General features: G+C 40.0%; 4 protein-coding genes and 1 long non-coding RNA gene across 11 annotated transcripts; 3 read left to right on the top strand and 2 right to left on the bottom strand.

The window, feature by feature from the left end:
- The first annotated feature begins 4400 nt into the window (after positions 1-4400).
- roraa (RAR-related orphan receptor A, paralog a) lies at positions 4401-176304 on the top strand. 6 transcript variants are annotated; one of them, XM_067500535.1, is made up of 11 exons: positions 4401-4727; positions 115262-115291; positions 161525-161610; positions 163049-163190; positions 165461-165856; positions 166485-166606; positions 166710-166842; positions 167803-167910; positions 168830-168964; positions 169137-169249; positions 169686-176304. In XM_067500535.1, the coding sequence occupies exons 1-11, from the start codon at positions 4574-4576 to the stop codon at positions 169848-169850; spliced, it is 1584 nt and encodes a 527-aa protein (XP_067356636.1). In that variant the 5' UTR covers positions 4401-4573; the 3' UTR covers positions 169851-176304. The 6 variants fall into 6 exon arrangements, with proteins under 6 accessions (XP_067356636.1, XP_067356637.1, XP_067356639.1 ...); XM_067500536.1 differs by having other exon boundaries at positions 4402-4727; positions 168830-168940; XM_067500538.1 differs by lacking the exon at positions 4401-4727 and having other exon boundaries at positions 115267-115291; positions 163007-163190.
- Positions 17903-37305, bottom strand: LOC137126269 (uncharacterized). Its single transcript, XR_010914296.1, has 3 exons — positions 36702-37305; positions 33795-36358; positions 17903-32037 (listed from the first exon to the last, which is right to left on the bottom strand). It is a non-coding gene; the product is annotated as an uncharacterized lncRNA (long non-coding RNA).
- Positions 176305-178857: 2553 nt separating the features above from the next.
- On the top strand, positions 178858-186922 carry ice2 (interactor of little elongator complex ELL subunit 2). Of its 2 annotated transcripts, XM_067500532.1 has the most exons (15): positions 178858-179006; positions 179250-179351; positions 179516-179801; positions 179889-180008; positions 180466-180600; positions 180785-180901; positions 181187-181346; positions 181886-182067; positions 182159-182987; positions 183077-183246; positions 183350-183479; positions 184583-184667; positions 184908-184958; positions 185762-186005; positions 186543-186922. In XM_067500532.1, exons 1-15 carry the CDS (start codon positions 178993-178995, stop codon positions 186693-186695), a joined length of 2778 nt encoding a protein of 925 aa, XP_067356633.1. In that variant the 5' UTR covers positions 178858-178992; the 3' UTR covers positions 186696-186922. The 2 variants fall into 2 exon arrangements, with proteins under 2 accessions (XP_067356633.1, XP_067356634.1); XM_067500533.1 differs by lacking the exons at positions 178858-179006; positions 179250-179351 and having other exon boundaries at positions 179514-179619; positions 179708-179801.
- Positions 186923-187054: 132 nt separating this feature from the next.
- LOC137125296 (annexin A2-like) lies at positions 187055-191471 on the top strand. The gene is made up of 13 exons (XM_067500534.1): positions 187055-187197; positions 187813-187870; positions 187999-188092; positions 188938-189032; positions 189135-189248; positions 189382-189472; positions 189661-189740; positions 189831-189890; positions 190263-190356; positions 190446-190541; positions 190715-190773; positions 191004-191126; positions 191222-191471. The coding sequence occupies exons 2-13, from the start codon at positions 187823-187825 to the stop codon at positions 191279-191281; spliced, it is 1014 nt and encodes a 337-aa protein (XP_067356635.1). The 5' UTR covers positions 187055-187197; positions 187813-187822; the 3' UTR covers positions 191282-191471.
- Positions 191472-221561: 30090 nt separating this feature from the next.
- foxb1a (forkhead box B1a) lies at positions 221562-223968 on the bottom strand. Its single transcript, XM_067502815.1, has one exon. The coding sequence runs from the start codon at positions 223476-223478 to the stop codon at positions 222537-222539; it is 942 nt and encodes a 313-aa protein (XP_067358916.1). The 5' UTR covers positions 223479-223968; the 3' UTR covers positions 221562-222536.
- Between the last annotated feature and the right edge of the window lie 19825 nt (positions 223969-243793).

Genomic DNA, 243793 nt, shown 5'->3' with positions numbered 1-243793 from the left:
GCGGTCAGCAGGGAGGCAGTGGGCCTTAGGGAAAAGCTCTTAACTTCTGTCAGGCACAAATAACCACGCCATTTTTCACCTCCTGATGTTTAACTGAGAAAATCATTCCGGTCCCCAGTCATATGAACTCTATGCACACGCCATGAGTCAGTCCTAGCTCTGACCGAAAGAAGTGCGCCTTAACCTGCCAATCTTAATTTCTACACTGCTGTAGGACTTTTTTTTACTTTTTTGAATATGTGGTATATCTGTCCACTATAGACTACATAACAGCAATGAATGCACTGTGACAACTCAGGCTATTTTGATTTCATGCTTTTGCCAAGGTGCTATAGCACACTTAAACTATTAATAAAAATTAAATATCAACAATCTGTTGCCTAACATATATGCTTATTTAATCTTCAGCCTGCAAATAATACTGAAATAAAATTTCTGCATAAAATGCATACATGTTATCAATATTTATCAGTGTAAATATCAATGTCATTACTATTTTTTGAAGAAAGCATAACTATGCACCATTAAGTCTAATTTTCTTTTCTTTCTTTTAAAAAAAAAGAAAGGCTATATTAAAAAAATAGAAGAAGATTTAATATCGACAGAATATAGAATAGATTTAAATGAGGAATTCCATTGTTATCATACTGCCCTTTTTATGGATATGCTGACATTTTTTTCGTAAATACATACCTCCATACATACCTAAGTGTGAGTGTGCACACTAATTTACTGTGGTCAAGCTACTGCTAGGTGGTGCTATTGTTAGTACAGTTTCCGAGGAAGAGACCAGACGGTCAGACTGATGCAACACTGTAGATTTATCTGTATTTTCCGACATTGTACGAACATAAAGCAATCTAGTAAGTGACTGTACTTTAATTCACTTTACTTTATGTGCATTGTATACAATATACAGTAGTTTGTATGTTTGCTAAAAATAAAAGCGGTATCTTTTCAGCGGCCTCAAAGGTCTGCATTCATGGGGCACTGATTCTTAAAGTGAAGATATATAAGAGCAAGTGCCCCTGTGCTTCAGTATGTTGCCATACATCACATCATTTAACACTTTGAACTGTCAGAAATGTGTCAGTCAGCCTCTCTCTTGATACCTTCATCTGTCAGAGTGACATCATAAATACAATCATTCCCCCAATGTTGGCTCTTTATTCTGTCAACCGTTTCAGAATGTGACTGTGCCTCTTCATTTCCGACACATGAATAAGTGAAAGGCCATTAATATGTCTCTTTCATTATGCTCTCACAATCTGCAGTGCATGATCATGCAAAGAAATGCATGATTGCTGGGCTTGGGTTGTGATGTCCAATTTGTAAGGCAACAAAGAAGTGTAACTATGTCCGCGTGAAGAAAAGGAAAATAAAGTGTCATCCGTAGTACTTGTATTTTGTTCCTGCTGTTTAAATAGATATGTAGTGAAGTACAAGGAGGAGGATAAATTCACGACACTCATTGGCATTTTGAAATTATGTTTGAAATTATGAGCCAAATATTTGCAATAATCTGAATAATTGCCTTTTGTAAATACAGCTAAACTTATCTTCTCTGTAAAAACTCTCAAAATATCAGTTTGGTTATAAACTAATTTTGGGACAAAATTAGTTCTTTTTCTGTGTTTTGACAAAAGATCACCCTGTCTTGACAAGTACATTTTTTTTTTCTCTTTTCTATCAGCATTCCCCCGACAAGATTAGAGAGGAAACTCATCAGTCTCCTTGGCTGTTGTCTGATAAACTTTTTGTTTGAAGGGTGTCCTGTCTGGTGTCTCTGGTGTCTTCCTCCAGTGCACTCCTGATTTGAAATATAGCCTTACATAATGAGGGAGAAAAATAGAGCGGTGTTGCACCCCAGAGCCGGTGTCAGCTTAATCAATCATTTTTAAACACAGGCAGGCATGCTTACTCTACTCGCTTCACATCCGCCACATCCTTCCCCTGCTCAACAATGTGACAGCAGCATAATTCATTTTAACTCAAAAATTAAACTGGCGACATCAAACTTGTCCTTGCATCCCTTTGGGTTTAAACACAGATTGTCTTGTTGGTCTGAGTATGCATTTACATAGTTTTTTGTTTGTGTATTTATGTTGCATTATATTCTAAATATCCTTGTATGTGTGAAATGTACACACACGCATATAAGGACTGTTTGGATCGACGTGAAAAGTTTACAATTTAGTTCAAAATGAGGATGTGCTTGCATGTACATGAAAGCAGTTTTTGTACCAGTAAGACGTGTTCTTTTCAACATTTTTGTGTTTAAGTGGTACAATTAGGAGCATGCTCACATCTCTTTCGTGTTCCCGTTGGCCAGCATTGACGCTGAACATGCAACAGGCGTGGAATGTTAGTGAAGACCTGACAGGGTCAGGAGGTCAGGGAAATTTTGAGGAACTGAAGCTGAGTAGAAGCAATGAAACGTGGCCTCTTTACTTGGCAGTGAGAAATACCTTCTGGCTTTCTATCAAAAAGTTTGGCCTTCAGCACAGCTCAGCTCTTAAAGTTATATCGTGCTCTTGTCGGTGAGTTACATGCAGAGTGCACTGCAATGGAAACATGAAAAAGATGATTCCCTCTAGTCCCTCCCTGTGACCAATCCAAACTTGGATTTGGGGGGATTTTGTGTATTAGGGATGATCACATGGATTAAATCTCTCTATTTACAGTCTTCATGGTTTTGAATTTTTGCACCTGCCCATGCTTGCAAGAAAATTTGAAATTAATTGACTTGTAAACCCAAATCACTGCATCAGTAACAATGTGTTTTAATTCCATGTTTAACTTCCTCCACCTTCATGTGAATGCTGTCACTTGACTAATAAAGTGTTAACCCAGCTTGAAAATAAAGAAGGCTCCACTTAAAACTCTAACAATCCTTTGTCACCTTGTCAGCCAACTAAAAAAATCTCAGACTAAGCAGGTCAAAGGACAAAACAAGTGGTTGTTACAGCTTTATTGCATAGTATCAAGTCTGTTAAAGTAATAATACACTAATGGTGCAGAACTCCACTCAAAGTAAATTACTCTCACTTTTTTTATATTACTATTCATTTACTACAACTGTTATTATGTGGATTTAGTGCTTTATTAATAAAGAATAATAAACAGTTATTCCTTATCACAGTTAGGTGCAAACACTAACTAAACCTTGAACGTGTGTATTGTTAACACTTCAACTCCAAGTGAAGTGTTTAGGTGAGTTGGCAGGCGTCATGGTTTCCAAATTCATGACTGTGATTTGCAATAATGCTAAAGACATAATGATTTTTCAAATATAAACGGAAACATATTTGTGTTTATTGCTTACATCCTTCCGTTACTTTGAAAGCTCATTGGCTTTTGGCATGGCGATTGTTATCTGTCTTGTCTATCAGCAGTCTGGCTGTGCACAGTAAGGGCAGGACCATGTCAAAGTCCACGTGCACCGCTTCCAAGAGGCGGGGTTCCGCCTCACAGCTGCCCGCTGATCACATGCGGAAAGCATGGTGTTTGTAATTGCTGCGCAACAAGCAGGCGCACGGATGCCGGTTACCAGAGTGACGTTTGATAGCGGCTCCACACACGAGGTGTTGCTTAAAGCGTCGTCTCCCCAAACTGCTGCCAATCGTCACTTTAATCAGCTAGAGTGGAGACGCACGGGTTATTCTGCGAGTAAAGGCAAGAGTCCTTTCATCAGCTCGAGCAGACTACTCAGAAATGCAGTCCGCTCCTCCCACAGGATGGTGGAGATGGTGATGATGAAGGAGAGGATGATGAGAATGATGATGATGATGAAAATAATGGATTCTTCGACGTGAAAAGTTGTTTATGGTCTGGAGCAACCTCTAGACTGCTAGAGTCTATGCTGCACACAGGAGTTGCATCCACACGGAAGGCATTTGCAGTAGATTAACATTTTTTTTTTCAGTATTAAAAGTTGCAAACTGATATGTTATTGGTGGTGATGATGATGATGATGAAAGTGGCCATATTTATCTGGGGGGGGGGGGGGGGGGGGGGGAGGTGCAGTTTGTGTTTAATGCAAAAACTAACTGTTTTTACAGCCATTCGTCTCCGTTTGATTGTATAACAACATAGCTTGGATAACACACTCATGCAATTTCACGTCATGATGTGTTTTGGCCATGTTGGCCAGCTTTCAATTTTTTAAATTCAGCAGCAGCTGCACGGTGGTGGCAATATCACAAGTTGTAAATAATACAATACATGGGCTTAAATGTAGAAGAAGAGTGATGAACGACGTTAGAGATAATGCAACATTGACAATTATTTCCACGTAGAAGTGCGCAGAGTCGATCAGCGTGGATGACTAGCAGGCCTACATCTATTCTTCGGCTATTGACAACCTCTCCCTTTTCAGTTTGCATGACTGGAGCTCTCACTAGCGCTGCTAGTGGACAATCAAACCTACACACCCACCTCCAGACACACTCGCATTTCTCATTTCTTACTTCTAGTCTAAATTAGATAGCAAGACGTACTCTCGGAGCTCGCAGATTGTATAGAATTAGTTTGAAGTATCAGCGGTAGTTAAACAGTAAATCTTAAATTCAACATGGAGTCCCCTCCAGATCCAGCGAGCGACCCGGGCAACAGCGCCTCGGAGCCGGTTACCCCGGTCAGGGAAACCCCGGTAAACCTGGAGACGCTCCGGAAAGCGGACCAACCAGCCCCGGTTCGAAGGCAGACCTGCTCCAGCACCAACAGAGGTAAGCGGAGCGCGTTTCGCCTTTGGCTGTGTGAAAAATAAACGCCGATCGAGGAATTATTAGATGAAACTTCAAAATGAATTAAATCGCTTCCCCCACAAATAACTGCTCACTGTCTAAATTCAGCCAACCACGGGGACACGGCTCGTTATTTGGTACCACCACGGCTTTTGGCCATTCGTTTGTATTTCTCGCTTCGTTGTGTGCTGCTCGTGTTCAGGCTCCACTGACAGCTCAAATCATAGGGGGGTGATACGGTCACAGATGTCACATTTACTCTGACTGCAAGATAAATCAATTACCCAGCCAACTTCAAACTGACCAGCAGCTTTTCCTCACAACAGGCCGGACCGTCCGCTCAAACGCAACATTGTCAAAGTGTCAAAAGTGAACTTTTGGAAACTGTGGGCTAGTGTATCGATCAGTCCCGTTCTCCTTTGTAAAGGGACTTGTCCCCCCCTATTCCTGATCCTGCACACAGCGCCGTCTGGCTGGATTTTTCACAACCTTCAGCTAACACATTTAGGCTATTCCTGTGTGCAAAAAGACGCCCCAGCAGCTGGAATTTGTTTAGCGCCAGCTCGCAAACACTGTTGCAAACATGAAGCCGCTGCACGGCGTTTTCAACTAAACCTCTCGCTGATCACACAATCAAAACTACAAAGGCCTATGTACTGTCAAAAAAAAAAAAAAAAAGCCCGTCAAAAGTCTGCGTGCATTGCTGCTGAGCTGTAGTTCATTTTAGGCATGATTTATCCACCACGTCCCGTCCATGTTGTACAGTACAGACAGTATTTAACCACACCCCCTCTCGGCTGTCTCGAGTACAGGCTAACTGGGCTCATCCGAGTTCAAAGAAATAGTGATTTCTTTGCTCATTCTTAACGACTAGAGTTGATGTATACATGACGGTGAGGCTGAGGACGTGAGATGTGGCAATGAAATAATTGCACGGCGGTTCTTGTGTGCGGGCTCTTTCTGTGCGCAAGGGTATATTTAGAGTCTGATATGGTGAATGTGGAATGTAAGCTGGTTATGTAACAGGTTTAGCCATAAACAGAGGCGCGCAACTGAGAGCACAAATCATCATCGCAGATCTTCTCACTTTATACAGGAGCTCACCCACTCCCGGTGATCGCCACAGTGGTTTAATTAAAAGTAATCACTGCAGTTTAGCGCATATTCGCATACCAGCGACGGAGAACTGTGCGACTTTGTGTGTTGGCACAGCCTGAGCACTTATGTAATAGCGGGGCGAAGACAGGTAGTTGTAAGGCTTCGTGGATTGATTTCTTTTTTCACAAGTCTGACTTTGAGACACTCCTAACCTGCTGACCCATATTCACCCCACCCTTTTATGCACAGGATTAAAGTGCGTCTGGGAAAGAGAAAGACAGGAAAAAGAACGCCTTTGGTCTGTTATGTAATGCTGAATGGGTGAAAAAAAAAAAAAAACACAGTGGGACAACCTCTGAAGCTCTAAAGGAGTTTCCCTGCACTAAAACTTTAAACTGTTTTAACCTTTTTGCTGAGAGTAATTGTTTTAGAGCATTTGCAGGGGAAGGCTCAAAGAAAACTTTCAACAACTTTCGAAAAGCTTGTTTAAAAAAATAATAATTATTAAAGCCATAAATTGTTCTATACTCACGTTTAACTGTATGGTTCAAATGTGAAATTGTGTACAGTATTATATCCTGTCAGGCAGTGAATATGCTCAGTTTTCAAAAGGCTGCGGTAACAACATGCAACTGGTTATTATCTTATCTTTCATAATCATCAAGTCAGAATCTGAAACTGTGATGTGCAGCTACATGCAGCAATGCCAGTCTGTTCTGGCTCCACATGCTTGAAAATGTTGCAAGGCATTATAAGACAGCAGCAGTTGGCCTAAGACACTTATGGGAGCTGGACTCACAAAACAGATTATTTATAAATGTGGAGATACTCAAAACATCCCATTACCCTTTTTAAAAGTAAAGTAAAGGAAAAGTTTGCTTCCATTAGTAAATGGCATCATTGCTCTTTTAATAAAGGGTTCATGTAAACATGCACTTGTTATATTAAAGAAGTACTGTAGTACATTTACTGTGTTAGCACAGTTTAGTGCAGGATTATTAAAAAAAAAATAGAACAATAAAAAAAACATTTATAGTTCATGGTAGAATTACAGACTTGTAAGACGTTTTTAAGATTACAGTTTTATGCTCAGAATCTCGCTTTTGGGGCTAGTCATAGGAAGCAGCATCTGAAAGGCGGTAGACACTTTCTCAAGCGCTGTTTTCTTTACACCAGCTATATTAGACTTTTCGAGGATGCACATTTCTTATCCTGCATGCAGAGCGTTTACTGTTTTAACCCTGAGTGCTAATACCTTTTAAGCAGAAAAGGCTTACTTCAGCAGAAGCTCTGCTGTAAAACTTGAGTGGGTCAGAGAACAGGCCTTGGAGGGTTGTGGATATCATTACTGAAAAAAAGAAATAGTGTTATTTTCATATAGCAAGATCCTTCTGTTTGCAGATTTGGAAATAATCAATATTAATGGCTTGGTTATGTAAGGTGATTGTTTCTGCAGAGGCTTGAAACCTCACATTTGCGCTGGGAAGCTGCAGATCTGATAAGAGATCCAGTATCCTGGATCCTGGATTTGTTTGAGTGTCCAAACTATGGTAGACGTTCCTGAGTGACACAGACCACTATGTGTATCTCTTTATGCTGCATGGTCGCTTCTTATTGCCATTTATATTGAATCATCTGAGCATCACTTTCCTTCATTAGGCAGAAAGAGGGGGAGGTTTCTTGTTTAGTAGTTTGCCTCAGTGAGTATAGATTGTTTTCATAATAAAATTCAAGTGTCATCCTGTTATGTCCTATCATACTGTGTTATTCTAGATTGTCCTGTTAATTTTTCTTTTACCATTTTCTTTAAAGACAGAAATAAAGGGGCTGGTTTCATATGAAGAAACAAATCTCACCTGACCTGCACTAAATGTGGATAATTAAAATATTATATAATATAATACTTCTCTTAATGAACACATAACCATACTTTTATATAATCTCAAATAAGATGCTCTCAGATAGAGTAGCAGCATTTATTTAGCTGTTGTTGACACAAGACAGATGAGGTGCACGGATGCAGAGGCTTTGTAAAAAGGTTTTACACAAAATCTCAGAAAGCCGGGAGTTGGCATGGGGCTTGCATGCCGCTCGAGTGGACAGCGACATTATTGAGGCTGTGGCATTCTCAAATTCAATGAATTAGGGTTGCCTGTCCGCCGGAGAGCAGGAAGATACAGGTATAGGCTTAGAGCTGAGCCTTCAGCTCGGACAGATCCGGGAGAGGAACTCCATTAGGTTTCTCTCTTTTTTTCCGGCTGGCTGCCTATAGCCTAATATTGAGTTTCAGTCCTGCATTTTCAATGTATAAATGTGGGTGAAGTGATAATATTATGAACTCTTCTTAGTACCTGTCAGACAGTTAACACTGTTGAATGTTTGCCTACTTAAATTCACTGTACTTTATTTGATCTGTTCACGTTAGATTCTCTTCATCTCAACGATATAAAACCTCAGTCAGGTTTGAAATATCAGCAGGATTTCTAACTAGACCGAGCTATTGGCATCTGGCCTTAGTTTACACGTAGGGACCACTGCTTATGGAAAAAAAAAATTTAGAACCTCAAAGGTTAGTTTAATTTGGAGCGGCAGTGCATTCATCTCCAAATTATGTGCTTGATGATGTTATGATTGTCAACATAACATCAGCATTAGTCGGTAAATAAATGCTGTCTGAGGAGTTGCCACATCAGGTGGGAAGTTGTTTCAACTTTGCTCTCAGTGAACAATAATAAATAAAATCTATAACTTGATGAAATAGTATTTTTGGCTCAAACTGTCACACTTACAGTATTTGTAAGGTCATGTAAAATCCAGTTTAATGAAGAATTCTTTTTCTCACCTTGTTTTCCTCTATGGGTAGTTTTACCAGCTTTGTATGAAATATATCTAATTATGCAATCTTTTCTGTAATGGTATGATAGTTTAAGTTTTAAATTATTTAGTGATCTTTCCTGGCGCATATACACTGCTGGCCAATAGAACGTAATTTCTGACTCTATAGAAACTGGATTTCCATCTCCTCTAATATTTATGTTGCAATTTAAAGGGCTTTGATTTACTTAAAATTCATAATGTTTAATTTGAAGTCCCTTCCTGATTTTAAATCCTGTCTTAACATTTAATTTTGTGTCAAAAGGAAACATGTCAAACATCAGCAAAAAAGGACACTCATAAAGGCATTTTATGGGACCTCGATACTTAAATACCGTTGGCCTTTTTTGTGTTTAACCAGCAGAGCCCTAAATGCGACAGGTTTAGGAGGGCCTGTGGCTCAGGAGGTAGTGCACTTGTCCACCAATCACAGGTTGTTGGTTTGATTCCGGACTCCTCCTGTCACACGTTGAAGTGTCCTTGAGCAAAGCACTGAACTCCCAGTGAACTCCCAGCTGCAAAGCAGTGTGATGGTGAGTGTGAATGGGCGAATGAGAAGCAATGTAATTTGCTTTGGGTACCAGAAAGGTAAAACAAAACTGCTATGTAAGTGCAGACCATTTACCACTTTTAGTGCTAACCTGTTCGGTTTAGTTTGGTTTAGTAATGGAGCCTTCTAGGAGGCACTAGCAGGGTTTGAAGATTTAATCTTTATTTTTTCACTGCAGCATTTCATCTTGCACATCTGTTATGTGAAGAGTTTCCAAATCATGCCATAATATGTGATGGGGTAGAGCGGAGCACTCTGTTAGGTATGAAGGAAGCTGCATGAACGGACTCCTGTAGATTTTATGGTACAGTAGGAAACTGCTTTATAGATGTGCTGTTGGTCATCCCCTGCCTCTGACAGTTAGACTGATAGTATGTTGCTGGTTCTTTGCAAGGATTCCGTAGCTTGTGTTTGTAACTACACATACATACGTTTGGGCAGATATGTAGCCATCATTCGTGTTCTGTGGCAACTCAATATGATACAAAAAAACCCCACATTTGTTAAGAGCCCATGCATGCAGTGCAAATTTTGCAAAGGTTGTTAACTGGTACAGGTATACTACAAAACTGAATTGTACCAAGCTCAAAGTAAACAGGACAGAAACCGAAATAAATACCTCTGCTATAACAGTTGGACAACAATGGATTCTTTGAATGTTCTGGTGGCTCTTATTTTTGGTTAACTTGTTAGTTTATCCCACACAAGCCTTAGACTATATTAATTTTCAAAGTTTAGAAATGTCAAACTTAACCTAGACAAAAATATGAAAGTTTTATCCTTGTGGGGCAATTTATTTTGGAGTTTGAGTCACCAGTGGTCTAACTGGGGCTGGCGAGGAAGTTTCAACTAGTGACAGAAACCAGATTTGATGTGAAGTCTCCAGTGGTGAATGATAGCTCAGATCTATGGCCCATTTACAGAAGTTGTATCTTAGATAGAAAAGTCTGAATAGTAATGACCGGAAATACTCCAGATGCATTATTGGAGGGCATTAAAGGAGTCTAAATTTAATGTGGTACACTGTGACCCAAGTACTGCTGCTTGGCTCAGTGCTGCTCTGTGCTCTCTGATATGAAATAGGCCCTTTAGAAGAGGCCTAGAGGGAAAGAGGTGGTGAGAGGGGTCTAAAGAATAACTGAGAGGAATTCTTATGTCACATCTAGGGCCAAGGCTTTCACAACTCCATCAGTGCAGAGGGTGCAAAGCTCTCAAGCAGGTAGGTAAGCCCTGAAAATTCTAGCTCTCAGTCCGGAACTTCGACCAGCAGGATCTTTCAAACATCATCCTTTTCCCTTTGAACAAAATGACACTGGACACATACATTCGAGCTGCTTCATGTCACATGCATCAAGTCATATGAACGTAAATAAATAAGTATATATATTTATTTACCTTTGCTGCTTTGTGCAGTGTGAAGAGCACTGATATGTGGCAGTGAAGCATGAGGGAAAAGTCAGAATCATCTCCCGGCTTTGGCTGTTCTACCATCTTTTTATGTGAGCAAACATGCTTTAAAAGAGGAGGATGTAGTGTTGTAAAATCTAAAGCATGTTATTCAAACAGCACATCTTAAGAGCTTCTCTCATCAGCCCTGTTTTATGGACTGTTGAGTGGTGGAACATGACATCAGACTAAGATGAACATGAAAATAAATATCTGTTGCATCTTGTAGTCTATCTGGCATAGCTGAATATCAGTAACAAAACAAAAGGATCTACGTGCCTTTTCCTTTGATTAGAGGAATAATAATGTAATTTATCTACTCTTATCCATCTCTGCCTTTTCTACCCATATGTGTAGCTATGTACTCTTTTATTCCCTCAAATTCATCTTCAAATTTGACAAATTGCAATAAAAAACAGACTTGCAGGAGCATGAAAGATTTTCTCTTGGCAGTGGCACATGAGGTGAGGAAGGCAAAGCATGTGTACCACATCCTTGGCACTTTTGTTACACCAATAGTTTTGAAATATTACTTAACAAAGTTTATCATCTGAAATAAACAAAAAACTTTTGGAGACATGGCAGATAAAACAACTTGAAAATCAGTGTCATTTCTATTGGCTTGATTATTTATATTGGAATAACAAGCGGGACTTAATCTCATAAATAAAATAGGGAGAGATACAGATCCGTCCCCTCCAGGTACTGCTGCCACTTAATCGAATTAGCTCCACTCTCAGGCTTGACGGGCTCTTCAAACACCCCTGGTGACTTCTGAGTGCCGATTACAATCAGCTACTATTTTCAGCCTTTGATTAAAATCTGGTGAGGTTGGACATAATTTTTTTGAGCGCAGAACCAACTAATTATTAACATTGCAGCCCATATCTCTTTTTTTTTAAACAGAGTTACAGAGGGCCAATGGGCTGGGGTAGTTAAACAATACCCATAAGTGTTAATCACGTCGAATCACTCTCTGTGAAACAATTAGCTTGGTCTTACTGCAACATTTCATACTCGTAAGTGTGTTGCCCTAACAGATATTTTTACATTCATATTAAGAAAAGTAGACTGTAGAATATTTGTCAAATTGAACAGGCCCTTTATATTTGTTTTTTATTGCAGCATTTAGTCTGTTTCTGGTGAACTGTAACACTGTAATCTTTGTTAAATTATCTAGTTGTTCACACAGATTTCCTTATCTAGCAGACAATGGTGAACACAACTCTTTACCCATAAAATAATAGAAGATGATCACAATTGTGCATGCCTCACACAGTTTGTCATAAAGTGATTGTAATGTGCCTGTCAAGACAAGTCTGCTCTTTTGTTACTTTAAAAGGCCGCTTTTGAATATGAATAAGTCACTAATGAATATTTGGTTCTTGCGTGTGTCTGTGGATTGATTGCTTTAGGAGGCGTACTAAGACAGAGTGTGGCACGATGGGGCTCAATCAATGCAGAGATGCTGCTGCTGTGCTGATTTCTGACAGTGATTGAAAGACAGTCACTTTTCACCACGTATGGTACACGAATCCTGCTCTCATTCACTGACAAATATCATGTCTGATCAATCAATATTTGCAGCTTTATTTTACTAATGCAGTGCTTAAGAGGCAATAATTAACGCCATGCTGGGTTGTTAAAAGCCTATTTTTATGTGACAGACAGAAATAGGCATACAGAAATAGGACGATGGAGATCTTCGGTTGATGTTGATAGTGGCATTAGGTGCAGATGTTCCTTGTACACTGAACTTATCAAGAACTAGATTTTCTTCCTGCATAATAACTCTTGTGGCTTTCAAATTATTTTTAATAAACAACATTGGATTTATTATTCACGTAACTTTTTTTTAACGGTAAATATTTTCACTGAGCCTTTTTCAAGGCTGTAAGTTTGTTTGTGTGATTGAAATATAGTGTTAAACCATTTAACTGAGGGAATATTCATTCGATGTCATCTTGTGTTAAACAAGTGTGACTTTTGATGCTCATTAATTTCTGCTTGCTCCACTTGCAGTGTTTGGGCTCTCTTTGCTGGCTCAGTGCCACAGTGTCTTCTGAAAGAGCCACTTCATCTCTGTCAGGGGCAGGTGGAAATTTGCAGCACAGTTCTAATTGGACAAAGTGCCTTTCAAACTCGGAGCCATCGTACACAGATCAGATTATCCTACAGACCAGGTGTCAACAGTTTTTCACTGGTTTTTCACCTCCTTCTCCACCTCCTGCTCTCCTCTGCATTTTTTAAATCATTATTTTGTTCCTCCACATGCTGTGTTGCTTTTTAAACTCCCTGCCGCCTAGTGGTCCAAGACATAATAAGCTTTGTTGTACAGATTAATTACAAAAAAGTGGACTTTTATTTTCCTTCTGAGCTTTTAGTGTCTACTGTTGAGCAACATTTTGACTAAAACATCTTAGAAAAACTTGGATATCAGAATAATAAAGTGATTAAAAAAATTATGCTATGCTTTAGCTTGTCTAAGAGGCTCAAGCAGGTCCTTCATATGGTTAAACCCTAAATTGTAGTTGTCTGGTCATTTAGTCTTAAGTACAGAAACATTTGCACCAGCCAGAAGGAGAATCTGAGGCTGCAGGCTAGCTCACAGGGGGCTTTAAGGTCTGTGATGTAGCTCTGGGCCAGATCTCGCTGAGCTTGTAAAAGTAATTGTTGAAATCTTCAGATCAATTCTTCATCTTAGAGGTAACCACGAAAAAGAGCAGCGAGTGGAGTAGTGTTTTTATGTCTATTTGAATCAGTTAAAAGCATAACTGTTGAATTTTGAATGAGCCAGGGAAGTGAAACAGACTTGTGATTGATGTTAGAAAAAAGTTCAAATACAAGGAGATAAAAGGATTTGTCTATCTATATCATTACATATTAATTATAGAAAACGTTCAAGTGTTAAAAAAAATGAATTAATGCTTTAGATTCCATAATGTTTTTCTGGACAGTCTCCAGTGAAGAAAACCTGTCATCAGCTTACCTATTCAGATCTTTTCAGGGCAAATGTGAACATAAAGACCATTAAGTGTTGGCTCATTTTGAGTCATTGGCCTTTAAAGGTGCACTACAGCCCGGTACTGTTAATGCAGCAGTTGAAAGAAATATTGTTTTTGTTAAGTGGTAGCATGTACAGTAAAAAGAAAGTGGGATGGGATGGGGACAAGAGTAATACATGTTGAATAATGGCAAATAAATTTGTAAGAGGCCCTGACTGGTATTTTATTTATTTACGTTTTTGAGGTCAGCCAATTTCAGCTACATCTCTAGCCTGCTATCAGTCTAAAAAGATAAATATTGCACTCGGACATGATGTTTTTGTTGAGCAAAGATATTTTGTTACTTTCAGGATCATTTTCTTTCAAAACACCCTTAGCTAGTGGAAAGGCTAAACCCGTTGCATATAGTTTCTTTTTGTACACATCAGGCAAACATGGCACACTCAGTTGCTTATCTTGTCTGCATGTCATCAGCACAGATGTATTACCCTGTGCTGATTTGATTCTGGGCAAAGGAAAGTGGACAGGAGAGATTGATGGTGGCGTCCCCAGTCAGACAGATAACACCTGATTCTGCCTGCAGGGGGTTGGTCTAGCACACTCCTTCCCGGCAACTCGGATGTGTTGAAGGCTGTACTGAGGAGGTGAACCGTTCCTTCACTCAATGCAAATTCGGGGCCACATTCAGAGACAATCCCAGGACGATTGAGCCAGTTTGGCCCCCAAGCACATGATCCATGCATCAGGCACACCTGGGAGAAACCCACACAGGCATGGGGGTCATTTGTTTTACACAGGTGCATCATGTATCTCAACGCACAAATGCTTGAAAGCATGCTCAGTGACTTGCACATGCCTGAATGCACACATACACACATACAAAAGTGTTAATGAAATGCTGTCCGTGCACATGGTTATATAGTATATTGGAAAAATGTGCGTTTGTTGTGAACCATCGTTTCTGTCACTTTTTTGATTTCAGGGTCTTCCAGAAATTCTGACCTTTTATAGACTCATTTAACTGAAAAAAATTCTAAAAAGAATTTAAAGAATACTGGCATCATGCTAGATTTTTTTGCCTTGTCTGACTGTACCATATGCAAAACAAGGACATTTGAAGAAAAAAACCCAAATGCTCTGCTCTTTGCGCTTTAAAAGATCTTTTGATGCTTTTACGTCATTTGTTATAATTTACCTACCATCAGTAACATCTGAGTGTCGTATGATCCTAGTAAATCAAAGTATGCGTCTACATCCTCAAACAGACATACAATGAAGCAAAGCACTTTTTCTTATTTTTTTTTTTAATTCAATAACAAGGTGTGCAGCACAGGTTCTCAGTGTGCAAAGCAGATGGTGAAAGGCTAGTGTATAATAGATCTCAATAATAACCGTAGAACATGCTGGGAGTGTTGGTGGATGGCACACAGCAGAGTAAAAGAAAGCAATGACCTTCTGTCCCATCATTTACCCCCTCATGCCCCCCATACCGATCTCAAATTACTTTGTTTTAGCCAATTAAAGCAGCCGGCTGAGCATCAAGCAGACTGCCATTTTTTGCTCACCTGGACCCATGTAACATTATCGCTCTGTCATCAGGAGAGATGGCTGTAAGTGGGAATCTCCGGCATGGCACGCTGCCACCTTAGACCCCACTGTGTTCACTGAGATTAATGCAGTGATTCTATCCAACATGCAAGAATCTCAGTCAGTTCTCTCACCTGTTCTCAGTGATAGCACTGCACACAGGTCCTCGCTGCAGGAAGCAATGAGCAAATGATAGTGGTGGTTATACCATGCTCCAAAACAGTTTTCACATATGTATCTAGTAATACTCTCCTTCACCGTTGGTGCAAAAAATGATGAGTTTCTAAATGTGCAAGGAATCTATTGTCCTTAAGTTGCCTTGTTGCTGATCAAGATACCATATGCTGAGAAATAATGGCTCAATAATTGAAAGATAGACGGCAGACACAACAATACTGTGGCACAGGATGAGTGAAGGACCAGAGTGTGTGGTGTTTAACAGCCATACGAGCACAGATTATGTGCTTGAAGGGGCTGAATTGAGTGCCAGCAGTGACAGTTGGGCTGGGAATTGAATGTGCCTGGGACGTACGGCTTGACTCCGCTCGGAAACACCACTGGGCCAGGGCTCATCTCTGTAGTCCTCCGCCTCCCTCCTACCGTAGCGGCATTGTGGCCTGCCGTTTGCTCCTCTTCACCGGGGGAATGGATGGGCCTCTGCTCCTGCTTGATGAGCACTCAATAATGGCTGCTTCTTTGAAAGCTGACGGGCCCGTTTGAGGAGGAGTGTCTTTTACTTTCCTCCAGCTTGCCTTGGCTGGGCATTCATCAGGCTGCCTGGCTTTGCTGTCCTGCCCGCACGATGGTGCGCCAAGGGGCTGAAACGTCTGTCATTTGTTTTACTTTCAAATAAAAGTTGATGATTTACCAATAAAAACTAAAAATAGTCTTTTGATGCTGTCTGGCGGCATATGGAGAAAGTGTTGCAATAGTTACATTTTCAGCACTTTGTCGTTCTAGAAATAAGACAAAAGCGATTTGTTTTTTTACTTTTTGTGTCTCCTCTGATATTGAATAGTGTGACCACAGATTTGGGTAGTGTGAACAAGTGAGTATAGAAAGTATAATAGATATTGAAAAATTGTCACGGGCACATGCTGAACGCTGCAAAACTACAATAAAAGCTTCTTTTCTTTACCATCTGATTCCATAATGTACTATGATGCAGGACCCCATTAGCTGTCTTGGAAAAACTGGGAGGACTCTAATACCAATATAAAGCTGTGTTTGAAATCGGGCCCCTCAATAGTTTGCACATTTTACAGCCTGTGCATCCTCTATATTTCAGCAATATATACAAGCCCACGAACCTTTATTTCACCTTTAAGCCCCCGCTTAAAGGTGAAGACTAGGTTGATATTTTCGTAGACTATGGATGATAGCTGGATATGATATGTTAATGATTAACCTGGTTGCTTATTTTACTGCTACCCTTGACCACTGGCATGTCTTTTCTCCCCAGAGGGAGCTGTTGTACCTGTTGCCCTTTTGTTCACTGGTGTACCAGTCTCCAGCTTCTGGAGACTCCATTAGGAAGTTGGAGTCGTCCTTGGAAATCTCCTCTCTGTAACTTCTCTTGTCTTCACTCTCTCTAGCCCCCCCCCCCCCCATTTCTTGCTTCCCCACTCTGTTTCATGTGCACTCCTTTTTCCCCATTTGAAACTAGGGCGAAGGTCAGAATGGCAAATTTGATATAAGAGCTGATGTGCTTCGTGGAGCACCTTGTCAACTCAAAACAATAGGTTTGCAGGAGCTATTATGCCAAATAAAGAATGTTCGCATATTCCCAGAGAAATGTCCTCCGCTAGACATTCCCAAAAGAGAACATTTGTCTGCATACTATTTTACCAGTCCTGGCCCAGTAAAAAATGGAGGTTGAAGCAAAATGAATTCATCTAACATGTGAGCAAATAAGTTCTTTCGCCTGGGAGATTGAAAAAGTCTTCCAATTTGCATGTATGAACCTTTTATTGTAGTGATTATTTTGATGTAGTCATTAAATTCTTAAATGGTCTCCGATACGTCGTCCTGTTCAGCTTTGATTTAAAATTTTAGCTTCATGTTCCAATGCATAATATAAATATTGCAGCTTTATTAGGCTGCACATAATGTCTATGAAGAAGTAGCAGATGTTAGCAGTTGCATAATGGAAAAAAAACAGCTGGCTGTGGTGTTGTACAGCAGTGTGATCAAATAGTTTTAATTTGATCTGACCTCGTTGTCTCAGTGGTATGTCTGAGCTGCCTCTTAGTAGAAGCTTACAAAGCACAGTGTCATCAAACAGGTCAGGATGAATGGAGACAAAAGCTAGTCTGATCCAGATATCTAAATAAAGCAAACTGTGCAGTTGAGGGTATTTTTTAAATAATAAAAAAAAAGACAACAAAACCAGACTAGTGACAGCATGGTAGTAAATCTATTTATTTATTATTTATAATTGTATTTGTATTTATTTATTTATTACAGTCTTAAACTTGTGAAATAATAAAAAAGACCCCAATTTTGAAGCACAATCCAGAGATGCTTGGTTGGATGGATGTTAATATGACTGCTTTACTCCTTTCCATTGTGAGACATCTCTCACAATCTCTCCGACTAGTTGTCACTTGCGGTTTCATCTCAAATTAAAATCATTTAGATGTGACGTTTTAGTTGGAGCACTAGTCCTATTAATTGAACAAATTGGAGAAAGTCTGCAGGGGAAAGGTAATCTCTGAGAGAGATGTTTTGGAATCCACAATTTAGAATTAAAAATCAGCTGCCTGGCTTTGATTGTGTGACAGCCAGTTTGCGGCAGCGCATGCAGGCAGCGCCTGCGCCCAAGGTCTCAGTGGCACTCAAGGCTCACATTGTCTTCATTAAAAGCGATTAAGGAATAGGTCAATTTAGTCTGCTTGGCTTGTTGGAGCCTTGCATTTCCTCCTATGAAATTTCTTTGTCTTCATTTGCCTAGGCTCCTCGGACTCAGGCAGTCACTCAAGCAGCAAATGTGATCCGTCACTATTTTATGCATGTTTACAAGTCTAATGGAATGTGAGTCATGGAAGTATAATTTTGTCAAAAGTTGTCATTTTTGCTTTTGTTTATGTGTAAATGTCTGCGTGTGCACACACGTTTAGGTTTTCTGTTTCAGTACACGTGCCATCTGGGTGCTGATGAGTTGCTGTCTGATTAGCAATGAAAAGCGTTGTTCACCCTGCAGTGTGAACTACTGTGAGCAATTAACTACACTAATATAAATCACCTTAAAATGTGTGTGGTTGATTTCATAAACATATGTGGATATATAAATGTTCTCCAAATCAAACATGAGGTTTTTGTAATGTTTCACCTTGAATGGATGCTGTTTCTGTGTGGCTGAATAGAGGTTTTTCCCCCTCTTGCGAATAAAAATACGAAGGCTTCACTGTTGCTTTTGGAAAGTGTACAGTATTGTGTGTAATCTTACAGTTTATCTCATTAACTCTTGTCTTTGAATACAGTTTGATATTGCAGCACTATCAGAAGCGCCTTTGATAGAGACATGCTACTGTATCCAAAATTTGTTGCAAATTTTTTTACTCCAGTGTGGCCACCTGTCAGTTTAGGTGGGCTGGAAATTTGCTCAGGAGAAACCAAGTGTAGATAGATGCAGCACATATGTCCTCAGATTATAAAGGATATTGTCTAATTATCCTGAATTTGCATCAACAAATATCTAAGAAATACTTGTTATAATAGTCTTATTTTATTTGCGTAATTTTACATTATTAAAAAGGAAATGTGATTTGTGTAATGCATTTGAGCAGAGAAATTTCTGTTGCTGTGTTGCTAATATTTGTATAACAACTTAGCAAAAGGAGCCTTTTGAAATTTCAGCTCATTGTGTTCCAGCCTATTCAGATTTCTCAGCCACAACACTGTTGTGTCCACAGACACTACAAGCACCTGTGACCGTGAAGCTGCAGTGCAAACCTTGAGGATGAATCACAGCGTAGTTTTGCAACACTAACACCATTCGTTTGTGCTTTCAAATTTAAATAATTTTCCAGTTTATAGTTTTTGATCAATTTCAGCACTTTTGGATTATATTTGTATAGCGAGCCTTGGGAAATGTTCCTTAATTGTATTACTACTGATGCTTTCTATTTGTATGAAGTAGGAAAGAGAGAAAAACAATGCACTGCCGTGTACAATACTTATACTGCAAAGTGGTTGAGAGCCTTAATTGGAACTCTCTGTAGTAAAATGTGGAGTGAAAGCAGAGAGTGTAAGGAGGAAAAGAGGGAGAGAGAGAAAGACCCAGACAGAAGGGGCTCTTAGATTGTGGGGCCAGGGGGAAAAAGTTCCCCCATGCTTGTCAGAGTTTGAGCAAGTTCAGAATTGATGGAGCCCACAGGCAGCATTGCTAATTTTAGTTGAAATCACCTAAGTGGTTTGGCTAATTTATCCAGGCTCCTCGGCCTCAGCCCCTGGTTTCTGGCTCTCCCCTGCCTCCCCCTCCCTCCCAGATATATCCACAGAGCGTGAAGGTACCAGGAGGTGACAGTGGGAACAGAAGGGTATTTTGTGCCCAGCTGATTTGAAGAGCACTGTGTGGTTTCAACCTGTGTCATACATTTGGATAATGGCAACCCACGTTCAACCATCTATTCCATTAGACGGTTTTAAACCATTCAGTATTTAACATAGAAAGTAGAATTTCAGTTTTAAACCACAAGTAGGAAAATAGAAGCAATGAATGTTACGTTATATTTCATATTTTAAATTGATCTTGATAGTTATTTACATATGACGATTTCATATCAGGCGATGACAATCAATTAAACTTGTATAATGAGGATATGGCAATTCGGATTTTGTGTAATGATGGTGTGCCAGCTGGATACGCTGAGCATGTGGAAGCTTAAAAAAACATCATTGCTGGCTTTTGAATGTTTAGTTACAAATCTGACAGTGCCTTCTTTTTTGTGCAGAAAAAAAAAACATTAAATTGCCATGAAGGCTCAAGGTTGGCACAGGAAAAATGAACATTTTGCTTCCCAGTAATTAAAATACTGTTGTATTTTTTGTGATTCAGCAAGGACAACCATGTCAAGATGTTGCTTATGTTCACCCCATGCTGATCAAGGTTCATATGGAGAAGTAAAAATGTCGTACTTCCTCAGAGGATCCCATTCACTTAAATTTACAGAATTGCTCAGTGCCCATTGCTAAGTGACAGCTCATAACTGAGAATTTAACTTATACTAAAGTATATCTTATATTTTACTTGTTTTAGTAACAGCAAATAGTGACTACATACATACATTTGTTGACGAGTGGCTTTTGGTTCAAATCAAATTAAAGCTTGCAAACAACCTGATATGACTTCACATAAAATTGTAACAGTGAAGCGACCGTTCCTCATTTGACGTTAAATACACGCTATATATTTCAAATAATGGCCTTATCTATTATCATCAAGTGGGGAATGTAAGATAGAGCATTATGTGAGAAACATTTTAAGACAGTCAAAACCAGATTGTGTTAGCAGCATGAACAAAACAGTGAATTGCACACTAACCTGGTGCAGTCATCCATTCACAGATCAATCATTCTGAAGGCAAAGTAAAGCTGAAACTAGCTGAAAGTAATGTTACCTTTTAATAATAAAAAAAAAAAACTCAAATTAATCTAATAAAAGCTTACAGCGACATTATTAGAACCCCTCCTGTTTTATTTGGAGACAAATTAAATATTAATTGATTTCTGGTCTTTGTGACAAACAGGTTAACCCCAGGTTCATATTCATCATAAAACAGCATTGCACAGGGGTGTATGTAGCTGTGAGTTTGCACAGAAACATTAAAGTCTATTAAAAGTATGATAGCATTCAAAAGATTTTAACAAAAGATGTATGATGAAAATGCCTTTTGCTTTATGGCTATAAGGGAAGTACATATACATTTAATTTTCTCCTAATTGTGAAAATAATCTTAATACAAACAGCTTGTGTTTCTAGTGTGGTTTCTTGAAAAACATATTTTCAGAACAGTGAGCAAGAGGAGAGGAGATGCTGTATTTGCAGTCTAGTGTGTGGGCTAGCAGCTTTTGGCAGACGAATGTAGGGGTTTTATGTGCCAAGCACCTGGTCAAACTGCAAACAATGAGGGGCTTATGGATTCTCTTTATCCAACAACGACTGAGATGATACCTAGAATGTTATAGCTCTTGTGGGTCCTTTTAAGAAATGCTGATGCACAGTAATGCTCAGCACTTCTGGTAGCTGTGGAAATGTTTCCCAGCTACATGTACTGTACACTTATGTATAGGTGCTGTACAATCCATACACCATTGACATATTAATCTTAGTTTATCTTACAGTTCTGCTGTGTCTTAAATTGCTCATCACTACCTAAAGAAAACAGCCTTCCAGGTTAGCCAAGCTGACCAAAACCAAGCATCAACTCTTTCGCACAGATCGAGTGAAATAGAAATATATGAGGAGACTATTGTTGCACTCAATTAGCTGAATCGAGATAATGCATATCTGCAGCTTAAAATAATATTTGCAAGACTGAGTTTGAGCGTGGAGGATCTTGCTTGAGTCTTTAGCAGTGATCTAATAATGAGTTCCACAGATGGGTTTGTTGGCTGAAGCTCTGCTCTCGGGCCACTATGTATGCGGTAGAGAGTGTCAAAGTGTCTCCTGTGCAGGATCATCTCCAGGTTTGGGGAATGGATGGTGTCTGCCAGACATGCTGGCAGTCAGTGGGCCTTCTCTCATGCACTACCTGGGCTGGAGCTCAGCCAGGGTTAATTATAGGGGAGCTCCAGAGTCTTGTGTCACTAAGGACGGTAGACAGAATATTGTCATACTGCCATGTCCTATACAAGAAAGACAAGTGTAAAAGCACACCTGCTCAGCCAGAGTTTCAGCAGAGTTTCGCTCTGCCACAGTCATTCCTCTGCAGGTCTAAAATGAACATTTGCCAAGAGCCAAACGGCTGATAAAATTGTTCTAGTCTTCACAAGCTTTGTCCTGGGCCACCATTGTACACCTGTCTTAATTTAAGAGAAATCAACAGATCTCCTCCATCATTAGCATCACACCCCGTATGACATTTCAGACTAACAATGGACAGCTTTAAAATAAAAAGGATCTAAATTTTTAAAGCAGAACCAGAGATGAATTCTTTTTCCCAGCAAAAATCTGGTACCTACATTACCCATGATGCTGACTGTTTTGTTAGAAATTTAGATTTTTTTTTTTTACACTGCTATCTAAATCATGTTCCTTCTACAAACGAGGAGGATCCGTGTGTCATTTTCTTCAATTGTTTTGGCAGGTTCTTAAGTTAGTTGGTCCAACTCTTTGGTCTAAAGCAAGATAGGCTGAGAAGTACTGGAAGAAATGCAATCAAGCTATGTGCATTTTTGAGGTTTCCAGAGAATGATTTCTATTGACTGTGGTGATCCCCTGACTTGATGGTATAGTGCCATTATAATATCAAAATTTTTCCTTGATCAACACTTGACATTTTGTGAAGTGACAGACAGTTTTCCGTTGTTTGTTTTTAGTCATACTACAGAAGCACCAGCATTGGTTTAAATGATTCACTCTTTACACAGTCCATCAGAACAGCAAAAATAATTAAATTCATTATCCCCATAGGATGTTTCCAGACTCCTCCTCTAGTCACCAGACCAATCTTGTTATAAATACTTAAGAATACTGTCATATCCTTCTGCCGTCCTCTTTGGAGCACATTCCTGATTCACTGTTGTGACCCATTGACCTTTCCTTTACCACCCACAGGGCAAAGTTTTCACTTGTATATAACATCTCTTAAAACTTAAAGGGCAGATTACCATGAACATAACTGAACACTGTCATACTCCCTCGAGGATCTCTGACCATGTGGTCATCATATGACCTTTTCTTTGGTGCCACCCTTGAAACAAACTATCAGTTTTGTACACAAAACTGACTAATGGTCAAATTGTTGTGAATTCTGCTTTAAATATTAATGGTCAATAAGGGATGAACCTTAGAGAGTTCTGTGCCTGTCTGTTGTCTACTGTATCTTTCAAAAAAGTTTCAACTTACTGTAAATGTAAAACATTTCACAATCCGCATGGCTGATACCCATTATATTCTGTGTGCATATTCATACTTTCCACAGGACAAACCCATATGAACTTTGTGATTCAGTGACCTTTTACATTTTGAATCCCCCTGGCAGCTTTTGTTCTAAGAACATGCGTATTTTAGTTAACACTTTTGTATTATGAGGTGTAATGAACATTGCAGCTCTTTAGTCTTTCTTAGTTTATCAGAAGGCATTATATGAAAAGGTCATTTCACACAGTTTTATGGTTTTCTTAATTGTTTACTGTAAATCCAATGACTCCAGCTTGTCCGATCCGATTTAGGAGTGTAGCGTAAATTAGTTTGCGAGAAACGAAAAATTTGTCATCCAAGTATTTTCAAGGTCCTTTACAAAGTTTCCCAAAGTGAATGGTGGAGTTGGGAATCTAAAAGCAAGTTGTGCATCTATCGACTCTCATCTGGCTTTTCTCTAAAGTAAAAGTGTGTTACTTCCCTTTTTTAACTTAGACAAGTGTCTAGTCATGGCAAGCTGGTGCACACTGGCCTAGAAAAAAAAGAACAGCTTGTATTGCTGAAGTTTCCTCCCCTGTCTAGTTATTTTTAAAAATGCCCCATTTCCGCCATTGTTGTGGCATTGTTTTGACCTTACACAGAACAATTTTTCCCAAGTCAAATTAGCTTTCACTATTCGAAGAACGTTATAATATAATGGTTTGACGGTTCTGTCTGCGAAATATATAAAAATGGAACCCCCATGCCATGGGGGTTAATAATATTCCTCGTCTTCAACAAGTACCTTGGGATCCTAAATGTCCTTGAAAGCAAAAGGCCTCTGACTTATGCTGGGCAAGTTGCAGCACTCATGGGTAATAACAGTCTACTTTACCAATTCCATGCACAATGTTATCGGGATGATTCACATGTTTCGTCCACTGACGGCAATAACATAGGTCGGTGGTCCAAAGAAATCAAAATGTTTTCTAGCATACTAGGATAATATCCAGTGAAGATAACTGGCAAAATCCTTTTCTTGTCATTACTTATTATATAATCTTCTTTGTGCGTGAGAAAAAGCATCTTCTGCAGGAGATCAATAGCAGCTCATCAGTCTTTCGAATGCACCAGCGTGAGAACTAAAGTCAGCCTTCATGCAAGTCAATGAGCACCTGGAGCGCTTTTCCCAGAGGCTGCTAAGTGTGCATAGCAAGGGGACTACCAGGGAACTGCAGCAAGGTCTCACAACCTGCTTTGATAGGACAGAGTCTGAGAGACTTCGTGTGGAGACGCTGGGCCCGTCGAGGTTTACACCACCTGTTTGTTTCCCTTCGCCTGAGCAGCACAGATCTTACATGCCTTTCTGTGTCCAGCCCGCTGGGAATTGGGGTGTTAGATACAACAAAAAAGGTGACTGAGGAGTGCTGAGTTCGGGATTATGATTTATTAATCTGCACTCCTTTAAATTCCAAACTGAATGGTGTGGGTCTGTGATGCACACTCTTGGGAGTAATCTTAAAACACAGAACAATTCAGATTCACCAAAGACTTGTCTTCTTTAACAGCTGGAGAATAGACAATATGCTAGCACAGTGCAGCCAAGGGACATGATGAGCAGTCCCCAGGCCAAACGATGTGGAGGTCATGGACAAAAAGTTTATCTTTTACTGCACTTTAAGTACTCAAGCAACAAACTGACTTTGCCTAGGAAGCTATAACCTAGAGGTAGAGTTATGCTACTGTATACACTGTATATAGGTACTGTCGTTTTTTTGGCCACTATTTGGTTAAAACCAAATGAAGAAAGGCTTCTGATACCAAGTTTTTCTGTCACATGTGCTTTGAGGTGTGTGTTAATTTTGAAGTTGGGTATGATTACAGTTAATTTGGTCCCACCTGTGAGACTACAGGAAAAAAAATAGTCAAAGTCAACTGTTCTGGTACAGTAATGGCTTCAGGTGTACTTCTACCGTGGAGATTCTTCTAGCAGGAGAGATTTTTTTATTTTTATTCTGCCAGACATTTCTTTGGCAATTTTTCACTACTTGACTTGGCTCTGTGTATGCACATGTGAGGCCAGCCAACAAGGTGCTTAAAGAAGCAACAATGTTGAAGCATACACATGTCAGAAAGTGTTAGTTTAACATTATTGCTTTTTTACATTTTACATGTGCTCATGTTAGTATGTGCGTTTATATAAAAAATAGTGCAACTATTCAAATAAAATATTCTTTTGTCAAATTTTCAAATGTCCATTTTAAATTCTTGTCTTGAATTTAAAACACTCTGGGACAATTTAATAAATACTTAGGCCATGCACATTCTCTGCTGTGATACGTGTCTCTGCAGAGATATCAGCTGCATGCCAGATCTCACTTGAGCTGCATATGAAGTCAATTATGTGCAGCCATTCCCCTTGGTAATCCATAGATGTCACTTAAAATGTTTTTCTCTTTGGGGCTACTTTGAAATGTCTAATGTGAAGGCCATCCATCATTACAGATGTTAAGGTCTCTACTGTGGTGTGTCAGACAGTTACAGTAGTCGTGAAAATATGAAGCATTCCTAACAGCACCAGCAGTGTGTGAATAAGTATATGGGTACTCATATATGTGTATACTGTAAGTGAAAAAGTATGTGCATTTGAAAAGTGGGGGAAAAAAATTTGTATCTCTATATTTCTGTATATTAAGTGACGCCATACTTAAAAGCAGTATATGAACAGTGTATGAACAGAAGATTTTTGTCATAAAAAATATTCAGAATTCATTTGATACACTTAGATTATAATGTATGTAAACTGACTTCCTCTTGTGCATGTTTGTAGATATTGAAATGACAATTAAAAATTGCACTTATTGCAAAGTGATCAGTGTGTCTGAATGTTGCCTTTGTACTGGCTGTCTGGGATTTCCTTTTAAAGTTCTGTGTGAAAGGGCAAAGCTGCTTCTCTGTCCATTAGAGCAGAACTACTATCCTTCACCTGACAAAGTTTATGAAAGGACACAGACGTTTCCAGTCTACTTCATAGAGTTCAGCATAGCTCTGCCTTGGGAGCCCAAGTTTTGCGTTTGAAGAGTGGATGTGAGGGGTAAATGGGACGGGGGTGATGGGCCGGTGGGGGTCTGTATGAGCGGACACGGACGCAGGGATGTGAATAGATGGTCTAAAATAAGAAGTAGCCCCTTGGTCAGAGTTGTGGCAGATGGAGGCTCAAAGAATGAAATGATGCCAGCATTCTTTGTGCAGTCTGGTGCCAGCAGTGCACTCGATGGACCGCTTGAGACCAGGGCAGGGCCGATGTGATAAGACAGCTGCCTTAGCCTAACCTCCACAAGGTCATTTTGACCAGATAGAGCATCGTTCTGATGAGTCGAGGCACCCTGAATCCACGGAGGGGCGTATTCGTTGAAAGTGAAACAAGTCATGATTTTTTTACGCTCTGAAACTTGATAAGTTTTTCCAAGAAGTATTATTAACGTTTGCGGAAGTTATGGAGAGCTCTCTTATGTGAGAGTGGCAAGAAGTTATATTGATTGTGAAAGTTTTAAACATTAACACTCTGTTTCTGAACTATGTTTTAAATGAGCTACCCAGCATTATCAAAGCAAAAATTAGCATGGAGAAAGTTTGGAGGTACTAATGACTTTGACTGTCCCTGTGGAAAGGCTTACTGTTCCAGAGAAGTTGCAGTGTGTGAGTGTGTCTGTCTGTGTGTCTGTGTGTGTGTGCACACGCGCGTGTGCATTTGTGTGTATATAACACAGCAAGAGCAGAGTGTGATTCACTAGTTAATAAATCATGCCAGATGAGTTTATCGTGGAGATACAGAAGCTCCTCTGGGTCCTGAGCTAACAGCGAGTATCTGGGAGCTGGTATAACACATGATGAAATGCCGTTGTCATGTATATCATTTTTATAGCCCCTAACGTTTTACCTTCATTGCTGTCAAAGGGGCAGGATGAGTGACTGTGTATCAAATATCCCAATGTGTTGCTTTAAGGAGGATCCAGCTGACTTATCAGACTGGAACCATTTGGCTCATGCACCATAGTCAGTGCCACAGCACCTTAAAATCAGTTTTTATCAGCTTAATCCAGTTTGATTATCTGCTGGCAACAAATTAACTATTCTTGTTTACTGTAATTGAGTTTTTCAGTGAGTATTTGGTAATTCTGCTGAACTTTCTCATCCTCGCTTTCACAGGAGCATTGATAGTATCTCCCTTGTGTTCACTGAATATGGTCTTATCTTTATGCAGTGGATGCAGTTGTCATGCATTGGGGAGTCTATGTGGATAATCATCATTAAACTGACTTAATAGGTTCTGACTGAGTGACTAAATAAGTAACTTGTAACAGCTTTATTTCAGCATCTTGCCCAACTAAGAAAGGATATCCTTACCATGTCAGTATTTGTTATTATCACTATTATAATTATTTTTTCTAACATATTTGTGGGGGTTCAGACGTTTTATTTTTTTTATTTGGAGGAGACCGAACTCTTTGGAATGACTTTGAAGGCAATAGCGGGCAGTGCACCATTCCTCCTGTGCTCCTCTGAGGGAATAGAAGTCAGTATAACGGCTATCTCAGCTAATGACTTGGGAGAACAAACCTTGGTCTCTTAACATCTAAGACTTATTATTTTTAGCTCTGGCCAATGCTAAGCTTATCCCTCTTACAGGGAGAACGTTTTGTGATATCAGATGTGGAAATTAAAGCTAAATGACTTAAGGGGGAAATTGCCCACACTGCAAGTAGGCTACTCTGACCTTCAATAAAGCTAAGCTTGACATGCCTATTTCGGCCCTTTTTTGCTCAAGTCTTTTCAATTCAGCGCGTTTGTAACAGGATGGCTCAGTATTAACTTCAATAAGTTTTCTTAGTTTGTTTTGGGTTTTTTTCAAAGTCCTTTTTTTTCTGGAATTTTCTTTCCCTAAATGTTTTAACTTTGTGAATTCTGATCCATATCAACATCTAACCACAAATAATTTGGAATAAACCACTGAGTTATTGAAAATTCCCATGATCTTTTCACATGAATTCTCAGTTGATCAGCATTTAGATAAAAGGTTATGTATTGAAAACAGACCAGAATGAACTCAGAAGTGCAGAAACCTACAGTGGGTTGTCTGCTGTTGAGTTTTGTTGCCAACATCTTGCAGGTAATGATGTAAAACAAATTTTTTGAATCAACAGTGTTTTACATGTATGTTTGTTATGTTTGTCTTTAATTATACTCCTGCTCTTTGCATGACTTATCATGGTAGATTTACTTAAAAGCAAGCCACAGTTCCTTTATCAGTTCTTTTTTCTATGGATTCAGTCAGGCTTAAATGACAAAGACATAGGCAGTAAATGAATGTATGAAAGTTCAGACTACACAGCGTCATTTAAAAGTTACCTGTTATAACACTTGTTGGTGTTTTTTTTTTTTTATTGACAGTTAATTTTGTAGTTGTAATTTTGTAATCTCAGTGGCTGAATGGGATGGACTGTTTTGAGATTTTATCGTAATATGCCCACTCTCACCTTTGTGCTTTCTGGTTTGCAGAAGAGCTCAGAACTTCAAAGTTCCTGCCGATGTTTTTGACTCCTTCTAGTAATGAGATGAAGTACAGTACATAAAGGGAAGAACTCTCAAGATACTTTTTCCAAGGGGCTTTGGAATACATTTGGTAAAATGTTTATGATGCCAAAGACCAGGGCTGGCTTCTCATTAGCTCATCTACCCATTGCAAGTGTTACAGCTGCATTCGTCTTTTGGGTTAATCTTCAAACGCTCCCATATTTATACCCATCAAATACCAGTGACTGCCTGCAACACCCTTGTGTGCATTCGGGGAACTTGCTTAGTTAAACGCCACAGAATAAATGCAGAAATGTGAGCTAAACTTGACAAGATCAAACACACTGGTGAGTGTACAGACGCTGGCCAGTGTTCTAAGTGGGCTGCATTATTCATGTTCTCCAACATGGGGTTCCTAATGAGAGTCTGGTGGCTGTTTTTGGAGTTAGAATCATGGAAATCAGTGTGACCCGTACTGGAGTACGTGGACAAAGCTTTGTGGTACTGTGAAAGTGGAATTAAAGGCCGACCAAGTTCATCAGCACATCAGTTCCGAAGAGTTTTGATTTGAGTTCTGGAAATCATTCACATTTATCACAGGCTTACATATTTTTAAGTCTGTCTCAAAGTACTGTATGTATCTGCCTTTACACTCATAAGCTATTATTTTAAGTATAATATGACATCAGTAGAGGGGATGATGATGAGAATTAATGACAGAAAGAAAAATGTTCTGCAGTTTTCCTCAACGGTGATGCTTAGTTTTTCAAAGCATAATTTTTCACATAACTAAAGTTTTGTTAACAGTATAATATGCCATTTTGTGATGCTGTACACTTGACACTCCCCCCAGAGGGTTGCTCTCACATCAAGCAGCTAAGGCCTGTGGTTAAATGCAAAATTTACTGCTAGCATTGTAATAAGCCTTTGCAACAAAATAAGGATTATCACCCCGCGGCGTGCTGGTTCAGTGGGAGGACGCTGAACCAAAGGCTGAGTATCCAACCTATTAACACCACATATCCCTTGAAGAGTAAGCAGCAAGCTGCAGTTGAGCATGCTGTCTTCATCCTTGAATCAGAACTGGCAATAACATATTCAGACTGAAGGGCCTCAATTAGACACTTTAAAAGTCTGTGTAATTGGTGTCTTTCTGCAGATTGCCTGTGGATATGTAGCGCTCAAATTAATACAGCCCAACTTTATGTCTGCAATGCTGTGATTGTCATGCTGTGCGGTGGTGGCAAGGTAAAGGAGACGCTGGGATTTCTTTTTACTTCTTACAGGGCGCTTCATTGCATCAGCCACCTCTGCTCAGAGGTCCTTTACAGTATGTTGCCCTGACCCATTCGCCTGTACTGGGTTGTGTATCTCCTATATATAGTGTATATTGTACGCACGAAAACACTTAAAACACAAAAACACACTAGGCAGACACACAAACACACATTCATTCATATACATGTTAAACCACAGACACAACCATCACTATACTCCTATAAACTGTTACATCATAAGAGTAAACACAGCTGAGTTTTGATAGTGATTTCAGAATTTTTTGATAATGGTCCAAAACATCTGATCAATAGAAACTGTCTATCCAAAACAACCAAAAGATGTTTTACCGTTTTGTAATTTGGTAATCTAGCAGCTGTAATAAACATCACACTCACCTAGTAATCACAAAAGCCCCACAAAAGTTTGTCGGCTGGGGTTTGTGGGCAAGAGACTGTAGTTCCAGGTGTTTGTGCCTAACCCTGACCAAACCGCTATGTCTACCCAGTTCAATCAAGCTGGGGGGGGGGTTAGATGTTTTTTTTTACAGTGTTAGTCCATAAATGTCATTGCTAGGTGTTGTTTTGTGTTAAATTGTCTTAACGAAGAGAATATGCCTAGGCTTTTATTTCAGATGTGGCTTTTGGTACATAGGCACAAATAAGTTATGAAATTGTATTTGAGATATCTTGCAAATAGTCTCACCAAGGTCAAATAAACTTTGGAAAGCAGAGGAAATTGTTTGACATCCTACAATGTGTTAACAAGCCATCACTAGTTTATGGCACTGATGTAGATGTCTTGGAGAAAAACAAAAAGGTAGAAGGATACTCCCTGGCACTAAATGAATACTAGTGGCTCTAAAAGCTGGGATAAAGGTTTGGTTTTGGTTTCCGTAACAATTATTGTTTCTGCCAATTCACTGTAAGTGTTTGGCTTTTATGTCATTGGGACAGTGTTCACAAGCAACTAGCTACAGTATAAAAACATCCTGGTGTTTGCAGTGAGAACTGTTTCCTCTCTCAGTATTAGCTGTATAGTAGCTCTTTGTCTCTTCACCATGACTATGTAGACAAGTGGACCTATTCTCCAATCCAAACGGCTCCAGTGTGCCTTTTCACTGCCCATGCAGTGCTCTGTTACACACTACACCAAACACGTGTGGCAAAGGAAAGTGCCAACCTCTACCTCCAGAGTGTGAGTTTTCTCAGCTTAAAGGCACTCGGCATGGCTACCAGTCCCTCCCAGAAGGGACCTGGTTAGAGGCCAGTACCTGCAGAGCCCACTCGGGTCCCAACAGAGCCCCACAGCTGGCGGCTGATGGGCTACGTGCGAAGGCTTGTCACACTCACCCCGGTTAAGGAGCAGCTGGGGGTCCGGTTGAGGCAGCAGGCTCTACCCATGGATCTGACGCTGGCCTCCTTCTCTGTGCCTCCATGCTGGCACAAGCTCATGAATGTTTCAGCGAAGAGTTGTGAGGTCTGCCTGGAAAGCTTGGCCTCATCTTGAAATCCTTGAGCCATGCTGCCTCACCTCACCACAGAGACACAGTTCCTCATTGAGGAGGCTGAGATGTGGTCAATCAGATGCAGATATTGAACTTCCTGCACTCTGATATTGTCTCTTCCTCCAAGTGTACATAGCAGCAGGTTGGATTAGAGCACTGGGCATCCGAGTTTTGCTCTCTCTCCGACTGTTAACAATCCCCGTATCGAAATCCTGTCAACACAGTGCTTTGTGTCTTCCATCAGCATTTTGTTGTGTTGTTCATCTTGAATAGCTCAGTATGCTTCTGGAAGTGTTCATTCTGGCAGACATCTGAAAGAGCGATACATCCAATACTAATGAGGCTTCTTTGATACTCAAACTGCATCGGCACTTATGTCACTTTACAGTTCTTCTTTGTCTCCCTAACCTAATTTATCTGAATTGTGACAAGAAATGCGCTGTTGACAAACTGACACAAGCAATAATACACATTAAAGATAGACATTTGCCTTTGTTATTACCTTATCAGTTCTGGAAAACAGCCATAACTGATTTTGTACACAGTTACAGTATTATGACGTTCAAATTTTATTCATGCACAGTCAGCAGGCGTGTTTCTTATTCTCCCTTTGGTCAATGACTTCAGCTTGTAAGCTTCCTGTTTCCAGTAATTAAAGGTGATATGTGTGTGCGAGTGGGTCTGTGTGTAAAAGCAAGGGAGTGTGTAACTTGACTAGACTCTCCTGTGTCAGTGCAGTGGTAGCCTCTGCCCCGTAGAAGGTGCAGGCTGCTGCCACTGCCCACTCGCTGACTAAGTAAAGGCTACATTTGCATAATTGTCTGTTTAATTGGTGGGCAACTGCCAGAATATGGTCCTTTTTTTTTTTTTGTAAGCTGCAGAGTCCACACTAAATTTGTTACAAAGATATGGGGGTAGAGATTACAAAGCAAGCAAACTGCCAGCTCATGGCTTTCTTCTGCTTAACCTGATAATCGTTTGCGCTCATAAACACTTTTATGCCCACGCACATTTTTTTGAGATAATTTGCCAAATGATTTTAAAACAATCATGTTGCTTTGAAGTGACAAGAGTATCCACTATGATTAAGAAATTTATCCTATCTCTGAAAATAGGAAGAGGAAGTAGTTCAGTAGAATTTACTGTATTACTAAATATATTACAATGTTATTTCTATGCCAGCAGCCTCTGGCTTAGGGCCTAAGAGGCTGCTCACTAATATAAATTGTTGACTTGAAAAATAATTATCGTGAATAGATCAAGATCATTTTAACTATCCGTTTATCCAGTTTTCTCTCTGCTGAGGATGCAACACATGATGAGGGTGCCATCTGCATTTTTACAGTAGTAGTGGAAAAGATTTAGTGCCCAGTCGCTCTTTATCAAACTCTCCACATGATCAAATTTCCATCCTGTTTTTGTCTCCAAGGCTTCAGCTGTGGCCTTGTAAAATGCACTACTGCCTGACAATTAACTGAGAGACTGTGAACTATGATTAATGTAATTAATATTTTGTGCAGAAGAAGTGGAAGAAAGACTGAAAAAAAAAGAACATAAAGCTAATTTTAATTGAATCAATCCATGGGAACAGGTCAGGGGAGCAAGCTGGATTTCCCTCTGCTATCTAGTTCCAATTGACTGGTACAAACATAAAGGTGTACATATGGCTTGTTTTTTTCTGAATAAGATGGTGGAGCCTCAGCCTCCCTCTGAGAGATGGTATTCAAGTATGCCCTTATCTTTTCTCCCCATGCTGGCTTGGCATATTGGGAAATACACTATTTAGGAAGGACTATACGAGAGACTGTTGAATCTGTAACTTTGTTCCATTTGACACTGCCTCAGCTCTGCAGGGTGTTGTGCTTTGGCATACAGTTTCAGTTTTCCTCACTGGTGAGGCTTGCGATCACTCTGTGTATAGGCTATCAGTGGTGGGTAGAGGGCTCTTTTGAAACTGACTATAGGATGAGTGTTTGTGCCCACTGCCGTTGCATTTGCTGTGCTGGGCAGCCTCTGATCAGTCTGGCACAGCCTCCAATCCTATTCTATGTTCAAAGGTAAAGCAGACCTCTCATAGGCCCAGTCTTTGATGTACTCGTCGACACCAGAGTCATATCTCTGCCGCTGCACATCTCCTAGCAGACGACAACAGCCAGTCCTAAGAACGAAGGAAAAAAACTTAATATGCAAGTCACAATGCATTTCTACAGCCATGGTTCATATTCAGTTGCAGGCCTGAGTCTTAAGAATGTTTGATATTATTTACGGGAAGAGCACAACAACAGCAGCACAAAATGGAGAATTAAAAGGGCTGCTGCATTTAAGCCTCCAGTGCTGGTTGGTTGAGAAGCTGAGCCAGGATTAGCAGTAGAACAATGGTTTGCTCACAATGAGCATCCTCCATATAGCACATCACTGTATCTGCTGCAGATGGAAGGCTCACCTAGAAGCATTGAATTGAGACAGAATTTTCTCTTGTTTGTTCATCAATCTTTGGATTTTTAATGACTTAAGTGACATGTTATATATCATTTAGTCTGATATACGGTGCTTGGCCAAACTCCCCAACACCCATTTTGCAGATTTCCTATGGTGTTTAAATAAGCTTGGAAAAAAATACAAATGATTTCAATAAGGGGCTTTAACATTTCACATCACCCTGCTTGTTATGCATTTTGCCAAAGACTGAGCATTGGACAAATGAAATCAAATCTGTTCTGATGCAAGAGGTATATAACCACCACAGCATCTCTGAGGAGTATCTGTCTTAATGATTTATTCCGCCACTAGGGCCTCTGAGAATTACCAGTTGAGGGAGACATTCACGCCGTCATTTGAGTGTTGCAAATGAGTGTCCCTTGGATGCCTAATGGGAGGAAGAGGAGCTAAGAAAAGTAAGGAGATGCCCCTTTGCTGGCTTCGTATTGAGATAAAGGAATTATACCGTAGACCTTTCTGATTCTAGTTTACTGAGAAGACAGCCAAAACACTTGGCCATGGTTTTTTAAGATATCACCTCCATGCCATGAGGTTAAGAAACTTGAAGCCTGCAAAGAGTGAGTCAGTGTGGAAAGTTTTAGTTATTATCGGTTGTCATGAAAACAAAGCGGCGCCTATTGAATAGACATCTTTGCACAGAGACACACCCACAACAGAGTATCCTGGGACTATACAGTGGTGACAAATATACTATAGATGATTTAACATCTGTCCTTGCAATCGCTGGATTTCCTTCCTGATTTCTCTGGGTAATGCATTCAGAAGCTTTGCATACAGAGGGTAATCAGCATTGGTGTCAGTTTTCATCTACTCCATACTCATTGTAAATGCTTACCTTGCTTGCTGTTAGACAACTTGTCATGTTGAGCTTGTCTAAAGGCTCGGCCATCACAAGGGGGATTTTGAAAGAGGAAGAGATTTGCTGCATACCACACCCATGCTCTTTAGTGGAGTGCCAAAAAGTGCAGTTTTGATGTGGAAAAACACCTTGAAAAGCAGTAGTTAATCCGCTGCGATAAGCTCTTTGTCAGCTGTTCATGTTACAGGAACAGTCAACAGAATCCAATCCTTACACACATGCCATAGCCAGGATTATAACAGTTTTTGTTTGCACATTGGACACAAGAAATGAAAATGGGATAGATCCTTCTGAAAGAATGGGTTTTACCAAGTTGGATCCTTGAGTGAAAATGTCTTCCATTTTCTCTCAGGAACCCTGTATAGAATACTTAGTGTTATTGTACAATTACAGGATCAGATGAGTATAATTTAACAACCTCTTGGATTTATGTGATATGCTTGCTGTGTGCATCCAAATATAATGTATATGTTTATGAAGTATTTTCTTATTTTTCTCAGTCAGAATGCCTGTTCAGATATTCAGCACACTACCTATCTGAGTGCACTAGTGCCACTCAGGTTAAAGATGCGGTGAAGCATATCAAACATATTTAAATGTTTACAATAGCAGACAAATAATATACACTAACGCCAAATAGGTTTCAGACACTTATCTCACAAAATAACTCAATTCACAGCTTCCTGTACTGCTTTCTTGCAGAAATGTGATGTAGACAATAACATGACAATCATTGATAATCTACAATTCTGCAGATGCTTGATTGGGTTTGCTATAAAAACTACCTGAAAATATGTGTGTAATGTCTTTGATGGCATTTTTACTGTACTTTGTACCAAAAAACAAAGATAAAAATAGACAAATAGTAATAGAGAGAAATAGTAGAGTTAATTTAAGTGAAGTTGGAGTCAGGTAGACAAAAAACAGAATAGTAAGCTTACTAACAGTGTCAACTTTATGCAATTCAATGTTGGGTTTACTGCTGGGTCTGCTGCCCCCAACCGGCAAAAAAATCTAATATTACAGCTTTAATGTCTTCGTATTGTAGCAATGATCCACAGAATTGCCCACAACACACACAGTAGCAGAAAATTACAAATAGAAATACTTATTTCATGGTTTTTGGGGGAAATTGAAGGATTTTTTAGCTTACCTCAGTCAGATTTTTCTGAGAGCCAGAATCTAGTGGCCAGGAAATGAAGCATTGCCTATGTTCGCTATTGCAGTCCAGCAGTGGTAGCTCCAAAAAGTGATCACACAAGGTAGTAAAGGACCTTGGGCGTGAAGGATACAATTTTAGTCCTACAATAGATTGTACTTCTTTTCAACATAAGTGAATATTAACTTCACTTGCTCTCTCCCTCTCTACACTTTCCCAAGGCTTCCAACTTGTTTAATATAAAGTGTATATAGCCTAGTACGTTAGAGAATATGGTTTTTGTGTTGTTTTTTGTTTTCTGCTGATGGTGAGAGAAAATACATACACGAGTGTAGAATTTGTTTGTTGATCAAATGTATTGACTTACTAAGACGCCTTTGTATGCTCAGCAATCATCATAAGAGCAAATAATGTGTAAACTTACCCCTCTACTACATCTCTTCCATCTATTTTATTACCTTATAATCTCCTGGACAGAGTGGAGCTTTGCAGCGACCAGCGCATTTAAACCCTTTGGAACCAATTGTAGGAGAAAGGCTGTCTTGGGATGCCCTCAGTGGAGAGCAGCTAGGCTCATTAGTTAAATCCCCACCGTGGGCTAATACAGCCCTCTAGGAGCGAAGGAGAGAGGGGGAGAGAAGAAGACATTTCTTTGACTTCTTCTCATGGGTTTCTTTCCCACATTTTCTTGCATGCATCAGCAGCTAAGAAGGTGATGCACATCCCCAGTTTCGAAGCCGCCTTCAGCATTCTATTGAAGCTCTTCATTGGTGTGTTTCACAGACTTGGGTGCTGTGATGGTGGTCAGATGTAATGAATCTGAAACAGGAAAATCACAAATGTCAATGAAAAACCCAAATATTTAAAAAAATACCGACACTTAATGAAACATTCCAATGGTTCTTTAGAATGTGATCAATCTGAGCATTTCCATTAGTAACTGGGAGTAAAACTCTTGTTTTGTTCATAATGATTGGGGAACTGGAGGCCACAATGCAGGCAGGTCCCCACTTAACCAGAATTTATCTTTTTGGCAGTAAGAGGAGGGGATTTGAATGCTGTTATCTATGGCCTCCCCCTTGAACAAGTAAACAGCCCATTTATTATTAACTCAGGTTTAAGGTAGAGCATTAATCCTCTCTGACAGTTTGCCTACTTGTTAAGGCAGCCAGTTCTTCCTCCACAGCAGCTGGCTTTCAGCTGCTCTTATTCTATTGCGCAGCTTCACAAGATAAGCTGAGAATCCTCCAAAGTTTGTGCTGCATTGTCTACAATGAGTTAATGTCAAGCAGTTACACTTTTGGTTTTAAGATGTAACTGTTCATCAAAGTGCCCTGACACATGTGTAATTCATTTTGGGGATTTTAGGTCCTTCACAGATATTTCATCTCCAACTGAGGCAGCAGCACCTGAATTTTGGTCAATTGAAATGTTCTCTTCGAGCACACTTCATCATAAATTTCAGACACAGGAATTGGCTGTAGTGCTCTCCCATTGGATGACATAAAGTTTGGCCGCTTCTTTACTTTCCCTGCTGCTGCTGTTGATAATTGCACAAGAGCTCCCGTAGAGCCAGCTGTTGAAGTGTGTCCTAGCTTGAACTTGCAAACTGAGTCACCCTGAGACTGGCTGGTGTGCTTTCTCTTTGACTTGTCTGCACAAAATCCCTTTTTTACAGCGAGTCTTAACAATTCAACAATCCATGGCTGTTTAGTAAAAATACGTGCTATATCTTATGTTGTTCATATTATAGGGAACATAATCTCTCTAGCCTTGCTCCCCTGTTCACATTCACCGTTACACTTTACCAGCAGTGTGAGTGCTAGTTGAATGTTTGTGCTTACAGGGCTGATTTTTATGGTTGGAATGAGGCAGTTTTGCGTAGAATATGAATGATTCCTTTTTTATCAGTAAGTATGCCTAGGACTCAAAACCAGGAAATTCAATCAGAAGACAGGTTAAAAAGGCAATGCAGACTTAGTACACTGCAGAAGGGGATATCTGTTTGCTCTCCATCAACACTGTAGCACATGAATCAATGGAAGCCTGTGGGAATCAAGTGTGGAGCTGGTAGAAGGGAGAGTAGAGCGAGGGAGTGCTTTCACAACTTGAAGGCCCTGTCCCTTTTTTGAGTAGTGGTAGCACTCCCTGTGTGACAGTACAAGTCCTTTGTAAGGAGAAAAAAGGTCCCCCTTTTTGCCTGTAAAAGTGGAGACAGAACAGACAGCAAGACTAATACTAATAGTTTATTGCTTGGAACTAAAGACAGGCACTCCAAATATCTGTGAACTGAAGTGTGTCTTGTCTTCAGTTACTTCTAACATCTGGCTCACAGTTTCTCCAGCACTCACAAGGAAAATGATGTGTAAAAATGTGACACTGCAGATGCACTTTAACACTTTAACTTCCCACCTGATACACCCTACAACCTCTGTTAGAAAGTCAGATGTAATGGATTGGGACAAAAGCACACAAATCATAATTTCTCCAGAATATCTTCTTTTTCTGGAGTATCTTTACATTTTTTTTAGAATCTCAAATAGGGCGCACAGCAGTAGGACTAGTGTAAAGAAATTGTTTGATTTTAATGAACACAGCTCTAATTCCGTCTTCATCACTGATTATGAAGGAGGAAATGTATCCGACCACTGCTGAGATAAATCAGCAGGCGTAAAGAGCCGCATGAATTACGACATGAAAATAATTCTGTCATTCTTTCGGCTGGTTCACACATTAATTTCTGCTCTGTTGGTTTTAGACAAAGAACGTGAATGTTACACAATAGAATATCGGGCTCAATTAAGCAACTTTTTCCAACTGTAAAGTACTTTCCCTGAGCCACCAAAACATTTTAATACTGCTGTATTCAGCATTTAGGCCATGGCAAATATAGATGATTGTCTTGTACATACAGTTTTGCCCAAAATTAGATTTTTTTTTTTTTCCCAAAGATTTCAAGTTATTCATTCAGAAGTGCCTTGGTTCTATGAACACAGAGAAAGGGAAAAGAAAGATTTGCTAGAATCACCAGCTATTCAAATGAAATGGAATATCTTACAAGGGCATGCTTAATTTGGATTAACCATATGAAAGCAATTAAATGAAGGCTTCCATTTATGGGATGGTGGGAACAGAAAATGTCAATTTAACTGTTACCACCAAAGGCAAGTATAAAATAAAATGGGAGCCTTGTAACCATTCCCTGCTCCTATTTCAGCACAGTGCGTATGTGCCGGTCCGAGGCTGTCGGTCCCTGTCTGTGAAAGGGAAAGCAACACAGAGTTGAAGGGACTGTGTCCTCCCGTTCAGTTCCAGGTTTTACTCCATCCCTCAGTAGCTAGATCCCCACTCCATTGTCAATAAGTGTGTGAGGGTTTTCAAAGAAAACATGAATGAGAGAGAACTTGATTTTGCATCAAACGTGACAGTGACGGCATGTGTGCAGGCAAGACGAAGACAAGTACACTTTAGCTGTTATCATGTTATTCATAACGTCAGTCTCAAACTGTGCGATACCACAGTGGTACAATGGCAGTTTGCCACTGTGACATCATTATCCACAGCTTTTAAATGTATTCACAAAATAATTTTTTTTATATTAGAAATGGTTTGTTTAAGTAAAGAGGCAGGCAGGAAAGCTAAAACTGCAGTGTGGTGAATGTGTGTTGCTATTGCGCACCACAGGCAGCACATTTCCTCATCATCACCTCAGATTCACCTCAACTCTTCCATCAGACCAGAAGTCTGAAAAGCAACAGCATGAGGGACACCTGTAATCACAAAACAGCAGGAAGCAACACATGAATGCTAATTGGTAAATTGTAGGGGTAAAACTGTTAATTTTATTACAGATTTAACATCTATATTTGAATAAATTTAACCTGTCCATCACAGATTGTAAGAGTTCAGTCTATTATGTGAGCAGACGAATCACTGCTGGACTGCTGTTTGTTACATGTATAGGTCCCTTTTACCTAAAACCTGTGTTTTACATATTGTTTAACATACAACATATTGTTTAAGAATGATCACCAATAATACGAGGCCAATGTGCCCAACTAAGGGGAAGTTCAGCAGGAATGTCAGTATAGTATAGTACCTTACATACATTTATACAGATATTGTCCTAAGAAGAAATATTGTGTTGCATATTGCAGCTTTAGGTCTTAAACTAAATCCCAAATTAAAAAGGTTAAAACTAAAGACCAGCTGATAAACAAACAAGTGTATCAGGGGGAAAATTTAAACACTTAAACGTCAGTAAGTGCTTTGATGGTAGATTTTGTTATTTGTGTTTAGAATGTACTTAATTGTAAAAACATGTACCATCAGCCATCAAAAATGAAGAATCTTTGGTGTGTTTATTGATATGCTGCACATGTAAATAAATGTACATAACATAATATTGTTCTGTAAACATGTTCAACACACTTTAATGATAAAAACACAAATGCTGCATGTCTATTACAAGGGTGAAATAATAGGTTGCAGCACATTAAGAACCCTCATATTCTGTATAGTATTACCTTAAGATTCTTCTTTACCCCCTAAAATCCAAATACTAAAATTTTAAATTTAAAACAAATATAGTATCTTGTGCGGTGGCAGTGTCCTTCACTTCCTGCAGCTTATGCATCGAAATCACACTCTACAGCCACTGAGTGCATTAGTGTGTCGACTGTACATGTGCGAATGTGTCAGGAAAGACAGACTGAATTTGTGAGGCAGAGTGCATAAATGTGACACCAAGTGTGAGTAAAAAGGTAAAGAGGATGCATGTGTTTCAGCGTTAGTGCGAGTCTGTGTACACACTTGTCTGTGTAGGTCTGTATACAGTATTTTGTGTGTGTGTGTGTGTGTGTGTGTGTGTGTGGGCCTGCTCTACACTGCGCTGGGGGCCAAAACACTAGAGATTGCTTTGATCTGGATTCTCTGTGTCTCGTCCAATCACAATCATGTCACCGGCTCCCCACGGCAGGAGCGACTCATTCATAGTGCAGAGAGGAGACCCTCCTGCATGTTATTACTTTATATGCACTTCATTTTACAAGAACTATGCTCACAAAATGGCTTCATCTATATGCCACAAAAGCCTCGCAACACTGATGGACAAAAGCATTTTACAGACACTGGCAAACATGTGGCACACAACCACATAGACCTATATTTCGAAACAATGACAACAGTAAATTTGATACTATAGGCAATAAACCAGCAAAGGTTCTGGCATATTTCTGTGTCGTGTATTAAATAATTTAGAGAACAGGCAGGTTAATTTGCTCTCAGAAATTGGAAGGAAGAGTTAAATAACCCACAACACTGAAATATTCATGTCCAGTTGACACTTCAATCATCCATGGAGTTCTTTCTGAAATCTGTCCTGCACAGTCACACACTTTAAACTGATAGCTGTTTTTATGAATTGTCCTAATTAAGTGACGCAGACCTTGCTTGTTCAATGCAACTTCTGCCATTTGTAATAAAGATTTTTGTAAAGGATTTTTTAACTGTTTTCTTTAACATGAATAATTAATTTTACTGATTCATTTGTCATGAATTAACAATTGTTTAAATTGAACAAATAAAAATGATTGTAATGGTAGAGATGATACTTGACTGCAGGCTACGGGGATGAGTTGTTATCTACATTCACAACACATTAGACCAAAATAACTGCCCCAGTATGAAAGCAGAGAGCAGTATTTGTTTAGATGGCTGTTTAAATTAGATGAAAAGACAATGTAATCAAAATGGATTATGAAATTTAGTGTGTCTTCCTTCTGGCTGTTTTGAAACAGTATGGACGTTGCCCAGAGGGTCTAGCCTGCACGCATAAACGAAAGACATTTCAATGCATTTACAAATTGTTATTATACAATTACTCTAACTCCCCAAAATGCTAGGGAGCTTGAACAGCAGTAGCCTAAAAGTAACATTCATATTTCATTTCATCCACAGGGCTTTTAACGTTCATGTTCATGTATTCCATAACACAGTACTGCTAATTTCTACTTGCATAAGAGCTAGAAAATGGTGGAACCGCAAGGTGAATTTTTATTGCCTTTTTTTTTGATGCACAACCTGGGGAAAAATGTAAAGAGAAGAACATAGAAACAAAGTTGAAATAATCTTAAAAATTAAAAAGAGTGACAACTCACATACACACATACATGAATCTTGTGACTTAATAAATAAGCTTGTGGAGTTGGTAATGATCCTTGAAGTATTACATGAAACTTATATAAATGCCATTATCTCATCATGTTAGCCATTTTGGCTGGTACTCTCTGGTTGCACCCTGTCCTTCTCTAATTGTTTAATGGTACCCCTGACTTAGTGCCACCCGCTGTTTATCTTGACGTGCAGTCCTAACAGTCACAAAACTGTAGCTGATGGAAATGTTGTTAAGGTTTCAGAGTGTGTCCCTTTGCTTCTGAAATTATATATTTTCTTGAATGCAGGCAGAAGAGTAATAGTGGGAGTCCAGAGAATGACAACCTGGCAGAAAGACAAATTTGTTGATAAGTGGAGTTGACACTGAGTGATGGGCAGCAAATTTAATTTTCCTTTTGCACACCAAGCTAGCATTGATGATGAAACAGCAAAATAAACTGATGCCCTGTCCAAGCACTGTGTTAGGCCTTTTTATTGGACTCATATTATATGATCACAGCAGAGCAATAGCCTGGAGCAAATTGATTAGTTCAAAGAGGCAGTGGGTAAAAGAAAAGGGGAAAAAAAAAAACATTCAGATGGCTCCTTCTTACCAGAGAAAGGACCAGCAAATGATGAATAGAGCGTTCAGTCCAAACACCTGTCTGATTGCAACAGCTTTTGCCCACTAGTGTTTAACATGTGGGGGTAAAGAGCTTGGGAAACGAAAATGCAAATAAAATAATAATGCCTTCTCCCTGCTTTGCAAAACACAGAGGGCTTGCATCTGTGGGAGGGGTGGGATGTCTAACAAGAACTAATGCTGTTTATGAAAGCAGAGTTTTTGCATCTAATCACAATGTCTATTCCCATGGGCCCACTAGTTCTTCATGCTTCCCTTCAGACTGGTAGAGCACCTCTCTTCCAGGAGCGCTGTATTTTTAGGATGTTGTGAAGCTTCCTCAGCTGCATACAGAATGAGATGCTCGCCTTTAGGGGGATGTCGAGTTTGAAGATGATGTCCTTTGGATTTGATTAATTCAGCAACGGAGAGAGAAGCTGTCCCTGACTCAAAATAGACTCCCTTTAAATGTCTATATTGCTGTTGTTTTCTTACTTTTCACTGTTTGGTCTCTTTGCCACTTATCAGCATATCACAACAGGAAGCAGATAAATAAAAAAATAATCATAAGTTGTAGAGTTATCAGTAATGGGAGCCTGTTTGAGGGGATCTGCTTATGCGCACACATGTGTGCTCATGCATGTGTTTTGCATGAGCATGGAAGAATATGCTCAGCTCTGATAAGCCTGTCACCTTCCTAGCAGAACACCCATTTTTTCCCTTTCAAGCTGCTCTTGTCTGCTGTCGCCGCACTTGTCCATAGTGCATCCTTCGGAAGTTTACCGTCAAGGTCTGGCTCTGTTCAAACCTGATTCACTTGTAATTTATTCTGTAGTAGTTTGTTCATGATGCAAAAATGTAACACTATTATAGATTGTTTTGAAAAACATCAGTAGACCAATGCATTATAGCTGCCAAGGTAGGATGCAGTTAGACATTTATTTCAGAGTGATCAGAGAAAAACACCCACACTGAAACTGAAGTCGGTTGGAGGCTGTTGTAGTTTGTGTAGCTAAATAAAACTACTTACTGTAAATAGGAGAGTTTCACCAAAAATATCCACAGATGTACATTTGAAGTAAGCAGTTGTTCACAAGCTTTACTGAGCTTTGTAATGGATATGGTTGCACAGTAATTGTTTAAAAAAAAATTAAATGTTGTCCGCACTTGATGCTTAAAAAAATGTACAAATAAATCCCCTGAAGATTACAATAAATCCTCAAAAACGTTGTGTACCAAATCCAAGTGGGCTACAGTATGTCAATCATGTACTTAATAATCTGGCTCATTTAGCATCTTGAAGAGAGATTAATGATATGAACAATCTTTACAACAATTCCCCGAAGATGAAAGAACTCCCAAACAAAAGCATATGCGCTGCAACTTTGATTTACTGCTTTAATAGAATGCTAATTGAATCACATGCAGTGTCTCCTCATGAAATCTGCTGCTATCGTCTAATTATAACGGTCAGATATGCCATAATGGGACACATGTATTTTATATCAAGGCAGTTGTGTGACAGAGAAGGGTGATTGGGAAGGAACACCGACACAGTGTTTGTACAGTGTGGACACTGGTTTCATCTTGTCCGTCAAATTGTGACAATGGCACCCTGTGGCCTGCACCATAGGGGAGAGACTGCTTCTCGCGGACTGGGAGGGGTAATCGTAACTAGTCTGCGGCAACAGGATGCCTAATGAAGAATCCTCAGCTTTTGAACACGACGTTCACCTACTTCAGCACTAATTAATGGCTCATTTGAGGAGGACTGAATTTCACACCAGCCCTTTTCACCTATTATCCACTACTTTAAGATAGACCTTCTCTGCATACTGAGTATGTATTAAAACGGCCCCAACAATGTAAAGCCTCTACTGAAAGTCTTCTCGCAAAGTGTGTTTTTCTAATGAATTAAAGATGGCTTCCTTGCTCTCTGGCTGGTAAACACTGCTGTTTGCTGCATAATCAGCATATGGATTTATACAAATGAGTACCATGGCGAAATTTAAAATTCACATAATGGTTGAAAGTGAAAGGCATTAATAACTGTGGATCTGGAATCGGATGCAGTTTTAAATCACTGTCAGCTTTGTCATATCAGCCATGATAAAAGATCACACATCCCGTTTTGTATTTCCAGGAGATGTTTTCCCCACTACAAATCCTTTCCCGAGGTGTGTCAGTGTGTGGGCCTTTGTGAATAGATTTATCTGTACCAATGGTGACCTTCCATTTTGCAGGGTTGATATGGGGGCCACGATCTGACTGTTGGAGAGAAAATCACAGCCGGGAGTGGGAGAGTAGTTCCTGTTCTCACAAAAAACAGCAGCTAATGTGAAAATGGCTCAATTAGGGGAGCCATAAACTTGTTAGGGCCCACGTCGTGCCCGCCAGGGCTGGGGCTTTTTTATTTGCCGCTGTGCTTAATATTGCTTCAGCACATTAAAATGTGCGGTTGATGGGCGCTCAGGAGCCCTGGTTGTGTCAGAGTGCTCTCCTGGTGGACACTTAAACAAAGAATGAGCCTTCTTCACTCCCTCAGCAGAGACACAATTACCAATGCTCTTTTTCCTGGGGAGAGAACAATACGGCGGTACAGCACACAGGCTTTTCCTACAGGCTAATAGAAGGGTTTCAGTCCTTCAGTTATACAGCTGGCTATCCGGTAGCCATTGATCAAAGTGATAGTCCTAAATCATTGGTTTTGTCGCTGACAGGCTGTAACAAAAAGGGTCCTTTTTCCTCCATGTCTGTCAGCCAAACAACGGAAGTAAGCACACCTTTTCTCATGCAGAGCCAAGATATACACAGACAGATGATCACAGTGGTGGTTGGGCAGCCGATAGCACAATCCCCTGGCTGCTGCCCACGTTTGTGTCTCTGACAATTAGACTCCAAGCTGACAGGGGAGCATGGTTCAGCCACTGTGTTAAGAGACTTTGTCAAATGTGTAGCCCATCAAAATGCACGGGCAGCCCCAGCTGAAGTCAGTCATCCCCTATTAACGATGGCCCTATTAGCTCCTCCTGTGACCTGTGAGCTGGGAAATGAAAGGCGTGGAGGTGCAGTCATTTACTATAACCAATGTCAGGGTGCGTCGGACATGGACACCCCTCATCTCCCCGCGCCTCATCAGCCTCTCTGATCAGATGGGGATGCATAATACATCAGATGGCCAGTAAGTAGAGGAAAGACATTCATCACTGTCCACCTTTCAAATTAGATCCCACAGACGTGGCAATCACTCAGACGCATCAGTATTCAGCCCTGGCTGAAGGTTCTCCTGCAGAGACGTCCCCTCCATTAAAGCTTTGCAAACCTTACTTTGGCGTAACAACTACCCTTACTGCATAATCTGTTCTTCAAACATCAGTATTTTTCTTCCCAAATTGACTTTCACTTTTATATGTTAAAGTGCCACTGTGACTGTCTGAACATATTTATGGATATGGGAGTCAGGGAGGTGGAGAGACTTCCAGGGGAGCATGTCTTACAAGGTTCACTGTTAAGTTTTGTTTGAGCTTGTCAACGATGAGCCTGTGTCTAAAGGGCGTAGACCAATAATACTGTATGAAAGCCATGTTTCAATTCCACATTTTCCCTGAGGGCTATGCATATTAATAGAGAATTCATTTTGTCTTATTCACTGTTTATAAAATAACAAAACCAACATAGCAGACTTCCCAGAAATCCCTTTGTGTGAGGTAAAACTCTCCCAGATGAGTTTTGTAGTTTAAGAACACACATTTATATTGGGATGTTGCTGTGTGTTTGTAATACATGTTAAATAAACTAGTTTCTTTTCAAAATAATAAATAAACCAAGGCATTGATGATTAGGAACTCTAGGAGCTGTCACCAAAAGTTGTCTTTGTACTAAATCTGATACAAAAAGGCAAAACCTAATATATTAAGTTAATTCAAATTATTTTACATGTTGAATATTCATGAATCTAATTTGAACTAACACTGCAGCTTAAATTCAGGGGTGGCAATAGCTCAGTTGGTAGAGTGGCCGTTCTTCCCGACCACATACAGAAGTGTCCCTAGGCAAGACTCTAAACCCCCAGAGCCCATTCCCATCCTCATCCGTGCAGCGCCGGTCCCGAGCCCGGCAGGGCATCTGGCGTAAAAACTGTGCCAAATCAACATGCGGACAAATGATCCGCTGTGGCGACCCTGAACTCACAGGATAAGCTGAAAGGACAAACAAATATAAAAAATATGCTTATATTAAGCTATTACTAATCAGGGGAACTAACATTTCTAAGTTGAATTGACCTATTTTGAGAGCAGTTGTGTTTACTCAAAGTTTAAATTGACAATCACATAATCCATTTAACAAAGAAAATAGACCACAGCTCTCCTAATTAGAAATGTTTTCTTTTCTTTCCATGTTATCGCCCCATTGAGTGTGGCCTGTTCCTTCTGTACCTCAGGTGCCTATCCAAATTAAACATTTTCTTTATATTATGTGGTGGACAAAGGCTGGCAAAGTTGATTATTTCTTATATCCGATGCAATTTATTGTTTTATTTTTCAGGTATTAGTTTTTTCATTTTGTTAAGCAGTGTTTGAAACACCTGATTAATGCAGCTAATCATCACTTCATTTCCATGTCCAGCGAACATATTCTTTGATTTTTATTCATATACTTTATTTTGATACAAATTAATTGAAACATACTGTTCACTGGACAATTTATCCCCATGAGTAGACCATTATGAAGAAAACTGCTTTAAATAGCACAAATTTTAATTCAAACCATCACAATAACATTAATACATTTCCACAACTTTTTTTGGATTATTTATCAGCCTAATTCATTTTGCACTAAACTCAATTACTTCAGTCATATTCCAATGAAAATTGCACATTCAAACAAAATCTGCATGTTCTGCAGCAGGTCTTCATCCTGGCTCTGGATCCATGGTTAATTACATTCACGTCAAGCCAATCTCACTACTTGTTTCTCATGTATTAGGCAATAACCTCTCTGTCTCTAGGTTTTCCTCAGCAATTAAGACAGTGCGAAAAAGGACTTTCCAAGAGTCTTTTTCCATTTAGACCTCAGGGAGAAGGCTTTATTTAGTCTAGCCAGGCTGTAATGCGTAGCTTCTGTTGGTCTTGACTGAGATGGACCATGATGCTAAGTGAGCCTCCGTCTATGCCAGAGTGCAGAGAAGCAGATGTGCCGGGCGATCAGCTTGAGCCTCAGCCACAGCTCCTTTTTCTGGATGTTTGGTTCTGTGGTGTCCAACTGTCAGAGTTTCCCTAAGGCTGCTAATCGGCTTTGAAATGGAAACAATTAGTTCCATAGCTGAGGTAGTCTGTTATGTGGTTGAATTCTTGCCTTAGAGTCTAAGGCTTTTGCTGTGTCACTGGGAGCTTGCTGAGAGGACGTTGTTCCTCACAGTAAAAGGTTTCACTTTTTGTGTTTCAGAAATTGTAAATATAAAAGAGTTAGACCCTGCATTAGTTTATTAAAATAAATCATAAAATAAAATGTTTCAGTTGATCTTTCCCCCGTGTGATCTTGTGGTGTAAAATAGTGAGATGCACTGCTGTGCCGCAGCTTTTTATTAAAATAGCAGGACAATGTAACCTGTTTTATGTGCAGTGACTTGAAAGCGACTACGTGTTGACGCTGCTATAGGAGCAGCTTGGAAGGTCTCCTCAGTCTCTTCTCATCAGATGTCTGACTTTAATTTGTCTCAGCAAGCATGAGGAAAGGTCACCATACAGATGCGTTCACCCTATTTTACTGGTCTTCAGATATCAACAAGAGGAAAATAGAAAGAGAGTGGGGTGGGCAAAGTAGGAGGAAAGTCCTGTTTTTTTTTTTCTTTCGAGGCTCTCCCCCTAATCCCCCCACAAATGTACATTCTCATTTATAATGAGCATGTCTGTCCTGCCTGAGAGTAGAGGCTCATTTCTTGCTTTGGGGAGAAACTGAATGGGATGCCCAGGGACACTCATAGGAGTGCTGACGGGATCTACATACTGAGGTGACTGAACTAGTCCTAGAGTGCACATTGTCTGTTTTTCTCCAGACTCGACTCTCCACTCCTCTCCACTCCTCTCCTCTCCTCTCCTTTTACCATTTACAGTGCCAGATTTATATTAGAATGTACAGAATACATATATGAGAACATACTTATCTTCTGCAATGATGAAATTAATTTGAAATGATTGCCCTAAATCCACTTTGTAGGAATATGTGGTGTAGACAGAACTATATTTCAATAAAATCATATTTACATTACTCCTCTTGTTTCTCAAAAAAATCAATCTTTGTAGATATTTTTGAAAATATCCATCTATCAAAAGGGATGTCATGATCAGAACATTTTATATCAATTTTCTCCCCAGCATGTATTCGTGCAATTGCAGTCATGTCTGACACTTTTGATGTGACAAACGCTTTAAATCCCAAGAACAAGATAAAAAGTGAATACCAATAGATAACTACAATCACAAGGTGTGTCACAGATTGTTTAAGTGCACAAAATGATATTTCGTACATCAGAAAAGATAACTGATGGAAACATAGAAAAACATTTTTTTAATAGGTTCTGACCTTAAGGCAATAAGTGATTTGATTCACCCCATCACAGTTGACTCATTTCTGTGGGGAAATGGCTGTGAGATTTTCTATTTTACATGAAGTGGGGGTTGTTGATGAAAGGGCCCATGCTAATTGAGCTTGGCACTCAGGAAGCAAACCTCAGATTTTGCCTGCACAGGCTGTTGTGTGCATGTTAATCAATAGTCATGATTTGTTCATTGGAGTAGCTGTCAAATAGAGTTTTTTTTTTTTTTGTCCTTTCGGCTTATCCCATGAGTTCAGGGTCGCCACAGAGGATCATTGTCCGCATATTAATTAATTTAACACAGTTTTTACGCCGGATGCCCTTCCTGACGCAATCCTCCCCAATTTCTACCCGGCTTGGACCGGCACTGCACAGCCTGGGATGGGAATGGGCTGTTAGGGGTTCAGTGTCTTGCCCAGAGACACGACATATCGAACCAGTGACCCTGTGGGCCGTTGACGACTGCCTTACCGACTGAGCTACAGCTGCCCCCAAAGTAGCTGTCAGATAGTGATTGCGTGAAAAGGCTGATGAGAAACACATACAGTTTTGTATATGTGTCCGCAGAAATGGAGAGATTTTGTTTTAACGAAAGCCAAGAATGATTGTGCTGACATATGGATGTCATATAGTGTATCTAGTGAATGTAAGTGGCAAATTAACACTTTAGGAAATACGTTGTTTTCTGAGGCAAATATACATTTATGATCATGCGAAAAACTATTTTCTTAGACAGTTTAAGTTGTTTTATCCCATTTACCAATGTGGTTGTGTATGCAGACAGTTCATCGAGGGCATTCGAGCCATTTTGTAATTTGGCTTCAGGTTCTTTTCTAATATGGTAAAGTATAAATACTGCTTTTGGATCAGGGTTTCACTAGTTGTGTCCTGAAAATACACTGAAAAACAAGGAGAATCAAGCATGACTTGTGTTTGTTTGGCCCACTCCATTCGGGGCCCTTGCAAAATGTAACCAGCGTAACATTGACAAAAATTATGATCCCACAGGCCACAGTGGGTGTGCAGAAGAAAGTGTCCTCACTCTGGCAGCTGGCACTGAAACATATATACTTAGGCACAGTGGCATACGCTGGCACACAGTGGCATACACAAACACACTTAGACACACACATAAACACACGCAGCGAGAGTGGCAGACTTGCATAGCATCAACAAGGGGAGAGTCAGAGTCCAAACATCCGTAGTAAGTGTTTCACTCAACTCAACCCCTCATAGACCCTCGTAATGGAGTTGGCTCTCACTCCACCCCTTACCCTGGATCCAGCCCAGACAGAGCGCCAACACCTCTCTCTTTCTCCTGCTTTCTCTCTCTCAATCACTGGCTCTGTCTGTGGACAAAAGTGGTGGGAATGGGAAGTTAATGATACAAAAACCACCACACTGTCTCTTTAAGTAGGAATTAGAAAAAAAGAGGAGTGGAGGCCAAGGGAGAAGAGGGAGCTGTGAGGGGGAGTGTAAAAATAAGAAGCCCGGCAGGAGCGGCATGCAAGGTCACCTCTGCTGTAGTGTCAGTGCCTGTCGGATCGAAGGCATGGCTAAGGGGTTGCCGTGGTACGGACCGGTCTCCCAGGAATGCTTCAGGAAGATCTCCTGCCATACCTGAGGCAGCCGCTCATTTATCTGGAATGCTGTGCTCCGACTGCTAACGACCAGCTCAAATTGGACTATTTTTTCCCATTTGTCAGTTGGCCAGCTGCACTGGCTCAGCTGCGCATCTGTGCGGAGGAAAGGCGTAGGACAATGAAAGTTCCAAACTCATTTTTCTCACTTCTCTTCATTTTGTGTCTCTTCTCACAGTTGGGAGACTTTTCAGAATTGTTGCCGCCTGTCAGTCTAAGTAAGTCTCTCCTGGCACAGTGCTAATGGAGACAAGTACCTTTGGCATGTGGCAAAGCTTTTCCTGTGACATTTTGTAGGCCTCTGCACAGCAGGGGTGCTCAGTATGACTTGCAGTCTGCCTCTTGTAGAGGATATTTAACATTTTCTGTGAGTTTGAGTATCACAGTGTGATGATTGAACTCATAAAAACAAACAAGCAGAATAAAAAAAAACAATTTTATCATACACATGAGCCATCATAGCAGTAGCTGAAAAAAAGATCCATGAAGTAAACTAAATATTAGGAATACTTTAAATAATATGCAGTCCAGTCAAGCACTGCACTACAATTTAAATTATCAAGCAATCTTTTATAGAAAAACCCCACTGACACACATCTCACTGTCACAGTTCTTAATATTTATTGCAAGTCTATGAATTGGATTGTATTTTACTACAAATTTGCATTGTATTTCTGACAAAGATTGTGCAAAACAGATCCAGCGCAGAGACCGATGAAAACTTTTCAAACTACTTGAACAACCCCACCATCCCCACCCACTTTGTTAATTACAAGGAAATAAAAGGTTTTTCCACAACATTTTTATCATTTAAATGAGCTTCATCAAACAGGTCATTAATATGGTAATTACCCTCCTTTAGCTTTATTGCAAATCCCTTCCAGGCCCAGTGAAAAGCCAAATGCTACTGTAGGTTTACTCTAACTTTTTACCTTTTCAGGATATCTCAGCGTTATCACAGTTGACTCAGTATAGTAGGGTCCTGTTTTGCACAGTTTGTAAAGTTTATAGATTATAGGCAGTACATGAAGTAGCTTCTGACTGTGTGTGCACGCATGTGTGTGTTTGTTTGTAAAGTTTTTCATTTTTAATTAACATTGATATGTTTTGAGACCTGCTATTATCACTGCTTTTATATAGGTTTGTGTTTAAAAGACTGCAAGAATGCAATCATAATCAGTTGTTTATTCTAGGATGCCTGCTACTAGAAATTTAACATTCACAATAATTGAAGGACTCAGTGCTAAATACAAAATCTCTTGCGCTATTTAACCAGACAATACATTCTCATGTAGTAAAGATAAAACATTTACTTGAAACCAGAATTGATCTCATGAAGTGGCCAAAACATGAAATTTTATATTGTATGTTTTGCTGCAGAAAAGTGTGCTGCTGCTTTTGGTTGAGATGTTTGAAATATGGACACCTCACACCTACCTCTCACACACTCCCCTTAATTAAAAAGTGCCCTGCTATATAACTATCTCACGGTATGTAGCTTACTCTTTTTTTTGGCACAGCAGAGCTTGGTGATGCTCCTTTAGTGCAGGGGGAAACCGCTGACCAGTCTGGAGCTGGCAGAGGCGAGTCAGTCTGACAAGGTGTGAAAAGAGTCATGATCTTCTTCTCTCTCCCTCTCAGATCTCACTTTGATGGACTGCTTTGTAGTGCAACGAGCTGGGCAAGTGCTGCTAAGCTACATTACAATATATGGCGTGTTTGCCCAGCAGGTGCCATTTCCCTCTCTGCCATAATATGAAACACTTTGCATTGCTAGCGCACTGAATGCCAATGTCAACTTAGGCATGTAACTCACAGACCTTCTGTTTAAACACCTCCTCCACGACCTGGAAAAAGGACCAGTAATGTGCTTCTTGTCAAGCTCAGTTGTATAAGTGATGTTTTAAACTCCATCAGTGCTTTCATTTAATACTGAAGGGCCCATTCACCAACTTACCTTTACTGGAATTTTATTTGAAATTTTACTGTGAGTCAAATGGTAGTTCTTAAAAAGAGCATTTGGAAAATTAAACATTTATTCCCAACACAAAAAAGAAAACCTATTCTAGATAATCATATGTATTAAGTGCTTTCACTAGAACTCTTGCACTGCAAGAAAGTATTTACATGGAAGACTGTCCTCTGGGGTAATGTTGTAATGGGGACACTGACCCTGAACAAATACAGAGCATTTTTTATAATCCTTTGAGTACCACAATTAAAAATGCGTCCACACTAAAAGTTTATTCCCAAAGAAATTGTAACGTAACAAGCTTTGATAGATCAACATTCTGTTCGATTCAAAATGTTATATTTCTATATGTGTTTTGTAATTGTTTTATTAAAAATAAATTAGCTGTCATTGTGATCATTTTGCAGGCCGTACAGGCTGTTTGTCCCTGCTAGCACCATTACAGTGAAATAGCATCTCGGTCACAGAAATTGTCTTTTGAAACAGTACCTAAATGGCTACTGGCTAGACCATGGAAACAGTCACAAATGGATGACGAATATGCAACCACTGCAGGTTGGTTACTGTTACTGTTACTGCCCTGAACCAACAGAAAATCACGTTCAGTCTCTACTGTTGTTTATCTCAGATGCAAACAGGACTCTTTGACAGGCCAGCTGAAACTCTGTCTTTTGTGGGCAGTGTAACAGAAAGGGACGTGTTGTGTGGAACCATGTAATGTGCAAATGAATAGTGATATGTGATGACAGGACATAGCCACTGAACACACCTATGACTGGCTCTAGGCTAGTCTGCAGAGGCAGGTGAAATGTCTTAGCCATTGTTGTTTAATGCAATGTGACAAGCTCTGCTTGCAACTGAGCAGTAAGCTTCTGCTGGCTCTTCCTGTTATTTGTTCCGTCTTTCATCTTTTCCATAAGATGTGGTGTAGGTATAATGAGTTAGTGTGGAAATAATGCTTAACACTGAGTATCAAGGTTAATGATGCCAACATGCAATTAACTTAGAGTAGGGTTCCATCCCCCTTTTTGATAATGTCACTGACCACCTTTTGTGTTCAGAGTCAGATCATGGACCTTGTTTACCTCATGGATTCCTTGAAAAGCCACAGGGTGAAAATTCAGCTTCTTCACTATATCTCTATCAACTTTGATGTCAATAACTCACCACAGGATCCTCACAGATTAATTAATATGATAAAAATCTTTTTAAAGGCTAAGTTTCCACTAGATGAATAGAGCTCCTCTCAAGTTCATGGAAAAGGCCAAGATTCTTTCAACATTCTGTAGGTGTTTACCAAATAATCCCACACAACAAGTGAAGCAGAAACTTAATTGTAACTAATTAGCTCCCTGGAGGTTTAATTGGATCTGCATTCTTTATTCCCCAGTTTACCTGCAATATGTAAATCCTGCTTCCATGTTGAGGAGCGGGGGGAAAAAAACAGAAACGCTTGGGAGGGATCCGTAAAGAGAAGCTGAATTAAGTGAAGTTGAAAATCAGCCTGTAACAAGCTTAATTTCTGTCTTGTCTGGCTCTCTTCACCCATTTGGCCCCCTGGAGCTGTTTCCAGCCTGTGTAATTGAATGTGCGTTCGTTAATGGTAGAGAGAATGCAGCTCATCTCCGAGGTCAGGTAATAACAAAGCTTTGTTCTTTTCTCAGATGACTTGCTATCTCTGGATTGAAAGTGACTTTGTAGACATTCTTATTGTTGTGTAGAAACCCTTCCTTAACTCACCTGGAGAACATAAGCAACCTGTCTCTGTTATGTTTTAGCAGCATTCCTTTGAGGGAATTCAGTTGTTTCTTTTGCATGATTTCACTCAAAAATGATCCAAATGGAGCACCACCATCTGTCCACAATGACTTCGGAGTAGACTTTTCTGGGCTCAGACCCTCTCTGATTTAAGTTCATCTTCACTGCCCCAAACTAGGCTGGTGGGATATTGTTCATTTTCTTTTTGACTAATTATGTGGTGGGTTAAAGGTTATACAAGCTTCCAAAACAGGATATTACAGCTTTTTTTGTTGTTGTTTGTTTTATTTAAAACTCAATTCACCAACATGAGAACACAATGAAAGCCATTCATTCCAGGCCTTCCACCACAGCTCAGACAATACTGTCCATCCTGTTTTGTTTCTATAGCAACTGCAACACTTTACTTGGCCTTTCCAAGCCTGAACAAGTATAACGTTGCTAAACTAGTAGAAAACAGATGTCCATGGACTATTTGCCAGGTCCACTCCAAAGTAATTTTTGCTACACAGCTTTATTCTCTTTCATAACACTTCAACAATTTCTTTTCAGGCAGGTTTAATTTACAGTGCGACAAGTGACATCTATCTATCTATCTATCTATCTATCTATCTATCTATCTATCTATCTATCTATGTATGTATGTATGTATGTATGTATGTATGTACGTATGTATGTATGGATAGATAGTTAGATAGATAGATAGATATATGTATGTATATACATGTGTGTTAATTATATTAACCGTTGATGCTCCATTTCTGCTTTGTCAGGGTTTGCAAAAACAAAACAGGCAGGAAATGAGGTCGTATGAAAGGTCACGGTGGCAGTAGAGACAGGAATAGGGTGTGGAGTGTTCAGCCTCAGAGGGTGTCACCACATCACCAGATTTTTCCACTTTTCAATCAGGCCACACATACTCCCCTACTCAGTTAAATCACTGAACAGACTCTAAATTTTGGTTTTGGTCTTAAATATTCACAGTGGTTTGGCTTAAACATTTGGTTGACATTTGACATAAGCCAATTTTTTTCACAAGGTGGCAGAGTAAATAAAATCCCAAGAAGTGTCATAAAATGTAGGAATTAATTTAGACATATATTCCACTTTCTGTGTTGAACATTACTGTACATTTTTGTCCTAAATGCGATGCTTACAATGTGATATCCATCTGGTTTGCTCATATATGAAACCTGAGCTGCCAAAACAACTGTCTAAACATCAAACAAGAAAGAAATTAAGTATTAAAACAGAACATTTTTTTTTTTTGCGTTTAAAAAAACGCAATATGATATTGCGTTTAGATATTTAGAACTTGGGCTTTCATTGCAGTATAATTCAGAAGTGCTTAGAGAACGTCGCTGGGCACTAATATTACATTTAGAAATAATGTTAGATTTAGAAAAAATTGTGCATTAAAACTAATTCCTGAAGCAATAACCGATATCCTTTGGGTCAAAATGCTTCATGTTTACAGTCCTCATTTTTAAAACAAAATAGCATAAATACAGTTTTAAGACATTGTCACCCTGCTTCCACTTTGTCTCAAACATTGACTCAACAATCAAAAATAACAAATCAGTTCAAAGCTGCTGCTCTGTTCCTTTAGTAGTCTATAATGTAGAATATAACATTTGCAGGAATGCAAAGAAAAAAATGGATGTATGTAAAGAATAACATTTAACAAATATGGCTGCCCGTCTTGCTTTTAAACATACTGAACATGGAGAAATTATTTAACTTAATTCTTAAAAGTGCATCGCCACATAACAATTATGTTTAAAAATCCATATGGAAGCCCATGTTAAAAAACTTGGGACTTTTTTTTTATATAGCAACATTAACTTTTTGAGCTTTTAATATAAGGATATGGTCTAACAGTCAAAATGTATAAAACTTGACGAGTTAAAATTATCATTCTTGTAATTATTATCAGTATCTTTTTGATATAATTGTAGCTGGTGGTAAAAGTAGTGCTAGTAATAGAAGCAACAGTGGCAGCAGTGTATTCTACCATTGAGAGTCTGGCACCATCAGTGACAGAGCAGTGTCATGCCTGCCTGAGAAGGTTCATCATGAGCTCTAGCAAAGCATGTCAGGCATGCAGGTGAAAGACTGGAATGTGATTAGTCTGTCCTGCAGGATTGTGATAAGAGGCTACAGTTCATGCATATCATTGAGGGAAGAACCATTTTACTCAACTCTCATAAAGTGATACTTAATAAAGACTTGCTAAAAAAGTCAAACACATGCTCAAGTCGATCACATTTCGCTTGTTTATTGAGCAACTAAAATTGATTGGGTAAGACATGCTTCGAAACAAGACTTTTTTCCTCTCATTATTGGACGTCAATATTTGGTCTGTATGTTTCTCATAGTCATGTATTCTACATGTTGCTTAGTGCAAACAGCACTCCTTTGCCTCCTGTAGAAAATAACGATGGACCTCAAGGTTCATACATAATGCAAAGGCTGTGAAAATATGTTTCCTGAGTGCACACCGCATCGCCTTTGGACTTAAGTGAAATATAACCTGAATTTGACATTTTCTAATATCCTACACCAAACTTCTTGTTTCAAAGAGATAGGGGCGGTAATTGCTGCACCAGAAGAAAGACTGCCGATCCTTCTGGGTATTGCGGGTGACTGTGGGGACAAGGCGAGATTGGAACATGGTAATTGCAAAGACAAGGGCTGAGAATAAATGGGGAAAAAAAGAGTTCTTTACTGTCAGCCAGAGGAAGGTCAGAATCACAAGTGTATGACATCCATGCATGTTACTGTGTTTTATTCACAATGTACACAGGGGACTGATACCTTTTCTTAGAGATCCAATTCATCGCTTTGCTTTCTGACAAAGAGAGGAGATGATCCCAGCTGAAGTTCCCCTGACTGCACTGAAGTAACAAGATGTGATCCAAGATGCAAGGATGTCAACAGCGCTGGGTCACAGTGAATATCAGAGCAGGCTACAGTATTCTACTTCTTTCTTCCCCCTCCTCCCCAGATCATTATTTCATTATTTGATTAATGCTTCCATGGTGTTGTCAGAATGCTTATACATTTCCTCAAAGATGAAAGACAAACAGCGGCAATTTATTTCTCCAGATTAGATATTGATCACAGCTACTGTGTTGGGCGTCCGATATCTTCCCTGAAAAATGAATGTCAAATGGCAAGCATCACCACTTTTTTATTTTCTCTTTTTTCTATTAAAGAGGCGCTCCTCATAAGAGCATCTCGGCCATATATTTTGTGCACTCTTAATAGAAAATGTCTACTGTGCTGTTCGTTATTCTCCAGATATAATTTAATCTCTTTGACGTGATCATTTCTGATCAGCCATGTCTATTTATGTCAATTTCTTCAGTTATAGTCCCAATAACTTTTTCCCCAAATTTTCTCAATTGTGTTGTCCCATTTAGAGACTTAAGAGAATGGACAGGGAGCCAGCTGACTTTGGCTGCAGGCGCAGTACACACTATAATAAAGAAAGAATGTCAGAGGGAAATAAGTAGGACCCATGTCCCAAGCAGATTCTCTGTGTACAGTCAGGGGGTTTCGCGTAGCCCTGTCTTTGTAATAGACTGTTAAAGTTACCTTTCATGAAGATTGTAAGGAGAAATGGCAGTCCATATGCTCCAAACAATATGACAAACTCTTTTGTTTTGTTCTGTTGTCATGTTTGGGCTGTCTGAGATAATGACTTCACTAAAGGGAGTGAATTAAAGACCACCAAAGGGAAAACAAAGATTTTGAGCCTCACTAGAAGATTTACTGACGAGAGACAATAACTACTGTCAAACTAAACATTACCACTAAGAGCGTTGTTTAATTTTAATTCAATAATTTTCATTGTAATACTATAGATTTTTGACGATTACTGGAAAAACAAAAACAGAATAATTGAACCAAATTAGACAGCTCTCATTTCTGTTTTGGACCGTTTAAGCAGAAGAACGGATTTGTGGTACAAGCGTTGGCCGTGGACACACTGAGGCAAGTGTCTTTGTGTAAGAGTGAAGCAGTGAAGTCACTGTTGCACACTAGAGCATAAACACCATGATAACACACAGACTCTAGAGACAGGCAGCAGTAAACAATTATGTTCCTGTGTGTATGCTGCAAAAACTGGATTTTTAGCTACAGTACAGTAGGTCATTACAGAAATTCAATCCGCTGGAATTTGGATTCATTAAATATGTATTCTGTAAATGACTCCTGTGTGACCCGTTTTAAACAGGAAGTCAGCTGACAGCTTCACCCAGATTGTGTTTTTTTTTTTCCCCCTGTTCTTTTCACAGTGGTCTTAGAACAAGTTAGTGTGCCTTCATTCATTTCAACTTGTTTTTTACAAGATTGATTTATTCTTTTCGATACAATAAAAAAATAAAGACTCCCGCATATCAAAGTTGAGGCAGATCTCCACAAGGTGATGAAAAACAAAATATTGCAAAAAGAAAATGGCTAAATGCATTAGTGTTTTCCCTTCTTTCGGTGTAGTCATTTGGTTTCAGATGTCACACAACTGGTTAAATGGAGATCACCTGAGGGCAGGGAAAGCACTGTAGTGTAAATACATCTGTATCTGAGAGGACCATTTACTGGTGAATCAGTATCCGGGCCAGCAACGAGACAACGACGACAAAAGAATATCCCAAGAAACTGTGAGATATTGTACAGACAACAAGTGTTGTCTGCGTTGCCCGTATTTAACAGTTGTTATTTGACATATTTGACCATATTTACTACTGTAGCAGTAGGATACATTTGGCCAATGCCTCAGAATTTATTTCAAGAAACACATTTCACAGTTTGACCTCAGTTTGCAATAAATGCTGACTTCATCCTCATATTCAAAATTACATTTCTCCAGTGTCGCCTTTTATTCCATGCAGTCAGGGAAAACACTGCAGCTTTGTATTTAGTGCCAGTGTGGCAAGTGAGTGTGAATTATCTCACTGATTCTGTCAGGGTAAAACAAACAGACAGAAGAGCGAGACATCAATTACTGTAGCTACTCCTGGGGAAAATAAAAAAGCATTGGAATCTAATGAGTGTATTGCGTTTACCCGCTGTTATATAATTTATACCCTGTTAACCTATCCATCACCTCCCTGCATACAGTTAACTGCAAGCTGGAATCCCAGTGCTTTTTAGCTGGGGAAAAAAAAAATCTCCAAATGGCGTTCATCTCTACGGTATACCAAAAATTCTCTTCATAACATCAGATGTTTTGTATGTGCTCTCCTCATAAACACTGATGTTTATTTGCTTAGTCTTTCATTTCTTGCAGATTTTAACCCTGCATTCCTGAAGTAATGCTTTTGACTTTGAAAAGCTCCTACACATCAGAGAAACACAGCTGATGATTTGCACTGCGAGCTGTGCTGTGAGTCACTGAGGCTTAGCAGGATCTACTTCTCTGACTCAAACATGTGCTGCCAGGGATAGAGGCTTTCACCCCCACTTTTATTGTCTCTCTGCCACAATGCTTCCTCAGACAGCCATTTCCAGCAGAACCCCTCGTCACACAGAAGACATAACGTGTCCCTTGAGTTGCGTTAACCTTATGAGCACAGGCCAATCTGGCGGTTCACTGCTATCTGAGCGCCTCAGTAAAATTGCAAGGAGAAAATCTTGGGTTTTCTCCTACATCATATTGTGTGAGGTGACTTCTTGTTGTCAGGAGAGAGGTGTCTCTTTGACGGTTGTTAACGTTGTGAAGCGGAGCCAGCTGCTTCGACAGGGCTGGAAGTCCAGTAAGAGTTGTACCATCTGGAGCGGTGGAACACAACTACTATATGGGAATGGCGAGAAGAAATATAAAGCAAGCTGGGCATCACTGAAAAATAAATGCAGAGGAAAATACTCTATATGGAGTTTCCAGAAAAACCATGACAATCAGTAAGGCACACTGTATGTTCATTTTTTTCCCAGATTGCCATTTCTTTCTGATCTCTTCCCCTTTGCCTCAATCATTTTCTCCCCAACCAAGAAATCCCTCTTACTCTCTCGCTCCCTTTTATCACCCCCGAAATTCATTCAACATGTCTGCTTATAGGCATTCTATTATTTCTTTATTTATGTATTCCACTTTTTATTCGGAATCACATGTTAATGAAGAGCGTCATTATCAACCTTAAATATTTAATTTTCCGCTCTGTGTCTGCTTCCGAGGGAGGTTGACTGGAAGAGCAGCAGCAGTGGGGGGATGGGGGAATAGTAGGATGGAAAAAGTCATGCTGAAGCATGAGCCTTATCTGCATCCGCTGCTTAAAGTCAGGCCCAATGAAAACAGAAGTGTAGCAGTGTTCTTCCACACTTGCTTCATCTGAGGTCCGGTTACCAGCTACCATTTCAAAACACCAAAAGATCTAAGACCTGGTTCAGCTGTACGGTACAGTTTTTTTTCGGCTACTACTGTAGCCTCAGCGTCAGTAGTGGCCGTTGCCCCTTAGCCCCATCTCTAAACTCCATCCCCAGCCTCAGCATTAGCTCCAGAGAGGCTGAGTGCCCTTGTGATAAGGTGTGAGGCCTGTCTGCCTCTGATTGACAAGCCTGCTCTCACCATGCCAGTGCCTGCTGCTTGATAAGAGAAAATGTCAGCGTGATTTTGGGAAATGTCATTTATCGCGGCTTTTTGGCCGTGTCTGTAACCCAGACTGATTATAGTTGCTGGACATTTATATCACTGGGGGTGGCTTGGAAAATTGTACAAATGCTATGTTTTTCTGTGATAACGGCACTTAATATCCCTTTTGCTGTAATGGATTTGATTTTGTTCCCTTACCTCGCCTCCCTTGTCTGAATAGTCTCAACATCATATGCTGCACTTGCTAGTTTATTTTATGAAGCGTGTATCAGACACCATCGAAGTGTCTGGCATGTGGAGGCGTTCATATCGGGGATTCTCTTCGCAGTCAGACAAAGACTACAACCGCTCGCCTTATTGTGCAGAATCTATGAGTTGAAGTGTTTGTTTGTGGTTTGAGAGAGCCCCAGATTCAAGTGACAGTCTGGTCGTCTTTGTCAAGAGCGTGTGTGTGGGCTTTGTGGTGGATAAGGGACATCTTGCTGTATTATTTAAAAAGACAATCCTCCCCAAAGATGAGTGGGTTAACAGGAACCATTAATTGGTTTAGCAGGATCATATAGACGCTAGCTCTGGCTTTGTGGCAAGGCGGAAAATGATTGCATTCAGATGTGTTCAAAAGCCCCCCTGCTTGTTGTTGTTGTTATTTTTTTAACACTATAAATGCTCACACTGTGAAGATGGACTATTTACCGTTTACTTTTATGCCTTAGGTTTTGATTTGTGGATTCAGGATGAAGCAGAGCCGAGTTTGTACTCAGATCATCACTTTTAATGTCAGATTCAAAACCCAAGCTGTCATATATTATTCAGGGAGTTTTCGTCTTTTCTCCAAGCACTTCACCATAGTACTGTACCTCTGCTTGCTGCATGATTCTAGGAGCCATTCAGTTCAGAGGAGGGTCTATGATTCAGTGCTGTATATTTTTTCCTCATTGTTGACTCAAAGTGACATTTATGGGACACCCTGATAAAGCAATTCTTCCTGCTGCTTAGACCAGCCCTGTATTTTCAACAGATTTTCTCATTCATTTGTGTTCACTTCTTTTTCTTTTTTTGGAGACCCTGGCTGCCTTTTGTGATCCACAGCCCTGAAGTAGACGGAGACAGAAAGAAGTGTCTTAAACACGGGCTCCTTGGCAGCCTCATGGGAGTTTTGTGAGAGTGTTGTCCCCCACTCTTAACCAAATTTATTGCTAGTCTGACTGTGGAAATCTAACAAAGGCACGGGCTCACTGTTCCTGGTATATTTGTCAAATCACTGCACCTGTGAGAGTCCCTGCGCAAGATGAATTCTAGGTTGGAGTGTTCGTCCAGGAATAAATCTCTCTCTTTTTGCATTGTCTTTGTTTGGGCAAGCTGTAGGCTGGGAATGAGCTCTCTTCGTCACATGAAGTGGAGTTGGTGAAAGCCATGATAAATTGTGCTCTTTGTTGACACCTTCATTGGGTTATTTATGGCTCATTAATTGAAGTGAAAAGGAGACTTGTTGGCGCAGCAGGAGGAGGCAGCGCTAGGCCTCCGTGGCTCTGCCTCAGAGCGGCCCACAGGCTTTTGTGGGGGGGGGAGATAGAGAGGGAGAGAGAGACTTAGGAAGAGGAAGCCATCCCTCTCTCACTTCTGTCTGTTTCCTGCTTGCTGCAGAGAGAGAGGAAGACAACCCTTTCCTCAGGAATGGATAGAGAGGGGATGAGCATAACAAACAAACAAATTTTCCACCTTTCCCAGTAGCCACATTCATATTTCACATTATGCAAACAAGAACTTAAGGAGTGACAGGCGTTGTTTGTCGGAATCAGTAAGGCAGATTTGAATGCATACTTCGTGTTTATTAATTTATTGAGGGAAAATTGGCTCTGTGAAATACAGCCACAACCGCTACGTACAAGCCACTGCGTGCTGTAGAGGAGAATTTTGCAACAAATCTGGGATATTGTGTATATTTTGGCACAGCTGCAATTGGATTTTGTCTGAAATTTTTGATTCCTCTTCTTTTCCACTGCGCCACAATTTCCTTTGAACGCCTTGAGTCTTCCGAGGAGAAAGAGCCACTTCAGACATAAGCTCATGAGCACACTTGATTAACAAGTGGATTAACTATGCTCGTTTCATGGGATGATGTACCTTAAAGCACTTCAAAGGCCACGCCGAGTGCCCATGAGGTGCAGTAATGAGGGGTTCTTCTACACAGTGGCAAATTTGGTGGCCTCGCTTCATATGAACCTGATCATTTTCTCATTTCGTGTGTGCTCAATGCTTTCTGTCTCCTGCTCTCTGCCGCTCTCTCTTGCTCTTGCTTTCTCTCACCCTTTTTTTCCTTCCTCACTCTGAGTCTCATCCCTTTCCAGTTTCTCCATCTCCCCTCCGATTTTTTTCTGATTGATCCCCTCTTTATTTCAGCTGAGTTGAGATCCAGGATTCTTTCTCTGTTATGCACTAGGTTTTCACTGTAGCTGCTATTTATCCAAATGCCCTTTTTTTTAACATTCACGTTTTTTCTTTTGTTGACTTGTTACTGAAATAAAAAGAATCAATCATGAGGTGTCTAGAAGTTACTGAGCGTTTTAGTGTCCTTGAACTGCTAGTGCAGGTTTGACTCCTGTAAAGCCCACTTCTGACATCTCAGCGCTGTCACAACTGTCAGTCAACTCTCAGTGACGCCCATGTTGTCCAACACTTTCCCATCTCTCAACACCCAGGCTTCCGCCTCATTCTGTATGAGGGGAACATGTCCTGGCCTGTCATACACTCACCCAGAGTGCAGTTGAGGAGGGAGTTGGGGGGGTGGGTGGGGGATTCAATTTTCTAAGTGGCATAATGTCCTCCTGAGAAGGATGGTGAGGTTTCTCTCTGTCTGCAGCAGTAGAAAGGCATTACAACTCTGCCACAGTGGAGTAGCCTGCTCACGTTCCATGCTCTATCTCTCTCCCCTGCATTTTTATTATTTTGATCTGGCAAGCACATGAGAGATAGTAATCTACACTTCAATTACATCACATAAGTCATCAGATGCTATCTTGCGCTGGTGATAGAATGTGCTCTGAGGCAGCCCAGCGCCACAGTGAAACAGCCCCAAGAGAGCCACAGTCTCAGCATGTGTGCAAGTGTGTGAGTTCTAGCTATCTCTGTGTGTGTGCTTGTGTGTGTGTGTGTCTTTTTGTGTGTATGTGAGTTAGCAGAAGAAACAGAGAGACCAACAGACTGACAGAGAGACAGACTCTGGGAACTAGCTCTATTTATCAGTATAACACACGTATTTGCCAGTAGGGTACAGTATTTAACCTCAGTTTGTCATTGTGCTGATTCGTATCATTACATTTCATTTAGTCTGCAATGAGCAAACTGTGCTGCAATAGGAGAATGAATTTTGTGCATCGTTTATCATCCGAACTCCTGCTTGTAACCAGCAGAGGGCTAATACAGAAACATTTTAAGGCCTTTGTCTACAACTGCTTGTCATTTTATGAGGGTTTCTGATTTATTGAATTATTTTAGCTGATCTTAAAGTATAATTTTAATGCTGTCGCACAATATTTTGTCATTCAGAACATTTGAAAATTGACTTGTTAATATAAGCCGTCACATGAGCCGTTGTGTTTTTTCTCTTTCTTTCCTTTGGGTGCTGTGTTCTCCCCCGTGTGCTCTCTCCATTTGATCATCAACCACTTTTAAAGGTAAGTGTTCTTATCAATCATACACTACATAAAACTGCTTATGTCTGAAATGCTATAAACTACATGCTGCAACAGAATGTTGTGCAAAATGTATATGTTTAAATTGTGATGATTGATGTATTTGTCCTGTTTTGCCCAGTTTTATTATATGTAATAGTAAATTGGAAATGTATTCCCTATCCTCAGAATGCAAACACAGACAAGGTATTGTAAGTGGGCAGCTGTCCCTTACTGTTTAACAGAATCACATTTGTTGTGTTTCTAATTCTGTATTTGTATTTCTGTTAACTGTGAATGAAAAGCACAGTTACATAAGTTCAAGTTCACCTTGGTTAATAAAGGCACTATTAATTTGTCCCAATAATTAATTCCAATAGTATACATATAGTTGAGTGCCAGCCTTTTTCTAAAGCCAATTGCTGCAGTATTATTCCACTGAGTGGCAGGCATTCAGTGCTCATACTCTCTCCTCTGTAACACTGGCAAATCAAGATGGATGGCTGTATTCAAACATTTTTTATCAAACCTTAATGTGCACTTATACAATGACAGAGAACTTTCCCAGGGGCTGACAGACCAATGTTCGAGATTTGAGCTGCGGAGAGATAGCACTCTTCAGGCCCAGCCATTTTCTTCCATCAGTGAGTTTGTGATGTGAGGCAGCCCCAGCAGCAAGGCTGTTTCTCAGGTGGGCACAGTGCTCAGTGCTCTGCCCTGCCTTTTCCTTTTCCTAGTACTTCTGAAACAGCAGCTGGAAACCTTAACCTACTCTCCCCCTTTTGGGCAAAACTTCATGCAAGACAATACATTTGTTGCAGTTCACTGTGAGATACTTTGTTGTCTTTCAAAGACATCTGGGAGGACTCAAATAGTTTTAGGGTTTTGATCTATTTACATGTTTGTTCCCCTGTTAAGGACCCAGCTGATGTAATCAGCAGATGTTAAAGGTTAAGGGTATTTATCGAGGCCTGCCGCAACATTAAGCCAACTGGCTGTATACGCTATGAGGCGACTTCTGTTTTTAATCAGAGCTTTGATTGAAACTGTTGTACACAGCTCCGGTCTGTTTCAGGGGATGAGGTGGCAATAAAAATTTCCTCTCTGTCTTTGTTTTTGTGTTACCCGCTGATAAAAAGGCCTTGATGTTTGAATATCTAACTGAATAAGAAAATGTAAATATTTTCTACCAGACGTTTTGAACAGGACTGCATGCAGGGAAAGTCTCCAAAGCACAGTGCTGTCTAAATGAGTGGTTATTGACAGACCTTTGGCGTCATGAGAATCACATGTTCTTTGAATTTTCTGGTACACTAGCAAATGTGATCCTCTCTGATGGTTGCATTTGAACTTATTTTGATGTCCCTGAGCATTAAGGGAAGTGACAGCTTACAAATAAATCCATAATTATCACATCTGAAAGCCGCCATCCCAAACTTTATTTGCATACCCAACACTTGGAGGAATGTGGGTAATAAACCCTGAGGGTCTCCCACACTCTGGCAAAGTCGCGGCTGTCATCTCATCAGCCTTTGGGTCTTTCTCAGTAGCTAGCAAAAAGGGAAAGGCAGACAGTGGAGTGAGACAATGCTGCTCTGTTAAAAAGAGGCTACAGTAAATGGGCAGCTCTGACTAAGGTTCAGCAGAGCACAAAAGGAAACTGAAGGACAAGATTGTTCCTATTGTGTTTCTACTGTGTATTTCCCCACAGAGCAAGGTCTGCCAAGGCCCCGCGGGCTTCATTTCACCCCTTCAAAACCTAACATATTTCTTTGAGTGTCCTGAAGATAGGAACACAATGACTGCCTGTAGAATTTCATCTTAATTCTACCTGGGAACACAAAAGACTAATCACAGCCATCACAATAGCGCTGTTCCTGCAGCCCAGTGTGTGATAGCACATGCTCCGGCAGCATAAAGGCCTGGCCCTCTAGAGAGCCAGGAGGCTGGAGGAGGCAGTCAAATGGGAAGCAGAATAGGCCAGGCGACACCCAAGATTATGTCTCGTCTACCGTGCAGAGGAGAACGCAGGCCTGTAGGACCAGACATCTATCAGCGGAGGTCAGACTTGGGGCCGAAGCAATAGAAAAGTAATAATTTCAGAACATGTGTGAGGAGAACAACAGTACTGATAACAGTTGTGTGATATAGTCTTTTACAGAGGATGTGTTCGGCGTTATAGCATTATGAATAATATTCCACACGTCTCTCATTTCAGCAGAATTTACAATATATTCACAATTGGCTCTATATCAAAGTTGTTAACTATCAGAGTGAAAATGCAAAACAGTCGAGGTTTCTCACATTTGATTTATTTATGTCCCCTCTGTACCCACCTCCTTCCTGCACATCCTGCATGATGCTGCACTTGGCACACAGAAAAAAGCCTACAGTATATTGATCTGAAAGGCTGGAGAGAAATAAAAATCTGTGTTTTAGCATGTTACAAAGTAAAAGTTGACTCCGTAGCGCCACCTCCCAAAAGATTATCTCCCTCTGTGGCTCAGTCCCATTACCTCCCCGAAAGGTTCAGCTAAAACTCATCTAATTGGTTGCTGGGCTTTAATTAGCTTGGCTCATTTGCATGGGTGCCATTAGGAATTCAAATAAGGTGGAGTGATAGCTGACATTTCCCCCTTATTCCCCTCCTGCCAGAATCCTCCCCTCTGATTCATCTCATCTTCATTTCCCCAGATCCTGTTTTTAAAGTTTTATTTAGGGTGTCATTTATTTAACAAGGGATTATTTATTTAGTGCATCAAATCATTCTGGAATGAATATTTATATATTTGTGAGGGTTTTAAATATTTACATGGTCTCTCCATTTCTAGTTTTGGAGCCACTGTAATGAGTGTTGTTGTTGGATGTCGAGGGGAATAACAAGACTGGTTTCAAAGTGAAAAGTCCTTTGAATATGTTTCTAACTTAATTGCTATGAATCTATTATCAGGCTTGATGCTCTGATCATAGTTTAATTGGAGGTATATTATTATGGAATGACTTTAGTGGTGGCTAATGATATCTCATTCAGTGGATGATATTCATTTGAATGTCAATGAATGATTCATGTCAGGGGTGGCGTGTGAAAACACTCGGCAGTGCCATGACCCCATGTCAGCTGCTCTAATGCACTCAGACTCCTACTTGACTAAATTGCATTAATCCTCAAAGAAGCTTAGCCATTTTTGCCCTGATGCTCAGTCTCTTTCTGCATCTTGCTTTACAGACACAGCATTGTGTAATGGTGGCTTATAAAAGAGGATGAAAGTTAACAGGGTTGTGTCCCCAGGACCTTAAGCACACTCCTCTGCTAGATCCATCTGGTGGCACACTATAGAGGCCTGAGAGCCAGTGGTTGGACCATGCTCGTGTAGGCATGCGGAGAATCATGACCAAGTTTACACATATTGGGTCTTAGAAGAGCCTTATTACCAGCAGCTGCAGGCTGCAGAAGAACACAGAGCACAGCAGCATGACTGCGAACCAGGGAACGCCTCTCTACACCAGAACCCCCCCCTTCCTCCTCAGTCTTAATGACTAACCAGAATGAGAAGTGGAGGAGAGGAAGAGCCTCGAAGAGCTTGATTTGTTCTGCATGCTAAATATGGCCTGTAATCTTTATTCCTCTGAGTGCCTTATTAAAAGTGAAAGGAAGATGAAATCCGACCAGCCGGCCCATCCTTTCTGCTGTTTATTAGAGGGGCTTTTCCTCTGTTAATATTGAGGTTATGGTAACCTTAGTGGTGATAGATGCATCTTGTGACTTCAGGTAATAATAGCAATGATTGATTCCCACCTGAACCCTGGAGGTGTAATCTAGCAGGATGGAAGAGATAAAGTGGCAGCCAGCGTCTGAGAGATACACATAGAAGCAGATTCCATCCAACAGTGCTGTTTATCATCCAGCAGACAACAGCGCCTTGTCAGAATTTATGATGTTTCCCCTCGTCTCTAATTCATCATTCATTAACTACTCTTTTCTCCCCCTAAATCCATCTCTATTTGTTAGTTTTATCAGTAAGGTTAGGATGAAAAATACCTATGTGTAAGTTTTTGAATCCGCAGGAAGATTAATGTGATTTTTTTGACTGCATGTGTGTCACATCAGTCAGATCTGATTTCATAATCAAAGTGAAATTCTTCGCTCCGTCATATAGTTTGTTGTTGTTGAGAAGTGGCACACAGCTTCTGTCATTTGCAACGAGGCTTAATATTTTTATATACTCAAGTAATTTATTTAGATTAATGCTGGGAATGTATTTAAGCTGCAATTACATCTTATGGCAGGAGTTCCACAAAATATATTCATATGGAGGAAAAACAAAAATAATGAAAAACACGTTTTTTAGAGCCCCACATATTTTGCATTATTTCTTTACCTTGCTCTTTCTATGCAGCTGAAATGATTCCCACTCGTGGATCTTTTTCTATCATTATGTAAACAGATAACCAGAATCAGAGGGAATATGATCAGCATATTTTTGTGCCTGCATTTGCATTATGGTGCTTGTGTTGGAGCACTAATGAAGCTCAAAGACAAGTGGAGTCCTAGATAATTATTTTTTTTTAAGCCCCACACCTTTCCTGTTGTAGAGCTGCACTAGATGGCACATCTATTATTCCATTAGCAGGTAATTAATGACTCTCATTTGTGTAACTGTTATTAAGCCCTTTGAAAGATTGTTTGTGTTCAGATGAAATGAAACACATCCCAGAAGCCATCCATTGTGGCGGATGGATTAAAAGAGCAATAAGGCCCTTTGAAAAATGATATTTTATCGACGGTAATTTTTCACTGTACCTCAGGGGCAGCGATGACAGGAAAACACTGCAGTCCTCCTTCATGTTGATATCCTTTTTTTAGTCAAACTACCAGGGGAGTACACTAAGTGTGATTTATTCATCCCTTGACCAGTAAAAGGTGTCAGCCAGGTGAAAATGGATGCCGGGAGAGTATTGACAGGAGAAATAGCAGTGCAGTTGTCCTGCCCTGTCACAGCATATAGACAAATGGGGGTGGGGGGTGGGGCACCTCTAGTTCACATCTGTCTGACTCTTTTACAGTGTGTCTTTAAAATCTATGACCAACTTCTGTTGAATATTTTCCATTATATGGATATTTTCATCATTTCAATTTTTTATGCAAGCTAACTCTTCTATATGAAATTATGATTTCCTACACTTATTTAAAAATGTTTTTGGCCACTCATTACTTGTATCCTGGAATGCACTGGATAAATCTCAGAAGGGAATCTGATTTCCCACATGAGCAGATCAAATCATCCCTTTTGTTCATGGTTTCTATCTGCCAACGTAGAAGGATCGAGGTTCCTTTTTTTTTTTTTCTTTCTTACTTTCTTTTTCCTACACTTTTTTTCTTCAAGAAGAATAGGAGGATGGGGGAATCAAAAGCAGTGTGTCTTATGAACAAACACCCAGCCTTTCCAAAGAAGAAGCTGTGTAACATGGGCACTGGCATTCCGCAACTCCAGCTGGAAAGGCACACAGCATCTCCTTGGGATTTATATTTAACATTTGCTATGCTACTTATAAAATATTTCATAAATAATGTGAATACATTAGACGGGGAGAGAACTGTTGCCAGTCATTCCATATGCACTGCCATAGCAACAAGATGTTCCGCCTTTATCTGTTTAGGGCCCATGATTCTTAAACTGTTCATTGCCCACGTTTCCTTTTTTAATCAGAGTGTGTTTGGGATCCCCTGCAGCAGGGATCTAGATAAAAGGATTAACTCTGCCTCTACTAGTAAACCACATTTAGACTTTGCCAGGCAGGCCCTCAAAATGAAAATAGATGGATTTCAAATGCCTGCATCAATGTGTTTTGATTGTGTGTCATCAAATATCTTATATTAATGCATTTATCAATTTATCAATAGTTTATAATAGCAGAAACTCCAGGATTAAAAACAACATTTCAGGCAACTTCACTTTTTGTAGTTTGATTAAAGAATTAACATGATATTTTTATTGTGATGTAAAATATTCATATCATTCTTCATGGGTGCCATGGTATTTTATCTCATTATTTTAGTGTGCAAATTTATTTTAGCTCTCTAACATTTAGTTTTGTTAGCTGCCTGTACTCTTCCACCAGTTTATTTTTCATGTAATTAAGGAATGATGACTTCTACTTCCTCCAAAGATGAGGATATACTTTTTAAGATGGAGATTCCTACTCTACCCTATCCAAAAGCATTCAATGCACTAGTTCTGAAATATCATTGCCCGGCTTAAAAATGCAGAAAACATTAACCAAGGTGCTGGATGGTTGACGCAGAGGACAGCCGCGTGTATTCATTACCGGGTTTGATCCAGCAGGCCTTGTTGGAATCTGGAAGCATTATGCCGGCCACCACTGCACTACCGGCTGGGTAACACAGTGCAGCAGGGAGGAACTGGCTTCTTTGTCACTGCTGTTAGCATTAGCCAGAGATTTGCATATATTTCACTTGGAAGCATTAAAGAAACACAAAAAAGACTAATTCACTATTGAAAGTCTCCCTTGCAAGATTAAAAGAGTCCCATTAGAAATGTATGGCTGCTCATGTAGTTTGTATTTCATTTTCCTGCCCCCCCACCCTTTTAATTTTGTTAGAGAATTTGATTATTCGCCAGGTTGGCAGAAAAAAATAAGACGTGTTGAAAAAAAAACAACAACTGGCATCTTTTTTAATGATACTTTATTTTAATGTGAACTTTTCTTTTCATGGCAGTAGCTGCTTGTCCTCAGGTTATATCTCGGTAGAAAACTCTTAAGTCAAACTTTAATTTTGGAAAGGATGATGTCTGATTTTTCATACTGCTAATGCTGGAGCTGACTTGGAATTTTAAAGTTACACACATCACAATAGGTTGCTTTTTTAAGACTGATTTCTGGAAAAGTTGCACATAACAAGAAAGAATATATTCCTATTGAGAAGTAAAACTTTGTAAACATGTTTTGGTAATGTTGTATATCCCAAATATGATCTGACTTTCTTGTCCAAACTGCCACTGTGGTACAGTGTACCCGTGTACAGACATGGGTATGAGAACATGTGAACAGCACTCCCAGAGGGAGTGCCCACAATGCTTATCACTCTGACCTGAATTCTGTGACGACAGACAATTTTACAAACAGCTGGGGATCAATCAAAGCCCACTTGAAATATGCCACCTGCCACTTTTACATTAGGAAGCATGCTGTTCAAAATGGAACATTTTCACTTGTATTTGTGATTATTTTACAGGCAAAGTTGGTCTCCTCATGAGGCCTCAAGTGCCAAATGATTTATTCCTCCCCCCACTGCCACCTCCTCTCTGCAGAGCTGTGGTGAAGGGGTGGAGAGAAGGGGTAAGATTTACTTTATGTTGTCTCTAAGCCTGGGGATGCAGTCAACAAGGAAAGGTTAGATATCGTATTTGTATTTAAGCTAAAATCCTGCACCCACCACACACCACAACCCCCATCCAAGCACAGTCTGTTGTCTGTGGAGAGTGCATCAGTAGGTTTGCATGAATTTATGATGCCATTACTTCAGACATGTTTAAGACAAAGTGAATGAAGTGGATTATAGGTCAGTGGAAGAAGGCAGAAACCTTCTTCTTACAGTGTAATGATGTTTGTAGGTCCAAGGTGCTGTACTTACTCCTCTACCTGTCTTGAGATTTAGCCAGGAGTCACTCCTCTCCCAGCAGGTGTCAGTGTTACTACTGTAGACAAGAAGATGTTATAACACAAAGATAGACAAATCTGTTGAGCATGACTCTATGCTTGGTCTTATACACAAGTTACAGCATAACACATAGTCAACAAGTGCTCTAATGGTGCAACTACAACAGCTGAGCTAATCTTGGAACTTGTTCCACATCTACCGTTTTTTTTTTGCCAAAAAACTGGCAGATTTAGTATAGCAAAAGTCCTGCTGTGATGTTATGAGTTTTTTATTGTATTTTTAGTGAAATGGATTGGGGTATTTTGTTTGTTTGTTTTAGCTTAAAGGTTTTTTTAGATCATCTAAAGCAGAAAATGCAATTTCCACCTCTCGAAAATACAAAGAAACAGTGCTCATTACATGTCTGTGGTTGAACTTAAACTTCTCATTAAACTTAAAGAAAATCTAGCAAGCATGTCTTTCTCACCACACGCTGCTTCACAGGCTGTTTCATTCCTGTTGAAAGTTGCTCCCGGACAACCAAAAAGTGGCAGGGTAACAATGAGTGGAATTCAAGTGCTGAAACAGATGTGTTGGCTGTGGTGTTAATGTGAGGTGTATTAGTCAGACTCATAACTCTCCCGAACACAGTGAGCTTGGTCTTCCCCCATCTGGTGTGTAGAGTGTCAGTCCTCCAGAGTAATGTTCGACACGAGGTCAGCAGAACACCACAGATTCTCTGCATATGCTTCACAAACTGTTGCTGTCGGTCAGGAGAACATACATTATAATCCAGATTAAACCAGATAATTAGCTTTTTGTGAGCCATTAATTCTGGCAGGTGAAGGGGGCAGAGTGGGAAATAAATAATGTCGCCGTGTCTTGTGACACGGTGATAAAAAATGGGCATCTTTCCAACAGCTCATTTCAACTATCCTAAATTGGCCTCATTGTAGATGAAATATTAAATGGTCAGCACGGCTATTAATGCTGACTTTAATGGATTGGATGCTGTTGTACTTACTATAACAGTTCAGCTGTCCCTTTATGCCTCGGCACTGTCCTGTCCGCCCGTGATGTATTGCACAAGGAGCGAAGCCACTGGTACACAATGGGGTTTCAGCCCATGCAAAGCTCTCTGGCACTGGTCCAGACGGGGAATGAGAGCAGTCTAAGCTGTATTGCACCGCCATCAATAGGGAGCCTTAATAGTGGCATTACACTTTGCGAGTGTAATGCCACTTGACATTTGGAGTGATAAAGTTTAATTGATAAACAGTGGATGTGAGTGAGCTGTAACTGAATGTGCTTCTAAATGTGATTTATTATTTTCCCAAATACCCATTCGAACATTTTTAAATGGTTTACCTCGTTACAACTCTGGTTTGTTTTGTTCAACCTGGCCTACAGTTCCTTATCTAATGGCCGCGTATACGCTATCGTCAACTAACTGCCAAATTCCTGTCAACCTGAGCTGTACTTAAACATGTTAGACTTAAAATGAGATAGCAGCACACTCATAGCAAGTAATTTTTTTATCCTGTAAATGAGAATATTTGATTTAAAAAAATTAAATATTTTGGATACTTTAAGGAAAGCAACAATAGACTTAAGAAATTTAAGGCTGTGCTGATGAATAATTATCAGGATCAGTATAGTTTTGCAAATCTAATGAAAGAAATTGTTTCTACAAACCCCATTGACAATTACTGCAGGTCTGCAGAAAATTTTACCATCTTAGCTCATGTTTTGTTTTTTGAGTGCGCTAATATTATTGTGGCACAAGAAAACATATTAATTTTGTATGTTTTAAGTTTTTGGAGTTTTGTAAATTGTGTTGATTGCTTATACCGAAGATGGCAATCTGGGATTTTTTGCTAGGCTGAGACAACAGCATATGTGTAATTTTGAAATCATACACTATAACATGCTTGACCATAATTAATATTAAGTGTTGGCAGGGCTGGTCAGCGTCATGGTGTTTTTGTCTAATTATAATACATTTCTCCATCAGTAACATCATAAACACATTGTCTGCAATGGTTCACTTCACATATACTGTAGCTAAACTGCTGTGTTTGACAGTGTAGTTTATTAATTATCAGATCATTTCATGGTTCATAAGACAACTAGAAGAACTTCATGCTTTTAGTTAGTGCTAATGAAGAAATTGAAACTTAAAAAATAGACACAATTAATATTACGGTATAATATTCATCATCAAGACTGTTCAGGTGTAAAAATGCTTTTATCATTAGGATTTAAAAAATTGGCCCGATTATTAATCAGCTTTGTGAAATGTGGTAAGACTGAAAGCATCTACTAAATAGATGTAATAGTACATGGAAAATAACCCTAAGTTAATAAACACTAGAGAAAAAAAACACCACAAGACTCTTTTAGCCACACAAAACAACAAAGCAAACATCTCTTGAATGTTGCCACACACTTAAATTTGAACTTTAACGCTCTGTTTGAATTAATGCTATTGAAATGCTGACAAATATTTGCATTGTGGTATTACATTATTTTGTCCTACATTATAATTTGAATCTTTTTGTTCAATAACATTTTAACTTACAATATTAAAAGTAATAAAATAATATAATTTACAACAGAACTGGTGAATTATTCAGTGTATATATACACATGCACGCTGTCATACAAATTATGTTTGGCTCAAAAAGAAAAAGGCAGGTCAGCGATAATTCTGTGGTGTGCTGGCGGAAGAATTATAGCCTTACTGGAGTGCGAGCATTCGGGACACTCCTGCAGAAGGACGTTCCCCTCAGCATTATCCACAGTGGGGGAGGATGTGGCTCTTTCTGCCTTAAAGGAAGACGTTGGCCAGGGACCATAATGCCTGCAGCCGATAGCAAAGCCCCCTAAAATATTCATCACATAACTTTTCTGTGTGACTATATGTTTTTAGCAGATGGTTACATTTTTCAATGAAGAACAAAGTTGTAAGAGGAATATGATTTCACTTGTTGCCATGGGAACAGAGATGGATGAAGATGTTTCATGGTTCACCGGTTGCCTCTGCTTGTGTGTGTGTGTGTGTGTGTGTGTGTGTGTGTGTGTGTGTGTGTGTATATATGTGTGTTTCTGGATAAATCCGCACGTCTCTGTTTCTCTGTATACCTCTGAGGGTATATACTTTAATACTGCAAATCTATGTACGTGCATTGGCATAAGGATGTAATGTAGACTAACTATTGAAGTTTTAGTAAGTATGAGATTCTGCCGTCACCTAATTTCTCTGAAGGATATTATGTTAAGTTGCAAAGTGAAAGGTCAGTGCAGCTCAAAGAGAGGATCATTTAATAATAAACTATAACAAGAAGTATCAAACTGCTAGTGTTATAGAAATAATATATGCTCTTGTCAAAAGCTCTATTCAGACCATGATTTATTTTGCTCTGTGATGGTGAAGTGGTGCTCATTTCACAGTGTATTAGCTGACTGTCTAAATTGTGATGATTCAGTAGCATGGCTTCTCATTTTCACATGACACATGAAAGGGAGGATCTGTCGATAAATGCGACAATAACAGCAGCCAAAGTTATCTTGTGCCGTTTTTTAGCTGCATTTCAAAGTGAGTGTTCTTCCATTTGAGAGGAGCTAATTAGATTGTGTGAGTTGCATGATATGGGGTCCTACACATAAAAGCCGTGCTGTGGAGATGAGCAACGGTTGCCAGTACCCCAGACAGTGCTGATAGTAGAGCCACTCCTTTAATTCCACTCTCAAAAATCAGATCCTAATTGGGTGTCTGATATTAGTAACTTGTTCAGCAATTTAAGAAAACTGCTTTTTGAAATGTAACAATTTCAGTGATCTTAAGTGTCTCATTTCTCATTCTGTGCACTCTGCTGAGGACTGTCTCCTTTCAGGCCTCATCAAGCAGTAATTGAAAGGCCCTCTTTCGCCTGTAAATCATTGACCCCCATACAATCTATCATGCAGTTCATTTGGAAGCATAAAAAAACAGTTTAGAAAGCCCATCAACAGGCTCAGAGAAGAAAGGAATGTAATTGTTTAAGTTTCTGGAATTCTTTTGTTTCTTACTTGAGTTGTCAGTTGTTCTTACTTGAGTTCTTAAGACCACAAAACACACAAAAAATAAACATGTGCCAACACACGTATGCACACGCATAAGCCAATTACAATATATTAAGCCTAACTTGGCAGCATGAAGGACTAAGACACCAGGTGAAGAATGCAGTTATTAGAGAAGGCACCTGCAGTCTGAACATGGAGTCTTTTATTTCATGCCTGTGACAAAGAGGAAGACAAAATTTTCACAGAGGCATGTGTGATTGGTGAAGTGTAGCTTAATGGGATGGTTTTATTCATCAAGCAAGGTCTGTGCACTCGTCCACTGCGAAGCTGCCTTGAGGGACAGTGAGTGATTCCGACCACTCAGCCTCATTATGGAATCATATTAATATTTAAGGGGTTGGAATTGAGGAATAAAGAGGGTAATTGATAGCATCAAAATGAAAGTGTTTGAACCCTTTTATTTTATTTAAATATTTCCAATAGTGCTGCCACAATATGTACTAAAAATGCAGCAAAACCATCCCCGATTTTTAAGTGATTTCAATTGTTTAGGACAAGTCTGACTCTTGAATGCAGTTGTAAATGACATCCACGTTCACAGACAACAAATCAAAGGCATGAATGACTGGCTGATGAGTTGTGCCAAGAAGAGGGTATTGAGTCATAACATAAGCAGTTGGGTTTTTCTCCCTTGCTCCAGATAAAAAGCCAAAGGCCACCCTTTTTTTTTAAGAAGGGATGGGAAAGAAAAACAACACAGGCCCATTTGTTTTTCTTTCCTGTTTAGTTTAATCTGGATAACACCACTACACAGGGTTATCTAGATTGGGCATCCAGGGTAGGGACAGCAGTAACCTTGTGTAAGTCCTCACTGTGTGTGTGTGTGTTTGTGTATGCGTGTGTGTCTGTGCGTGTGTATGTGTGTTAATCAGCTGATTAGACTTCAGACTTTATAGGAGGAAAATGACATGTAAGCATAAATGAGTCTGCAGGCAAGTAGACAGAGAATGATAATGATGCTCAGGAGTTCTACTTAGCATAACGTGAGGGACTGCTGCATGTGCTCATGGCACTCTTTAGAACGTAGTCAGTGGACTTTGTTACATAGTAGCACTAATTAGGCTTCACCACGTTTAGCCAGCGGCTCTACAAAACCACCATTGTGGCTTGTTTCTGGATCTTATGCATGATTTAGCCTAAACGTTGCATCAGCCAGTTGTGGGGCTGAATACCAACTTTCACTGTTAGAGAGCAGCATATAGAGGAACAGCCACCTAAAGATTGCTAATCATTCAACAAAAGCAGGATGATTTTCAGTCCGCTTAAAGAAAAGCCTTCCAATAAATGCCTTTTAGATGCAGCAGGAAAAAAATGCTAGTACACAGACAGATTGCTAACAGATGCCAGGGCACCTGTAGCTTCTAATCGAGTTCATTTTTTGTTTTTGGGTAAAGAAAGGTCTTCGACAGGCAACAGGCCTGCATATCACAAAATAAGTCAAATACAGCAGGGGTGTTAAAGCAGAAACTAAAGCTCATTGTAAATAGAAGCAGTAGAAAAACATAGAAAAACCTTGATGCATCTGCTTTAAACTGCATTAGTCTTACATGAAAAAATAATAATGGAATAGGCAGCAAATTACCAAATGCAATATTCATTTAGTTGTAACACCTTTTATTTTTCCACTATACAGCATCATTGTTAATGATTGCTTATTAAATATGGTATTCAAGCAAATTGACTAGTACCACTTTGTGCAGCGTCTTCTGTTAAGTTTTTGTCAAAGCAATTAATTCAACATGCTGATAGGACCTAATTCTTTAAAGGTCTGCATGAGACCATTTTTACACAATTTAATGTTTGACCCAATATTTTCTTTATGTTAAAGAAACTGGGGGAGTTACGAAGTATTTAGGTGTACACCAAGGCTGTACTGAATGAGGGATGTGTGGTTTAGTAGTAGGGCCTCAGAATACTAAGATGTGGTGTCTGTTGTCTGGGGAAAAAAAACATTAATGCACTAAATGCAGCCAGTGAATTTTTCTTACGGACAGCCTGTGTTGGTATAAATAGATGACCAATTTGTAAAATTGTCTGCCTGAACATAAGCATCTTGGGCCACTCTAATTGGTCAATTTCCCGCCTGTATTGAGTGCCTAGATTGATTTATTGCCTTTTTTAAAAGGCCGTGGGGACCCACAGAACAGCTGTGCCAGCCGTCCGTGCCGGAACTGTTATGAAAACAAGGGGCTGAGTGCTGAGCGACGGACGGCAGCCACGGCAGCAAACGACGAGTAAAATGGAGCAGAGCGGCATGGCAGACAGCTGGCAAAGACAGCACTGGCTGTCTGGCACCATTGGAGATGCAGGATTTATTTCAGCAAACACTGCTGAGTGGAGAAGCCCTGCCCTTGTGGAAATCTCCCATTTTTTTCACACAAATACACAACCAGGAATTTGCTTGATTGCTGCAATGCCTTAATCATATGAGGGCCTGTGTGATTGGAGCCAAAGAATAGACATTTTTCATGTCATGATATCCCTCTCCATCCACTTGACATGGAGAGGGCTCAGAGAGAGCGGATTTGAGTGTTCTGTCTCTCGGGGCTTGAGTGATAGCTCCCCAACCTGAGCGTATCTCGACTGAATCCGGCTGTTTGTGAGCAATCAAAGTGATTTACTCCCCTGCCTCGTATCTGGCTGGAACAATTCCATCACACGTGAGATTTACCCTAATATATCCATCTACACATGTGCATGTGACCTGCTGTTTGTTTTAGAAGTTCCTATCAAGAGTGTATCTCAGTGTTTAAAAATGTGAATAGTGGCTTGCAGTGATCGCCAGATTCTCACAAAGGGGCCATTTGAGGGAGAAAGCGAAGCACAAAACTGTTCAGGGAAGGATGTTTTTTGCAATACTCTCTTAGGTGCAACTTTCAGTAAGGTTTGACTTATGACTCTTATGGAACAGAAGTGTTTGCTCAATATGGAGAATGTTTGTAAGATTGTGTAAGTGTAATGTCCATCTCCCCTGTGCAAATCAGAAAACATGCTATCTTAAATACAAGCACATGCCTGGACAACACATTTTTTTCCCCATCTGGTACTTTTGATTGCATTAGTGAAAACAGCTTCCCAGTGGACAGCACACACTTGTGATGCTCATGCACGTTAATTCCATATGCATTTAATTTAATCCTCAAAATTTTGGATAGCAACAAATAACCCTTTGTTATTGTCTGGGTAGGCAGCAGCACAGCATTCTGTAAAACATTTGATATAATCCACTCCATGTTGAAGTATCTACTACAGCGTCCTAGCCCGGCCATTGACTCGGGTTCTCTGGTGAAATGTGAGCGCAGATAGCTAAGTGTCTCCTTTTTGAACTGTGATTCTTAGAAATTCCTGTATCAAGCACTGGGGATTGGGAGCCTGAGTCTTCCACGAGCATTTGAATGCACATTTCGTGAGTCCGCCACTAAAGGCAAAAGAAAAAGAGAGAGACCAAGACTCTCTGTGTGTGTGTGAGAAAGTGAGAATGAAAGAGAGAGACGAAGAGGGAGAGAGTAATCGCACAGTCTTCATCTAATACTTAACTTTAGGAAATATGAGTCTGGTTGAAGATGAAAGGGACTTAATCTCAAATGCCTCAAATGCCTCTCTCCTCTACTCTTTCTCGGTCTGTCTTTCTCACTGCCTGCTGTCCACTGGGACTGGCCCATTCCAGCACATTGGAGTGCATTATGTAATCCCCTCCAAGTCTCCACGCCCTGCAGTAAAGGTTTAATTAGGGGAGAGGAGGAAGGCATTGTGGCATCCCACCTGCCTTCACTTCTCAAACATTCACCAAGTGATTTGCACACCAGAGACACCTCTCAGTCTATCAGTCCTAAACACTCTTTGATAAACACTCTCTGATTGATATCTTTTTAAGCTGTTAGCATTGTACCTGCTGATACATACTGAGATGCAGAGTTAACAGAGCTTGTCTTTTCATTGTCCCTTGTGCAGCCTGTGGCCCCAGCATCCTTTACTCTTCCCTTTTCCTCCAGCAGCCTTTCTCTCTACCCCACCCAGTCCCCAGCCAGCCAGCCAGTGCAGGCGTGCTCAGTCTGTCAACGCAGCATTTGGTGTTTTAATGGAAGCAGGCAGAACCACACAGACTTGCCAGAACAGGCCTCAGAATCAGAGGGTTAATACCAGCTCTGGTATGATGTAACTTGGTCTTTCACTAGCTGACTGTGTTAATAAATATTTAGTTCAGTTTGTAATTCTGTGCATGGTAAACATTTTGGAAATTGAAACAAAATTTATGGCAGTGGCCCGGTAGGTAGAGTGGCCCATCAAGCGCAGGGTTGTGGTTCAGAGACTCCCCCTGGACAAACGTTGAAGAGTCAACAGACACTGAACCCTCAAAAGTGTCCAACACCAGCAGTTAAGATTGCCCAAGCCAGTGCACACTGAACACCAGTCCCAAGCCTGGGAAACTGAGAGGGTTGCGTCAGGGTTCAGCATCCGGCATAAAATCCTGCCAGCTAAACGTGTGGCTACATGATTCTCTGTGGCTACCCCAAAAACAAGATATGCATGTTGACACAGTAAACACATGGATATCCGTTAATAAACGAGGAAACATGAATCATTATCTGTATTTCAAACGATGATAAAGGCGACAGATAAGATATTAATTTTAGTAGTAAAGAGAAATTTGTGTTTTTTAAAGTCAAATTAATTATTAAAATTACTATTAATATTTGATGAAAATTTGCTATTATTAGTGTATATTATGTTTTATGGGAAAAACTGAGTCATCTTGTTACATTGGAATTTTGCAGTTAAAATGTAACTGCTGGTTTGTATGTTTTTTATTTTGTTGTAACAAAAGTTACAATCATTCAGTGCGTTGGACCAGCCCTTCCCACAGTTTTTGTAGTGAGTTTGACACCATGTGCACTAGTTGATCCTTAAAGGGAAAATTCACCAATTTTCAACTTGCTTTCTATAGCGTTCATTTAGGGCATAAATGCACATTATTGCTTTTAAGCATTCCTCTGACTTTCCTATATTAAATTATTTCTCGGTCTCAAGCTAAAAAACTTCTCCAGATGGCATCACCCAGAGGGGTTTTTCATCATTAGGAGTACAGATGATGTCATCTGGGGGAGCTCTCGAAAAGCAGATTAACTATGATTAAAAACTCCATATTGTGAGTAACAAAATGACATAATCTGAACTGAAGGGTTCTCCAAGTGATGTCATCTGGAGTCTTTTTCAGCTAGACGTAGAGAGATGCTTTGATATAGGGACGTCAACGGGACATTTAATGGCATTTATGTACATGCACCACCCAAACTAGAACCAAACAAAGCAAGTTCAAAATCAGTGACGCAGTCAATGAATAGTATGACTGGATGTTTGAGCCAGAAAAGATGTGATTTCACCAATTTTGTTGTTTATTTGGCCTCAATTTAAAGCAAAAGCAAAGCTATTTCAGTGCCAGTTGCAACTTTGTTTCACTTTACTGTAATTTGTATCAGTTGGTGTTCCAAGCATATATTTAGCATGACTTTAAACAGATTTTCGATGCCCTGAAAGTGCCTGGCTGGTTATTTACTTTTTCTTTTTAGGGATGTGGCAATTCAAGCACAGCATGATGCTAAGAGTGAACAACCACTTTTTATGTAATATTTATCATCTGATGTCTGATCTTATTTCCCATTCATTATATACACATCAAGACCAAAACAGCTGTCAAACCGGAAGTAAAGAACACTGAGAACCATAATGTGAGGTGTATAAGACACAATAATAATAATATAAATATATATATATATATATATATATATATATATATATATATATATATATATATATATATATATATATATAAATACAATAATAAATTTGCGATCAATATTAGCATTTGTACCATTGTTATGCTAACTGTATTATAAACTTCAGTAATATATTTTATTATGAATCTTTTGCTGGTTTGTCCTCATCTTCTTTCTCGTCTTGGTTCTGTTTCTATTTTCAGGGAGAAAAGGCTGTTTGGCTGATGAGCTCAGTCCTGAACTTTGACAAAATGTAAAATACTCATAAATACCACATACAGCATAATACAACCCTATCGCTACGTACCGTCATCTCCAGTTAGAGAATATCAGCCTGCATGACACTGAGTGAATGATCTTTTCAGTAAGAAGTGAAGCCGTGCCGTTTGACTTGTGCTCATTATTGTACATCTTCTGCTGTACAGAAGAAAACACCTTCTTACACAAGTGTATTTCATTTCATTCATCTGTTTGGTATTGTGTACATGTCTGATGTCTGCAGGCGGCAATGAGGTGGGTGGGAAAAGAAACTTCTTGCAACAGCCATTATACAGTGCTCTAACTGAGGGATACCAGTGGTCACTCAACCTCAGATTCTGCATGTAGTGACTGTACAAGGAGCTTGAAATACAACCGTCCTCTAATCTTTGATCAGCATTTGGACTGGCTAAAAACCGTGTTGTAGCTTGCAGGACATTTGGTCAGTACAAGCTAGGAAAATAGGAAATGGCAAATTGACTTTGGCGAACTTCCTGAGCTCTTAGGATAAAATACCTGAAGCCTTTGACCCAGTCTGGTTTTTCATCACCAGATAGCCTGTGACATATTAGTATTGCAACAACCTTTGTTAATATACTGCATAATCACAGTGTTGAGTTGTGACTTGATGTGACTTGTTTATATTGTTGCACACTGTGGTGAGCCCTCTGGTGCTCTTCATGTGAAGGGCTTATCGGAGAGAGTTGAGGCCAGCCCCACTTCAGGGCAGAAATCTGCCTCTCCCAGGAAGAGTGACTGTCCTTGGGTTAGGATTCACTCTGCTCCTGGCACAAGCACATGTGCACACAAACAAACACACATTTTGCATAGGGTGAAGAGCACATCCTTCACTGGTCTCGCTATCCTGGAGGGCTGAATAGAATTAAGCAGAATTTGGTAATGACTTATTAAAAACTGTGGCTGAATAAATGAAGTGTGTTGTGTAGCCATTAGAGAATGGGAGCTATTATGTTAAATGTTTTGATTTGTGAAGTGGGGTGTGGACTTGCTAATCCAGAGACAGTTGGGGATGCTGGAGGGTGGAATCAAGCCAAGCATATAATATGTGAACATTAGGTTGATGTACACAGACGGGTGCTTCTGAGCAACAGAAATAGAGATGATCAATGAACTCTGGAAGGAGAAAATTATGGATATGAAATTAGCTACATCACTTCCATTAAGTTTAAGATGTGTTAAAAATCAAAAACAGGTCATTTTTAGTTAACCTACTGGTGTATCTTTTCAACTCTGATTCAGTTTCAGAAACTCTTTCAAACTGCAGGTGAAGATTAAAAAGTTATATCTGTTCACAGACAGATGTTACTGTGTTACGGCTTGGCCAATGAGGATGGAGCATTTCTCCTCAGCATTTTCCAGGCCCGACTGCCAGACTCTGTCTGAGACTGATAAATCACCCTGCCCCAGCCCTTCTCCTGTGTTTTCTTTTCAAATGTAGAATCGATGGATTTTTCCTTCATTTCATTGACCTGTGCATAATGGTGCTCTCACTCCTCTACCATTGGGAAGGAGCCCAGCGCTGCAGACGTGCCTGCCCAGGCAAAGACAGGAGACCTGGGCTTTGTGTTGCTTATTGTTCAGCCTGAAGAAATTAATGTGCTGTGAAATTAGCACTTTATCTGACTGCAGATACAGTAATGGAGGCAATTAGAGTGCGCGGGAGAAGCTGTGCTTGGGGTAGTGGAGAGGTAAGGGACAATCCTCGAGCTGCAGGAGCCAAGCGGAGAGTTGCACAGCCGGCCTTACTGATAACACATTCACCTCTGTCTGGCAAGAAACACAGTCTGACTAGAATGTATGTTGGTTAATAAAGAACACATTTGTTGTATGGAATAACACAGTGTCATTTAGATTAGCCAACTGGCAAACCGCACAAGAAAAATTGACTAATGAATTATATATTCATATGTTAGCAGGACCAGTGATATTTTTAATGCATTTTAAACTAGTGCTCTTCTGTTGATTTTTACCATTTTTTTGTTGCCGAGTCAACAGAACTGATAGCTGCAGTTATTGGAGCGGGATGGGAGTGAGGCAATGAAATCAATGCACATTTTGAGCTTAGATCATTTCTCATCAGTTATTTTCAGACATGACATTGTGTATTTACAGCTGCAGGGGCGCATTGTCAACTCTCTTTATCACATCTCCAGATTGAAATTGATCTCTCCGATTGTGAGCCACGGGCAAAGAGATGGACCTTATCTGATGCTGAGGAGCTGCCAGTACTCTGTGTTTTGTCACCTGAAGCCTCGCAGATTGTTTATTTATTCTTCAAAAGAGTCTCTGATGTGAAGCTGGAGGGGAGATGCTAATATAATGCTATGTTTAATTCTGTAAGCTTAAAGACAATTGTGGCACCCACATATGATCCTGTTCTGGTCGGCTGAGGTTCTACCTGCCTCTACAGCATGCCTATACAGTGTTATTAAACACTCATACTGTTATTGCATTCCTGTGTTGTAATGTACTTATGGAACTGTATATCTCTCTGGTGTCCACAGAACATCCTGCCAGGGTCTGAGTCAAATATTGACACAGCTTATAGTTACAACTGAAAAATGTTTCTTTAAAGTTGTGTAAAGAATAGATGAAGTGTTCTCCCTTTTCACATGACCTCCTATGTGGCTGGTTTGTTTAGCAAGAGCACAGTCATACAGGTGCACAAAGGCTGCTGCTGAGGGAATCTTTAAAGTACTCTGTATACTTTTCATCACAAAATATCTGGCATACAGTAGGTGAACTGAAACTGTTTTCAAACTAAATCCAATTTCAAAGATTTTCATATTGGTATGAAATAAGTTGTTTTTCACAAGCGTGCTTTGATAACTTGGTGTCTTTTCTTGCATTTTTCATGTTATTATAAGAGTAATTATGGCACCTTGGTTCTTGATATTACTAATTCTCTAATTTTCTGCAAATATGTGGGTTCAAGCAAGTGTAACAGGAACTTTATTTTTTCTTTTTCAAATCTGCTGGGGCGAAGCCAGCCACCCACCTCCAGTCCCCCCTCTGCTTTTCTGAGTAAAGACAGCATGACTTCTGCAGTCGGGGATCACGCCCAATAAGAACATTATCCCAAAGAGTGCACTGGGCTGGCAAGAGTCTGAGATAATACCCCTTCCTCTTAAACTCCACCAGCTCCAGTTCACAAAGTAGAGGCAGAGACAGGGCAACCTTACCAAATGATACCCCACAGCACCCATGAAACCAATTTTTCCCCCGCCACCATATGTGTTAGGGAGGAAAGTGAAGGGATAGCTAGATGTCTGCATAATATCCTTATTCTCAAACATGAGGGTGTAGTCTGTGTGTCCATTAGTGTCAACAGACCAGTGCTAAATGGGCCTGGGCTGTCTTTTCTTTTTAGCTGCAGAGTGTTTCTCTGTCTGTGTAGATGGTGTTAGTTGGTCCACAGGGTATTATCCATTCTGATTGGGAGGCTGTGCTGCCTCTGAGGAGAGGGAGATAGATGAGGACATGCCACAGTGCTGAGCTATGTGTATGATTAGAGAGGCAGCTCTGATACCTGTCACCAGCAGCATGTTTACGTGCTAAATGATGCTGATCGAATGGAAGAGTGCCAGTAGTGCAGCAGATGAATGAAAGGTCTTAAGCAGTCATTTGCAATATCTTTGCTGTGAGATTAGCCACATTACACAGTGGCACTTACGGAGGACACCTTTGTCTGAAAGAGTTCATCGTGAAAATACAAATGGGATTCCTGCAGCCCCGTGCTTTTCTTCTCTCACTCTCTCCTTTACAGCTTGTCATTGTGAGGCAAATTGAAAGGCCCTCTCCTCATTAAGGCTAGTGTTGAAGTGGGCAGTGTTACGCAACCTGAGATATCTGTTCAGTTCTCAGCCCTGGCTTACAGCTTACAAACCCTGCTTCTCTCAGCCTGTGCCTTCTCTGTGCTCCTCTCTTGATCTCAGACCAGGTGTTGCTGCTTAGGCATATTCTCAACAAATGAGGCAGAATCTGTCCCAAGTCCAGTGTAATCAGAAGGCCCCAGGTTGATTGCAGACTTGGCCCAAGGCCTCATATCTTGTTTGAGTTAACAGCACAATTTGAATGGCCTGTTTATAGTCTCCACAGCAGGGACAGAAAACCTCACAAAATTTGCAGGAAATTATATCGCTCCTTTTTCCCCTCTCTCCTGTGACCATGATGGCTAAAGTACCATGATTAGGGTGATGTGATTACGCAGATGGCGACTTGATACAGGATCTTATCAGCATCATAAGACACATACTGTAGCATGGATATTGTTACATGCATCACGATGCCCTCTACAGGTATACTGTATGCTGGTGACTGTCCTTCATTAACTAAATCTCATTACTCCACAGTTAGCTGTCAGTATTGGCAACCACAAAACGTACAAAGCTGTTGTTTTAATATTAAAATCTTAACTAATTTAAGCACTAATTTACAGTGACAATATTATAACTTCTGCATGTTAACAGGTTAAAGGTTCAGTGCTTCAGTAAAGGCTACTCTGTTACTAAGTTCCATGTTAATATTGTTCCTGTTGAAAAGGGGAATTAAAGTGTTCAGCATTAAAAATGTACACTGTCAAAGGTAAAGGAACAGTTTGTTAGCTTTGTCTCAAATATTTACTCTGAGCCCTCGAAAGCCTCAATGTGGATTGCTTGAATAAGCTAAATATACAGTTGTATGCTAGTGTGTGTGTGTGTGTGTGTGTGTGTGTGTGTGTGTGTGTGTGAGACAGAGAAAGAGAGAGATACCTGGTCACACCTTTCTGTCACTGTGGTCATGCCGTGAGGGGCCATGCAAGGAAACAGAGTGCACTTACCACCAGTGCTCAGGGACATACATCACAATGGCTGTGATATAAAGTGCAGTATAGCCATTAAGATGAGAAAAATATTCCTCTGAAGTCTGTATTTTGTTATCGTAGCTACTCCGGCAACATCACCCTCTTTCACATTTTCATATCATGAGCTGCAGCACTGGTACAAATTGTTTACTGTATGTGTGTATCTTTGACGAGTATGTTGTGCAGCATAGACTTGATTAGTTTGTTTTAATGCATCTCCTGCCTCCTTCCCCTTATGGATGAGAGAGTTCACATTTGCTAAACACGTGCAATGTTTCAATTATAGTTGTAATTTACCTCATGCACTGGAAGGGGAAGTAGATTATGAGTACACAGAAAGATGAGAAGGTTTATAATGAATGTTAGGTGTATTGCCCTGTGCTTGTTTTTCTCTCATGAGCTCGTGTTTCACTTACTGTCCCCATGTGATCACTACAGACAGGCAGACAATAAGTAGACGGAGAGACCAGACATAATGAGAATATTTTGTACAGAAAAACTTGTATTTTTAGAGCTTACTTAAGGTTTAATTAAAGTAATAATAGGACAGTAAGGGTGTTGTCAAGTTTTCTGTGCATCTTCCCACCCTTCTGTACATACTGACATATTGAAATGTTTCATTTTCAACAATGAATCGTTTCCCTGTGTCTTTTGGATATTCTTAAATCTCCTATCTTATTAATCTTTAAAAAAAAGAAGGCTTTTTGCCGCAGGCGGCAGAAGAGGAATTTGTGTTTAGTGGATTCCTGTTCCCAGATGAGGAGAGCTAAATGAGTTTGGAGGCTTCCTGAATGCTCTATAATTGTGATGAGGCTCTGTTCCACTGAACAATTAAAGATGCAGGAGCCCTGTCTCTACTGAGATCCATCCCAGATCACTATCGTTCAGTTTTCCCAGTAAATCACACACACGTTGTAGTCGGATGACCACCTCTTTCTTTTTCGCTGCCCAGCTACTACTTTAAGAGGGAATCTCAAGGTCGGAATCATGCCCAACTCTATGATAGATGTATTACTCGCTGTCAAAGCATTAGAGTGTAGAAACAGAGGACTTGCCAGTCTCCCTAGTGGTCCAACCCCCCTCTCCTCCTCTTACTACTAGTCTCACATAGCAGGCTTTATTTGTCCCCTCAGAACAAAGCAGAGAACAAAGCTGCATAGCTGTCTGGTCTGTGGAGCTGTGTGCCTATGCTAATGTCTCTAGGCTGGTTGGATTCTTATTGAATGGGTGAGCAGAAGAGGTAAATAAGCGTGTCTGGATGAGAGGTGGGGGCCAATGGGTGAAAGAGATGAAGTAATAGACTATTCCAAGGGTCAGCCCATGTGAATGCAAATATTTATATAAGTGATTAAAATACCCTCCCCACATCCCGCCCACTTCATTTAAACGGACGACTAAACTGTAAAACGATTCATCTCCTTAAGGCAAGTCTGAAAGAGGAAGCAGGAAGAGGCATTTGTGGGTGGGAAAAAAAGAGCAAACAAATAGTGACGTAAATCTGACTCACTCGTCTTTTGCCTTCACAATGCAAAGATTAGAGCAGCAGGCTCTTTCAGGGATGCAGATTTCATCCTTTGCTTTTCTTAGACTTTCATCCTCACAGTGACGAGTCTGTGGAATTTCACACTGTCACAGCCATTTCTTCAAAGGGTCAGGATGGCTAATCTTGCTTGCAATATTACGATCTTTATTCATTTTTACCTCCAAAAATATAACAGATTTTTTTTGTCGATGATGCTTTGATTAAATAAGCAAAAGTACAGACTTGTTTTTATGTACATAATTAAGTGGCTCCAAATCTGTTAGACCTTGAGATCAGAGGGAGGATCACACAACTGCTTATTTCTTTGTATATTTATCACAAAATATATACAGTATAATAATCCCCTTTGTGAGTTTGTGTCAACAATCATTCTTTGAACTAAAAGGCTTGAATGCGCCCACTTTATGCAGGCTGGGTCTTTCAAGCTCACATAGAGCAAGATGTGCGAACCCTAGATATTAGTTCATGTTATCCTTACAACATTTATCTAATTAAAATTGTCATATCATCAGATCTTGTGATTTCTTCATATGATAGGCGCAACAAATGGATTCTTAAGTCAGTTTTCAACCGTGACCTGCGGCAATTTGTCACAGAACCAATCAGGTTTGTCTCAGTCATCTCTTCATCTGATAACAGTGGGGAATCCTGAGGTGCAGACACTTTAACATGCAGCTGTCTAGATCTGTGTCTTGCTCTAATTGAAATCAGGATGCGATAACATGCTCATTATGGAGGAAGTCTGAAGAGATGGACTTGAGCCAGCATCTCTGCCAGAGTTTTGCCTTGATGTAGCGCTGATGTGGCAGGCTTGACCACTTTTTAATCAGATATGTCTCCAACAATGCCGTATTTCATCTTACAGTGCACAGGCAAAGGAGGAGTTGAGTCAGTGTGTGAGTGTCTCCAGTTGCATCTGAAGCTGATTAGCCTATCATCATCTTACAACAACATTGTTCCCAGTGTACTGCAGTTTGGGAGTGGAGTGATTTGCTTTTTATTTTGTTGCTTTAATGAAAGCTTTGTGCTGATATAGCCCTGTTAAGCACTGTTAACAAGTGGATTGTTAAATTGCATCCTCAGGCACCCTGCTGACATTCACCAAATCTGGATCATCAGATTATAGACGTTTCTCCGAATCAAAAGGTCAAACAAAGAACTTTGCAGTTGCATCGGACATTAAAAAGTATCAGATGACACTAGGATTACTAATCAGTAGTGGCATGGGGTCAATATGTCACTTTATGCAAGTAAAATGTAAAAAGGTATTTAAAGATGGTTTATAATAATTACAAGAAGAAATACATTTTTCCCCAGAGTGACAGATGTTCAGGCGTTAAGCAATAAATGTGCATTAGTTAGAAAAGATAATTTTCTTTTTTACTGTAAGCTTTGAAATGGGGGGAGCCTAGTGCGTCAGTGGTAGAGCATTGGGTTGGGATACAGAAGGCCACGAGTTCGAATACAACCCCACCATGCGTTGCCCCGCCCACCAACCAAGGTCCACCTCAGCTCCGGTCCCCAGCCCAGATAAAATAGCAGGGTCCCCTGAAAGGACAAGCTGAAAGCCATTGATCTTTGACCGTAAGCACTGAAATGGCTTTCTGCACTTTCAGGACTCCTTTATGCCTCATTATCGGAGCTACTGTAACCACACAACACTGGGCTAGTTACAAAAAAATACCTCTGTGGTAAAGAAGAAAAATCTAAACAAATATTTTCTTAGTAATTGTTTTTATTGTATATGATTTCTAACGTGCCATTCCATGTTAACTATTGGACAATGCACTCTCCTTACCTTTTCATGCTACAGTGGTTACAATTAATTACTTTTCTTTTGTTTCTTTTGTTTAAAATTTGTTTAAATTGTTTACATTTGATGACAAGGAATAAAAGGGACCCTACCTAGAGAAATTAAATTTGTTTACTGGAGCTCTGCATTTTGGAAAGAGTTGGATGGGCAGTAAGAGAACTGTATTATGAGCTCAGCTTGGGAAAGTCTTTTTGACCACCTTATGTCATAAGGAATTAGGTTTTTTCCTTCTTCTGGTCCTTTTAATGGTCGTCAGGGGGCATTAGAAATAGCTCTGCAAATCCCTCTGACTTTGGTGATGGTGCTGCTTTGCTTGTCTGCTCACACCTTAAATCAACTCTGTCCATTGCAGCGTGTCTCTATATATCAGGTTTGCCGACTGATGCTTGTAGTTTACAAATCTTTTTGTCTGTACATGTTTGTTGAGTTTACTTTGCAGTGTACCGTCTTTATCAGTCAGGTAGCTTAGCGGTAATAAGATTTGTCAGTGTTGCAACTCTATATTAAAAGGAATCATCTGCAATTGCTTCTTATATTTAGTACGTTTATCATATGTTTACATAGCAGTGTAGTTTTTCTCTCATCTAAACTACCTCAGGTTTGAGCCTTTTGAAAGAGTAGCTCCAGAAACTGGGACCTTTTATAGCAAATAAAAGTCTTAAATTAATGATATAGCTAACGGGCTACCCTGTATTACAGTATATAAAAAGCAAAGCACGAGTATAAAAAGTCCATTCCTTCATTCATTCATTTATTTATTTTCCACCCCTTATCTCAAGTCAGGTTGTAGCGGCAGCAGCCTCAGTAAGGCGGCCCAGATGCCTCCTGAGCCACGTTCTCTAGCTTCTCCTGGGGGATACCAAGGCATTCCCAGGCTAGATGAGATAGATGATCTTTCAATTGTTTTCTGGGTTTACCCCAGGGTCTATTCCCAGTTTGATGTGCCTAGAAAATCTCCCCAGGGGGCATCATGAGAAGATGCCCAAACCACCTCAACTAGCTCTGTTTGACGTGAAGAAGCATCTGATCTACTCTGAGCTCTGTTCAGATGTCTGAACTCCATACGCTGGCTGAGCCCGCCCACTGCATGAAGGAAGCTTGTTTCAACTGCATATTCTTGCAATCGCATTCTTTGGGTCAGGTGACAAAAGACAACCCCAACGGAGGCAAACAGCAACTCTCTGAATGTGTTTGACTTTTACTGAGGAAACAGACAAAGCTGTCACTCCAGGTTTGCAGAGACCAGATGAGCTGTTCCAAAGGCCCTGGCATTCCATGCTTCTGGTCACAAGACACCTGGAAGGACATGATCATAAGCCTTTTCCCAATTGACATAAAGACATAAAGAGTTAGTCCACTACTCCACAGCCATGACAGAATCCACATTGCTCCTCCTGCAATTGTTTGGATTGGTTGGTTTGGGTCCCCAGCCACCCCCGGGATGAAAGAAGAAATCATATCGGTGTTGAAAGCCTTACAAACAGTGGCCTCGGCCACTCATTCCTACAGTAGTTCAAGGAACTAAATGCTGTTTTGTCAGTGTTTTCTGAATCACTCTTACTCTAATCCCTCTCCTGGAACTACTTTATCTTGGGAGGCCCTATGAGGAGCTTTAGCCCCCAACAACACTGGGACATTTAACCACTCCATTGTGTTAAGGAGATAAGTTTTGCAGGGCAAGTAAAACCTAATAAGAACTCTTCAGACTGTGAACCACTGTGGTGGAAATAACTTGACAAGCTCGATTCATTACACTAAAATAATGTCAAAAAACATAAGTAAACATAATGTACAGCAGTACATGCCGATTGCTAGGTTATTAAATGACTTTCCAAATAATTCCTGCAACAGTTATTTAGTTTTAACAGTTATTACTGTAGACTTCAAAGCTAGCTTACAGTATTGCATTATAAAGAGTGTTCTTATTTATCTCTTGTTCTCATTGTCCAGCCTATTAATCTTGTCACTCTATAGTCTGGCTGTTATCAAGAAAGTAAACAAATAACTCATAGCATCCTTTTTCTTCAAATCCGTTGTCATCTCAATATGTGGTGTTGCTAAGTGATTAGACTTGTCGTCTTCTCTCCATGACTGTCATGGAAAGAAACCCGTTTTATATTATTTGTCAAGACGTTCACAGCTGGTGAGCATGGAAGTAGCTACCATAATTTTCACATGTTAATGTGCAGCGATGACAAGCTTGTTACTTTGTTTCCCATTATTATTCACTCCTCTGTAGTATGCAGCGAGTATGAGGCTGATTAAGTTGGACAAATACAGTACAATATGTTGACAGCAGCACCACTCTTACATGGCAAAGCACAAGCAAGGCCTTTTCCTGCTCATGTCCCCTACTGAGTTTCCATCACACAGTGGAGGCCAAGTTTAATACTCCATTTAGACAGAAACAGCTGGGCAGGTTAAACCAGTTGTAAAGGTTCATCTGAATAGGGCAATGCATGTAATTTCTCTGCTCTTCTGCTCATCTTGGGTAAATATACCTTTTTGTTTTTTTTTTTTAGAGACTATAATTTTGTCATTTATGTTTAAACAACACTTAACCAGCACTCAGAGTCATTAAAAAAGAGTGGGCGGGAGGAGAAGATAGAGATTAAGCATGATGAAGGAAATTAAAGGAGAGCTTATGAACCATAACAGATGTTTTTATGCTCTATTTACTACAAATCACAAATAACATCAGAGGTCATAATTATGGCACCATACAACTTTATTTTAATGTATTCTTCCTATTATTTCAGGCACTGATCTATTTTTGAAAGATTATGTACCTTGCTAGGGTGCAAAAATGAAATCTTGTGGACTACACACATTTATAGATGAGAGCTATTTTGGGAGTGCGAGGGGGGCCTACAAAATTAGGCAGTTGGTGTTATTTTTGTGGCTGATCAGTTAGCATTCATTGTATTTAATTTATTTTTTAGGCAATCAGTGCAACACTGAGCATCATTAAAGCCCAGTTGAAGTAATTATTTATTATATGTCTTTATTTATTTTCATGGAAACCAATGATTGGCAAATGGGTAAAAGCCTATGGTCTATGGTTTGCTAGTTAGAGTGCTTAGTGCAATTCATTGTTAATTAGCTATTTTAAAATAATGTATATGGAAGTACACTTGGTGATTTGAGAATGTGAACAGTAAAGTCAGCAGACCTGCATATTGAAGGGCCACTGCATATGTTTTGTTCCTGCTTTGCATGGTGGCAATTGTCTTCATCGCTCGGAGGGATGAGCTTGCCTGCAGCGCTGCTATAATCCTGAATTTCAAGAGAATCTGTTCCGGGATGGGACACAAAGCCCTCTGTAGAAGCTAGCAAGTGTCCGCCACCAAAGCCCAACTACCTAGGCTGCCCTTTAGGGGGGTTCCTGTGAGCTGCAGAGAAATAAAGGTGAGTTTAAAGCTTGGTCTGTTGGAGTTGAACCTTGTTTCGGTGAGAATGCCCATCATTGGTTGAGGCAGGATGAGCTAACAAGCGAGCCACTGCTAGTTTGGTCTGGGTTTTACAAGGTCGACAGTGACTTCTGACGTGGCTTGTTGCATTTTTCCCCTAGCAATGCTCTACTGACCTACTTCCTTTTAATCCCTCGATGTGACTTTAATTGACTAGAGGGAGGGACAGGGAGGAGTGAGGGGTGTGTCTGTGTGTTCTAGGAGGGGGCAATGAGTGCAGGAAAAGAGGGAGCGAGTGGGGCATTGAGCGAAGACAAATGAACACAGGAACAAGCAAGTGAAAAGGAGATTTGAGAGCTTGAGTGATTTCCTGCTGCCACTGCTGTGTTCAGGCCACACATTAATTTGATTCTGTTATGTAACTGTAATCATCATCCTCTCTAATCACATCAACGGCTTTGTGAGACACCCAAAATAGAGGGATTGCGAGCTGGACAGGGGGCGGGGCAAACTGAAGGGTCTAGATGCTGAGGGCCAAGTAAAGTAAATGGACTGGGGCCCAGCAGCAAGCATCTGAAAAAGACAGATGTTACAAATGAAAGGGGTAACAAACATGACTACACAATAACTGAATACACGTTAAGAAACTAAATGTGTTCACTTTGTCTATACTAATCTGCTACTGTGTCCTTGTAGAGTCTCTCAGGTTTCTACACAAATGACAGACTTTTGAGGCTAATCTCGGATTTGATTTCTCCCTAGATACTTTAGTAAGTATAATTGATAACAACAATGTTTGAGGAGTATATAAAACTAATAAAATAATAAATATTAGTATATAAAACTAATTTAAAAAACTAATTAAAATAAAAGAAAGTTACATTCTTTTGCTTTAAATGAATTGGCTCATGACAAAATATCTGAGATGATGATCTATGTGCACAGTACACATGTTTTAAAATGTAATTCAAAATGGCGAATTGGTGTAGCATGATAGGGGCTTTTAGAAAAAAAAATGAATGTAAGGAATATTTGTATTATACATGTTATACGTGTTCTTTAGCATTTTCTTCTCTCCTTGTCTGTTAAAATTGATATAAATACTAATCCTATAAAACATCAGAATTACAGGCTATCACAAAAATTGCATAGTTAATCTAATATGTACATACATGTTTTAAAAGGGTGACTAAAGCAAGTTAAAATCTGGATTCAATATTTTTCCAGCCTCCTTCAGAACAGATATTTTTTATTAGCATCTGTCCTTTGGCCAGATACAGTGCATGAAAAACATTACAATAACTTGCAGGAGAGATTTCTATGCTTACAGAGGTCCTATATTTTTCTGGAACACTGAAAGGAAAAACAGATTTTAGCAACCAACAACTACAAAGTGAATGCATGTTGTGTTTAAATTATTTTCAGTGTCATGGTGAAGACATTATATCATGCTGTCACAGTGGAAACATCGTCAAGTAGTAATCCAGATGGATCAACTTAGACCCTGCTTTACCGGAGAGAACAGAAATCACTGAGCCATGACGTTGTATTATCTAAGAAATATTTCCAGACCAGCATTAGATGGGCTTATGATAGACTGCTGTTCCTTCATTTTCCAGAGTGGACAGATGCCAACCAACTGCCCCCTGTCAGTAGCAAAGATCGTCTTTTTAACTGGCTGACTGTGACTATTGGGGCCCAAGTTGTTCAAGACAGGTCAAAGGTTAACTGATTCGGTGAGGCTTGTCTCCGGGGGTCTGATCGGGAAGCTGTGGGCCTTGTGAGTGTCTTCTGTAAAGTGCAGTCTTGTGTCACATACTGACACACTCGTGTTTGCCTTGAGTACCATTGGCTCCTCTGTGATGTCCTGAAGAGAGAAAAAACAAAAACCAAAAAAACAAACATGCTAGCTGTGGAAAAAAAAGTCACCATGTCTAGTCCTTTGTTCTCTGTCTGAGCTGGATGAATACAGTCGAGGTGAAAATACAAGCGGGATGCAGCATCAACAGAGGTGTCTTCCTTCCTGTATCTATTGATCCTTTGTGATTGTAGCCTGTTTTTCTATTTAGTCACAGAATCACACTGGAGTTCATGACAGACTTCATCTGGGCTGGATACTCAGACGGCCGTGCTTTGTACCCTGTTAGTACACAGTTATGTGACAAATGCACATGGTCCACATGTGCTTTGCATCAGAACTGCCTGTTTGTGTGTCATGTGGTTGTTTTTTGTGGAAGGGCAGGAGGCTTGCGGTGTGCCTTCTCCCCTCCAGCTGAAACCTGTCAGTACCCCTGGGGAGCTGGGCCCAGGTTTACAGGACAGCTGAGGCAGCCCTGACAGCCTGGCTCATCTCGTTTCAAGGCATGCCGCTTTGCCGATTGCTGCCTGGACAGGATTTGTTCCCTTCCTGCCACTTTACATCCACAAGCTCTACATTTAATTAGAATCACTTGTCATGTCTCGTATATCACCTGGGCCTCTTGGTGTCAGCTGTCAGCCAAAGAAATGCGATAGTTATTCATTGCTCTGTGGAAGTGTAACAGCAAGGTCACAGGACAGAATGCACCTTGAGCTAACTGTACTTAATGTTTACATGTGGAGTCAAACAGAACAGATTTCTCAAATTAAGTTCCTATTTTACATCCTCCACAAGTGAGAACATTGCATTACACAAAGCAATTTTAGTCTAGCTCAAGTGCAAAGCTAATGATAGTTGATAGGTGGGCACTGCATGCAGGTTTGAGGTGACTTTTAGAGGCTGTTAGTGGCCTTAGTGGGTTTTGGCTTGTGGTGCATCTTGGAGACTCCTTTCTGTGGAGCTGGATAAAACTCAAATAGCTCCACAGTGCACAGTCAACCAGGAAACCATACATTTTCAGGTGTATTTAAGTTTGCATGAAACCCTTCACCAAGCTCATGCACATATGATGCACAGAAACACCACTGACCAGTGTTGATGCTGACATTTCTGACTACGAGCCAGAGGTATGTGCCCGTTGGACATTCACCTGCCTGTGTCTTTGCAAGCAGCACCTTGTACCATGTTTGCTTTTGCTTTGATCATGTTGTCCCTGTCACTTTAAATGGAAATGTTTTTTTTTTTTTTCTGGTTTCTCTCTCATTCTCTGTCTCTGTCTGTCTCTAACACTCTCTTCCCCTGCTTTAACAGCCTGGTTATATAACTCTCTTTTATTTTTCTGACATCCCAGAGCTCTTGCAGTCAGCTGACAGCACCCAAATGTCTGCTGGTAAACACACTGCTTTCTGTCTTTTCTCTCTCCTGAATTTTATTTTTTTATTTTTTTTGCTCTTCACCCCTCCTACTGCCTACTCCTCTGCGATTAGGGATTGATTCTCTCCTCTGTCCCGCTGTCTCCTCTTCCATTGGTTGGGTTCCATATCCCCCGGCCAGTTTCCACATATTAGCACCCGAGGCCAGGGGAGACGGGCAGATACGCATTGCCTGCCATGGCCCATGGATCCTGCAAGCCAGTGAAAAATGAGCTTTGGAGAGGCAATAAATTGCATCCAATTTAGAGATGAAGGCAGAAATAAATTTCTCTTTTCTGAAGTCTGAAGAAAGGGGAAAAAAAGCCCCCAGATAATTTCTCTTCCATCTTTTTTATGTGAAAATTTCTTTGAAATATCCTTTTTGTGTTGTTCATTTGAATTCATAAAATAATTATATGTCTGCACTTTAGATTGCCTTTTTATGTTTGAGCAGGTTATGAAAATAATCATTCTTGTCTTTGCTGACGTGTTTTGCATCTCGCTTGAAATGTCTTTGAGTTAGATGAGACACTTTAAAAAGATACATTTACCGGGCACGATTTAGTGTGCACAGACACACACTCCCCCTCCCCATTTCTCATCATTGCATTATCCTAAATGAACTGTCCAAGAGGCTTAGACTCTCTCAGCTCTGTGCTGCCCAAGTCTGGGAGAATGAGGGAGTGTGTGAGGTAGTCTCAGAAATGATGAAAGGAAGTGTCTGGTAATGACCACATCAGCTTTCTACCTCTCCTGTTCACTGCCTGTTCCCCAAATGTTTCCAGAAGCCTCCTTCACTCCTCTGTGGCATCTCTGTAAATCGTTCCCGAAGTAATGAAGAACTTAGCAAAAACACTTCAGTCTGCAAAGCTTGCATCAACAGCATAAGCCAATGGAGAGCCTAACACTCATTTACCCTGTGGTGATGTGCAAGCCTCCTATTAGTCTCTGAAGCCCAAACTCCAGGCTGAGATGTTTCCCTTTGTTTTCAGGTAGAGAGAGTGTTGTGTGCCAGTGCTTTCATGTGTATTACCCGGCCTGCCAAAAAAACAGTGGAAAAGACATGAGGGGGGATACACTCTGGAGAATTGCATCCCATTCTGTGTTTCTCTCTCTTTTTTTTTTCTCCAAGAGATGTTTCTTCTCAGTTAAAAGGCTATGTTTCTCAACACCATTTCAATGTGCTGACACCCCAACTGTGAGGTGTTGAAATTGGCAAAAAACACTATCATGCACAGTGTTGTGGTGCCAGTGAACTCCAAAAGTACAACATGAAAGAGGTGATTTTGTGTATGTTAGAGTGTATTTACTGACAACATCGCCATGCTGTTGCTCATCACTGACTTCACCCTAGGAGATAAATAATGTGCAAATGGGCAAACATTCTTTGTTTGCTTTGTGCTCTGACAGTATTTGCTTTGGATCACATAGGGATGCTTTATTTTGTAGGCAAATAAGCACAAATGGATTTACATTGCTAAGCTTTAGATTGTTCACATTGTTAGGTTGTAATATTTTCACACACACTGTGAGCATTAATCAGAAACTGATGCTCATGAACTCATGGCAGATAAAAATAAGAGGAATCCACAATACGGCTGTAGATAATAGCTTCATCTGGAGTTAACACATCATGTATTTCAAGTTCTATTATGTCAACAGTTTTTCTGTCTTGAGGCTGATGCTGCACTGTACCACAAGCTTGTCCTGTTCATCTAAGCAGGCAGTTAGCTAAGCTCAGCTGATTAATAAATAACCATGCCATTGTCTTGGATCAGTGCACCTCTAATGTGCTCAGACTCTAGGCCTTGGTCCTGTTGCGTCTGTATTTTGCCTGGCTCTGTAAATACAAAGAAAGGGTCTTCCTACTGTCTATCAGTTTGATGTAGGGGCATCTCAGCATGTAGTCGTCAAAGCCCGCTGTGGCCATGAACCCCCCCTCCCTCACCGTATCTGTCTCTCTACATGAACAAACTCATTTGGACCCCCCGCCCCAGCCAAACTCCCCTCCCTTTGCTTGTGTAAATTATGTAAGTGCAGGAGAAGCAGTGGTGAAGAGGCATACAGTAGTGGCATTTTACTAACAAGGGTTGTGAGCGGCATGGTCTTTCCACAGCATCAGCTACACCAAATGCATTTTTAACTGGGCTTTCCAGAGCAGCCTGACTAGACATGGTAAAGGCATGGGGTTAGCGGGTTCACCGCACTGACTGTTCTCTAGTTAGAGGTTGACATCTCTAAACGTGTTGTCTGTGTATTGTGTATTCGTGCAGGGGAATTCTCTCTCCACTACTAAGAAAAAGCTCTGCCTCTGTGTTGAGACCTCCTCATGAAATATCAATATAGAGTGGCACTTTGAAATGCAGACCCCAAAAAAAGAGAGGCAGTTTGCTCCTAAAAAGCCACACTAGCAGGTCAGATAAACCTTCATACTAGAGCTTTCTGTGTTTTTACAATATTTGGATGTCCCACGGCACATTTAGTGCATCACACACACACTCACACTCACAAATACAAGTTCAGGAAAATCACCCACCAGAAACTCAATTGAAAGAGTATTATGAAGTGAAACAATAAACACTTCGGATTATCCGTTTATCACTTATTAACCACAAATAGGCAACACTGCTAGATTCAGGTTTTTGAATGTGAGGATTTGCTACTTTTCTTTTCCATTAAGTTGCAATACATTTTTGCTCTGTTGGTTGAAAGGACAAAACATGGCTTTAAAGAAGCCATCACGAGCATTTTTGAATTATCATGGGACGTCATCAGACTCATCAGTTGATCAAAACTTAAATTACTTGATTTACTTTACTTACTTGATTACTTGACTTAATTAAATGTTACAGCCCTACTATACACTATAAACCAAAACACACAGCACAAACCATTTGTAAATGACCTACTTATGCCACCATTATTTATCCTACCCTTTACACTGAATGACACACAGCCCATCTCCTCTTGCTCTCTGTTGCGACTTACCACAACAAGTGCCACATACAGTCACTATTAAATAACAAACTCACAAAGATTTTAGTGAGACCAGAAGTATCCTTGACTGTGCCTCACCTGCCTAATACCCATTAGAAACAGCTGCCCTGTAAAATGAATAGGAGGTAAGTACCATAAGTACCACCACTGTATTTCTGACCATCCACATGGTCTGCGAATTGCTATAAGTTCGTGTTTCCCATCTGTCAGGCAGAAATCAATAGGCGCTCTTCACGCGGCAGTGAGTTTGTCTGGCTTGTGAGGAATAATTAAAGAGCCTGCTTGGTGCACACAGCCATGATGACTAATGCTGTTTAAGGAATGCCTCTCTTACATAAATCAATAGTTCTTATTTCTCTCTCCTTTTTTCTCTTTCACACTCTCTCACTCCTTCTCCTCCCTCTTGCTCGTTCTGTTGTGTGTGTGTGTGTGTGTGTGTGTGTGTGTTTTTGCTTGTGTTTATCAAGGCAGACAAGTTCTCCTTTGTGCTTGTAGGTCAGTGTGTCACTGTGCCATGGCCATGATGCTTACGCATTTTGACAACCTCTGAATGGAAAAAAAAATAAAGTAGCTCTCCTCCCTTTGAAAGCAGACCAGATGAAATAGGTTCAGTTCTTACACATGGATATTTTAACTCTATCTCCATTTATCTTTTTTGTTTTTGCCGTGGCCCTGCAGACCCCAGGGTCATGGGTAGAAACAAAATAGCATGAATCTGTTTAGGTCGCTTGTTCAATTCTTTCCAAATTAACAACAGATAGACACAATAAATATGTGTGCAATAATGCATGGCTATGACTATGTGTCATGCACACCTTTCCACCATATTAGGTTTCCATAATTGAATAAAACATGGAAGTGCTCTGAACATCCCCTCAGAGGGAAATGGCAGTCACTAAAGCATAGAAGTCAACTCAATAAAGAACTGCAAATGAATAAGAGATGAGGAGCAAACTAAGTGTGGTATATGAGAACAAGAGGGTGATTTACTCTCAAACAATATTTGAAACAGCAGGTGAATGAAGGCCAATAATTACATTGTAAAAAGAGGGTGGTTTTGAAGTGGCCATGCTCATATGAATTACTTCTGGGCTTTGATTTGGGTTTGTTATTTTTTAACTGTACATTTTTAAACTAGACAGAGTCTAGACTCAACCCATATGCAAATATGACCGGAGAAACATCTTTGTCAACCATATTTTGAGTTGCAGACACTGTATACACACACACACACGGGAGAGAGAGTGAGAGAGAGAGATGGTGAAAAGCTGGGAAAGGAGGTACACTGTGAAATATCCTGAAGGTTCTTGGCAGCATTAGAGAAAGGCCTGGGAGGTTAGGAAACATCAAATCAATGCATTGTAATGTGAATTGACTGCTGACTTTGATCATCTGCCTTGGGAGTGCTTTAGCATTGAGTGCTGTCACAGTGGCTGGGTTAAGCAAATATGGCATGGGCTGAAATGGAGAGAGATGGAGAGGAAGAGACAGGTTAGGATGGGAGTGAGAAAAGGGGGATATGTGAAGCCTGGCTATCATCAGAGAGTAATGGGCACATTAAAATTCAATGCCCGCTTGGTAAATGGCATAGTGTAGTGTAATGTTATGCATAGTTAAATTGATTCATAATTGCACCTAGTAAATGCATTTATTAATGAAATGAGGAGGTGTTGGTCCTGTTTCTTAATAGATTAATCACACACGCACTGTAGTTTCGTGCTGTGGTGTATTTCTGTGAAAACTCACTGGTGGTCAGAGAAGAATGATTTTAGCCTGAGCTGTATGGTATTGCTGGGCAGACAGCTGATACCCTCCTCTCCACCCCCTCTAAAATGATGGGTCAGCCCTGCTTAGTGTCAGAAGCTGCTGATATCCTAGCTCTGAAAGTGGAAATGCTCTTAAGCCTTTCTGCTATAATGGAGTGGCTAGTCTAATCTTGCCCTCTCTGGGTGAGAGCAGGTAAAGAAAAGAGTTTTTACCACAACACTCGTGACCCTTGCTTTGGCACCGGGCTGTGCAGTGCAAGAGTGGCATCCTCGTTCTTTTGCCGCCGTCCGTCAGTATGTCGAGGAATTATGTCCCTCTTGCATAAGTCACGCAGTGGGAGGTTTCTGGTTTGTTACTGAAAGCCCTGTTTAAGCTTCTACGTCTACTATATTCTCCTACTTCAAATGAAAACTGTGACTCAAGGAAAATCCTAACTAAGTGGCTGTTAATGTCATTGCTTTCACTGTAAATGTTTGTCCTTAATGTTTAATGAAGTTGTGGAAATATACTCTAAACAAACTAAGAATCGAGAGAGGTTAGATGGTTCACCTGACAGACAAACGCAGTGCAGTTATGTCATTGTGACAAACTAACTACGAGGGAGGGCCGGTACCGTACAGCTAGAGAGAGAGATTCCTTGAGTCAAGCAAAGCAGCAAAGAGAAGCCCAAAACCTCGTGTCACCATATGAAAAGAATAGCAAGACGACCTGTAGGTATTGGGCTGCTAGGTGCATCTCCTAAAAAGCCAACTGTTCAAAGGCTTTTTAGTGCTCTAGAGAACATGAAAGGCATGTTTAAAAATTTAAAAGCCCGATCTGTTCCAGTGCTATGGAGCGGCAGAGGGAAGCAGATTTTTACGTCGCCATAATTCCCTAGTTGCTTGCTTTGTAAATTAATTAAGATGTTTATGACAGCTGCTTGCACCTAATGGAATGCTTATAGACTATGCCATTAATTATTACTGCTGGCCGCGGCTGCAAGCTTTCATATTACTAAGAATGTATGGCTTTGGCTGCAGTATGCACACAGTCCCAGCCTCGACCTTAGATCTCCATTTACTTTGTGATTTCACTGTGTCAGTGGCTGTCTGTGCATGTGTTGGATGCCATTTGTGGACTGCTGTTCATACTGTGTGTCTGGCTGTCACAGTGGTGGCCGTTGCACGAAGAATAATATTAAAATCCATTTAGGAAACAGGGCGGTATTCCACAAAGTTTTATTGAACACCACAGGGAAAGTTAGAGCAGGCTTTGTTATGGACCAGCATTCTGACAACTGTTGTTGATCAGATGTTTTGCTTGTGTAAAAGCAAAATCTCTCCCCTCAGCATGTCCTCCTTGTAACCTGGCTTGGCTGTAGAATGTGTTATTTGTGCCTTCTGCACCAATTCCCCTGTTTTGTAACATTAGAACCATGTAACATTAGAAGTGTAAATTAGGATTGTCATCTTTTTACGCCCTTCCTGTTACCTTGTCCAGTTGTTAGCAAAGGGCAATTGTACTGTGAACTGTAAGTGACCTCATGAGCATGGAGGAAGTTCAGCGGTTTGCTCTGTACTGTTGACTTGGCTCTGAAGTGGAGAATTGTTATGCTTTCAGGAAGAAAGGAAGCTAAACCAACTCAACTGTTATGTCTATTAGTGTGCAAATGCTAGTGTGGCTAATTATAGTTCCTCTTTCATATGACTTCACCAGAAGGTCATTGTTATGCAGAATAACCCGATTGATAGATTTTATTTTTTATTAAGCTGTAAATTGTGTGTACATTTTAAATATCTATATGGGCATATTGTTTTAAGGTAGATGGTGGAAGGTAAATAAGAAAATTAATTTTATACTGCCTAATTTTTATAGTTTTGAGATACATTTAGGAGATGTATAATGTGGTGTTTACACACCCAAAAAAATACGACCTAGGAAGAATTTTCTTAAGCATGTCTGGTTCCTTGATTTAAAGAGTTACATATCAAAAATGCTTGGAACCACACATGTTGTCTCCTTTGGAAAATTAAGAATTGATAGCATCCGTGTATTTATCAAGTTACAGTGGGGGTGGAAAGTATCACTCAGAGCCTGAGCATTCAGACAGCACACCCTGTGGCATCAATTTACCCAGGAGTCAATGGGACAAATAAATAACACAACAGAGCTCACTCTGTTGATTACACCATGTGAGGTTGGTTTGTATCCTTCTATCCCTGCAGAAGGGAGGCATCATGTCTCTCCTCTGCAGAGCTTTATCCCGTGTTATCCTCCGATTACATTTACATAGAGAATGCAGCAGGGAGAGAGAAGGCAACAAACTGTAGTACACTCCACCTGCACCACGAGAGGCGGAGTGTGAAATATGTATTCAGTCTTTCATCAACCACTTTATCTGCTACGCATGGGTTATCCTCATGTGTAAAGTCTTCTGTTGTGTTAGCTTTGAAAAAGGAGGAGGAAACTGTGATCTGTGTTCTATTAATCATAGTCCAGCTTCGTGGTTGTCCCGTTATCACACATGTGTGTAATTACACAGTATTTGTGCTTTAAGCATGGCTCTGTTGCCTGGAAATGGAAGAGTGGCTCCACTGATGAACTCCCTGCTAATAGGACTACCTTTGATCTGTGTGGAGCATGGAGGGCTTACAGAACTCGCAGGTTTTAATTATGAAATACATGAAAAATAGATGCTGCACTAAGTGCCGACCATGACTGCAGTGAATCACTGTAGCGACGCACTTGCTAGTTTGCCTCTGCTTTTCCTTCCTTTTTGTCTTCCAGTGCTCAGATATAGCTCAACCCTCGTCTCTCAGACTTGGTTCGTTACTGCAGAGAAGCAAAAACGACAAGTCCATGATATTAATTAGTGGATTGACAGACATGTAATTCATCTCAGAGGAAGTTTTCATTACATGGGAGGCTTCAGAGGGGCAGTTTGGCTTATTGGCAAGTGCTAAGACCAGACCTAATGGGGCTGCAGTTCCCTCCCTTTTGAGCAATTACAGCCAAGTCCTTATCAGCAGAGCCACGAGTCCACTGTTGTGGGACCTTGACTTCCAACACACTCGCATAGAGCAATCCTTCCCCATAGGCCCTTGTTCATTAGACAAGTGCCTGCTGTACTGTACTTTACTGGATGAGAATAGAGACTGAATGAATGATGGTAATGAAAGGGTTCCAATATATTTCTGAGTCAGCCTTTATAAAGCTGATATTAGCTGACATTAGTTTGTCATCAAAGCTCTACTCTCTCCCCCCCCCCCCCCCCCCCCACAGGTGATTATACAAACAGGCTTGTATGGACAGTCTGGATAGTTCTGGTAGCAGATTGTCACTGTCACATGAGCACACATGAGCTCACCTTCTCTAATAACTTCTTGTACTACAGCTATTCTTGGGACGATATGAAACGCACACTGAACTCGAACAGGGTAGATGAATAAACAAATGAAATTTACTTTTGGCAAAAGCAGCCTACTGCTGTGGTTTCCTGAAGAAGCTGGCCTGTGAATCATCCTTTGTAACAGTGTATTGTAACTGAAGAAAGAAAAAAATTATGTGATGTAGATTTGAGATAGTGTTTATTTTATATTAATAATATTTTCAAATAAGTAATATTTTCTAATATTTTCAAAATAGTTGAGCCAACTGTATTACTCTTCTAACCCATTAATGCAAAAAGTGAATAGCTGGAGTGTATGCTTCAGAACCCATATGTATTCCCAGGCTGACAGCTGCTTCCCCCCAGACTGTGTTGTTCCAAGGCAATATACGGTGTTGTCTCTAGGGAATTTGACTGTGTCACACAGACAGAGCAACCTCTAACCTGCATTGTAATAATGAGAATGGTGATGTATTTTTTTGTACCTATACATTTTGTAGAGTTAAAAAGGCAAAGGAGAATTCGTGCAATTACAGCGCTTGAAATAAACACCCCTTCAACAAAGTATCTATTTCAAATCTATGTAGTTAAAGCCTTCATATATAAGTGTGTAAACACAGTCAGTGGTGGTCTATGCTGACTGATGTTCACTGTAGCTCAGTAACAGTAAAGTAAGCCAGGGTGGTCTGCTGAATGTGGTTTGTCTTTATTTATGGTGCGAGCTGAAAGGCTATTGGGTTTCATCTGTGGTTGAGGCGGGATCACTGCGAGATTACTGCTGGGCTGGGAACTGCCAGAGCAGAGAGTACACCGAGGTCTGCCTGTGCCCCCGGCCTCACTTTGACCAGTGCCTAGGGCCTTCCTGCATCCGTCAGGTCCCCTGGGGCCTGCTCACACTCAGAGGAGAATTGCTGTATAGTGCAGCCAAAGCCAGGATCAGCTTGAACAACATCAGAGCAACAGAAACTCTAACATGTTGGTTTTTCACCTGTCCTCAACTAAATTGCACAACAAAGCTGAATGAAATGGCTCAGTGGTTTCTGGTTGAGAATTTCCTTGTTTACTTTGTAGATGTTTCCTGAATTTGTCTTCCTTTGCTGTAGCTAACCTTTGTCCTCTCAGCATTTTGCTGATAAATACTGAGCACAGAGAGAGCACGCTGATAAATATTAGTACAACAGTGATATTCTCCTTAGAATAGTCGTTAATAGTAAGGCTGTTGGTGCCATGTCTGTGACGTTGTACAAAAGAGTCATTTTTAGAACTTGTAATTTTTTTTAAGCTATATTTCAGCTAAGTGAACCTGTATAGTGTCAGTTTCTAACCAATAACAATAGCACTTATTGCAGTATTCCCTGTGGTACAATTAAAATTCCATCAGTCTTCAATCTGCCTCCCAGCCATGCCTGCTGTTCCTCGGCCCTCCTGGGCCACGTCAATTCCTCTGCTGCAATGTATAATTCACGAGCCACCAAACAGAGCTGAGGACTCACCTGGAGACTTGTGGGCCTAGCAATGCAGAACTACACAGAGGGAGATGTTGTACATGATCCTGGGAGACAATTGTAGAGGGCAAGGTCTGTGTGACATGGTACCTCAAATCAGACGGCGCTCCTATGATCTCGGGGTCACCCTGATTACATTGCTTCTCCGCTGGGATCTTTCAACTTCTTGCTTTTCTCAGTAAGGAATGTATCCTTTTATTTTTTTATGACCTTTCTCCTTTCGTCTTCTGAAAGACAATTGTGGTGTCCTCTAAAACTAATTTGGATGTATATCTTCTATTTGCAGACAATTCCATAGTGATGCATTGAAGTAACCTGTGGAGTCTCGGAGTGGTTGCTTTTAGTTAAAACCAATTAGAAATGACCAGAAATAACAGCGCCTGGAGACAGAGAAGTCATTTTTCTCTTGAGCCTCCCCAGAGAGTTGGCCTCTCCATGGATTAAGTGTTTTAGTATATTAGGGGGCAGCTGATTAGAATCATTGTGCTTTTTTAATCATTACATTTTTGCATGTATAGTTTATAGAAATATAATAGCTAATAAGACTAAGTGTGTCACAGCAAAAGGGAGGATTGTTTAAATGACTTTGTATATAAAACTTGGCCTTCACAAGGACTGTAAAAGTTAGAAAGGCACAGCGGTCTTATTTTGTGAGTTTTGGTTAGATGAGCATCAATGCAGCAAAAACCTGGCAACGCATAAATGTACTTTATACTGTGTAAATCAATGTGTCTCCCTAGGGGATTTTTTTCTTTAATGAATGTATTAATTATGGAAGCGTTATCTAAACAAGTCACCTACTGAGTATTCAAGCTTGAATTGATACTATGTTGAATTTAAATTATACCGTACCATGGATCATAATAAAACATGTTTCCTAAACAACTGGAGGGAGGTTGGGAGGTTTGTGATGGCTAAGAAGAGAAACACATTAATTGTTTCTAATTATCTTCTCAGGAATGTAGCAGCAATTTGTCAGCTGGGCAGGTTACAGCAGTCAAAAGATGGACTGTTGAATGTGGCTACATCTATCATTCTTAAGTTGACCATGACTTAGCCGCCATTATTAACCAGCAACCTCAGGAGTAGCATAAAATTAACAGTCCTATACAAAGGCTGTCATTAAGAACAATAAGCAAATAAGCACTTTTGTATGATGGGATTTTGTACTGTATATAAGAAGCCTACAGGGACCTGTATACAGTTGTAGTCCTCTAGGCTCAGTAGGCCCCTAGTACTACAGAGACTGTGTACTGTTACCACTCCCATGGCCAACCGTGTTGACCCGTAATTGCGGTAGGTGTCTAGCCCGTCTCTCACTGGGGCCTAACAGAGTCTTCCTGCAGCTGGGTCTGTTGCGCAGGCTGTGTCCTTGTGAGCGGCGGGCGTGTAGCACTGGCATGTGGAGCAGGCGGCAGGAAGCGAGCCTCCCTGTCTCCCCAGACTGAACAGTGAATGAGGATAAGTGAGGAGCGCCAGTCAATGAATCAAGCAGCAGGAAGGGAGCAGCCAGGGGGGGAGTGTGACGTCCCCACGGGAGAGGCCTCGCATTAGGAACTTCCTCGTCTGTGTGTTTCTGGCACAGGTTAAATGGATCGCTCCCATTAGCGAGCTGAGAGGACAGCTCCATTATATGAAGGAGACTGTAACTTTGAATGTCACGGTGCAACAACCCCAGAGCACGCCTCGTCTCCTAGGGAGGCAGGGTGACAATAACCATCCATGATAATCATTCCCTGTCAGGCTTTAAGGAACTTGAAATTATGACGTACAGCTTGCCGTGCGCCTCAGACTTCATTACAGCGCTGTCACTTTGAGCCGCCTGCGATGGCATGTACTCCACAGCCGGCTGCAGCACTGTGGCTGCCAAAACCCCACACTCACTCTCCTCCTGTCTAAGTGGCATGTTTACAGGATGTGTGCCCCCCTGCAGATAGATGCGGTAGAGGTTAACCTCCACTCACCTGCAAAGTGCTTCTCTTCCTCTATAGCATAGACAAAGTCTCATGAGAATGTGCTGAATTGTTTACTGATGCAAAGGAAAATATGGTGACAACAGTCCCTCGTTCTATTGTGACAAATGCCAATGCCACAATTAGATCTCAACTTACGTATACAATCAAAAGACTTGCCATTTAACTTCGATGTGTATGATTACTTCAATAAAATGTGCCCAAAGTGCAGGTAGAATTTCATTAAAGGCGACCCTCAAACATGTTTATAGCAGCCTGTTTGTCAGCCAAGGAGAACTTCACCTCTAGACTGACCTCTGAACCTGCCATCCAGACGAGAAGACATGAGCTGGCAGGCATTGCCACTGTCAGTGCCCAGAGATAACTCCTCCTTTCTCACCCTTTGACTCATTTACTGGCATTGTGGCCCCTTCTCCTTCCCATCTCCAATCACAAGACTCTGAATGACATAGAGGAGGAAGTGGGCCCACTAACCACCTATCATACTTTTTTAACCTGCCTAGCAACAAGCTGGAGGAGACTTTGCACTTAATAGATAGTCAGGCTCTGCATCTTGGAACTTTGGATTGTAATAATGAAGGGAATAGTTCTTTTATTACATAGTGTTTGGTGTGTAGGAGTTGGGAGGCAGACATTTGGTGTGGCCCTTATTACACACAGACACACAAACCCCCATTCTACAAATGAAAGTTTTGGTTGTTGAACATAAAATAATAATATAATAATAATAATAATAATAATAATAATAATAATAATAATAATAATAATAATAATATATAAAAGGGATATGTCCATTGCATACTGTATTTTTTTTTTTTTTACTTTTTCAGTGAATCTAGCATTAAACTAGAAAAAAAACTGTAGACATTTTGACCCCTAGCACCAAATTATTGGATGAGCTGTTCCCCGTTCAGTACCACGCTGACGACGGCCTGTGATCACTCTACAAGTTTGGAATTTTTTGCTGGATGGCTATTGCATACAGACACCTGGTTCTGAGAACATGCCCTAACAGGTAGCAGTGTGGATCCTGCAGACAGGAATGACATGCTGTTCCCTTGATATGATTCAAAAATGAGCTGCAGAACATTTGTGATGTATTGCTCCTTTAACCTTTTCTGGCACAATCTTAATTTAAACAGCAAAGTGCAAATAACATAACATCTTTTAAAAAACTAAAAGAATAAGGGTAGAGTAAAATACAGATATATACAGATTGAGAAAGCTGGGTGCATTACTCAACGTCATGTTGGTGATAATGGAGACAGGCTAAAAAAAACCCAGCTACACTAAAGGGAAAAATGTACACATTTTATGTGTACAATTCATACAGACGGTGAGTTAGCTCATGTTAGCTGACCTATTAGCCAATCCAATTATATTCCATAATGTTTCTGAGTGAAGACTTACAGGGTGGATCGCACAGAAATGCTTGATGGAACATCTCGGCACTTCACTTAAATATAGATGGAAAAACAAAACGGATGCGCATTTGCAAAACCAACCACTTAGTCCTCACTTTTAAAATGTTGTCTCTTACATACACTTACAAACATACCGCTGTCTTTGTAAACCAAAAACGCACAAATGTCCTTTTTGGTAGCTTGTTCAGGTGTGTTTCCAAATGTATCTTAAGCCAAGCGGAAATGTGCTCACTGCCGACATTGGTCTTGGGGGTTTCAAATTACAATGATAAGCAGAGTTGAATGAGACTACTCAATACATATTGAGAGACTAAAGATACAGTTAATAATTTTGTTTTTGTGTTGCAAACTATTAAATGTCAATATATTTTTACATCCCTGGTACATACAATGCAGGTTTCAAAACAAATTTGCAAAATTCACAAAGTAGTTAATGCATTCAACATGATATTTCATACCCTAAGGACAATGCTTTGTAGAGAGAAACTTTGCAAGTCCAGTAAACACAACTGTTTGTTTATAATTCCCCAGGGTGCTTTTACTGTATAATAAACACCACTCTTTAAATAGGCTTGATTTTATGAAGAATTCAGATTTAATATATGCATTTCAGAGGTAAACTAGAAGTGAACTCGGATTCAGAATGCCTCCATAATAGTCACATTTATGCTGACCTTTATTTTGATTATTGTAATGAATATTATAATAACACAGTTTATTAGTTATTGATTTTAGTGATTATGGAATACAACGTCTTTGCTATGAAACTGAATAGTTGACTGTTAACAACACGGGCCTTCACAGTGTCAGATCAGATGAATAGTTACATCTTGACACTGTCAGTGAAGGAGGCAGTGACAGCAGTGTGGTCTGCGTGGCTAACCTTAGAAAAACACACGCACACGGATACTGTAAATGCACCCTCACACATACTTGTTCTTTCACTTCCTTTTGCATAAACAGTTTGCAATCAAAGAGTTCTTTATAACGTTAAGATCTCTGGTCAGGCCCGACACATTAGTAACACTTCACAGGGAAACACGCAGAGGCAACAGGCTGTAATTTTCTGATTCGTTTAACCCCCTTTGTTTACTGTATATATACGTTGTCTATGAAATAACATGTTTTTGGGATTGAATAATGTCTCCTGTCTAATTGTCACCAGACTCCTGTTTAATAGTTTAAGAATGTAATTGTAGCCTACTGTCTGGTCTGACAAAGAGCCAGGAAAAAACAGCCTATTTCCTTCTTCCTTCTAATACAGTTTCCACTAAGTGCACCAGCTATGTTCCTTAAATAGTCTAAGAACTTGTTTCACTCATCAAAACAAAGAGCCAGTTAACTGCTACAAGCTCGTACAGCTACTGTGTGCTGTACTTTAACACTGCTGCTTTTTAATGGACCATCAGCTCTTACTGGCTTCCATGCCATTTGATTGAAGTGTCGAATTAGGGCTAGATTACTGTTTATTTTCTCCTTGTGTAATGTCACCATTGGAAAAAGTATTTGGCCTTGAGCACTGGGAGAATGTTACAGCTTCTTCACTGACTGCTGGCCCCTAGGTGACTCTTTTTCCTCTTTCTGCTCAGTGGCCTTGATATCAGTTATGTGTTTCTCTGTGTATGTCTATAGGAGGCTGACGGCCTTATTTGTTTCCCCCCTTGTTGCTGTTTGACTCGTTTCCCCTCAAATGTGTCTGAAACATTGTTATCGCCGGCCAGACGCCTTTCTCACAGAGAGTTATTGAATCATGTCAGCCCGCCGTCCCCCGAGTTTCAAATGCAAGCTGTAGAAAAATTAGCCATTGCTTCCGCATGACAAGTGGGATCTATTAGTGTGCTTTCGCCCCACAAAGCATGAGCATCCAGCAGCCCGCTGGGGACCACGGCTGGCTGTGTGCTCGTCCGCGTCAAGCTCCTGAGGCATTAGACCAATGCTGCAGATAGGAGAAGCAGCAGTTGCTCCTTCGATGAGTTGACACCCAAAGGGTGCATCTCGACAGCCCAGCTCCGCTTCAGCCTCAGCTTCTCAATGTCTGAATCACCCTGGTCTGACTGGCCAGCTGTTTATAAGCAGTCATAGTTGGTCAGACGTCTTAACTGCCAATATTTGGTTTCTCTCAGATCCTTGGATAATCTTTTATTTACCGTATTTTTTTATTTATTTTTATGTCCTTTCGGCTTATCCTGTGAGTTCAGGGTCATCGTCCACATGTTGATTTGGCAGTTTTTACTGCTGGATACCCTTCCTTATACAGCCCTCCCCAATTTCTACCAGGCTTGGAACGGAATTACACAGCTGGGGATGGGAATCGGCTTTTGGGGGTTCAGTGTCTTGCCCATAGACTGACCATGTGGTCTGTGGTCGACTGCCTTACCAACTGAGCTACAGCCGCCTCCATATATTTACCATAGTTATTAATCATATTATCTTGGCCATAATGACCTGCATTGTACGTTTAGATTTTTATTATCTTAAATGGCACCAGTTTATCACTTAACCTTTGCAGTTCACATTGTAATCACAGCACATTTTCCAGATCCCTGCTTAAAATTTTACCTTGTACTGATATCCCGCTACTTCTCATAACCAGAAATGTTCACTTTGATAAACATTTGGCAATGTGGTTGTAGCTATATATGATTATTGAGACCCGTGATGTAACAACAATTTAAGAAATGCCATACATTGTTATGGTTTGTGTTGGCTATAGAAAGGCCTCTCATCATGCTATAAGCCTTTAGTTTTTCACTTATGCACAGTGTTGAGATATATACATACACACACACACACACACACACACACACACACACACACACACACACACACATATACAATGCAATTATAATTTTAATGGAATTGATGAAGACCGTATGCATAGATCTTTGAAATGTTCCATGTAATTGTTTTAATTTATTTCTATATATTTACTATTTACTATTATTCTGGCTTAAGGTGTGCTGTGTATATTGATTTGTTTTTCATCAATACTTGTTGTTGTTCAATGATACTTATGTCAATGATTTGCTTTCACATATAGGGCTGTACGATATGATAGTTTATATTGTGTGACAATAGAAAAATATCTATTGTTTGTTATTATGGTCTATCATCTTCCAAACGGTGCGGATGCAGGCAGTATAGTGACACAAACACACACAAAGGAGAGTGAAGGTGACACAGAATGGAGAAGTAGCAGACAGTAAGCCAAGCGGGAGATTTCATCCATTACTTGTGAGGAGCAAATGAAGAATTAGAAAAATGTATTCTGAGGATAAATTGCAAAGGTTATGCTAATTTAAAATAATGTTGTGCAAAGATTATTTCTTTTTGTACTAGGTAACTTTAGTTAGCAACACAGCTGCTGAGTAGCAACAAGCAGCTATTGGCAAGGTTGTCTTGTGCGCTACTCAGTCCATGAGATATCTTGTGACTCAATTAAACCCCCCTTAAATTTTAATACAATGTGCCCACATCAGACTTACATGACTGCCAACTATGGAAGAATCGTCTCATACAGTAAAAGATAATCTTTGGACTAAAGAATGCTGTACATTTTGTGAGATGGTTAATTAAAAATTTGCACCTAGATTCTATTCAGAAGTACATTGATCAAGTATATAATTGAAATTAAAATACAAAATCAGCTTTACTAAGTGGTATTTTCATTGAATTTACAGAAACTGTGCTCTGTCATGATATATTAGTATCAGGATATGAAATTAACAATAGTGTGATGTGAATTTTTGGTCATATTCCATAGCCCTATTCACATAATTTTTTTGTACACAGTCTCTCTTGAAAAGAGGTCCTGATCTATGAGGCTACCTGTTTAAATAAAGGATTAACTAACTAGCATAGAGGTCAAAGTGCCTCCATCTCGCTGTAGGCCACTGGCTTAGTCATGTGCTCAGGCCTAATCTGTGTGACTGCACAACACATTAGCATTCCAAATGCTGTTTGTTTTAGTATAAATTTTCATCCACTGCCTGCAGAGGATAAAGTTTCAGCCACCTTGTCGTGGATGTTGATGTATTATTGCTGCAGGTCTGATACCAGCCTACACACTTAATTACCCTGGACCTGCCGCCTCAGTGACCTTGGACAGTGACAGTCTGTTGGACCACAGGGTCTCCTTCTTCATCACTATTATTATCATCAGTCACCCATAAACAGTTCTACATAAGTTAATATTTGTAATGGATATTTTGCATTTTTATGTGTACCTTACCTTTCTTGTCTTTTTTGTTTTGTCTTCGCAGGTATCTCAGTAACAAAGAAGACACATACCTGTGAGTGCAAACTTTTTTTTATTACAGGTTCTTTCTCTAGTGCTACAAGTTCTTTGTATTTTTTTCTACTTTGTCTTCATCAGCAGCTATAAACATATTATTGCCTTAGTAGAACTGTAATACATCAATACCTTCAATTATATCTGTACTATCTACTTTCATAATTTTGTATTTCTCCATCTCCATCCTGGAGAGAATATGATGATAACCCCAGAGAGGAAATTAAAATGCTATGCAGTCTTATGACTGCTTGATAATCATGCACAGTTGAAGCAGACGGTGTACTGAAGAACCTCTTTGTTTTCTGCAAGGCCTTGCAGCTGAACAACACGGATGTGGTGTTGTGTGGTGGTTTATAACCTAAGTACCAGAGTCTGTACTTTTCAACTGCAGATTATATCACTAAAATTGAAAGATACAGACACAGAATGTGACACTTCTCACATGAGATGCAAAGCTTCTTTGTGCACTACAACAATAGTACACAGGCTTTGCCTTTTCTAGCCATAACTGCCTTTTCTGTTCCAGTTTGCTCATGAAGAATTGATGAACAGTCAAACCTGTAGAAATCAATGATTTCCAAGAGATTTGTTCTGTATTTTGACATGTGTGAAGTGCAATCGAAAGGCATGTAAAAACACCTTTGTGTGGTGTACTGCAGTGTGTCTGTATCTGTGTGTGTACATCTATGCTTGTGTTCATACCCCACAGTGTGAATGGAAGAAACTAGCCCTTAAGGCTATCCTTTCACTCTGATCACTGTGATGAAACTTGTGGAGAGGGAAGGCCAGAGGGCTTTTCTGTAAGGCCGGTCAAAGTTTCAGATTGTGAGAGGCTGCATCTTCCCCTGAAAAACACCCCAGCTCTTTCTTACATCAGACAGCAGGGCAAAGGATATGATCTTCTACTTCTAGAAGACTCCACCTTGTTCAAACAACCTCGTCAAAACAGCAGCATGACTGTGTGTTAAGCTATTTGGTTGTCTGGAGGGTCTGTGGTATTTTTTTATGATGTGTTTGTGGTGTGTGTATGAGTGTGTGTGTGTGTGCGTGTGTCTGTGTTGTGTCAGAATATCTTCAAGGTAAAACAGATTTGCTTTGAGCCACCATCCACTGCCCCTCTATCTTAATTAGTGCGGTGCTAAGCACCTCTACTCTGGAAGGTGGCTCAAATCAAAGAGCATGATTTAGGAGTCTTGGTTCAAAGTCTTGGGCAGAGACTGGACTACACCGTCTCATTTCAGTGTGAAATATTCAAATCTTGTCCATGTGAGGAAATCAAAGTGAAGCCTCTTAACAAGTAGTTGATTGCTGTACCTCACAGACAGGAAGCAGCTGTAAAACCTCATCAGAGGTATGTGTACAAGAAGAGGCTCAAAGGCCAGTTAATGGTCATTGAGAATGTACAGGGAAGGTCTTTTTGAGCGAAGCCTAGTGATTATTTTGCTGGTGGAGAGATAATGGGGAGATCGCTCTGCCCTACATGCTAATAGCCAGGCTGTAGATCTATTTCTGTTCTCGGAGTGAAAACATCGGCTTCCCCACTACGCCAATATACACTGCCACTCGTAATGTGAGCTTGGCAGACTTGTATATTTGTGCAAGTGTGTGTGTGTTTTAGGAGGTCTTCCCAGATCAAATCCAGACCACAGGGATGGGCCGTGTCTCTGACTAACTCCCCACTCTGCCTGAGTGATCAAACTGCTGGAAGCTCCCTGCCATGCCAGTCCCCTCATCAATATAAATTACAGGGGCAGCTGTTCACTGGCAGACCTCTCTCCTTTCCTTTCCTCTCCTCTCCTCTCGTCTCGTCTCCTCTCCTCTGCTTTCCTCTCTTCAAGCTTTCTTTCCTCTGCATCCTTTCTACATCCATGCGCCTGGACAAGTCATTGAGCCATCAGAAGGTGAAGTATTCTAGATGAAAACAGATACTTATATCATAAGTTATATCATCAGACTTTGGGGTCTGCTCCCTATTCAGGACGTGCGTAGATTTCCCCTCTGAAGCAGCACCCTCACTTCTCTCTGTCTTCCCCTATTTCTTCATTCCTCAAAAGGGGCGGCCCCTTGCCAGCTTTTTTTTTTTTTTACCACAAGGCTGTAATTCTAAGCAAGAAGTCAACTGTGGTTTTCCTCTACATTTCCCTGACAGTTTTACATCTGCTCTGTTTTGTGGGCTGTTCTGAAGCAGTTGCTTTTTCTCTAATACTGCATGTGTGAAAAATGTGATGTGATGACAGCAAAAGATCAAGGGCTGAAACTTTGCATTGTAGTTGTTTTCTTACTTTGATTGTGGACACCAAATATGTGCCATTACCTTCTCCTACTTTGGCAGGGCTGTGTTACTGTGAGATGAGTTTCTGTTTGGACCTGTTGAGAGAGATGGTTTGGACCAGAGGATCAGATGCAGCAGCTGATTACACTGAGATTAGACGCCTCACCTCTAATCTACCATCAGCAGTCTGGGGCTGTGTCTCACAGCTCGAATAGCAGTGAGCTAGCTAACGCATACACACACAGGTCGCATAGTCAGGATGCTCTTCTTCGAACACAGCAGATCTCCCGATTACTTAGAGCTAATCCTCTCACTCTCTTGCAACTGTATATGTTCAATATAATCATTGTACGGTGACTGTTATGACCATAACAACAAGACAAGAGCTTGCATCTCTACATATTTTACATAGAAGTTCAACTACAACTATGACACTACATTGTACAATAATAAAACCCAATTCAAAAGTACCAAAATTAATACTTTACTAATTAATACTAAAAAATTAAATACATTTTATACATTATTATTGTATTTGAGTACATTTGATAACATTGCATTTGCAGATGTTAACCTTCTGTTAGTCCCTTTTATCAGTGTGTAATAAAGGATACACATACACATGTGTGCGAGTGGCTGGGTTAAGATTGGGAATAGAGTGGCCAGAGGGAGGCAGTAGCACAAATGTAAGTCTAGGAAAAGAGAACAGCAGACAGATGAGGCTTCCGCTTCTCAGTCTTACAGATGCGTTGTAGAGAGCCCCAGTTTTTTTCACACTATATTTATCTCCATTGTGGTGACAGACTTCGTACACTGATTGAGAAACATGAACTCGCTTCTGCATTTTCATATATTTCCTAGCAGCTTGTATTGAGTTTCTCATCAGACATCTGCACTCATATAGTAGTAGTACAGCCAATTTGTTTTAGAGGAACTAGATGATGAGGACTCTCCTGCACTGCCTTAGAAAACAGAGTGCAAAGTTAGATTGAAACTATATCAGTCATTCAGACTCACTGGATGTAAAAAAAAAATAGTGTTTGTGAATTTCATGCATTAGTGCATTTGATGCTTTTCTCATAAAAGTAGTCAGATGTATGTTTGGAAAAACAGCATTATTAAACCCAATAATGCTCTCTGTGTTCATATGGCAGAATGACAGCTTTTTACCTCTGTAAAGCATCTGCTTTACCTCTAAATGACATGGCAGATCCCACTTGGATTTATGAGTTGTGGAATATTAATGCATTGGCTCTGTGAGTTGAGGTATTTTCAGTTAATCAAACATGAGATTTATGGTCCTTAATAGTGCTGTACATTGCCAATTTAGGAGAATAATATGTCCCAGTTGCTGTCTAATTTTGCTTGGCAACAGGCACACTCCTGTGGAATCGCCCGGGGCAGTGTGAGTTGTCTCTGCATAGCTCAGTGTTCCATGCTCAGTGGTTGTTTGAAGGTATTTCATCACATTGTTGCCTTGATTCAGCTCTGTGGGGATTTGTTAGTTGCACTCATGTGGGAAGTGCATCCAGTACATTGTTAAGCTAGGGCTGATAATGAAGATCAGCCAGCCAGAGTCCCCTGAGCTACGCGGAGAGAGAGATAGTCTAGTGAGACGCACAGCACAGACATAATGGAGCAGGACGAGCACACACAGCAATACACACAGACGCAGAGGAATCATCACCACAAAGCATACAACACTGAACTGTGCTGTGGTGTATTAGAGTAAAAACACGATACAGTAGAACATACGGTACAGTAGATTATTATCAACTATGTCATACGTTGTTGTTCTTTCAAAAGATTTTTTAGTTTTTGCAAAATTGACATTATGTTTAAATGTTAGCTGAGCTATAATGTAATATTTTAGTAGCGTTGCCTTTTTGTTGAAATTGAAATTGACGACGCAGGGCCCCACTCAGCACAACCGCTCTTTCTGTGGAAAGTTATTTGATTCTCAGCATGGTACTAGAACTCGTTGTTTCCTCTTCTCCCGGAGCAACACTGAACACTTAAATTGACACAATCTTTTTCTCTCTCTGTACTGTAGGTTATGTGTCATCTTACTCTATTTGTTTGTTCCACAAAGAGTATTTTCTTTGTGGACGTTTTGGTTTAATCTATAATAGATGGGTATTTTTTCTGAAATAGGTCAGCGTAATCACAACAGTGAGGAATGGACAGTCACTGTAAAAAGGAAATCAATAGAGCTATCTATTTGCCGTAAACCAGGCCAGCATGATTTTTCTCCATTTTTCCTCTTCTGCCATACTTTTTCCTCTCCAACACAATATGGCAGGTCCTCATTTTTCAGTAAAAGCATTATGTCTGCCATTTTTAAAATTGCAAATGGCCTTTGTACACGCATTTTCTTTGCATAAGTTTCTATGGGCGAGGACGCTTCTTTTTATCACCTCGTGGGGGCCCCCAGGGTGTGAGGGGAGCTGTAGGGGTGCAAAACAGCTTTTTGTGGAGCTTGGGGTACTCTGCTTTTGTTGGCTCTTAATCTGGTTCTTCTCTCGGTGTTGACTCTTTCAGAAAATTTGAGCTGAAGCAAAGAGACGCCTCGTCCGCTTTCCCTAACCCCTTTTCCTTTTGTGTCTCACCCAAAACTGAAAGGCCCTGTCTTGAAGCGTTGTCAGACCAGAAAACAAGAGTAAGTGACATGTGACAAGGACACAATGCTTGGATGGTCCAACCGGAGTAAGTGGCCCCATCTGCTGTGGGCGATTTTTCTTCTGCCGGCTGTCTGCCGCCTCAGGTGAGAAAGGGGCCAGGGAGCGAGGGCTGTGCTGTCTGAGATGGTGGCGTCTGCCAGGCGAAGCAGTTGGCATAGCTGGGAGGGCACGGCCAGTCTCACTCGCTGCGGCACACAGTCGGCCAGCCTTTGCACAAGCGCAAGTTATCCGTCACTCATCAGGTTTCCGATGCCTCATCACTTTCCTATGGTGTACACGCATTCAGCGCAGGATAAGAGTGTCAGCATGTACTGAAAGGTTTGATTCATGGAGGGTGACAGAGGCAGAGGTCATGGAGCTCCTCCAGATATGATCCTGACTAATGCTGATGGGGAAGCTTTAAGATGGGGGCCATAATTAAATGTCCTTGTGCCATCATCAACCTCCTAAGTTGCAGCCGCGCACACAAATGATCCTTTTACGCTCTCAGCTAACCACCCTCACTGGCGTGTATATATTGATGTATTTCACTTCTCACTAAAGTGCACTTTGAGAAAAATTATGCTAAACTAAAGCAGAGCAAAAAAAAAGTTATTGTCAGAGATATTCCATTATGGATTTTTTAGAATGTGAAAATTCTGATGCAATATCACACATGAATAAAGGCGGTTAAAATTAACATATATAATTTAATTCCTGAATTATTCACAAGAATGTTGTTGAATAAACCATGCAAGAGTAGGATGTCCCAGATAATATCATTCTTTTAAAATTTCTCGTAAGGATGTTTCAAGATCAATAATATTAGACACAGTACATCAAAGGCAATCAAGCTGGACTGCATGCTGTACCGAACATCAAGTTTATTCCAAGTTAATCGGACAGATTTTTAAGCAAAGATCATATTTTTTCTGACAAACAGTGTCATTCTGCACGGAAACTAAAGTAAGGAAAAAAGTTACATCGACAGAGAAGAAAGCAGAAGTGCGCACAAAAGCTTTCGGTGATATTATACAGTACATTGACATTTGTGCTGATCGCATTGTGCGCATTTTGTTGAATCTGCTTTATTAGAGAAATGCTGTTTTTTCACATTGCTACTAATTTGTGTTTCTATGGGTGTGCAGTGTGAGAACAGAGAGATGTGGTTAACCCATTGTGAAGTTAGCCGTCATCATTAAGATTCTACAGATAACAGGGATGCGGATTTCTACTGCTCAGCATTATAGGATCCCAGACATCAAAGGCAGGTTTTCATTCTACTGTGTCTGCAGCACGGTGAAGGAAATAAAAATAAAAAAGAAACTGAAAAGGAGATACGCAGTCAGAAAAATAAGGCAGACTTGGAGAAGAGAGGAGTACATGTATGTATCTGCTCATGAGTGAGGTGACACCAAACACAATGTGTTTGCTGCCACAGACGGTCCCTCCTGCATAGTTAGCTCTTTGCTAAATTGGCGTCCTCTCTGATTAAGTGGCACAGTCCTTAATGAAGCTGTGGCTGACTGCAGGTTGGTTCACTTTAAAGATCAAGTTCATTTCTCACTACGATCATTAAAATGCAGGTGTGTGTAATTCAGTCCTGTTCACTTACGTATGTTTTTTGTCTTCTTTTTTTTCTTCTTTTTAACCTGTACCAACATTGTCTGCTTCTACTTTCACTTTTGTTCCCTTTTGATATCTAATCAGTGTATAGATACTGTAAATGATATTTTGTTCTTTGTATAAATCCCATAATACCATTTCCAGTTCTGTTACAATGGAGTTCCTCTTAATTCAGATTACTTTCCTTTTCAGCGTGGTGCCATAATGCTTTTGCCATTACATCAGAGTGAGCTGTTCTACAGTGAGAGTATTGAATGTACAAGAGAGAAATATGCTGTTCCCCAGTATTGTGCTGGATTACAGAATCAAGGTCGACTCACAAGACACAGAGCAGCATTATCCCTTAATCCTGTGTTTTGGTTTCAAATAGCCTTTTTACACCTAATCTTCACAAGTGAAATGACAAACATGAATACTGAGGTAGGTATTTAAATGTGCATTACCTGTGATGTTAAGGTCAAAGGCTTATGCTGACTTAAAGGGGCTCTACATTTTGTGAAAGAACAGATGATCATGTGTTTGCCACTTATTTTGTTGCGGTTGTATTACAGAAGACTAGGGAGTCTTGTGATGAAATTCCCTCAGGCAGTTTCAGATGGATAAATCTGGGAACTTTTCATCCAAACTATGAGTCATGTCTTATTTGTTTCTCTTCTCTAGTTGGGATGTAATATTTAATTTAACATTATATTTCTCTCTCACTTTGACCTCTCATCAAGTTTCTTTTGACCTGTTGTACTTAAATACAAGGAGTACAAGCTTTAATGCGTCAACAGATATAGTGAAGACACCAGGAATGGCACAGAGGCAGTGTCTGTGCTTGACCAGGCTGGTCCTTGTATGTCTGTCAGGCTCAGCTGTGGCAGAGCTGGAGGAAACTTAAAGGTGTTGTGAAAGACTAAAAGTGGGCCAGCCGCTGCTGCCTCCTGTTGACCTACCTTGTTCAGAGGGTCCAGGTACAGACTGATGACAGGACTCCTCCTCAGTGGACCACATTACTAATGTGTGAGGGTGCAAGAGGAGCACACCTAATGATGAATCACTCCCCTGCACCCATGGCATCCTCATAAGTCAAGAGTAAAAGTGTTGAGAGCGCGCTCAGAAAAAGAGCTCCTACGTCCAGTCCACCATAGAGAAACCCCATCCAGGCCCGGTGGAAGAGAGGAAGGGAGGAGGATAAGTAGTGTACATCACATATAGCCTGAAGATCTCCCTCAATCTTGAGGAAAACATTAGTCCCTCTGGTGGGTCACTTGTTTTTATAAAGCTCCTAGAACTAAGGAAAAGTTACTTTCATGCTTGAGCAGAGCAGGTTTTTTTTTTTTTTAAGTAATCTGCATTGTGTTGATCTGGACTGCCTCACTGGACCAACTGCATTACCTGAAGTCATGGAGAGAACATTAAATGTGTTAGTTTAAGTTAAAACAGTTTTCTTTTGAGGGTTTATGCACTGAAAAAAGAAGCATCTCATTATTCACTTTAGTCTTCCATGAGAGAGAATAGTCGTAAATTTACTTGGCCAAAAAGTGAAGAAGATATTGATTAATTTTGGGGTTTTAAAATAAATTCAATTTAAAGTAACTTTATTGACATAAATCTAGTATATTACAGTTAGTTTCTCTGTTTTCTTCTTTTCTTATAGCTTTAAGTCAGAAGGTTAACTATTTTAGTTTACACGCCTACCTCCCCCCTGAGCTGATGTCAGGCTATATTGGTAATGTTGGGGGAGTGTGTAGGTTTGACGCTAGGCAATACATCACACACTCCGGGGGGTCTCCCTGGTATGCTCCTCAATAATGAAGTTCATTCGTTAACCTCTCCCTCAAAGGCCAAGTTCCCCCGCTGCCCTTTTCAACACCCATTGCAACTCTTACCAGAGTCACCCTACCAACAGAAAAAAAAACCCACATCATCATGCTATTTCCCCTTGACAGGCTCTGTGGTTGCCTTTGCAGAGCATGAAGAATAAGCAGGTCCATTACCAATCCCTCATGCCTGGTTATAGCCATAATTATCACAGGGAAAATTACCTGCTCTGTTTGGTTTTCTGCAGAGGGGCTGCACCTTCCTAATCACCTCCTCCTTCCCTCCTGTCGTCCTCATGCCATGGAGATGGAGCTGGTTTTGGGGGGAGTCTTGCCAGTTCATTAGAATTCACAGGGTTCCACCTCCCTGCCTAGCCAGGCTAAGTTTCTCACACAGGCTGCCATGCCTGCGATAATCTTCCCTCCTTGTTCCCTTTTGCTCCTTTTCTCTCCCTATCCCTTTCCTTTCTGTCCCCAAGGGCAGCTTCACACAAAAGAGATGCAATGCAATTCATTGTTAAATGTGATTTCTATTGATCTATTGAAAAACTTGTTCTGTGAGTTATATGATGGCACTTCAGCGGTGCTGATGTTCTCTCTTCACCACTGGCTTTTTATGTAAAAAACCAAACAACCTGATTTATTCAAGTTTCTTAGATGACAGCCTTTGTGGAACAACTTGCTGTATGAGGTGCAATTTTAAAGCCTGTATCAATCAATTACAGAGCTAGTTCTAGTCAGCAGATTCTAAACACTTTTGTTGCTGCTGAAGTGCCCTATAAGACAGAAAGAAAAGAACTGGCATCCATTTAGTTTACATCAAGTAGAGACAAAAACAGCCACTTAACAAAATCACAACTAAAAAGCAGCTAAGGGCATTTGATGTTTTCATTAAAGTACTTCTATCACATTGTTTACATCCTCTTGTCATCACCACAAGCACACATGCAAGAGGTCATTTCATGTGGAGTTAACATGCATGTCCACCTGGAATCATGTGAGGCTTGGTCAGTCCATGCAAGACTAAAGGACTTTGCTGCCATGGTGACACAGCACTTTGAAAATATTTGATTCAGTCGATTTGGAAATACCAGTGGCTCTTATATTTCTGTTTGTTCGGAAGAAAAACAAAGATTTAGATTTAGCACTATAAATAGCTGTAGCAGTAAAACAAGGGGTTATAGCCTTGTCAACCATTCAGTATAACTACTGTGTTGTTGATTCTGATTACATGACAGTTGACAGGTGTACACTTCACCTGTGTAGGAATGATAGGCTTTCATACGTCTTCCCTTTGACCCTGCTGTTCTATAAATATTGTATTTTTGTGTATGTGTATTGACTGATAGACAAAAAAAAAACAGTGCTGAGCTGGCCCAGAGGTTGCCGCGTACATAAAAGATGAAAGGCAGTGTGTATAGTCCCTAATTTGGCATAATATGGAGTCAACCTATAGCTTTTACATCGTTAGACTAGGCACACTCTGTGTCATTCAATGGAAAATCCTTTAGCTGCAATGAGTTAACAGCATGTCCTGTAGCTACACGTTATACTATGAAACCCAAACACAGCAGCAGCATGTAGTATGTTTTTAAAATCTCAGTACTCTTATTTAAACTTGTCTTTAAATGCACCTATCCACAGTGCTCTGGACATAACCCAATAGAGTCCTCTATTTTCAGTGAAATAGATATTTTCTTTGTTGTCTGTGTGATTTATTGAAGTCTTCTCACAAGTGGAAGCCCCCAGGAAATTGCCTAGAATGGCCTTAAATTGGTTTATGATTGTGTGGTGTGGGCCGCTGCTGTTATGGTTCTAATATTATGCCCTCCACTCCTTGGCATCTATATTAACTTGATCTGTATTGTTTTCATGGAGTGCCTGTTGGAGCTTGTTAATTCTATCGCTGCTTCAGGCTTGTGGTGCAGTTCCAAACATCCAGGTGACTTTGCGGTGGAATAAAGGCGTCGACTCACTGAGCTACCTCACAGCAACGCTGGGACACTAACTGAGGAAGTCCACAGCTGTTTATCAAATAAAGTCAAAGGCTGCAAATTGCAACATCGTGCAGACTACACGTGCTAGGCCTTACAGGCCAGTCCAGAGTTTTAAGAGTTAACATTGATAAGCTGCATGGTGAGTCTGTGCATGGAATGGATACTGACAGACTGCTAATGAGACCATTATCAGCTCTAGTTCTCTCTTCTCCTCCGGGGGCACCAGTAGATCCTCTGCACCTCATCACAATTGAATTCCATTCCACAGGGCTTGTTTACAGTAAATACATTTGCTTGAATTACTGTGAGAGGAAGTGTGAGACACATGATGTGGCCGATCTAATGGCTGAATGTTTAGTGGGTTATGCCTGGGTCAGCTCAGTTAATTTGTAGTAGTGATACATTGACACAATTCTGTCTCGTCACAATTTCCTGTTATACTGAGTGACAAAAACAAATACCTAATATGCTCCTACTATTTTCACATCACCCACATTAATACCCACAGACATTTAACCATCCATGCCTTCAGGGCATAATCAGTGCTCTAATGAACTATCAGCAGTGTATTGGCATACTGTCACCACTAATGCAAAGCAGTCAAGTAAGTGTGAGTGTGATCAACAGCAAAGGAAGCAGAATTGTTGGAATTTTCTGTCCTTATCTGTCCTATCTGGCCTTTATGTACAATGAACAATTATGTACAATTGGAGGCACTGTTTGTATTAGAGAGCCAAAAGGAGAGAACAGCATGGTTTATTTTTTAGTATGGTTACCTTAAAGCATCAGCTGGCCTAACTTACCAAAACAAAGTATACTTACCTTTGTGCACATTACTTTAGTTTTTGGTTGCCCAGGGGAATATGTACCTTTGAAATTTCTTCAATACTACAGTGAAGGTCAACAGAGTTTTGTTTTGTGTTTCTCACAGTTTAAAAAAAAAAAAAAAAAAAAGGAACAACCCTGTCCACAGAGTGTTACTTTGTCTACAGAACAAACTGTGAACTGTATCAAACTACCGCATATTTGTCTCTCTCTCTCCTTTTTAAAAAAAAATATTTGTGTGAGCCAACTGGTAAACTGCAGAAATGTAAGTTTAGAAATGACGGGTCAGTGCACAATGGGACCTTTTTTGTCTTTATTTAACTCTACGGCCCACCAAAAAGCCACGTGAAAAGTAATTGAATTTAGATCTAAATAAAAATAGATATAAATTTGACATTTTAGAGGTTTTTCTTTTTTATTGATGGAAGTAGCCACTAAGTAATTTTATAATCGATCTCAGAACCTTACCAGTTCACTACAGAGAGTGTGAGCACAGAGCGTGCATGCTCCTTCCAACTCTCCCCTGACACTCAGATAGCAATAAGGACATAATCCTCCTCTCAGACGTTCTTGGATAACCAGTCAACAGACTCGAACTCTGCTATCAGGTTTTGTTTTGTCCCCTTAACCATAGCTCAGCCCACAGTATTTCAAGCCACAGTAGGTTCTGCAAAAACTGATACAGCAGACAGTTTCTGAGAGATAACCACAGATAGTGGCAGTTAAACATGCGCCTGTGTGGTTCTTGGCCTTGAGTCATCTGGTGAACTTTTGTAGATCTCTGCAGGGAAAGGCCAACATCAAAATCAGACAACTGTGCTGTGTCTGACATCACGTTGTTTTGAATAGTTTATCAGGTTCTGTCTATGCCTAGTTTGTATCCCAGGCACGCTCCATTTGATGCTATCAGCCTCTGAATGATATTTTCTTCATTAGACGGTGTGCAATAACAGACCAGTGTTGACACAATGTGAGTTAATGTGTTTAGTGACTCTAATGGATCATGGAGGTTCTAATGAAACATTGTCATGGAAAGATTTATGTTGCTGAGTCCTCATTTGCATTTTATATGTGGTTAGAAGTACTTTTATTCAATGAACGGAACATTAGAGAAATCATCATATCAATATAGGTGCAAGGAGTGTAAAACAGGTATAAGTAAATAAAATGTCTGTTATTAATTTCAGACAACTATGACATCAAATTTAAAATATTCATTGTTAAAAATATAATTTTTTAACATTTAGGTTTCGGAGATTACAGGGTCTGACACTAAAGCTCCACGATGTTTGTCTTGAGACGAGATGATAGGAGCACCGGCTTATTCATGGAAATGCCAAATGCAATGTGGTTATGGGCCAAGGCTGGATTGCACTAAAACCAGAATATTGTATCAGAGAGAGGCAGCTGGTTAGGAGTCAGAACAGATTATCATATGAGAGAGGATGAGCGAGGAGAGAGAGCGAGGTAGGGACTGGGACGGGAAGATGCTCGGCAGATGCATTTATCCAAAACAACTTACAAGTGATCAACGCACACACGGGGACCGACTTGGTGTTCGGTGTCCCACTCAGGAGGGCGCAATTAAGGGAGAAACCCGTCACCAGGTCGCCCGTGGGGTGGAGGGGACTACCCAAACTCTTCTGTCACAATCTCCCCTTCTTCACATGTCAAAAAAGAGTGTGTGAGAGCCACCAGAGTGTGTGTGAGAGAGAGGGAAGGGGGCCGTGTGGGTCCTCTGAGAGGTCAGGGGAAGCAACTAAGGCTCCACTCATCTTCTCTCTTTACAGGGCCCACTGCTGCTCGCAGACATCTGGCCTCACACTGATCACTCATATCTACAGACAGGGAGAAGGAGAAGAGGGGAGCACAAAATTACAGCTCCCCTCTTATCCTCTGCTGTTTTTTCCTTTTGTTTCCTCTTTCCAGTGTTTCTTCATCTCTTTTTGTCCTTCATCCTCATCTCATCCTGTGTTAAGCTTTTGTTCATAATTGCTTTTCATATTTCTTTTTAATAGCAAAAAACCAAGAGAGTAGTGGGGTCAAAACGAGTGTGGAATATGGTGTCTGCAAGAACAGGTTCTGACTTTATCCTTGCACTGAAAAGATAAGCCGCAGAAGATAGTGAGAGTGTGCTATGTCTAGCAAACCAGTACACAAGGCTCTGACTGCAATCAGTGGGAAGAGGGCCAGCTTCCCTGCCTGAGCTCTCAGCGCCCCTACTGGCTGCACGCTGTGCCAATCAAAGGCTAGTGGGTGGGGTGCAGTCAGACATGAACACTGATGTCACAGTCACATGGATTCTGGTGTGGTCATGCTCGGAGGCTGAGAGACAGAGCTGTGCTGGCCAGCTGCTGCTGAGACAGCAGTGTAAGGCTTTGCGCTGGTGATAGTTCTTCTCTTATGGACTCGAAGCTTAATGATGTATTTTGTGATTTCAGCTATGAAAGGTAAGAGGAAAATGCATGCAGATCTGCACCCAGAGTAACAAGTAGAGAAGTACGGCTCCGCTATTCATAGCCTGCCAACTCTTTGCATTTCATTTGCAAGGCATGAGTGTGACAGAGAGAGTGAGAGCGTGAGAGGGAGGGGGGAGAGGGAGATACAGTAATACAGTGCAAGTGAATTAAGCCTTCCTAACATCTCTTTTCATGCATGGACTGAATTTGTTTTTTGCAATTTGGAAATAGACACTGAGAAATCTTTAATTTAAAAAATGTAAAAAGGTATTTTTGTTTGATTTTATTATTCTAAATGTCTTTTCTCACTGTTATTGATGTATGAGGTGCTGTGAAAACCACGACCGGTGTATTTTTTGCACAAGTGTGTCTGAGATGAGAACAGCTCGCGAGCTTGTGAGCAGAAGTTTTTCGGCATAGATGTGCGGCAGCATGTAGAGAGGAGGGGGGGTTGGTGGGTCAGAGGTGGAGGGGGTCCTGTAGCTATTCTTTTCTGCTCAATTCTTAATCCTGTTGTTCCAGTCCAGAGGATGTGTCTGTTTTGCAGGAAGATGTGCATGGCAGTGTTGAACATGGGTCGCAGACGAGCGACAAGGCACTGCCGCGACTGGCAGACTGTGATTCTTTGAGTTGATACTGGTGCATGTGTGTGTATATCTGTGTGTGTGAGGGTGTTGTGTTCCACTGACCTATTTTTTGGATAGGGTTTACATGTGTGGCCATGAGAGCAGGACTGGGTCCTCCCAGTCACTGTGATGTTGATCTAGTACGCTTAATCCCAGCTCCTCCACCCCCTCCACCATACAGGCATACATGCATGCACGCACACACACACACACACACACACACACACACACACACACACACACACACACACACACACACACACACACAGAGAAAGACACTGAAAGTGCAATCAGACATACAGTGCATAACTCTTCTCTTATGCATGCTTTCAAATACACACGCATATAATCATGTTTATCACACACATGAATACACTCACATTCTTCCATACAGAGAAATGTGAACAACCATATCCAAGCATATGTGCTTACATGCACAGAGTACAGCCAAATGGAATAACCGTGATGAGTCACATGCAGCTGTCACTTTGTTTTATGTAAAAATATCAGTAATAATAATTTGATTTGATATTGGCTGCTTTTCTCACATCCCACCTGTCCAACTTTAAATTTGCTTCTGGTTTTGTTATGTTTACTGTCAAAACACTAAAAGATATGCCTGAAAATATGGCTGTGTATACACAGTTCTATAGGCAAATATATTTAATGTATTAAAAAAAAACTATAATAAAATGTAATATTAGTACTGTTGATTTTAACCCTTACAATGTAGCCTTACAATTGCCGTTTATTTTTTAGATATTAGTTTACCATCTAAATCCTAAGTATTTTTGCTCTGTGTGACTGGTAACTCTATTTTCTTCTCAACACAGCGAGTGAAAAGTCATTTATGAAGTGAGGCATACTGTCGTTTGTGATTTGTCTGACTGTGAAACTGTCAGACAAATGCAATACTGTTTTCTCATTTTCAGGGAGACACACATGAAAAAAGGCCTTTGACCTAATCTCCTTTTAAATGTAATTTATAGTGAACAGTTTTATGAAATGACATATTTTTGGACAGTATCAAATGTCTAGGGCTGTGTTTCTTTTGTCTGACTATTTTAAAAAGTGTGGCGCATACACAACATTTAAATGCCAATTTTTCTTCCTCCTGTGACACTTATCGTTTTTTTTATACATGCATACATATAGGGAAGTGTGTGTGTATGTCTGTATATATACATATATGTATATATGTATATATATATATATAATATATATAATATTGTCATTATAATGTAATAAATGAATTTACTTCTAACAAAAAAAAAAAAACAAGTCAAACTGGCATTTCCTGTATTTTCTAAATCTCTTAGTTAACCTGTTTATATGCCAGTATTTCTCTCTTTTGAGCTCTTGTTGGTCCTGGTTGGCAGGAGCTGCTGGTGTCAACACAGGATACTCTGACAGTGTCAGAAATTAAATTAAAATGTGAACCAGCTGTATAATTGGAAACTAATTTAAACGGCAGTAGCAATTTCTTCCTGAAAATGGGCAGTGAAATGGATGAACAGCACAATGACTTGCTGCCTTGGCATGCACTTCTTTATTATGTTACTATTGTTACACAGTCATTCAGCACGTGCCTTTTTTTCTGTGATTTTTTTTTATCCATTGTTTTTTATACTGTAAACTATAAAATCACACTCGTGCATTATACCACACACTCCTCAGTGTCTCTGTGGCTTTGTCTCTCCCCTTCACAACCTCCCCCCCACCCACCTCTCTCTTTCTATTCAGCCTCTCTACCACACCACCGCCTCTCAAGTACCTAATTACCTGTAATGGAAACATCCCTCTCATTACCCCATGCAAATTAGCCAGCCTACTCAGCACAATTAAGATGAAAATTCCAATTACATAATTAAAGAAAGTTGTTTGATGTGTGGATCGACAGAAAAGGTAAAAAGTGCATCTCATTCACAGTACATATAATTAATCCTTCAAAAAGAGCATTATTGGTGCAAACTGTGTTTTATAAGTCTCTAATGTGAGGCTCAGCCACTACAGGGCATGCAGACTGCGCATAAATATGTGATTTAATCCGAGTGTGTAATAGACTGTAAAAAATGTTCAAAGAGAAGGGCCAAAAAGAAGGTAAAGCCAAATATCTTGTGATAGGTGCTTTAAGGCTATGTTAACAAGGCTGTAAATATTTGCTGTAGATTTGGTACTCTTTGTCTCTTTCCATAAGTGGTGGATTGAAGCGCTCACTACAGAGTGCTACAGGCTCTCACACATTAAAGCAGAGGTTAACAAGATTGGCTATTATCCGGACAGAGACTGAGGACATGAAAAGCCACAGGAAAAATCGCCACAGATTAAGATAAAGGCAAATATAGCACAAGTCACCTGCAAGGACTTAAAATAAATGGCCCAATTAAAAAGAAGGAATACTTAAGAAGAGCTACTCTCTATCTTCTCATGAATTAAAAAAAAAAGGAAACACATTTTGGTATAAATGTAATAGATGAGAATCAAATGTTGTCTTTATACACACCATAACATTTAGATGTATGAGGAATATTTTAATTTGTTTTCACCTACTAAGCAGAGGAAAAGCAAGACAAACAAGCATCACTCATCCAGATAGAGGGAGTGTGCTTTAGCCCCCTTTCTTTCTTGCCTCTTTACTGACTTAGGAATTGGAATGGTGTCCCCACAGGTTATTAAAGTGTGTGAGGTGTGCCAGTCTGTGCTGTGCACACTGAGACGAACATCCTGGCTGCCTGACCGTGTGTAGAGGGACTGGTTAATGAGATATTGACTGCCCATTGAGAGCATGGATTTTTGATTTGGCTTCATAGAAGTTGGAAAGAGAGGGAGGTGAACACTGAATAGAAGTGAGGAGTAATGGGCACACATTTCTGAATTTGATATTGTTTTTGTTGGAAATTAATGGTTTTTGTGTGTGTGTGTGTGTTTAAAATGAGTTTGTCATTTTATAGTACGTATCAGTTATTATCCATACTTTTAATACGTGTAGTGTATATCTAGCCTGAACAAGCCATTCCTGAGGTGCCAGACAGCTCTGTCAGTCATCTTGTCTTGTCAGTCACACCTTGTGGTTTTGACAGATTAGTCTAGTCACAGGCGAGGTTAAATGACTCCCCTGTCCCGTGCCCAATCAAACAGCAGGGTACAACAAACTGCAGAGGTTTTGAGATAACCATGAAGCTACACAAAATGATTTTAGTTCATTCTGAAACATTCTCACCGAGTTCAATCCGGGTTCTCAATTTGGCTCTCCAGTCAGGTAAAACACCTAGCTGGGCTTAGTCAAATGGCTCTAACTTAGGGGTAATTTCCTGCTTTACTTTCACTCAGCATTTCAGGAGTCACTTATAGATCCTTTGAAGTGTCTCCCTGTCATGCAGCATTTAGCTGCTGATAGAATACTTCCTCTGTCAGCACTCCTTAGATAATCATGTACTACAGTCCAAAAAGAAACATTTTTACTTTTTTACCTCTTTTTTTCCTGTACATTCTACTGTATAATTCTTTACGTACACAGAGTTGAATGGGACATTTTTGCTGTCACCGTGCTCAACAGACCCTGTGGTTATATGAATTACATGTAAATTAAATACTCTTACAGAAGACTTGTTTGTTTAAGGTATACCAGGATAAAGAATTTAAAAAATATTTATATGACTAATAAGAATAAATAACAGTTTTCCTCCTCACGTGCGCTGCTTTACACTCATATGTTTTGCCACTTGGGGTTCAGAAAGTTAACAGTGTTTTAAGAGCGTGAAAGGTGAAGTTTTTTTCCCCTGTTCTTTCATTCTGAGCATGTTTTGTACCATTTGCTTTTTTCCTCTGTTGGCCTCTGGAGGGCTGTCCATTGGCTTTTTGAAGTTGCATCAAAGAGGAAATGGGGGAGAAAAAGCATTATTGATTTTACGTTTTGTCTGACTCAAACACTGAGGACAGAAAAACACATAAGGAGTGAGGTGTTGGCAATGGGGCAGCTCCGTCTCTTGTGTGCAAGACAGAGGAAGATGGAGGAGAAACCAAAGGAGGTAGAAGGTGAGGAGGAACACTAGACATCTCTCCCTAGACTTGTATGCTCAGCCCGCTTGCTTCCGTCATTTCTCCTCTCCTTTGTGTTCTTAACGGCAGGCTAAATAAAGCCTATCACTGTACGGCTGGAGACAAAATTCCGTCTCTCCCCACCACGTCGGGTAACTTGTTCTCCTCCTCCATCAGGCCGGTGACTCCCGAGGTCTGACAGCACTCTCCAGTTGACCTGCTTTTCCATGAAACACCAAGCTGCTCTCTTCTCAGTTGTAATCAGATCTCTCTGCTTGGCAAGCATGCTGGCAGAAGGCAAGAAGAGGAGTATTGTTTGTGTTGTTTATCACCTTTATCCACCTTCTGTGTCAGTCCAGCAGAGGTGAGATGCGACCCAGGGTGACTAAAAAGAGCTCTCAGAGACAACTGCTGATAAGAACTGTCACCAGAATCGCTTAATTATGCTATAGGCATATGGTATAACCATGTTCTGAACTTTGTTGATTTCCTAGGTTGCACAAAAGACTGTAAATAATTGATAGCATTGCCAAAATGCAGCAAAAGTATGCTGTAGAGTCAGAGGATGAGGGAGGGTCATAGGTCACCGCATACTAAGTCAGACTCCCTCTGCTCCATGGAGAGCTTCTACAGCATCTAGGGACCCTGGCAAGAAACAAAGGATGAAAAATGAGAGGTGCACAGAATTTTGATGAGATGGGGGAACAGGCAGAGTTATAACAAAGGTCGTCACAACATGCGCTCCGCTGCTTGATTACAAAAGAGTGAGAAGTGTGTGAGGCGTTTGATTACATGTCCCAGCAGAGGCCATTAAGGGTTCTTCTTGTAGGATGGCATCATTTACACTCATCTGATCCAGGGTCTGTGCTGATGAACAAAGAAAGTAAATCCTCCTGAGCACTAGGGGGTGCTCTTCAAGAAAGAAAACTTGTTTGAATATCTGACAGAGTTGAGAAGTTGTTGTATTTCATTATCAAGCAGCAAGGTTGTAAAAGAGCATGTTTGGATCTCTCAGAGGAACCAGTGTGAGCTAGAGTGAGAACTAACTCAAGGTTAGCAGCATTAGGCACTGCTCACTCCAAAATAAGATGCATTAAAGGAATTTTTTAATCATAAATAACAAAGCAAAACAGACTTTGCCTGAACATTCTGCTTAAGATTGATTTTTATGCACATGCATGAAATAAAAGAAATGCTGCTTCAGTGCTAATTACAAAGATGAAAGGAGGGAGAATGTGCAAGGCAATGAACTTTGGTTAAAGACCCAGTACATGTGTTATTCAGGGACATGGTGCTTAAATGCAATCCAACCCATTTTAGGAATTTGCAGACCCCATTCATTCGAAGCAGCAATTAACTACGTAGCGTATACACACTGTTATGGGTCGTGGATGAACTCCTGCCAGTCTGAGATGATATTGGAAGCTGAATACACCTTGGACAGGCCTAACACATAAGCTTCTTTCACATATAAACTCCAGATAATATCTGGGAAGTCAGGTCTGCACATTCTCTAGATCTGCTCTTTAACAGCTGTAGTGCACATCAGGAGATTCAACATGGACATGTTTGTTCTGGTGAAGGGCTGGGACCTGGATAAAGCCTGTAGGGGACAGTACTTGACGCAAAAAGTATCATGCAGAAATGCCAATGTTTTGCTTACAGCTTATCAAACTCAAAGACATACAAATGAGTCTTGTGCTTTTCCCTGAATTTTTTTCACAATTTCATTGTCTGCCCTTATCGGCAGAAGTTTACAAATTTGGTTTGGGCTATAGAGACAAAATACCAGTAACACCTACAGGACATTCAGTGGTTCAGACATCCGAGCTGTATTAATTTCGGCAGCTGAGTTTAATCTAAAAAAAAAAATTAAAAAAAAAGACCTGTCCAGGGGCATATCCAAGACAGGTTGTTAGCCTGTAGCAGTGGGATAACACTATTGTAGTGAACTTCTTAAGCCAGCATCAGAGATGACTGTGACACTTATCTTACAGTACATGTTAGCGTGCTGACGCATTTTCTGCTCATCTCAGCTAATTCTCAGGAAATTAAGGATCATTTAAGGTGATGGTCGGGGTTCTGCTATACTGTGAAATCACTGAAGTCTATTTTTGCGGCCTTTTGAAGTTATTTACAATTTTGAATCTACCGCTTTGCAAGCAGACGAGGTCGAAAATGTGCCTGTCGTGACATCATACCAAATTGTGAAAATGTGTTTCTACGGTTCAGGCTCGTGTTGGTAGTGATGTAATGGTGTGGGGAATTTTTTCTTTGCACACTTTGGACCCCTTAGTACCAGTTAATTTTAAATGCCTCAGCCGACCTGAGTATTGTTGCTGACCATTTCTATCCTTTTATTGTTACTCTTATTTATACCTCCACACCTTTGCCACCTTTACTGAAGTTGAGATGCAGTAAACGGAACGTGCATCATTCATTATTCAGTGGTTGATGGTGAATATAGAGGCCACTAGAGGTGGAGTGGCTCACAAAATTCACAGTTCAGTTCACATCACATTTCATTGCTCACAGTTTTTGGTTCAGTTCGCTATGTTTTTGGTAAAAGTCAAGAGAGGGCATCTTTACTTTCTACATGCTTTTTATTTACTGTATTTGGCAAAAAAGTTTAACGGCTGACTGTCTTAAAATTCAGTATAAGAACACAAAAACTTTTTTCACTGTCAAACACTTGTCAATTCTTTCAAACAAGCAAAAAGCTGTTATTGTTACATAAAAATGGCAACATTACACACATCAACATAAAGTGAAGCACAAACTGAACCCACATAGTAAGATTACATTTCAAACATTTCACAACGTGTTCCTTTTAATCTATTTTCATTGGTCTGAAGCTTATATGTAAGCAAGTTGGGATATTATATGTCTCAAGCACTTTCATCATATGCTGAAATCTTGCATCCTTCAAGACTGCTTATCTTTCACTATAAACACCCCAATACTTCAATTATGAATTTTGCCCTGTCTCAATCTGCATAGAGAGGCTATTTTAATGCTGCGCTATGCTCCACTTTGTGCTGTCAACGGACACAGTGGGGTGAGTACAGTGGGAAATGTGGACTGTTTTTATAAATGCATTTAGAGAACTCAACTTTGGGTGACTAAAATGTCACAGATATGTTTAAAATACACTCCATGTTTGTAAAAAATATTCCAGGAGGGCCTTGATTCCAGTGCGATCAACTTTTTAACAAGAGAGGAAGCTATATAAGCTAATGAAGAAAACCAATTTACTTTTCAAGAGCTACAGTTTGCTACGCCACAGTTGCTGCAGGTATTTAAGTAGGACTTCACAATGTGGTAATTCTGTTTATTCATCCACCTTTTACTTTATGGTTTAGTTTTTAATCGTTAATGGAAAAGGAAAACATATTATATTTTTTTTTTTTGGTGAAATCTATGCTGCATCTGACAACTAAACAATGTATGTCCTAGACAATGAGTATGTGGATGTTTCTCAGCTACAGCAAAGGGATTAACTGGCTGTGGAGAGCTCCTTGACCTACCTGAGATGAGCTCCACGCCCCCCTAGCAATGGAGAATAACTGATTGCTGATTATGAGTTTATTCCCCATCGTGCTGAGCCTTTTGCATGTCAGGATCCATCCCTCCCTAGCTGAACTGATTAAGGAGCTGGAGATGATATACAGCTCTCAGCAATTGCTAAAAGACTCTCAGAGAGTCTGGTAATCTGGAGTGCAGCTGGCAATCACCCACCACTGACTCTTTTGGAAGCTTTTTGGGTCGTTTTGTTGTTTTCAAGTGTTTTTTTTTTTTTTTTAAGCATATTGTTGTCTTTGTTCCCCTGGGCTTCTTGTTTCTGGATGAGAGCTTTCCTAATGCTGAGCACAGGTCCTTGTCAACCTGGCTGCTCAGCTCAGCCTAGTCCAGCCTCAACAACAGCAACATCAGCAAAGACCCTCTCTCATTGTCTCAGGGTATGCTTATGATCAACATCTTACAGGAGCCTAATTTGGGCAAAGAAAGAGTCCTCATCCTTGATGTAAAAAAAGCTCTCACTTTGCTCATTTCCAGATCTCCCAGAAATCAAATATACGTGAGAACGGCATCAGATAAATTGAGAGAAATAGCCTCACTAAAAATGTGTCCTCATGTAAACTTTTAAGGGTTTATGTGCTGTTCAATGGATTTCTGTCACAGGGAAACAAATAGAGTTTTCTAGCAAAAAGACTGGCACAACTGCTCTATTTGCTTGGAGGGATCTGTCGCTTGGTTACAAATCAGCAGCTGTCGACTCTGAGTTTTGTTTTTGTCAATAGTTGGAGGGTAGAGGACGACAGTCCTGTTCCTACTGCGCTGATAGTTGTTTTAATGCCTTTAATGTGTGACTTGGGGCAACAGAGGAGGAATCTGCCCAAACAGAGCATTCTCAATTACTATGAAAGCTGTACGTCCCACTACTAATGATGTCCCACTGTCAAAGGTGTCACCCACAGTTTTACGTCCTGAACTCTTCAGTCTTGTGTTGCCCAGTGAAATTTTAATTAATATAATATTACCATACGTACTATTCAATAAAAACAAAACTGTATCAGCATTACTATCAGGTTGTAGACAGCCTCAAAGACATACCATATTTCGTGAAAAAGAAAACTCTAATTTGCTCTCGTTTGTTTATATTTAAAGAATAGGTTAAAGCTTATGTTGCTGTATACTGTTCTGGATACTGCAGCTAATCGCATTCCAGATATGACGCCATTCGTCCCAGTAAACAAATGGCTATTGTCTGAGCTCTGCTTCCTTGTGTAAATGAAATGTTTCAAGGTGTTTAACTGCTGCGATGAAAGACACTAAGGATGTTTCATTTCTAACCACGGTGTTAAAAAGTGTTGGGTAGCTCCTCCCATACACTGCTTGTGGCTGTGAGAGTTTGAAGAGCGTGTTATTTGTTTCTACCTAGTAAGAAATCTTTATATTCTGAATATAATAATAGTTATGTCATTTATGCAAAGATTTGTAATTCCATGTTAACTAATGTGTACCTTTTTTTTCAGTAACATTTCTTTGTTCAAAAAAGAACAGAAATGTTTTACTTTTTTTTTTTTCTTCTTATCATCTATCAGTCCTATTGTTCTGGATCATACTAGCTGTCAATGTGGATAAACTAAAGGTGAGGAGGAATGAGCAAAGGCATGATGGGAGATACAGTGGGTGAAGCCATTTGTCTTTAAATTCATGATGATCAGAGTAAAACTACTACACGTTTGACATACCTTGCCCACTTGAGCTGGTAAGGAAATTGTTTTTTGATCTTTTGACACATGATTACATCGGGCCTTCAGCTTTGATCTCAGCATGGATTTTTTTCTATCTCTTGATGTGGGATTATTATAATTTATACATAAGGGATTTTGTTTTTTCTTGGGCCTCAGCAAACTTGAGTAAACATAGTAGATTAACATTGTATTCATTTACACATTCTCATTAGTGAGCCCTAAGGTACAGTAATTAATCAGAGGCCATGATACATAAGGAGATAGACACCGTTCAAATAATTTATTCCTTTCTGCTCCTACTGAGTGTGAGAAAAAGTGTCTGATCAATTCCTCCCTTAGATGTAATTCTTTGAAGACAAGCAGTGTCTTATCAGAGAACCACCGCAGTATTTATTCTCTAGAAACTGAAGTCTGCAGACCTTGCATATATTGTAAGAACATTGCAGAGCGTTGTTGCCTGAGTCGTCCTAATAGCCAACAATACCCCTTAAATATAGGAATTGTATAACCCCAATTAAACCTATACAGGTGTAAGACATTCAGTTTGCTGTCTTGTTGTAGCATTGTAGCTTTAGTTAGGTTCAGAGTTTGCACTATTCTATTGATGTCTGCAGAAAAAAGCCTACTGTCGGTAATTACAGAATGCCAGATCCTAACCTGTGTTTGCCTTTCTTTTCCCTTCTGTTTTTAGAGATTTCAATATTTATGATGCGTTTTTTTAGGTGCCCGAGTTTTTACTTTAAAAGCATGAAACTAAAAAAATTAAATAAATGAAAGCATCTCTCCTTTATGTATCTGAGTTAATGCTTCACACCAATACCAGGGAGGGTGAGCTTGGTGTGAGAAAAGTAGTGCAAATTTGTTAACGCATAGTTGTTTTGAGGAAACAGTTATCAGTAAACTTCATTGTTCCAACATGTAAAACCGTATCTGATATAATTAGTTGCTGAAGTTATACAGTATATTTGCATATACATTACCCATCTATACATTATCTGTAACTGCTTATCCTGTTTAGGGTACACTCTGAACCACCATGGTCGGCTGGGGCTGGGAACCTGCATCCTTCTTGCTGTGAGCCGGCAGCATAGCACAGTTACAAAAACTGCTCACAAAGTAGATTCTTATTTGTCTTTTCTAAAATTTTAATATTCAGAAATGACTATAATCTATTTGTGGTGTTAAACTTGAACATAGCGTTCACACAGCTATTAATGTACTGATTGATGTTCTTATTAATGATCTTGAGAGCTAAAAACGTGCTGATTGATGTTATTATTAACAGTCTTGGCTGATCTATATGCTATTCTAATGAAAGTTGGTCAGTTACACTTTAATACATGATGCACAGACTAAGCTGCACTCACCAGTAGCTTGGGCAAAAAGTCAGTCCTAGGAGTTTAACCTATACCAACAGTCATCATATCCAATAAACAACTATTTCTGAATGACTGTTAAATATAGGCAAAGACCCCAATTAAAAAATTGAGCATTATATCATTAGAAACATAGCAATGACTTCTCTCCTCTTAAACAGTATTTACTCTTTGTAATGTCCACAGCTTTAATGGAAGATAAATGCCAGTCATCATATGTAGACAGAATTTAATTGGATTGATTGTAAATGAATTTTGTTACTACACACTGTACATGTGCCTGCAGGGCAGTCCCAATCACAGACTGAGTAATTAGTAGGTGTCTAAGTAAATCACATGCTAACTGCCCACATTTGCCAGTGCAAATTAAATGAATGCACAATTTCAGTGGACACAAAATTTACCCAGAGACACTGTAGATCATGTTTATTGTAGATTATGACTCTTTTCATTTCAAATTCAAAATTTAAAATAAGATGGTCTTCTCTATTTTATACTAGATAAGACATACATGTGTTTGTTTTTCTGTTCAGATTCAGATTCAAAACTTGTCAAAATTGTCATTCATTCACGCCGCAAGTACGCATATGAACAAGATTTCCATGCATTTGCTCGTGAGGTAAGGTCCGAGGACATAGACTAAAAATGCAATGTAAATACTGTGGTGTTATTTATGACCCTGTGCTCCGTGGACGACTGCCTTACCAACCACATTCCCTAATATCTGTGCAAATACTGCTTTGTACAGATCATCTTGTATTGCACACTTGTATTTCTGTTGGCCCAGAATTAAAATATCTCCAGCATTGTTAACTTATTTATTCTCCTACTGTACAGATGTTAATGTACACAAGTTTCTGAAAAAAAGCAGCTGTTCAGCAACTTATATTTTCACTTAAACAATCCAGACATTTAGTTTGTATTGTAAGCTGAGTTATCAATAAGCTACAGCTATTTAAAGGCTGAAGTGTTTTTGGGAGATAGATTTGATGTCACAGTTGAGAAACCACACAGGCTTCCAATCATGAAGGGTTTATTTTTACATTTCTACAGTAAAGGCTTTGTACAGATTAATACAAGTGTGCGGTTCGGATTGTAGAAGAAGCAAATCAAGCTTTATAGAATTAGTGTGAAATCTAAAAACATTAACTTTAACTGAAAAAGGAAGCAAACCTTTCTTGACTGGATAAGTACAGTAATAATGGTGATGTTTCTCCATTGACCCAGGTGTGTTATCTAAATACAATATGGATGTGCAGGGCTGCCTGTGTACTCCAGTGCTGCGAGACTATTTGCTGAAGGTCATTTGGGATCATAGCGTGCCATTAATAATTCCTGAAAGCATCCAACATCTCCATCTGTTCTGCTGCATCCATCGCTCCGTTTCAAAGACAAAGGCAGCATCTGCAGGTTAGCATTAAACCTTCCTCCAGGCTAAAATGTTAGCAGTGGGATTCTTTGTTGAGAGAACATACTGTATATCCGGTCATCAGGTGATGCTGCGCATATGTATATTAATCAATTAATGTTTCCTTGTTTGCTCCCACAGCTTGAACCTATGAACACATAGGTACACAAAGACTTGCAGGTGCATATACTGTGTGTTGTGTAAATTGGGTTATAATTGTGTGTGTGTTTAGCAGCTTTCAATGGCTAAATCCAGTGGGCATGTGTGGTACAGTAATTCCACACTTATTCTCGCAGGTTTCCAGCTTCTCTGCAGGGATGCAATTACCACCCTCCATTGAGTCTAGCTGGTCAGCTTGACGAGGTGTTACCGGAGAAATTATCAAAGCAGATTTTAAACGATTTAATTATGAGGGCCGTGTGCATGTGAGTAGCTGATGAAATAACATATTCACCTGTGCACATGGCTTTCAGTGCGAAAAAAATCTAAACAGGTCTCAGGGACAGGCCCACTTCAGATCTGCAGGAATTCCTGCAGGGAGTAAATGGATGTTTGGCAGAGGCATGTGCTGCCCAGGCCTGGTGGGCGCAGTGGGCGAGGAGGCAAGTGCCTGGCTGAGTGAAAGATGGCAGTGTGCAAGGAGAGTGTGTGCACACAGCTGAGGCTGTGACAGAAAACAGTGAGAGCTCTGCTCCTGCTGCTCCATCTTCCCCTGCCAATGATAGACCTCCACTTTAATTTTGTTAATAGCATGACTCCAGTTCTCACTATGGACTTATAAGAACAGCTATTCCAATCACTTTTCGCTCAGATGGAGCTAATCGCAAATCTCTATTTAGAAAACAATCTTTACTTCTATGAAGATATTTCACAATTTCCTGTAACATGTAAAGAGGGCAGCGTGTCATTCGATGAAGCTTACAGTTATTAGCCCCCCCCACATGTGGTCTGCTGATAAAGCACCTGTGCCTATGAGTAACTGCACCATCTTTCAGCTCTGGGCTCTTGTACTGTAATGTAGGGCTGACCAGTAAGTCTACTCAAATCACCATCAGCTCCAAACTGCTTAGCCTGGCCAATTTGAATTTCACATCTCTGCTGACTCATAACACTGTCAGGACCTTTTTCCTTTATCATGTCTGTGCCTCTGGTAGACTCTCTTCATACGCAATAGAAATTAATTATTCAGATTAGAAACTGAGCCACAATCGCTGTGATTTTTGTCAAAGGTTTTGTTTTGCTTAATGTTGATATCTGATCGGGCTCAAACTGCAGAGCCTAGATTGCCTTTGAACGCAATTATTTTGCTGCATTTATTCATTCATGACATTTCAGTGGAAGTTAATGGTTATGTCAGAACAGGCAGGAAAGAGAGCAGGAAATCATTTTGGCTGATGACACACTCTCGGAGTAGTCAGGTAAGAGGGGGTGCGGCGCTGTGCAGGCCGCTGCACTGGACAGTGGCTCGGATCAACATGATAAAAAGGGACTGATTGAGCTCCGTAGATCCACAGGAAGCTGAGCGTCGGGGTTCAAGGTTATCTGGACAAATCAGACTCCTGTTTCCATTCATCCCCTGCTCACCCACAAGCCAGCCCTTCCTGGGCAAACCAGCAAATTAGCAATTCTGATGTCTGCAAGCAGGTCTGGCAAGGGAATGCCTGTGAATCCTAATGCCATGATTAAACTTTCATATCCGTCCGGGGGAAGTGCTGCATATACAAAATAAGCTATCTCTTTTTATTTTTCAGCACTTTAAGTAAGGCTGTCGAAATGGGCAGACATAAACCCTTCAATAGGGTTAAATGGACTGGGCCAAGTGCGGGTGAGGGGGTGGTGCTTAGGTCAAATAATTTAAGTCATCATCTCTCATCACTGAAAGTAATTGATAATGATATTTTATGAAATTGCATTTGCTTTAACATGCTGCATTAGATATTTGCATTGCAGCCATTTTTCTGGTTCATCCACATCTGCAAACAGTTCTTAACCTTGTAAATGACACCTCACTACCTTTGTGGAGTAACATATTAAATGGTAATTTTTAGGGAAATGGAGCACCCAGGCAATGTTATGCTCCCTCAGCCGAGTGTATGGGAGAGGACTTGAGGTCCAGGGAGCCTTAGTCCAAACAGCAGGCAAGTCCTCGATGTGGCCATTATGTAAGATGGTCTTATCAGACTCTACCTCCTGCTAATCCACAGCCTAGCTTCCCTCTGCTCCCTCTTCCCGGTGCTCCCAAAACATGGGCCTTCATTAGCAGGGCTAAATATCGCCATTCTCTGAAATCTCTATCATTTCTTGCCTTGAGGCAATCCGATAATTACCTGTTCTCATTTCCCCTCCTTCTGGCCAGTAGGGAAGTGTTCTGACTTGCATTAGTTTGCATGAAATATTATCAGAATATTGCACATTTCTCCATCCTGCAGCCTCTGACACAGGAAATATGGAGTCACAGCAGCTGTGATTGACAGGTGTCGGTCTTTCATGTTCCTCTGAGAATAGCTGCTTTGTTCTGGAGTTACAGCAAGAATTTTGATGGAAGGAGAAACGAGTGCGTAATGTGTATAAAGGCTTTGTTGCTTTGTTTAACCTCAGTCTGCCATTATTTCCGGGCAGTATTGTTATGCATTACATCGCTCTTTGTTACCTACAGTGTAGGTGTAAAAGAACTCCAAGATTTTCTGAATTTAAACTCATCAGTGAGTTTTCCCCACAGAGTAACTGTGTTTGTTATTTCTCCCTTGCTGTGAATATGCAGGGCTTAGGGAGAGTCAGATGAGTACATGCCTGGGAGGAACTCATCTTGTGTTTGTGGTCAGTAGTCTGTCTTATATTATTCATTTCTATCAGTAATAATGTCTAGCAGCTCTGGATCAGGGGATGGATAAGGTTTGCCACCAAAGGCGAGCAGCTCCACTAAATTTAACCTCAATAGTCAGTAGAAATCGTGTATGACAGCGCTAGTAAGCAAGTAATTTAATCTGATACTGATATTGATAATACAATACGTCCTTATTTCTGTGATAAATGTGGACTACTGAGAAGCAGATATTTCTTTTCAAGTAATGCTGTTTTTAGAAGTTACATTTCACGCATGGTTTTTGCCTAAATTTATCTCTTATTTATGTTAACAAAGGCACAAACATGATAATTTCCCAGTTAAAGATTGTAGGCAATTTAAAAAATGTCTCTAAATGTCATACACAAATGCATTTTGAAGTTTAAAACGAGCTTGTGTGGTAAGCCGAGGATCCGTCTGATATGTAGTTGTTGTTGATGCATGAGCTTAAGCCTATTCAGTGTCTCCCTTCGCCTAGCTGTGGGAAGCAGAGATGATTTTGGACTTTGTGACGGTCACTTTAATCTCTAATGAAGACTCGTCCCTGGCTCTGCTCAGCCTTCTGATAGCAGAGCAGTCATAAACAGGCCTGTCAGGGGGATTGCAGTGCTAGCAGTGCAAATGGCAAAGAAAACAACAGGGACCAAGCCATACTAGCATTATGGTCGATTTCAGCTCGGAAAAGACAGGCGTATGAGAAACATATTCTACTCTTTCTGGCTTGCTGTTTGGCTGAATCACACTTCTATACATTTGGACTTACTTTTCCAGTTTAAATATAAATTTTACCCACATTAGCCATGTATGTCGGGTACATCCCTGTGGTGTATGTCGGCCCTTCACTGTACACGGAACAGAAACTAAAATACCATCAGGTTTAATCCAGCTGCAAATAAGCATTCAGCTTTTAAGATTTCTTCACAAATTGACCATAAAATGTCTGTTTCTAAATTCAGTCACACCACGTTATAACATATGCTTCCTTTAGTTTTACAACATTACCATACAGATGAATACAATTTCATGTTTAACATTTAGTACGAGATGTAAATGATTCTGTGAAACTGATTACTGGTTGCTCTGTGTTTTGACACATCCTGTGCTCATGCAGCATGTGCGACAGTTGGTTAGTAATTAGAATAATCTTCTCACTGGTAGTGATTTAGCTTTCATGACTGCAGCTTACCTCAAATTGAAAATAAATTTATAGATAAATGCCTTTGCTGTTCCAGCAAATTATACTGCTGCAACTCAAAGGAGCCGAGTTGTTTATTTTGGTAGTAAAAGAGCAATCAGAGAAAACAAACAAAGCGCTTTATGAGTGCTGTCAGATTAATAATCGCACTACCCAGTGGTGGTGATGATATAAATGATTATTTTTCAGTACACTCTACCCCACCTCACAGTGGCAATTATAGATACTGTATCATTATTATATCAAGATAATTGAAGCTTGCTCCAGGATTGCCAAGATTACTATGTTGCCAATAAACTGTGCAGAGAAACACACACATTTTGTTATACACACCAAAGAAGCACTGAAGTTGTTTGGTGTATGCAGTTATGTTCACTCTATATTTTACTGAAGTGATCACAGATATGTGGATACATAAACATAGGATTACACACACACTCACACACAAACATCAGTTGACAGTGTTAGGATGAGGCTATACATGTGATACATTGTTTTTCTCCCAGCTTCTGTTCTGGTGTATCTGGGCAAATCCCATGGTGATGAGGCGTAGAATCTGTCATGGAGAAGGCATAAGCCTTTCATATGCATAGTAGAGATAAGAGGCAGCCATTTTATCAGGCGAGCTGTCTCTCCAACATGCTCGCGTGTTATGTGTCCCCGGGAGCGCCTCCAGAAACATGTCCCTTTAATGACATGGCCCATGCTCGCCAACAGGACGGCCAGTTTGTTCGGAGCTCTAGCCTGACAATTATGCCAATTACACCAGGCAGCAATGTTGACAAACACACCAGGAGAATTGCTGCAGTTGATTGGTAGCTGTGTTCCTAAGACCCCTGCTGTGAACTCTTCTGTAATTTAACTAGCATGGAGGAGAATTGCAACGGGTTTTCTAGAAAATTCCCCAAGCCTTGTGTTCTTTTGTAAGGGGGGGGGACTGCCAACTTAACACGCAGAGAAATGGATCTAGTTTGTCAAGAGGAGAAAAATCATTCTTCCTGTTAGTCACCACTACATGCGGTTTGTTTCGATTCATAAAGAGTGTTGTGTTTCCTGCTGAGCTCGGGCAACATGTAGAAAGTTGTTGTGGTGGATCATATTGCCTCTGAGGATTAGATCCCAACTACTGACCCAGCACTATTAGCTGTTACTTATGTAATCCTTAAAGAGCACTGCTGTTGGCCCCTGAGTATGAAGCTTAGCCACCTATGAAGTGAGGCAGGAGACACTGCCTACAGTGGCTGCTCACCGGCTACAGCACTTGGTGTGAGCGCTTGGTTAAAATTCATAAAGGCTTTTTCAGCAGGTTTTTTTTTTAGCAAGAACAGGATTGTACTGCATCAGCCTATTTGCAAAAAATATGTTTTGAAAAGCATGCATCTTTTGTAGGATGAAAGATGGTCTTTCTTTTATTTTTGGGCACATTAACTTTTTTGATTTCTTCCTAGCACAGCACATGCTTTCACCAAATGAAGTGAACTCCAAGTAAAATGCAACAGAAAGATTTTTTAGATCACATTTTATGGATTACTAAAATTCTTCTAATGCATTGTTTTAAACTCATCTTTTGGGTCAACATTTTTTAAATGTGATGAAACACCTTGCAGAGAGATTTAAAGGCACCAGAGATTATAGTTCAGCACTGAGCTAGGGAACTGTTCTATAACAGTTCACTTGAGCTGTGGCCTGGTAAGTACACAGCTGAGAGCAGCTAGGGTTGTATCATGACCGTGGTTAGTATCCTGAGTTACCTTAAAGCTGAAGTCAGGCCTGGTCAATATGAAGTGTCATTGCCCACTGAGGGCTCACTTTTCTTTTTGTAAGAGCACAAAGATACACAAAAGCAGGCATGAAAGCAGACAGGCGGCTGCCCCTGCTGGCCCGGTCAAAGTGAACAGAGCTCAGTCCCCACATGTCCCCTTCACTTCTCTTACATAACACACTGTTAAGCTGGAGTTAGCAAACATTAGAGGTCAGCTGGTTATTGGGGCAGTGGAAATGTAGTCATTGACTGCAGCACTATTTACAGTAGAAAAACGAGATTGATGTGTGAGGCAAACAACAGTTTTTCTCCCCTGTCATTTGTTGTGGTAAAAAATAAACATGGGGGTAAATGACTGATGTGTTGTTTAGTTCATATTCTATACAATGCTGAAAAAGCTCACGATAGAGGCTGCGTTGAATGTAAAGCCTGTATAATTAGACTGATATGACTTATTCTATTCCGTTCATGTCTGTGTGCCACTGCCCACGCCCAGTCCTTTGTTGTGTTCTTTGGATCTTTTCATGCCTTGAGGACACAATGTTTTCCTGTTATGTTGTCATGTTAGTGCATTCTAACTAGTGCTGCTTGGTAGGAATTGTCCCTTAACACCGAAGGTGCTGTGATTTACACCAATGTTTGATGAAGAGAGGCCGGGGAATTCATTAGTGTCCATCTAAATTACATCAACCTCACCACTGAGAGCAGCACGAGTCCACTGCCAGTTCATTGATTAAGAACAGTTTCCAATGGCCTTATGTAACCAGCCTTTTGCATTAATTCAACAGTGTCACTTGAAGAACGGCCAGTGCAAAATACAGTTTTCTCTAACTGTATTAGAGAAATGCTCAAATGAAATAAAAACTGCCATCACAAACGTCACAGTTTTAAGCCAGTGACTCACCTTGCTAAATGAGGACTGAACAACGTAGGAAGGATCATAGAGGGCAGAGGGCATAGCCACTTTGCATGTACTGTAGCATTCTCAAAAAAGGACCTGATTTTCAGGAGTCATAAAAAGACATCACATTGTCCAATTATTACCTGTGAAAGCATCTTTCACTTCCAAGTGATTTCTGAGATGTTTTTCAAGGTATCCTGTTTATTGACAGCACACGTGAAAACCAAACGTAGATTGCAGTTTGGAAGTCTCCATCTTAATTCAGTCAACTCTTTTTCAAGCCCCTTTTAGTTTTGATAAAAGAGAAAAGCAATGTCAATCAGGTGAACTAATGGGAATGTACATCTTGTACTGTAATTCACTCAAAGAGAATGGTAAATTGAAAAGAGTTTGCAACCTTTTAACACACTCACACACACCAGCGCTGACAGTCAAGCTCCATTATCTGACAGCTGGAGAGGTTAAAAATAACTGTGCTCGCAGCAAATTAGACGTATCATTTGGCTTCTAAGTGAGAGATGAATCTTTGTGTGGATGCTCCTGCCATGCCGTGACACAGGGGCAATATATCAGGCTGTGTTTGCCTGTCTTTCTCATAAACTCCAAATGGAATTGTAAACAGATGAAGCAATTTTACACCAAATGTATTCTCTCTGAGTCGCTCCTATGCTACAGTGAGAAGCCCAGCTACCATAGACATATACATTACTGCCCCATACTGGCTCGAGCCAAAGTACATAAATCATAATTTGGTCGTCTGCAGGGTTATTGCTATCGCTCAAAGCCCACCCTTGAAGTGTTTTATATGTTAGTTTTTTATCTGACAATAAATCTGATGTTATTGCGCATATGTGGAGAGGACTTGTTAAACTCGCTGTTATTCCTCTGCTCATGCATCCAGGTAGTGCAGATTCACGCACGCTATTCTGTGGTTTACCTGTATGTAACATACAAAGACGCACCGACGAGCTAAAGGAATCTCAATTCTGCTTGACACGGTCAAGTTTTCCGTGTCATTCAATAGCACCATGCCCACTTATGCGTGCATTTTAAGTCAGGTGTCAGAAGGTGGGGTGTCAGTTCCCATTTAAGATGGTGAAAGAAGTGTAACTGTGGGATCCTTGTAACAGCAGGTAAGTAAAGAGATTTCCATGGGAGGCTTAGTTGACAGCCGAGGTGTAGTGTTTCCTCTAAATACCTAACAACATCATTGTTAATTCATACCTATTTAATCACTTACTAGAGTAAGTGCGGGAAGGTTGATCTTTGTGTCATGTTGTCTCAATAGGTAATCTCGTGAATTTTCTTGCCTAAGACCCATTCTGTAAATTTGTTTAAATCTCACTGTGTGGAACCGCATTCATCCCCGAGTTTTGAGTGGAATTTTAAGTCTGCATATTTACTGAGCTCAATGTGGCCCTGACTTAGTCTGCTTGACATGATTTATCTCATCCAGCTTAACTGACAGGTATTGATGTGATACAAGGATAAATGCAGTAGATTGATGGAATTAAAGCCCACCCTATTGTTCCCATGCTGTGCATCACTGACACATGTGAGACTCATGTCTCATTAAAGAAAATAAATGCTTCAGGCATCCTCCCTGCAAAAGCAGCAAGTTTTTGTTTGTGTGTGTGTGTGTGTGTGTGTGTGGGGGGGGGGGGGGGGGGGTGGGAAGCTGCTTCACTTGTTTTCCCTCTGTGTAAATTCTCCTTCCTTGCACAATGGGTTTAGCCTGGACTTGATTGGGAAATTCACAGCAGAACCTTCACCCTGCTGACAGAGCCCTGGACATGTGATTATATGAAACAAAACCAACTACTTTCAATGTTGCTTGTAAAAAGGACAAGATCACAACTATGGTGCAAGTGTAGCCATGCTCCTGTGGTTGAAGCACCAGTGCATGATACTCATGGGCAATCCCCTTCATTTCTGAAATGATGCATTTTAGCCACTTAAGAAAAGAAAAAGAAAAAACAAAACAGAGATGCTCTCTCCGCTTCATGTTCATGCCAGGCACTTGACTGTGGATCAAGATTTTTAGGAGCTAGTGTTAACTCTATATTTGGATTCTACTGGAGTGGATTAAGGATTCTTTACTGCAAACCCACGGGATTCTCAGAGACATAAAAGAGGAAACTGTTTGCATCCATGCTATACAAATAATTGCAGGTTTCAAATCGAGTGTAATTTCAAGCACCAGCTATATGGGAGAGAGTGGGCTTTGATGTACAAATCCACAATTCATGGGGGATTAGCACCCCAAAGGTTAGCAGTTGCTAATTACAGGAGATTGGTTATACATATCTAACAAGGCAAGAAGACAGCCCTAATAAATGTGAGGATTCATCAGGAACAAGAAGAAGTGACTGTGATAAGCGGGCATGTATTGGAATCACCATGGCTTGATACCCTGTAATGCACTTCTTCAAACAGTGAAATGGAAAGGAGCACTGTGTCTTCTATTGTCTTTGCAAACAGCATCACTTGTGCGATATGAGAAGATGCATTTGTGAATGCAGATTTTAGCAATCATATAGATTAACCTCTCAGATATTCTTCCAGTGTCTCTTACTGCAGCAGTTTCTCTTTTACTGTATTTTGCTTGCAGCGTTTAGTGCCGCATTACCATAATCCTTGGTTCCCTTCCACAAACCACCACTGGCTAAATGAATCTATAATTTTTTTCCTGGAGCTGAAAAGATGCAACAAAATGCAATGCATTAAAGGGAATGAAACTCGTGATAAGCCACACATTTTCCCTATAATGGCCTGTCTCCACAGACTTTTTACCCACTGTTGGTTGGTATCAGCACACTTGACCTAATCTGAAAGCTTGAAAGGTGGTATCAAACCCTACTGTACGGACTTTCATGAAAGAATCATAATATTCAATTGCGCACCCAGTCATTTAGTCAAGATCTGGTTCACTGGTCCTGTGTGTCAATGATTCCCCTGACCAGTGGTGGCAGACCTGGCTGGTGTGGCCTTGTGTTTTCATATGGCCCTAAATTAAACATGTCCAGGCCAAGGCAGGCACTTGCTCTGCTGCGGGAAATGCTTTTTCATCTCCTAATGAATGTGCCCGAGGGGGTCCCACAGGGGGCTCCACTTCACCCCTCATTAAGCGGGGTGCTGCCTCTGCCTTCATGCTGAGGAGCAAGCTCCTGGAGTGGGGCCTCCCACTTTATCTGAACGTCCCACGCTCCCCTGCCCTGGACCAGTGGACTGCAGTGCTCTCTTTCCCTCCATCTCTCTCTTTACTTTCTCACTATCTGTGTATCTCTGTCTCCACTACTTTTCCCTCATAACAAAGCAGCTTGTCTTATAGTTGCAGACCAGACATGGCAGGGATGAGAGCATGGTCCATGTTCTTAATGTCATTTTAATGGCCTTATTTGGTCTAGTGTAGTTGTGATTTATTGCTATACACATACTTTTAATGTCTTCCTAGATGTTTGCTTTAGTGTCTTTTTCACATCAAGTCAATGATAATATTGTTTTAGAACTCATAAAGGGGAGCAGGTTGACAAACTAATCAGAAGTGCATTAAGATCTCCAATGTCTTCCAACAGTGTTGACTTCATGGCAGGTGCTTAGGAGCAGAGATGGAGTGTAGTGGTCTTGGTTAGCAAAAAGAAGGAAGAGTAAAAAAAACCAAAAAACTGGTGAGGATGTATGTCCAAACCCTGGTTTAGAGGATCCCTCTGATTGTTACGCTGCAAATACTCACTCGCATGTGGAAAATATTGACAGCTTCCTGTCATTAATGAAGCAACAAAGTACAGGCAAGTCCTGACTGTTGTGAGGCAGCAGGAAGTGAAAGGGGTATATAAAGGCTGTCAGCTGACTGCAAGAGCTTTTGCTTGGCAGCAGAATGGGCTGAAGAGATGATTGTTATTCCAGGGCTTTTGGGATGTGTTTATGCAATCATTAATCTTGGCATTTGTTTATTTGCCTGGGATTAGAGTGCCATGGTGCATTCACCGGCAGTCAGGAAAGTTGGTTCACCAAAAGGTAGCAGCAAGTGCTCAGGCCTTCCACTGTAAGCAAAAGTGTGCAGGAAGGGAAGCATGCTTTGCGCATGGCTGCTTAATCCTGCCATGTTAAACAAAACCAGGCCAGTGTTTGTAGGACTATGAAAACAGCAGCGCAGGGGGAATGTGCCTCACACACTGTAAGCAGTCTGTGAACTCTGTGTGGCAGTTGAAACTCCTCGTGCACCCCTGTTGTCTAGGAATGCCTTTCATATGGTCTATTACAACTGGAGTAGAGGGAGGACGACTGTGGAGTGGCTCCGCAGTTCCTCCACAGAGAAGACAGAGATTATTGTAGTTTTTTTCTGTAGTCCATGTCAATTTGTGAAAACCATGCCTGTATTTCACAATACAGAACGGATTTTAGCGACTAACTGCCCTTGTTGAGCATTTTGAGATCTTTCATTGGTTTTTAAAATGTGTATTACACTCCAAAGTAACTGATATTCATTCAGCCTGTTTGAAAATGTATTATTCAACAAACTTGAAAATAGGTTGTTTACACCAAAAACAGCATTATATAAATATGTAACTGATGAAGTTTACTGAGGCCTTAAACAAGCATTTTCATTTATTGCCTCACTCTACTTATAATGATCTTAATATTGCCAGAAGCAAAATTAAAATAACACAGTGATTTGAAACATTATTTAAAAATGTTATCAGTAAATTTTACATGCTCACTAACATAACATTTTAGTTTAATAATTTTGCATATTTAGTAGCTTTTGACTATAAATGATACATGATGGAAGTGTCTCAGTCGTTTAATAAGACAGTAATAGCCAGGGCCACGGTGTATTGATTAGATAATGGGTCCGTACTTGCAGTATAAGGTAGGGCCAGGCAATCTTTGAAGGCCAAATATGCATTTGGAATAACACATAAAATAGGGTTCACATTGAAGAGAATACAAAATTGGCTCTGGGCCCCATGACACTGGTGATCTGTGGAAAGGTTGGGTGCCTCTAGTTTCTGCTCTATCAAGCTCTGGATCTTTGAGCAGCGGGATTCAGTATCCCAGCTAATGTAACAAGGCTCATTTATCTCAATCACACGTCCCTGGAAGTATCGGCTGGCCATTGATGTCATTCATCTTCCCTGTCCTTGCCTGCTCTTTTTCGGCTGATGAAAACCCAAGACCTTCGAGCAGAATGGCAGAGGTGCAGTAAAAACCGCTCATCTGAGCTGCTATATGGAGCATTCATTGCTGAAGCTTGGAAACTATAACTATAAACTTCATTAGCAGTAGAAACAATTGCATATGTTTAGGTGACTGAGTTTTTAATTTTGAGATTCATTGTGACACTTCTTTTGCAAATTGCCATCAAACATTGAGAACATTTTCTTTTATCTCTGATCTCCTAAGATCAGGCGGTGGAGAAGATTTTCTCCACCGCCTGCGTTCGTACGCAGGAGCAAAAGCAGCAGAAAAATCTTCCAATCTGCTCAGAACAAACATATTAATGAAATGATCTTTTACCATCCTAAATATTATCTCTCATCCAAACAATCATGGGATGTAGTCTATCTCAATAGTTTAAGACAAAGATTGTTGAATCATTGCTGTCACTGGGTGAGGTATTTCCAGTATAAAGAAAGATTATTATATGCATTGAAATGATAAAATATGTGTCCTTGTGATTAAAATGTTTTTTTTTATATTTTCGTCATTTTCTGATCCAACCTTTTAAATATGAATTATTTGAAATTATTATTATGAAATTATTTGACATATAAAAAGAGGATCTGCAGGTGTACTAATATAGAAAAGCATCACAGTTTTTTTTTTCTTCAAAAGGATACTTGGGAATGCCTCATGCTTACTTTCACTCTCGGGCTCCCTCTTACTTTCTTATTTGTTGGGATATTGTATGACTTCATTGCTGTCAAGAAATTTTTTTTTGTTTTGGAATAAAACTCATCACTTGATCTATTAACACATCTGCTGTGTCCTATCACAGAATTGGCATCAGCTGATGTCAGCTCCAATGGAAACAGTGACTTGAGCCATAACTGGAGGCTTATACTGAGCTTCCCTCTTCGATGGAGCAAATCAAGATCATGATTACTATCTGGCCTGTGCAACCAGTCTGCGTTGTCTGGAAACATGTTTTCCTAAGGAGACCACAGAGGGACAATTACTGTCAGCTGAGTTATTCAGCCTGCTCTCCATGTGTGTTCTGGCTGTGTGCCTCTGACCCACTGACTGTGAGTGGCAGCATGAGATGTGACCTCCAGCCTCCCTCCTTTTTTCCCCCCTCCCCACTAACCCTGCACAACATCCACCATATCTAAGGGATCCAGATATACACTTTGGAAATAAAATGCTCTGATGCTCTGTCTCCCGTCTGGCAAAAAAGACCATGCAGGAAGTTGTATGGATGTAAGTTTTGATTCCTTTGTGTGAAACAGCAGAAAAATCCTATTCAAAAACCTGCAGCACAATCCTCGTTGTCTTACAGAAATGCATACTAATACAGCAATTATAGAAGGAAGGAACTTGTGCAGTGTGGCAGTAGCAAATTCCCTGGTGCAATGAAACAACGCTCTTTGTTGTTATGTAAAGGTTTCAGTGTGTATTTGCAGTGGATGTCATTATTTATATTTTTCTGTGTTTTTCTGAAGGAGCCTTCTCTGCTGCTGTCCCTGCAGGGAGATGGAGGGGCTGAGGGTTGCTTTACTAAGGCACTTGTACCACAGTCGAGGCTTTAACTGTCACCTGCTTAGTTCTAGTGGTCAAACTAAAGGTTCACAAGGATCACATGATCCTCAGCTAAATCTTAGAATTCAAACAGCGGCTTCTGCACCAGTCAATCAGTCAGTCCTGTGTGATTTCAGCCTCAGTGATTTTGAGTTTTGGTGCTTTCCAGTGCCTTGCCGAGCAATGTATGAGTAAAGCAAACAATTCACAAGCAAGTTTCACTCAGACTTGCAATGTAAAAACTTTTTGAATTTCCATTCAAAATGCACGTCATTTTGATAAAATATGTATCACATTTGATTTTATAAAGGACCCAAACCAAATGATCTAAATAGTTGACAAATCATGTAAATATTTGCAACACACATTTTTCATTCTGCTCTCCTGGCTCTCTATGACTAAATAGGGGCTGGTAGAATGCATAAGTAAGTGCTGTCTACAGATTGTATTTTGCTATCAGAGTAAACATTGTGAGCCTTTCTCCCTCCTGGAGTACATGTGTGCCTGCATTCATGCGCTAACACACAGAAGTGTGCCCTCTGGTCCCCAGCACCCGGGCACAACTTCGCTTGTCACTGCAGTGGCAGACAGAAAAAAGGGTTGGGTGTGGGGGAGATGGATAGATGGGGGTGAGGAGTGATGGGGAGAGAGATTTGAGCTCAGGTGGGGCAGACTAGGGAGGGGAGAAGAGCACCGCACACATGCTACCCTTCATGGTGCTTGTCTGCTCGGTAAACCCAGGCTTTTGTTGTTTCCCCTAGAGTGCAGGCGTGCAGTCTCCCAGTCAGGAAGCTCGTCAATCTTTGCCACAACAACACATAAATTAGTGCCCAAATTACTGTTACGCTGGCGAGAAAAAGAAACAGGAGAAAGATGTCTTGTGCTGCGGTTTGGGAATACATCTTCCCCTCGCCTGCTCCCCCTTATAGAGGGTGTCAGAATGCACTTCAATAAAACAGTCAAGTAAATACAGGGAGAGACATGAAGAGAGAAACACTGCTGTGTTGTACAGGCATCTGGAGTTGGGCAGTGTTGAAATATTAATAGGCCTCACACACAAACAAACACAGAGATGTACGCATGAGTTCATCCAAAAAGCAGCCCAGGGCGATGGTCCAGACCTGAGCTTTAGCAAAGTCACTGTACTGCTATGTAGGAATAATAGGGAATGGCTTAAAGAGCCCATCCTTTGAAACGGAAATAACTCTTCAAATATAGCTGGTCTCCAGTGAAGGGGGATCACAGCTAAGGCAGCTAAATGATTGAGGGGGGGTGAATTAGCAAAACGCAGCATAAAGACCAAAATGTGTCAATTATGTCTTTTCTTGGGCTAATCCCTCTGGTCAGAATATTTTATGATGACTTCAGCGTGTTTATAGGTTGAATGGAAGCTGTTTAAAGTGATGATATAGAGTTTTGGTCTGCAGGTGCATTTTTGTACGGCGCCGTGTGCTTTCTTCGCACTACAAACCAGCAAATGCCATTAAAACAGCTCTATGGTAATGTGCCAGCAGCCTCCTATCCTTAAACAAATAACACATTTATACTATTCAGCCTGTGTTCCATGCCACGACTGTCCTTTGCTGCTGACATTCAAATAACCTTTATTCTGCTGCATAAATGGGAATAAAAAAAGTATTGTGTTGTGCAACTTCACATGACAGCAAAGCCCTGGCACATGAAAAGAGGCAGAATTCTGATTCTAGCTCTTGTTAGGCTGTCGTCTCTCTACAGCTAGATCTGACTGTCATGGGTATCTGTTCACAGAAGACCATGTTTATCAACAGCTGATCTCCATCGCCAAATGAAACGTTTATGTGGCAAAATAAATAGCTGTACATAATGGAGGAGGAATATTGCTTAGTGTGGATTTGCCAGCCAGTTCAGTGCCCCTAGCGTTTGTGTATCGATCATGTGTCAGTGTTTAGCTTTAAAGAAAATCTGCTTCATGTTTAACAATCTGGAGTGTAGGCATGCAATCCTTAAAGCTTTTGTCTGGTTTTGGTGCAAAATATTGTAAAAGAATAATGTATTAGCACAGTTTGTCTGATGGCAGAAGAATTGTTAATCTGCTCCTAACACTGTGCCCTGTCCAGTTCCTTACATAATCACTGACATGAGCCCACTGGCTTGCGTCACTCTGTCATTGACAGCTGTCAACACAACATGTACACACTCAAAGATACACACTGCCATGCTCAGAGAAGCAAATGTGTTTTTCTTGCTACTGGTTCACATGCTTTCTTGCAGAATGATGTGCATTGCAAATGAGAAAGTAAACAGGCTCTACATACATAGGTCTACATATATATAAATATATATGTACACACACACAACTCCTATTTTTGTATACATCTATCATGAATCATCAGGCCATGAGAAAACGATTTAATGGTCCAATCAAGTAATGGATTAAGCTTTCAGCATAATGATGGTGGCCTGGGCATGGGTCTCTAATGTAAGGGATAATCTTAATCCTTCTACGTTATGTCAGTAGTCCATGGGTTCAGTGGGTACAGCCAGGAGATTTTGACTAGTGATTTTATATGTTTGCACAAGCTTGTGGGATTTTCAGTTGTGTTTATTTTGTGTACAGTTTCTAACCGGGATGTCATATTTAAAATGTGATAAATATAAAATAAAAGATTAGTGTCAGAAAAATAAACTTTTAATATGTGTCTGATAAGACTGTAGCCTCTATAGCAGGAACAAATAACAGGTCCTCATACTAATGGTTTTTGCTCAGCACAGTGCCAGAGCCTCAACATATCTACATAAATTCACTGCATTTATTTATATTTCTCGGCATCCCAATCACATGATGTCTTGCGAATTACTTTTGAATGTTTAGGTAATAATAGGGTAATACTAATAATTAGGTAATACTGTATTTGGCAGTGTTGTATCTGACAGTGTCTGTCTATGTGATGCTTATAATAATATAATCTATGACAAGTATCATGTAAGCTATTAATGTCTATTTGGCAAATTTAGTTTTAGAAGTGTGTTGATCTCAGAGCTGCAGAGAAAACAGTGAAGGGCACTGGGTGAACATGCAGAAGCCTTGCTTTCCTTTTGTACATGTGCTCTTAGTGACACGTCATCCCCTCAAAAGGCCTGCTAGTGTGGTGAATCAGTGTCCTTGAACTGCTCAGCCACAGACAGACAAAGAACAAGCTTTAACATTCGGCTTGACTGTCTCCTCTCCCTACCATTCCCATTGTCCAAGACCCTGATGCCAGGCTGCAGTGCTGCCTAGAGAAAATCAGTTTGGAGCCACTGTCAGGCCCTTATGGTTATGCACGTGGTGTGATTGTGCTGCGGTGTGATTCATACATAATCTTGGCATCTCAGCAGGTGTCTTTGAAGTGGCCTGCATGCAGAGGCCATCTCACAGTGCTGCGAGGAGTGGCGGGCTGCTGGGATGGGCTTTAGCATGGCTGCTCGTCTAACTGTGCCTGGCTTTGATGTCGTAAACAGAGCAGGCAGGGCTGGCTGGCAGGGAAGCGGGAAGGCAGGCAGGCAGGCGCGGTGAATGGGATCAGTGGCACTGCGCTGGTCAAGCTCAAGCGAGCCAGCAGCTGCCTGTTTCACACCAAGAGGCAGTTAACACCGCACCTCATGTCAATAGATATTGACTGCCAAATTGGGAGTGCTTATAAGCGCAGGCCTTTTTGTTTGACTGACTCCTCTGTGAGAACTCAGTTTAAATCATCCTCAGCCTCTGAAGTATAGCTTATGAGCAGTCACTAAAGAGGGCAGCTCGCACAATTGTACAGTTACACAAATATTGACTTAGGTCAGAGAGGTGTAGGTGTCATCATGGTGTATGTGCACCTTTGTCATGCCATTGCTTAACGCCCAGCTGTTTTTTACACCAGGTTATGCCAATGTGGAAATAACTATATGTATGCACTTAAGTCCTTTCTCATACAAGAAACTGCACAGCATGCCACAGCCGGTCCAGAAACAAACCCTTTTTACTGTTGAGTGCGCTGAGCATCCAGGGACTTGTGCAGCAGTGAAGTGAGAGGGTGTTAGCTGGTGAGGCTGTGTGCACTGTGGGTCTTCCTGCTGGAGATAGGGCTTTGTGAGGCATGCTTGTGTTTCAGTGGTCTGCCTGGCCTGGCACCTCCGTGTCTCTACTCCCACTGCTTTCACCTGATGTGGCACAGGCTCTGTCAGGCCTGAACAAGTGCCCAGCCAGCTTCGCTTCTTCAGGAGAGATGAAGGCATCTCACAGCAATGCTGTGGGGGTGGGGGAAGCTAGCTGCAGTCTAAGCCCGGAGCTATCAGAGGCTGGAGCTCAGAGCCAAAAGCCTGTGGGGTGGATAGGGTGGGTGGAAGATTGGCTTAACTTGGCAAGACAACCATAGCCACAGCCCTGTACTGCCACCCAATGGCTGGGGCCCACCACTACAGCTATTAGTTCTCTATAACCACAGCTAGTCATAATTACAGCACGCTTCAGTTGTTGTGAGTGCATGTCAGAACAAATTATGTAAGTAATGAGGCTGAAAATGCTAAAGGAGTCGAAACACACTGCACTGCTAATGCTCATGCAGGGAGAACACAAAAACAAACAATAGAGTGCACTCATACAGAGATAGACCTAACCAACATAACAAGCAACTGTGCACAGTAAGGAAAAGATTAATTATAAATTAACCCTCTCAGTTAGGTTGTCAAAGCCCGCCTCCTGCCTGGATTTCACTCTAATCCGGGCCGATGAGGTGCAGTGCCCTCTATTGTATGTGAGAATCACAAATTGCAGGAGGTGTTGTCTGGAGGAGAATTAATTGTGGATATTTTACAACTACCTTTTGTTCATTTTACTAAAATGTAGGCTAATTCCATGTAAACATGGCCAGTCTTGTTGACTCCAGCAGCGCGAGAAGAACAGACACTGATTCCTGAATGAATAGAGTGTGGCTGTGGGGTTAGTGGATTAGAGGCACTGTGTTAAGGGCCTCTCCTGGGCATGCCTCAGGGACAAGGACATTATCCACATGACACATTACAGGCTCCTAGGCAGCTGATTAAAATGGGCAGGGATCTCTGGATTGAACCACAGCAAAAGCACTTTTGATGTGATCAAACTAGTTTAAAGAGGCTGGTTGTTAAGGTGTACGAAGGATATTTGAACAGTCTTGGGAAGAGACATGGGGCTTTATAGTAGACGGTTACTCCTGGCTAGAGGGGAGAGGCTGATGTAACACTTTGACATATTGTGTGTACCACCACTTTTTGAAATTATTATAATTTTATTGCATTGCCTTAATGAGATAATAATATCGTATTAAGTCAAAATCTCAATATTCCTCCCCTAATTGGTATAGACGTGTTTTGCAATAGCTTCTTGTGCTCTGATTGGTTGGCTGCATGGCTGGTTGGAGAAAACCATTACATCGTGAGAAAATATCCCGCGGTGATCTTTCCTCGATTTAGATCAGATAGCGGAGTTCGTCTGGCGCTGCAGTGCACTGCTGGCATGGCAGGACTGAGATGTTGGAGATGTGGAGGAGGGCTATGAGATAGAGATCTCTTGAGGGAGGGAGAAAAAACGAGAGGGGAAGACAGAGGGGGAGGTGGAGGTGGAGAGGGATATAGCATCAGTGGCTACAGTGATAAAGCTGAGAGCAATAGGACGAGCTGGGAGTTCTGTGTCTCTGATGTCTCTGCGTTTTGTCTGTTCTGTTGTGTTGCCCTGTGGTCTGTTCCTGAGGAGAAGTCCAACGATGGATGAGGCCTGTCCTCTCTGTGCTTTTGTCCTTAGTGGCGTGTGAATCACAAGCCTGTCAACAGCACCAGTCTACAACCAAACCCCCACTGCACCCTTCTTCTATAGCACATAAAGACATACACACAAAGTCACTGGCGCTGCTCCATTCAGCATTGTGGGCATGTTATGATTCTCTGTTGCCACAGTAGAATATACTCACAGAGGTTATATGGTTTTGAACATGAAGGGGCTTCGTGAAGTCAAGTTTTCCAACTTGAAATAAATCTCCTAATGTGGCTAAATGAGCCCTTGTCATTGCATCAAGTTAGTGTTAATACTATCATGGCAAATTAGTGTTTGGGGGTCGCTGAGCTTTTCTTTATGTTAGTTGTGTTTCAGTTGCAAATTGACACCATGTTTACATTGGCTGCTTGTGCGGACTTAAAATGGCCTCCTTCCCTTCTTTCTCTCTCTCTCTCTCTCTCTCTGTCTCTCCCTCTCTCTCTTTCTCTTGCACACACACATGCACACACAACTATGTAAATATTCAGTTAATGCTCTGTGGAAGTGAGGATTCAAAAGCCACCGGATGAGATGTTTTTAGAAGCACAGTGCTCTTTCATGTACCAACATGGATCCATGGTGAGGGTGTTGTACAGTGACTGGTGACAGCAAAATGTAATTTTTTTCCCCTTTCATTTCTTTTTCTTCACTGCAGCTCAAATCGAAATAATTCCCTGCAAGATCTGTGGAGACAAATCATCAGGCATCCATTACGGCGTGATAACATGTGAAGGCTGTAAGGTAAGCGTCAAGAGACTGAACCTGTTTGTCATGGGAAGTGGTGTGCGTGTGAGTGTGTCTGTGTGTGAGGGACAGGGAGTTGAGACAGGGAAGACGGGGAAAATTGAGGGAGCAAAGAAAGTTGCTTGCTAGGAAAAAAAACATTTGAAAATGTTGCTGAAGTTTTACGAAGATTTGGAGAGGGGACTTGGAGGTGTAAACACTGAGAACATGATCATTAAAGTGGTCAAGCACCACAGAGGACATCACAGAAAACCTCAATTAGTAGGACAAAGTCTTTCCTCTGCCTTGCTCTGCCTTTCCCTTCCAGGGATATGTCTTTTCACTGTGTTTTTGCTTCTGCTGCAGCCTGCTCTTGAAATAAAATGATCAAAAGGAGAGTGCTTTGAATTATAGCAGATTGTTGGCTGTTTGCTACAGTGTGTTGCTTCCATTGAAGCCGCCTTTTGTACTGTTTCAAATGCGCCAGCCATTGACAGTGAGGGGAATTTTGTGCTTAGAGTGTATTCTTGTCCCCGTGCTTGTCACCAGGCACATCATTAGCATTCCTCAGCCAGCCTGCACCTTTGCTGTTTGCTCGTGTGTGTATGTGTTTTTGTGCGTATGTGTGTGTATGTGTGTGAGAGAGAGAGAGAGAGAGAGAGAGAGAGAGAGAGAGACTTTCCGCTGTTCTTCCCAGCGTTCCTCTCCCTCACACAAGCTGGAAGGAACAAAACACTAAAGAATAAACTGCTGAAATCTATCTTTAATGATTGCTAATTAGTCCAGGCAGAGAGACCTTTAATGATATGTGCGAGTACAAAAGTTTGGACCATAAATCATAGCATTATTAAAGAGTGCAGCTTGTCACTGGCAGTTATAGCCTGTTTCCATAATAGCTTCCATTATAAAGCAACTTGGCAGCTGTCAGCTGTTTTCTTGTAATTAAACAGCCAATGAGCAGCAAATTAAGACATATGTGTATGGAGCAGTAGAGTGGGGCATGTTAATGATGTGCTGGAATCAATTCATTAAGTCAAAGGATGAGGAATCCAATCGGTGTGCATTCGCAATCTTTCAGCACAGCACATGCCAGTGCTGCGTTAATCAACACTAATAACCTTGCCGAAGAAAAATACCATCCACTGTTATCATTCCTATCCAAACACACCACCCTCATGCTGTACACACTGATCAAATACAGTGCTTTTTAAATGCCAGATATTACAGCGTAACAGACAGTAAAATACCACCACACTGGTGTTATTATCTAGTCTGCTTGGCAGCAGTAAAATAAAACATTACTACTAGGAATACAGGAAATATCTATCAGTCCTTAATTAATTTTGTCAGCAATAAAAAAAAAAAAAAATGAAAACATGAGTTGATGAGTCTCAAAACATTTTTCCACCCACAGTGGTTCATCTGAGGTGTTTCCATGCCTCCTTTTCCTGTGCAGGGTTTCTTCAGGAGGAGTCAGCAGAGCAATGCAGCCTACTCCTGCCCCCGTCAGAAGAACTGCCTGATCGACCGCACCAGCCGCAACCGCTGCCAGCACTGCCGGCTGCAGAAGTGCCTGGCAGTGGGCATGTCACGAGATGGTAAGTGCTTTGTGGACGAGGAGATGTAGGTGGGCAGATGCAGAAGGCTGGAATGGTGAATGGAGAGAGGTGAAGAGCCCAGGTTCAAGCTCCTGCGTGGGCAAGAGTTTGCTCTGTGTTTGAGCCAGTGCTTCAGGGATGCTGCTGGATGTGGACTCTAAGCACCCTTTGTAGGCACACAGGAAAGGAAAGCATGTCCTCAAGGAGACACTATAGTTATGACTCTTTGTGGTCATTGTGAATATTAAAACGCACAGGAATTTATCCAGGGGTCCATTTTGTTTAGTATAATAGAATTAATTTGTTTTGTCATTGTTATTTGTATAAAGTGTCGTCTGTGTCTGCTTAATTCTATACTATTACTGTACTATACTGCTATATAATGCTAGATAATATTATAATATACCAGCTAAGTTCTACACGTTGTCGCTTACCTTTCTCTAACCACAAAAAGCACAACCCTTTATAGGGTAGAAACAAAAACCTTCTCTTTTCTCCTTTCTTCCTAAGAACTAATTCCTGACGTTTATTGCCTGAACAAGTCAAAGATAGCACTATAAATCTGTTGCAATAAACTGAACTCATGGCTTCAAGCCAGTAGGGCCTGCTTGTGTTTAACATTATTGTTATTTGGTTGTTTATTCATGACCGTATATTAATGTGGCACTGTGCATTTATACCTTGTTGGAGAGATAAAGAAAAGTGCACACACTTTATTCTCAAAGTAATACAACAGAAATATATAAGAAAGTCAGGCAAAAATGTTTCTCAGTGTTTACTCTGTGTCTGCAGGTGAGTGCTTTGTCTGTGGGCCTAATTTATTGCTGTGCTAGAAACTGGGTTTGATGAAACAGGAGATGGGTAATGGGATCACACAGGTTGGGATGTGTGCTGGTGTGCTCCTGCTGTGCCAGGCTGGTCCAGACTTGGCTTGGCAGTGGAGATTCCATCAGAACAAAAGAGAGCTATGATGACTTTTGTTTTGTTTTTTGTTTGTTTGTTTTTTTTGGTTTTTAGATGGGTTTGTGTATTTGTCTTAAGGGGAACAGGAATGCTCACAGACAAGTGAAAACCTGAACATGCATAGAGGTTGACACGTTTATGCACAATATTTTTCTTTATTTCAGTTACATACATGCCTAAATATTCGCGATTGTGAATAAACACAAAAGTACATTAGCACTTATGTATGTTTTTGCATAGCCAAACTAATTCTCACATGTGTACAGACACACGCACACACACACAGGACAGCCGAAGGTGACTCTTGCCTTCACTCAACACACCAGAGCCCATCTGCCTGCACTCTCCTCTCCATTGCTTCACTCGGTTTCCACTGTGCGTAGACACACACAAACACACACACACACACAGACACACAGACACACAGTGACTGGCTGACATACTGCCAGGCCCCCTGAACTCTGGCCAAGGAGTCTCATTCTCAGCTCCAGTGTTTAATCTGGAAACCTTGAAACATGAGGCAGCAACTTAGTTTGTCTTATGTTTGAGTGGATAGTAAATTGTTAGTCATGTCCCACTTAATAATAATTTTTATCATTACTGAAATAGGATGATTTGCTTTTTTGAGATATGTTTAGAGAACATTGCTCTGCACTGCACATCAGTCTACTGGAGTATGGTGCTAATGGCTGTTTAATAGAGCTTTACCTTAGATTTTGTTTGTTTGTTTGTTTTGGTTTGGTTTGTTTTTAGATGGAGTAACAAATGTTAATACCTTGGAATGTAAATCCAGTATAAAATTTATCTGACCAAAAATTTGCAGATGCTCTTGTCTAAATTTGTATCAGACTCAGGTGCCAAGTTTTATTTTTATTTCAAAGGAATAAGAATTTTACCAAATGCATGAGATAATTTAATTTGTTTTGAGAGATTGCACTTTAGGCATTTTCCAGACATTATCGTAGCAACTCAAAGCCCTGAAGTCTGGATAAAAAAGACTGCTACATTAGAATTTTCAAAATGACAGTTGAAACAAGTCTAATTCTAAACACAACCCAAATGGTGATGTTATTTAACAGGAGAATGCATTTTAAACAACACTAATACTGACAATTGAAATGACTCAGTCATTTCAGGGCTGCATGATCTGGATGTGTATTTTTCCACTCATTAGCTAGGGCTTCCATTGTATTCTGATTACACTTTTTTCTTTTTTTTAATTTATCCAGAGAAACCCTTGTATTCCACATATGGAAACATGTATGAGATGTGATTGTTTTGCTTTTGTTTTGTCCTTCTAATCACAGCGGTGAAGTTTGGCCGCATGTCGAAGAAGCAGCGAGACAGCCTGTATGCTGAGGTCCAGAAGCACCGACTGCAGCAGCAGCAGCGTGACCACCAACAGCAGCCCGGGGAGGCAGAGCCACTCACACCTAACTATGGCCTCTCGGCCAATGGCCTCACAGAGCTACATGACGACCTCAGTGGGTACATGGATGGTCACACCCCTGATGGTAGCAAACCCGACTCGGCGGTCAGCAGCTTCTACCTAGACATCCAGCCGTCTCCTGATCAGTCAGGCCTGGACATCAATGGCATCAAACCAGAGCCAATCTGCGACTTTGCCCCCGGCTCTGGCTTCTTCCCTTACTGCTCCTTTACCAACGGAGAAACCTCCCCCACCGTGTCCATGGCAGAACTAGGTAAGGAGCAGGAGAAACAAAGGGGAGACAAGTGGAGAGACAGCAAAAAGGAGGAGGGGGGAGAGCCACTCAACCATGGGGCAAACGACACAAAGGTTGCTTAAAATAGCATGAGGTTGGAGACTCATCTTCAACACTCATTAAAAGAGCCTCTTTTTTGTAATTAGTTTCCATTAATTAGGGCCAATCAGGATCCAGCAGGGCAGGCATCTGGGGAAATCATTTTTTTAGGCTCCCCTGTGCCTAGGAACTTCTTTTACCAGATGTGTTTTCAAAACCATTTAAATTCTTATGCCCAATATTTCTCTCAGAGAAAATGTGACCTTTGTTTCAGTGAGTAACTTGGCACCCCTCCTCCACTCCATGCATTTGTGTCATAACTAGATTGGCTTTGCCTCAACCTTAAGCTATGAGCTTCCTGCAGGCTGTAAAAGGAAATGTCAACAAGCCTTTTCCTAGTCAAAAAAACCCACGTGTGTCCGCCTCTCCTCCTCCTTGAAAGCTCAGTAAATAAATCTTTCCCTGTGGCATATTTCATCTGTGAGGTCCTCACTTTCACATAGCCTTGTGAGTAACACGCAGATCCTAACAGTGATGTTCTGGGTTTGCGATGATGGTTGTATTTTAGAGCACCTGTCCCAGAACATCTCCAAGTCGCACATGGAGACATGTCAGTACCTGAGGGAGGAGCTGCAGCAGATGACCTGGCAGGCCTTCTTGCAAGAGGAGGTGGAGAGCTATCAGAATAAGGTAGCTTGACCACAGCTGGGCCTTTGCGAGCCTGCACAGCAGGCAGTAATCAAATATATTGTTTTAAAGCAGTTAACCAATTCTCTGTCCTGTCTGTTCTTAGCCCCGGGAAGTCATGTGGCAGCTGTGTGCTATCAAAATAACGGAGGCCATTCAGTATGTGGTGGAGTTTGCCAAGCGCATCGATGGCTTCATGGAGCTGTGTCAGAACGATCAGATAGTGCTGCTGAAAGCAGGTATGACAGCTTGTCAACATGGCCTGCTGCCGTCAAACTCACCCACCACCACCACCACTACCACCCCCCCTCTAGCGTTGTCACAAGGGCGTAGCTGACCTGACTGCATAAAGCTCTCCTCTTCACACACACAGACAATGTCACAGGGAGGAGACCCTTGTTTCCTCTCTCTGTCTCTGTCGCTCTGTTTTCCTCTGTTCATTACATACGTAGCAGGGATGGACACAGTATTAGATAAGCAATGTATTCCTGAGCTCAGATAATACCTATCGTGACAGCTGCCATTTCCTCCTCCTTTCTGAGGCATCAGTGATGTCTGTCTATTTAAACTGCTCTCATGAAAACATACTTACAGAATATTAAACACAGCTAAGGCTCTGTGCACACTGTCACTTATATTTATATATACACACACATTCACATACTCCGCATGCAGCTAATGCAACAAACACCTCTTCTGGGTCTTTCCCAGGGTATTATTTGCATTAGCCCAGCCAATATGAATAATGAAATAAAGACTGAGATCACTTGTCAGACATGACAATTTTTTTAACTGTATCATCTCCCTTAGAGGAAGCAATGGTTTCTGTTACATTCCTGATCCTTTTATCCACTCCCACAGAGTGGTACATATTGCAAGATAGAATAAATTTCCTACCTATCTTGCTAAATAAAGGTTGAATCAATAAGCGCTGACACTGAATGAAGCGCAGTTTTTAACTGGCATGTCATTATGGAAGAGTAGCCTTTTGCTTGTGATAAAATCATCTGCAGAGGTAATGTTTTTTCTCTCCTCTGATGGCAGCCTTCTTCATTTCAAAGTGGTTGTGTTACACATATTGTAGGAGAATAGCACAAAGCACAATCATGTGTTCTGCATCCCTGACTGATGTGTAACTTTTGGGGGAAAAAATGAAACAAAGCTCAGATTCAGCATCGTGTTCCTGTCTGTCTCCACAGGCTCTTTGGAAGTTGTGTTTGTCAGAATGTGCCGTGCCTTTGACTCGCAAAACAACACAGTCTATTTTGATGGAAAATATGCCGGACCTGATGTGTTCAAGTCATTAGGTAAGTGGGGAGGGTACGGGTGTGTGCGCGCGTGTGTGCGTGTATTTGTGCGCTGCAGTGTGTGTGTGTGTTCTCTTACAGTGTCTTACTCCTTTCCTTGGTGTAATAGCCAGAATTAGTGTTTGCTGTTCTTTTCTACACAAGGCTGAAGGCCTGGAAGCAAACACTGAGAACTTACCTGGCATTGCCATCTCTGCAACAGTTATTTATGGTAGAACAGAGATGTTACTGAGGCTCTACTGCATATGGCTTCTGTAACTGTGGAATAAATAAAGCCAGATGGAGAGTCTTTCGGGAGAGAGCTATCACAACCGTCATTGATGGTCTAAAATAAAACATCTCGCGCGAAAGCAAATATCACTTTTGTTTGTCTGTCATGATATTACTATAAGTCTCCACCATGGATTGTCTTACATTTCCAACTGCCTTTTGATGGAAAAAAGTAAATATGTCCCATTGTGGCAGTAAACGTGCTGAATTCTCCTACTTAGTGTGGGCTCATCAATCCATGTAACTCTCTGAGCATGTGTATCTGTCCCAGTGTCCTGCGTGTACTGTACAGAGGGTCCGCAGTGTGGGAGGCAGAGTGATGGGCTTCCCGAGCTGCAGTGCCATCCGCCTGTCTTTCTCTATCTCTGATAATTGATTTAACTAAAAGCCTCAATAGTGACCTCATTTTGGCTTGCATAACACCACCCAACTGCCAAAAGTGACTTGTCTGGGAGGCAAAACTCAGTAAAAACATTGCCTGTTCTGCTTAAGATGCTCTCATGTGCTGTCAGCATGCCGTTCTATTTCATTCCTTCCCCTCTCCTCTCCCCCTCCCCGTGTGCCTCTCTCCCAATAAAGATCAAGACTGAATGTTGTTCTTTGGTCTTCCTCATCCTAAGCCCTCTCTCTGTGTCCTTTGCTGTGGCAGGCTGTGACGACTTGATCAGCTCCGTCTTCGAGTTTGGGAAAAACTTGTGTTCTATGCACCTGTCTGAGGATGAGATCGCCCTGTTCTCCGCCTTTGTGTTGATGTCTGCTGGTATGTGTCACTCACTGTGCAAAGGTAAAAAGGTAGACACACATTCAACACGACAACGAACAGTGTTCCCCCCCTTTCTACCAATTAATGCCATGTTAGTGGCACTGCATCATTATTTATCCCTTGAATGTTGACTGTTAATTTGGCCTACATGTGATTGTGCGGTAACAAAAAGCGGTGATACTTTACCTTCCAGACCGATCCTGGCTTCAGGAGAAGGTGAAGGTAGAGAAACTCCAGCAGAAGATCCAACTGGCCCTCCAGCATGTCCTGCAGAAGAACCACAGAGAGGATGGTATTCTTACAAAGGTACAGAGCAATGCAGTACACACTCCATCCATTACCCCTGAAGGTGGCTGTCTGCTAAGCATGCTCTACCCTTTTTAGCAGTATATTCTCCCACCGTTTAGGATCTTTATCCATAGGCTATCAGCCATTTTTTTTTTTTTTTTGTGAAGTAGATTAAACTGATTTCAGGGCAACCATTCATATCATATATCATATCAATCATATTACATGAAATGTACTTTTATCCACAGCAAAGTGTCAATTTATCAATTGTAGCAGCTACATAATATGAAGTGTCAGCTTTTCCCTTTGCCTGTGCACTTTTCTCAATATTTACAAGTCTGTTTGCCCCTGTGTGAGAGGGAATACACTGTAGGGAGGAATGTTTTTCACTACTATTGCTCCATGTCCTTGCCTCCCCGTGAATCTAAACAGCCTGTCTCCTCTCTCTCCACAGTTGATATGCAAAGTGTCAACACTGCGAGCGCTGTGCAGTAGGCATACAGAGAAGCTTACAGCTTTCAAAGCAATATACCCAGACATTGTGCGTGCCCACTTCCCCCCCTTGTACAAGGAGCTATTCGGATCAGACTTTGAGCAGTCCATGCCCGTTGACGGGTAGCAGCCCTGCCAGGTGCCAGTGTGCCCACCGTAGGGGAATGTGGAGGAGGAATCTGAGACACTTTATTGGTGCCCTGCACAAACCAGGGTGGACAGATGGCACGCTGCTCAACTTCTTCTTTTACAGTGGAGGGGAGAGGGCTTAGGGAGTTGATTCTCAAGGTTTACTTTATTGAATTTTTTTTCACGTTGGAAGACTTGTGGGACCCGACACCCCATGGGACACGAAGAGGAGATAGGGACAAATAATTTCTGTCTGGTTGAATTTGACCTTTGTGTGCACATTTCGAACATGGAACTTGAGACCTATTTAATGCATTCATTAATTTACCACTATTTATTGCATCATAGTTGTTCTCATTTATCTGTACACCTGAAATGTAATTATCTAAATTAAGAAACCACTTCTTTGAACAGAAGTTAAATGCACATCAGTATTATTATTCAACCGAACAGCTTTGGTCTTTTTCAATCTAAAACGTTTAATAGTCCCTATCTCTGTCATACCTTACATTCTCAAACAGAATAAATAGCTGATAAATGCGCACATTTCGGTCAAGTTCAGCCGTTTTCCCCTTGTGTTCAGTCGTACTGTATCTTTTGGACGCAGTGCTTGGAAGGAAAATTAACACCGACTTTGAGGGAGGGTCCTTCGGCATGGTGATGCAATCGGCACCTCTCTCTGGACAATCGTTTAAAAGGAAAAAAAAACATAGAATTCTGGTAATTCTAATGAAAACGCAATGATTTTAGCTGTCAGAGACTCCATCCATCCACCATTGTTGCATAGTGAAATCATGTAAGGCCATCTGCTATTAATCCTTCTCTGGACAGGTGCCCTGGAGAAGCACAGGGCACCAACACAATGAAAAGGGTCCATTCCACCTGTTTTATAATGTACTACAGGGTATATGGTCATAAGTACTTACTATACAAAAAAAGTAATGTTTATAGAATCTATTTTAAATAACATGTATGATATTAGTAGTTAGACCATTCTTAATTGTTCAATTGATAAGGCACTTTTATTTACACCTTTCTTTAATTTAAGACTTGTATATTTACCTAGTGATGTGTTGCATGTGCACAAGAAATTCAAGTTGAACCATGGTCACAGAGGCTAGTCCTGGGAGCTGCAGATGATTCTGGAAGTCTGGAAGTGTAAGGGCTGTCTGCCAGGATGGCTGCCGTGGCCGCTTACTGTTGAACAGAGAGGCATGGCTGAGAAGGCAGGTTAGAGACACTGCCAAAATGTAGATCTGATACTGCTTTTAGTGAGTATGCACACATGCAATAACAACCTACAACAACTGTAGTGATTACACAATGAGGTCTTTTTATTGTGTGTCATGAACAGATTTTGGCAGTTGTTTAATATTCATTTCTAAACAATGTTTTATTGTTTAAAAAAAACCTTTTATATGAGGACGCCACAAAACAACACACTCTCAAACATTATTTCAGCCCGATTTTATAAATGAACATTGAATAGCGTCATGTTCCAACTGGAGAGGTCACACTTTGACTGTAATTCAATTGTTCCATCTAGTGGACAGTACAGATACAGCAAGCAGGTTAACAGTGTGATCACAGAAAACGGAGGGTCAGACTGTCTGTTTATGACCCCTGTCAAAATGCATTTAACGTTTTAGTTGTTGTTTTTGAGTGACTTCATCTGCCTTCTCGCTACAGCCTCGGCCTGGCAATGCCACAACAGGACACAGCGAAGGGAAAGTGAATATTCAAAGCCTTGTCTGGTAGCAAAGCTTCTATTTTTGTAACATGTTTTGGTTAATCAACCCATGAAAGAGAACGAGGAAGAGAAAAAGATGTCAGGTAGCACTTAACTATATTCCCGCAATAATTAGAATAGCTGTTGTTTGTGTGATTAGGGGAGAAACATAAAAATGGTAGGACAAGTGCTATTTTCAGAATGCTTTGTTGTTGTGCTTCTGTTTTGTTGAATGTGTCTTTCTTGTCATTGTGGTAGTAAAGTGGTAGAAAAAACCCTGGATGTGCCAAACGGTAGTCGTTGCTTCCGCTTTCCAGTCTACCCGTCTGTTATGTAGAATGGATTCCTAAGACATTCCAGCAATCTCAGTAGCGGCTTCTAGAAATATTTTTTAAAAAAGGAACAAAAAAGATATCCCTTTAGAAATCCAACAAAGCATGTTAACACATCTGTCACCAACCGTAACATAGAATCCACTTGTTTGTCTTTTGTTTTCTGTTTGCACACTATCATTCTTCTGCCGTGCAATTTGTACAAGGCGTTAATGCCTTGTGCTGTCACCCCTCAGGGAAGAGTTTCTTTTGCGCTTTCTGTTTGAGAGGACATTTGTTTGGACTCATTATGTTTTGTGTTTTATTTCTGTTCAGGGACATTTCCATGAGAAGTGGTTGAGATTAACATTTGAATATTAATCACCGAGTTGTTCAGAATTTTACATTACTGATGTCCTAAAGGGGCCCTCCAGTCATTAAAAGAACCACTGTGCCCCTACAGTCAACTGTTAAAAAAAAAAAAAGAAAAAGAAAAGAAAAACAGTCTCATTTGTTACATACAAACCCCATCAACTTTTACAAACCAGTGTTTTATCAGTATGCGGCATATTCCTGTCACACAAAAATCAGTTTTGGTTACAAATGGTGTCATCAGGGTCTTTAAAAATGCTAACCCTCTTTGTTAGAAAGCCAAATATTCTTATGCAATATTAAATCTGTTGTGTTTGGGTTGTAGTAGATATGCTGTACCTAAGTAATAATTTCTGTAATCGTCCAATGCTATTTGGATATGCACAAGCCCTCTACGACTAGTAAACCTCAGTCTCCCAGCAAAAGAAACCCAGTCTGGAACACTGCTAGACAATCCAGGTTGAGAGGCCCAGTGGCCCGGCAAGATCAGCGAAGAGGATGAGGTGTGACCGCTCAGGGAGGTAACAGGTAGACCGAAGAAGCAGCTTGCTTTCCTCTGGACAGTTGTCGAGCATTTGATTAGCTCTTTAGTGAATTTATGAGGTCTTGAAAATCTCTTGAAAGCACTCGGTGGATACGAGGAGGCTGAACTCTTCGGCATAGCACACTGAACATGCAGTACAGCAGAAAATAATGAAAAGTTGGGAGAGTTGAATGATTTCCTGTTATGTATCTGCAAAAAAAACTGACGTGTTTCGTGGAAATTATTCACTTTTCTTAAACTGTTGAAATCTTTTTCGTTCTAACACATCAGTATTTACTCAAATATGATAAGCTAAGGTCTACCAACTAAACATTTCATAATGTGGATTTTTTTTTCTTTTTTCATCCAAGTCTAAATAGTTGAGTGGCTTCTATTGTTCGACAATATAAACCAAGCAATATGCCTTGTGTTACAATTACGGGTGACTTCATTCATACAGCTGACTCAAACTGATAACTTTTACTTTTTAAAGTCTAATGCGAGAACTTATAAAGTCCCATTACTCTGTTTTTCATCTCTTAAGTCCTGGTATGGTTGCAGTATTGGCAAGATAGCAGAAAATGGTCATCAAACACACAAATACCTTCTCTAACTATAACCTGCACCTTCACACTAGCCTGTAAAGTGATGTCCTCCTGTATATTCTCACTTGAGAAATCCCAATTTAAAAAAGGGATTAATGCTAAGTTTGCTATTCAATCAGTGTATAGTATACAGTAAAGTGTGCTGGTCCTTCTGTCTCTGCTCTGTTGTCTGTTTGTAAAAAGCAATAGTGTGTGTATGCGTGTGTGTATGTCTTTGTTCTCACAGTGTGTGAATAAAAGAAACCCCAGACAAGGCTTTAATAATTACAGAGGAACAGGGTTACGTGGACAAGAAGGTCTTGATTTTATTTTGGACTATTAAAAAACAATTTTTTAAAATGCTGAGCTTGATCCATCCATAATAGGTGTAAGTTTTTAAAAGCATGACATAATGCCTTCAACAATGCATCGGTCTGCAGAATTTCTGTGGGGCAACACTGACCAGCGTCACAGTGAAAACATTGTTTGCAATCAGTTCAGCGCTGCCAGGGCTGAAGTAAAACTGAAATGAATTCTGGAGTTTAAATTGTGAAAATGAGTCTTCTGGACCATAAATTGTGAAGATCAGTGTTATGTCACGCTTTAATTTGTGATGGAGTGTCGGTGTGTTACCCAGAAGTTATGAGTCAGTCATCACATTTTAACAGAACTCATTTTCCAAAGCACAGCTGATAAGGATCTATGATTAAATGCGTTTAAGAATATAGTTTAAAAAAGAAAAAGAAAAGCAACTTTTAGCCATAATCGAATGTCAAGCAATAATATATGTCTGTGTAATATTTTTGATTCTTTTGTGCATAATAGTCTTTGAACATCTGCATGTAAATACATGTCTTATTTATCACTTTATTGGTTTTCTTTTTTTTTGTTGTTGATTTTGTCGATGGTTTTATGTTTCATCTGTATATTTGACCAGTTCTGTTCCCAGGTGGAGAACTAAGAACTTGATATGGCCTGTATGCTGTACATCTGATTTTTCTCACTCTTTCTCTCTCCCCCCATTCTCAATGGCTTGTTCACCATATTTAATGTTATTATTGATCACATGTATAAAGGTAGCTTTGTAACTTCTGTCTGTATAGGTAAGAGGAAAATACTGCTACTAAGGCCTACCCAGTAAAAATATTTATCTGTTTATCAATTACACAATATTGTACGATAACTCTGTTTCTAGTTTGCTTCCCACCTTTAGGATTAGTTTGATAGCGATAGGGTGTGCTGACATTTATTTTGTGTTGCCCTAGTGTGTGGTGCTAGGTAAGTTACTTTTGTGAACAAATTCCTAAGCCTGGCCGCCCTACAAGTCCATTAATTTCATTACATATTAATGTATTATTATTATTAGGACGCAATAAATGATAATGATAATGAACATGATAGTGGTAAAATTACCCAGCAAGTACCTGTATCAGTGTGCTAGTCTGGGGATAAGGCACTTATTTTCTTCTGACTTATAGCAAAGCTAGTATCTGCTAATTAACAAAAAATATTTAAGGTTGCTTTTATGATTTTATTTTATTTTATTTTTTCGGAAAAGTGATAATATTCAAACTGAAACAGCAGTATTGTGTTTTTTTCTTTGTCTGATTGTAAAAACCACTCACTGAGGCTTTAGGTTGTCAGATTTTAGGATACTAAGTATTTACCTCGCTTGTGTCTGGATAGTTCTTCACCTGTTGCAGGGAAGTGGTGCTTGGATTTTATTTAACAGAGCCTCAGTATGCTTTTGTTATTCCCCATTTTAGACCATCCTAAGCAGTGGTTTCTTCAGACCGGTGGCTTAAATGTACAATGTGTTGAAAATGTACATGATAGGCTTGCCATTTGCGGACAAAGTTGACCTTTACTCTCCATTCTGTAGCAAATATCAGTAAGAATATGCTTGCAATAATACATAACGTATCACACTGAGTGCCTCTCGGTGTAACAAGATGCATACATTGTTTTGATTGTCTTTTTTGTGGTTTTCCAGACGTGTACTGAAGTGACAATGTATTTTGTACATGAGGATGAATTCTCACTTTCACATACTTCAAATGTTTCGGATTCTTTCTTTGTGTGTTGTTGATCATTTTCATATGGCTTGATGCACTATGTTAAAGGGTTCCAATGTATAGGCAGTCTGTCGTAGCGTGTACATGTCACCCCCCACCTTGTTTGAGAAACTGGGAAGTTTATCTTGATCTTAAAAGATCAATGAAACGAACACTCGCTGATAATTTTATAGAAAAGTTCACCTGCACTTTTTTAAATTAGGCAAAACAGGCAATCTGCATTGCTCCATTTTTGTTTGTTTTATACCAACTTTATTTCACTAAGAACAGAAGATTTACTAATGCATTGTATATTAGGTATTCTTATGTGTTTGTAAAAGAAACATACAACACATCTGGATTTTTTTTTTTTTTAAAGTTCTGTGTTCAATGTCCGCTCAGTGGGTGGGGGTAACTGAACATGAAGGGTGGGTGGAGCAGGGGTGGATTCTTTTTTCCATGCAAAAGCAGTACAAATTATGAGAAAGCTGAAACTAGTGTGTGGTTGTCACAAATTTCTAAGTCACACGTTTGCTACTGATGTTAAAATGGGGACAGATGATCATGTACCTTTTTATCCAGCTCTTTTGAACTCTCTTTAGCAGGTAGTCTATTCACAAACGTAGTTTTGCTCCTTCTTGTCTGATTCTTAAATATGAAAATAAGTATTTTGATTCATTTTGTAAATACAGCTGTAAAGAAAAATAAGAAATTTAATGTTGTCTTTTAAATACTTTTCATTCTAATATGAATGTTGTTATATTGTACTTAGAAACTGTACCTTTAATATTACCTTTATTAAAAGTGCATTGGACACATCGATTTTAGATGTGCTTTATGTGCTGTTATCCCATAATAAAATTTACCGCTTGTAATGGGCTTTTATTTCCTGACTGATTAACTGTCTCTGTTGTCTATTATCAAACTCACACACACACACACACACACACACACACACGTTTGTTTTAATAAATTGTGTATGTTTGATTGACAGTAATTTTATTGGGTTAACAGTCCTAATTAGTGTTTAATATTAAATCAGAGGTTGTAGCTCCACTCCCCTATAAACTATTCAAAGTCTATGAACAAGTAATGAAATTAAAATTTGTTTATTACATATGATTAGGAATAAAGTACCAGAGAAATACATTTTTATCTGAATTCTATTATAACAGTTTAAATGCATCAGCCACAACATTAAAACCTGCATGGGCACCTTGTAGCTATGAAGCCCGACATGCAGAAAACTGTGATACACTTTTAGTTCCGACACCTCTCCATTATGATCCAGCATTGACTTTATCAGCAATTTGTGCTAAAGCAACTGTTCTGTGTGACTGGAACAGAAAGGCTGTCCTTCACCCCACATGTGCATTACTGAGCCTCGGGCACCCATGACCCTTTTGCTGGTTCATCAGTTGTCCTTCCTTGCACCAATTCTTTTTGGTATCAAGGTACTGAGATGCTATGGCCCAGTCACTTAGCCATCACAATGTGGCTCTTGCACTCTAGAACTGACTGTTCATCTGCTGTCTTATATATCCCCAGCCCTTTAAATGAAATGAAATTAGATAATCAGTGTGATTCACTTTAAATTCTGAATAGTTAACCTTACTTAAAAAAATGCATGCAAATCAATTCCCTTCAAAAAAAACAAGTAAACTGGAATAGTAATTGTATTTCTACTTATAAATGCTTATTAAGTGTACAAACAATGTACAATACTAAAAAAATGACTTATGGTGTACTCATAATAATTCTGAGTACTCCATACTGAATTATTTCAAACAAAAACATTTCAAGTTAAGTGTAATATGTGCCGTCCTTCAACTGACACACTTATTGAAGTTGGGCCAAATAATATGACATTTCTCACAGCTTTGAATGTCTTGAATGGCTGTCACTTTAACAACAGTCTGCTTTACTTGCTAAAAGCATGCAAACCCATTTCCTTCAGGTAATGGTTACTTGTGTGACTTTAGTATACCAAACTTCATGCATACATGACTTTCTACTTTGGTCACATCGTCATTAGTCATGGTTTATTAACCACAACCCTCCCCACAAATTTAATGAATGTGCATTACTAGTGCAACAATACTACACAACACCACAATATTATGCTATTATATACTATACTACTGAGTTAGATAGATGGAACAGTGAAGAGGGTGGGGGTCTAAAGACACTTGTTTTGTCAATTAACTGTAATTATCTAGTGCTCAGAACAGTCCCATAGTGCAAAATGTTCTTCACACTGTACTGCATAAATTGGAAATATACTTTACTTGCAGCAATGCACTTTCGAAAAATGGTATGCTCCCTCTGTCCTTAGCAAATCTTAGCAGAAGATTTTCCTAGAGCAGAACAAGGTAAATTGTCAATAGCACTGCGTTTATGTATTTCACCAGGAGGCTTTGACCCTACTAATAATTACCTTAATTTCATGACCCTGTTAATACTTGCCTTAAGGTTTTCCCGGCAGGATAAGCACCTTTTTGTGAATTGCTGCCTCCCACTGGTTAAGTAGTGTGATTGCATCACTTGTTGCTAGTGTACTTGATTGTTTTAAGTTAGCTGCACTCAAAAACAATGAGTAAATGTTTTGTTTTTTTTTTCACCCTGCAATTACCTCTAACTTAAAGAAAAGTTAACTAAAAAGATTAGGTTAGGATTACTATTCGATTTTACAGTGTATCAGTGGTATTAAAGTTGTGGCTGATCAGTGTATATTCATGTGTGAATACACAACAGATAACAAATTTTGAAACTTGAAATTATGACATAACAAACTTCGCAAAATATTTGTAACAGTTTATACTTATGCAGTTTTATGTTTTTAGGGTAAAATATCTATTGTGTTTTAATATTTGTTTCCCTACTGGCAATATTAAGGATTGATCTAGTTATCCATTGTATTTAATTAATTACATTTTTAGCCAGACCAATATCATAATTTGAGTTATTTGTACCCAGATAATTTTCATAATTCTCTGTGAAGTATTATCTATATATAGGCCTATATATTTTAAATAAAACTCTCTAGTGAACTCTGCTGGTACAATCCAAACCTAATGTGTATGAGTGAAGAGCTGTCTTACTGTTTAGAGATCTGCACTGGAGCTGGGAATCACATAAGCAGCTCTACTCAGATTTTACAGACACTTAGAGTGTAACTTATGAAAAGTATTTAGTATCATTTAATTCATAATTTTGAAGAAGGGTATAGACTGGTCCAAAGCAGCTGGTGTTTCTTAAATATACGTAGGGTTGTTGGGAGAACTTCGAGTGAAGTTTTATCATTATTAGTATTATTATTACAGGCTGGAAGACATCTCAATTTGGCAGACGTATTCAAATATTTGGTAAATGAGAAAATCGACTGCTATGGATGTCCGCTAGGTGGCAGCAACGAATATATAGTATTAATGTGTCAACATGATTTTACTAGACGAAGTAAATTATCTGTCAAATGCTTGTTGCCTGGCTAAATGGTAACTGGCATATCTACAGCAACGCGGACTTAAAAATGGTCTAATTTCTTCGGACCGATTCACGGTGTCTAAAATGGAGCTAGTGTGGTACGTTATATTTACATTGCAACGTTTTGCAGAATGTCATATAGGTAGATTTTGTTTCAACCACATAACACAACCACAACTGTGGGCGAGCTAATGTTAGCTAGCAAGCTAGTTAAAGTGCCGAGTTTGAATGCTATGCTAATCAAACTATAGCTAACAAGCTAGCGATACTGTGTAAAATGCGTGAACATACACATTGTTAGTCACTGATTTGATCAGCATTTCATTTCATTTTATTTTAAGGGAGGACCCTCCAGTTCCTGATGCTCCATTTTTTACTCGAGATCTCTACGATAAATATTCTCTTGCCCATAATATCAGAGAACTGTGGGCATCACTTCAAAGGTATGTCATGAAATTCACATAATAAGTTGTTCTTCATCCAGCTCAGATGCAAATGTGAATCTAACATTTTCTTTTCCTGATTTCTTTCCCAAGTAGTGTAATGCCAGCATAAAAACTTGAATGTCATGTTATGGTTTCAAAAGCTTCTAGCTATTTTTTTTCAGTGAAGAAACTGCAGAATTCAAAGACAACAGCTGCACAAGCAAGAAAGAGTCCTGTTGGGAGAGCTGTGATAGTGATGAAGCATATGCAGACAGTGGTGCAGAAGGTGCAGATGAATGTCACAATACCAAAAAATCAAAAGTGACGTTAAACCACCTTGACAATGAAGCTTGTGCTGCTTACCCTGAACCCAGGCTGCCCTTCCCATGTATGTCTAACCTGTCCAGTAAAGACCAGGCATCATATCTTGGCTTTTTGATGAGTAAGAAAAAAAGAGATCCTCCACAGGTAATAGCTTTCTTATTATTTTGGTATTTTAATTCTGCCTGTCCCTATTGCATTGTTTTATTCTGAAAATCTGCTCTAATATTTCAGAGGTTAAAGGCACGAGTAAACAATGAAGTGACGCAGTTCATGAAGTACCTTCAAGATGTGGCCAAAATCTGTGCCGATGACTATTTATTTATATCACAAGGAGCAATGCAATATTCAGAGGTACTTATACTATCAGTACTGAACCTGTTATCAACATCTGTTGCATTTACATGGACTTAAGGTACCAGGTGATTTCTTAACTGCCATGTAAATGGGAAAGCTGGTTTCTGAAGTTGATATATGGGATTAGGGAAACCTGTCTTCCGAGGTAGATTTTTGTAGGACAGTGGCAATTTCTTTGATAGTATATGTATAACCAGGTTTCTAATTGGCTTTCTCTAACATAACAAATAGCTGCAGACAGGAACAAGCAGCTGACGTAATAAAGGATAGATCCTAAACAATGCTGCATTGTTTGTCTGTAACTAAGAAAAAGTGCTTTGTAGTCTAAAGTCTAAATAATTCGCTTTACCAGAGAAAGTGTTGAGTAACCTCTTTTTTTAGGTGCATGTAAACATAGTCATTGTGTGGTTTGTTAGTAAGTATTTGAACCACAGAACTAAAATGTATTTTTCAGGATTTCTTCAAGGGGTGTTTGGAGTACATTAAGACCCTACCTCAATTCTACCAGATCCAAGAGATGACTAGTTTGACAGGGGGAACATTTAATCCTTCCCTGATGCTGACCTTTGAAAAACAGCTTTTGATCATGGTAATGTATCTGTGAAATGATTCTGTCACACAAGTTCCAGTTCGGAGGTTTACCACTTCGTACAATACCACTTTAAGTGCAGTTGTCCGGTTTTTCCTACAACCTTTCATTGTATTGCAGAATCAGTCTTTCTGTGTTGATTCACTTCCTCCATTTCCATATTTGAACCCTTTTATTTCTCCAGGGCAATGTGGATATTACAGACCACAGGATAGTGCCTGCTGATGCACAGCTTGCATCGGATTATCAGAGTGTTTCATCAGCGAATCCTCCGGCAAAGAAGGCTAAGGACATGAATGCTGTAAGCAATTGTCTCACTTTTTTAATTACTCTAATAAAGTTAAGTCACAAAGATGTTTTACTGCTGAAATGAGATTCATGTCCGCAGGTCTATTGTAACTCCATTTCAGCTCTTGCAGTTTTCTCAAAAGACACCAGAGGGTGTTCATGTCTTGCTCAGCAAAACTGGGGCCAGTTGTGTTTCTGAAGGATACTGCATAAAACACATTAATCTCAATGCCTTAAATGTGTGGTTAATGGTAGTTTTTTTTTTAGTGATACTGTAAATGTATTGTTTTCTCCACAGACAATCAGCAGTGATGGTAATGCAGAGAAGCTATGTTCCCATTATGAGCCACATGTTTGTCTGACTCGCGATGCCCTAGTCAGGCTGTTGGACAACCATGGCCCTGACTTTGATGAACAATGGGAACTGCCTGTTTTGGTCAAATTAAATCCAGGAAAAGGTACATCATAATCATCAATAACCTCAAATAGTTAATATTAAAACCAGATACTAAATACACATTTTTATTCTGAATAATATATAATAATGTATAAAAAGCACAACAACAAAAAGCTACCAAATTTGAAACAGCGCTGTTATTGTTATTTTATAGGGCAACATTAATACAAAAAATAGAAAGAAAAACAGTGTTTGTTAAGTCCTTGTTTGTATTGTTTGACATTTTTAATTATTATTATTTTGATTTTTTTTTTTTTGTCTGTGAAAGATTGTTTGGATTTTCAAAGTGGCAATAAAAAGTAAATAGTTTAATAGCAACAAAATGGTAAGAAGACATTCCGTGGAATGGCATGATTCAAAACTATAATACAAATCTACACAAGGTATAAGACTAATACTTATACACTAACTGTAAAAAAAAATTGTCCCACACTGGTTTTAGTTGATGTGATACTTTTGAATATAATCGTAAAAGAATAGCACAGAACCAGTAAGGAATTTGTTTCACGTAGTCTTTTAGTTGATATTTCTTAATTACAGGCAAAAGTCAGAAGAAGACTGTGTTTATTGACTCCCCCCTTCTCAAGACTGAGATTACAGTAAGACAGAGGAGTCATGTCTACCATGAGGAGAGTTTAAAGCTCTCCGTTAAGAAGAATGGAAGTAAAAATGTGTTTCATCTAATGACAGAGATTCCTGTGAATGAGCAACAAATTTGTCAGGTATGTCGATACACAATTAGTAGTTGAGGAAGTGGCATTTGTTTTTATATTATTAAAATAGTTTATATGTTGTATTCTGTTTCTAAATTAGGAGGCCTCACAAAGAAATTTGGTGTCTTTTGAAAATGACGGCCTTGACTTTGAGGTGGACCTCACTGACCTGGAGACATTTGGTGAGGTGAAAGCCATTAAAACTCCCAAGCTGCTGAAAATGCAGAATGAGCAGGATGCTGCTGCTAAAAGTAAAACATCTACAAGTACTCCACATTTATTTAAGGATGATAGGTCCAGTGAACGTCTTGGAAATAATAGAAGCAGTTCATTAGAAGAGATGAACAACTCATTGACAGATATGGATTATACCACGACAGAGGAGGCAACAATTCTGAAGGAGTCCGTTGCACCAAAGGCTGAACAGATGAAGCGGCAGGCTGCCGAGGAAAGTGATGAGGACACAGCTTTTATGAAAGACTCTGACGATGAGAAGTTAGTCATTGATGACTCCGTGTCTCCAGCTGCAACACCTACAAGAAAGTCCAAAACTAAAACCACACCCTGTTCTTCAGACCTTCCCATTGCTATTGTCTCTGAGACGGTTCCTTTAAATTCAGAGTTGTCCCACTCTCAGAAAGTTCCAAGACAGACACGACAACCCAGGAAATCTAAGGTAACTGGGGACCAACTGGGTGAGATCTTACGAATGCAGACTGCAATGTTCAATTCCGCCAACGACACAGCCAAATCCTCCACCGTATCCCCGGAGACCAACTCTCCCCCCCAATGTATAGTACGCTCTGTTAACCCCCCTACAACATCCCTGGTGAAGTCATGTGTGTCGTCATATTTGGAGAGAAACCAGAACCACAGTGAAGAGACCTGCTTTGCACCGGTGGCCACCAATGTTATGAGAGAGCACAAAAGTTAGTTTAAAATGGATTTTCTTTTCATTTCATTTTCTGAACTCAAATAATTTTTAGAAGATGTGTTTATCTTATTGCCCCTCACACAGGAATACTTTCAGAAGAACTGCAGGCTGGTGCAGAAGATGAACAGGACTATGAGGCTCCAGAAGAAGGCAACATGCTCTACAAACTTTACAGTCTGGAGGATTTGCTGCTCATGGTGCGCAGCTCTGTGTCACTGACCCATACTAGAAATGTAGGCACCAGCCAAAACCAGGTATATACAATAATTGTACCTATACTCAAGAATTAGTTTAGTTTATATAAAGTATAAAATTATTGAACAGCTCTGTGCATGTCCTTTGTCTCTGCCCTAATAGTTTGTGCCAGTGCATGTCTTACCCAAGCTGGAGTATCAGTTGAGCTATGGTGTTGAGTGTCTAACCAGCAGTGAGGCTTGTCAGCTGTGGACAGAGGCATTGCTCCACTCCAGCACAATTTCATACATAGGTAACGCATTTATTATTGTTACCTGCAATAGTGTTCTTTTAAAATCAGTCCAACTCAATGTCTTCCTTTTTTTTTTTTTTTTTTTTTTTTTTTTTAAACAGAAATTGAATGAACTTGGTAACATTTTGGTTTCTTGAAAAAACTGAATTAGCTTTGCTTGTTCTTCCCTCGGTGGGTTCAGTAGATCCTCCCACAAACCAATAGAATAGTCTTTAGATGACTCACCATTCTCCTGTGACTGTGTATGGACACAGTTTACTTTGTTACCATAACTACAGCCATAACTGATTGTGGGGAATTACAAAGATTGCAGTGTACACATCTTAGCTAAATGTTGTTTTAGCTCTGAATAAAGTCACTTAATGTCCACTGTCAACTTACTTGCACTTCTTCCCTATAGCTCAACATTCTGGCAAAACATTGTTTCTGTCTTGGCTGCAAGGTTTTGTTGACTTATGCAGGTGCTGTCTTGGGACGTTTGCTATCATCTACTGTGTAATGTATGTTTGTATTAAACAGCAGACTCTAAACTAAAACCCTTTTTTTGACACGGAGTACACATTCACACGTTAACTAGCTTGTATTCTCTTTCTTGATATTCAGTGTAAGACACTTGAGGCCCTAGTAAAAAATGTCAGCTTTAACAATCTAACTTAAACAGTTAGAATGGTAAGAAAAAGAATCTACATTACATTATACATCACCTTCACTTAGCAGTGTTATGCAACCGACAAAGCTCAAAAAAATACTTCCTTCTTTCCTTAGTGATTCATAGTCCATCATGTGGTTTATTTTGAGGCATTCCCCAATTCTGTATTTATGGCTGTGGTTGGAGGCTTAACTATAGTCCATAATTGAAGGTAGGCACTCTTATAAGAAGCACACATTACAAGCTACACTGTGAGGCAGGAAGAGATACAGGACCAACTACCATTTTTTTACCCCACACTCAAGCTTGTAACAAAGCTGGTAAATCATCACAGAATAATTACTTTGTGAGCACTAGGAATCACATTGATAATGAAGTGAAGCTCTTTATGTGCACGCTCATTAACTCTTGTTCTTTTATCGTTGTGTCTCGCCCTCCCTCTCCGTCTCTGTAGCTCACATCAATGCATTTACATCAAAACTAGCTCTGCTGAGAAAGCTGCCTGATGACTGGAAACAGAACATCTCCTGTGGGTTCAAGTGAGTGACATTACAAATGATGTGTGGAGATTATTCGGATGATTAACCCAGTCACTCCTGTATGATTATGCTAGTTGAGATTTAGATGTTGAAAAATAGAGATTCAATCAACTAATCAATAATCCAGGTCTTTTCGTCAGTGGTAGCTGCAATCGCCCCCTGTTTTTTGTCACCTTAAAGTGGAGGTTTTTACCAAAGTGAAGAGATTTAAACTTAGTGGTGTCTGACTTCCCTCTGCAGGCCATCCAAGTCACTAAATATACTGCACCACCTCCTGAAAAAGCTAACTGGGTAAGTTTCTGTTATTTTTTAAAGTAATTGTTTGTCGACAGTCACCATATTGATGCCTAAGGTAAAATGAAATCTTCTGTACTTAGGTTTGATTAGTTGTTAACCTGCATCCTGAATTTACTTGTTTGTAGATGCCATAGACCTCTGTTGTTGTTCAAAAGCTATTTAAAGTACATCAGCCAGACACACTGCGTCATTGTATGATGTGTTTCTTTACTCAAAAAAAAAACAGATCCTTGTGAATATTGTCCACACTCTTCTAAGTTTCCAAACTTCTACCATAAATGGGACGAAATACAAGGAAGGTGTCCAATTAGACTTAACAGGTCTACTAAATTCAGCATTTGCTTTGCATCTGTATGGTGTTTGTGGACAATAAAGTTGATTTAGAAATGATATGTAAGGATTTTTTTTAAAGTAGAGCTTCTCAATCTTCATCATCCCTTGTTTAGTGCAAAATATCAATGATTGCATTTAATGGAAGCCAACATCTTATTTAAAATTTGATTTAACTGAAGGAACAGCCCAAATTTCAACACTGCTTCGTTTTCTACAGAGCAATTGTATGGGCACTTTTGTCTTCATGAGCTCTGTAGGGTGAAGTAAGTTAAACACAGCCATGTTTGACAGGCTTGGATTATAAAGCTGACGTTTTTCTACCTTTTGTGTTTGTGTTGGAGCGTTACACAAGCTATTACTCAATGTAACACACCTGTGTTTCACTCAGTTAGCAGGATGCAACAAATCCTTTAGAATGTGTTATTTTATGGCTTTTGACTTTTAACTCACCTTTGGCTTTGTAGGTTGGGTGAAGGACAGTACCTGATTGTGCACAAAGCGGGGGAACCATTTGTCACCATTTTAAAAGCAGCTATTGGGAAAGTAAGTCGTGGGGCATACAACCTGCAGCAGATCCACAGCTCTGTCCCACATCCCCCAGGCTCTGGTCTTGTGCCCTGGATTCCAGTTGATCCAGCTGTTGTTCTGCCCTTCCACCAGGGAAACGGCCGTGTGCCCTGCACCTTCCCACCAAAACCCTTTGTAAAGGTGTGTCCCAAGTAATGTGACCATAATTACTGAGCTAATAAATTACATGGAGGAAAACAATTACAATGGAGACACAAGCACATACTGTATGTTTGCATACACACACACACACCCACACACCCTCAGGCAAAAAGTCAAGATAATTAACGGGTCTTACAAAGTGTTCGTGAGTGCAAAGCCCTTTTGGCATTTCTTATCAGACAGGCTGAACTTGCCCACTGCCACATTCCTTAGCTGCGAAAGCCCAGAAATAATAACGGAGACAATAGAAATACCAGTATCCACTCAGGGCAGGCGGTTGCTGTTGCTGTAGACTCATACATTCATTGGATTCCTCCCCGAAATTCAAGGTAAATCGCTTCATACACATTAATTGAACAACAAAGAGATACAATCAGTTTTCAGCTGACTCATTGGTTTATAAGTATTTCCCCTAAATTTTTGTAAGAATAACCACCGAAAAGATGTTGGAAGAATAATTGTCAGATGTTCATTTGTTTTTTTTAACGATCTTTTTGCCTTCCTTTATACTTCTAGACAGCAAGAGATGGCTCATCGCAGTCTAACAGCCACGGAGCTGGACAGTCAAAGACGAACTCAAACACAGGGGGCAACATGATGAATAGAAAAAAGAAACGAGCTGCCAAGCGCAACAAGTATATGAAAAAAATGCTAAAGAAGTGTATTTAAACATATTATAGTTTAAATAAGTCGGAAGAGGAGCACGACCTGTGATGCTGAGAAGACGAAAGGGACAATGCTCATATAACATAACCTTGAAAAATAATGTGAATGAGCACTTTTACCATATGGAAGCTAAGATTTGTCATTTTATTATGGCCACAGAAATGTTTTGTATATTTTTCTATTATATTGTTTTCTGAAACCAGCAACAATAAAGTTGTTACAGTTTTTAATGTGTGCACTGTGTGAAGTCATTCTTAAACATCATCTTTAAAATGTCCTGAAGGCACAAAGCTTGACATTCAGGTTTCTGGGAAAACTTCACCAGAGTTTTAGAGCTGCCTTGCTTGAGCTTGTTGTGGCTCTGGTGGGTGGAGTTGTTATGCTTATGGGAGGGAGCCAGAGTCAGCGTGGTAAAAAGGAAGTCAGAAAAGTTAGACCTCCACACCCATTCCACTTAAACATTGCCAGGACAAATCTCTGTATCATCTCAACATCTACAACTTTGGTAGGTCATTTTGTAACTTTTCATTTTAATGGGAAACAATTGGATTTATTACTCAGTTTAACTTTACACTGAAGTAAACTCTTAAGGAATTTTCCATCTTGAAGACATGAGTCATGATAAAAGTTTTCCTCATAAATTCCAATTTGTTTGTGCACACATACTTTATAATTCATAAGTTTTAGTTAAGTAACAATAAAGTCCTGCTCTCTAAGCTCTTTTCCTTGTGTGTATGTCAATGTCCTCGGGACAATGGGCTGAAGTACAGAAGAACTTATTCCAGGGTGTGTCTCTCTCAGGGTGGTATTGCAGATATGTGTTGCTGACCTAGGATTTGGAAGAGTTGAATAAATTGTCAGCTGCATTCAACATTTTTACCCCAAAACTACGCACAATGTTATTATTGCAAAGCAGTGAAAAGGAAAACATGCTGTAATCTTTGTGACTGCGTTGTACTAAAGGCAGCCGAAATTAATTAACTTTGCCACTGCAGACGCCTTAGTGGCTCAAGTGATTTTTATCTTCACATGATACAAACATGACTGTGCAACACAACTGTGGGCCCATTGATAGGATTACAACATTTTGTGGTGTTGATACTTTTGTCGTCCTTTCTAGCACAATCAAAATGGCCTTTGTAGCAGAGTACTTGGGACAACTGAGTCTGAACATTGGGGTAAAGTCTTTCAGTTTTCATTTTTATCATGGAAATTATTTTTATATTCTACATGGCATTCTATGTAATGATTTGTGTTTTTCTTTTTTCTTTTTTTTTAACTCTCACTATTTGCTTTTAATCATTAGAACAATGAACCAAAGTACCCCACTGTGGTACCTGTTGTGGACTTTAATCCTGACAGAGACGCTGCCAGAATAGAGACTGCTATCAAAACCAAAGGCAAGATACAAAACTGCATGTTAAATCAATTCTGTGCTCTGTTCTGCAACTTCTCCGTGGATGAGTAGCTGGTATTTGTGAGTCAGCATCCTGGCTTAAAATCTTTTAAACACGCTGGGAACGCCTCCAAGTCTCTGCCTCACTGCTGGCAGAGCGGTGTTCTGGCCACTGACTGAGTCTGACCACTAATCTCCAACAGACCCCCATTTTTTTTGCAATGTTCTGCATGTACAATGTCTTTCAATTTAAAAAAACACTTTTGTGATGCACTACAGTACAGACTTAATGGTGATAAGGCCTTTCTATTTTATGACTGAATCATCCAAAAGAGACCTGACATTCCCAATAATAGCAAAAACGAATGACTCAGACAAAATGCATTTTAATAACAAGTACAGTCGATCTATTCAGAATGAATACAGAGATGATAAATGGAGTCACCATATAAATTCTAGCCTATCATGGTTATGTCACTGTTCGGATTCTGAAACTCGGTCTACTCAATAAGCAGCTGGCACATTTTCTTGCTTTTATTGCTGTTTAATTTTATTATTTTTAAAAATATCTAATGTTGTATTTATCATAAGAATACAAAGCAAATTTATACAGACAATACAATTTTTATTGTATTATTGAAGATTATTAACATCTATCGGTCCATTATTTGGGCTCTTGGTTATGACAGAATGCAACAAATCACTTTTTGGTGCAATTTTCATTCATAATCCTGCGTGGTTGTTATATAACCCAATGTAAAACCCAATTTATTTTTGTTGGTATGGTTCTATTTCTTGGTCGCATCCCTTTTGTACCATGTGCAATATGCTTTTTCACATTACCATTAGGAGTGGATGAGCAGACCATCATTGACATTCTTACAAAGCGCACCTATAACCAAAGGAGAGACATTGCTTTTGCTTATGAAAAGACGGCAAAGAAGGTACAGCAGGCCTGAACCAAATACTTTTCACAACTCTGATTATGTTGGGACACGCATTTAGGCCAAACAGGTAACATTAATGTGTTTTTCATGTGTATGTAGGACATGATCTCAGCCCTGAAGGGAGCGCTGTCTGGCTCTCTGGAAACTGTGATCCTTGGACTGATGAAGAGCACAAGCCAGTACGATGCCTCAGAAATCAGAGAATCTATCAAGGTAAAGGGCCTGGAGTGTATGTGTGGATTCAACTGCACGATAACACTGCCCTCTGCTGGACAACTGGCAAAATACGCTTTATTCATTTCGAGAGTCTTGAACAAAGGCTTATGTAGCTACATGTGTCTTTCAGGGCTTAGGAACAGATGAAGAAACTCTGATTGAGATTCTGTGCTCACGCAGCAGTGAGGAGTTGGTGGAGATCAAAAAGGTCTACAAAGAGAGTAAGCGAGAAACTTTTTTTTTGTTTCAGCTATAGGAAGTTGTGGTGTCTGCTGTTTGTGCTCTCTCTGTCCATCAGCCATGTTGTGTCCTGTCTTAAATGTCCTTAAACCAGAGGTATTAACAGCTATGTGATTAGTCTGGTTATGTAGAGAAACATAAGTATCTAAAGAAAAAATATATCTCACAGACTTCAAGAAGGACCTGGAAAAAGATGTTGCAGGGGACACGTCTGGGAACTTTGCTAAGCTGCTCTTGGCTCTGGTGCAGGTGAGATATGGCAGTGTTCACTGTTGTGATTTACTGTACATAACACAGAATTAATCAAACTGACCTGAGTTATGTCTTATTTCTGTGCAGACCAAAAGAGCCGAACCATCTGGTATTATAGACTATGAAAAGATAGATGACGATGCCAGAGTAAGTCGTCTTTAAATGATTGATTGGTTAAAAAAGTAAAAACCTCTTCCAACTGTGAATATGTTATATTGGTGAAAATATTGAAACTACTCCCCATTGTTACTGTAAAGTTTTTTCAATAACAAAAACCAAGATACCTTTTTTTTCATATTTTAATAATTTTTTAACGTCAGAGCAGCCCAATGATTTAACATAAAAACTGGGTATACTTTAATAAAACTTTTGCGGATCATAATTTTATACTATACATTCAGTAATTATATATATAATTATATTTTTGGTGCTATTGCCTTTAAATAGAGTAACACGACTCTTATACAGTGAAGTGACAATAAAGATGCTGTTCATTGGTATTTTCTTTTTTCATATTAGGCACTTTATGACGCTGGAGTAAAGATAAAAGGAACTGATGTGCCAACCTGGATCTCCATCATGTCTGAGAGAAGTGTACCTCACCTGCAAAAAGGTACTACACCTTGTTTTTATGTGGCGTAATTTTTACTTTCCTTAATAATTTTTTTCCATCCACCTAAACTTCTATTCTCTGCCTGTTAGTGTTTCAGAGGTACAAGAGCTACAGCCCCTACGACATGCAGGAGAGTATTGTGAAAGAAGTCAAAGGAGATTTGCAGAAGTCCTTCCTGGTGCTAGGTACAATTACAATGGTCATATTTATTCATAATCTGAAGTAAATATTCATCAATTTATTAATCACTCCCAAAATGAAAATACAGAACAATATTACATAATGCAATTTTGTAGTACAATAATATAACACAAAATGTATTGTTGTGGACATTGATTCTGTTGTTCATTTGTTGCAGTTCAGTGCTTTGAAAACAAACAGCTGTTTTTTGCCAAGAGACTGAATGAAGCCATGAAGGTAGTTACAGTGCTGCTCTCCTTCTTCTAAAGTGGCTATTTTGAGGGACAAAACTTTATTTTTAAACATACGTAAGACGTACATCTGCTCGTGAAAGTACAGTTTTGCTGCAGTATCACAGAACACAAAGTTTGCAAAAGTTGTCTTACAACAATGTTGCATCAGCTTCTGAAGTTAAGTATAGAGCATGTACAGTTTAAGTAAGTGCTGACTTGTGCTTGTCTGCTCAGAGTAAAGGAGCCAAAGAGAAGATCGTGACTAGAATTATTGTATCACGCTGCGAAGTGGACCTACAGAAGATCTGCTCGGAATACAAGGCCAACTTTGGTCAGTCTCTGCAAAAAACTATTGTGGTAAGTGAATTTTACAACCTGCCCCTGAACTATTAATGGTTTACAGTCAGGCTTGTTGTATCATGCAGCTCTACTAACCCGCCCTGTCTCTGCAGGAACACACCAAGGGAGACTACCAGAAAGTTCTACTCGGCCTGTGTGGGCCCGAGCAGTGAAGATTAATCATCAGTATTAAAGGGGCCTCATATTCTACAACTGGAATGGTGGCAGAAACTTGGTGGAAACACATTGTGGAAAATGCCCATCCTACTTTTACACACACGCACACACACACACACACACACACACACACACACACACACACACACACACACACACACACACACACACACACACACACACACATTTGAATGCACTATTCGATAAGATAATTACATCTTTTGGCTACATGAATGAATTGTAATATGCATTGCATTTTTTACACCAAGGTGTCAATAAAGTTGCTTTCGTGAATCATTTGTTTTTCACCTTCCTCACATCCTGAGCTTGTGCTGACTTGCAGTTTAAATAGAGGGACACCAGGGGGCGCTATAGTATTAAAAGCCGCTGTCTTCACTCCAATTGTCCTGCGTCTCAAGGCCTGATAATGTTTGATATATGGACAAATATAGAGAGTTGTTTTCTTAATATAACAAAACATTTGATCTCAAATGACATCATGGTCCTGTTTTCTATTTATTAAAAGCAGTACAATAAATGAAAGCTGAACGTGTACGGTACAGAGATTTTATTGATGCTTGAAAACAGATAGTAATAGCACTAATTAACAGCTTGTGAAAATGAAAAATCATCAGTAAAACGAATGTGTTTAAAATCAAAACATGTTTGCAAATTTGGAAATTCATGACTGTAAAAACACAGTAATCTATAATCCATAAAGCATCTTTTCATCCCAAAATTTATGAGGAATCTTCATATTTGCTCACTATGAGGTTCTATCAAGATGATTTAATCTTTAGTGTGTTTTTCTGTGTTTGTTTGGTGCTAATATTTTAATTAAAAATGTTAATTTTACCTCCGGCAAAGATGATTTGCATACCACTAAACAAGCGTCTATACGCTGTGTTTCTGCTGTTTAGTTTGTGGTCTCTCAGGATGAAATAACCAGCACAGTGTTGTCAAGGCATTTCTACTGAAGTATAAGAAAAAATGGCCCCAAAAGGCAAAATCAGTACTGCTGAACACAGCATGGAGGAAAAGGATATAAGGGAAATCCACTTCATAATCTGATGACAATAAAGTGGTGTACTGTAGCTCAAATATGATTAGGATTATCTATTATTAGGAGAAAAAATGCCTGATAAAATAATGCTTCTGTCTAATATTTTCCCTGGTTCAGTAGCTGAGAAGGGAAATGGCTTCAACTTTTAACAAGGCATTGGATTTATGATCATTTTGTAATAATATTGATGAGAACATTAGCCCTTTGTGATGGTTTATGTTTATAGGCAATAAAAAAATAAAATATAGTCTAAAGTAAGGTAAAACAGTATTTTGCCAAGCTGGGAGTGAAATTTACGTGTGAATATGGTGACAGATTAATCTCTGCATCATAAAGGGGAAAGTAGCACCATATTTTTCCCTTTTTTATATGGATGTACAACATGCTGTTCTGTTCAAGGCCAGCCCGTAGGGACCTCCAGCAAACCCAAGGGGAACTCTCTTCTCGATTGAAACGATGCAATTTACTGTCCCAAACGCTGGCACTTCATCATTCAGAGGACTTTAACCCCATGAATGTCAAACACAGAGCATACTGGGAAGGAGATGAGATACGTTGCATTACCATAACAACTCAAGCCAAATGACAAGCACTCAACTGCCTAAAAGGTGAAGAATAATCATCTGAAAATGTTTGAATTTGAAAATCGGGTTTTGATGACCGTGTTTCAAAAAAAAAAAAAAAAGCAGACTACAGACTTTTTCCAATTTTTCCAATTAATATAAGACACTGTACCAATAAGGAGCCAGTTACCTTTGACAGATGTCAGACAGCTGGACACTGATGGTTTTAAAGGTCAGATAAATCCTGCTCTGGCCTCTAAGTCGGGTTCCAGATTGAACATGTGGAAAGCTGCCCTGCCCTCCATCTCAGAGACAAAGCCCAGGCGGCGCTGCAGGCCTTCAGCAGCATTAAAGTTTCACAGTACAGCTGTGTAGCTGCTGCGGGCCCCGCAGACATAGCAACTGCACATTGGGAAGGTATTAGTTTGTGCATTTTATTAATTCATTGCATTGAACAGAATTCACAACTTAGAGAACCAACAGCTTCTTCATGATTCCTTTCATTCCTCTTGCCTTAACACATCTAAACCTGTCTCAGTATTTTTGTGCAGCACACCAAAGGCTGTTTAATTATAGAGCAGTAAGCCACCAAGGTCTACTTTTAATTGTGTGCATCTGTGTGTTGCTGCGTGTGTTTGCCTGCAGCTCAGGTCACAGGCATATTCTAAATGAGAACTCCTACAGGCTAAGCTGGAAGACCTGCTCCCCAACACATCTATAGAGCCACGAGAACCAGAGTTTGATTAATATTTTCTTAATTATCATTATTTAATTCAGCAAAACTACACTCTCTTCAGCGAAAGTCTGACCTTTGTGTCTGTGATGCTGAATATGCTGGCTCATTAAGGGCACGAAGCGATCCTGTATATGGTAAATAAGAGGCTGTGTCTCATGCTGCTGCCCCAGGGAGAGTTGGCACCACTGAAGGACATCTCCTTCTAAAGAATGGCACTCTGCTGATGTTTCAATGCTCAGACCGAAGAGCCGGATCCTCTGCCTCTGGCATCGTCAGGCCCGCTTCCTTTTATGAGGCTCAAACTGAGACAACAGCACAAGCAGATGAGCGCTGTGCACTCGTCATGCCATCAGGCTGCCTCCTTTGTACAGTAGACTGGTGATTGAAACAGCATAAGAGAGCAGAATAAGGCCTGTCTCCTTTTTGGTTTTGGCTGCAGTCAGTCCATCTGCAGACGAAAAAAAGACACATTGAGAAGTTTATAAAAGAGCTCTGTGTACATGCAACACAATATATGTCTTTGAAGAGTGTAGCTTCTGTCATCTCAAGGAGCCAAAAAGATTCTCGACAAGGTTATTTTTTTTAAGCATTTATGAACCTATTTTTTCGGTGCAGCTTCTTACATATAGTATTCACACATAGATGTAATTTGCGTCCAAAAAGATGATGCTTTTCTAATAATTGTAGAGTAAATCAATCGCGCCTGATGAGAGTCACCATCCAGTTTGTTAAAAATCTTGCCCGGAGACGCAACCAGACTATTATATATTTAGATCAGCAGAATCTGATGCTAAGGGCTGGACTGGATGCTGACTTTTCTCTTTGCTTGAAGCTTCCTGTCTATTGCCATGTGCTGAAGGGATGAAAACACCCTGTGGCTGGTTAACCTCCGTGCTTTCTACCTACAGCTCCTGTCTCCATGTCTTCAGTTAGCCCACAGAGATGGTGCTTATCTCCTATATCTTTCCCGCCACTGGCTGCTGTTCCAAACATGCACGGGGGGAGTTTCTGACAGAGAACCATGCTCGCTCAGATCGTTGTGATACACTTTTTTTGATCAAATGTCTGACACAGGTTGTTGAAACCCAAGGCTCCTTCTTTATTTCACAGCTTATATGCATACCATATATACAGTATAAAGTTTATTCTATTGATGCGATTGTGTGGCCTCTAGCCAGATGCACTAACGGTAATTTTCTGTGAAGTGCTTGTAATGGTCTGGCCTCGGCTTCAGCAGCTCCTCCGTTGTTTGCACATTCCACTGGCTCAGTTTGGGTGTGTGTACTTTGCTGCAATGATGATAATATACCAAGAACTGCAAGGGGGAGGACAGTCTCATATTAATGACAGGGTGGCATATTAATGTTTATTTACACCATGGCTAATAGGATGTGTGCTCTGCAGCTAGGTGAGACAGAATGATGGTGGGTAATTAAACTGCTTTGCTTTAGATTCATCCATTATCCATACTTGAGCCTGCATACATAATGTAATAATGTAAAATAAGGCTTGTTGCAGCAATTGATGAGGAGACCATTCTAAAGTGTTGTCATCCTTGGAGCACAGTATAAATCAATATGGTGGGTCAGACTAGTGAGATAAATTTGAGGGATTGTCAAAATATTCAGAATATGACTATTTTGCATGGACACAAACATTAGTGTTTTAATGTTTGGTTTTCAGCCTCTAACCTGTTGGTGGTTCAGGATTGACTAAATAGGCCTCTAATCCATATTATTCCGTCACCAATGTCCTTGTTGAACTGACCACTAGAGCCTACACACACACACACACACACACACACACACACACACACACACACAGCCTCACCTTCATGCAAGAGATTGAAATTAGCCAGGCAGACACTCAAGCATGAACCAAATGTCAGTGACAAGCCACAGGGAGAGAAGAAGAGTCCATGTTAATTATTACAGAGAGAAATCATAATGTTTCACCTGCAAGACATGCCATCCAGGATATCAGTGGATCATGAAGTCATTTTCATTTTTTCCCTCCAGGGATAAACTAAGAAGAGACACAATTTCAATGAGTAGGTCTTTAAAAGCAGTGATTAACTCGGTGCTGCGCTGTGTTTTTGCAGGCTTTTGCTTATGACATTATAGAAGTGTGTTGTGTGTATTTCTCTGAAGTAAATTTAACAATACTACACAAAAGCAGGTCCTATCTATCGAAAGATGAGGAAGTTAGAGGAAACTGCAGAGTTCTATTGTTCATCAAAATGTCATGGAATTACAGATATTGTTTGAACCCAGGCTGTGAAGCTCTGCCATCTTTGACAGGGGAAAGGCAAAGTTTTGGAAAGGTGTCTACAAATTTCTACCCTGTGCACCTGTAGTCTTTCATTTGAGTTTGAACATGCAGGGGAAAAAAAAAAACAGCCTTCCTCCTCTTCTCCTTTTGACAACACGTTTCCCATGTGCCACTTAACCTTTAGAGATTTCCCATTCTCTCTGATCATTCACTGTTTGGTTCATGTTAATTAACCCTGGGGCACAGCAGAGAGTTGCAGGCTTTGAAGCAGAAGGAAAAATGCCAAAAAAAAAAAAAAAAGATATAAAAGGAAAATTATATTGTTGTTTTCTGCATCTTTATGGCAATTAATTTTCCTTACCATGTGAAAATCTTGGATGGTGCCGGTGTGGCTAATGAGTGGCGTGGGTGGTGGAAAGGACGGAAGATGGTTTGTTATTGGGTTTGTGTCCCTGTCACCATTCGTCCCTCTCCCCATGAGGAAGTTGGCCAGAGCAGCCTGACCTCCCTCAGGTGGCCATGGATGTGGAAATCAGTTCAAAAATAGAACACAAAATGGTTTTTCATAGCCTTCAGCTTTCCTCAGAAAAAAAAAGAAAAGAAAAAAGGGATCTTTGTCTATTTCTTTTCACTCATTTTGGCTCTTGGCAGAAATGGTCTTTTCTGTACTTGCTTGAAATACACAAAGCATGTTTCTTGGTGAAAAGTGCCACTGGTGGCAGGCAGAGCTATATTGCCTGAGCCCAAACAATATGCTGTGCATGTGAAATTATTTTGCTAACTATTTCACAACCGTCTCATCCCTCCTGGTTAGGAGTCAGGCTCAGAGTCAAGAGCATGATGTGTAGACTGTACAGCTGGATCTAACCTCTGGCCTCTTGTCATCAGCAACTGTAGGTACAGCTAAAAATACACTATCCACCACCAAGGTATCATAAAACATATTTACTAGGATATTGTGAACTACAAAAGACTTTTTTTTCTCTCTCCCAAAACAACCTTTGCTTAAAGCAGCAATGGGTTGAAATCCACCATCCAAAACAATGGAAATATTCATGAGAATATCCGCTGGAGAAGACAAGCCACAGCACAACCAGAGGCTTTATTCTCCAGGTTTCAGGGCAAATCTGTTCCTGCGCTTCTATTTGACGCTTGTCTAAAGCACATAAAGACAAAGACAGGAAGTATGATTAGCCATGGAGAATAGGAGTGCAGAGCTCCCTCCAGGATAAGTCTTGAGGTGGGACTGATCAAAGCTATGCCCAGAGACAGAGGGAGACTGAACCAGCACTTTTCAATGGCTATCTCTGCCTAGAGACATGGGAAGATGGTGGGGGGTTGGGGGTTGGAGGGTTTTCTATACATATTTCCAATTCTAAGCCTTTGTCAGAAAGTTTGTTAATATTTTGCTACAGTACAATAAAGAACAATAAGTTAAACGGCACTGTTTTTATAACCTTTAATTGTTGTAAAGTATAATTGTCAGTGTCAGAGACAGATGCTGGTAAAATGTTATACAGTTTGGTGAAAAAGTTTACATCCATATATTTGAAAATGTTCTTTCCTCATAATTATTAAAGTGATTTGTACGAGCTGCATATGCAATGTTATGTTAGGTTTAAGGATAGTTTTGCAATTACTTACACTGAAATAGCATATTAAAGGATGAAAACTTAACCATGATGATAATAATAAGCATAACAATAATTCAGTTCTTTCATCATCACAAGAATCAAAAACGGTTAAGAAGTTTATTTAAAAAGCTATAGAGAAATACTGCACATTACATTGTTGCAAAAGTTTGCATCCCTCTTGATAAATTCACTAACCTCAATCAATTTCTAATGAAGGCTCATTTGTACAAGCTCAATGTGCATTAAATATTATGTTGAGGAGCCATTTTAAGATGGGGGGGGATGCAAACTTTTTCATCAAACTCTATGAAAACTACAACCATGACTTAATGTAGCGTTTAGCTTTGGAGAACATTATTTAGAAACAAATTCTATCAAAAGAATCTATGGCTTTTTGGTTGGTAACTTGCATTTTTTATAACTAACGGCAGCCTGTCTATGTTTCCAACAGGGTTAATCTTTTCAGTGTTTTAGACTATATATTGTTTCTCTCTCTCTTTTGCATTTCAGTGGTGTAATCGTATATCTTATCAGTTCAAGACCACGAGTACTAGCTTTCTAATGCACACTAAGAAATGTCACGTGTGCCAAGTTTACTGGCTGCATGTCCTTTCAAGTGCACCCAGTGTATTTTAGTAAAGGAGGAAGAGACATGCAGGTATAGTCATTCGGCCTTAGGGTTTGTGACTGGAAGTACAAGGCTCTTGCTGGTAATTGAGACAGACACAGTGTGATGAGATGCCTTCATTATAGATATGTTTAAAGCAGAGCAGACCTCACTGAGATCTCTTATATCAAAGGATGACTTTGATATCTTGGCCTCAACACACTGAGGCCAAACTAGTTGGAATGGCAGGTGCCTGCTTCTCTTGATTTGGTTGTTCTTTTCTCCACTATTATCATCCATATTGGATTTTTCCATGTGCAGGATCCCTATATGCCTACACACAACCTCATGTATTTGCTTAGTACCATCTGTTTCATGAGATTTACAGTATGTATTTGATATGTGTGACCACTTTCAGTAATGTTCAGATAATAAAAGTGAGACAAATATTTTGTTTATTTACATACCTCTTCCAGTAAAGCTTCAGAGCAGAACCTACACACTGTTTATTAATCTATTGTTAACATTTTGGCAATAGCCAGACAACCGCCAATGTGCTTAATCATAAAAGCCCAAATTTGAATTTCTGCCTTGGTCTCTAAGCCTCTAAACTAGGAGACTAAATATATACTTACATTTTATTTCAAAGACAAAAATATCCTCTCTGGCGAAAAGACTGGCTATGAAGAACTTTACTCAAGGATAGGAAGCACATCATTAAAATGGGGGAGAAGAATTAAAAAGGGGGGATATGAAAGTGTGAAGATCTACTCGCCTTTGGCTACTCTGACTTGCTTCAAAAACATCTTGAGATCTTTCCCTCCCTCAGACCTGCACTCTCCCTTGTTATTTGACTTTATTTGTTGGCTTCACACTGATTTGAGCTGTGGAGTTTTCCACTAAATAATCAATCACATGAAGCATCATAAAGGCAAAGGGGCCCTGTGAGGAGGCTGTTTTACCGCATGCAGTAAAGTCTGAGTGAAGGGCACAAGTGCTGTAGTCCCTTCATGTCTGCTTGACACCTCAGATTTCATCAAAGTCTCCGAGTCTACATGTCCTCAAACGCATCCCTAGACTGTGGCCTGGTTGGCCTAATTATAATACACAGAAATATGAATGCTGAGGGGAATCTCCTTCATAAAAGTGTAGGTATGAAGTAATTACCTGTTTTTGCCGCCCTCTGCCCGTCTTTTGTCTCTCATCATCTGTGACATGGACGGGTGGTGTGCTGTCAGCGCACACCAAAAGACGAGCCATGAGTGAGGGACATTAACACATTACTCCTGCTCCCTCATGGATAATGGAACAAGGTTTTCATTTGAATGATAAACAAAATGACTTGGAGACACTGAGAAGATCTTGCACTTGCACCTGCCCCTCCCCGCTTTGATGCAAAGCTGAGTATTACGGACCAAAGGTTTTTGGTGTCCCATTAACTCATCTGTGTATCTCCGAGGCATTTTGGACGATTATGAGTCAGTAGAAGTAACTCCACCTTGATAATGTTATGCAGTGTTGTGTTCACTGTTCTTTTATCAGGCCACAGCTACTTTCATCTGTAAAGTTCTTCACCAAATCCTGTGTTCTTTAGATTAGCATAGACTTGAAACTGAAGCCCTTAATCAAAAACAACAAAGCACCGTGTTGTCCAGGGTGATAAATAATTCTAAACCTCATCAAAACAATCACATTAAATAAGAGCAAATTAAATATTGATGCGCTAAAAATACAAAGTAAACATAGTATTCATTTGTAAGAAAAAGAATATTCTGCAGCACATAGCTGCAGTGCTGTTTATTTTCATTTATGAATACTTTCAATTCAAAACAAACTGAAGTTATTTTAGTTTATTTTGTTGCCAATAAACAGCTGGGGGGGGATGTTGTTCCGCAGTGACGCTCTGACTAAAAAAGGTATTTCAAGTCTCCTGGAATCTACAGCGGTGCGGCTCACATAACCCTGCCATGCTTGAAGAGTGACTCCTCAGAACTGAGTCTAAAAAGAGAACATTGAATATATATTGGTTAACATCCGTTAACAGCCGCTACAATTAATGTGTGAAGTTCTGCTTGAATCCCACTTTGTGCCATGCACCTGCCAATCACGATGTTTGTAGAGCTAGATCACAGCGTTGTTTTCCTACTCTATTCTGCTATGTATTTATTTCCATTGGTGTGAAAAGATTGTATTTACTGGTCTTTTGAAGACGTGGCTGAGTCGCACATGCTGCGCAAAGACAAAGAAATTGTGAAAAAGGAAAAAGAAAAAAAAGAAAAAGGGGGAACACAAGGTTGGAAATCTGTGTCTTTGGCATCCGTGTTTGCACCAAAAGACAGACCAGACAAACTGTTCCCAGATTTGGTTTGCAGTCTCATCATGTTGGGCTTCTCTGACAGGAGAGAAAACTACCATCGGCTTCTGGAGCTTTAGTCAAAAAATCATCTATATTTACAAATTTAGGACTTACAATGATTATGATTATGCATCCCACAATAAGTAAGAAAGGGCAAACTCGTTTTATGGTAAAGACATCTGGGGGTCACGTACTTCTAAAAACCACCCAAAGTGCTCTGTTTAATTGGCTCTCAGAATCAGTTTCCTGTTAGTGTCTCAAGAAGTCTGGTGTACAGCTTGTTATACAGGGAGGCTGAGCAGTTCACATTTCTCAGTTTCTCAGTGGTTACAGCATGTATCCAAAGAGGTGCCAATCGAGACATCTCACCACCTTTGTGAAACAGAGCCCACAAGGCACAAGCAGACACAAGTCCCTCATCAGGACATGCTGCTGTCTTTTATCAATGTTGACCAGCTATACTCCTCTTGGCTCCTATATGGCTGCATCTGGGAGCTTCTCTAATCCCTCATCTTTATCATAACAGGTCAGTAGATGCACTCCATTTCCACCCTGAGAATTATGACAAAGAAAATACTCTGAAGGTATGTGAAGACAAAACACTCTGAACTTGTGGATTTTTTTTCTCTGGATGATTTCAAACTTGGTTTCTCTTGAGATGCAAACCTCTGAGTTGCTCAGAGCTGGCATTCATTTACAGGGACATTCAAAGAGGACAATTTTAAAAATCAGAGTTCTGTTCGCTGAAGTGATCCTGACTCCGTATAACCTAAACTGAGATTAATTCAATTATTTCCAGCCAGCATCAGGGAGATGAGGATTAAAAAGATAAAACATAGGCTTTTACGTATAGGCCACTTTGCTAATTAGATGGATTAAAATGTGCTCGGCAAAGGGAATTAATTTGCAAGTGAATGGCAGTTGGTAGGCAAACATCTATAGCAGATGACACCAACCCCTGAGGGTATTCCATGGTTAGTTTGCTACAATTTAGAAATTACACAACTCGTTTACTAAATAACAGGCCCATTTTTCCCTGAACAGCATTCTTTAGTGCCTCCCTGTTACTTGACTTTCAGATATGTTGAAAATAGGTTAGTCTATTCCAATGAATGAAGCCTCCTGGTAGCACCACTCACTGCAGTAATAGATAGCCATTTATTATTCATGAGGTGGCTAGTCCCCCAAGTTAATTTTGCCCAAGGCAGTGTTTACTTCTGCTTTGTACTTTGTTTAAAGTCAGTTGTTGACAACTCTTGTACATGTCAAACTATCACCGCTAATAATTGCTTAAGGAGATAGAACTTTTGCAAATGTTGGTTCCACCAGAGGTATGTTCGCCTCACCCTATGCAGAACTTCTTCAGATAAATTTTTGATTCATCTCCTTCTCGCTCTTGACAAAAAGTCCTCTGTAATTCAAAGCAATAGCTGTAAGAAAAATTATAAAAAAGAATAATGTAGTATGCTCTCCATAACATCCCAGTTTTGATGTGAAATACAAAATGTCTCACTCCATCTCCTCTCTAACCCCCCACCCCCCATCATTCTCCTTTCTTTCAATTTCTAACTTACTTTCTTTCTTTTTTTTTTTTTACATATTGACCAAAAGAGGAACTACGCTGCTGGATGATGACTGTCACACACTGTGGATTGACAGAATCTAGGAGAGCTTATTGCCTTGGGCGCTGCCTCTGTGGGTCAACCTTGTTCCCCTCTCTGTGCAGATAACTGCATTCCCTCAATACAAGCAGTCACTTGATTAGTGCCAATTATCCAGGCTGTCACTTTCCCTGGTGAGGGTGGCCCAGGATGCACCCCGTCCCCCACACTTCCCGTCTGGAGCGGACGTGCACTAAAAGTCTGCGCTCATAGCTGTAGGCTGTGGGAAAAATTTCGAATGCGGAGATGGGAGGAAAATAAAAGAAATGTGGGTAGCAAGTTCTGCGTTTGACAGTGTGATAGCATTGACTTCCGAGACAGTTACAAGGGGAGTGTCATTTCTCCCACAAAGACGTCTCCCAAGGGCTGCACCATCTTCCATCAGTCAGTCACCAGCTTAATATTCAGCTGTACACTGTCTACAGGAGCCGACTGGGTTGCATTCACTAAGGTATACAAAATTCACTTGTGTGTTGGTTTTACTCTAAACCAGAGGTACTAACTTTTATACAGTATGAATGTGCTCCAATGTGGCGCGAGTATTAACAATAACAGTCATTTGTCTAGAGTGTAATTCATGTGGCTGAAAATTATTAAGGTGCACTCCTGAAGGAGGACGGCCATAAATATGTGGAGCCAATCAAATCAAATCCAAACAAGTGTTAACAGCTGGTGTCAAACGAGAACAAACACACCATAGGGTAATGCTAACTAATCTGGCCTCCAGAAATTTAACGATATAAAATAACAAAGCTACCGTTTTTCTTGTCTACTCAACAAATCCACTTTTCAATGTGTTATAATTGTGACATGTGTGCCTAAATCTCTCTCGATTTCATATATGCCTAAAGCCAGATTAAACCCATAATCATCTCACCTGTGCACTGATTTTAAACCTCTGTCTCTCTCCAGTCTCAGTTCTTAGCTGCAGCGCACTATTTTTCCTGGTTCCAAAACACAATCACAGTGTTTTTTGAGCCACTCTTTAAACACCGCTGCTGTGTATTTACTGATCTATTTCTTGCCGCTTTTATGTTCCGACTGTGTCTCTTGTACCTTCACAGTATTCAGCAGCAGAGAAGTGAGACGTAGAGCTCATCTAAACAGCAGAGGTTATGCTCAGTATGGATGTCTGCAGGGGAGTAAACACCACTGGAGCGCAAGTGAATATTTTGCATGAGAGGATATTAATTATTCATGCCTACTTCATTGTGTATGATGATGTGTCAGGATGTTTGCCAATAAACAACAATATTCCTTGTAGGATTGATCCAATATGAAAAGTTGTTGAGCTAGTTCCTCTCGGTGTGAAAAAGTCTGACGAATGCAGTATGTGGGAGAGCTGGCACTAGTACTTATTTATGGAAATATCAATATTGTATCATAACACCGTATCCTCTCCTCTTAGTATAAACAATACAATCAAAAGGGTACTTTAAATCTGGACTGTGCGAATGGCATTAATATGAGGATTAAAGACGATGTGAAACCACTGCATACAAAGCTGTGTAATCAAATCGATTTGAGGCAGGAATGTAAACTGGGTCAGTGTGGTGCTGGGATTTTCTGGATTGGCAGAAAAGTACACACCAAAGAAAACACAAAAATACCCTCCACCTTGTTCTAAAGTGTTTATTCTACTCAAACATAGTACTAACTAAGTGTGGCGAGCCCCACTGAAACTGTTCGTCATTGGCTCTTAGTGCAGAGTGATAAGCCTAGTGTGTCTGCGGGGGGATTTCTGCTCTCTTTCATGGTAGCAGGGCCCCCGCCACTGTCTCCCTGTGATGCCCCAGGGAATACATCACCACATGGGCAGGACAGCAGGCCGGCATGGGCGTTATAATTGCCATCTCCTCCTAGTACACACTGTGCACTGTGGAGCACGGTGATTAAATCAAAAAACTCTTCTGCATCCCAGCTCTTTACCTTGCAGGCAAAACAGCAGGCTCCTCTGGGATGGGGTCATCATGCTCCCCTCTGTGTTCTGTGATCTCTATGAAAAAAAAAAAAGTGGGGGGGGGGCTGCAGTCTGCTCACTATCATAGTGTGTATCATGGGAGAGAAACAGCACAATGAATTTAAAGGGCGTTAAAATCTAGATTCGTGTAAAGTTTTCTGCAACAAACACACATTCAATACCAAAATGTTGGATAAATATTTGAATGAGTGAAAACTAAGAGCTGAGGGTGGAACAATTTCACGCTGTTCAATAACACAACTCTTTTCAGTATGATTAACATTTCTATTAGCTGCTTCCTTTTCCGTTCCTGATTAAACACAGCCAGTTTGAGCTCATCCTCAGTCATTAGCATCCTGATTTAAATGTGTCTGTGATCATTAAAAAAATGATAATTCACCTGAAGCAATAAAGAAAATTAGATCAAGGTTTTACACAGAGTTATCGTCCTTGGACAACCTGCACATACACACATAACAGACCATTATCACTTGGGTTAATGGCTTTGTTAATTTGGAGACATTAACAACTGCTCAGCTGTCCCCAATGAATGTGTCATACAATGCAGGTCTTGTATTGTTAAATGGGTTGGTAAGTAGATTGATTCTTTAGCTGCAAAGCGCAGCAGTGATGTAGGCAAGCAGGTTAATTAAACATTTACACACAAACACCCAACAATCTATTGTACTTCTCTAATTTATGACATCAATATGCACTTTCATCAGGATTTTTCGAGAGAGGCATATGTTTGCTTGCTCCATCCTAATTGGCACGGAGCCGGCTTTTCCGCACTGCTGCTTTTGAGGGGTGAGTGGGACTGTTGTGCTCTCTACACTCACCAATAATAGGGACATAGCAGTCCCTCCACTGTGCACGGAGACACTCAGGTAAAGATTTAAGCACCTGCACCCACACCTCCACCTCCAGATCCTTTCATCTTCTGCACCAAACACACAAGATTCCTAATCAGATCTCTCTATACTGCCTCCACCCCTGAACTCTCTATAGCATAAACACAAGTGCAAGTTTACACATTTGTACACAAAATACACACACAGTCCACCACAGAGACCTCCTCACAAGGCTCTGATGAACAAATGTAGAAGTGAGTGCCACACCTCCTCCAAAGAGAAATTTCTTTTTTCCTTCTTAAATTGAAAACTCTTGGGGTCACTAGCACAGGAAAAGTTCTTGCTTTTTGTTATTTTCGAAGAATTTCTACGTTTGCGAGTGCAAAGTGGGATTTGGGCCAGAGGCGTTGGTTGTTTCCATCTTTCATGTATCCTCTGCTGACAGAAACCGAGCTGACAGGAAGGCAACAAGGGAACAATCAATCACCTTTCTTTTCAACTTTCTTTTTGGCCCACATGTGTTTCGATTAATTTGTTGACGCTGGTGCAAAGTAAAAAGGCTTCTTTTAGTGGTTGTCTAAGTAACGATGCATAACACTCCCGCACTACAGCAACAGTGAGCTATGATGAATTTCAATCATTACTCCATATGCCAAGCCTCATTAGCTACGGATGTGTTTGCTTACAGCTTTGCCTAAATACCTCAAGTACTAGATGCATGTTGTTTTTCTCTCCCCTTTTAAGTTCTCTTCCTCACTTATTCACGCACAAACACACACACACACACACACACAAACAGACACACACACACACATACACAGACATACATACACAGAAAAGTCTTTAATACACTTGCCAACCGTGAGCCAAGGATAAGATTCCTTGAGGGCGATGTGTATCCACAACAGTGTCTCCCCCTCAGACATGTGGCATGGGTAAACAACACAGTTAAGCCTAAAACAATGTGTGTCCCCAATGACTGCAATTATTTATGAAATCAAACACATTTCGGCACTTCGCCAAGTGGGACAGCTCTCCAGATCACTCAACAAATCATCTCTCTTTACTGCTCATAATAATCTTGTAGTGCAATAAGTATCATTTTTCTTTTATCTTGACCATCACAATGACAGTAATCAATATGCCCATCCTTTGCTGACATGGAAGATAACCATGTCTTTACAGCATTCAAACCAAATTGAACATGTGTAAACCATGCTGCCTTGAGGCAGCCTGGTGATCGCTGGTGACTTACTCTGCTGCAGTGGCTAAATTATTCAACCAGAGGTGCTGCTGCCACAGACGGGAGGAGCAGCGCATTGTGAGAAATGCCAGTGTCAGGACAGAATGCGTGCCCTCGGGGCATTGGCCTCCAGTAGGCAGCTGCTGCAGATGGTGTGCTCACTTTGTCATCCACTTGCTCAACAGTGCTTGTGAAGAGCAATTAACTAACAGCACAGGTACACACACGGACAAGTTAATTTCATTTTCAAAAGGAAAATTAGGGAGTTGGAGTGAGAGGTGAGGTCACTTATCACAGGGGCGCCTCTTTGTCGTACACTCTCTGGACTTTAAAGAGGCTTAGTGCTTTTAATCAGTCAACTCTCTGCACCTTTGACCAGTCACATAGACACAGGTGCCGACAAGCTACTGTCAGACAAGAACTTTCCTCAGTGTTAAGGTTGCTGACCTTCGTCTTATCAGTGTTTCTGTTTAGCTGCGTGATTTTGTGTGTTCACACACAGCCATTTACCAGAACCCTTTATGACAAATAGTTTTCTATGATGCTAGATATTTCTGAAATTGGCCCTTGGGAAAGAAGCTTGTATATTTCATTTCATTTGTACTTGATAATATGTTATGAGGCCAAGCCTAATTTTGAATCCCGCTACCAGAGACAACGCAAACGCAAAAATTATTTTGTAATAAATAATTCGTAAATAGATATTATGATATGTATTGCTATTTTACCAAACAATTATTCAAAGGAAGGAAGAGCAGTTCATGTGACATAGCATGAATTCCTGTGGACCAACACAGTGAAGCGATACCCTACATTTCCCGTGCATGGATTCTAAGTCCATAAATCACAAGCTGAAGATAAATATGGGAGGGCGACTAAATTAAATGGTACTTAGCCTTGTGAAGTGCACTGTAATAGATCTAAGGAGGAGGTTTAGAGAAACAAGGAGGTGTGCATCCTCCCTTCTCCAGCCAGCGGTTGTAACCCGCAATGATCTCCCTAAACACAGAGGAAACTAAAACTCATAACAAGACTAGAAACAGATCTCATTAGCTGCCTGCATACCTCGCCCATCATTTCACTGTGTCCTCCATGGGAATATAGGAAGAGGCCTTTGCCTGCTCTGTCCCTGAGCTCTTGTCAGAATCTTCTTAATTATGATTAATTACATAGCCATAAAGATTTTCTCCACCAAGTATACAAATAACAGAGCGCTCTCACTAAACACTACATTATTCATTAATTATAGGGCTGTTTGCTGCAAAATACAATTTCTGCTGAGAATGTATTGCATGTCACAAGAACAATGTTTTTCATATTTTCACAACGACTTGAAAAACATATCCATTTCTTAGCAAAGTATGCCCTAGCTCCAGGCTTCTCTGCATATTGGAGGTTTTCCCTCTGTGGTTCCGATTGTTATGGATGCTGTTTATGGTGCTGCTATGACAAGTGTGAAGGGCAGGCATGGTGAAAGATGTATCGCTCCCTTATCTGCTCCGCGTCTGAATGCGTTATAGGATTGTAAATGACCCTATATCATGACAGAGTCTCACAACAAGCAAAACCTCTTTTTTCCCCCTATTTTATTCTCTATAATAACTTTTTGACACAAAGTGACAAATACTAGTATACTTGGGAGCCTAAATGTCTTGTAAATTCATTGAATTTGTTGTTGTAAAACACTTCTTATGAGATCGAATTAGTTTTTGTTGTGCCACAATTCCCACTCATGATAGAAGTTTTTCATAAGTTTGTAGAAAGTCGTGGAACAAAAACAGCTAACTGTGAGTAAAGTAGCAAGAATGAGTGACAAGAGGCAGACTAATGATAAGGTTTATAAGTTTTGATGGTTTTTATGGCCTTCTTGTGGAGCTGAAGCACATCACTGAGATATGCTCTTGAGGTGCACAGAGAACAATGTGCCTTTGAGACACACACTCGCTGCACTGAGGCAGCCTCATCCTTCCGCCTCTTGCTGCACATGCTTTATAGCCGACAATAAACCATTTTAGTGCAAAATAAATTGGGATCGTATTGAAATGCTGGCGCTATATATGTCATTGAAGACATACAGTTATTTTTTAGCAAAGCTGGAGCATAGTTTATCGTCATGTGAGTGCCGCGACGGGTCTGTTCCACATCATTGGCTTTCCTTGCTTAGTTAGATTGTGAAGGTCAAAGTTCTCAAGCCTTTTATGGCTGTTTAACTTTGGAGAATTATCACATGAGCAGGACTTGGCTGATAAATGCTGCACAGTTCCACCTCAGGATAGTTACAAACAAATCCTGCTTTTTAGGTAAAAAAACTAAAGCCAGTATTTGGACCAAATTTTTAATGTGGATACAGTGGCCTGACCTGACATTTGGCCCAAAAAATTATGCATTAAATTTGTATAATAGTGAAACGTAATTAACCACATGTCTGTTATTCTGTTGGTTAGTTATTATGTCTTATGGGGATAAACTGATGAGCAAGGCCACACAGATATCACTTTAATTTCTTCTAGTTTCTTTGAATCATTTAACTAAAGTTCTAACAATCCTAACATTATAAAAAATGATTTTGAATTCTCTATAATGTCTACCAAACCCATCTCATCCAATTTATTTGTGTTGATTGTGTCAGATAAATATCTCCGTCAACATTTCCTCGTACAAAGCTTTGATTAACAGCACAGTTGAATACTTACATCGTGTGGTACAACTACTTGGCTGTAATTGCTTTGTTGAGTTTTAAAACTTTGCAAATATAATTAACGCCCCAGTCAATGAAAGTGGCATTAGCACGCTGTACACTGAGCATATTACCACATGAAAGATTTTAAAAGTTTTCTGAATGAAAGCTCGAGGGTAGAAACCTTCTCCCCCCAGAAACGACAAGGTGACATTTTATTTCCAACTGCTAATTGATGTTCTGCTGATTAAGGCATATTTTAAGCCGAGGACCAGGGGGCTCTATTTCTATAAGCTATCAGTTTCCAGGCATGGATTGCAGCAGAATTACAAGACCTCAGATCTTCTTTCTCTATTGCATCAGAGAATCCAGCTTGTTCGGGTAAGGCTGCAGATAAAAGTGAAAGAACAGAAAAGTATAATTAGTTTTAAAGCATACTGTAATTCCAGTATTGTGTGAAAGTCTGGATATGGATTCTGAGTGACAGTTTTAGTACTTTGGTACAGACTCATATTTGTATTGTAGTACTTTATTGTGTAAACTGGTAGCAAAGTGTACAGTGTTTGTAGTATATTAAATAGACTGCATGCCATTGTATTACACTTAATGATATTAGCTCACTTATAAACAACCCATGTCATTAATCACGACATTGTATTTGTTAGAGCAAAGCAGACTAATAATTCAGATCTGGAGCATAACTTATTTATGGAAGTGTACAATTGATAAAATGCCAGGAAGGAGTAATCTTGTAAAGCACCTCTTACAAAAACCTCTTTGTCAGAATAATCAACACATTCTGCATAATTTACATTACTTACTTAGATGCATGTAGAGCCTGAGCTTAAAGTAAAGAAGTTTGTTTTTTCATGTTTGTGCCTATTAGCCACAAATTAATTAATCTACCATCCAAAACTCAGTTAAGCCACAAGCTATATTAATACATTGCCCATTTCCCAGAATGCAGAGGAAGTACCGCAGAAGCACTATTATTTTCACAAACATAATCATATTTTGTATGTTTTTTGTTTTGTTTTTTACAGTAGTTGAACCCACAAAAATTTCCAGAGCTTATGTTGTGCTGAAATCAGAAGCGATCTGGGTTGTTTGGGTGAAGGAGTCAAACCTGAGCAGGGAGATACTTTAAGTTCATGCAGGCTAATTTCTTTTCTGCCACTAGGGGGAGAAGTGCTCCTCACAGGTTTCACTATGGAGAGCAATAACATGCAGCTATAAAGTACTGATGAGGAGGCTCAGTGAATACTTATGAAGAGTCCTGCATTAGATTCACTCTCACAACCTTGGTTATCTTATTCAAAATGCCCTCACTCCGCTTTATAGCCCATATATAATGACACATCCTGAGCACCAAATCATACAATTACCCATGTCTCAAACTTGAGTGTTCATTCACCTCGGGTTCCTTCAGCCTTTCAGATTCCTCTATCCATTATTGGTGTGAAAAACTTCAGCGCCTCCATTTAATATTGTTTGTTTTGTTGTTTGTCAACACAACGGAGGAGATGTGCTTTTCTAAAGCTCAGTGTTAAAGAGGCACCCCAAAAGAAGAATACACACAGTGTTGCCATGGAGCCCATTGATGTGCAAATGTTTCCATTTAAATATTTTTAAGAGGATCAGCTCAGATTACGCCAAAGTTTGACAGAGATAATTCGATGGCTTGTGTAGCAGCTTTGTCTGTGGAGACCATCATTCAAGGCACGTCAGACCACCTTCACAAGCCACATAGCCTTTTTAATGAAGTTTACACTGAAAAATAGGCCAAAGCTACTACATTTTCTTCATGCCAAGCCATATCAAGGAGATCTTTTCCGAACTTACTGAATATTGCTGTTTTTAAAGTTATTATTTTTGTTGATGGAGCACTGCAAAGCTTGACAAAGACTTCTTACTTAAAGAAACTGATTGTGTTAACATGTGCTCTTACTTCACTTAACAAAGCTGCGAAACAAATGCCAGCAAGCTGGTATAGTAGCATCCAGCGGATATATTTGCTCTTTTTCTTGCATTATAGATAAATGCACCATGGAGACCCCCCAGTATTTGGGACAAGGGAGAAAAGCTTAAATATTTATGCCTAAGCCTCTGGAGGCCTGCTATTAGTAGTAAAATGTTTTACTTTCTGGGCCTGTCACTCTGCTCTGGCTCCCATTAACAACAAGGCTGACAGGGACCTCTGGGTCAAACACTTTGAGGCAACAAAAGACCCAGATGAAATCCCTCAGTGAGACCCAAATTACTTCTGTGTCATTGCTGAACAATATTTTCTCCCCAAAGCATTCCTCCTTCTGTTAACGCCATGACCCCTTCGACTGCATATGGAAAGGATTGTTTGTCTATAACACTGGGGGATGGAGCTGAGGAGAAGTTCATGGACAATGTTCCTGGCTGTGTTAGCCCCCCACAAGCAGCCAACCTCCCCTCCCTTTGTTTTGTTGTGCTTTGTGAAAAAACTTGATAAAAACAGGTTGTAAATGGAGATGGGCAGTTGGAAATGAACATGTTGGGGTGGAGCAGTGAAGCGGGAAATCCAAATATACAAGACCTCAAAGAAAACTGGCAAAAGGAGAAGGATAAGCCCCACGGATGGTGTGCATGATGCATTGAAATACGAACAACGGAAGGAAATGAGGAAACTGTCCGATGATTTAACACCAAAAGTTGGGATTTCTAACTTAGTTATGCATCTTATGCAAAGAATTATATTTTTTCCTTAAATTTCAGCTTAGTAACAGTATGTCTAAACATGTCTGATTCATTTTATTGATTACTTTATAAAATCAGGTGCTTGCTTTGTCTTTTGCTGCCTTTGCACATCCCGTGTTGAAAAATGAAAGCACAAAGTCTAGATTCAATATTTGAGTTGCCTCTGTTTGTTATGAACTTAACTATTAACAAGATTTAATAAAGTATACTTAAAGCTTTGAAATACTTAAGGATATATCAGCACACAATAGACATTATCCTGAAAGAAAGATTGACAGTTGGAGTTTACTTTGAGAAAGCTATAGAGTAATGTTAAGAGGGGCACAATTGGATGAGCTACAAACAGTATCAGAAAGGCTTGGAATGGAATGAGCAGGCAGGGGGACGCTTCAAATCCCCTCTCAACCCTAAGTGGGTGGTCCTTTCACTGTGGTAACTGTGCAGTCGCCAGGCATTCGCACGGAGGTTTTGAGGAGCACTGGCTCTCCAGACGCAACATTCACCATCCCAGGCCCATACATCCACTGAATTAGATTCATGCTACACTGACTTTATTTAAGCTCAGAGTCCTGGCAGTGGCAGCATTAAATGACAGCCAGTTCTCGGGGCCTTTTCTCTGGATTAAAGGATGATTCAAGAGAGGAAGGCAGAATGGCTTAAGAAAGAATTCATTCAAGGAGAAAGAAGTCCATAGTTTATCTGAAAAAAGTAACTGAGATCTGCAGAGGTTGCCAAAGTGTATTGAACACAGTGGACATGTGTGAAGATTCACAGAGGGATATGCTATTGCCCCTTTGCTTCTCTCAACCACTTCTAGAGGACACACACACACACACACACACACACACACACACACACACACACACACACACACACACACACACCTGTCTTTTCTACTTTAAAGTGTATAGAAGCTCACTCATACATTAAGCAATCCAAAATAAAATACTAATGGCGCACCAGGCATAAGAGCTAAAACATATATATAATAAAAATAATAATAAATAATATAAATGTATTGTATAAATGTATAATATAAATGTATTGATTGGATCACATTTCTAATCAGTTTAATATTATTAAACACACCCAAATAGTTTATCATTTACAAATGTTTAAAAACATTCTGGCTTAATAATAAAAGAAAACTTAAACAAAATAAAAGTAGTTTTTGACATGGTTTACTGCCTTATGAATTGACAAATATTATAAATAATTATAAGTGCATATTGCATTGCATTATTTTTTTTTTAATACAAACATTATTTTTGATCGTTTCAAGACCTCTTTCTCTCAAGTAACAAATATTTGAGTCCACCCAGACCTGGGAATGAAAAGCAGCAAGCCTCCAAGCCAAGCACATGAGAACTGTTTAAGTTGGCCCCACAAGTCATACATTTCAATGATTTCAAAGAGGTCTCCAATTAAAAGCTACAAACATGTCTTTGGAATGCGAACTAACACAATTTAAAGTGCTTCATGAGTGTATTAGAGGAATAAGTTGTGAATTAGCACTTTGAATACACAAGGCTGTTTTCATTCCCAAACCCTTTCACTCATTCAAGAAGCAGAGGGAAAGGGGTCTTTTTGAAGTCAGCCGGTTCTCTTTTCTTTTTTTTCTCTCTCTAAGCAAAAGAAGATTGAGTCAGCCTAATCTTCTTCTTGTACATTTGAATGTCTTCTCCAAAGAGCTCATCCTGGCTGCTTGATAAAGGCCCAGGTGCAGAGACAGTGGCTGTGCCTAACTTCATCTCTGTGGGGGCTGTAAATCACGGAGGGAAGCCCACCCTTTGAAGATACAAGCATGCTTTCCCTGCTGATTTGTGGCCAGAAGGGCAAGCCCTTTTCCAGCCCTGGACAATGCTCTCGCCAAACCAGAGCGGGTGTCGGAAGGAGAAAGACTCATAACTTGCTGCTATGCTTGAGGGCTCTTAATCAAGCTACATAACACACACTCCATGCAGTAAGAAGCAGGGCTCCTGACTGTCAAAGGTCAAGTGGAAGTAGACTGGTGACACGATGGGGATTTAGGCACCAGCGGAAAATTATATCCACGCAACGAGTTCCTCTCATAAGTTACATCAATAATAGACTATAAAGTTTCAAAAACAGATGTGGAGTACTACTGACTTCCAGCTAAATTAGGTTTTTGGACATGTCAAACATGTGTCATTACTAGCATTTTTGAAGTCATGAAAGAGTGAAATACAAGACAAAGCTGTGAATCTTGCACGACCTTTACACTTTACACTCACTTAACATGGGAATCATAAATAAGACTTCTAATTCATTCGCTGCTGCGGGGCCCAGACACATTGTCAATCACTCTGCCTTTAGGAATTTTTCAAAATGTTTATCATCTAACTGGGGCCCTGGTGGTTCAGTGGTAAGGCATTGGGCTGGGATACAGAAGGCAACGGGTTCAAATCCCACCCAGCCAGGTGTGGTGCCGCCCAGCCACCAAAGGCGACCGAGATAAAAATGGGAGGGTTGTGTCAGGAAAAGAATCCGGTGTAAAAACTCATGCCAAATCAACGTGAGGAGCACATTCCACTGTGGCGACCCCTGAAGGGACGAGCCAAAAGCCATTGATCGTTTTGTTAATTATCTAACTGGTTTGAGTAAACACTGAAAGAACTAGCTGTCATGTAGGGACTGCGTACACGTTGCAAAATCCAATCCAATCCGTACAGTCATCTAAAATACAATATAAACCACGTATGTGATACCAAGTCATGTGAAAAAAAGATTTTTACTTTGTTCTCATCCAGCTGTTTAGGTTTTACAACAAAGCCAAAGCAAGTAATCCATGACTCACACCAATGCACACACTGGTCCCGACTTTTCATTTGTCCACTACAGTGCCAATGATGCCAAAGAAAAGAAATTAGCCAACCGTTACATGCTCCCTTTGACAGAGTCATTAAGGTGAACATTGTGGGGCTAATGCAGAGCCCTGCGAAGCTCACTGTGACACACAGACTTGCATTCCTCTGTTTGTTATTTAGATCCTTATTTACACTTGTTGTCAGAGACAAGCTGGAAGCACAGCAGTGGCTTCCTCCATGGGCTGGATAACAATGAGCTGTGGGGAGCAGCCCAGCGAGGCATTTAGCCCAGCCCTGCCTGTCTCAAGACTGCTTGTGAATCAGAGACTTTCACTCCCCACACACCAAGCTTTCCCTTCCCTTTCCTTTTGCCCTCTGTCTAAGAGACCCCAGTTTGAACTGAGCCTGACACCTTCTGATTTTCTATCCTTGAAATCATTCCACAATCTGAGATATAGTGTCCAAAGCATGGTTGGTCAACAATAACTCAAAGTTAGTCATTCTTCTCATCTGCTCTAGTTTGCAGTTCGCAACAAAGAAGCATGGAGGCACCAAGCAAGTGGTGTTCATTTGTGGTTCTTAAAGTGCTGCCCTTGCTCTTTCATCACATTTCATCATTCTGTGTGTTTGCTAATGAATGTAATGGCCCAAAAAAAGTAGGAGAGGAACATCACTTTTTCTGTGCATCATCACAAAATCTGCCACACACACTGGGGCTTCTTCACACACACAAATTTAGGAAACAACTCCTTCTAAAGATGAACTCTTTGGTAAACCAAGACCTTGTCAAGTTGACTCTATGTTTTGCACAATCCTAGACAGTCTTTTGCAGGTTATTTTTGTCATTTTAATTTTCTGAAAAAATAATCAACAAAGGAAAATAATTATCGCTAGGGGACCCGTGGAACCTTGAAAGCTTGTTTAATGGTGGTGCATTACATCATTCCCAAAGACCCCCATTTCCCAGGTGTATTGTGAGCTCCTATCATCATTGCAATTTGGATTAATGAAGCGTGCAACTTGTGATAGAAGTGCACAAAAATCACAGTTTAAAGGTGGTGTTATCTGAGCCTTGTATGGGTGCAAGCACCTATTGTAACCTTTTTGTTTGGCGGCTTCCTGAGAAGACAAGCAGTGTTTTTGGAGCTATCAGCAGCTGTGTGCTAGGTGCCTCTGATCCGGGCAGCTATTGACTTCCTGAGATTTGAATTAATTACTTGCTTCACAAGAGAAACTGCATTGCAGTGGAACCCCCTAAGAAGTCCACTCATTCTTAGGAAACTGCCCCATGGACTTGCAGATGGTTTCACTGAGATGTGCTTTCCCATAGAGAACAATTACACAAGGGATTGTGGTGCTGGCATAAACCTGGAGCACACAGTCTCCATTCTGAACATTTCAAAACAGCCATAGGGGAGGTTTGTGACTTAACATAAATTAGACCACCAGGGAATGGGGAGATCTGAAGTGGCGGAAGGGCAATATTGCAGATAAATGCAGTGTGCTGAGAGATTCTGTGCCACAGAAGAAACAAAAAATTACACAGTGATACAGTGCAATCAGATAATAACAACATTCATGCCCTTTAAATGTTGACAAACTTGATCATTGTGACCTTCACTGCAAATATGTCCTGATACTATTCTGGTTTAGTCAATTTCTCTGGGAGTGTTTTAAATCCAGGAAAGAAACAATGATGAGAGGAACTCATGACATAAAGAAACAATTACAGCTGATACTTTTGGGGTCTGTGTGTTGGTCTGAGAGGGCTTAAGTTGGTGCAGCGTTTGTATTCTGTTTAATTTCAATTGGCTCAAGGCCTTGTGTTTGGTCTTGTTAGTGTCAGCGGCTGCGTTTCCCAGTGAAGAGTACACTTAGCTGTGATGAAGCATCCCGGAACGCAGAGGTTACCACTGGCTGCTAATTAACCTCACATTGTGTTTGCTAACAAAGAAACAAAGGAACAAAGTGGAATTTCAATGCAGGAGATTATCATAATCACAATGAACATAGTGCAGGATCATGCACTTAATAGGGATTTTCACACTGGCCATGACAACATGAGATTAGATCAAAGCCAGATGAAGTTACATTAACAAAACAATAGACCCTTGTTATGCAATAACAAGCAGCCATCTGGGCCTTCTCTGGGACAGGAAAAGACTCCAAGTGCACAGCTCCTGCAGAATGATGTGTCCTCCTCAGCAACTTCTGCAAGATTGGATTTGATTGTGAGAACTTTATTGCAGCTTTGTTGTGTCAGAGAGGAGATCGCGTACTTCCTCAAACACATTCAGACAAAAGAGGAAATGGACTGTGTGTTCTTCACTGGTTTTTGTTGCCGCTGTCTCTGTCCCACTTGCTGCATGGCAATTACTGCCGACTTCCTATGCAGCACTGAGCCTGGGCCACAGAGGCCGCCCTGACCCTGTGGTATCCAGAGGGGAGAGATGGGAACTGTCAAAACTCACACCTCTCCCCTGCTCCCGTGGGGACTGCTCCTCCAGCTGCGGCCCCACGGGGCTCGCTGCACACTCCTGCTAATCAGCTCCATCTCATCTCTTTAAGGAACTGGCCCCAAGTGGATGGGGGCCCTTTTCTCACCTCTGCTACCTAATGCACCTTTGAAGTCATGAGTAAGTGTTAGTTTATGGCTAGAGGAGGTATGATAAGATCCCAAGGAAATGTGATAAATTAGCTTTTCATCCCACATTTTAAAGGGGAAATAGCTAGCTGCTAAAATCCACAGAATCTGTTATTGGTCTAACACCTAAAAGCTAAAGCACTTGAGAACCAATAACATTGTAGTGTCAAATCTGTTAAGTACCTTGATTAAAGCAGCTTGTTTGTACGAGCACTTGGCTGGCTTCCCACACTCCGCTTCTGTGTGAACAGGCATTTGGTCAAACTCTGGCTGCAGGACTTCTTTGAAATAAAAAAAAATTATAAATATAATTATCTAATATGCTGCAAGTGCAACAGCTTCACTAGACTAGACAAGCTGGGACAGAGCAGACACATTTGGCTCCCAGAACACACCCTTCATAGGCATGTCAAATTAAACACTGGGGAACAACAATACAGACTTATGTGCAGTTCAAGCAATCGAATGAAACATCTTCCCCATTGTCCACTCTGACACAGCAAAAGGAAAACAATGCCCTGCTGATTTTAACCGTCTGTTGATCCCACTTTAATGATGAAATTAAGGAGTAAATGTGAGTCAGTGTTGGAGTCAGATGTCAGATGCTGTGACTGGAGGTAGAGGCTGACAGGACTGGAGCCTGAAGTTTGATGAACGATTTTCTGCTGGTAGTTTTTCTCACCTTGTCTCAACATGTCAAGAACACAATCCAGAGCCAATAGCAGGAGATTCAGAGATGGTGGAAGTGTTGCATATTGTTCAAAACAGAAAATATATCAGAGACCGTCCCTGCATTTTGACATCAGTGTCCCACTATATGTATTGTTCAAGTAATGCCATTTTATTGAAAATCAGCATTTAAAAATATACCTCTAATGACTTCACAGCCTGTGCTCACAAGGGGGACTTGTAGGAGGGAAAGTGTGAAAAACATCAGGAAGAGCAAAAGAGGGAGAGTTAATCCTTGTAAAATGTTTTTTCCACAAAAACAAGACACTTGAAAAAACGTTTGCGGTTCCTTCTCATGAAATTCTCAGGTAAGAAAATCTTGTTCGGCAGCTGATAGTATCAGAGTGGAAACTCATTTATTTGCACCTCACACCCTGTCTGTGACAATATGCATCCTTATCTTGAATGACAATTATCGTCCCATTCCCTCCAACATTCAGTTCTTCTGTACTGTCCCTGCACGTTTCTTAAAAATAGAATTTCAGAGATTTTTCATAAGTTGGAAAATGAGCTGAGAACCTATAAATATGTCACATTAGAACAATGTTTGTCACCCGTCATAAGATGGAATCTGCTGTTGCTAACATCCATGTAACCACTGGCTGCTGCAGCTCAGTGGAATTTTGCCGCTGCCACCCGCTGACATAATTTGTTTCACAGTCACCACCCAGCAGCATGAATCAGATGTTGACACTCTAATTTCATGCACACATGGGTGTTTGGCTGAGCCAGCCGTGAATGCTGTTGCATTCGCCCGCTTCTCCCTCCAGCTGCCCACTATACCTGCCCTTTGCCCTCTGACAGGCATGTTTAACCTGGGAGACGCACATTATGACTGATGATTTAACCATATAGGCTTGCAATGATGGTGTGCACTGTGAAGATTCACCTGTAAAATATCATCCCCGAACTGGGTAACCCTTAGAAAACTACATGATCACCAGTAAAATGTAATAACAGTTACTAAATTTGTATTAACTGAACATTAGAATATTACTTTCTTAAGGCTAACAGCTGCTTAGTCTCCACCCGTCAAGAGATCACCATGTTGCTCTATTCACCACTAAAATAAATCTGTTTACCATGGTTCACAGCGCCATCTGAAAATATTTGTTTTACTTTGTTGTTTTAGTACATATAAAAAACTGCATGTTCTTGCAAGAAATAATAAAATATAGCCAGTAGCCATGTAGTGAAATGTCAAAAGCTTGTCAAGGATTGACACATTTGCAAAACATAATTAATGCAACTTTTGTCTATCGCTGATTATCTCGCTCCTTCCACCAGCACTGACTGTCTGCTGGCGGAGGGAGGATGAGTTACCTTCCTGTCCATGTCCTCATTCTGTCAGCTCAAAGATCCGACATAAACTGTTTTCAGCATAGCTGACCAGCAGGATAACAGTATGTTTCAAAAAAAAAATGTAGAAACTAAGGGCAATTCCCAATATTTCTTTCCATAGCAAATCTGACAGCTTCTTTTATGAACAACCATAAATATACAAGATAAACGCATAAACAAATAAGTTGTTTGCATGCTGATAACGGCTGGGGGTTTTATGAAACACTTGCTTCCTCTTGACAAATATCCAAACAATAAACACACAGTAAATAACAGCACCCTGTCCGTATCAGTTGCCTACTTGGGGTTAAGTTGAGTTTATTGCAGAGGCCACTGCCTGCATGCATTAAGCAAATCATAAATTATACATGCTAATTACCTTGGGCCTCCACTTTAATGAATTATTTTAATTAAACTACAACACTGAGGTTTTGCATGTGGTCTATATTTCATCCCCTGCCTGAGATGACCTTCTTCTTTGTCTAAGTGGAACATTGTTGAGAGAACAAGGACAATACAAATTTATCTTAAACAACCAGGTTCATTTTGATGCTACGCATATGTACAAATTATAGTCTGTATATATTAGAGTAGTAACAACAGGTTTTGTTAGTATTGGGGAAATATTCAGAAATGAGCAGGAAAACTCTGGGATCTTGTTTGCAGTTAAAACGTGTCATGCAAGAATCTGTCCTCTTTAATGGTTTTAAACACTTTATTTCAAGTGTTAGGTGTCAGTGGTGAGTTTTCCATGTACTGTAATTTGCTGTCCTGTCTCCCACTTGTAACTTGTAATTAGTTTTCATGCAAGAGATTTCATACTTTGACATGGAATTACATTCATTTAATCATTTATTCAGAGAAATCAGGTTTTATTTGTACATTAAACATAATTATAAGAGAATGTAGAATGTTGTTTTTAAATGATGCTACTTAAATATTACATTTCTGCATTGAGGAGGCACACAGGTCATCAAATGAAAACATTTCGTTATTTTTACATTTGCTATTCAGAGATGAATTTACAAGGAATCACTTCTATTCGTTTTTTTGAAACACGTATCTGTAAATTGCTTATAAAAGTGTAATACATAGACAAAGTTATTTACACTGGATTCTCAATAAATAGGGAAAAAATTAACAAGTATAAATGTGTAGTAAATATTTTTTGTCAGTATATGTTGTTGCATTTTTAAAACCTGTGTGACACAGGAGTTAGTGGATTTAATTGTTTTAATTTGTTTTAAATTTTAAAAGTTCCACATATCTGAAAATGTGGCTGTAATACGACGAGCCATGAAAAAATAAATCTAAATCCAAAATTAAAGCTTGTAATCTGGCGTTGCCGTTTTAATACATGTAATCATGCAGAGTCAGAATTAATGTTATACACACACACACACCAAATGAGGAGAAAAAAACTAACACTGTTGTACAAACAGTCCAGGGGGGAGGGGTGGATTTAAATTCCAAAAGGGTCTCGCAGCTCGTTTCCTAGTTCCCCAGTCAGCAATGTGTTTGTGAAAAATCAGTCTTTTTGTCTTGCTGAAAAAAAGGCTAAATCTACATTGGTGGCCCAGTCTAAGTTTGCTATTCTTTGCACTTTCAATTGAAGTGAATGAGAGAGAATGAAGTGGCCCGAGACCCTTTTATTTGATCTACTCGATTGCATAAAGTGACGGAATTCTAATGTATTTGTTTAATACCCCGAAATAGGCGGTTGCTTTCTATAGGAGGCATGTTCGCATTTAAATCCCTGAAAACAAATACCAAATATCTTAAAACGTATTTTAAGATTTTCTGAAAGTAACTCTATTTTAAAAAAACCTGTTGAATAAAGTCCCATCGAATGGGAAGCAAATAAAGTCGAAACAGTCAGGTGCACTCATTGCTCAATAAAAAAACTAAGAATCAAAATGACAGTTATTTAATTGCCCTTTGTGACATTTTAAGTCAAAAAATGTAACAATATTAATTCGGACATTGTGCAGCTTTTGTAAATGTTTGTTGTTGGGCTTAATTGTGTTTAGCCTACAGCTTAATGAATGAGCCCAGTTGTCTGCGCTGTGACCATGGCATCGCAACTCCATGCATCCTAATCGACTGCGCGATTCATTTCTCTCCCCACTGCTTCTCTGTGACTCCCACACTCTGAAATCATACAGGTCCGGGTAGAAGACAACTTAAATTACTATTATTACTGTCATTATTATTGTATTATATTATTAAATATTATTATTATCACACAACAATTTTAGATGAAATTCGATTTTAAAAAAAGAGTTTTCTGCTAGCTGAAAAAAGAATCTAATTTAATAGCGTAATAATAATAATAATAATAATAATAATAATAATAATAATAATAATAATAATAATAATAATAATAATCTTTGATATTAAATCTTCGGAAACATTTTTGATTGTTTACTTCATTTTTAATGAGAAAATATTTCGATGACCATTTTTTTTCCAATTCATTGCAGACTGTTTGCACACTTTTCCAGAGCACGCATGCTTGCAATAAAAATAAACAAAACCAAAACAACAACAATAACAGCAACAGTAACAACACAATTTTTTTTTTTGAATGCATGCCTTACCTAAAAAAAGTACAAATTTACAGCATCTGATACACATGGTCACCACAGCGTTTTAAATTAAATGCTTCACAGAACATCTTCTGGAAAATATATATCTAAAACATAAAACTAAAAAGTGCATTTTACAACATTTCAGTATCAGTTATTTGCAATATTCACATCTTGCATTTTGAGGACATCTCAAGATACTTTCCAACTTTAAAAAGATCTCATAACTCGGTTTGCTTTTGTTTTTGTTACAGGGTTGGCAAAAAAAAAAGTCTAAATCCTATTTGGTATACCCTTATTCATCATTTCAGTACTGAAAGCAAACAAAAACACAGAGCCATACTGACTCGCAGTTTCATTGACATTACAGTGGCCACACAGAAACGGCGCACACAGAAAGTTTTGCATTTTGATAAAACTCAACACCTGCCGCGGAATTTGCAGGCAGTTGAATCAGAAAGTGATGGTGCCCAACACAAACTTCCTCGGAATCCCCTCCGTGGCTCCACTTTCAACACACATTTCACAATAAACTGAAAAATAGAACTATCAAATAATTTATATTTCTCAAGAGCAATATTTCGCTGTGCGATTCTGTGCTGGACTTCTATGACACAACTTTAAAGCGACACATTCAACATATACACAAATAAATCGATATGCAACTGCAACTCGCCTTGACAGTTTCCGACGACAGGAAATATAAACTTTGGGTTTGGTAAAGGGGCCCGGGAGCCAGCCAGCAGTTCCTTTACTGGAAAATTTCAGCTGGTCAGTGCACAGCCACAGACTGCAGTGTGGAGGGGCTCGTCAGAGTCTCACTCGGGGTTGCAGGGCTGCTTTGGCTCGTCGCTGTCTGTGGGGACGTGGGGCTCAGAGACTGTGGAGAGTTTGATAGAAACGCGGGGATGTGTGGAGGTAGCGCCGAGAAACCGGGCATGGAGGTCGGGGTGGGCTTGATTGGCACGGGGATAGCCGGTAACGACTGTCCCCCGTGACACAGGGACTTTATGGGCACGCCATAGGCACTGTAGTCGCTGCTTGCCATGGAGATTGGGGCCGCTGTGTCAATCACGCTGGTGTTGTACATGTGGGGCCAGGCTGTCGTCAGCTGGTTGTGCAGCGGGTAGCCGGCGGACATGGACTGCATGGTGGAGAACGCCAGACTTCCGGGGACCTTGTACTCTCTGGCGATGATGTTCTCGATGGCAAACGGATGTTTGAAAGTCGATGTCTGAGACACGCCGAGGTTATACGTAGACATTTGCGGCAAGTGTGTGCCCGTAGCTGCCAGGGCGCTCAGTCTCAGTTTGGCTTGTTGCTGGAGGTAATGGGCAGCATCCGACTGCTTACTGGGGGCCAAATGATCAGACGCAGCCAAAACTTTGAACCTTTTGCGGCGCCTCAAGAAACTTCCATTCTCAAACATATCCCCGCAGTTGGGGTGTAGCGCCCAGAAACTGCCCTTACCTGGTTGATCTGGACGCCGGGGGATTTTGATAAAGCAGTCGTTGAATGACAGGTTGTGTCGCAGGGAGTTCTGCCACCGCTGAGTGTTTTCTCTATAATAAGGGAATCTATCCATGATGAACTTGTAAATTTCACTGAGCGGCAGCATCTTTTCCGGGCAGCTCTGGATCGCCATGGCAGTGAGGGAGATGTAAGAGTAAGGTGGCTTCTGGTCGCTGTACGTGTTTCTCCCCGGACGAGGCATCCTCGATATTTTCAGAGAAGCAATAAAAAAGTAGTTTCCCTTATTTCCTTAGCGAAAGCTCACAGCTTTTCATGAAAACAACCGTTGAGGAAACTTTCAGTCCGGGCAGAGCTGGAGTTGAGTCGTGCGTGAAACCGCCAGGTTGAGCGTCTGTGCAGTGTGCAGGCGGGCGGACGGTGCACATTTATGGAGGGACGGCTGCTGTGAGTCTTTCTTGCAAAGTAAGTCAGCTTGTCCCGCTAGCAAAGCTGAATGGACTTCATTTGGCGTCCTTGATCAGACGATCTAAGTGGATGCCTCCATGGCCTTCCTCTAACCATCTGATAGTTTTATGTAGTGACATGAGCAGAAAAGACCCCTGTAGAGGCGCTCCATTAATGTGCCACCTCTTTGCTATCACATGACAATTGCCATGGGAGGAGGGGGCTGGGAGGAAGGCATAATCTGGTTTCATTTACACCTATTTACATGGACACCTTGGGCCAATGGAAATCATTTCCATTTGAAGACAGAAAATGGGGTGAAAAGGCTCGGCAACCGGAATTGAACTGCGATGGCGCTCGGTGTGTGAAGGTATGCGCTGATACTTCTTCACCGGACTTTACAGTTATATAATGAAGTGTATAATCGATTTCGATTATGTTTTCAAGAAATTATTTTCTGTCAATATAGAATACTTTTTATCAGTTTGTGATGCTGTTAATGTATATGTGTATACTGTATGTGATCCAAACATGGAGTATTAAAATATTTGTTTGTGTAGTCGTGCGTGTAATAGGTAGTATTCAGAACAGATGTTTGTCTTAAACGTGTTTTGTTTTTAATTGTCACCGTGATTTGTTGTGACCAGTAATTATGTCGATAAAATGCATTTTCTAGTTTCTTGATACTCTCTAATTTTGTTTATGAAATGCACACCCATGACTAAACAATTTGCCCTGAGCAAGTTTGTTGATGAGCCGACTATTAGTTTCTCTCAGCTGATTGAGCCCAAAGCTGAGCACAGGAAGTAGACGATATGAAAACATCAACACAATGCAAACAATCCTGTTCAAACTGAAACTTCATGAGGCAGTCAGGTCTATTGTGTTTATGTAAAGGAGATTCCAAAGTACTTCAAACATGCAAATAAACCCTTGAGGATGGTGTGGTGAAAACTGTATAAAATATCCATAAGTCAATTATATGAATGTGAAAACCAAATGGGAAGCCTATTTTGAGCTATTGCTATTCAAGCTTTTGGCCAGGGCCACCTTTCCGCTTGGAGGGTTTGCAATGCCAAGGACCACACACACTCACACACAGATTTGCTCATAATTTATGCTAATTTCCCCCCATAAATCCACAATGCACCCCATCACCAGTCTGACGGATTACGAAAAGAATCGCATTGCGGGGGGACACCGAGCTATTTTCACCCAGAAACCAGGAGCGGGCTGAAGAACAGTGTCCTCCCAGTTGTTTGAGTAGTGTGAGACATAAATAAAGTAGTTTAAAAAAATAGGAAAAATTACAAATAAATGTGAGAAACATGCTATATTTTATAACTTTCCATACGAGGAAATATTAAAAAAACAAAACAATTTGAAAGCATTTCACCATTTCTTATTGAAAATTGGCTGGTCTAAAAGTTCCAGCTTGCAGTTTTTTTTTTAACTCTTGTCGAGTGGCTTTTAACACCTGTCGTTTGCCATTAATGTTCAGCTGAAAAGGTTTGGCAAAAAAGAAGTGGCACAGTCATCCCATCTCAAGCACGGCGGATAATGACCCACTGCCAAACACCTTCTGACATCCAGCCTATTCAGTCATTCAGTCAGTCATTAAAAGACGCATTAGCCCCGTATTATATCGCCAAGATTAATATGTCCCTGCACAAAGCAGTCAGAAAGGTCCGACACTGACTGAATTTCTTACGTGCAAAAGCCACCTTTGTGGAATATGACAAATATGAACCCTAAAAATGCACTGCAAACACCGAAGGGTGCAGGAAATCATTTGACTGCCACACAGTCAAACCCTATTCAGTGTGTTTGTTAATTTTACATTTTACCTCCTAAAATACATGTCCGTTTTTTTTTAAATTTGCTTTTGCTACAGTTTACTCTTCCAGTTGGCGCCTTGCAAGTTAACCTCCATCCATTAACCAGTCGCGTCAGAGAGCAGTGACAGCACACACACGCACACACGCACACGCACATACAAACAGACGGTGTGGCTTTTTGAGCTTCAGGGTTATGGGATATTGGTAGGCCCTTTGTCCCCGTCCAATGCACACACTGAAAATACCACCATGACTCTGAATCTGAATAGGGTTTTTTAGCTGCTCCCAAACTCCTGAGTTCAAGCAGCAGTAGATCAAGTCTGCACTATGTTTGGTCATTTGTAGAAACGCGAACAAAGGTTGGGATAAGCCAAATTGCATTGCACTTGTGAACCGTGCCTCAGTCTGAAGTATCTTTTATAGCAGGAGGGGACCAAGAACAATTTTGTGTGAGCTTTTAAAAAAAGAGGAGAGAAAACAAAGGGCACTTTCTGAAACATCTTAAAGTAGAGTAGTGAGGCGTGACATTCCCAGGGTGACGAGACACAAAGGCTGAGGTCATGGGGATGAAAAAGAGAATCAAACAGCCACTTTCACACGTCTGCCCTCCTCTGCTGCAGCCCCGAACACAATAGGAAACAAATGTTGTTAAAAGAGGATCGATGCCATTCATCCTAAAGCAGCGAATGATAGCCAAACAATATTGTCACACTGAATCGAGTTGAGATATGCTGCCACCCAGACCTACGGAAAGGGGTTAAAAAAAAACGTCTTTCAGGGAACGATTAAGAGAAACGTAAAGCTGAGGGTGATGCTCATTGCACGTGAAAACATTTATTCAAGGGATGAGCTCGTGGATGAAAAGGAAACAAATTAATAGAAATAACAGTTTTCATTTAATCCTTGATATTTGTCAATGATATTTTTCAATTGTAAGATTGCTGGACTTTTTTGGTGGTGAATATAAATTGTCCATCACTGGTAAAGACAACTTTACTTTCCCTGATGTCAGCACCCAGGTTGCTGACTGTGAGAACTCAGTCTTCAGGCAGTGCACCCCTATATTTATACCCATGAATGCACTAGAAAAATTTGAATTCTATCTAATTTGCCTATTTTTAACAACGAGCAAATTATCAGTGTCCAGTTTTCTCTTTGAGTTGTTTCTATTTTCGTCACACAGGTTCCCATTAGCTTTATGGGGATTTGTTACGTGCCTGGCCTCAGTGTGAGATGAAGCAGGTACAGTTTGTTGTCTACTGCAAACTGCGACTCTCCAACCCAACCAATAGGCCTGCGCTTCTAATTAAGTCCGTGGTGATTTCAGCCCCCAGAGATGTTTTACGGCGCAATTAAGGACGCGCTGATGATAAGGTATGAATATTCAGCAGAATGACAATTAATTGGCAGACAGAGGGCTCTCACAAAAAAACCTCCTCAATGGCAAATTTAGGGTACATGACGGGACACTCACGCTACTTGAAGGCCATCTTCACACCTTGGCCCCTCGAACATGAATGTTAGGCCAGAAAATGAAATCACTATGAAAACAAAATCCCTGGTGTTCGCGATTATCGGTGGCGATATCACGATATGATGAGTACAGTCTATTTATTGTTTATTTTATCCCGTAGCGGGATTAGAGTCCGCCTCACATCCCACTCCATTAGTTGTTTCTGGGGGGACATGCAGAGGGAGTACCTGGAAGAAGACCTCAGGGCATTTACAACATATGCTTGGATTACGCTTAATGGTCTAATTACATAAATTAGGCATTCATTATACGGCACATCATCTGTATCAGATATCTCAATTGAACAGAGGTGGGGACATCTGATTCAATTAGCTTGTGATACACTTTCATCCAATTAAACACGGAAATATGTGAAAGAGAGAGGTAAAAAAAATATTGGTTTACGCAGCCCCCCACGCTCAAAAAAGAAAAAAAAAAAGAAACCGCACCCCTTCCAAAAATATTTTTTATTTTAATTTAAAATAATAAAACAAAAAAAAATCCATGTAAATAATAAATTTTTCCTCAAGCAGCAATAATATCAAAAGGAAGCAGTTTCACTCTGTGGCCATCAGATGGGGACACGCACTGGAGTCTGAACAAGGAGTATTTAGGTACATAATACAGGTTGATGGTTTTATGTAATTGTATATGACTTATACACTATACAGTATCAATCTGTCTATTTATCTATATAGATAAATACACAGACAAATGGAGAGATGCTATATACTACAGTATGTATGATTAATTTACCCATATATTTTAATCCTACAAAGGAGTCACTGTTATTTTGTATTATCAATATGAGAATTTTGAACAATATGGGGGGACACCCACACAGCTATTATCCATCAGTTGTATTACTATGACATTATTGTGTCTGCAGGCACATAAATGTAAATGTATGTGAACTATGTGTGTGTGTGTGTGTGTGTGTGTGTGTGTGTGTGTGTGTGTGTGTGTGTGTGGTGTGTGTGTAGGAGGGATGTCTCAGTTCATTGACTCCATATGGTGAGAAACAGCAGGACTGATGAGTGTACTACCTGAGGTCTGTGTTTGTGCTGTTGGCTGTAACCAAAATAGAGCCCCCTGACCCCCTGCATAATTCATTACAGACAAGACAGTGCCGCTCACACTCTCATTTCATCATTTAGCTTTGTGGCCGATGATTCTGTAACAAGTCATCCTAATAAACTTCCCATGATACTCAGCCAGCTGACAGATATAAAAAGGAAGGAGAAAAAGAGAAAAAAGAAAAGTCGCTGTGAAGAGGATGAGACAGAGAAAAATGTAAATGGGAGAAAGATGAGAGCAGAAGAAAACTGAATAACAAAATGAGAGTCCATTTCAATACAGAGAAGAGAATGCTACTATACTATGTAACTGCATAATGAACTTGTTTCATATGAAAAATAATCACAGACAATCCTGGGTACTGTATATATTGCTGAAAATGAGAGAATAATACAATATTAAGTGATGGGAGGTCATAATATATTAACAACATACTCAACAGAAGCAGGAACTTGCACCACAAAGAGAAAAGATAAAAGGGCTATTATGCGAGACAGAAAAAGTATGAATTAACATAATTCAATCACAGGTTGCATTTCACAGAGGATAAAAATGACGTGGAAGGCTTTGAGAAGGATAATCATGAACCTGTGCATCTTCACAATGAGGAAAAGATCACAGGATAAAGTAATATATAAAGTATATATATATATATATATATATATATATATATATATATATATATATATATATATGTAATATATAAGGTTTACAATGTTGTGTCATTAAACAGTGTTGTACATCCCACCTAGGTGACATATTGACTGCAGACTACAAAATGGATCAATAAATGGAGCCACATTAAGTGTAATTACAACCTTAATAGCGGGGCACTGTTTAATCTATAACCTTTAATCTTTTGGTTTGATTTTATGTCTCTATAATGTCTTTATATTTCAGAGCAATTTGTAAAATACAAAAACACAATTACACTACAAGTTTGTTAGGTGTGGAATAATGAACGATAATAAGCTTTGAATTCTGAGAAAGTTGACATGTCCTCTACAACACCACCAACATCTCTGTCCTTTGGGGGTTAGTGTGTAAGACGTCTAACATAGGCAAATCCCCTTTTTATTGTTGGCTTGTGTGGTTGGAAGGCACGGTCCTTTGTGTGACTCATGTTCATCCAGACCTTGGCAGTGATCAGAACACACTTAACCAACTGGGACCAAATGAGGGGCATTTTGTTCTGTCTTTCATCTTATGCATCAGGGAAATGCCTTGGTCTCCAAGGACGGCTAACGGAGCCAACGACCAGAAGAACACAATACACAACAACAATATAGTGTTTACAACACATGTAAACAAAAACACCAGGCTGATGCTTGGGACACCCACGGGGAAGGTAACAGAATTTACAGAATTGTAATTTTTAAAAAGTTTGCCAACATTAATATACACAAAAGAGAGGCAAATTAGAGCATCTAATCTGTGCTTTGCTGCCTTTACACGTCCAAAAGGGAAATTTTTTTTGAAAGGAGTGGCCTCTCCTGTCTTACAATGTAATTTACTTTTTGTATTTGGTAAGATGGGGGGACTAACACAATGACCAATAACCAAGTGCCACTTCTGTTAATATATTTTAATTAGTTTGTGATATATGTTGCTATAAGGCTCAAATTTGCATTGCTCAGCATAAACAAGCCTCACAGTAAATCACAAAGAGCTTTAAAAGGAAACGCAAACAAGCAATGTTGCATGGTAGGCTTCGCACTGCTCCTTTATGGTTGACCAGCTCAATGTGCCTCCTGCTGAAAGGTAATATGCATGACACATTTCCAGGCACTAATTCATTTGTTTAGTAATAGGGGAGCTAACCTGTGCTGAAAACATGGGTGCGTTGAGGAAAACATAAAGGTCCTGTTAATCCACGGCTAATCAAAAGGGCACAGGAAACAACCCCGCAGAGGGGATATCATATTAATTAAGGCAAGGCTGGACTATTTGTGCATCTATAAAAGCATGCTTATAAGGCAGAGCACAGTGTAGACTTGGCATCATTATTCCACCAAACTGCTGTGACACTGTCAGTGTGAGGATGCAACCCCTAGCTGGCGGCCAAGGACCTTGGAAAGCATGGCTAATTCCTAGACAAAAATATGTATTTTCGTGTCTGAAATCCTGTTGATTAAGGGTTCTTGAAGCAACAATGTAGCTGACATACGAGAAGATTTCTTTTTGAAGTATAGTAGTAATGGAACTGATGAACTGTGGTGTTGATTACTAGTCCCTTAAGGGTCTACACTTGAAAATAATGCTGTTGACTCTGACCTGTTCAGGAGCAAGTACTTCAGATGTGACAAAGCATTTGAATTATAGGTAGGAAATACACACAGGCTACATGCAGACAAAAGAATGCAATTACATTTCTATCAAACAAATTTGATCTAGAGTTGAGGTTTACGCTGTTATAGTGCAGTGATGGAAAATAGCACAGGGAAAATCCTATGAAATGTCAAGTACTGCTGCATATCAGGCAAAATCTTCATCAGTTGCAGTTACTGTACAGATCGAGTATTAGTCTCATCAGCTGGGGAAGTGTTCGGTTCCCCTGCCTAAACCAAAGCTATTACAATCCCAAATAATTAACTTTCAGCAGAGAAGCCAGTTGTCGTGACAACTCAGATGAGAAGATCAACATGTAGAACAGTTTTGATCAAAAATAGCTTATTTTCACAATGAGGAAAAATACTTTAGAGATATGTTGCTTACAGCACCTTGTCTTTAGACCTTAAACTGATTTCAAATAATCACAGAGTGCACTTTAGAGCCTTTATGATGCCCACCTTTTCTGGTTATTCTTTCGATATAACTGATGCATAATAGTTATCATCGTACATTATTGATGCATAAAGTGCAGAATACATATTGATCTTAATGCTAACATATGCAACTTAAGCTAGGGCGATTATGAGACCAACAGATCCACCAACGTTAACACGCCAAGACATTGTTTGTACCTAACCTCTGACGTGGTTCATTGTTCATTACTACGGAGAGAAAATGGTGCCAGTGTTAGGTACAAAAACATCATCAGTAGGTTAGGTTTGGGATAGGCTCTAAATAAAGATGTCTGGGTACTTAAAAAGTCACAGTGTGCTTTAAAAATCCGCACTTCCTTAACATAGTGTCAAGCAGATGTTACAAAGAAGTAAGACGTATATCCTCACTGTTTTTGGCAGACAGTATAACAAAAATACTTAATACTGTAGTCATATGAAGACAGTTTCTATAAGACTTATGATTCTGCTTAACCTGTCCCTACCCAGTGCTTCAGGTAATCACTATGAAATTAAAATTAATCAAAATGCTCCAAAATGTACTAATCATTCAGAAATATTTGAAATTCTCAACCCTTTTGGTTAGGTCCACAGCACCCCTCCACATAAAGATGCATTTTGGAGCATATTTCTAGTAGAAAAATATTTGAAAAAGAATTCATAGCTTTAATAAAAATTTTACACATTTTATTTCAATAAAAATTGTTCAAATTTGACCAATTGTAGTGAGAAATCATCCACTGTCAAATAGGAAAATGCCAAATACCGAAATACTTTTTTATTTCCCATCACTGTTGTTTTTTGTTTTTTTTTTTTACATCTGGAAAAGAGCACATACTCATAGAAGAAAAGAACTATGACAAGTACTTGAAGTACAAAATGATTGGTTTTTATGAGCTGGATAATACCTTGTGCATTAATTCAGTGTTAATTGAGTGTTTTCTGAAGGTAAAAGAAGTGGGATATAGTAAGGGTCAGTCAGAAAATACTAGAATGGAATGGAATAGCCTCAATAATTAGAAACAAGCAGTAAAACTCCAAGAACAATATATTCAAATAAGGGAAATTCAATGTAATGTTGAAAACGTTTAAAACAAAAAGGTCTGAAGTTGATTTCTTCATTGAGATGTGTTTTACTTGTCCTCTGCCTAAAGTTCTCTGTACATTACATAATCGTGTACAAACATGAAGTATTTTAGTGGTCATCTCAATTTCGAAAAGTTTACACCCTTAAGCAGCAGGGCGAGACAGTGCTTTTTTATAGTTAGTATTCTCTGAGTGCTGAACGTCAGTGCCAGTTTCTTAACTTCCTCCATATCAGCACTGTTATTCAATCATTACTCTGTTTATGTCTTCATCTCACTGACAGACTTCAACAGACATTAAACCAACTCGGGTAATATGGCCTAATAAATGGGCACCAATAAAAAGCATTTAATCGTGAATGTCAACATGATTAATTGTGCACTAAAATCCATGGGAGACCTCCTAGTCATGGGGGCAGTGAAAAGGCATTTTGCATTTTAGCATAACTGGCATCAAGACATTCAGTTATGTGAGTCTACCCATGGAATGGTATGAATATCAAATTAATAATTAGTAATATAATTTCTCCTCAGGAATTACTACGCCTCAAACTGGTTGGTGAATTTAATTATTAGTAGGTTTTTTGTTTCCATGTCCCTCTCATTACTGTCAGGATTGATGTAACATAAACTTCATTAAAAATTAAAGCAAGAGTCTTAATTATGAGGCTACAGTGACTGAAGTTAGAATTAGCCAACTCAGTGATGTGCAAATGAGAGCATTATTTAAGAAACATGCTGGAAGTAGTTATGCTAATTTCAAGAGTTCACAGTAGCAGACCTTTTCACTTGCAGTTGCATATTCATTAAACACACTATGCAAATTTAAAGTAGCAGTCTTAGTAATGCCTTGTTAATTTATTCAGATTTATTGAGTACGACTTGTAAAAAGTACCAATTTAATTACCCCATCTCCTTGGAAGGTAACGGATATGGCCAAGATTTTAAACCGTGTAAATCAGGATTAGTGTGGTTAGATGGAAAAAAGGGAATGAGAAGATGTTGCTGTTAATAGATGTGCTTGAAAGACATATTGATTTACTTAAGACATGTTTTGAGTAAAAACCTCCAAAACCGCACTCAGCCAGTCAAAATAAAAAGATGGGGAGCACATGGACTGTTGGGACAAGTTCAATTTATTGTCATGTCATAGGATGAGTGTGTTTTGGAGTATCACGTTATGTATTTGAAATTAGTAACCTCAAACCACTAAAGATGTGTAAAAGATGTTCATTACAGCTACTGTGCTGTGCAAACTGTTTGAGATTTAGTGCTTCCCGTGTTTTGTAGTACAAATCAGAACCTGGAAGATAACTAGTGATTAGCACAACTTTAGTCATGTTTTGTTGAAATGTACTGGATTAAAAGTTAAGTAAAAACAATACTTGAATAAATGTACATAACTGCTTTTTGCCATTTTTTTAGGGATTTTGCTAGTGTACTGTTTGGATTGTGCTGCCTCAAAAAATTCCCATCCATCCATTATCTGTATCTGCTTAGCCTGTTTACGGTTGTGGGGTGATTGGAGTTCATCTGAGCATTAGGCACCAGTCCATCTCAGGGCCAACTAACGCAAACACCACACTGAAAGCCAGGGACGTGAACCCGCAACCTTCTAGTTGTGAGGCAGCTAACCCGCCTCTTCCCCAGTGACAGCTGGAATACACTCCAGCCCCTGAACAGGAGAAGTGGTATAGATAATGGATGGATGGATGATTTTCAATCTATAACTGTTGTATGAGAGAAAGTAAAATGCTGGTTCAATGAAAGGTGACAATTATAAACAACACAACAATAAACATTTGCATCTGAAAGCAGGTTTACTGCTTTGGACCAAATCCAATTACTGCAGAAAAAGAGGCGTGTTAATTAATATGCACTTCTAATTCAATATAGTGAATTTGATGTACATTTTACAGTCCCATGCAGTCACACTAACAATGTGTTCACAGGTGAAGGAATGAGAAAAACAGAAAAGGAAAGCTAATACAATATGCGACCAAATAATCTCGTTAGTTTCAAGTGTTTTGGTCAGCTTTCAGTGACTGGATGTTAGTCCTCAGGAGCACAGTTGAAAGACAACAGGGGAAAAACATCCTTGGGGCTTTATGAGTGAAGAAGTCCAATCAATGTGGAGGTTAAAAACAACCTGCAGACGAGGACTGAGGGGCCACACAGATCTGACAGTGGCAGAGCAGAGCTCACTGACTACACACACCACTCTAGGAGATAATTACAATGGCTAGGTGTCGATTCCTTGTGACTCCTAGTTGTCCCACAGCAGTCCCGTGGGGTGCGTGCACGTTTGTGTTTACTGGGAGACCCTACAAGCAGACAGGCCAATACTGTTACCTCTTATTGGTTGATTGTAAAAAAAAAAAAAAAAAAAAAGAATGTTCATGTGTTTGATACAGACATCTAAAAGATATTAATAAGAATCAACACAAAAAACTGTTAAAACACACAATTAAGCTGTTTAATGTTATAGTTATTTAGAATTCAAGGAAAAAGGTCTTGCTTATTTTCCCTTATTATGGTATCATAAATGAAAAGGCACTGTGCGCACAGTATGAACTGCTGATGTGTGTAGGCATTAGTGCTGTCCCAGCTCTGAGTTGATTGCATACATGCTCCATTCATCAATTGTGTATGTATTATTAATTAAAAAACATTTTACTTGAAAAAGACAATATTTGGACTTTTGGTTAATATATTAAGACATGGTTTAGCATCATAAACACAGATATCATGTATGCTTGGGGTCAAAATTCATCCAAAAAGTTTAAAATCCAGTGAATCAAGTGAATAAATGTAATATTACAACAATATTACAAGATCCAGATTTTTGTATCAGATGAGCTGTGATTATTCAGTGGTAGAAACTTGGTGGAAAAACATTGTGAAAAATGCACACACACAGACACACACACACACACACACACACACACACACACACACACACACACACACACACACACACACACACACACACATACTCAGACAGAATTCAGGTTTAGATAGGCAGAAAACAGCCATGATCTCTGTATACATTGGTTTTATGGAGGCAGGGCTGTGAGTTTTGCAGCACAGTGGCTGTAAACATTTATATTATCCCGTCTACTGCTTCTGTTATTCCACATTATTCTTATAGTGCTGATGTCAGATTTAAAATGCTGATTGTATTCATCCCTTTTGAACCCCCAACTAGAAGATGACTTAATATACATCCTTTATCATCTTGAGGACAATCATTTCCATTTTTCTCACTAAGAGTGACAGATGTGAACCATCCCATTGACCATAATTAATCTGTGTTTAAAATGAACAGGACACATACTAGTAGCAGCATAGCCCAGGGTCTGAGGGCCTGTGTCACTGTGCCATCCACCTGGCCCCATGCATCTCTGTGTAATTATCCCATTGCCATGAATAATGGGACAAGGGGGATCCGAGTGATGCTTTGATAGAGATGAGATTAGTTTAATCAAGTTCATTGCTTAGGCTGGGCCATCGAATCTCATCATACTTCCTCTCAAATCACCAGACCCTCACCCCAGCCGCCAAAGCTCCTTTTACACCTGCCACATTAGCCAGAAAAATTTATGACGTCGTTAGTTTTAGGTGCTACCTCTGTTAGGACAATTGCATACTAAAGAAGAACCCTTTGTGACAAAAGGATTCATTCTAAACAGGGCAAATGTAGAAGCACTGAATCTGTGGCCAGTACTGATATCATATGGTCTGAAAGCACATTTACAGCCCAGAAACAATGTGTTCATATCATAATAATTTCACTATATTATTGTTGTGCCAGGAGCCACCCTATAATAATAAAATGGATCAATAAAATTCAGTATTTACTCCCAGGTTAGATATATGACATATTCAGGTACCTCACTCATCAGCTTTAACCTTGGTAAAACAACTGAACAATTGAGCATCACATTTAGATTAATTATAAAACTGTTGGTTTTCAATAGTTTATGCACCTCTCATTAGAAAGTCAAACACAGGATTTATCATTGTAATGTGTTGCCACCCTGAGGCAGACATTCATGTATTTACAGACAACAAATCATTTTTGTCAAAACTGACAAACCCAGCATGAGACAAAGGCAGTGGACTCCTATGGAGAAATCCATAAACACATGTTCCCTGCAGGGCATCATCACTCTCTGCAGCTGGCCTGACGTCAGAGGACAGGGCTTAAACTGTCCACAGAGGACAACAACTTTGCAAACAAAGCCCCAAGTCCAGCCTCTCAGAAGTCCCGACTTTGACTTTCTCCTAGCTTGGTGTCAACACTCCACTCCACAGCCCCCTCCGCAAAAATACCACTATTACAGCACAATTTGGGACTCATTCATCAAATAAGACATAGGATTAATTAAGCCTGAGGAGTGAATTAGCCTCCCTCTTCACTTATCAAGGTGTACCCTTGGCCTGGGGTTGGAGATGAGGGAGTAGGGGTGGGGGGGTAGGGGTCCACACTGGTGATGAGGGGAGGTGGGGGCAGGGAATTCAACTAGCATTTGTTTAGTACTCTGAACATTTACGCCGTGACAAAAAAAATGAAAATCCCTTTGTCCTCAATTTACACATGATGTATGACAATACAAAACTCCAGAAGGGAATGTTGCCACAGTGATGTTCATCACATATTAGCTTTATGGCACTGTATGCCACTGTTGGAAAAAGCTTACAAAGGATTTAATCACAAATTTCCTGTCCCTGTAGGTATTTTTAAAGAATAAACTTACCCATCTGTTTCATATCCTTATTGACCTAATACATCTGATGCCTTACCAACTGAGCTACAGCTGCCCCTACATCTGACGTTCTGTCATTGAGTGTTTGTTTTAATAGAAACTTTGGAAACAACCAACATAAAGACAAAGGCAATATGAGCACACTGGGCAGACAGAATGCTTGTCTTTGTATTAAAACATCACGACAGTATGTTTTATGTGTAATGACGGCCTGTAGTAAGTAAAGATTCCCTACCCTGTGTACAGAGATATGACACGCATAGATTCATACCGTACACTGGGTTCATTAGTCCATAGCATCCTATCCCTCACTGAAGAGGGTCATGCGTTTGATGAATAGACTATGAAGCATGTGGCTCCAGGCTAAGATTCAGCACCTCAAGAGGCAGAGAGGACCCAACTCTGGTTACAGCGAAGAAAGAGAAGAGAGACAGAGAGAAAGAGAAAGATGAATTTGGATTACCCAGGAGTTCAGTCTCCCCGTGTCCTGCATCAGAGAGACATTAGGAATCTAATGTGCTATTATTCTCCATCACCCCCCTAAGCCTAAAACAGCTGTCCTTGGGGTGTCTCCAGTAATAGACAAGGGCTTTCGGACCTTTCGCTAAGACAAGATAGCAGCCTCTACAAGGGCCCTTGACGTCCTGCCGACTTAATCTGCAAGCACTTGCACAAAATTGACATTGCCTAGAGAGTAGAGCAATCAGCAGACATTGTGTTACAGAGCATTTAAATTTCAGCGGTGCTTCCAGAGACAGTGTAACCCGACTTTCATGAGGCCTGGCTAAGAATTGTTTTTTATTTTTTTCCACTGGTATTTCTAACTTTAAATTATTTATTTTGCCATTTGAGTTTGTTCAAGATTAACAAAAGGTGGGCAAATTACATCTGAACATATATGGTTGTGTTATATTTGGTCAGTATACATTATTTACTTTATTTTGTTGGCTGTTACAGAAGAAATGTTGATTTGATATTTGGTATTCTTCTAGCTAAGTATCAAATTATTTTCTAAAAGTATAAATATAAAATAAATATATAATAATAAATATATTATTGAGCTATAATAATAAATATAAGTATAAATACCTTCAGCAACACAATAGGCAATAGAATCAATCATATTATCATTTGATGTAATGTCAATTAATACAGCATTGTAATAGGAAAACCATGTAAGATGCTTACTGCTAGTATTTCCCATTTCTAACCTAATTTTCTCATTTTATTGATAGACATGAGGAATGTTGTATATTTTGAGGCAATTCCACATTTACAAGGTTTTAAAAAATATTTATGGAACTGTAATGAAGGGAAAAAGCAAAGAAAAGATCAAACACATTGTTGATTTTGGCTGTTTAGTGATTTGATAACAGCGTTATAAATATAGCATACCCCTAACTTTACTCTTGAAGCAGAAAATTACATATATTTCTGAAGCTATCAAGATCAGAGACGAAATATTAAAAGAGAATGTTTCCTACAAAAACATAAGGACCAAAGTTTTTTTTACACATTGTCAAGGATGTTGTTACAGCCTATGGAAATCTTCTTCAAAATCTAAAACTCATAACTACTTGTGCATCATAAGCCAATTAAATGTATATTTTGTCACAGTATCAGAGAACAATTGTTTTCATTTGTGCACCAAAGCAATATTCATGGAATTCATTTTAACATGAAAGATTTCTTAATGGAGGCACAGTATTTGATGTTGTATTTCTACTAATTGAATTAAATTTACTGAAAGAGCAGAAATATTTGTCTTAAAGGCTTTCAGAGCCCCAAGCTGCGATTATAAATGCATCCTGTTAAATGAAAAGAATATATCTTGATTCATTAATTATTGATGAACATATACACTTACATACACACTATCGATGCTCATTAAATTAACAAAAATTATATTTCATTGTTACACAGGATGGCATAGCAACTACAGGGACTGGCAGTCCCAAGTCCCAATAGATCCATCACACAGGACAGTAGAAACTGTGCAACCTGTTTGAATAGGACATTTCTGTGCTAAAGACATGGTGTGGGTTGAACAGATGGCCAAACCTGTGCCTTTCACTACTGTTTCTGTTGAGCAATTAAAAGTTTCTGCCTGTTTTTCTCGCTTCCCCCCAAAGTACAGATTGCAAACATGACAAAAGGTCAAATATCTGCAAGGGAAAAAGGAGTGGAACAACTGTTCCACTGAGCTGCTATGGCCTCAGCTGGCGTGCAAGCGGACGAGTATTCACCTGAACGAGTACTGGTAATCACCCCACACCAAAGTGAATAATTAGTGCAATAATTACCAGGCTTAAAATGAATCTGTGAGCTGCCCTCTCTCACAATGCCATCAAGAATAACAGGTGTTGAAAGTGCCTTGAAGGGACAGAGATTAAAGATTATTTTGTTATCCCAGGTCTCCTTCAGGCACAAATGTCTTGTGTTTTATCCTGTCATCCACAGCAAGGGTCATGTGGGGGCTCATTTTCCTCTAGCTTGGCAGTTTTGGGAGCTAGGCATTTGACAGAGAGTGAATGTTGTTTAATCTGGGAGTGTGAGTCGTCCTTGAGCTTCCTGGACACTCCATGTCCACATAACCTCCAGCTACATAGAGTTAGTTTGCACTAATGGTTATTATTAGCAGCAACACTGAATTTTCCTTGTAATTAAAAAAAAAAGATATACGGCAATGACATTTTTAATGTGTAATATTATAATGTAAAAATAGAATAAATGTAGAAATATTAATATGACAACCAAATAATTACACAAATATGCTTTTGTGTATTAATGACATCATAACCTGATTCGTATTGAGTTTATGCCCTGCAACAATGCAATAACTCACATTTTTCACAGTGATGACCATTTAACAACCTGGGTTTTCCTATTAAAATAGTGGGCTCAGCTTATCAGATTTCCTTGGCAGTCTAGTGGCTCTATGTACTCTCTGTTTTGACTTAAGCAATGAAGCAAGTGAGCCTAGGGGTGTTTGTTCTTGTAAGAATTACTTAAAGACTTGTCAAGATGCCACAACTCGTGCTTCAGTTCCCAGGCTCTTTCAGTGTTTGTTATTCGCACTTCCTGTGTGTTTTTGAAATTGCTACACCAGGTGTAACAGATCTTAGACACAGTGAATTAAATATTTGTTTCCAATGCTTAACAAAGTGTAGTTTTGCTTTTTAATTAGAGTAAAATTGGAATAGTCCCAGTAGTATTACAGAGCTATAAATGGTCATATATTTTCAGCATCATTACAATAATGTAACCGGGAATGATACTATTATAATATTATTGTCGACCACAAAAGGACACAGCTACATAAATTACTCTTTGAAAGGGATTCTTCAGTGTTTCCATTCAGCAAGGACTAAAATATGTGACCGTCTATGCAAAATAAAGATGAATGTGTAGCTGAAGCAGACATTGGTTGATAGTATAAGTATGACATGCTGCACTTTATCTTTTATCGTGCGCTGCTATTGTATAATGTTGTATCATTCGTTTCCTTGACAATGATTTAGCATTCAGCCATCTACCCCATTGACCTGTGCTGTGTTTAAATGTAACCTTCTTTTAGCCCCAGCCATCATTTGTCACCTGTGTGCTGTCAAATACACACAAATTGGACATTACCTGCCATGGTCACTGACAGCAAGACACAGAGGGGCTGCAAAATATAAGCAAGGCAATCAGCTGCATCTATTACATTTACATGGTCTAGGAAGGTTAGCAAGTTGTTCCTAAAAGATTACCATCTCTAATTTCTTTGGGGAGGATGGGACCTTGATTCTGCTGCCAAGCCTGCTTTTCAGGTCAGGGCCCCCTGAATGTTAACTAAGACCCAGGAGCAGGTCAGCAGGCAGGCCAAGGGACCGGAGGAGAGCTCGCGCCCTGCTCTTACACTGGCGGCCAGTAAGTCGTGCAGAAAGTCGCCATCAATCTTTGGCAAAATGGTAATGATCCATTCTGGGAAAGGTCTATGGTTGGGAAAGCTATCCAGGTAGTTGTCCACTGGTGCTTCCCTGCTGCTTAGTGCAACATCAACTCTTAAGTGTCTGCCAGCGAAGAAACAGACTCGCTTACGCATTTCTTCAATACAAGGCATAACTGTTTGATGTCCTCACAACTGCTCATCAACGCCTCTGGTTGTCTTCTTTCAGCTATGCTTCAAGACATTTTCATATGGTGCCACAAAGGGCACCTTCTGCTTTCAGTTTTTTTAAGTTTTACTTTCATATCATTTATGAAACATTTTCAACCATGTCAAACTGTGAATAGCACTACCGTAATTGTGCAATAGTTGTAGCCCGAGATCATGTTTTGAATGCTATTGTGTGAAGTATAAAATAAATAACTAGAGTACGATCATTGGAGGTACTTTAATATTATCTGCACATGTTACAGACAGGCAGATAATAGGTTGCACTCTTTTCACCACTGTATGTATACATACAATAGACAGCTTTCTTATACACAAGTTATTAAGTTATTGGTATGAATATGTAAATGAAGTATTAAATTAAGTATTTTTTTTTAAATAAATTAAAAATACTACCTAATTTTTATATGTATTCAATAAAAACTGATGTAATTTACTAATATATTTGTAATATAAGATTAATTTACATTTCTCACATGAACAGATGAAAAAAACATACATACATATACTACACTATAATAACTTGTCATAACGACCATACTTGTCAGGATTGTTATGTCCCACAGCACTGTCCCTCATTATATACACAGAAGTACATGTTAAATCACATCTTTTATGTTTGATGCGAAAATGTAACACCATTTATCATGGCAGATGTCAAAGGTAAACAACAATGTGTCCCATGCCATTTTATCTAATTTGGTTTACAATGAAATGGCCAATTAAAAATAACTGCATACTTTGTTAATAAAGCAGAAGACTGACTCGAGGGAACATTTCATTGGCAGTTAATTATGCAGTCCTGTATTCTCGGATGTTCTCAGCAAATGTACAGTGAGACTATAAAGTTATTATTGTGCTCTGGATCCATTTCATATTTACATAACAGAAAGAGCACCATGTGTTTTCTCACTGCTGCCATATGCAAAGGCTCAGCATGTTAAGATTGTGTTATTTGTATCTGTAAAGATGCATAAGCAGTATGTAATACTGGATTCAGTTCCTGTGACATAAGGTAGTGGTCCCTAAGGTTTGATTTTCAAAACATGTAATCATATATTTATGTTGTTTATGTTTTGTAATTCCCAAGTACACATGCACTGGAGAAGTATGCCCACTGCCACAGGAGCTACTTTAAATGTGTAAATGGTCTCTGGATAAAGAACATTTGGTACATCTAGGGGTTGATCTAAATCTAAATTATTATTAAATATAAGTTTTACAACCCCAATTCCAAAAATGTTGGAAGTGAAAATGTAAATAAAAACAGAACGCAATGATTTGCAAATCTCCTCAACTCATATTTTATCCACAACAGAACATAAACAACATATCAGATGTTCAAACTAAGAAATTTTACCATTTCATACAAAATATTAACCCATTATAAATTCGATGACAGCAACACATCTCAAAACAGTTAGAAAATGGTGATGTTTACTATTATGTAGCATCCCCTCATCGTTTCACAAACATCGTCTGTAAACATCAGGGAAGTGAGGAGAGCAGTTGCTGGAGTTTTAGGAAAGGAATGTTATCGCATTCTTCTCTGACAAATGATTCTAGCTGCTCAACAGTCCTGGAACTTTGTTGTCAGATTTTTCATTTTATGATGAGCCAAATGTTTTCTATTGGTGAAAGGTCTGGACTGCAGGCAGGTCAGTTCAGCACCTGGACTCTTCTCTTGTGAAGCCATGCTGTTATGATGGACGCAGTATGTGCTGTTGTCTTGCTTAAATATGCAAGACCTTCCCTGACAGAGACGTTGTCTGGATGGGAGCATATCTATGTACTTTTCAGTATTGATGATGCCTTTGCCGAGATGAAGGCTTTGGAGCTGTCTGCTGATAACAAGCTGGATGGTCCCTCTTGTTTTTAGTCCACAGGACACGGGGTCCATGGTTTCCAAAAAGAATTTCAAATTTTTATTAATCTGACCACAGAACAGTTTTCCTTTTTTTTTTTTTCAGACCATCTTAAATGAGCTTTGGTCCAGAGAACACGGTGGTATTTCTGCATCGTGTTCACATATGGATTCCACAGCGAACTGTGCTTACAGACAGTGATGTCTGAAAGTGTCCCTAAGCCCATGCAGCGATGTGGCGTGCAATCAGTTTTGACCTTTGACCTTGTCCCTTGCGCATAGAGATTCCTCCTGATTCTCTGAATCTTTTGATATTATATAATATATATAATAACAAAAACTGGGTCCACGCATGAAGTGCACAGACTAAAATAGTATGATTTCTTTCATGCATTTAATTGTCTTCATCAAGTTGTACTATAAAGCCTTGTATTTTTGTGCCTTTCTGAGGTAAATGATGCTTGAAAAACATGGATGATCGCTCAGTAATAGCCATATGGTTTTGTGCAAAAGGTTACTAATATTTCTGAGGGTTAATACCAAACGTTCAGACATAGACAAGAGGGTACCATGCATATTAATAATTGTCTGTATTCCCTCGTGCAAAGAAGACCAGGTAGATGGCAAATCTGTTTTATCCCTTGCGACAGCTGAAAATCTATGGTGTTTGACAGACATTTAATGAGCGAGCACCTTTATCATAGTCTGTCCTTACTAATATGATCTGTTTTGTTTTTAATGATTCTGATTAGTTTTTTCAGAGTTTTGTTTTTGTCTTGCTTTGTGTCAGCCTTTAACCAGACAACCAGACACCAACTCATTATGTTTAAATATATAAACTTCACAAAAGGTTACATTAATAAGTGATTTCCCCCCTTTCCTTTGTTGGCATTTCTCTTTTTATTGACAGTGAGTGGGATCCGTCTCCCCTTAACAATAATAAGGAATATTGGCTTTTAACAGTCACATCAAGAGATATGGATGCTTAGGGCCATTCTAACATTGTACAAAAGCCTAACGGGAT

This window comes from Channa argus, chromosome 4, assembly GCF_033026475.1.
Source record: "Channa argus isolate prfri chromosome 4, Channa argus male v1.0, whole genome shotgun sequence".
Classification (NCBI taxonomy): Eukaryota; Metazoa; Chordata; class Actinopteri; order Anabantiformes; family Channidae; genus Channa; species Channa argus.
Note: the sequence above shows the minus strand (reverse complement) of the source record. Positions and strands in the feature narration are given on the sequence as shown.

Excerpts from the sequence above, each read along its gene's own strand:
- roraa (XM_067500535.1), top strand. The coding sequence starts at position 4,574 with ATGGAGTCCCCTCCAGATCCAGCGAGCGACCCGGGCAACAGCGCCTCG. Across the intron at positions 115,292-161,524 it reads AACAAAGAAGACACATACCT|CTCAAATCGAAATAATTCCC; the intron begins GTGAGTGCAAAC and ends TCTTCACTGCAG. Across the intron at positions 163,191-165,460 it reads AGTGGGCATGTCACGAGATG|CGGTGAAGTTTGGCCGCATG; the intron begins GTAAGTGCTTTG and ends TTCTAATCACAG.
- ice2 (XM_067500532.1), top strand. Across the intron at positions 179,802-179,888 it reads AAAAAAGAGATCCTCCACAG|AGGTTAAAGGCACGAGTAAA; the intron begins GTAATAGCTTTC and ends CTAATATTTCAG. Across the intron at positions 181,347-181,885 it reads CAAATTAAATCCAGGAAAAG|GCAAAAGTCAGAAGAAGACT; the intron begins GTACATCATAAT and ends TCTTAATTACAG.
- LOC137125296 (XM_067500534.1), top strand. The coding sequence starts at position 187,823 with ATGGCCTTTGTAGCAGAGTACTTGGGACAACTGAGTCTGAACATTGGG. Across the intron at positions 187,871-187,998 it reads AACTGAGTCTGAACATTGGG|AACAATGAACCAAAGTACCC; the intron begins GTAAAGTCTTTC and ends TTTAATCATTAG. Across the intron at positions 190,542-190,714 it reads GAAGTCCTTCCTGGTGCTAG|TTCAGTGCTTTGAAAACAAA; the intron begins GTACAATTACAA and ends CATTTGTTGCAG.
- foxb1a (XM_067502815.1), bottom strand. The coding sequence starts at position 223,478 with ATGCCTCGTCCGGGGAGAAACACGTACAGCGACCAGAAGCCACCTTAC.